Source organism: Mugil cephalus, chromosome 5 (assembly GCF_022458985.1).
Source record: "Mugil cephalus isolate CIBA_MC_2020 chromosome 5, CIBA_Mcephalus_1.1, whole genome shotgun sequence".
NCBI classification, from domain to species: Eukaryota; Metazoa; Chordata; class Actinopteri; order Mugiliformes; family Mugilidae; genus Mugil; species Mugil cephalus.
The window spans coordinates 25,321,454-25,609,811 of NC_061774.1; the positions used below are offsets into that span (position 1 = coordinate 25,321,454).

Below are 288,358 nucleotides of genomic sequence, written 5' to 3' on the forward strand. Positions count from 1 at the left end.
GGCTCAAATAAATCTTTCATGTCCGTAGTGACGGCAAATTAATGGCTTACAGAAGACGACTTGTCCTATGTTACCAGCCAACAGGAGAGCGCACAGTACTCCGAGACACGCGGCCGCATGTCTGGAGGCTTTACTGGCGCGTAAATCCACTGAAACAAAAGTAAACAGGTAAATTATTCCCCCACAGTCTGTGTAATTACATTTATTAAAATATATATATATATTTTACATGTTCGTCCACCATCTTGTGTTTTTTTTTCCAAGTTCTGCCTTTAATCTCAGAATTCTGCCCTTTTTGAAAAAAAAAAAAAATATATATTTTACATGTTCTTCCACGATCTTGTCTGCATTAAATAGGTCTTAAATTTTGTTCTGAACTCAAATGATGAACTTAAATGATTAGAATCGGTTAAAAAGCACAACACTCGTAAACGGGTGGTTCACTACATGATAGTCAGTCCATACAGGCAAACGAAATCGAACGCAAGTCTACCTAAGAGGATTAGGACCACTGGAAAAATAAAATTGTAGTTAGTTCTGACTTTGATCTCAGAATTCTGACAAAAAAAGTCATAATTCTGAGGGAAAAAGTGAGAATTCTGAGATTAAAGTCAGAAAGTCAGAAGAAGCTTCACATTCAGGATGATACTGTACCGTGAGTAACGAGGTTCTTGCTAATATACAAGCTGTCATCTATTTCCATTGTGTCCATGGTTGTTGTTTTTTTTTTTTCCTGTTCAGCTGAGACCTTTGATTTTTAACAGGAAACAAACACAGATTTTAGGTTTTAGAAATAAAACAAAATTAGTACTTAATTGAAAAATCTAAATTCATTTCTATATTTATTCTTGAATAATTTCTGTTTTTATTTTGACTAATCCAATACAAAACAGGATTTACTTGCCAAATTAATACAAGTATTAAAAAAATAAAGATTACATATTTGACTTAGATTTTATTCATCTGCAAGGGAAATTGCTTGGTCACAGCTCAGTTGCTCATTAAAAAGACACAGAACCACTAGCAAAAAGATAATAAAACACAGTAATAATATGAATAATAAATAATATAAAATTTAATAATAATACAAAATAACATAAGATATAAGTAAAAATCTACCGAAATAAAATAAAATAGAATTGAATAATTTAATAAATAATTCATCAAAGACATATAACAATGTGTGAGCTTATTTTAATATATAACTAATCTGGTATAATTCTAGTGAAAGTGAAGCTTATTGAGGTGAAGTAAGTGGAAAACTGTTCTTACCTCAGTTCCACCGCTTCCCACCAACTCACAGCAACAAAACACAGCAAAGAAATGAACGTGTGATAACGCAGCATTATTTATTGTGCAGGAAAAATAGGATGTTCCTCCTACTCAGAGTCATCATATTTTAGTCTTAAACTGACACGTGCAGAAAAAAAATAAACTTCAGTTCACCTCTGAGGTACAACATGTCCACAATCATTCCAGAAGAAAACTCACCAGCTAAGATGAATTGTAACTATGGAGAGATTTAGTTCTCTTTTTTTTTTCTCACAATGTGTTCTCTCTCAGGATGCTGAATTTCAGCTTCTGTGATTTCTGTTCCCTTTTCTCACAGAGAAGCTTCCGACAGAGGTTAAATGAGCGACACCGTTACATGAACAAGATACATGGTAGGTCAAATTGCTAATCTTAAAAAAAAAGGCAAAAAATGCACAGAGGAATCCACCGAGCAGGCGTCTAGTTCCTCACACAGATATGTGTTCCCAAAAAGGAACATGGTCCTCTTGAAGATCCCGGAAAGCTCTGGGGAGGACGGTGGCAGTTTTCTAAGAAACGAACTTGTCTTCTGTTCTATTTGTCTCTCTGAACTGTCTTTTTAAGCACAATGAGCTCCATTTGTAAAAGAAGGGGAATTCTGCACGTCACAGTAGAAGGGGTCAGAAAAGATCTGGAAGTGGTGCCGTGTGTTTTGAAGTCTGCAAATCGCTGGTCAAATTCCTGCCGTGGCAGCAACGCATCTTTCAGCATTGAATACAGTGCCCTCTTCCACTAGAGAAATGAATGCTGGGAGATGGAAGAGTTTTGTCAAAAAAAGCTCTGACATTTTAGAAAACTGCAGTGAAACTCTGGTCTGGACCCTACAACTCCAGGTGTTCGGCTCCTGTGTGATGTCAACAAGAAAAGCTTGGTCCATCAGCCACATGGGATCATCAAGCTCAGGAACTCTTCAGGACATGTCCCCTGCTGAGCCACCGTACCTCTGTGAAGCACCGCACATGTCCATATGATGCGTCAATTTCCTCCCAAAAAAAAGCACAGAAGTCTCTTCTACTTAGACATTACCAGAAGTAAGTGGAAAAACTGTGGAGGCCCTAAAACACGCCCCTGAAACATGCTGCGTTACCTCGCGATTAGCATTAGCTCGCGGTTAGCACTAGCCCGCGGTTAGCATTAGCATTAATATGGAACAAGAATACTCCGAATAATGAATAAGTTAATATAATATCAGTCATAATTTAGTCTAACACATAACATAACATAACATAACATAACATAACATAACATAGCGCATTGTTGATTGTGTCACTCCAATCCTTTCTTTTAAATGCCAGAGTCAAACCAAAGTTGTCTACAACCGGCAGTGGCCTGTATGTGATAAAAGTTAGTGTTTTTGATTTTTTGTTTTTGGCACCAAAAATACAGCAAGACGACATTTTCACAGTAAAAACTGAAAGTGTTCGCCTCCAGCTTCCCTCAGTTTTGCCTCCAGCTAACGTTGTGACGTCACAGTGGCGTTTCTTTATGATCTTCTATTTCTTTGCCTTATTCCATAATAGATGAAATAACATTTTGAAATTCTTTCACATACTTTTATGAGGTAAAATGTCCAAAGCTCTTTGCTTCAGTTCCGTCATTGTTACGCATGTGTCTGTAAGAGCCTCCAAACATTTCTTTTTAGTTCTTGTCTGATGATGACCTGAACCTGCTGAAGACTTCCCTATTGAAAACAAGGCATTTGTGAGCTGCCTCCATTTGTCAGCGTGAAGATTTCTTTTCATGCAGCTGCAGCTCCAAGGCAGCTGAAACAAAATGCTTTGGGTAGATTAAAAAAAAAGAAAAAAAAAAAAAGAGCGTCATTTGTCAAAATGCTTAGAATGACAGAAACGGCTGTGAGGCTGACATGAGTCCTAGCAGCTGATGTTTTGATTTTTCATCACTGCTGCATTAGGCATTTCGCGGAGAGGAGACGGGCTGTCAAGACAGCTGCTGCGCTTTACTCAAGTATCGATCCCTCCCTCCACGCCGAGCACTTAGTGCCATCTCTTTACTGTTGTAGGAAGCGGCAGAGAGCGCTGAGTGTTCCTCCACCGCTGGACTGTTTGAACTGCTTCGCAGAGATTAGATAGTGCTGAGTGCTGAAATAAAAGTTCTGCAGGGCCTGATGTCAAGTCCGTGGACACGTACGGTACGACCGACCTGTCAGCAAGGTCGGCCTCGCAGAGCTGTCGCGAGACGGTGCATGACGAGGAAAAGAAGAGCTGGACGGTGCATAAATGGTAAATTAAAAAAATTGAAGGAAATCTTGTTCATACATCTCGCTTAGTTTTTGAGTTTGTGTGCTATTTCTTAAAAAAAAAAAAAAAAAAAATTGCTTTATTTATGCAGCAAGAAACAAATCTGTCAGTGCACATTAATCTGTTGCTCCCCTGTTTAATCTTGCACTGAACGCCATTGGCTGGACATTCATTTTATTTTGAATACTGAATCAAATATTTATAGTACGGTAAGCATGCTTAATGGAAGCGTTTTAAATTCAAAGTTGGCCAGTAGTCCTCGGCTTTATTTAACATCAGTCTGGCCTCGCTGCCCAGAGTACGTAGTAAGGCATTCGATCCATACGCCTAAATATACCAGTGAATTACATCATAGCATGTGACGCATTATTGTTTAAATATCTACATGTTTCTGTAATAATGTGTTTTTACAATAGACCTAAGCCAGAATGTGAAATGCAGTTATTCTTTTACCATTACTGATAATAATAAAATAACAAAACAAATGGAAACAGTCACACAGTGTCAGTCGTACCCTAAAAATCTAAAAATGTAGATATTAACAACAAAAGAGTTCCCATTTTACAGTAGAAAAAAGAAAAAAAAAGATTAACTGCCTAAGTGTTTAATCTTTTCTTTATCAAACTACACTGATAATTAAACTGCTTTTAGGAGTTTTGGCCATGGCGGCAGAATTGTTGACTCATATAGAGATTGCGAACAAATAAAAACACCACCATGTGCCAAAGCGCTCGTAAAATAAAGCCACATAAAAAGCCCATACGCTGTCAGCGGCCAACGCCGTATAGATCTTGGCAACATGACAAATTAACTTATCGAGTGCGCTTTCAAATCCGTCATAATCACAATTCATAATCATACCTCATGCTGAAAGGAAATATTTGAACAGCTTGAGTGAAATACAGACGGTGGAAAAAAAAAAAGACCGCAGGGTAAATCAAAATTGAATTTTTTTTTTTTCGGCTGCAAACACAGATAGAAAGTAGTTGATTCACTGTACATGTGCATGCAGACAAAAGATGAAACTCTGCAGGTGCGATTCTCCCTTTGAGCCGTGGGAATCAAACTGTGGAGAGGTGGGAAAGTCTTTTATCTGAATTTCACCCAAGCTGTGTCTGCTTTTATCAGGTGAGCAAACACCTGTATGGGAATATTCAGTTCACTGTTCACTACTGAGAGAATAAGTTTAGCGTATTTGAAGAAAAAACTGAGGTGCTTCATTGATTAGCCGAGTAGTTGAGCATTTCCTCTTGTTTATTCTCCAACATAAGTTGGAGAAATGGAATTAAAATGAAAATCTGCTTTAACATAGACCAGGTTACCACCCCCATGACTGAAAAACACCCAGATTCTAAATTGCAATTCCTTGAATCGCCACTTGAGGCTTTCTCATATACTGTATGAATATGGACGGCACCAAAGCAAGTAGAGCTCCCCCTGGTGTCTGGCTGCAGTATAGATCATAAGCTCCACCTCCTCCATGTGAGTGGGCGGGACTTGGGTCAAACTAAAACATGCAAGCAATTTAAAACACACAAACATGTTCCAAGTGTACATTTTTTTTGAATAAGTTTCGGTTTTATGTGATGCTATAGATGCAGGATGTGACATAATGGTGACTACCAGTTGCTATGCTAACCGCTCCGTAATGATATCACGGACTGTACTACGCAAACTCTCACTCTCAGGTCGCAAGATGCTCCGGGAAAATAGCGTTTATGGTCATGTTAAAACTTTACAGCAGAAATAAACATGTTTACAGTCTGGTACAAGAACATTTTTTTCTCTACAGCACATTTCTCCATTCATGACGACTGTACAAGGGGAATTTCTATATGACTCTATAGACCTATATGATACTACATATAATGTTATGGGTTAGACTAAATTGTGACTGAAATTACATTAAATTAATATAGGGTGACCAGATTTGAGTTTGTGAAAAAGAGGACCCTTCAAATTCAATGCAAACATGAGGCTCTAGTAGAAGAAAGTCTTGAAATTGAAAAGTCTGTTATCATTTCAAACAGGACAAGTCTGGGGAAAAGGGGACTTCTGGTCACCCTATGTAATCTTTATTTGGAGGATTCTTGTTACAAGTTACTGCTAATGCTAACTGCTAGCTTACTCAGAGTTAGTTGTATGTTTCAGGGGTGTTCAAGCAGAAGTTACATTTGCTACGTTACCCTCCCACAGTGGTTCCACTTACTTCTTGTAATATATTTGTTGGAGAGGCTTCATGTGATAAAGACAGACCAGACTTCAAGCTATAGTGTTCAAGAAATTTTGCCTCCAGCTAAGCCCCACCCCTCAAAAAACGTCACGCTATTTACAAACTGAGAATGGGTCTAGATAACTCTTATGTGCTTTAAATAACTGTATATAATTTATTTTTCTGTGTCTGTAAACTATGCCCTAATCAAGAGAATAAACAGATACCAATCTGAACGCCTCTCTGTGAATATATTGAAAAACTGCATATTAAAATAAAACATTTACGACAGGTATCATACTAACAACCTGCCGAAACCACCATGCAGGTGAAAAAATGAATAAAGAGACTTGTATTTGGCACAGGTCTGTGTTAGCTCTGTGTTTTTTACGCCTGTAGAAATATGTGGTTTGTAGAAAAAAAAAACAAAAAAAAAAACCTCTCACTCGACAAATGAAAGTGCTCGAGTGGAACCTGAGAAGGAAGAACGCTGCACTGGTAGATGACTGAACAATAACCTCTGCTCACATCGCCTCCGGGCAGCAGGACCTGGCGTACGATTACAACTCCTAGAAGTAACACAAAGAAGAGGCAGAGATAGGGGTGTATTTTAAGCCTTCCTCACATCCAGGTGTTGCTGAGAGTCTGATTCAGCCGTCACGTAGCTGCTCTGTTGGATGCTCCTCGCTCCGGGTCTCCAGGACCACACTGGATTGTTTACCACATTCCTCTGGCAGCCAGGTCGAGTTTGATTGACACCTGTGGCCAGTGAGTCACAGGTACAGGCCCAGTCTCAACCTCACCCCCCCCCCCCCCCCCCCCCCCCCACCAGCAACCGCCAGCTGCCCTCACAAAGGCACTCTGAAGGCAGTAAGCTAATCTGACAGCTAACTATCCAGCCTGTCTGCCTCAGAGCCGCCCGCCCGCCCGCCCGCCCTCCTCACCAACCTCTCTTCCTCTTTTTCATAATGCTCTCAGTCTTTCCGTCGTCCTTTCTTACTCTTCTCCTCACACTACGCTCCTCTGCCCACTTTGCATGCCATCTTTCCCATGCTAACTTCACACAAGAAATGACAGCGTTTCCGAAACGGTGGCCAAAAAAAAGTGCAGCCGGCTACGTCCCGGACTTGAAGTGTTGACCAAACACTTCAGCGTAATGTTGTCGTTACGTTCAGTAAATGAAATCATCAAACAAAAACATAATGAGTGGTTGACAAGTCTTTCAAGCCCTGAAATAAGCTGAAGTTGAATTTTAGGGCATCACGTCCGTGTTGGGCGTCACTTTGTAGCTTCCATTAAAAATGACTTGCATCCTGTTCTGTTTCAACACCAGCACTGAACCCTATTACTTTCTTTCCTTTTGCCTTTTCTTCTTACCATTTCCTCTCTACTATTCTCTATTATTTCACACATTAACACACCTTTCTTTTTACCTCATAACACTGTAAACCCACAGCATGTTTCCATTGTCTGTATTTATTTTCCACCGGACTCACTGACATTTTGGACCAAAGGGAAAGAAGAAATAATATCATCCAACAAAGTAGTGAAAATAGTTTTCACATTTTCCATCCTTACAAAAACATTAAAGTTCCAAAAACATTAAAAAATCTACTGGTGTTGGACTCGTCGTTGATGGAAAGCCAAAGGTGTTTTATTGCTAAAAAGAGCTCCTTTCTTCTCAGGCGTCTAAATATATGGAATACAACCATCATTCAATTCCTCATTTACACCTTTGTGCTTTTACTCTTTTACATTTTGCTGCTTAATGGTTTCAAATGGAGGTCATAAACTTGTGGTTACAACATGGGAAGTCGTGCTTGGTGTTCAAGTGGTAACGTCAACTGTAAGTCGCTAGGCAACAGTTAAAGTCAAAACTCATATTGTTCATTGTGTTTACTCATGAACACGTCAACATGACACCATCTGAAGCCAACAGATTGTCAAAAAGTGGAAAAAGCCAGGTAGCAACCTCAACTAGACTGTTGGGTTAGCATGCTAACGTAGCAGGAGTGGTAGCTAGCTAACTAGCACAGTAGCCTGCACAAAAAGGTTGGAGAAATATGTCATTTTTATTGGACTTTTCATTAAAAAATACAAATAAATAGATAACTATGAGAGTAAAAATATAAGGAATTAGCTAAACTGTATCTCATTAAGAAAACACATCGCTTAACTTGCTAGCTGCAGCAGGAACCTTGTTCTGATTGGGCTATTATTACGATTATTAGGAAAATACCAACTTAATAGTGGTGGTATTCAAACATTTGACGTCTTCTGTTCAATAATAGAAGTATTTCTACCATTTGACTTAAGTAAATGTACAACTATGACAACGTAAAAATGCTCCAATGTAAGTTAAAATCATGTTTGTTGTATTCAACTACACAAACCTGCAGCTTCTTTAGTCACAGACAAACAGTGGCAGGCGAAGAACGGCGAGTCAGCATCACTTAGTCAACACTCATCTGTCCACCACCCTCATCCTCGCGAGGGAAGGGTGGAGGTGGAGAGGGGAGCTCGGGCGGATGATGCAGGTGACCTGTTTTCCCACACGGTCCATCAAGTCTCTGATATGCTGCGAAGCCTCGGGGGGATCAAACACAAAGCTCCCACTCATCAACAGGGCCACTGTTCCCAAGAATCTTATCATGTTTTGGTATAAACACCCAGAAAGCCTCTCCTTTAATTAAATGAAGAAAGAATAAAAAAGGGCCAGAGATTAGTGCGCTGACAGTTACCTCAATGGAGCTAATTGTGAGTCATTTCACAGAGCAGCAGAGTTGAAAATGACTGTGTTGGCCCGCAGCCCAAAAGTGTCCATTAAAGAGAGCTCTGAACTGGTCTTGGTAATGGAGGAATAATCTGGCAATGATGTCGGACTCAAACAATGATCCACACGCAGTAACATTAAGGCCAAGAAAAAGAAAACCACACCTTCTGAGTGATTCGAACACCAGCTGAGGTCGCGGTTAAACCTATGAAATTCAAATAGCTTAGTACATGCGGGAACAGCAGAGCTTGATTAGATTAGAAATACGTTAATGATTACAGCATTTTTCAAGATTTCCCTGAAGCCTTGTGAATTTGAAACACGACTACCGCACAGACTGATTATCAGTCACACGTAGTTAAGCAACCGAACAAAATCATTTTTAATATTTTTTTTAATCAGCTGGATTTGGCTGCACAGTGCATACAGTGTAATAAATAGTTTACATCAGACAGAAAGGACGAAACTTTTAATTACACGCACGAAAACAGTGATTCCGATTTGGTCTCTGATGTTGCCTTGAAAGAACTCGCAATTTTATAAATGCATTTTATTTAACTAGTAGTATTTTGCCAGTTCTTCTCAAATAGCAATTTCTTTTGATTTCCTCCCTTTTAAAATTTGGCAAAATAATCATTTCTGTTAGACAACGATTTTTTTCCCCTTTTTTAAAGGATATTAGTCTATCATCTGTCCTCACTATATGTAACCCCGGTTTCTCATAATAACTTTTTTTTTAACCTTTTTACTGTCTGGTCTGGGAGTGTAATGGGGGTCACAGTTTGAATCTTTTGTCAACTGACACCAGGACAGTACACACACGACTTTATTTCTCTTATTGCATCACAATTCTAATTGTCCCACTGAAAAGAAATGCATTTTGGAGCTAAAGTTACTCAATAAGGGCGTCAGATAACAGCAGAAAGGATAAACATATAAGTAAAGTGCTTCTTTTCTGCAGGAGCAGAAAAAAGGTATAAAATAAACTTAACTCTGCAAAGTCCTAAAATAATACTGCACAACTATGTCTCCTTAAAACAATCCAAAACTAATGTGTGCAATAACTAGAGGTAGAGTTGTTAGCCTTCCAATTCACATCGACAAGAGCGAGGCTATGAAAATCAGAGTGCTGGTTCAAGAAATTCTGGCAACCAGCAGCTACTGTTCAGACTATGCGACCTTGACTGGCTCCATGCGTCGCCAGCCAAAAGAGTGGGGGCATTTGCTTTGGTAGTGCTAACCACCTAATGCTAATGCATTAAAGTTTTTCGACCTGTCATCTTATTAAAATGTTGAACACTGGGAATAGTCCCACAAGTAAAAACGTTTCCACAAGTAAAAAGATGCTGTGCATTATTAAAAGCTCCGTCCTCCGGATCGGTCATGGATGAAGAGATTTTTTCTGGTTGTGGTATAAGAGGATGACGCTCTAATACTTAATCTCACATCTAGCTCCAATAAGTCTGCCAAATCCTGGCCGTAATAGTTGTGAGTATCTTTTATATGTGTGTGTGTGTGTGTGTGTGTGTGTGTTTGTCCTGTAAGCTAACAGGAACTGAATCAACCATTTTTACTGATGCACAGGTCTGCTGCAAAGCATCGTTGAAATTTGGAGGTGTGTGCATGTTGCACTTTCCTCTGCATGGCATGTTCTTTTTGTGAAATATGATAATACAAGTGATTCCTTTTTAAACAGTGTGCACAAATTAGTCAAAAATGAATTTTTGTGCATATTTATTTCAGTTAGCAAGAACTGCTGAATGGCAGGTTTGTGTTATTGAAGTCTGTCATTGACTTGACTGCTGTCGTACCAATGGAATTTCTGCTGAACAAATGTTGTTAATGAGTCTTACTTTACAGTGAGACCAGCTGCTCTGGTGGGCTGCAAGTAACCATACCCCCATGGAAGTCATGCTATATGTGCATAGCATATACGACATTCAAGCTGGATCGTCATACAGCTGCACATCCAGAAGAAGTGAGGATGGCTCACATGAACTTTGTCAGAAAGAAATCTAGCGACGGAGTCCACCAATGGGACCAACACAGAGACTGAACAACTAAGGCTGAAAGTAACCGCATCATGACATCATGGTCTTACTGGCCAACGAAGGAAGATGTACAGTGGCTGTAAATACAATAAATTACCAGTGAACCATCTTCTCAGTGACACAACCACAAGAAGAACACAATTAACCACCTACAACTACTAGAAAAGTAGAAGGTCACTGACAAATGGCTTTGCTATCCGTCGTACCCTGAAGAGGCCGTCCCATGAATTTGCAGACTTAATGGACGGAGAAAAACTGTTATATCTTATGATTTTTCGTCACTCAGTGCATTTACATGCACAGCTTAATTGAGCTATGCTCAAAATTCAACATTCTGAATGTGGTCCTTGATGTTTCTACGGGCAAAATTAAAGCCTGGAAATCAGTCAGTATTGTTTGAGACTTATTTGAACACCCGCTCTTTTGAGAACACGGGGTTAACCAAATTACTGACCCCTCTTAAAACACAAGAGACAATGTAATGATGGTCACTTGAGTAAAAACCGTGTACTTGTACCTGTACCTCCTGTTTTCTCTTGGTTCTCAGTGGACTCCACTGTCTGAATTCTGAAACTCCTAAGGTTCAAGAACTCTGAGATCATCCAGCTCATCATTGTTAGAGAAAGACAGGATTGTTCTGCTGTTTGAGCACCCTGAGTCACTGTCAAGCTAAAACAAAAGCTACTATAAGCATGTCTGAAAGAGGAGTGCAGCTCATCTTGGAAATGGGAACAAATCCTAATTTTATCTATTTTCCTGCATGTTTCAGAAAATTAAATACTCATCCATCAGTGGCGCAAAGGTTTGTATAAACCCTTGATTCAGGGAAAACACGAGGCAGAGATAATAAACATGATTTCACTGCAGCGCGTTCGTGTTTCGGTGCTCCAGAGTGCGCCTCAGTCACACATCATTTGCTGGGTTGACAACACAAACCCGAGTCCATCACAACAAGTTTGATAAACGGCCTGAGCTTGTGTACGGAGAAACACGGGATCCGCGTCCTGACACAGCAGGCATCGGGGCAGATACGATAAACACTGCATTTTCCTCATGCTGTAGTTTATTTATTTATTTTTTATTTTTTTTTTTGTTTGGTTGGAACTGCAGTCTCAACGGCAGCGGAGTGGAACCGCTGTGCGTTATCCAGCCTGATGAAAGTTGAGATAGGGTATGAGCACGGGCAGGAATGTATTCCACTTCCCTGCACAGACCGTACAGTCACTTATGCAGACGGGATGAACATTTAAGGCCTGAAACAAGATCTCGTGAAACGGCTGCGAAAATGGCAACATCGGAGAGAGTCCTCATTTTCTCTGATGTAGCTCTATACGTCCTGGTGTGTCCAACATGTAAATCCCAGACAGGATGTTGTGCTTAAGAAATGCAACAGCCTGACGTGGTTATTATTACTATACCTACTGTATGAAACTGCTGACAAGACAATCACAAAGAGCCCGAGTCAGTGAAGCATGGGAATGAATCAGAAACCAGCTGCTTCTTGTGTTGTTAGAAAAAAAAACAAAACAAAAAGATGAAATATGAGATACAAACGGCCGGCACAGAGCAACCCCTCGGCCCTGATCACAAAGATACTGTAAGAGCGATGCATGCCGTGGAGGAGATGTTATCGGGGTTGTGTTCTGTACACGGTGACACCTCGTACTGCTTCGTAGAGAGGACATTTATTCTCAGGTATGCAGCAGCGATAAAACTGGATTCATGGCCAGTAATTCTTTATATGCCGGGGCCTGGGGGGGGGGAGGGGAGGGGGGAGGCTGTGAGGCACACGTTGTTGCACCTTAATTTACTTTCATTGTTAGGGCATGTGTCACAGGTCCAGTAATACACATAAATCCACATTTGTAGACAAATAGTCAAAGCGTTAATCATTAAGCAGCCGTGAAGGTCACTAAATGAGGTGGCAAAACGCAGCAGAGGGCTCATATATATTAAACTACAGCAATGGCAACGTGCTAGGTTTTTAATGACAGTACGAGACTTCCACCCCGAGACAACTTTCCTTTTACGTGTCGTGCACATGATTCTTGACAGTAGAAAGAAGTGGAGAAAAGAAAACCAAGACTTAATGACCAATAATAATAATGATACTAAATAGTGAACTGAATGTGTCTAGTCTTCACTATGGTGGTGATGTCACATTATTCTGTTTGTTCCTGCCCATCCCTAGTCACTGCTGAGTCAGTCGGGTTCATTTTTGCTTCCACTTCCTGCTTCACTTTCAACACTGGCGAGTGAAACGTTAAAATTTCGCCAAAGACAACTTGTGTTTATGTCTCTGAACCTCCTCAGTTTAACCTTTTCTCTGTGCGTTCCGTCTTTATTGATGATTACTGATCCAAAACAATCAACTAGAGAATTGTGAAGATGGAGAAGCTGCCAGAAAAACACGTTACTACAAAGCGGACCAATCACAGGTCTTATTGGTCTGCGTATGGCTTCTACATCAAATTGATCCAGACGCCTAAACTAACTATTAGCTTCAGGATAAATTAACACTCCAGAATCAGTCAACTCAGGTTCTGTTACAGAAGACAAATGGTGTCTGCATTTTCTTTTCCTTTCTAGTGTTCTATAGGTAAAAGTCTGGAAAGTAATTTGCACAACACTTCTTTCCATTATGTGAATTCATTTTAATTTAATTGTTTCCTAAGTTCACAACGGACTCGTCTTTGTGCTGCAGTTATTATTATAGTAGGCGCTGCTAATGTTGCCCCTGAGGAATCTGGACATACATGCAGTTCCTACTTATTTTCATAGGTGTCGCCACAAAGGACAAAGTAGAGCTCATCAAGGTTGATCCTTCGAAATATGGGATTGTGAAAGGATGTTTTTCTAATCTGATGAGCATGGCTGCCGAGTTGAATGTCCATAGAGTAATAGAGGTTGAGATGAGATGCAGACACGGAACAAACCAAACAGCTGGATTTGAAACTTCCATCTTAAATCGATTTAAACTTAGTCCAAAATGTGGTACGTTTGCTCCGATATGTGGAATCTTCTCCAGATCTCAGCTCCCTGACTAAAATGGTATTGCCACTTTTTTTTTATCAGGCTTCATGCCAACTTCTTCTCTACAGCATATGATTTGATACACTGAACCAACAAATTACTTTGAAGAAAACTAAAAAAAAAAACACCCTTTGCATAAGGAATGTCTGCTTTTCCGCGATCTGAAAGCAGGTTTGTGGGTGTTTATTTAAGCTTTGCTTGCACAAAGTCCCAACCTCTGCGCCTCCAGTCTGAATGTTCAGCCATGACTCAGATTTTTATTTTATTTTTTCCCCGCAGGGTTTTACAGTAGCCTACACTGATTGCCTTCTTGAGTTGTTTGTTCCTGCCTCTCGCCGCTGGAGCTCTCGACTGTGCCGCATGCACCAAAACCACTACAATAATTAACAACTTTCTGTTGTTTTTCCACCCACTTCCCATCTTTTGTCGCGTGTTCGTCCCTCTCACCTTAAAACGTCCAGTCGTTCTTCGTTGAAACAAACCACCCAACGCAACGTCTAAGCTGGAACGTGGGCAGCGAGCCAACGACATCAGCAATGCTTCCAGTAAAATCACAGCGGAGGGTTTTATGTTAATGACCCCCTCAAAAAAGCCTGTGTCATTAGAGGTTGTTCTGGAGCTTAAAACCTAATTACTTTAAGAGCAACTAAACAAATGTGACTTAAAAAGAAAAAAAGAAGATTTCTTGTGTATATACAGTAAAAAAACATTTATTGTTTGTACTTAATCTGTTTGAAAGGAAGCATCTGTTAGAGTAGTTAAGATTAGACAAGATGAAGATGGCTTGAGCTGATATACTTAATGGCAGATGTGGAGGTTTACTTTGCACGCATTAAAAATGCATGTAAACCATGTCTAGGGGTTTGTCACTATGCCGACAAACACAAAACGCAAACAGCACAGAGAGAGAGGGAAGCTCACAAAGCAGGCTTTTTATTACTCCGAACCCCACCGTCTCCCAGGGAGCGCATATTTAATTACAGACCTGACGAGGAAGACATGAGGGAGTTCAAATGCAACAAATCCGTCATCCGCTCCACCACCACCACCACCACCATCACCACCACCATCCCCCGACCCCCCTCCCTCCCTCCCTCCCTCCCTCCCTCCACCCCTGCCCCGAGTAGAGGTCGCGCTCTCACCGCACAGCATGCTGTACAGATTAGCTCGGATCGGAAATTACAGAACATCTCTCAACCTCAGTGGAACTCTTGGCGGGAGCTCGCCAGCTTTTCAGGACCAGCTTCCTGCAGGCTAATGATTCCGCTCCCGCTTCCCTCTCAGGCAGACGTTTCAGCCGTCCGTGTGCTGTTATCATTACAGGAGACGGGCTTTTATTTAGCTTCATGCCGAGCTGAGGTTCTTTTTTTTTTTTCAGCCATAGCTCAAGGTCTAAGAGTTAATTGAACTTTTTATTCATACGTGAAAAACGTAACCCCGAGGCGCTTCGCGGGCAGCCGCGCGTTTGAAACCGGAGCAACTGACGAAATGTTAACCATGTTAAACTTTGCTTAATGGGGCGCCTCGGGGATCCAGCTACACCTCTGCCCCTTTATTCCGCCCCAACCGCGACACCCTCTATGATATGTGATCGCTGAGTTCAGGGACACAAATCAAGGGATCCCCTCTCCCTCGGTGGACGAACAGTATTCGTCTGCCCCACAGTCGGCACGTTTCACCAGAGCTTTTCTTTTTTTTTTTTTTTCATGGATGAACGTAACGCTCTCTAAGCTATTATTTTCTGCCTTGATAAACATGAAGTCTGTGCCCCGGTAATAATAGAACTGGGGGGGAGAGGCGTTTTAAAGAGGGGGCTCGACGTACAGTAAAAAAGATTTACACGCTTCTCCTCAGACGGCTTCGGGCTTTTATCTGCGTGTGATACAGAGCTCTCGCAAGGCCTCAAAGGATAACAAACCTGACTCCACAGAGCAGCATGTGTTACATCTGAGTAAATAGATAAGGGCTGCGTCGTCTCTGCTGTCTGAACCATCTCTCTCACGGCGCGCGGCGCGCGACGGTGAAAGAGCGCTCGCGTTCTTTTCCCCGAAGCTGTAAGAAATCAATGTTTTAAATAAACAAAGGATCAAATTACTACGTGCAACGTGAGAATTATCCAACCGTCCCCACGAGGACGTCCAGCGTCTCTCATTTAATTCTTGAGGTTTTCACTGATCTGCAAAACTCTTTCCAGCCGCAGCTTTTTGAAGCAAAAATTACGCGACCGTACGCTGCCTGGCGGTGAACATGCTGGAGCGTTTAGCTGCTAAATAACCACATGTTTTCCTCGTGAGCTGGTGGTGACCAAACCGGAGCTAGAAGGTAATTGGACTTACAAAACAAACTACTTTGTGCTTTGACCGAAGTATAAACGATGGGATAGAATGGACGTCGTGTTTACGTCTTGCGTATGCTGCCCCCAAGTGGTTAAAAAAAATAAATAAAGAAAGCTTTAAGTTAAAGTAACAGTTTTTCTTCTGTCCTCATGTGTCTGTCTGTGTTGTGCTTGACTGGAGTCATGAAGTGGGAGTGGACCTGCCAGCTGGCGACTATTTGCAATGTCCTGTTGCTCATCCGCAGAGCGAGTTTGCGGAGATGGGATCAAGTCGCTCATGTGCAAGTTTCAAGTCAAGTTACAGGTTATGTGTCAAGGTTGTGTAGGAGGTAGTGGGGGTGAGGACCCAAATAACAAACAAAAGGCGCTGCAAGCATGGCAGAATCCAAAAAAACTAGAGAAATCAACAACAAGACATGAGAACATGGAGACATTAAACGACGCAACAAAGGCAGCGCTATATATATACACACATGAGGGCTCAGGACACAGGTGAGATGCATGAGGATAATCAACACAGGTGAGACCAACAAGCAATCACACACGAAGAAACACAACAGACAGGAAATCAACTGCTTAGCAAAATAAAACAGGAAACACAAAACAAGACACAAACGGGCATCAAGACAGAAACACAAGGAGGCACGAGAAACAGGAAGTTACAAAACTAAACAAAATAAAACAGGAAACTCAAAACCATGATCACAAAATAAAACACAGAACCATGAGATTATGTCAAGTCAAGTCCTGTAATATATCAGGTCACATTACTGCAGAATCCGGTCTTAATAAAGAGAAAATATAAGATATTAGTAACTGTCAATTAATATTATTGGCCAATTTATAGCAACCTGTTTAAAAAGTATGACATTTTAATTACTGATATATTCAATAAAATACATGGAATCAAACGACACAAAAATATGCTTCCAGAGGACGAGCCTGGAGGAACTGAATCTACTTAATTTATTCTGTTTTATAACCATTAAAATGATATTTACCTATCTCTGTGTTTCTCAGCCTTTTCAGTCATTGCACATATAAAATTTACTGCCTTTTAAAACCATGTTTAAGGTCTGAAAATGCTGTATCCATGCTCATGTCAAGCTTCTATTTTTGAGTCATTCCAGCATTTATATTTTGTGAATATTTGTATTTTAGATAAATTATGTGAAATGAAATGTGGTTTTATATATGCACCGATGGTGTGTTTGTTCAACAACAATAAAGGAAGTCTAAGCTAATGTTAGCTAACTACATTAGCCACTACTTTAGCTAATAGGCTAATTTACAAGCACCTACTCAGCAGAATGGTTCTTCAGATGCCGGATAAATTTTGAGGTTGTAGACGGGCTGTCTGAAATAGTTGTTTTGCATCCTGCAATTCGCCGTTTCCCTTCACAGATTTATTTTTTTAAGCCAAAAAGCGAAGACACTTAGCACCTTTCCCACTACCGCACTGCAAAAAAAGCATTACTAGAAAGAAGCAAACTATTCTTCTATTCAATCAAATCATCTTGTATTAAGAAATTAAAATAAGCACTTGTCTCTGAACAAAATATGAGATCTATTTCTTTGATACAAGGATTTTTTTTGCTTTCTTGAAATTCCTTTTTTGCAGTGGCGCCGACATGATGACGACCGTCTGATATGAGAGGGGCAGTGTTTCTCCAAAACATAAGGTAGGTAGATAGAGTAAGATAGAGGTGTTTACTTTATATTTCATATTCAAACTGAAAACATTAAATATACAACAATCAAGACATTCAAGTCCCGAGTCTTAACCTTCTAAGTCCAAATCGAGTCATCAAAACAGGTCAAATCACAAACGTGGCCGTATTTCGAGTCCCCAACTCTGCCAGATTGCAGACACAAGCTTCCCAAATTCTCCTAAAGCTCAGCAAACTTTTTCGTACTTTGAGCCGACTGTGTTTGCCCCTGATCTGCCAGCAGATCTCTTGTGGAAAACTCCTGCCTCGACTGTTTTCTTTGCCCGTCGACCCATGGAACTCCCTCTGATCAAACTGTGGCCTCCACTCTGTGCTGCCTGAACAAAATACAGGATGAGTTCTATATTACCTGTCCTGTCTACCAGCACGGCTCACGGCGCCAATGATAAACTAGTTGGTTACAAGTAAATGCTTTGAGTTTTTAAATCGTACTTAATACACCATTTGCTTTAGTGTTAAATATATTTTTTACATATTTGATGGTCGTCCCTAGCTTGAGGCGCCTTGGAGAAAACACCACCAAGGCTGTTAACAGTTTAGTGTGTTTGTGCCTGGGTATCTCAATGTAGGAAATGCAAAGACCTTGGTTATTTCTATATATATATATATATATATGTTTGTGCATGTGTGTCAGCAGAATGTTTGTGACATTTCCGGCTACAAGTTTGTTGCCTTTTAAACACACAGAAAGACACTTTTGAACACAGTACACATCAGTTTGGGATCTTAATTTTGGAGACCAGGTCAACACCTTGTGCTGTTTTTTTTACGTTTTTTTGTTGTTTTTTGTGTATGTGTATCCTGCTTGGAGGTCAGTGCTGGCGTAGGGGGGGGGTCTGGTCTGGTCTAGTTGGGTGCTACATGTCTAAGTAACATCCACATGAATGAATGTCGGATCCAAAAGTTTCCCAGCAGAACACTGAATTGTCACAAGATGGTTAATGTTATTTACTTCTCTGTTGGTTTTAATGTTGTGGCTGATCGGTGTGCAATGTAGTTCATTGTGCATTTAATACTTTGTCTCTATGTGATTATATTTAGGTATCATAAAATGTAGTGGACCTTATGGACATTCACTGTTAACAATCAAACTTCTTCAAGTTTCTTCAAGTGAAAGTATGAAAATGTTACTTTTACAAACATAATCCCCATAATACACTGCAGTCATCAAGTCTAGTGTTAAAGTCTAATTGCATGAATTGCTTTTGTGCCTTTTAATAAGGATTATTTGGAGACTGTAAGCCCTTTTGCTACAGGAAACACTGTTATCTGAAATCAAGCCGACGTGCACTGACTCTTGCAGTGCAATAGTCCTCAGGACAATTCAAACGTGAACTCATGCGATGGGGCAATCGGGCCAGACTCAAGTGAATTACTTGAACATTTGAAAGGATTCTAAGTAGTGCTTAACCCGAGATGCCATCAGACTGACAAGAAACCCAGCACGCCATTCAGATCTCCCATTAACCTGTGTCATTAAACCCACATCATAAACCCTCCGAAAAGCAGTTTCCTGCAACCGGGATATTTTCACGGCTTCAGAAAATGGTGCCCCTGCTGCTATGGCGCATAATACCTTCATTTCAGTTTTTGCCATGTCATTACATTTATTTGTGACCAGGGAGGTAGTTTGTAATACGAGCGATTTCTTCAACACTTCAGAACATTAGCCGAGAAGACCACCTCACAGCTGTAATTGGAAAAATGGTTGCTTTTTACCTGGCAGTGAATTTATGGCTGCACTTTCTGTGTCGCACAGAATAAGTACTCTAAGAAGTGATGTGGTATACAAAACTAACCGTGATGTAACATTTATAGTATAATTATCACAGAATTGAGAAAAATCTTTATTTGTTTCAACCTCCTGAGACCCTCATATGGGGACGTTTAGTTTTAAGTTTTATTGCAGCTTGTTCAGCTTCATTTTAACCCGTTGTCCTCATTAGTGGACGCTTTGGTCTGACATCTAGTGGTGGCAAAACTTAAAATGTATTTATTTATGCTTATTAATGTTTCTAATTTCATATGACTCACAAATATTATCATGTCCTACTTAGAAATTACTCGTTTGAAGATGTTGGGACTTTGTTATAATATAAGTAATGAAATAATCCCATTGTCCACATATGTTTTAAACTACTACCCCCTACTGAAAGATGATGATTTTTTAGTTTTTATACGTCTCAGGTCGTATTAATGCCAAATACCATGGAGAAATTTAAAATGCAGACCAAATAAAAGCTTGGGTCTCAGGAGGTTAGCTACCTGCCACGGTGTCACTCGTGCTTAATCTCTTGGATCAGTTTTGGATTGGGGGGATTTAGGCAGAATTAGGCACTACCAAGATGGAGACAATCCGAGACTCAACACTGAGCTTCAAAAGTGTTCTTTTGTGAACCAATGGGAATTGTGGATTGTCTGTATATATGATCAATGCTTGCCATCAAATATGTCAAAATATCTGGTAAAGAGAGTTGAAAACTATTTGGAACTATTTTGGACATGCCAGCTTTGGACATGTCATGAATTTGTATTGTCTGTGTTATAGTCAAATGTCAACTGCACATTGATAGCATGGTTGTGGCTAGCATTTACAGCTTTGTTGTAACTGAACAAAACTGTTTGGAAAAAGTTGGATGAACCTATCCTGCAATCCTTAAAATCATTATCCTTTTATTATTATTATTATTCTATGTTGCTTCTCCCTCGTCTTCTGTTAGCAGAAAGGTCTGTCTTTGTGGAAGGGCACCCCCAAAAAACAACGTCTAGTGCGAATGTGAAATGGGATAAAAGGTCTAATAAGCAGCACCGCTCTGTAGTCGCTGCGATCTGTCACTGTCCTCCTCAGTCCTCTGCAGCCTCGGTGTACAGTTTCAAAGGAATCGGAGGACGCCGCCGTCTTAATTTTCTTATCTCGAACGGGGATCAACAGCAAGAGCAGAGCAATTTGCAGAGTGTGGGTATGAAAGCTGACTGGCTATGTGATCTCTATCTGCAGCAATCAAAGGTCAGGTTGTTATTGAAATGACTCAAGATTGCTTGCTTTGTGTAACCTGCATCGGGTTATTTTATGTCTGCCTGGAAGTAATTCATAAAAGTTGCACGGGTGAAAAGTAAGAGTGTTTTCAGCTGATATCAAAAAGTAATTTAGATACCCAATTTTCATTAAATCACTGCTGATATTAGTCACTAACGAGCACAGAAGTCGCCAAGAAACTCAAATTTAGATGCTTTTTTCTCTGGTTTGTGTTGTTTGTATTTGTTTGCTTTGGGAATTAATGAACTCCAACTTAAACGACTTTTTAATTCTGCAACAAATAACTTATTTTTTCTGATCACATCATCAGTAAGCAAAGGCAAGAGTTGCTAATTAACTGGCTAAATATTTTCTGCAAAATTCTGTTGTTGCATCACTTAGTGTCTAATTACTGAATGAATTCTTTTTATAGTTCCTGTGCCTGCTGTGTAACATTTGGCTCCAGTTTGTGAGATGAACAGTGGATTCCCCCCTGGACTCTTCCTGAAATATTTTTTTTTCTTCTTCACAGATTAACATCAGTCTATGTATAAACATGCCAGAGGAATACAGTGTTTATGGGAGGGAAAATGCATTAAAAAGATAATAATTTGCTCCTGCAGCGTCCTCACTGGGAGCGCCAAGAGGAGTTCTCGATGATACAGCAGTGACACCTGTAGGCCAGTGGCGGTAAGACACTTTCCTCTTTGTCCACTGAAGCAGTTAAAATGTATTAATTGATTTATTTCTTCAAAGGCATTGATTTGTGCTCCATGTTGATTGGGGGAGATTGCTCTGTTTACTGCTTTTAAAAAACAGAATATTCTTTTCTACTTTTTATTGTGTCCATTTATGTGGATGTGTATGATTTCCTTGCCCTTCGCCTCAAAGTTGGGTAAATAATGCATTAAATCATAACAATGATACGGATAATAAGCATATCATTCAATAGTCTACTTTTATCAATTAATGAGGAATTTATCTAAATATAAATTATAGATAAATGCATTTCGACGCCTGCCCAAAATAACTAACTACCAGTTTAAAAAGTTCAAAAGTGTTTTAAATTAAAGCAATGTGGACCAAAACTAAAATTAAATTCTGCTGACAACGCAAGGCCTGTGTAAAACTCAACAAATATACAAATTCTTCCATTTCAAAAACCTCGCTCCACTAAAAGACCAAAAAATGCCTGCTTTCAAGTACAAAAGCCAACCCCACAATGAATTTTAAAAAACAACAATAAAACATCTACATGTGCTTCTGGTTCATTCCCACCTCTCTCATTGTGTTGATGTTAGCCGCAACAAGCTGTTGATTTTACTAAAGAAAAAGTTAAGAAAAAAAAAAAAAAAAACTCGCTCAGAACCAAACAGCAGCAGACATGATGGAGCATTTAGTGGCTACAGAGTCGGATTTCCCTCAGAAACCAAAAGAGAGTTAACAGACCTGAAGTCCAGAAACCCAGCTCGGAATAAGAGTCACATTTGCTCAGCTGGGTGAGTAAATAAGCAACTGGTGACAGTATTCTACGCCTTGGCAATAAAAATCCTTTCTTAGTCTCAAAGACGTTTATTAATATTTAAAAATTATATTCTGTTGCTCCATTCATTTCCCTCTGCAATCAGCCCCATGTTCCTGTTTCTAAATTCATTGCACTCTGCCTTTCAGACCATCTGTTGTGCAGCCCTCCTCCTCCCCATCTCCACCTTGTCTTGGTTGCCCAGGGAGGTCTCCATCTCCTCCACCGCCACCAGCATCTCGACTCTAGGGGGGTCCTGTGCACATCTGCAACCCTCATCTGGGACTCCACTCTGTCGCTTGGCATCGGATTGCATCCTCACCAGCTCTTGTTGCTTCAATAAATGTTGCTCTCTATTTCCAGATGACCTCTCCTTATTGAAATGAGTGTCTGTTAAGTCACTAACTGTCGTCAGATGAGTTTGAGAAATTGCGTTCGGGCCTATTGATGCATATGTAGAGGGCGTCTGTGGAAACATTTTTATGGAAATCTTCACACACTGGTTATATTTCTGCTGGGCAACACTGAGTCTGAGGTTCAAAACCACACATGCAATTACCATGTGTGGCCATAGGTGATGCCAAAGAGAACGGAGCAGAGATCTTCAAGAGAGACTCTTCAAAACTCTCAAGAGTCTGAAAGTCTGACCCACTCAGATCATGGGCGCCACGTTAGATACATCAGAGGGAAGATTCTACAGTATAACCTCATAGGGTGGATGTGCTGTGTTGAAATAAATGTCTTATTTTCACCAATAACTGACCTTAAATGAGCCTGTAAAATGCTTTGTAGCCAATCACCTCATCAGTCATGGAGCTGTGTTTACCTTCTCCTCAGTCTCCGCGTTCATCCATCACTGTTAAAAGTATAACAACACTCAGAGATAGTGAAACTGAAACTAGTCTTACTGTTATTTAGTATTATCATTATAATATCAGCACGCTAGCCATAATATCTTAGTAGTACCCAAGGCAAAGTTACGTGTCGATTAAATTTGTCTGTCTACATGGCCATAAATTACATGCACACGTGGGTTTCACAGTATATATGATGCTAGCTGCTATTTTTCTAAGCCTTTAGTCTAGATCAGGGGTCGGCAACCTTCAACACTCAAAGAGCCATTTGGATCCGTTTCCCACAGAAAAGAAAACACTGGGAGCCACAAAACCCCTTTGACATCTAAAATGAAGATAACACTGCATATATCGTTTTCACCTCTATGCTAGGCCTATAGTGTGTTGCATTTATGTAATATAACAGGGATTTATCCGTGGTTGTCTTACCTGGGGACGAAACGTTCAATTAGCGGGCTGGACGTGCAGGCGGGTGTCGCACGTCGGCAGTTGTGACGTATATTTTGAGCGACAACAAATAGTGCATTGCAGCACATTTACTAGTTGCTATCGAGTATTTAATTCAAATGTATTTTTATTTTAGTGCGTTAGTTTTTTTAAATATAATTTTTTTTTGTCGCTCAAAATATACGTCACAACTGCCGACGTGCGACACCCGCCGGCAGGTGCAGCCCGCTAATTGAACTTTTCGTCCCCAGGTAAGACACCCACGGATAAATCCCTGTTATATTACATAAATGCAATTTCGTTTTCTCTGTAGCAGTTATTTAATTTCATAAATGCAACACACTATAGGCCTAGCACAGAGGTAAAAACGATATATGCAGTGTTATCTTCATTTTAGATGTCAAAGGGGTTTTGTGGCTCCTAGTGTTTTCTTTTCTGTGGGAAACGGATCCAAATGGCTCTTTGAGTGTTGAAGGTTGCCGACCCCTGATCTAGACTAAGCTTGGTTAACTTCATTCATTTGTAAAGTGTCGTTGGGCGTTTTTGAGATCAAGGTTCACATTAATTGTCTTAACAAACACCAAAGACAGACATTGACATTTACCTCATCACATAATAGGGAGAAATCAGTTGACAATGAGTTCTTCCTTTTAATCTTCTGCTCCCATAACTTTCTCAGTTTTATTCTCTGTTATTGCCACTTCTCTATGGGTGAATATTTGTTAGATATGAAACATGTGACCAGCTCAGAACCAATCAGCATAGAGGTACATCTCAGGTGCTTCATTCCCTAGTTGGACAGACTCTTTTCATACGACTCTCTACTTGGATTCACTTTTGAGGAGGTGTCATAGCGTCCACTTTTCTACAGTTTATGGACTGTAGCACAACCATCTATAGCTAGTTATGTTGCTGAGACGCACAAACAGTCCTGCAAACAACCAGAGAGTATAAAGGCTCATTTGAAGTACTGCAGGAGGTAGAGGGCATAACATGCGCACGTCGCCGACGCCAGCGTCAGTCTGGCTCACACTGTTTCCACTTCCTGCCTCACTTTAAACAGTGGCGACTGAAACTTTCACCGAAGATGAGTCATACCAATGTTTGTATCTCCGAGCCTCCTCAGTTGAACCTTTCCTCGATGTGTTCCATGTTTATTGATCCAAACAATCAATTTGGAAATTGCGGAGATGGAGAAGCAGCTGGAAACATGCTTCCACCGAGGGGAACAATCACAGCTCCTGTGGTCTGTTAATGTCTGTATAGGGTCTGGGCTGAGGCCATAGTTACAATATCAAATTGACTTGGAGGTATAAACCGTGCATTGGTGAATAATTTGGACTAGAACAGCTTATAATTGAGGGAAAACCAGACATGCAGTAAACAGGATAGGAGATTTTTTATTTTTTTTTTCTCAGTGAGGTTTAGAAGCATATGGTTTTTATTCAGCCAATCAAATCCTTGTCCGATATGATCTGAAATGTCCACCTTTGCATGGACTCTGAGCATAACTGCTTTATCAGGTACCATGAAGAAGAAGAAGTGTCTCATGTTGCCTAATGTGATAATGGTGACAAGTGCCTGAATCGTATGTTCTCTAATGGTCTAAATACATGTTTACATGTATTTTAAGGGCAAGTAAGTGAAACCTAATTAATTTTCTCCATGAAAATTTGAAATTTTGAAAAATTTCACAAAAGTAAAAAAGCTAATATGCTAATATTAAAGATATACTCTGTCTTTTCTGATTTGCCACTATTGATATATTGAATCTGAATCTGAAATTACTAGGCACTTTTTACTTCACACATTACACTGGGAGCACATTTTAGATTGTATTTTGTGTATAGTGTTTGTGTGTTTTTGTGCAGTGTTTGTAGCGTGGTGTCGTAGGCATCTCTGACCGTCCCGTGGGTCTGTGTCGGATGTTGTTTTGTATTTTTATTTTCGGACTACAGGTGTAATTAGCTTTCTGCTAAATCTGATGCCCACTTGGACACTGTTTGATAAACTTAATAAAAATAAATGTGAATATGAGCAAAACAAAACCACATTATTGCAGGAATTGAGAAAAATCCTAATCTATTTTTAAATTAGCTTAACTGTTAGCAAGTAGCGACTATAGCTGCAACCACATGTTGCCAATTCTGGAATAACGATAAGAATAAACATCAAGAATGCAGAAAAAATGAGAATATATTCAAACAAAAAAATATCATGTGGGAATTGTCGCGAAGGCATTTATAGCATTAGCATTCTTGTGCTAGTTCCTTAAATGGCCACTTGAGGCTGACTGACAAAGTGAGTCAATCCCAGTAGATCTTCATGTTAAAATGTCCAACTCTACACTAGAAATAAACACGTTTACAGTTAAAGGTTCGGTGATAAAGCAGTCAAACTCTGCATTAGTTCATACACCACCGGCGGATTATTAGTGAGTTAGCCGTGGCTCACAGTGCCTCTCTGTTCTCTTTTTGATTCGTTGAAGAGAAACAAACCAAATCACCTCCTGCGCGTTTCATCAATCTATTTTGTACACTGCAATTCCACATTTCAACGTGGCTGCAGAATGCGGCCCTCCGCCCCCTAAATGAGCGACTGTTTGGTTTGTTTGGCAAACGCCGCTGCAAGCGATATCTCGTGCGACGCCCATGTGACGTGCCCGGCCGAGCAGTTTACTGATTGATATTTATATTTTCTCAGCGTGAGCAGACGGGACGGGGGCAAAGATGGATAGAGGGAGACGGTGAGCACGCTAGGAAACAGCAGGCCCTCACATTAGGCTCATCAACAAGGGGTCGCTGGGAGAAAACCGGGACGACGATTTGAAACTCGTGTTAAACAAATACAGACGTGCAATAGATCCACTGTCGACGTTAATGCTCGGCCGTTCATGCGCACACGTTATTAGAAAAGAGGGGCAGTGTTGTTTCGCTGGCTCGCTCTTCCCCTGAGGTACACAATAATCTTTTTGTAGCTTGCTTTTTAAAAGCCTGTTCAACCCAGGCTCCTGTTGCCCGAGACCGAAACCAACGATCGGCTGGTTTACCCTCCAGTGTTGCTCCACAGTGACCCTTCAAGGATGAGGCAGGGTTATAAATACGATGATTAGCTTCTCATTATCTGTCGTCATTTTTAATATTTGCAGGAGACAGGACTCGGTTCATGAATGGCTGCATTTGATCTTCATGGCTGAGCTTTGACTTTAGAATATGTTGCAGAAAAGGACTTTTGAAGACTTTTTTGAAGATGGTTTGGTCAAATTTTGGGGTCTCCTGCGGTTCGTAAAGCTAAAACCCTACGGACAGGTCAACACCTTGTGCTGTTCTTTCATAAAGCTTTTTTGTGTCTGTCAGGCTGCATTGCTATGGGGTGGGGGTGCTTGCTCTGGTCTAGGTGGGTGCTACATGTCTAAGTAACATCCATGCGAATTAATGTCAGGTCTGAACGTTTTCCAGCAAAACACTGAATTGTGTCAAGGTGGTCGAAGTCATTTACTTCTCCTGTCAGTGGTTTTAATGTTGTGGCTGATCTGTGTATGTGTCTACTCTAGACCCTCACTAGATCTACTGCTTTCTGATTACCTACTTCCAAGTTGCGTGGAGGAGATAAATAAGTATAATGTGGTCAGAACTCAACCAACACTTGTTAAATATGGAAAAACTTTACAGTCGTTTTATACTGGAGTTTCTGGCTTCCTGCGTTGGTCCTCGGCCTTTCTTAACTTGATTGTATATTTTTTAAGAGCTCTGTATTTCAGATTTGAAAACACGATTCGTGCCCCAAAAAAGAGGGGCCTGACGACGGTCCAAACGTTGCTCAACAATCGCTAATAAAATACTGTGGGAGCGCAGCAGATTTGGACGTTCGCTTGCCATGAAGATTTTTCTCCTTTCTCTTTTTCTTGGATGTGCGCACCGACTTGAGTTCCACGGAGTCATTAAAACTGAAGGAGTTTATCCCACTGGGAGCCCGCAAAGGCTGAGAATATGTTATCTGCACCTATTATGTGAAACGGTGTCTCCAGAGCTGATATTTTAGCCATAGGTTTGAGGTTTCTGTCGACATCTTTTTCCGGATGGCGACGCCGGTGCCAGTCCACAGCAGACCTCGCTCTCGGTACCACGCAAATGTCAGAGTCATGTATCCAACAAAACCATTTGATTAGTTTTGTCTGCAACTGATATGAAGTTTAAACTAAACTGAAACAGGGAAGATTTGTACATATATTCTGTCTCTCTCCTCTAAGGGGTATTTCTGCTGATCTGTTCTGGGTTTCGTTGTCACTGCGTTTGTCCAGTGATCTTTTCATCCGCCTCCTTCAAGCTAAATTCATTTTGTGAGTTTGCCTTTCAGATTGTAGATGCGCCTCATTCTGGTTTTCCAGAGGTGTCGACCGTAGGCAGAGAAAATAGACAACGCGTGGATACTTCCTCACATTGGTAAAAATGATGCTGGTATCCCGGGGATATAGGTGCCACCATCTTGCAAAGAGTCTGAGCAGTACGGTCTGAGAGTGGAGCCACATTGTCAATGACCCACCAACACTATAGGTCCTCAACAGGGGGTCCGGGACCCCTAGGAGGTCTGCGGAGGTACTGCACAGGGGTCGCAAAATCTTTGGTTGATTAGACATTTATATATATTTTCTTTTTCCTCCTCAAATTTAAATTTCTTTAAATACGCACTGACATTCAGAATCCAACATATTTTAGTAAAAGGATAAGGGATAGTTCACCATTGAATGAAAAATTATAATAATAATGTATATTTATATATAAATAGCACTTGGCCAACTTTAATATCGAACATATAGAATAGGGAGCGGGTGCTTTGCTCTACAATTGTCTCTTAAGCATACATCAGAATCATATTAACCACTGGCGCCCATTTTATTCTTAAGTCCAACTAAATGATTTAGTGTTGTTTTATTTATTTTTTATTGTGCGCAGACAAATTCAATATAAATTGGCCAGAATATGAACTTAAATAAATATTATATATGATCACTTAAATATGTTCATAAACTCTTCACTTCACAGAGTCAGGTAGAGCGAGCCCCTTCAGTGCGTCCTTATCCAGTCCGTTCCACTTCTTCATACAGAGAGCGCCCACATCACGGAAAATCTAGTTTCCCTGCAGCATGTGTGTCCCTTTGAAGTACACAGAGCCGATAAGGACGGATATAAAGAAGCTTTCATCGCTCCTGTAAGTCTTCATCACCGATGGCAGCAACAACTAGTTAGCTCCAGCCCCCAGCTAACAGCAGAAAGCACCATGTAATTAATGAACCACATGATCCCTGCTTGACCAAAAAGATCTAAAAGAATGCTGCTACTTTGTGCTAGCTAGTCTGAAATGCATGGTCCTGGTTCTTTGTAGAGTTAAGTGTGCACTGTTTTTTGTTTAACTTCCTTCTGGAGCATCAGCTGTGTTTCTTGGTTTAGTCATGGATGCACACCGTGAAGCTGAGCTCATTCACATGACATACGAATAAATACATTTTCAGTCTTTTACATCATGTGCATCTCTTTGGGGCTAAGCCTCCGCTGTCCTTAAAACCTAGCGACGCCCCTGATATTAGCTGCCTAAAATTATTTCAGGTGTATTTTTAGTTTGGCCCAAGTCCCATCCTCCAGTCAGCCACCAGGGGGAGCTCCAGAAACTCTGGCTTCACTTTAGAGGAGCTGTCATGGCGTCAACTTTTTATACAGTCTATAGACTGAACCAAAGCCTCCATCAGCCTCCACGACAGTCAAACCTCTAAAATAAGTCTTCTCACTTGCTCTTGGTACTTCTTTGTTTTAAAAAAGTTGACTAAAACATCAGACTATTTCATACGCGCTTTTACAACTGATACATCCAAAGTAGCTTCAATCCTCCCAAGTGAACAGCAGAGATTCTATTTATAGACTGTGACACTAGTGTAAAAAAAACCCCGAACATCTGGACACTGATTAGGGGGAAATGTTGGATCTGGATGGGATGAAAATAGGACCCTGATGATGTTGACCTGGATTTGGATGGAACGACTGGAGAGGAGAATGTGTGATTGGCTTGACGAGATTAGGCCAAAATATTAATGGTCAGGCTGGAAACTCTTGTAGTCAGGTTATTAGAGAAGCTGTCAGGGGAGGGAGGGGCTCTGCAGGGATGGCAGGGTGAGCCAAAGACACAAATCCAAAAGAAACCGCAGGACAAACAGAGTAACACCACAGAGGACTTGACAGACAATAAAGGCAAAGGCAGCGTTAGATGTACACCTGGTAGGAAGGGGCGGAGCACACAAGGAGAAACCAATCCAACAACACAAAAGTAAAACAAGACGAGAAACACCAAAGAGGAAACACAAAGAAATCCAAACAGGGTCATAGAAGATACTTAAAAAAGAAATCTCCTCCTTGAATTTAAACTGTGCTTCCATTTTCAACTTTCTTTATATGGCATCTGTACCAATACAAACTGTTTGAAGATGCCATACACAACCCAGACCTACAAAGCTCCAGAGCAAGCGTTAAGATACAAACTCCCACTTTTGAAAAGCGAGAAACGTCCCTCTCTCCTCCAGTTCTGCTTGAGACCGACTGGTTAGATGGAAACAGAAAAACAGGGAGATGAGACAGAAGAGACGGGGTTGAAGCAAGAAGATAAAGTTCATGCATTCATCAGATAAGATAAAGCAAACTCACTTTTATGCAGAAACGTTTTTAATTTGCATCTTTGAGTGGGAGCTGATTCTGATTCTGATTCATTTTACTCCTTTTCTTTTTCTTTTCTTAGCATCAAATGCTCCTTTTCAACAAACCTGTGATGTTCCCTTCAGCCGTTCTGTCCAGCGTGTGATGCTGCAGACGGAGGTTCAGGTGGAGGTCAACACAAATTTAGCAATTAGCCGCCAGTCGTCTACGTGTGCTTCCCCCCGCGGGCTGAGGTGGCTGACGTGTTCAGGAACACGACAAATAAAATGTCAAAGAAAAGTTCCAGTTTCGAGCCGCTGCTCTTCATCAGGTCATACAGAACAATGAGAGATGACATCTTTAAATAGGTAAGTGGTCACATGATCTCACAACCGATTCTACTTCCGCATTAGTAATACAAAAGCACTATAATACTATAAAATGCATCTTGGATCTTAATTGTGACCCTGTGCCTTATATGTTGTGTTGTGGTTTAACCTGAGGTGTTTCACAAGGTTTGTTGTGTTGCCACAACTCAATAGTTTAGTTACTGTCCAGTGTGTTTCTATGTTACCTAGAATGACTTTAGTATCAAAAGTATTTTCATTTGAGAATTTTAAAGCGTAAAAACTTGGTATCAGAAGTATCGATATATCAGTATCGATCTGCACATCACTAATAATAATAAAGCAGATAACAGGAAATAAAGAGGATGAAGTAAAGAGTTCAGTGTCGGTTTTAACAGGAATAGTTTTTCTGATCCTCGTGCAAACAGCTTTACAAACTACTTCTCTCTGCCACTGTGGTTCCATGTGTTTCTCTTCTCACGCACGAAAAACAGCTCCTGCACAACAACAACAACAACAACAACAACAACTTGATATTTCTATCAAAAGCATCCTGAGAGCTCCTGCTTAGCCGCTGTAATCTGGTTAGCCAAACGTCTCCTGTAAGGAAGTAATCTGCTTTGATGCCCCGTCTGCTACCAGCAGCATCGGATCTGTGTCAGGCTGAGCAGCAGCGACCGCCGTCCGCCCGTCCGTCCGTCCATCCGTCCATCCGTCCGCCCGTCCATCCGTCCAGCCCACTCTGTAATTCAATTACATCAGTTGACTCACGTCCTACTTAGCGTCCAGGCGGCCGACGGCCCTGATTACGGAAGCCACAAATTGTCAAATACCAAACCTGGATAAACATTCGTGCCTCCCGAAAAAAACCCAGGAGGGCTGTAATTATCCTACATAATGTCGTTTCGCGGGACAGATGAAGAGTTCAGCAGCCGGATTCGTTCCTCAGATCATCGGCGGAGAGGGATTCAGACGGCTTCTCCCGCTGCAGTCAGACTTTTCTGTGAACTCGTTTGACCTGAAGTCATTGTTTTCTCAGAGGCTGTAAACACGCGAGGGAAGACGGGCTGTTAAACTACCGTATACTGTGTAAACATGTGCACTGATGCACAAAAAGCTGTAAACTAACATCACAACAGAACTAGCACGACAATTACATTTAGGATTCTGACTCTGAAGTCAACTTTGTGTCTGCACGTGACTGGGCAAAGTTCAACAAGACGTCAGGAACATACACCGACCAGGCATAACATTATGACCACCCTCCTAGTGTTGTGTATTCTGCCTCCAGAACAGTTGTGACTCATCAGGGGATGGACATGGGCCTTCTGAAGGTGTCCTAGTGATGCGTGGATTGATACTGAAATATCGATACTTCTGGTACTAGGTCTTTATGCTCTTAAATCGATTCTCAAATAAAAATATCAGTACTTTCAATACTTCATTCAGTCATTGGAGGTGATGTAGGAACACAGTGGAAAATAATTAAACTCTTGAGATGTGGCAACACAACCTCAGGTTAAACCACAACACAGAATACGAGACATTTATGATGAGGAGGACAGAAATAAGATGCAAGTTTTCAATTTATGGTGATTCTTAATAGTTAAACAATCATTTATTTTATTATTTTACGTATTTCTTTCTTTTTTTAGTGTTTGAAACAGTATTTTCACATATTTTGTATGATTGTGTCTCTGGTTTTTCTCTTGTTGTATCAGCTCGGCTTTACAGTAAATGAGGCCACTACCTCAATATGCTTCAGAGTTTAAAATAAATAAATAAATTATAATGATGTCTTGTATTCTTTATGAAGCTATGATTTGAAATACACTATCAGACACATTAGGGTGTATTTACACAAAGTATTGGATCAGTATCGCTGATACCAGCCTCAATTTTATCCAGTATCATATCGAAAAGAAAATCGGTGGATTCGAACATCACTAGTCTGGCAACAGGATGTTGTTAATTGGGGTCTTTGGGTCCTATGGGTTGAGGGGAGGAGCCTCTGTGGATCATCCCACACACACCTGATCAGTTTAGGATCCAGTGAATTTGGAGGCCCGGTCAACACCTCGTAACATCCACACAAGTGCCAAAACATCCAAACATTTCCCAGCAGAACATTCAGTTGTCACAAGTTGGTTTTAATGTTGTGGCTGATCGATCGGATGTTACTTTTAAAATGTTTTCTGCAGTAATTTATAACAGTCTGCTCAGACAGATTGCTCTGTCTCTAAGTAAGAGGTACACGAGTATATTTTATTCTACACTCTCGTCTCTCCTCTAATTGTGTCATCATATATATTTATATGCTTCACATTCAATTTTAATTCAAGTGAATATAAAATATTACAATTTAGAGACACACCATCAAAGTCTGTTTGTGTTGAAATCCATTTCCAAATCCTCTTTTCTTGATTCTTACTGTCAAGCCCTGACTTTTTATTTGGTTTGGGGAAGTACCGGAATACGGCCGCTAGATGGTGCCACATACACACGTTTGTGAAGCTCCCTGCACCTTCACATTTTATGCAAATTACTTACCGAAATTAATGACATCTGGAAGAAAAGACAAATACAGATGAAGGTTTAATAAACACGTAAATAAATGGATGTCTTAACACAATCCCCTAAAATAACAGAAGAGATCATAAGGATAAAAACAAGACAAGATAAAATTAGACTAATTTGACGGAGCAGTTTAAGGTTCCATCACTTGACTTGTTAAGTAAATAACCCCTAATTTGATTAATATATTTATATATATTAACTGTTTATGTACACAGAGTCATACGTATACGGTAGAATATTTGATTTAATACCAAAAATACTTTTTTAAAAAAAAAGCTTTTTTATTCTACAGCAAGTTGTGACAACGTTTCATCTACTGTGTTTATTGAGATTTTCTCTTGTTTAGTATTGGATTGTCACGTTTTAAAGCTTCCATTTCATTCCCACAAGACATTGTTCTATCTGTAATAATACTCTGTAGTGCTCGAAATTATTTTAGAGCAACATTTTTCTATTTTTGTTTAAATTCATAACATATTCCTTTATTGTGGCAGTGATTTGAAGAATTTCTGGCTCTGTTTCATTATTATTTAGCTAAAATGGGGACTTTCATCTCCCCAGCTGATTTGAATGGTTATTAATCTGGCGTTAAAGTAATTAAGACCTCTCTGGGAGTACTCACCTGTCTAATTTGATTGACAGACGCGGGGCCAGGGCGCTGCGCAGCACAATGGAGAGGGGGGCAGGCTGAGGGAGGGCGGGCAGGAGCGCCGCCATCCAATGGGATCAGCGATGGGAGGGAGTTTGCCGAACTCCTGCTTTGTCCTAACTTACTGGGACTCCTGAGCACAATATGACTGAAGCGTCTGCACCGTTATTCCACGGGACGGTGCGCAGTCAGCCGCCTGCACGCACTCAATCTCTGCGCCGCGGACCTGCGCGCTGACTTCGGATAAACTTTTCTTCTTTTTTACGCATCTCCAAGGAGCGAAGGAGTTTTATTGTTTAGTTTTGTGTTGCAAGAGGATTGTCTGATCCGCTCCTGAAAATGCTGTTTGAGGAATTGGAATGAAAGTTCACTGATCTGCAGGAATCATTCTCTCCATTCTGAGGATTTGGGCTGAAATTAGTCGGAGCGCAGCGCGGGATAAAATAACTCTCCTGGAGTATTTCGGGGACACAGAGACATTGTGTGTGTGGAAATAAGCAAGAGTCTCTCATTGATTTTCACTGGAACTTATTTTCTGGAGTACAATGCTTTAATGAGCGCTCGGTAAAGTTGATGCATCATAGGCATGGACTCTGTCTGAGAAAGGTGGACTGGCTCACTGACCATGGCGCTCACAGGTAGGGGCTCAGGCCGCTTTCATTTGATTCTGCTCCTGCTGTGGACTCTGTCGCACAACTCCGCGTCCAGCCAAGTCCGTCAAGAGTTCCAGGTCCTGGAGGAGCAGCCCGTCGGAACCTACGTGGGCACGATAGAGACCAAGCCCAGCTTCACGTACCGCTTCAGCGAGAACCATAAACTTTTCGCCATCAACGGCTCCACGGGGGTCATTTACACCTCCTCCGTGATTGACAGAGAGCTTTTGCAAAGTGATGTCATCAACGTCGTGGTGCTGTCCAGCCAGCCCACGTACCCCACCGAGGTCCGGATAGTAGTTCTGGATATTAACGACAACTCCCCGGTGTTTCCCGACGCGTCGATCGTGGTCTCCTTCAAGGAGGACGCCAGCAGCGGCAGGCAGGTCATCCTGGACACCGCCACCGACTCGGACATAGGAAGCAACGGGGTGGACCACACCACGTACAGAATAGTGAAAGGCAACGAGCAGAGGAAATTCCGCTTGGATATAACAGTCAATCCTAGTGGAGAGGGGGCATTCTTGCACCTCGTTTCGACCGGAGGCTTGGACAGGGAAGTTACTCCCTTCTACCAGCTCCTGATCGAGGTGGAGGACAAAGGGGACCCGAAAAAGTTCGGCTACCTGCAAGTTAACGTCACCATCCAAGACATAAATGACAACCCCCCTCTCTTTGACCAAGACCAGTATCAGACCAGTGTGTTTGAGGATGCAGCAGTGGGCTCCAGCATTCTGCAGATCACAGCCTCAGATCAGGATGAGGGAGCCAATGCAGAGATCAGGTACTTCTTAGATGAGGGGACGCCTTTTCAAATTGACCCAAAAGCTGGTACAGTTATTATAAAAGAGGGTTTGGATTATGAGAGCAAGAGAGAGTACTCCCTGACTATTCACGCTGTAGACAACGGAGTGCCCTCCCTGTCAGGCAGGACGGAGGCCACTGTTAAACTTTTAGATGTGAATGATAACGACCCCGTTGTGAAGTTCAGATATTTCCCCACAACTTCCAAATTTGCCTCTGTGGATGAAAACGCACAGATCGGCACGGTGGTGGCTCTGCTCACCGTCTCGGATTCGGACTCCCCCACAGCTAATGGTAACATATCTGTCTCGATCTTAGGGGGCAACGAGCAGAGGCACTTTGAAGTGCACACGTCCCCTGTGCCCAATTTAAGTCTGATCAAAGTGGCCAGCGTGTTGGACAGAGAGAGAATTTCCTCATACAACCTGACGGTGTCTGTGTCAGACAACGGCAGGCCAATGGCCAGGTCCTCCTTTGCCAGTCTGGTTATTTTTGTGAATGATATCAACGATCACCCGCCCATATTTCAGGAAACGCTGTACAGAGTAGATATCAGTGAAGACATACCAAAAGGCAGCTACATTAAAGGGGTTTCTGCAACAGATGGTGACTCTGGGCAGAACGCCAACCTGCGCTACTCCCTGGTGTCTGGAAACGCTTTGGGCTGGTTCTCCATCAGTGAAAACAGTGGTCTGGTTACCAGCGCTGCTTTGTTGGATAGGGAAATAGCATCTGAAATTGTGCTCAACATTAGTGCCAAAGACCAGGGACTGCAGCCCAAGATTTCTTACACTAAACTGATAGTCAACATCACTGATGTGAACGACCAAGTGCCTACATTCACACAAAGCACATATCACGTTTCCCTGGTGGAGCACGCTCCTGCTGGCACTGAGCTGCTGGTCCTGTCTGCCTCGGATGACGACCTCGGCAACAACGGATCTATCCGGTTCTCATTTGAAGCAGAGACTCCAGCCAGTGTCCAGGAGCTGTTTCGCCTGGATGCCGTGTCAGGGCGATTAAGCACAGCCGTGGAGCTTGACAGGGAGGATCAGGCCTCCTACTTACTCCACATCCAAGCAGCAGACGCAGGCAGCCCCCCTTTACACTCTGTAGGAAAAGTCAACATCACGCTGTGGGATATCAATGACAATAGGCCGGTCTTCTACCCCGTGCAGTATTTTGCCAACGTGAAAGAGAATGAGCCCTCGGGCTCTTATGTAACCACCGTTCTAGCCACAGACCCCGATTTGGGGCGAAATGGCACAGTCAAATATATAATTACAGCTGGAGACGCTTCCAAATTCCGCATTAATAGCAACACGGGGAAAATCACCACTCTGGTGCCCCTGGATAGGGAGGAGAAAACTGCTTACCAGCTGCAGGTTACGGCGGCAGATGGCAGCGGCCTGCGCTCAAACACTCAGGCCATTGTGACTGTGACCGTCATAGATACGCAGGATAACCCGCCGGTCTTCAGCCAGAAAGTGTACAGCTTTGTCATGTTTGAAAATGTGGCCCTTGGCACGGTTGTGGGGACAGTGTCAGCCACCACGGTTGATCTGAACACAAACATTTCGTATCTCATAACCTCCGGGGACCAGAGGGGGCTCTTTGCTGTTAACAGTGCAGGTCAGATCACAGCGTCCAGTCAGATAGACAGAGAGGAGCAGGGGTTTTATCAGCTGAAGGTTGTAGCCAGAGCCGGGGAGATCACAGGAGAGGCCTTTGTTAACATCACCGTGAAGGACCTAAATGATAACGCTCCCCATTTTATTCACACCGTGGAGCACGTGAGCGCGGTGGAAAACTGGAGCACAGGCCACGTGATTTTCCAGGCGAAAGCTTCGGATCCCGACGAAGGTACGAACGGCATGGTGGTCTACAGCCTCAAGGAGAACCCCAGAGGCCTGTTTCACATCCACGAGAAGCGCGGCCTCATCACGCTGACGGGGCCGCTGGAGGTCACGACGAGTTCGTACGAGGTCGAAGTCACCGCGTCGGACATGGGCGTCCCCCGGCACACCTCCAGCCTGGTCCTCATCGTCAGCGTTTACGACGTCAACGACAACTCGCCCGTGTTTGACCAGCTCTCGTACGAGGTCATCATCCTGGAATCGGAGCCCGTCAACAGCCGCTTCTTCAAAGTGGAGGCCACCGACAAAGACTCTGGACTCAATGGGGAGATTATGTATGACATCGCCGGTGGTAACACGGGTGATGTGTTTGGCATTTTCCCAGACGGGCAGTTGTACATTAAAGCAGAGCTGGACAGAGAAATCCAGGACAGATACAATTTGGTGGTCGTGGCCAAAGACAGGGCTGTGGAGCCTCTGAGCGCCACCGTCAATGTCACTGTGATCCTAGACGATGTAAACGATAACCGCCCCCTCTTTAACAGCACTAATTATGTGTTTCATTTTGAGGAAGAGCAGAAGAGGGGGTCCCGGGTTGGGCAGGTTTTTGCCGAGGATAAGGACTTTGGCCCCAACAGCGAGGTCAGATACACGTTTGAGACTCCGCAGCCCAACTTCGAGCTGAACGCCATCACAGGGGAGTTGACCAGCACGCTGCAGCTGGACCGCGAGTCCCTCATGAGACAAAGAGGCGCCGCCGTCTTCAGCTTTGTGGTCGTCTCGTCAGACCAGGGTCTCCCCAAGCCCCTCAGAGACCAGGCTAAAGTGCAGGTTTACGTTCAAGACATCAACGACAACCCGCCTAAGTTCACCAAAGACATTTACCAGGCCTCCATCTCAGAGTCGGCCCCGGACATGACACAGCTGCTGAGGGTCTCTGCCTCAGACGTGGACGAGAACAAAAACGGACTGGTTCGCTATCACGTCGCCGACGGCAACGAGGAGGGCCAGTTTATGCTCGACAGCAGCACCGGACAGGTGACTTTAGTTGGAAGGCTTGACTATGAATCTACATCCTCATACTCACTGAAAATCATAGCTGTTGATGCTGGAGCCGTGCCCTTGTCCTCCTCTTGTATGCTGAGTATTAGCATCCTCGATGAAAACGACAACTCCCCCTCCTTCCCCAAATCCTCGCTGTCTGTAGACGTCCTGGAGAACATGAGGATAGGAGAGCTGGTGGCCTCAGTGACCGCCACTGATGTTGATTCGGGTCAGAACGCAGACATCACTTACAGCATCACAGCCACAAACAACCACGGCACGTTCAGCATCAGCCCCAACACTGGCAGCATATTCTTAGTCAAGAAGCTGGATTACGAAACTCAGTCGTTTTACAAGCTCAACATCACCGCGAAGGACAACGGCAGACCGTCCCGCTCCTCGTCCATCCCTGTCGTTATCCACGTTAGGGATTTTAACGACAACCCTCCCATATTTAGACCTGGGGACATTTTCAAATCCATCCCTGAAAACCTTCCCATCTCCACCTCTGTTATGACCATCACAGCTCATGACACAGATGCAGACATAAACGGACAGCTGGAGTACTCCATTGTTCAGCAGATTCCCCGGGGAAGCCACTTCAGGATTGACCCGAGCACTGGCCTCATATACACTAACAAGGAAATCGACAGGGAGTTCTCCAATCTGTTTGAGCTGACGGTCAAAGCCTCCGACCAGGCAGTTCCGGTTGAATTCCGCCGATTCGCCCTGAAAAATGTCACAATCTGGGTCACAGACCTGAATGACAACATCCCCACTTTCGTGTCTCAGAATGCCCTGGTGGCTGAGCCCAACATAGTGATCGGCTCCATCCTGACCACGGTGGTGGCCTTCGACCCCGACGACGGCGCGAACGGGGAAGTGGAGTACGAGCTGGTGGAGGGGGACTCGGACACTTTCATCATGGACCGGTACAGCGGGGACATCCGCCTGGCTTCGCAGCTGGTCCCGTCCCGACTCATCTACACCCTCACGGTGTCGGCCACCGACCACGGCACCGACCGCAAGACCTCCAGAACTGAGCTGACCATCATCCTGCAGGGGATGGACGGGCCTGTTTTCTCCCAGCCCAAGTACATCACCATCCTCAAAGAGGGCCAGCCACCAGGCACCAACGTCATCTCCCTGGACGCCTCGAGCCCCAGAGGCTCTGCGAGCAAAGTGGAGTATTTCATTGTGGCAGTGCGGAGTGGTGGGAAAGCCGTGGGGCGCCTTTTCACCATCGGCCGCCACACGGGAGTCATACAGACGGCCGCGGAGCTGGATCGAGAACAAGGCTCCGACCTCTACCTGGTGGATGTGTACGCCATCGAGACAGACGCCAGCCAGCCCAGAACACAGCGTGCTGAGGTTAGTACACTGCTGACTTTTCTATTCTCTACAGGTGCTGGAAAGCCACCGTATATATTTTGCGCTGTTGGTTTGTTTGATCTGCTGGCAGGAAAAGGGCATGAACTCACTCACTGGCACTTGCTCGAGACATTTGGATGAAATAAGTGTAATAAGATTAAGGTTTGAATTGGAAAAAAAATGCATAGAGAGTCCGTCCAAGTCACACATGAAACACAGCCACCTGCTGCATTTGACTCATTAATTAAATTCCTCTTTTACGCACGGCTCTGTATTATATTAAATCATAATTTTCTTGGACGGGAGTAAGAAGGCCTTGTTCTTTGGCATGATAACTTTATTGTTCCTGTTTCCAGAGACATGCTAGCCATAACAATTCATCTCCAGTGTGCCTCTTCTAATATCTGAGCAGTTCGGGATGAGGGAAATGAGTGTGTCTTCTTGCTTTTATGGACCGAAATATTCTTATCAGCGGTTATGAAAGGCACAAATCAAAAAAGAACAGTTTTTAATTTCCCCGCCGTAGTCATGAATCATTCAGGGCTGCTGTTTCGGCTTCAGGACTCTCGCTGGTCTCCTCTGTGCAGAAATGAAACAGAGGGTAATTCATACGGTCTTCCAGTGCAGGTATGCATCATCTGTACCAGTATTACTCTGAGCCTTTGAGCCCGGGGCTGTTTTGGCACAGGGGTGGTCTCTGGGTGCCTTTATACCACCAGGAACTGCTCCACAGGCAATAAGTGACCATTAAAATCGTGTGACCTCTTAAGACTTTGTGAAAAGATGCAAAGGGCACAGAGAGTGAAACTTAAGCTGTCCATTGAGTTTGGATTATGCGATGCTTCTTTTGTTTTTTTTTTTTAGTTTTTTAGGGGAAATTCTCTGTAGTGTAATGTGCGAACTCTGTGCCCAGTTTGGGTGGCTAAGGCCTAGCCGCTGGTCAAATGAAAAACAAATGTGAGCCTATATTTATATGTTGTGGCAACTTTAACCGGCTTCTCAAAACGCCATGTTATTGCAGACTTGATGACACACTTCATAAAAAAGGTGTCTCCCTCTAAGAAGGGTTTAAGAAATGTGTTTCGTGTTAAAAAAAAAAAACAAACAACACCTGAAATGACTGTTCGGGATTAGCAGGATGCCTCTGACTCTTGTTAGCGATTCTCTGCAAATACTGAAACCGAATACGCCAATCGGCTATTTGGAGAGGCGCTCACGTGTTATTGAAATCAGGGATTACTTGGCAAAATCACGTTAGCAAAGTTAAACTTAAAGGTTTGCCCGGGCCAAATGGGAATATCAAATGTTCTCTCACTTTTTTTGCCTGCAGCTAAGATGGCAATCTGCTTTCCTGCAGACCCCACTAATGAGAGAATATAGTGCTCCGCTGCTCCGTTCCCAAACTTTAAACTCTAGATTGGTTTCATGCTAAGCCTGAACTTTCTCACCCCCTCCGAGAGGGAGATGACTTTACCACACCACCTGGCCGAGTAGCCGATCTCTCCACTTTGAGGAGCGTGAGATCTAATAACTCGGAGGAATTCAAATGTCCGCGTTTTGGAAAATGCGGGGCCGCTTTTAAAAAGGCTTCATCTCCACCAAACGCTCAGGTCGCAGTCACAACTGCTCCTCTGTCAAAGCGCGGTGTCGTACAATAGTGTAAACCTTCAGACTTAGACTAATGTTTTTCCACAGCAGTGTTTACATACCCGATACCCGGTAGCAACTGGGGGATTATTTCCATCCCTGGGGTCGCGACCCTTTCACATTCTCCGTTTCCCATATTCCCCCATTGATTGGCTGCGCGGGGGGGGGGACGCTGGCATTTCCCCCTCACGCGTGACGTTTTCCAACTCCTCAGACAAAGAGAAAATTTTGGCTTCGTTATCGCAGATTGTGATCTCAAAACAACTCAGGAAGTTTGACTGTCAGTGATTGTCGGTTACGTCTGCCTGTGCGGGACCGTCTGTGCCTTCTGGCTCACATCTGGGTCATGTGTAATATCCAGTGATTTATCCAAGCAGCGGTCCTGTAATGACTTACGCAGAGTTAGACAATCATATTTGGTTGTAATTCAGCCCGGTGGCAGTTTGGAATGTTTTTCAGATGACTTCATTACCCAGAAATCTTTGTGTTACTTCCTCCTATTTCTTAGTTTGAGTAAATACGCTAGGGGAAAAAAATGTCTTGGCTGCAGCCGCGTCTATTGTTGGTGAATGCGGATTCCATTCATGGTGTTAAAGAGGATGTTTCTTCTCATTTCTCTGGAGGGTTTTGATTCATCGCATCCTGCGTTGTCCCTGCTTTACGCGTCCGGGTGGAGGGCTCTGCACGAGCCCGAGTGCTGGTTCCACTTTTGACCCGGCAGCGAGAGTGTTTTCAATCAGCTGTTGGAGACGAAACACCTGCGTTTTACCGACTGGTGTCATTGATTTAACGCCGTTGCCAGATAAATGAGAAGGGCAGCATATTTGTGCACGTCATTAATTATACTGTAGTTTGTTGTTTTGTGCATATGATATTAAAATTATCCGTCATCCATCACTTCCCAGAACTTAACCTAAGCCTTCAAATGTCCGCCTGAACTTCTTTTTCTTTCTGTTTTTCTTTCTTTTTTTGCTTATTTTAACTATAAAAAGAGCAGAAAATATCCCATGAATATGTTCTGTTGCCCATTTCTTTTCAGAATACCTGAAACTTTCAGTATCTGACAGTTGTTCACAGTTATTCACTGCATGTTAAAGGAGGTGAAAGAGTGAAATTACCGTAATGGCATGGCACTGGCTGTAAAGCTCAACGGAACGAAACCGTGACATAATTACAGTAATCCAAAGCATGTTTCTGGTTTTAAAGGGTGAACGACCAACAGTGCAGAACCCTAAAGCGGCTCATATTGTTGGATAGATTTTTTTTTGTTAACTAGTAGTTCTGCAGACTTTCTGAAGTGTTCATGTATCTGTTTCTCATCCTCTTTATTCCCTCCTCGTCACGTACACGCCCTGCAGGCCCTATAGACTGTGCACTGCCACGGCTGTTTTCTTAAACTCACTGTGAATCCAAATGAAGTGCTGTTTTTCTTTTCTTTTTTCTTTTTTTTTGTTTTGTATCGGCGGGCCCGTCAAGTGCCACATCAGTCCTTGCCCCCTCCTCTTAAAGCCATTGTTCCCGCCGTAGAAAGTAAACACGGTCGGAGCGTTCAACAGGCCTTCCTTTGTTTTTCCTCCGCAGATAAAGTGCTGCGCTAACCCCGGCCGCGGTCCGGCCCGGCTTTTCTGTTATTTTTTTGTCTGTGCCAGCGCCTCGCTTTGGCAGATTTAGGAGCGCGTATGGAAGCCCCTGTCAGCCGGCTTTCCTCCCCTCTCCTCAGCGGTGAGGGACGTACAGTAAGGGGGCTGCCTGGGCTCCGTTTCGGGGAGGGTTCTGGACGTGTCGGGCGCCGTTATTGGGAGCTGTGGGAACGAAGGAAGGAAGGCGGGGGAAGCGTTTTTTTTTTCGAGGAGGCTTCTGGAGGTGCCAGACGCTGGCAGCGCCGCGAGGGCTCAGGGGAAGGAAGGGGCAGCGGTTCGCGTACGCGTCCTCAGCAGGTGGGAGCGAGAGCCGCTCGCTTGGACATCAGGGAGCGCAGATGGCTCGAATCAGTGTTGGTGTCGGTGGCTATGGATAGTTTAAGCCCCATTATATTCACCTCCCTCTTTCGTGGAGCTGTATATCTTCGCGCCTTCGAGCCTCTTTTGTATCTGCCTGCCTGTTTAGTGTCTCCGGGAAGCTGTTTGTGTCTCTCCCCGTCTGATTCATAAATCTCACTGGCAACTTCAAAGTCCTTCTCTCTATGTGTGTGTGTGTGTGTGTGTGAGAGGCTGAAGCTCCTTTAATGTGAAGTCTGAGGGAAATGTGATTATAGCGTCAGAGGCCGCGTCGAGGTTGTGGAGGAGACAAAAAAAAACTAAAAAAAATAAAAGCCTCGCTGAAATACAAAACCTGTAAAGCCATCCAGGTCGGCGAGGGAGGACGAGAAGGTCAGCCGGATGATACGATACGGATGCTGCCTTTTCGTCCGCGCGCTCGTGTCTGCGTGAGGGTTGAAATATTGATGACTGCAGCGGGACGGAGGTCGAACGGTGTCACGGATAGCCTCCCTCGCATCCAGCGCCCTCCGCCGCATCCAAGAAAAAGTCTTCGATTACATTTCGATTTCATTTTCCTCAGAAGGCACATTTTTTTACAAGGGCTGGAGCGGGAACGATGCAGAACAAACGGCATCCGTGTGCGTCGTAATTCATGGTCTAATCGTGACATTATGAGCGCGTCTCTGCGGGCGCTTGAGAGACGGTGGTGCGGCAGTGATCCCGGACGTGCATCGGGGCCGTAACTCACGCAGTAATGCAGCCGGACGGGAGTTTAAAAAAAAAAAAAACAACAACAACAAAAGAAAAAACGGTTGTTAAAGATGTTGCTCATCTGCTCGGTTCTCCTGGTGGGTGGTCCCTGCGGGGCCGGACCCGCGGATGAACCGGCCTGTCCGTTTTTTTACGAGACGCCAGCGCCGTAAAAGCTGGATAAACGTTTCAGTCGTGTGTAGATGCGTGCCAGACACGCTGACCACAAGTCTCCCTCATTTGCAGGAATACATTAAATGGTAGCAACGGTCCAAATAATTTGGCATTATTTATTTTATTATGATTATGCTCCTGTCAAATACGATCATCTGGATGCTCTGAGACGGCCGCGCAGTCAAAATGAGCCTTAATGAAACCTGTGGTTTGTGCCCGCCTTTTATCCCGCCGGACTGTTTGTTAGTGTTTGTCTTGTTCCATTTATTTTGTGGCTCCCCCGTTAACTTTGTTTGGAAAAAAGCGTTAAGCAGTTCCGGCTGCTCTCCAACTCCTTCGACCATCGGAGATGAATATTAAAGTTGCAGCAGAGCTCTCGTTTTTTTTTTTTTTTTTTTTTTTTTCTTACCCGGAGCCTCGAAAGGTCAGGAGCGGGATCATGTTGTTCTGCCGTGCCACGTTCTATAAAGCTAAGTCAGCCGTCACACGGAGTAATGAAAGAGCTAAACCCACCGCTTTTTTGGCTACGAGCCACGGACGCTGTTAAATCCCACGATGCACTTAGCGTACACCGTTTTACAAACCAGACGTGACTGAGCAATTAGCTGCAGAGACTGAGGTTCGTTATTCACGTCGTAATTAGACACAAACGAGGTGATATTGTAACGTTGCTCGCGTGTTCCACTATATTTCTGTAACCTGATTGAAATCACTCTGATCAGAGACTCCAGCTTAATCACGTGTTTACATGCCCCAAAACATCAGAACTTTATTGGCGAAGTTTTGTCAATGTTTTGTGCGTAGGAAACAGCCAAATAAGTAGTTGTTTTAGCCCCGATTCTATTGACAAAGTCTGATCTATCTCTGGTTTTTGTGCTCCCTCCACGTCTCTGTCCCTTCTGGAAACTCGTCCCCTGATGTTTGGGAAACATGCTCGGGGAGAGAAGGACCAGGTGGTCACACGACGCCTTTTTATTCCAAATAATGCAGCGAATACGCACTTGTTTTCACCGTTTCACAAAAGGCCACGCCTTAATCGATGCAAGGAAGTTTACTGGTAGACAGGACATGAGGGGAACTGATGGAGAAGATGGAAAGATGGAGGTGGAAGAAGAAAAAAGAGCGAACTGAGACGAACAGAGAAGGAGGAGGTTTAGAGGGTTAACTTCATTCATTTAGGTCACTGGTTCCCTGTCTGGTTTAGGTCCCTTATGTTGCAAAAAGAGAAGGAAATATTAAAGTATTTGCATCATCATCTGCTCGTTTCACAAAATCATGTTTACACCGATCAGCCACAACATTAAAACCAGTAACAGGAGAATTAAAACAGTGTTCTGCTGAGAAACTTTTGGACCTGGCATTCATTCTTGTGGATGTTACTTAGACACGTAGCACCCACCTAGACCAGACCAGGTAACCCCCACCCCATAGCAATGACGATTCCTTGATGGCAGCAGCCAACCCCAGCAGGATGCAAAAAAAAAAGAAGGTACAGCACAAGGTGTTGATCTGGCCTCCAAATTCACTAGATCCCAAACTGATCTGTGGGATGATCCAGAGAGGCCCCTCCCCTCAACCAACAGGACCCAAAGACCCCCCCACCCACTAAAAACATTGTGTTGCAGGACACCACAGGACACCCTCAGAATCCCCATGTCCATTCTCTGATGAGTCACAACTGTTTTAAATGCCTACACAATATTAGGAAGCTGGTCATAATGTTATGGCTGATCGGTGTGTAATCCCTTTGCTCTCTTTGCTTTAAATGAAAAGTTGCAGAGATTATGTATCCAAGCAGTACTTTCATTATTGGACGATAATGAAAGTACCCAGACTTTAGATCCGGTGAAACTAAACGACTTTTCCAAATGAACCAAAAAAAAAAAAAAAAAAAAAAAACTTTTTTTGAGATTTCATTTCATCTTTCGCATTGTTCTCACTTCGTAACACTCGCTGCATTGTCGTCTGTGGCGAGGCCGGATCGGCCTGGTGCGGTGACCCCGCCCTGCTCCACTCTAAACAGGTTAAAACACAAATTATTTACACTCTCTATTTTTAAGCACGGTCTGCCGCTAAATGATGCTCACGAAGGGAATGTACATGCGTATTAAAAGAAAAGTCTTTCAGCTCCGTGGTTGACTGCCCGCAACAGATTCTCCTTTTTTTCTTCTTCTTCTTCTTTTTCTTCTTCTCCCTTTTCTGCTTCATGCAAAGTCAATGCAGGACCTGGGGTTAGAATAATAAATGAATGAAGCCAGGGCCGTGCACGCTCCGCGGAGTTTTTGCATCATCGGGGGTTTATTTTCACATCACAGATACATTTCTCATGTCGTGTGACTTTGATTGTCATGCCTCATTTGGGAGGGGTCATTCCCGAGTCTGAGCGCGCGCACGCTCGGACCAAATGTGCGACTGAAAATAGCATTAATCTCCGCTGGGTGCGCCTTTTTTCCCCTTTGGGCTGCGGCGTCAGGCGTGATCAAAAGAGTTTACCGTTTTTTTTTTTTTTTTTTACGCTCTTCCTCCGAGCGCAATCAGAAAGCTGCGTCACAAGCTAACGTTTCTGAGCTTTATAGACGATATCAGGTGGTGCTGTGATTTCTTTTTTTTGGGGGGGGGGGATTTCACATTTAACCCCCGAGCCGAGTAACACACCGAGAAATAAATCTCACAGAGCGTGACCGCATCCCAGAGATTTCTTCACCGCGTCTTCTTCTCTCTCCCCTGCTCTGCTCTGACTGTGAAGGGACGGTAAAATATGCCCAAGTCTCTCCAGCTTTAAGAAAAAAAAAAAAAAAATGTTCCACTGCTTTCACTTGTAAAACGAGGGGAGTCGGAGAGAGTGAAGGAGAGCGGAGGGTTGACTTTGGCACGTATCCGCGGTGGTAATAATGGATCCCAGCTACACAGCGATTCGCTCCTACACGTGACTAACCCAGCTCCCCACCATCAACAATGGCGATGTCTCAATCAAGGTTTTTTCGCTCCCTATCAGATACGCGTCTTTTAATATTAAGTAACGGCCGATCCGAGTCCCCATCCCGCCTTAAATAAACAAAATCTCCTCCCCTGTAGATTCATGAAGTCTTTTCTTATCTTGTGACTGGATTCGGTCCAGTAAATAGGTTTGTAGGCGTGTGTGTGTGTGTGTGTGTGGTGTGTGGACAAGGTAGCTCGTACCTTGTACCGAAACTTCCAGAGACTCCCTGACCCCCTCTGGACGCCGTCTCCAGGAAAACATTGTCTTCTTTTTGTTCAGTGTTTGTTGTTTCGGTGCAGCTGTTGCCTGAGAGTATCCAGCGTGTTCAGTTTGCTTTTTTTTTTTTTTTTTTTTTTCCCAGTACACAGTATCCAATGATGATCACATACTATCACCTCACGTAATTTACATATTGCTCTCTGACTGACTTCATTCTAAAGTGTTTCCAGACAGCAGACATTAAGTCACATGATTTTGGTTCTTCTTCTTCTTCAATTTGACGCTAGATGCACTGATGCATATATCAGCGCTGATGCTTCCCAGGGAGAAGGTCTGGGTTCGAGTCCACCTCGGGCCTTTCTGGGTGGAGTTTGCATGTCCTCCCTGTGTCTGCGTGGGTTTTCTCCAAAGACGTGCTCGTTAGGCTGATTGGTGACTCTAAATTGACCCCAGGTGTGAGTGCGAATGGTTGTTTGTCTCTGTGTTAGCCCTGCGATAGGCTGGCGACCTGTCCAGGGTGGACCCCGATAAGCTTCAGCAACCCCCCTCGAGGATAAGAGGTAGAAGAAGATGAGGTAAGATACAGACATGAAATTAAAAGATAAAGAAAATATAACAAAGCGATCCACTTTGGCCTCAGTAGTTGGCTGATGGGAGCGAGCTGCACTGTTAGCTTCTCTGCTGCTAATATTGCTGCTGGATTTCACCTGGGGACTAAACCTGACAGGGTCAGCGTGATTGGCTCAGCAGCAGCAATGGGGGTGGAGCCTACTCTGCACAGGAGGCTGAGATTGACAGGTCTTGGCTAATGTGTGAAATGGTGCGCTGTTCAGGCAGCTGAATGAGTGAAGTGCTGACTGAAAGATGACGTCTTCTGCCTCCATTTATCCCTTTTACTAAAATATGTTGGATTTGTGTTTATGTGTATTTAAAGAAACGTATATTTGTGGGGAGAAATTAAAAAAAAAAATATACATAAAAATGTCTAATCAACCAAAGATTTTGCAACCCCCTGTTGAAGACCTATGGTTTGTGGTAGACCTAAAATAGATACCAACAAAACATCAGGCCTGGCTGAAGCCTCATACTGATTTGATCATTTAAAAAATGCTTAAAAATGGATTGGCCACAGTACCGATACCTGTGCCGATTGTCGCATCCCCAGTCATCAAACACTCTTTTTCTACTTTTTTTGGCAAACAACAGTGTTGACTGAAGATCACGTACTACCACCTCAGATGATGTACTTTTGTTTTGGCAACTATGATGTTTGCCAACTTCCACTAAAACAAATTAAGAAGTCGTTGTCTTCTTTGTTGTGATGGTGGTTGGCTTCAAAACCCGCAGACCTGAAATAAATACCTAGAAAAGCCCAACGGCCTTCGCTGGAGCTCGACACCAATGCAGTCATTTTGCAAACTGCAGAAATATGTATGAATGTGGATTGTTTTTGGAGCTCCAGCCTGGTTCCTGGTTGACCCGTCTCCCTGAAAACTGCTCTTTTGCACATCTCACTTCCCGCTGGCCGTCCATCAGCGGCACCTCCAGAGTGACATTTAGTGCGGTCGGCTCCCTCACAGATCCTCCCACCTCCAGGGACATCAAACGAGAAGGGGGGGGGGGGGGGGGGGGGGGGGCGGAGAGAGGATGTGCAGAGTTCGGACGTGCACACACACACACACACACACACACGCAGAAACCGCACACCTCATCTCCACAAGCTTGCGGTTACAAAAGCGACCCGCGGGGCAGGAAGGGGTATCTCCCGCGGCCCGGACAGATAATTTAGGAGAGAAGAAGGGAGGGAAAAAAAAGAGCAAAGAGGAGGAGGAGGAGGAGGGCAGCTCAGAGAAAGGGAGGCTGGAGTGGGGCTTTAGTGTCAGGGGCAGGAGACAAGCAAAGATAGACTGGCACCAGAGACCGAGAGCCCGTGTTATTGTTATCTCCCCTCTTATTTTATGAGTTTTCCATCAGGAGATCCTCTGCGGCTCCACACGCCGCCTCCGCTCACTTTATCCAGACCTTACCAGCGTCGTGATGTTGCATGTCTGCAGACCTTATTTCGCGTGTTTTTTTTTTTTTATTTAAAAGCCTTTTTCCCGCCCTCCTGCTCTGCGCAGGTCTCGAAAAAAAAAAAAAAAAAAAAATCAACCGAGCCGCGGTCTGATTTGCAGCTGTTTTCGATTTTGGAATTGAAATGTTTCTGCTCTCAAAATGTCCCTGCATGACTTTTCCGGCACTCGCTTTCTGTGCAAGTTGTTTTAAAATCCTGCAGTGGAGTGTTGGTCGTAATTCTGTTCGTGCTCTTCGCTCTGACAGCCTCCTGGCGTCGCCTCGGACGCCTGACGATCCGCTGACCTATCCAGTGTGATCTAATGGGATTTTCCCCATATTATAGCTGCTTTTTAATGCTTTCGTTGCTTTATGTTTTCAAATCCCTTCCTTCTTCCATTCTTTCAGAAATATGAACTGCGAGCGCTGCGCGGTGTTATTGAGGGCAACGCGAACCCACGCTCCGCAGCCAACCTTTGTTCAAACTGAGCAAAACACTGTTAAATTACAGTGGAGATCCCAAAGCTTCGTCCCGAATTGAGACGTGTGTTTAAAAATTTGACGTTTTTACAACTTAAAACGAGGAACAACTGTAAAAGGGGTCAAATCACCTAAATCACAAAGGTCATCTTCGACTTTTCAGCCTCCAGGTTTCAGGTTATTCGTCTGCGAGGTCAAGATTTAGAGTGTTCGGTTTCATTTGTGCCAGATATTTTAAGAGCTGACCAAATTAAATGGAATCCGCATATTAGACCAAGACAAATGTGTTTCTGATTTTAGCTTTTACTGAACTGACAGGTGCTCTCCCGTGCGGCGTGATCGTCCCCGATGCACCTTACGAACGGAACGCACACAACCCCTCCGGGCTCGACAAATCGCCCGCACGCATCAGTCCCTCCCGTGGGTTTTCTATTTATTTATTTATTTATTTATTTTCTCGCATGAAGGCTGCGGTCGCCGGAGCACGTAAGCCGAGCAGAACGTCTCGGGGAAAAAAACAGCTCGTGGTCGCCGAGACAATAACTGCAAAGCATGAGCTTCACTTTGGAGGATTATTATCTCATTCGAGGAGATTCTTGGATCAGCGCTGGCTCTCCGCCGCTCCGCATTTCCGAAGCAATAATGATCCCGAAGCATCTTTTTTCACGGCGAATCGTCTCCGACGCGAAGCTGGATGCGGGTTTCGCCCCCTTTCCGTCTCGCAGGGGAACGCCGCGGCGGGGCCCTGCGCGGTGGCGAGCGAAAGCTGGCCCTCTCCGCAGAAAACAAAACGCTCTGTTTACACAAATTGCGAACAACTGATCTGCTGTCAGGAGCAGAGAGCGGCGCGAGCTCTTGGCTCTAAATAGCAAACCATTCTGGTGAGTGCGGCCTTCCTCTCCTCTCTCGAGCTGGGTCAGTTTAATTGAAAGCAGCTGGTGAGGGTTCTGGACAGCGATGTGCGGGTCGAGGCAACGTGACTCAGGCTCTCGCTTGAGAACGGGGTACCTGAGCCGCCTCCCCCCTCCTCTTTCCTCCTCCTCCCTATGCTTCCCCCCTCTCCTCTTTGTTGTAAGACATAAGTTATTAAAGTTGGTGATATCGAGCTGCAAACTAAAAGGAAAGACTGACTGTTTTGAGCTCTTGAATGACGAAAGAGAAAGCTTGTGGCTCTGGTTTCGATTACACTCGTTGACATTGTGCTATTTTGGCTCTTTTTTATTTCTTTTTTCTTTTTCTTTTTTTTTTTTTTTTTGCCCACTCTGTGATTTTCCTATGCAAATGGTTGAAGTGGCCTAATTTCCCCAGGCCCCATTGTGCAGGGATGTCGAGGTGGGTGCAGTTTATGCAACAAAGCGCCGTTCTTACAGTCGACTTCATGGGCCGTTTTCACTTTGTGTGGATTACCTCGCGCGGCGCGTGTTGCCCCCTCGCTCGTATGCACGTCTCTTTAAACTGCGCCGTGCCTTCATACTTTTTGCACAATCTACCGGATCTTGGCATCCCGGGGCTCATTCTTCTGCACTTATCCTCCTTGGCGTCTCTGGCATTGACACGTAGCCTCAGCACGATTAAAAAAAACACACACACACACAGAAAAAAAAAAAAAAGAAAGAAAAGAAACACAGCCCACTGAAACATGAATCATCCAAAACGTTGTCTAAACTTGGCCGGCCCGCTGTTGACAGACAGATCATAATGAAGTCTCCCTCCCAGGACTCTGAGTTCTTACGGTATTACACGGAGGGTGATCAGATATTACATTATGTCTCTATCTCTTCCAGGGGGGTGCAGTGGCTGCTGTGGCGGCGGCGGCTGCTGCTGCTGCTGCTGCTGCTGCTGCTGCTGTGGGGCTTCGCTCGCTCTGTGGTGTGCAGACTGAGTGCGGAAGCCTGTGGGTCCAAATCTGCCTCCTCGCGTGCTTCCAAATATATCCATTTCACTTTATGAAGACTTTTCTGCGACCGAGGAAGTGGTCGAGTTAAAAAGCAAACTGCGACTGATGCACCGGCAGCAGAATGAATGATTTAAAACTCTGGCCTTCAAAGAAAACGTATCTGGTGCCGATTAGCTTCATTAGCATTATGTGAACTTCTCCGGTGAAGCTTCCTAGCCTCCCAGCTACTACTAACTCTTCCTGTTTTCCCCCTTTTTTTTTTGTATAAAGAACACAGACTAATGCCACCTGCTGGTATGAAGTGTTATTTCCTCTCACGCAGGCACAGAATGTATGTGCCAGCTGGCTGTTGGCTGCAGCCTTTGCGGTGCATTCATGTGCAGCTTTTTGGCCCAGACACATTCGATCTGAGGAGACGTAACAGCCGGCTTCCGTTGCCGGTAGCTTTTTGATGTCGGCTTGGTGTGTCCGAACGTTAACAGACGTTGTTGCATTCAGATTAGAGTCGGTGTGATGTCATGCTGATGCTGTGCTTCTGCAGAAGGGTGGGCCTGGATGCTACGGTACAGAACAGGTTTCTGCAAAGGTTGATATAAGATTTGCGGGATCCGCCATCTCGCTGCACCTTCATGGTCGATATTCTTGATCCTTTTCTGGCGAATGTCTCAAAGTTTGTAAAGTAAAAGCTTCACTTTGTACCCAGAGCTGAAGTGTGGATGTGTTGTTGGAAGTCCCTCCTGACGTCCTACACATTGTTTCAAAGTAAGGAACATAAGAGGTGCAGATAAAGGACTCTGTACCTCTTTAAGTGACTCTGAAGATGTGGAAGAACGCTCATGAATCTTTTGGACGTGGCATTCATTGGTGTGGTTGAATGCCAGGTCCGGTTAGGGCCCAGACCGGGCGAGAGACCTACACAATATCATGAATGTGGTCATAATGTTATGCCCGATCGGTGTATATATGACGTTAATGCAAGACGGTGAATGTGAAGTGTAGTGCAAAGATTCTTTTAAGCTTAACCCGACTAAAACCTCCATTATTTGCGACCGTTGTATTAAATGTGTCTCTTGTCTGTCATCAAACTTCATGCAAACACAACTGACATGTGTCCACGCATGCTGTGTGTGTCCCTGTGTGTGTGCGAGTGTTTGCATCTAACCCTTGACGTCTGCCGTCTTCAGGCACGCCAGCTGCCTCGGCGCTAATCCCTCCGGTTGCAGATTCACACATGATCCTGCAGACGTTTTCATGCCTCCGCCATCGGATGCAGTCATTTGATGATGACTGAGTGATCCAGCGAGAAGCGACGCTCTCAGGACCCTTCCCAGTCAATCGGTGCCCTTTGACCCGACTTGGCACCGCTCGAGCGGAAGCAGCGCCTCTTGTCTTGGCAGCTCAACAGCTCAGCTATGTGTGTCTGCGAGTGTCTGAGAGGATGTACTCTTTTTAGAACGTGCGATTGTGTTTCATCGAGCCTTTAAGCGTTTGTGTATGCGAGCATGTTAACATGTGACGGGGTCCTGCCGGGCGCTAGACTGGCAGCCGGAGCGTCAACTCTGCATGCTCCCTTTATTCCTCTGACGTCCGACAAGGCTGAGGCACTGTTGGTAATGATGTGGTTATTACTTCCCATCATGCCTCACTGCAGGCCCGGCCATAAAACAGTGCGACATGTTCTCTCCGCGTCCCTCATGGTCTCACCATGGAGGCTCTGCTGCTCGTTGATGGAGCGTTTTTCACTGTTCATCCTCAAAACATTTGCATTATTCTGTCAAAGATGAAATTATGAGATATCAAGTTTCTTAGCATCCAATGGCGCGTCCATACCCAATGTCATTATTTCCAAAATTTGGATTCATGGTTCATATTGATGAGCATAAACCTGCAATTTTTTAATGCTGATGTTATTCCAGTTTTATTCCAAAAGGCTACACTTGGACTTAAATTCATTATCTCAGATAAATGCTAATGTTACCTGTTGCCTTTCTTATATGCTGAAGTCGTAGCTAAGATATTATATGTTCACAATATGTAGAAATGTAACGGCAGTTGTAAAATCTTTAAAGGCACTCATTCTGGGAATTTCTCAAATTTGGCGCCCCCTATTGGTCTCATCAGAGAAGACACTATGTTAGATAGAATGAAAAGAAAACTAATTTTCTTGGTTTTCTAATATATTTACAGGCGTCTTCTGGCACCCCTCAGTTTTGTTGATGGATCCAGATTGTGCATTAAGTGAATTCTACATGAATAAGCTACATAGTAAAAGCAGCACCAACCTGGCATTGGAGACCAATATCTGGCAACTTATTACCAAAGAGTAACTAATTTTTCCTCTGGAAAACATTCATACCATGAATATTTTACACACAGTGGTTTGAAACTATTGTTGTAGTTTGTTTCTTCTTTTCTCCATCTTCTTCTGGAACAAAACCGTCTATGTGGAAATCAATCAGTAACAGGGCACGGGCGTCCGATTTCAAATTGTCTTTGAAACTGGAGATTTATTCGCAGTCCTTGCGCGGGACCCCCGCGGCAGAGTTTGCACGAGCGCTCTACTCAGACTGCGAGGAAGCCCTGGTTGCCCCCGGGCCTGGAGTAATGCCATCTGTGGTCATATGGAACCAGTTTGTTTCGCCGACCGTCAAAATGCCCCTTCTGCCCCCAGCATAGCATGACTCCGTACGAAGGCCGCGTTGGACATAGCTTGGTATTAACACAACAACGATGTTAGGGTAGTTTACCGGCCCCCTTTCCTACTCCGCTTTGGGGTTAGAAGGCATAATGTGAACTCTTTTTTTATGTGGAGACAGAATGGAATTTTTCTTGAGAACAATCACGTAGCACACAGGAACCTTTTTACCGGTTCCATGAGTCACACAGGTTTGGTTGATGACAGCTAACAGCTAATGAGCAAACGACTGCAACCTAAGATAATCAGAGTTCAGCTCTGCACCAACAGCAAAAAACGTCTCAGGGCCAAGTTTGACGTTGCTAATTGTTGCTAATTTGTGCTCGCGCAACGAATTAACAATGAATCCATTCTGAGGTCCGCTGAAAAACACTAACAAGCAAATAAACACAATTAAATCTCATCGACTCAGTTAAATATACACAAGCAGCTGGGACGCTTTGGATCCAAACCCATGCAGCGTGACCGCAGAGTCATTGGGCACAAACTAATTCAAATCGAGTTCCCAAACTTTATGAAGTTAATCTGAGTTTGAGTGCAGCACTAAATCAAAAGCACACTGTACGCTGCCCTGTGACAACTTTTAAACTGATCCGGTGCGGTAAGACGTTCTTCCCTGTAGCATAAGTACGAATACAACATAATCTCTTGTTTGTTAATGTTACACGGCTGGTTGGACATGGAGTAATATACATAAAAGCATAGAAATGACCAAAATAAATAAAAAAAATAAGATATTAAACAAAGTAAGGTCGTCTGGGGAAAATATATTTCTTCCACCTCCTCCAAAATTAGTTTCCTGCAACTTCATGTAGAAAGTGATTCTTTTCATTATGAAAATTTCATGGATTGTTTTGCACCAGTCGTCCAGAAACGGCCGGTCCGGTTTAAGACGCTTCTTCACTTTTTCTATCAGCAGCTACACTCTAAACCAAACAGGATCCCATTATATTAATCCAGTGTAAAGTTCTGTCCAATTAAAAAGTATTTTTGTGCCTAATGTGATTTCATATTCGGAACGCTGAAAGGAATGATTAATAAGCTCGGTTCTCTTCTGTTTCTAATAATAAATCAGGCCAGTTACTTTGAGGTTCATGACGCGACCATCACCAACTTTTTATCTGGATGAAAAGCTGAGGCTGAATTCATGTCCACTTTTAGGGGATATATGAATTCTGTGCATAATATTTCACCACATAACTTTGAAAACAGTCATAATTCTGACTCTGATGAGTTGTACTTGGATTTAAAGAATCAGGCAGTTGTGCGTTTCTAATATAACTTGTTACCTGTCGCTCACTTCATCATGAAAGATATTTACCAGCGCTTTTTATTTGAAAATGAACGGAAATCAAGAGCTGACAGGAACAGAAAAAAAATTTTAAAGGCAAAAATTGACATTTCCACAGCCGTGTTTTGCCGTTCGGACGCTAGATTCTACAGTTTTTCCTGCGTCCTCTTCTTCGCTCTGCTTCTCATTTCGCCCTTTTCAGCACAATTCCAACCTCCTTCCACGCCATTTCACAAGAAAACATTTTTTGTTTCCCCTCATTAATCTCGCACAATCAAATTCAACATCATTATGACACAAATTAGCCCCTTACAATGATCCACCACCCCCCAGACCCCCCCACCACCACCCTGATTGTCGGTGTTGTTTGCATTGTTGTTTTTCTCTGCATGCACCAGTTCACTTTTTCGCTTTAATTAATTCTTGCACTGAGATTAACACGGGTCCCGGGATGATTCATTTAGGGTGTATATGATTAGGGCTGGAAGATCAGAGGCTCTTTTTATTCTGCAGCTCTGATGTTAATTCGTTGACCAGCCCCCCCCCTCGTTTCTCCCTCGCCTCCCGTCCTTTGCTCGATATTTTCCTGCCGCGCCGAGGTGCCATTCTTCGCGTGGTTTGTGACGAATGGAAATGAGGTCTATCCACTTCTTCTTTGGGGATGGGTGGATCAATGGAGGGAGGGAGGGAGGGGGGCAGAGAACCGAGCGTGGAGGCCGTCTCTCCAGGTCTCCATTGAGCCGAGATTACACCGCCGGTTGGTGGCTGTAAAATGCAGCGCTCCGCTGGCAGACACCAACCAGGACTCGCAGGAGTCTTTTCAAACGTCGCCATTGTTAGCGAGGGATTATTCTTTAGGTTGTTATCCCATTACGCTGTAATGGTAGCAATTTTCTGCTTAGGAATGTGGCTTTTTCTGGGAGGAAACACATGCCAGAATGTTTTTGAATCAAGCATTTATCATAGGCAATTTGTAAAAATTTCCACAGCTGGTGACTTTTCAGATGGCTCTCGCTCGTCTGCCGGGCGTAGTGGGAAAAATATTTGTTTTATTTCAGCTTCGGCGACGACCGTCCGACGCTTCGGTTAAAATTCTTCGAATATTTTTAGGTATTAATTTTTTCCCCCCTCGACGTGAGCGACGGCCTCTCTCTTTATTCTCGGACGGAGCTTTTCAGAGTAATGCTCTTAACAGGTCATTAAGCTTCTTTTTAGTTTTTTTTTTGTTTTGTTTTGTTTTTTTTTTTTGTTTTTCTGTAACTTTGCCCAAACACTAAAACCTTGTGTCTTTCACGTCTGATTAGTGACACTTTAATAAAGTCGTTTAAAGTTCAGCGGACTGAATTTTCCACCTTTTCTAGTGTTTCTATGGTCACGGGGGGGAAACGACCCGCATTCAAGCCCTGGACGCAATCTTTTAAATGCAAATCCTTTAAAAGTAACTGTGTAATTCTGTCTGTGGGGACTCTCCCGACTTGGCCGCCAGAGAAAGTGTTCTCTCTCTCTCTCTTTTTTTTTTTTATATAAGGCAACCACGGCTGTTTTTCTTTCTGTCTTCTTGATCTGACAGCAATTGACTAAGCCAGTCCTTAAGGCGTGACAAAAGCTTGGCAAAAATCTTTACATTTCCTCCCTCCTCTCTTCTTTCTAACTTCTTCTCGGATGGGCCAAGGTGGACAAAGCCTGTCTTCTCTTCCACTTGATTGGGTCAGAAGGCTGAAGTTAAATGTCCGAAATTGTCTTAGCATTCCCAGCGTCGTGTCTTTTTTTTATTTATTTTTTTTATTTTTTCCTACGGGGATGCTCGGAAACAAACAAAAAAAACTGTGTCGAATCGGACACAATCAAATCATTTACGGTGAGCTCACAGCGAAGGAATTAATGCATTTTATATGAGGAGAAGTCCCCCCTCAGCAACATGTGAGAACCCCCCCCCCCTCCCTTCTCCTTACTCTCTCCTTGCTTTCCCCTCTTCTGTTTTACTTATTGAAATTATAGCTGTCACCCACTTCACAAGGAGGAGAGCCAGGGGAAGCAGGTCATTGACTTGATTTTCATGGGAAGCCTGATTCGGGGCCATTCAGGGTCTGATAGGTCCAGTATTGACAGCCCCCTTTTGCGCGAGGGGAGGGGAGCACGCCGCCTTCATTGTGCCCACGGTTTGCTGAGGAAAAACAAGAGAGCGCCTGGGAGACAAAGACCTCAATGGGAACAGTAGCCCCTGTGTCCCCCCCACCCCCCCCCCACCCCCTTATCCCCCCTTTTGCTTCTGACTGCTGCTGCTGGGAGGCTTGTGTCTTCCATTCTGGCCCTCAAGTGCTACTCCCACCCTCTCTCAAACACCCTCTTCTCCCGCTCTTTCTTCATCCTGTCAAGTGGCTGCAGAGGTGTTTGCCGTTTCAATCCCCCCCCCCCCCCCCCCCTTCCCGTTCCCGACCCCTGACACCCTCCCCGCCGAGTCCCAGCGCCTCCCGGGTGCAGAGGTTGTTTGTCATCTTCATTCGCGGCCCTCGGAGGCTCCGCTTCTCGCCGGAGCCACTTTGGAAAAACCTGGCGCGTCGGCGGCGGCGGCGGCGGCGGCGGCTTCAGAGACATTAAAGTTCAAGTCCTTGTTTTCAACAAGCAGCCAAAGAGCCGGCGCTGGCCGGCAGTCAGAGCGTAGTACGCCGCTCTGAGGTTTAAGGTTATCGGGTCGCCCTTATCGAGTCGCTTTGAAGTAAGCCCTGGCTCCGTTTCCCTCCCGCCTCCATCCCTCCATCCCTCCACCCCCCCCCTGGCTGATAACTTCTCTATGTGGGCTTAGTCCGGGCAGACGTCCAGGACGTGTGAAGGGTGGAATCGCTTTTGGTAGCTTCGCTGCTTTCCAAAACTATTATAATAAGAAGGTTTGCCAGAATTCATCTTAAAGAATCTTTTTTTTTTTTTTTATGGACTGTGAGATGCCAGTCAGACTTATTTTACCTCTCACTCTTTCAAATCTTAAGCGCAGATTAAAAAGACACGGAGGAGTCGGAGCCGATCCCGCTAGTTTCTGCAGAACAGGGAAGAGTGGCGGTGGTGGTAAAGGTGGCGGTGGTGGTAGTAAAGGTGGCGGTGGTGGTGGTGGTGGTGGGGGGGCTACAAGAAGGAAAAAGAAATACAACGACACAGGCTGAACTCTAACCCCCCCTCCTGACTTGACTTCCAACCTTTTTTTCGGCACTTTACGACCTCCGACCTCAGGGCTGACCCAGGAAATTGCTGCTGCAGCTCCCTTTCCACGGCGAGCCGCCCTCTTTTTTTTTTTTTAACCCTGACGTTTGCAGAGTCTGCCGCTCTGAAGTCGTGCAGCGTTGACAGTAGGAGATCACAGTCCATGAATTTTAGGTTTAAGGCATCAGAATGATAAAAAAAAAAAAAAAAAAAAAATCCGAATGGTAACCATTAGTGTGATTTGAAACGAGCCCCGTAGCCTTCAAAGAATTCTCGAGAACACACATCTCGAGATTTATTTTTTTTTCCACTTTATCTCGGTGACCACAGCGGATCGGCACGGCAGACTCTGCTGAGGGACTCTGTCCTCGGCACATCCCACACACACACACACTCCTCCTCCTCCTCCTCCTCCTCCTCCTCCTCCCCGTCCTCGTCGTCGCCGTCCTCCTCCTCCTCCTCCTCCTCCTTCTCCCCCGTCTCAATCTAATACTGGCTTCTTTTGAAGTGTGGATTTTCTGGAGAAGTGCTTCGCCGCCCCTCACCCACCGCCACCACCGCCACCCAAATCTGCCTATTGATGTATCAGGGCCCCGGCTTTCATACGGGGATATGGTCCCTCGATTTCGGGGTGGTGAGCTCTTTATCGTAATTTACTGTATCAGGGAGTGCTTCTCTCGCGGTATGCGGGGATTGAAAGGAACGGTCATGTGCTGAACTGATTAAGAAGTTGGCGGTGACCCGGGGTTAAACCCTTGGAGTGGAAAAAGGAGGGAGGAGGAGGGAGGGGGCAAAAAAATACAAAAGGAGCCGGCGCGGGTGCAGTGGATGGATGGAGGTGGTAAAATGGGTCACGCCAAAGGTGGAAAAATATATATATGTCCAAGTCCCACTCAGGGGGGAAAGTTTGCAGGAGTGTCGCTCCTCACGGAGCCTCCGCACAGAGGAGAGTTTAAGATGCTGCCGTTAAAAGGTGACCTGTCTGTTACTTCTGGCTTATCGTGTCCCATTAACCTGACACCCTCCCCTCGCTGTGCCCCCCCCACTCACGATTCAAGGCACCACCAGACTGTTTTTGTAGCTGGCTTGTCTCTATCGGAGGGCTGGAGTAAACTGAATGGTGACAGCGCTGGCTGCCAGGCGAGCTGTGTGGCGCTGCGTCTGTATTGAGTCTAGGCTCGAGTTTTTTCCTCCCCTCCTCTCCCTTCCCCTCCCCTCCCTTACCCCCACCCCCACCCCACCCTCGGCGTCTGATGAGAATCAGACTGATTTAGCCGAGGTTTGAGTGAGCGCAGAGGCCAAAGCCCGGGGGCTCTCTCTGCGCACCTCTGCTGCCACGCTTGTCGCGGCACAGCCTGGGACCGCGGAGATTACGTGTTACCAGGCTGAGATGTCACACGTCCTAAGGGAGGGGGGACGCCGGGAGGGAGGGGGGGCGCTGGGAGGGAGGGGGGGAGCTTTTGTTGCCTTCAAAGAGACGCCTGGTCAATTTCTTTTCCACCATCGGTTTACGACGCTGATGAGACAATAAAGGGCGAAAAACAGGGGAAAGGAGTCGTGAACTGTGACGCGTCCGATCGGGCCAAAATTTATTTTTCCATTTCATTTCATTTTCGCAGCGCGTTGACCGCTTCAGGAACCCCTCGCTGCAGGATTTCCGCTTTCCCCCTTTTTTCACAATTAATCGAGCGCCGCTGTCCTTCCTGGCGACGAATCTACATTAAAAAGCACTGACCCCATTTTTAATGGTTAACTTAACCCAGCTGAGAAAAGCTCGCCCCGGCAATCAGATGTAACTGCATATTGCGTTTAATTTGGAAAAAGTGCGTTAAGGCCTCCTTTTCTTTGAGCCCGGGCCGTCGTAACGGGAGGCGGGACGGAAACTCTTTCCGCTGCCAAGCCGGTGGTCAGAGAAACGGAGTCTCTCCCCGTGACAGTGGCCTTATCAAACTTTTAACATTCCGGCCACAGAAGCGGAGGGAAGATGTCTCAATGCTGTCTTTGTGCGAAGCCCCTGTCACTCAGTGCTCAGTGAAAACCGTGCAAAATCGAGCTAAGTGGAATTAATGAGCGAATTTTGCCCCGGAGACCTGAGCTGCCTCTGTCTTTGTTTGTTAAAGTGAGTGTTTTCACCGAGGCCCTTTTCGCCCTGGCATGGGGCTTGCCAAGATCTCTTGGGTCCAACAGGTAATTCCCAGGCATTTCCTCTTGTTTGGCTAAGGGAGAGAAGTAGAGTCTACCCATTTTACCCATCCGTGCATGTTAAAGTAATTTAAGGGGGGAGCTGGAGAAGAAGAAAAAAATAAAAGAAAATGTGCGCGAGAGCATCCTTAACGTTCATTGCTTCATCCAGAAAAGACGTGTCTTCTAACCCTGGGAAACCGGGGGAAGAAGAATCATCCACCTTCTTTTTCTACGTCCGTCGCAAAGCAGCTCCTCCGATTCTTCTCGGTTCCTCTTAAATGAAACGATGCCATCGATTTCAGCTCGTCCCCTCCGAAGCCGCCTTGTTTGTGTAAATCTTTGATGCAAGAATCCTTCTGAACATTTCCAACCCCTTTGAAGATTTGGACGAAGGACAGATGTTCTCTCTAAAATTCCATCCTGCAAACTTCATCGACTACACAATCGTTTTATTCCATTTTTATTTTTTTTTTAAATTAATTGTACATTTTTGCTTATAATCCAAACTTGATAAAGAAAATGAGCAGATTTCCCAAAGATTTCTAACATTCCTCCACCTTCTTTTTTTTTTTTTTCCTGCTCTAAACGACTGTTTGAATTGTGGGATACACGTACAAAGACCTTGGACAAAGCTCTATCTGAATTATTTTGACACTTCCAGTTATTTTCTCAATAAATCAATGAATTTGTGAGTCCATAAAACGCAAACGGCTTCAGACTAATTGTTCCAAATGACTCAGGCCCTCTCAGTTTCAGAGCTGCCACGTCTTAGAAATGATTGATTTCTTTTATTTTCTGCAAGAAGATCAGATATTTTTCTGTGAATCTACCCGTGCATGTGTGTGTGTGTGTGTTTGTGTGCGTGCATTGTGCTGGTTGGTGTGTTTCTTTGTGTGTCTTAGTGGGGATCCTCCCGGGCCCCAGTGGGAAAACGATAAAAGCCTTGTGTGTGACACTGAATCACAGGCCCCGTAGAGGATTTCCACGGCCCTGAAAGGCCACTGTGATAATTCAGGGACAATCCTACCCCGGTGGTCTTCGGCTCCGGCGTCCCCCTTAATAACTATATTAGCAATTACGAGCCGCGGCCACCTCTGCGAATCGTCCCCTCCTCCGTCATCTCGAACCGACCGCGGCACCGAGCTTAATGGGCTGCGAGAAGACATCATCCGTGTCCTCTTTAACCCCCCCCGTTCATTATGGCCTCGCCATAATAGATAACAGGCCTCGAGATAATGTCGCTTCGCGATATAACACCGCGCGCTGTGTTTATTTTCAGTCGCCGTCCCTCGACGGTTCGCGGCGCGATAACAAACGAGCAGATTGTCGAACAGCTGAGAGAGAGAGCGGCTGTAATTTAGAGGTCGGGGTTGCAGATACGGGGGAATTTCGGCCCCGGTTTCAGCACCTCCAGGCGCGCTGAGTGATGCGGGGCCCGAGGCAGGATCTCACGAGGGATCCTGGCTAACATTCCTCCGGGCAGGCACTGACACAATGCAACGCTGACTAATTCGCCGAGAGGATAACCCTGCTTTTGCCCGGTGATATAGTGGACCTCGTGTGTGCAGGTTTCTTCAGATTACAGCCCTCTCCTCACTTATCTGTCAGCCCGTGCCTCCTCGCGAGCCTCCCCCGAGGGTTTGCGGCGTGTTTGCATTGAGCTGTTGTTCCGTGAAAACCACAAGTGCAATATTTTACGAGGACTGTCATCGTACGGCGTGGATTCTGCACGTATGCACGGGAGAAGATGATGTTTCCTTGCAGACCTTAAACCCCCCCCCACTCTTACTAAATTTCACATGTCAGTACCGCTTGTTTTTGAGGAAGACGTACGCAGTTAATAGTTTGCGGACCAGTCTTCGGCTCGTGTTGCTCGCCTCCTTCCGTAGTAAATGAAACTTTTACTGTCGCGCATATTTCTGTTTAGATTCACTCGAACAACAGTTTATGTGTTTGGCTTTTATTCAGCTGCAGACGCAGGTCAAAGGCCCAAACTATAAATTTAACCCCGCAAAGTTGGAATCATTTCATTTTCAGACGTATTCCTTTTTTTATTCCGACCCATACGCATCAGTCATGTGTTTGTTTAAAGGTTTGAGGAGGTAAACGCTTCATCCAAATCACAATAATCTCATGAGAAGACGTAAAAAAAAAGATTTTATTCCAACTTTATGGACAACAGCGTGTATACTGTGAAAGTATTTTTCATGCCAGTGTACGGGTTTTAATTTCTATTCTCTTCCACGTCTCATCAGAGCATTCAGGGCCGTCGGTTCTAGACATTTCATTCACCCCCACGACGATCGACAAGTGCGTTGCGGAGCGGATGAACGCCCCAGCTGTATCTGCGTGGACGCTGTAACATTTTTCACAGACTGTAAATCTTGTCCGCACAGAGCTGCTTGTACAGTTGCTCGTCCCGGAGGAGAAAATTCCCAGTGAATCATTTGCCCACACACAAAAAAAAAAAAAAAAAAGCCGCAGAACTTTAGATAAGTTGTTTCTGTCGCGGTTTCTGTCTCTGCAAACCCCGCGGTCAGCGAGCGTTGAGAAGTTATGGATGAGCATACTGATTCCGCTGATGAGCAACCTCCCCCTCGACCCCCCTCCCCCTGAAAAACCCTTCCTCTATTCTGTCCTAATAAGAAACCGGAGATATTCATCCTCCGATCCGCCGTCCACCCCTGGAGGCCCATGATTGGGGATGTGTATGGTGGTTGAGAAACCAGGGATGACAAATAAAGGCTGAACTCTTGAATGGCAAGGTTCTGCTTCCCGTGGCTCTGTTTGCAGCACGGACCCCGGAGGCCATAGCCCCTCCGCCCGGGGGGTTGTCAGTTACTGATGGCACTGTTGTTGGTTCCAGTGTGAAGGGGGCCGAAGAAGCCCCACCACAATCCCGCTTGTTAAATAGCATGAATTAATGAAGTGGCAGAGCTGGGAACTTCCTACCCCTGAGCGAGTTGGGGCTGGGTGGCGGCGGGGGGAGAAAAAAAAAAAAAAAAAAAAGGGCCACTTCCTTAGCATTTCTATGGGCCCCCAACTTCTTTTCATCCCGTCGGCTTTCCCCCCTTCTTTTTTTCCCCACCCTCCTTACACCCTTAAAAAAACGTTCTTCTTTTTTTACGTGTTTTAATCCTCTGGATTTATGCCGGGTTGGGAACAGAAACTGATAAGCGGTCCCCAATAAGCAAAAAAAAACAAAAAAAGAAAGGAAGAAAGAAAGAAAAGAAACGTAAGATGGCTTTTGCAGAGTCGCGTATGTAAATGGCTAACGGCACGGAAAGTTGAGATGAAAGAAAGTTGCAGATGTTTGTGTTTCTTTCTCCTTTTTTTTTTGCAGCGAAACACATCCTGCAAACTATTTTATCTCGTCTTTGCTCCTTTCAACTTCGTCTCAAACTCTTTTGTTCCAAATTATTATTTTTTTTTTTAAAAGAGTCTGCAAGGACAGCATTCCCACGGCGCGGCAGTCTCCGTTTTTATCGCCGCCCTCTAAATATACGTTATTTATGAAAGTCTTTCAGATGCATTTGCTGGTTTGCTCGTCTTATGTTACCTGGGACGTCGGCGTTCCGCGCGCCAGATTTACAGACGAGCAAAGGCGATGTAACACTTTTATGGACGCGTAAACTGTCCTGGCGATGCTGACGGACGCGCTTCTAGTGTTGCACACAATCGCAGGAGGGGGTCGATGTTTTTTTTTTAAAAAAAAAAAACAACAAAAAGCGCTGCGAAACGCGGGACGATATTAATCAACTCTTAAGTGGAAAGATCCCACCTGAGGGAAATGTCTTTATAGGTCTGGCTGTCGTCTTGAGAATGCCGTCGCTGACGGTCCACGGGGCTCGTACGTGTTGATTTAATGCGCAGAGTTCACGCGTAGCCGGAGTGGGGTGCACACGCACGCATCCAAACGCCCCTCGCGCCCCCCCCCGTTCGTCCATTTTGGGGGCGAACCAGTCTGCTTTATGGAGACAGATTGGCCTTTAGACCGCGACTTCACCCGGACCTGGCTCATCTCAAAGCCCTCCACGGCGGTCCCTGCAGTGAATCACCCCGACTCGGGGCCGAGGCCGCCGTGCAGATAACACAGACCACTTAGAGGTAAAGACGGTCCGGCCGCCAGTTCCTTAATGGGAGCGTGTTTACACTGCGAGTTTTTATCTGCTGCTGAGGGCCCTTTCGCCGCGCGACGGCTGGAGTTCCTCTCGCAGGGGCTCGATCACCGCCGCGCGAATCGCACGGATAAATAAATGAAAAGGAACAATCAGTCAAGGTGTATGGAAAGGCAGCAGGACGCCCGTCGATGGTATCTCCCCTCCGGAGCAGACGGTCACGCGGGGACCACTTTGCCCGCGGACGGGGGAGTGTAAACACCAGCTCAGATCCGCGCTTCATTCGCTCGTTTTAGTGGCAAAACACTTCACAGGCTCCGATCCCGAGCTCCGATAGGAGGTTTTTTCCATAATGCCCCCGGCACGGCAGAGTAACTGATGTAGACGTTTCAGCGTCTGGCTGCACCAATTTCCAAGGCGGCCATTTAATGCAGTTATTAATGAGTGTTTAGACTCGGGGCCGCGTCGGTTAATGCACGATCGCGGCGCTTCCACCGAGCCGCGTCTCGAGCGTGTCGGATCTATTTTCAGCCTCATGTGCGAGAAACAACTTCCAAACGGTTCGGCGAGTAAACATCGACGCTCGCCGCGCGGAGCCGAGCGACTCCTCCGCCCAGCGGAGCCTCGGCCAACATCTAGATCTGAGCCACTTCACTGACCGAGCGAAACAGACGGAGGAGAAATTTGTTTTGGCGACAGGCGGCACAGGAACACATAATCACACAGTCATGCAGCGGAGACTTGTGAGTCCTTCCGTAGTTTAAGAGTCAGCTCTAGTTGTTCTGTAAGAAGTTACAAGACGCTTCATCCAGTGACGACTGAACGTGGAAATGAAGCCAGTGCAGAAAAAAGAAAAGGGCAAATGGCTCAAACAAGTCAACAGTGTTTTGGTCTCTATTACTAATTTCTCCATTCTTGACAACTTTATGGTGGAGAATCTTTTTTTAACTGACTCACTTAAATTATATTCATGCTTCATGTGTCAGTAGTAGTTAAGGTTATGAAGCTGCAGTGAGGGACTCCACCTTTACTTCAGTTTGTTAACTTCACAATGAATTAGGAGCTAAATACGAGACCATTCACAGTAATAGAGAAAAAAAAAGTCAAGTTCAGCTGCCTCCATCCATAAGAGCGTTAATCTCTAATCTTAGAAGATTAAAACATTCAGCTTCATTATGAAACGGAGCCCTGAAAACAAACACTGACAAAATAAAATAGGGTTTAATTAGCTGTTCAGTTCATCGTTACTGACCGTAGAGTGTTTGTTTGCATTTACTTTTAAATGGGTTTAATTTAATGCACATACTCATGTCCTCATTTAGTTTATTTCACAGTTTTACACCACAAACAGAGATGCACATACGTTTACCCCCCTTCTTTTTTTCCCCACCCTCCTTACACCCTTAAAAAACGTTCTTCTTTTTTTTACGTGTTTTAATCCTCTGGATTTATGCCGGGTTGGGAACAGAAACTGATAAGCGGTCCCCAATAAGCAAAAAAAAAAAAAGAAAGAAGAGAAAACGTAAGATGGCTTTTGCAGAGTTGCGTATGTAAATGGCTTACGGCAGTTTTACACCACAAACAGAGATGCACGTACGTTTCACAGTGTAATGAAATGCTGCTTGGTACCAACTTATTCCAGGCTTTAAACTAAATCTGACCCAGTTTGAATTAAACTAGGTCCCAGAACTTTAAAATACTGGATTTTAAAGTTCTCTACCTCTGACAAGGTGTCTGTCACTGCTTTATTTATTGGAATATCCAATCAAATAATCACTTAGACGACCTATATTAGCATTCATTCATTCATTTTCCATAACCACACGTCCTCTGTAGTTGTTCTAGGTGTAGTAGTATTTATTGATTTTAGCTGTTCAACTATTAACTACCTAACCTGTATGATATGTCCTGCAGCTCAGTTTTTTCTGTTAATATCATCCTTTCAGACCAAACTGAATAAGCGCATGCTGCCATTCAAACAGTCTTTTTAAGACGCGGCGCCATCAGATCTGCTCAGCTCTCCAGCCGCCTTGTTAGCTATGATATCACAGCGGCGCCTCGGAACGAAATAACGAGCAGGTCACGGACTCTTCCCCCGAGACAAAACGCTGCCAAGTGATCAGCTTCAAAACCGGACCCCTGGTGACCCCCCCCACCACCACCACCACCACCACCACCACCACTACACCTACCTACCTAATGCCACCGCGTGACTCTCACCCCCAACCGGCACAAAGACGGGAAGAGCTGCAGGTAGCGATGCCGTTTTTTCTTTTTTTTTTTTTTGCAATAAAAAGCCGGGGAGGGCCCCAAGCAGCGAGCAGCCCCCCCCACCCCCCCCACCCCCCTCCACCTTTGAGAAGTTTATAAAATTAACCAATTAGGACCCGCGGGGTAGTGAGATAGAGACGAGGAAGGAGAAGAAAGACCCTTCTCTTTCTCTCTCTCTCTCTCACACACATCGCCCACTCTCCCAAAGCCCAGCATGGATTAATCACTCTGTCTGGGCGAATGAATGGACGTTCACATCGGTGAGGCCTGTTATTTACAATTAAGTAGTCGGACAATAAAACTCACGCCGTGGAGTCTGCTCGGCGCTCACTGGCTTTCTCTGCGCTACGTTTCACTTTTTTTCCTCCAATTTTCCTGCACTAATTCCATCCTTTCTTTTCAGTCCTTTTTTTTTTTTTTTTTTTACTTTATTGTAACTTTACTTTATTTCAAATGAAGGCGAGGGCAGTATCAGCAGAAAGGAAACAAAATGAAAAGGTACAGGTGCATTATTTATAAGTCTATATAAGAATAAAAGACATCAGAGTAATTTATTTATTTATCTTAAACTCTGAAGTATCTTGAGGTAGTGGTCACATTTACTATATAGCTGAGCTAATACAACAACAGAAAAACTGAAGTATAGTATAGTATAGTATAGTATAGCACAATAGTTTAATTACTTTCCACTGTGTTCCTACATTACCTCAAATTACTCAAAAGTATCGGTATTTTTATTTGAGAATCGATTTCCGAGTATAAAGACGTGGTATCGTTAAGTATCGATATTTCAGTATCGATCCACACATCACTCACCAACATGTAGTTATTGTTTTTTTTTTACTTTCTACCATGAAAATCTCCAATAGGTCCATGTCCCTTTCGCTGAGGCCCTTTGGAATTTTTCCAAGATACAGGAAAGCGAATGTGAAATCAAAAGTCACGTTCAGTGTCTCAGCCACTGGTTACCCTGCGTCTTTCCAGAAAGATAAGACACATGAGCGAGACCAAATAATCTCTGGTAACAAAAAACAGAAATCACGGGGAAATCGTAGAAGTGGAAAGTTTTTTTTTCCAAATTTGGAGCCACGTTTCTTCCGAAATGACTAAATTAGCTTCTTTTTCCCAAAATATAATCTGTTGTGTTTCTGTTCAGTAAAATAAAGTTTGGCAACGACACCTTTAGTGTCTTTTGAACTGTAAGCATCAATAAAAATCTGCATTATATTTGAGGATTCCTGTAAATGAAAGATAAAAGAGGCAGATAAAAGTCATCTGTGCCCAACTCGTAAGATCGACACGAATCCTCAAAGTTAATCAGATTTATTTATTTTTTCCATTGTGAACGCTCTCGGTCTTCCAGGTCATGGTATATCCAAAATAAAAACAGAAATAACGACAAGTTCACGTGATAAAACCTTTTTTTTCTCCACCCTATGTTTCTATTTTTAATCCTCCCATTTTGTCCCGTTTTGCTGAGAACCATAAACCAGATAATGAGCCGAGGAAAAGGTCCCGGCCCATTAGCTTCCGATGGAGGGCAGCGGCGGATTTGCGTACCTCTCGTGTTATGATGGCGTCGAGTCGGTCGGGTCGAACCACTCCCGGGAGGGCACGGGGGGGGGGGACGGGACATATCGATACGCTGACTCACGGCAGCCACACAAACACCAGACGCTCCCTGTGAACACATTACCAGCCGTTGTGCAACAAATGTTTATATTTTGCCAGAGAAAGGCATGAAACCACGTGGATTTGACATTTTCGTTATTTGTCTTGGGATGAATGACAGCAAACGGCTTCTATTTAAGGAAAGGAGACATGCTCTAATAATAAGACAGAAAAATGAAAAGGGGAGGGGGCTTCAGATGACTACCATTAAAGAAAAAACATGGCATTAACCATAAATGCTAAGAATCTGTTCAATACCGCAACATGTTTAACAGATTTTAATGTCAGCTCTGTCGTTTTGTTTTCCAGCTTTTGGTCAAATAATAATTTGATGAAATGGGAACCAGGCTGACGATGTTGGAGATGCGCAGAGTTCACAGAGTTTAGCCGCTCGTGTTTTGGTCCAGAGGGAAACAAAACGACTTTTAAATGAATTTAAAAAACGTACTGAAAAATGCAAATGGGATTGCAGATGTCGGCTGTTTTTACCACGATCGGCTCTTCTGTGAACATTTTAGTTAAAACGGTGTAACAGCGACTGATTGGGAACACATTTAGAGGCAGAATTAGATCAGCTTCAGTCAGAATTTTATTAGTTTTTTTGTTTAAAAAAAAAAGCCACGAGGACGTAAAAGTTGAGCTGAGTCGATTGGAAATCCCACACATATTCCTGCAGACGACCGAGGCTGAGGTCGGAGGACAGACGGCGACTTGTGTCCAGCGCTACGGTCACTCACGTCCCCCCAGAGATTCAGCATTTACTACAAAACAAATAACAGGAAGCGGTGCTGGCTGCTGCTGCTGCTGCTGCTGTGAGAACTCCCAACAATCCCCACCCTTGTGTTTGGTTCCTTCCCCTTCTTCGGCTGACTTAACTTTACGACCTCTCCTTCAGTGTCGCGTCGCCTCGGTCCGACCAGGCCCGAGGTGGTTTGACGCTGAGCAGTGGTGGCGCTGGGAGGGAGGGAGGGAGGATGGAGGGGGAGGAAGGGGGGGTATTGTTTGCTTGCTTGTTTGTTTGTCATTTAGAAACCAAAGAAAGACGAACAGTAGTGGAGGGGAACGATCTCGGAGCGAGAAGAGAGAACATATCGGCGCTCTGACTTGTTGCACGCTCTGTGGTTTACTCAGTTGTGTTTTAGCCTCAGCTGCACTTTGTCAGCTTTATTTTTTAATTTTTTTTTCCCCGTGCTACGATCTATTTATTCTTATTGCAAGAACTTGGCTTCGACTCGGAGCCTCTCCTTCCCATCTCAGATCTTCCTCACTTGAATCCTCCTTCTTCTTCTTCTTCTGTTTTTTTTTTTTGGTCCTTTTTTCTACATAGCATTCTTCCAGGTCATTTGTAAAAGTGGTCCGCTAAAAGCTTTTCGCCCTTTGAAGCTCTTGTTCTGAAACGGACAAAGACGCCATTTGAAATCTGTCACGTTCTCTCCCCCCATCCCAGATTAAATCGCTCTCGCAGTAAACGGATGAGTTAGTGGATTTTTTTTGTCCCCGCTACATAGCTGATGTCTCGAATCAATTTTTTCTTTTTTTTTTTGTTGGAGTTGCGCCGCAGCCTTACACCCCCCCCCTCGCTGTTAATCTTTGCATACTCTTATGCCAGCGTATAGCTTCCAGTGGTGAGTAACACGGGTTTAGGTTGTAAATACTGGTTGTAAAGATGATTTACAGACGCGACGGCCACAGTTGGTTGGAGTTTGAGCTAAATCTGGCTCGGCTCTGTTTATCTTCTAAATCTGGATGCCGGAGAACCTTTAATTAGTGTCAATAGTGGTTTAATTATTCCATTCGTTTTCATGTCAGGTTATGGGCAGCGGGCTGTGCAGCATAAATACACTTGTGGAATTTATGGAAACTGACCAAGATATAGTGCCTCTAAATTTGTCATCGCATGCGCCGCAAATAGATCTTAATCACTCCGCGCAAACTTAATCATCCTTCACGCTGCGCTAATGTTGCTTTGTGTTTCAGTTTCTAACAAAAAGCAGCCCTCGCCCGACAGCGTTTTTAATCATAACACGAGAGCGCGGGGAGAGTCCCGATGTTTCATACTTCACGAAAAACCCGAATTTGGACAATGTCATCAAGATAGAAATAAACAGGCCGGCCCGAGCGAAGGCGGAGAGGTTTGGAAAACTGATTACAGGCCTTCGATTTCCAAGCCCACACTTGCCCAGAGAATCAACATATTTACTGTATAACATTTCAGGAATAGATGAGAAGAGGGAGACCAAACACACACACACACACACACACACACACACACACACACACACACACACAAAAAAACTAGAGAAAGAAAAAGAAAGAAAGAGTGTGTTTAACAGAAAATAGCATCACTCTTTTGGGTTGCCAGCTCCACGCCGTGTGCCAGGATCAACATCGAGGGGAGTCTGCTGCAGAAAAGTGCAGAGTGCACTCCTCTTCGGATGGATTACATTTACAACCTTTGTTGAACTCGGTCCAAGACGAGAAAAAAAAAAAAGTCACTTTTTTTTTGGAAGGCACGGCCGCACGGCGCGAGCTCTCCGCCCACTTATCTCATCTCCTCCGGTATCTCCTAAAAGTCCTGTGCTTTTTACACCGTACCCTTCCCTTTAGTTTGGCTTATAGAGGATAAACGACATCTTTAATTTGTGTTTGTTTTCACATGTGTGTGTGTGTGTGAGTGTAGGTGAGATAATGCGGAATACGTCAGCAGCCGCTCCGATCAGGCAGAGGCCGCGCTGAATGATTCTCTCCTGGGTTATCTTAAGTCTTTGAGATAAGGCGGACGGCTATGGGACTCCCACGCTCTCGCCGCTCCGCCGCCGCCGTCGTCACGGCGGTGCTGGGTTCTACCTGCGCGGACGTAAATTTTTTTCTTTGCCGTTTGGATAATTGGGCTCAGAAGGAGCAGCGAGCAGAAAAAAAAAAAATTTTCGGATTCGTAACCTGACTCGCTCGAACAATTAAACTTCACGGGGCTGAGCCAGAGAGTACACAGCGTTCATTAAGCCGGCATTACGTGAACATTCGGGTTTCATTGGCGCGCGTGTGCTGCAGCGCGACGGCCTCGAATGGCTTCATAGTCAGGGCTTCGGCCAATGATCTATTCTCCAAAGACAAACGGCAAAACTGTAATACCACTTATTTTCTTAACCCCGGCCAAAGCGTAATGAACATCTGCAAAAATTACACATCTTAATAAGATTTTCCAAACAGCTCCACGGTTTGTTTGACGTCACTCCCAGTCTACACCTCCCCCCTTCCTCCCCCTCCCTCCCGCCCGATTAATCCGTTCTTTTGCCCCCGAATTCACATCGTTCCCTTAAAAAACTCTCTCCCCACCTCCCGACCCAGGCGATCCCGCTCCCACTGACAGACTCCATTCATTAGCGTCCCATATTTGTCCGTAGTGTTCAGCCTTCTCCAAACAAAAGGGATGAAGCAAACACCCGGGAGTGTCTAATGGTCTCCCCAGCTGTTGATGCACTAATTGCGGAGGCCTCGGAGAGCCGCGTTTCTGTCTTTCGGGGGCCCGTGATGGATCTCTGGGAACAGTTGCGGACGAGGCCGGTCGCAGATGAGACGACGCGCGCGAGGTTCGGGTCAGCATACATCACTCCCCGTTTTTTGATAAATAGTTTCCTTTCACAAACACAGCTGCCTCGTCAAATTTGGGTCCTTTCCCACCACCACAACCGCCTCCTCCTCCCCCCCGTCTCCATCTTCGCTGCAGCCCCGAGGATAAATGTTAGTGTCCAGTCCCGCCTGAAATCACTCAGAGGTGCAGTATGGGACGCATTATCCATGTCCGCCTCTGAAACACCGTCTGAACGTCCTCAACTGTAAATTATGGAGCATCTGTTGACGCCGCGTTAAAGCCGAGAGAGACGTGAAAACACGCAGGGATGTGGCGGCTAAATCACCGTTCGAGGTTTTTTCGATTTTAAACTTAAATCTTGTAACTTATTCTCACGATACCTAATATGGAATGGTATTGCGTAAAGGACGGAGAACAATGCCACGTCCGCGCAGTCGAGGAAGCTACGATTGCACGCTTAAAGGCCTATATTTGGTAAATGTTGGCTGCGATACGGATTTACCTCGACATACTCCTGCCAGTCGGTCCCCTCTGGTATGCAGTAATACCCGCAGAATGTAAAGTGCACCACTTGATGCCATTTGTCATTGTCTGAGAGGCTAATCCTCACTGTGCCACGAGACCTTTGTAAACCTGGCAGCGTGCGCGATACACTATAATCCCAGCGGACCGCGGTTACAGAGTGACACAATGAGGCAGTAACGCACGCTTATTATTAGGAATTCCTCTTTCAAACTTCATAGCAGCCGGTAATTTACCATGACGGGAACCTTTTGTTAACTGAAAGACAGAATAAACCAGCAACTACATCTATATGGCAAAACTCTTTCCTGATGACGATGTTTGGCGTGAAGAAAATTACTTTTCAAGAATGAGCCTGTTGAATTATTATTTTTGTTTTTTAAAAAAGCTTCTTAGTGGGATTTGCAGATTTGCGACATCAACAAGTTCTTTAAGAAAACCGAACAATACTGGTTTGAGTTGATGGTGTTGCCCCGTTACAAGGTAAAAACTCACTAAGGTGTTTAATTACACATTTTCAGTGCAGCGCTTCTAAACACGCGTGGTGTGACTGCGTCACTGAGGCGTGGTGAAGATGGAAAGGTCTGAAAAATGAAGCGGTAGAACGAGAAGACGATTTTAAGGTGACCAGACGTCCCCCCGTTTTGAGGACAGCCCCCGGTTTTGGATGCCCAGGCTAAAAATGTCCCCAAAAGTGTCCCCAATTTTAGCTTTTTATGAATGAGAAAAAAAAAAATGTTGCACGCAGACTACAGTTATTACGGTAGCTGGTCACCCTGCTATTGACATTACAGTTATAGCAGTTTAAATAGGTTTAAATATGATTAAATATATAAAAATAAGTGAATCCATAATTGTCCTTGTTTCTTCATTTCATCTTGATGGCATTTATTTATTTATTTATTTTTTTTTTTATCTCAAAGCTGTAAATGTCCCCAGATTTCCACATCATGCAAACCTGTTTTACTACTAGTGTGGGATCATTCTACAATATTTACTCCTCATCACAGTAAAATAGTCCATCCTTAGTCAATCTACTGCATTAATTCCTCTCTCAGCCTGGAGAAAATCTTCTGAAGACATGATTATGCATGAAAAAAATTTAAAAAATACCGTGATTATACAGAATTGTGAAGAATACCGTGATATATACGACTGACTGGTCTGTCAGATCTCTACGTTATCTATCAAGTGTTGCAGAATTTATTTAAAACTGATTTTTCCTGCATGAACAAAAAAAAAAAAAAAAAAAAAAAAAGATCCGGCTGCATTAACGCTTTTTTCGCTTTTGTATACTTTCACACACTTTAAGCATTCAGCGATCACAGTATGAGCCCGAGCAAACGTCCCGCTGTTTCATTGATGCGACGAACACAAAATGACATAATCTAGCAATTTTCTCTGCGAATGGCTCCGTTACCAGAGCAACTGTTTAGGAATTTGGCCTGTCAACCTGTTGGCCCGATCCCTTAGCTAGGAGGGGAAGATAGGAGGCACGGCGAGGCGATGGGAGGGGGTGAAACGGCGATGAAATCGGGAGATGTGTCAAAGGAAGTGTGTGAATGAGAAAGCTGGTGTGTCCATAGGCGTAAGATAAGGAGAAGGGGGACGAATTAGATACAGTGTTGTAGCCACGAAACCGACAGGCGTGCCAACCGCATCTGCTAACGCTATCAAATAACCCTCCGTCTGCTCTCGCCTCTCACACCTAACAACTCTCTTGTTAAAATTCCATTCACGGATCAGTCCGGTCGCACGTTTCTCACACTGATCTTTTCCCGGTTTCAAACCGTAGTTGAGCAGAAAACAAACAAACCAGCAGCAAAAACTTCTCACGGTGCCACGAAAAAAAAAAAAAAAAAAAAAAAGAAAAAGACGCCTCCGGTTCCGTTTCGGTGTTTGTTTCACGTGATCGTGTTTGGCTTTAAAAAGGTACCCAAACAGGCCGGGAGCGCTTTTGACAATTCCGTTCCCCCGTCTGTCTGACCTTAATCTGGATTAGTTGATTTTCTTTCCTTGGATTAACAGCTTGTGGTTCAATTAAACATCACGCAGCCCAATGAGTTTGAATCGGCGCATTACTGAAGGGAGCTCGCGGCTGAAAAAGCTCCAGCTTCAGTGTTTCCTCCGTGGGAACGGAAGGCCTCCGCTGCTCGGCCCGACCGTCCGGCCCGAAACATGGAGCGAAGACGCACAAAAAAAAACGTTACATGTTGACAGAATAACTTCAAATTTGTTGCCTCAGCGACGTTATTAGTGCTACGAGAACAGCTCTTAAACCACAAGTACACAGCCCGACGATCTGGGAAAACATGAATAGAGGGACTTGAACGAGAAACGCCTCCGCAATGTTTAGGTGCCCTTGAGGAAGGCACTTAGCCACTCATTGAAGCCACAACTACTTGAATGAAGCATCCTGGTTGCCAACAGCAGACCGCTGTGCGTGCACGGAGCAGCTCCCAGGTGTGAATGAGTGCAACTTGAATAATAATAATAATAAAAAAAAAACCTCCCGGAGTTAAAAAAGCCGAGAATTCAACGGTCCATCGATGAACCGAGCGTCGCGTCAGATGGAAATTATATCACACTAATGGAAAAAGCAACCTCTCGCTGTGCGGACGTCGCGCCACACGGCAGCACTTACTTTGAAACACTCTTTTTTTATTTTTGCCCAACTCTTGAGCTATCTCTTTAAACAGGTAGGAATATACAGTCGCCGTCCCCTGAGCTGGATTTACTCGAAACCTGAGCTACGTGTCGGTTGGAATCTCGAATGAAAGAGGAGCTCTGGTGTGCGAGTGGAAAAATAGAAACAGGAATTAAGGCTCAGAGAGGCAAGCTGTCCGTGCTGACATTTTCCGCTTAAGAACTTAATTTTTAAACCTAAGGCCTGTGTATGCGAGTCTTGCACATGACGGATTTGGCAGTTTTTTCAAGTTTCAGAAGTTCCTCTCCTTACGCCGTCCTGTCCTGAACCAAACAAACAATAAGTCCTGCAATGAATGGGATTATAATGTTATAATGTCTAGTTTGCTCATAGAACTTCATTACTGATGCAGCATTCTGCACAATCGTAGTTGCACAAGAACGTTGTGTTACTTGGTTCACCTTTATTAGGTGGACAAAATAATCAGGAGCCATTTCAAACCGTCATGAGAAAATATATTATTTCCTTAATGTGGTGCATTTCCCGTTGAAGCCGGACGCACATGCGGGACAAAAGACAATAAGGGATCAATGGTAAAAATAACTGTGTCAGCGTCTCTAAAGGCAGGAAAGCGATTGTTGGGCCCTTTTTGAATTACGCCTCCTGAGTGTGGCATGAGGTCACCTCTTTAAGATTTTTAGTGCGCCAGGAGGTCACGGGTTCTTTCGACTGTAACGGTGGTGGTGGTGGTGGTGGTGGTGGGCGGGGGTCGGTGGGGGGGGGACTCGGAGTATTTTTAAAGAGTGGAATTAGTTCCACAAAGATATCCGTAACTGTTTGAGGAAGAACATCTGCACCAGATATTTAGTGTATCGGCTCAGCTTTACGGGACACTGCAGGATAAAACCAGCAGGACAGCTGAGAGACTGGGAGCACGGAGGAGGAGGGGGAGGAGGAGGAGGAGGAGGAGGAGGAGGAGGAGGAGGAGGGGGGGGATGTTCGCGAGACGAGAAGGCGAAGCTAAGAGGAGGGAGAGAAAAGAGGCTCGATTGACTTTAGGGCCTCACTTGTCTTTTTCTGGTCTCAATTGTTCCCTTTTTCCACTCTCTAACCCCCTCTTTTCTTTCATCCCCCATCGTGCCAAGTGGTTTATTTTGTCCGTGCACGCCGGGCCTCAGCTATGTGGTGGTGGATGGGGGGGTGGGGGGGTGGGGGTGAGGGTCGGGGTGTTGCATTGGTGGAGGTGGAGGTAGAGGTGGTGACTGTTTCTGTCTGTGACCAGATCATATGTGACGCTGTAAACCCTTTCGCCCCGGCGCAGCCTTCTTATATCGTCTCCTCTGCACTGACTGACAGCGGCCAGGCGTCCCCCTCCTCCCACCCCCACCCTCACCCCCACCCACCCCCCGGCTCAGACGTTATGCAGATCTGTTTCCCGTCCTTCCCCCACGAATGACGCGCATCCACGAAACCAATATTTTCATTTTTTAACATCACGCCCACGGCTTGTTGCATTGCACGGTCTGTGGGCACGCCGGTGCTTTTCGCCAAGCACCACAAGAAGTCATGCGAATGCTGCAGACGGTTTCGGGGGCTAAACGTTGTCTTTGTTACAAGGACTCGCCGTTGATCCCTTCAGTGCGTTAGCAGACACAAACAGTGCTGTTTATTTAGTGGTAAAACAACATTGTGAGCTATACTATATGGTCTGTGGTCATGTTTTATTACCGAGCACATAGGTCTTCATGCAGGGCTCCACTACCTGTTACACACTATTAGTTCTACAATAAACTCGGCCTAGTGCTATTTATAAATATACATTATTATTATCGTTTATCATTCAATATTTTAACTAAAGTATGTTGGATTCATGTTAATGTATATTAAAAGAAATTTACATTTGTGCATGAGGGAAACTCACAAAAATGCATAAAAAATGTATAATAAACTAAAGATTTGGTGACCCTCCCCTGCAGTACCTCCGCCCACCCACTAGGGCATAGATCTTCTATAGGGGTCTGCAGAGGGGTCACAAAATCTTTAGTTGATTAGACATTTTTTATGCATTTTTGTTTTTAATTTTCTGCTGAGAGTTTCTGGCACAGACACCCGAATGATGCACGTTTGAAATAAAAATGAATATCTGGTCCTGTGTGTTATAATGTTGTGGCTGAGGCTATTATAATGGGGCTGTGGACCCCCTGTTGAAGACCAGTGACGTAGCAGATGGTGCCGAGCAACGTCAAGTCGTGTACGTACGATAATTTTCCACAAAATACGATAATTTTAAGCTTCGGTTGGATAATTTCTGGAAGCGCTGCCGTTGACTCGCTGTTAAAACCGTCTCGAGCGGCAACGAGGGAATAAAAGCAGATCCGGATTTGTTGTACAGGCTCAAGATACAATCTCGCCCTTGTGTGCGTGTTTGTGTAATCCAAAGCCGCTCAGTCTAAACATATCTCGTAAAGGACTTGGTTCCCCGAACACAATCCGCCTTGTGCCCCAGACGCATTGTTTAAAATGTTTTGTAACTGTTGAATTAATATGTCACTTCTCGATTCGCCCCGTGTGCTCTTACGCTTCATCTGCACGGATACTGACTTTTCATTTTCCTCACTACACTAAACAACTTCTTTGCTAGTGAACCCTTTCACTCTTTTGAGGAGAACATTGTTGGAGCGACTGCTGGTTTAACTTCCCAACTCGAAAGAGGAGGGAAAAGGATGGGATCGCTCCTCTTTTGTTGTCTGAGCATTTCTTTTTGTCAAATTCCCAAATAGCCACAGGTCTTGTCTGGGCGATGGGCCTCTCCCGTCTTTTTCCTTTTGTTTTCCCTCTCTCTTTTGGCCAAATTGATTTATTTAAAGCAACAAGTGATAGAAATTAAGAACAGAAGTCATCTGCTCTCTTTCTGCTCTCTTATTGCTGATCTGCAAAGTACGTGTCAGAGCTGCAGGAGAGGTCAACTAACAAATGACACCCTTGTACTAAACTGGGGGATTTGACCCCGGAGTAACCAAGGGGCTCCCACAATGCAACTGCTCGGAGGAATTAATCGCCACCTTCTGACCTCGCTCGCCGACCTCCTAAACCCCTGGAGAAAACCTGAAGGTGTTATGGATGATAGCAGCGACAGAAAGAAAGACTGAGAAAAAAGGAGTCTGATAGAGTGTGAGCTGCTTCCTCTCTCATGTGGTGTCCGCGGGGCCTTTTATGAGTTGACAATTAATAGTCTCTGTAGGTTTCCTGAAAGCAGAATTGAGACGAATTGTCTCTCGGGCTATTCGGCTTCGTTCAAGCGTGCCAGCAGACAAAAAAATTAGAAGAAGAAAAGGAAAGGGGGGGAAAAAAAAAAAAAATCAATGGTTCGTGGAGGCGAATTACCCGTGGGGCTGTTTTGAGACGTTTCCTTTTTGTTTAGCAGACACAGGCCCGATGGGAAGACCCCCATGCGCTCACACCACTTATACACCACCAATAGAAGTGACCATTTAAAAAAAAACAGGAAAAAAGCCAGACATCTGCCAAAACGGAGCCACTTTTTTAAAAATAGTGATCTTTCAAGGCTCTTCTTATTACGAGCCATTTAGCTGCGGGGCCCGGTGAGAGAAAACAGATCGTATTCTGGGGGCTGACGTTTGTTAGTTTCAAGCTCTGACATCTGAAGTCAGGACATTACGTCGGGGCAAACAGCGACATGCTACACGTCGCCGCACGGACAGATGACGGCGAGGCGGCGATGTTACACCAAGAAGAGAGTCCCTCAAATTACAAACTTTAAAGAAAGGAGAACCGAGGCTTTTGCTGCTGCGCCGCACGGAGAAAACTTTTTAGAAAAACCCCAAAGGATGAATCTTGGAATTGGCTTGAACAGGGGGGGGAGATAATGAAATGTGCAAGGCAACATGGGAAAGACGTTTTTTTTTTTTTTTTGTTTTTTAATCCGCTAATGATGTCTTAGAGCCCTAGAATTCGTCTTTGGACACGGGATTTCTTCCCATGCTGTTTTGTCTCGGGGGCTGAAGTGCATACAAATGGCTTGTTAATTAAGATGGATGGTACTTCTAAAGGGCCCATCTTCATGATAATAAGAGAGAGTTAAACATGTGAAGCCCTGTAAGACCTCCTTGTAGCGTGGAAGCGCTCCGTCGCCACGCTAGCGTGTGAATGAGCGCGTCGCAGCTCCACCGCGTGATTGGGTGCGCGGCTTTTCCTTCCATTCGTACCTCCGTGTGCGAGGAGGAGAAAAGAGAGGCCGAGCTATCCGAAGGCCCTTCCAGGCTGTTTCCATGAATGGCCTCAGCGGGGGGAAACTGTCCCTCATTGTCAAGTTATTTGGCAGAAGTCTTTTTTTTAACACCACCTCATGTTAAATTCATCAACATTTCTCTGTCATTTTTTTTTTCTTTTTTCTCTTTGCCCCTCAGATTGTCTTTAGATCAGGTTTTCTAGCCAAGCTGTTTCCTGCTGAGGCCTAAATTGCGTCGGCAGATGCACAGAAAAAGTTCATAAGATATTGCGACAATGAATGGTGGAGAATGGTTTGTTTTCTGAGTCCAGGAGTAACGGTGTTATTGTAGTTGTTCAGTGGAATATATTGGGATAAGTGCACATACTAGCTAGCATGTTAGCTTAGTTATACATATCAGCAGGTGTTTCTGTCTATTTATCGATGCATAGAAGTGTAAAAGATGTTTATTTGCAGTTTAGTTTACTGTGCAAACCTTGTGGTAAATGTGCCAAAATAATGTGCTTTCACGGGTTAAAATATTTAGCAGAGATGCGACTGTGAGAAAAAATCTGTTAGAAAGTGACAAAAACTGGAAGCAATTAGCATAGCTTAGCATAAAGTCAGGTGTAAACAGCTAGCTCTGCTGCCTGCTAATTGCATCAGAAGCAGTTAGCAAGTGGCAAAAACTGCAGTTCCTCAAATGTCCACTTGAGGCTGGCAGCATCTCCCTCGACCTTCATGTTAAAATGTCCATCTTTGCGTGCTTACAGCCTCGTACAAAAACAGTTTTGGGATGTTGTTGCTTTGAGTGTTGGGTCGGGGCCCGTGGAGTTTGCTAGCTGCCCTTCTAGGTGTCGCCTGCGACCATTTTCAAACAAGCTAGACGTCAGGTGGAGTCGCCAAGATGGCGAACGCCGGTGACACTTACACTGAGCTTCAAAACCGCTCTTCAGAAAATGTGATGTATGGGTGGTGTCACAAAGGTTGTGCAAATCTTTATACATAGTCAGTGGTTGAAATGCATGAACACATTGACGTATGTAAATAAGCATGTAGTGCAACTGGAAGAAGAAGTTTGAAATAAAGGGAAAATGTGCTGATTTTGCTTTGTTGTTAAAGGTCAGTACCGCTCCCACGTCTGTGCCAAGCCTGAACCGGGAAGCAATTAGCGTAGCTTAGCATAAAGAGCAGAGTCAGGTGGAAACAGCTAGCTGAGCTGCTTTAAAAGTAAATAAACATACCAATAAACTTTTCTAAACCTCACTAATCAATACATTGTCGCTCAGCTATTCCATCTGGTCTGAATCTGAAATAACAAACAACAATTTGTGGTTTTAAGGGGAGTTTTTTTTTTTTTTTTTTTTTTTTTTTTTTTTTTTTGTGTTGCAGTGAGTCAGACAGCTAGCAGAAGAAGTGCTAGGTTCATGGATAAACTGTTGCTCGTAATAGTCACAACACATAACTCCCAGAGTGAAACCACAAATTGCCGTTTCTGCGTTTCAGTTTATATTTTATGGTCAGCTCAGCTAAATGCTTCCCAGCTCTAAAGCCCACGGTCGACACACACTGATATGATAGATGCTGCTCTTATGGGGCAATAAATACAGAGAGCCGACCATTTTGATCTGCGTGAAATTGAATAAAACGCAGTTCCACTGATTCAAGTGATTCTTTAAGCTGCCGTGTTATTTTTTAATTTGATCATCAGGAGCCTTGGGTGTGTTGGGGTGGGAGTTGGGTTTCCTCTTGGAGCATAGGTCAGCCACAACTTTGACTACTGCATCTCCCCCTCACATATATATATATATATATATTCACGTTACCCACCCCCACTCCCAGAGTGCTCCTCTAATGTTTTCAGGGTTTTTTCACACAAACAGGGGCTACAGGGGGTGCCCGGAGCCTTTCACACAACAATTCAAGTCCTGTTTTGGATTAAAGTTCTGCACCACCCCTTATATAGACACACACAGATGCACCATATGTTTGCGCTGGTACATTCCTGACTCACTATCCTCCTCTCTTGTAAACAGCTCGGCTTTTTTAATTAAATTCACTTCGACTTCGCTGCGCAGTTGAGCTGCACTTTATGGTGGAAACATGGCCTTTTTTTTTTTTTTCTAACTTAATAATCCAGTGTTGGGAAAACAAATCTTCAGCCTTGTCGCAAACAAACAGGTGGATGCCAAGTCGGGGTAACGCTTCCTTTCATGTGCTCCCCGATGATTGAGATCAGGCCTAATGAACCTATAATCAAATCAGCTCCGAACATTATTACAGTAGTCTAATTGTTTAACCTAGATTTCTAGATTACAGAATTAGCTTCTGCTTGGAAGGAAAGGGCGGTGGGGGTGTCGTCGCAGATGTGACTTATTAATAATTAGGTCAAATCCAAACAGAGATCCGTCGCTAATGCGTGTTTTTCCTTCCAGCCCCGCTCCTGTAAATCTCAAGCATTCATCACCGGTTGACAGCGTCTATGAAATGGATGCCATAATAGACTTTAAAGCCTCTCGCAGCCCTTCCAAGAGGTCTTGGAAACCGAGCGTTGGCTGCGGAAAAAGATGTCTGATATCTGCTGTATATCATTTAGATCGAGCTTTTATCTGTTAAAATCCCGCCGATGTAAAATGTGACGTTACATCGAGGGCCATGCGGAGTAATCTCCCTCTCTTAGATATATGTATTGACGACGGCTCCAGGCACATCACGTCAAATTTGCATCGTGAGAAGACAGTAATGTTACCTTTTGGACCTCACTGATCTTTTCTTCAAGCGCATAACTGTACCGTGCTGTAATAACACTCCATTAAGTACGATCTAGCAGTGAAACAAACTCGTACATCAACGGCACATGCGCTCACGGTGAAGAATGCTCCCTATCAGTTTGTTAAATTGTTGATGTATTAACCTGCACGGCCTATTTTTAATGTTTTAAGTAGTCCAGGTGGCAGCAACTCTGATTACATTGCACCGCTAAAGGGTTTGAACTGCAGTTTTGCATTGTCGGGTTGAAAGCTGCGGGTTTTCCGGCCTTTTTACGTCGGTCGAAGGTTTGCATGTTCACGTACAGGCTGGAAAATGTCCTCGAACCTCTTATCGTTTGCAAAAATGTGCTGTCATCGCATTCGCTGTTATCTAGAAGCTGCAAATGAGCTTATCTTCCATGTAAAATGTTTTTCAGCAAAATAAGCGATAGCCGCAGTCACGCAAGACGTATACGCGATAATAAGTGTTTTGCTCTTGAATGTTGTGAAAAGTCTCCAGAAATGACATATGTCGAATATTTTATCAAAAAAAGTGTTTGAAGTTACTTGTTTTCGTCGCAGTTTTGAACTTTTTGCTCCCGAAAGGAGTCAAAAATCTTAAAAAATCCTTTTTGCTTTTTTTCCGTCCGTCCTGAGGGTTTTAAGATCAATTCCAACGCGCTGTGTTTCTCAGCCGCTCTCCTCTCCATGGTCTGCGTGGCTTGAATGCCGTAATTGGAGGTAATTGTGGGGAGAGCGCCGTGATAAGGCCGTAGACTCACGCAGAGTCAGTGGCACCGACGCCGAGATAGGCGGCCCGACTGCTGCAGTTATGGTCTCCTTCCATTATTCAGAAGTCTTTAAAAAAGACAGACAACTGATAAAAAGGGAAATACATTTCTTTCCCGACATCTTCAAAGCATACTTTTCACAAATAGGCTAATTATTTTGTTTTTCGAGCTTTCATCTCACGAGAAGTAGAAAATGCTTGTTTTGATGTTCTTCTAACCTTTTTTTTTTTTTTTTTTTAAAGCAGGGATACAGAACGTGCTGCGTTTAATAGGCTATGGTAATTTCCAGTGATGGCTTTGAATCGCGCTCCGGCTTCAAGGAGAGCTAAATCTTGTCTCGCCTCCATTAGCTCCACTCTGATCTTGCGCGAGGTCTAATTATACTTTCCGTCTAACTCTCCCAGGTAGGAATAATGGGGGGAAGAGTTACGGCTGTTTACAGTGAAGAAGAACCCCAGTTTGCGGCCGCTTCGCCGCCGGATACGGCACCATTAGAAATGGTAATCCATCAAGATTTGTTTCCACTCCGCCGTGTGCGGAGAGATGTCAGCGAGCCCAGAGCCGCGGCCCAGATGACCCGGTGGGTTATTCATTTCGCTGGATTATGTATCCCACCAGAAACACTCAGAGGGAACCTCGTTTGGCAGGGGTTCGCAGGGGGCTTGAAGGGGCCTGCTGTAGACAAACAATCTTTTAACAGTTGGTGAAGTGGTCCACCGAGAGCACAGTGATCCCCTTTATTAAAACCACTTGTCCAACATTGTCTCTCCCCTCTCTCCCCTTGTTGGTTACATAAGGCCGAGGTGCTTTGTGATCGTTTGCAGACTCTCCTGCTTTGTTTTGTCTGAGCCTTTCTCTAACCGCCACCCTCCCCTCTCTCTTCCCCTTTGCACGGGGCTGCAGAAGATTTTGAGGGGTGGGGAATAGAGTGTGTGTGTGTGTGTGTGTGTGAGGGGGGGATATGATCGTATCCTGACTTCTCTCTCGCGCAGTGCGTTGAGGTTTGGCCGGCGTCCAGCTTTGTTCCCGGGCACATTCCCGTCCCCGGCGCGCTCGGATTCCTCTCCGAGGAGCGCGCGCGCACACTTTCGCCGAGAACGAGGACTGCGGTCGGGGAAGACGAATTGCTCTGCAGGCGTTTGTTTGACAGATCGAGCCAGTTGCGATTGCGCACGTGTTAAAAAAAGCCGTGGGGAAGAGATCATTTTGACCCTGTCTTAATTACTTAGTCGCGTTTCCCCTTTTGTTGCTAAAAGACAGAGCCAAGATGGCACTTTTTACCGATCCCCTTGACCCACGCAGCTCTCGCCTTCTCCGGCTCCATAAATCTGGAGCCAAGAGTCTGTGACGAACTGTCTAAACAGTTGAAACAACCACAAGGAGAGGTAGAGGAGGAAGTGAAGATGAAGTGAAATAATGACGGCCTTTGCCTGCGCTCCTCCAGAGTCGCAGGAAATAAATTACATTCAATGCGGCCTCCTATCACCTCCGCGGTTCCTCTTACGTAGCGGGGGAAATTCATCAGATGTGCCTGGATCGCGCCGTACGGATTTCAGATTAGCAAACACAGACACGGGCCTGGGCTTTTTCTAGACGCTCAGTAATCCATTCCCAAACTTGAGAGGATGACAGATTCCATCATACAATACAGTGCCACTTAAAAAGCACAGGACGTTTGGGGAATTCATGCTCGTCCAGCGTGTGTGTGTGTGGAGTGGAGTTAGTTAGCGGCTTCTGGAAGTTCGATCCTGTTGTGGGGATTATTTAGGACGTCCTCGCTGACCTGCATGGGTGTGGTTTCTCAAAGGTTTCGCTGCGGTTTTCGCTATTCGTTCTTTATGAATGTGCAAAGTCTCGGTGATGACTCTCCTGCTCCTCTCAGGAAGCAAAGCATTTAGAGACTTCGCATTTCGCCGGTTCTGTCGGAACACTCTGCCAACCTTCGCCAGCCCTCATCCTCACATTACACGAGGCTCAGCTGAAGCCTTAAACCGACGTAACCTTAAATAACCATCATGTCATAGCTGAGGAACAGCGCCTATAACTTAGATTGGATTAGTCGGGGTTATTTGCTCATTACACAGCGTCGTAATCAGCCCGAATCAAATACTTTCAGTTTTGACTCTTTTATAGCGTTGCAAAAATTCCTTTTTTTTACCGTTTAACTGTTTGCACTCTGCCAAAAGCCTGAGTAATCTCTTTTAAGAGTGTAGATTCTGGCCGTTGTGCGATGATGAAGTGTTGTATTTGGGATTGCTTCGTGGGCCCATTTTTTTTTTTTTTAGCACATCGGTGAAATAAATAAATAAATAAAGCCGGGATGATGCAAAGTGGAATCGCCGAATCTCGGAGGCCAAGTATAAAAGAGAACTGGAAGCCGTCCCGACCTGCGACCCCGACTCTTCAGCAGCATCTACTGAGACATTTAATCATCCTGCGATGATTATTTCCTGCAGGAGGCGCACCCCGCTCCAGCTTTTTTTTTTTTACGATGAGATGATCTCAACGTTTACAGGCCAATTGTTGCATCGGTTGCACTCAAGGGTCACTACTTTTTTTTTCATTTTTTCCCCCAGCAAGGTCTGCTTTGGAACAAACGTCTCTGCTAATGATGTGAATTCTACCCTTTCCACTCGTGGTGTTCAACGAAGCAGCCATGCACTGTATTACTCATCTGTAATGCAAACCATCGCTCACTTAATTAATCAGGCTCTCTACCGGTTATTAAAAACAACTGAGTCGGTAACTGACAAAATATGCGGCCTACACGGGATTGCGCTCGTATAATAGATCTCCTGCTCCTGCGGTGACTTCCCCTCCTGTCTGTCCGTCTGTCTCTCTGTCTGTCGGCCTGCACTGGACTTGGCAGAGCCTCCAAGCATGAGACGTTTTAAGTGGGAAACATATGAAAACCTGGGCTGCTTCCACCGTTTTTGGATGTGGTGAAAATGGGTTGCTTTCGCTCGGGGATGCAGGTGATGCTTTTACCTTCAGCTGTAACCGGAACCCTGGTTTCTTCTCGCTGTGGAAATAACAGCGTGGCGGGATGGGAGGCATATTTTTCGGGTATATTTTGCAACTCTTACACTCGGTGCCTGCGCTTTGATGTCTGGTGTCTGCTTTTGCTTCTACAACAAAAGCCTTTTTAAAGATGGATGGACGTGGAGGGTGAGTAGCGAGATGCCTTGAAAGCATCCAAAGTACTGAAATGATTTGGTCGCGGCGAATAATCCGAAAGTGCTGTGGGTTATTTAAAATATTTTTTTCTCCCCCCCGATGCTCCGAGCTCAACGAAAAAGAAAGTTCACCCTTCCGCATTTATGTTGGGGTCACGGTGGAGATTTTCTCGAAACCTCAGCGCATAAAAACATCTGCACGCCTCGACGCTACCAGAGGTAAGCGGAAAGGCTTGTCTCTTTGTAATTCGAGCGAAACGACCCATTAAATTTAAATTTTATGAGCGAGCGAGGAGGCCAGGGTTGCATAACGCAAACTCAGACGTCTTAATTCTCCCACCTGTCATTTCTGCATATATCACACGGGCTCTGGGAATTTCTCGAGATCCCTTTTATCGCCGCTGAGTGTGAGAGTCTCTCTCTGGGACAAATGCCTCCCATCGCTTAAAGGTCTCATGATCGACAGTGCTCGGGAGCCACTTGGCGCGTGAATCATTCATACCTGTCCATGAATAATAAAACCCTGGCAGGCAGTTAGCTGCACCTGCAACTTGAAACAGTAGTTCGTGAAACACAATCTTTTACCTTGTAAACTAATGTGTTTCACCTGCCTGGGCCGTGGCATCTGCTTCAGACAGGTAAAGCCTCCGAACAAAACCCTCTCTTCCTGCCTCCCTCAGCCTCCCCCCACCTGACCTCGCTTCCTCTTCGTCAGATGAATTTTTCACCAAAGCTCTTTGATATATTCGCGTCCCGCGGGAGACCCCGGCTAATGCAAACTGGAAGCGTGAGGCGTAATTATTTCTCAAAACTGCACTTCTACCCTAATTAGTTCACTCCTCAGAACTGGGCCTTGCATTATTTACACATCAAGGGGACACGCACGGGCCGGGAGATAAATATTCATTGTTTGTTGACTTTGCCCCGCGTCCCTCGGCTCGGGCGCGAGTTGAGTCGGGAGCCGCCGTCACTTGCCGTGGCTTGTTTTTTTGTTTTTTTTTGTTTTTTTTTTTTGTGTGTGACTTCTGCATCGCTGGTGCCCGGGACATAATCCGGCTTGTTCGGCCGTAATTATCTCCGCTCATGCAGACGGGCCGACACCAGCTCAGAGCGGGGGTTTTAATAAGCGGCCTGCATCCTCGTCCGGGGCCCGAGCAGATCACACGAATGAGTGTTTCGGCGGCAAGATTCGTCGCAATTGTGACCTCCTCGGAGCGGTAGACAGCATGTTTTGTTCAGTCAGATCGTGACACGGTTTCGGCCGTCTCCCCCCTCAAACCTTTCGGTTCTGGGTCATCTCTAATGAACTGGAGTCGGTGGCAGCTGTAATGAATGGTTTCCTGCTACTGTCGGTTGCAAAGAGAGACTTGCGAAACATGCTTTTCCTGTCAATAACTGCCTATAAATAGACCGCTGCATCTGACCCCCCCTCCACTTCGGTTGGTTGTTCGGCCTTGAGGCTCCATTGTCCGCTTTAAAAAAAAAAAAAAAAAGCCTGCTGGGAAACTCTTGTTGTCACAAAAAAGCTGCACCTATTGTCGACTTTTGACAACTGCTACATCTGAGTGACGCAAACCTTCATCTGTGTGCCTTACAGGAGGTTGTGAAAGAGATATGGGATAGAGTTGGAAGGGAGGGCGTGTTATGATGCCTGGCACAAGAATTACCATAATCACTGTCAACATTAATGGAGATCCTATCACTGGAGAATTTAAACACGGCTTTTCCATATTTATAGAAGCAATAAACAGAGAATGCGCAGCAAAATGTCTGTTATGATTCAAAAGCGAGCCGTGTTTACTGGCTTTGAAATGCATATTTGGGTTAGTGGATGAGGTGGAAGGAGGAGGGGGTTCGCAGTTTAAAGTTGCGGGATATGAGTGGAGATGTAATATCACCACACTTGACGCAGAACATCTGAAACCGTGTCCCACTCTCGCTGTCTGTGGGGTTTCTACTTTCCCTCAGACCTTCGGATTGTGTAACGTCTTATTGTCCCGTGGAACCTCTGCCCTCATATTTCATTTCACCGTGACTTTTTTTTTTTCCGAGGTGTCACGGCAAACATTCGTGAGACTTTGCCTGTAATTTTGGTAGATGACGCCGTTCTAGTTTGTCCCAAAGGTGTTGAGGCTTAAACAAAACGACTCTCTCATCTCCTATCGCTTTGTTGCTGACAGTCGGCCTCGAGTCGGTAGGTGTGTGGTTCCCTTTTCTACATTTCAAACAATGTGTCAAACAAAACACATAGATACGGCGTTAGTAGATATCAGGATGGAGCTGGAGAAGATGTTGTCTACGCTGCAGGCCAACTTAGGACAACATCTCAGTCTTTCCTACATGTGGTCGTCAGACTTCCTCCTTCAATGTGAAATAATGCAGTGAAATATCTTATATCACAATATCACAGATCAAGCATAACATTATGACCACTTTCCTCATACTGTATAGGTCTAACCTTGTGCCTCCAAAATGGCTTTTTGACCAGGCCGTCTTCACAAGAGGAAGAGGAAGAAGGTTCTTTCTTCCTTCACTTTCAAGGATTTCTTTTTTTTAGATATACCATGATCTGGATGACTAAGCACCTTCACAGAGATACTGGTTGCTAAACCAGTTTTTGTGTGTGTGTGTCTGTGTCAGGCTGCTGCCATCAAGGAGCTTCGTTGCTATGGGGTGGACGTGGTCTAGGTGTCACAGGATGGTCACAAACCCAGTTTCCACCCAGGATTAACACTCCGCTGGGTCATATATGTCACAGCAGTAGCTTTTTGAACCAATCAGAGCTCTGCACACAAGCTTTGTTTGAGTAAATGCTGCATCTCGTATGTTATTTTACACAAAACCACTTAGAGTGACCCTGACTTTTGTGATAGAAACTTGAGAGTTCAGGCTTACAAAAGAGACCAAGACCATGAATAAGCTCCAAAATGTTTAAAAAACAGTATTAAATACACTTTGGGTCTGTCCTATGGAATGATAACAGGTTAATAAATAAAGTATTTCTGATTCTTTATACTCATGGGGAGTGTGGAGGATTTCAGAAATGCGCATTCTGGCGTCATGTTTTTGAAGTTTTTCTTGTTTGACTTTGTACAGTGCTGTTGTACAGTTTGGGTTAGTAGTAAACCGCAGGGATGAGCTGTTTTTTCCACTTCGACGTTGTTATAGTTGTAGGAACCAAAGTTTTAGAGGTTGTCTCCAGGCCATTTGTAGGCCAGGAATATTGCTAATTTGCTTCAGATTGGTCACCAGAAAAATGGAGAGATTAGTTCACCTTGGAATGTTTGGTGTTGCCAAATGTTCCTTGCCTGTCATTGCAGCAAATTGTTGTATTTTATCAACATTACTTGACCTCTTGTTGCTATCTCTAGCTAGTCTATTCCTGTGTGTACAACCCTTTAGACAGGGTCAGGCTCTTCCACACCAAACTAAAAATAATTTCTTTGCAGACTTGGCCTTGGAGGCATTGTCCTGTCACAGGCTGCTATTGTCTCAAACATCATTGTATTCTTTCACATAAAAAAAAAATTCCTTAATTGAAACAAAAGCACAGAGGATGTTGACATGGATGTTTTCATATAGTGTATTTGCCACAAGATAAGATGGTGATGGATAGCTCTCCCAGTGCGGTCAGAGAATCAGAGGGGTTCACTGCATGGGCCCCATGTGGTCTTGTGTGAAAAAAGAGGAACAGTTAAATGTCACTTTGATTTGCTTGAAATCACATAATTTATATAAACAATTCCTCACCGCTGCATCTGTATTAAATTGAACTTATCAGGACAGAGTTAGTCCGCATGGGGGGTCTGCGGTCGACTGTAATGGGTGTTTGTTTTGCTTTCCGAGACTTGAAAGTGAAAGTCCCTGAGCTGCAGTGAGTTTGCTCTACTGTTACGCTCTACGCGGGCCTCTACGGACAAGAGCCTCGAGTCAGTTTCTAAATTGTACAGTTTCCATGAGCTGCAGTGACAGCGGGGTCGACAGAAGACCCACAGTTCAGTCCTCAGTTTAGGGCAGCTGAATGTGGATAGTACTACAATACCGCTACTAAAATCACAACTATAATTATCTACTTTGAAAAGTTTAAATATGTGATATAAAGATAAGTGAACCACAAGGACTTATCCAATAATGCCATCAAATCGGTTTGTGTTGCTCTTGTGGCTGTTCACAACCTCCAGCTTCCATCCTACTTTCATTGTGCCTGTTAGCGTTGCTAGCTACTGTCTGGCATTGATGTTGGTTCAAATGTACCGCTTGAATGCAAAGTATTTCTTGTACACAATGATCATGAGCACGAATGAGAAGGCCCCAGGATGCAATGGTAGCAGCAAGTGCTATCCTGCCAAGCCAAGATAGACGAAGCTAAGCTATGCTAATGGAACGTTTAGAGGTCCGTGTTGGTGGAGTGAGTCAGTTTAGCAGGAACACTCACAGCCTCACTGAACCAGGGTTTCCACAATGCTCGTCATTTATTGTTTGCCACATCAGCCTTACCATGCCTGAATGTACGGCTTCTTAACAAAATAGAGGCCACACGAAACTCAAACGTCGCAGTATGTTGAGAAAGAAAAATTAAAGTGTAAACAAGGCTCTGTCTCTTGTAAGAGTGTCACTCAACTGAAATAAGAAAACATGGCGTCGCCTGCAGGCGCTGCTACTCCCGTATCTAGGCATCACGTCATAAATGTGCATTTCATTATATCAACTGTTACACCAAGCTAAGCTAAGCTAAGTCAAGCCAGTTATTTTTTTAGCTTTTCTAGTGTTATAATTTTTCCTTCTTCCTGTGACATGACCAAATGTCTTGTTTCTATGTAAAAACCATCAAAGCCCATTATTTAGACCTTTGCCTAGCTTGATTACAATCACACCGTTTATTTTTTTCCAAATTGAACACATTTTACCACAACGTTATACAGTTCAATGAGACAACACTTTAATAGAATAATTAAAATCACAGTAATTTTACTAAAGTTTAGCTAAAGTGATTTAATTTCATGTGGTACTGTCCTGCGAAGCTAAGCTAATGCTCTCTTAGTCCAGCTGATTTATGTGGCTTTTCTACCCTTTTTCTCTATTATATATTTTGTTAACGTATCTTTCTAGGGTTTAACAAACTCAGTTGCTAAAATGTTGGAGCAATGGTTTTTTCTGTTAACGGAAAGAGTGAAATGGTGGTAGATCAGCTCCAGCCAAGTCTATCTCAGCAGCTTGCTCTAACCAATCACTCCGTCTTTATTTCTATCGTCTTGGAAACTGTGCATGCTATTTTTTTCTGAGAAAGTTGCACATTTGAAAAGCATACGGTGCAGTAAAACAAGGTCAAAGGAGCCCAAATATGTAGTTGCTGCTTGCTGGCTTTTGTCTCAGTCTGCTGTTAGATCTAAAAAAAGACCTTCGGATTCAACAATAATTCAGTCTCTTTTGTTTTTGGACCTCTCCTGCCAGTATACCACACTCCCATCATTTCACAGGTTTTCCTCTCCAGCCTCTCTGGAGTCAGACAAGTATAAAGTGCAGCTCCGTCGTCTTCTGAAACCCAAGAAGATGGACGGGTTTAGCTTTTTTCTTCTATGTAGCGATCTTAATGGCTGTAGCAGTCAGGGCTGCAGCAGCTTGGCAGCGCTTTAATGGAAACTCTGCTGTTTATTCTTCCTTTGCAGGTGGAGATCACGCTGCAGGACGTCAATGACAACCCGCCCGTTTTCCCCAATGACATTCTGGACGTGACCATTGAGGAGAACATCGGAGATGGCTTCAAGATAATGCAGCTAACAGCCACGGACGCAGACGAGGTAAAGGCTCCCACTGGGTTTTTTTTGTGTGTTTTTGTAACTGTGCCGCTTTAAGAATAGACGTCCTGGGAGTGATTTGAATTAGAAATATGGTTTAAATTTTTGTTAAAACCATAAATTCTGTTGTTGAAGCATTTAGCGCCTTTATATTGGACTCAAATGTAAAAGATTCAGGGCACAAACCCCCCTTGAAACAATATTTTAACAATGGTAGGAACCTCTTCTTATCCCAGATTGATTATGGAGGAAAGGAATATGTTTTTCAGCAGCTTCCAAATTACAACATTTAGTACGTCAGTAAAACACAAAATTGGCGACTAGGTCTGTTCCTGGGCCAGTAAACGTCTGAAACACATCAGCAAACTGATGATATAAGCAATAAATATTAGAGATATGTTAGTGACTCACCCCATTCGTGAGAATTGAGAAGCCGTTACAGGGGTCACAGAGCTCATGGTTGAAATAAACAAGACTAACAGATCATTCTGTTGGAGAAAAATGTGACAGGAAGGTGGCTTCTTTGGTTATTGGTTGGGTTTGAGGAGCATATACAAGTTTGTTTTTTTTTTCGCCGTCAATTAACCATCTATTTATTAATCAAGACGTAGCATTAGTAAATCGTCTTCTTTAACCTCCTGAGACCTGAGCTTTAGTTTGGTCTGCATTTGGTCTTTAATGTCTCCACGGTATTTGGGATTAGTAGGAGCTAAGAAGTATGAAAACGAAGCATCGTCTTTGAACAAGAAGTAGTTTTCGAGAAAAAAAAAAATGTCCTGATATGTGGACACGGGGCTTATTTCACTATAGAAAACAATAAAGTCGCCAGTGTGTAGCACATTGCTGAGCAAAAACTATTAAAACTCCATGTCCTCAAACGAGTACTTTCTAATTAATGGCCTTGTAACTCATTACAATTTGCTTAATTTGAGAGTCATATCAAAGAAGAAAAATTAATAACGGTCAGGGTTGTTCTTACCCCGACTAGTGCGCTGACCCTTTGCTACCACTAGGTGGTAAACAAAAGTGTCCACACATGAGGACAACAGGTCTAAATGAAGCAGAATAAGCTGCCACAAACCTAAAACTTAATGTCCCCATATCAGGACGTAAGGTCGAGGTTAGAGTGAGACACAACTGGGTCAAGACACGACATCTACTCTAATATAGCAGCACATAGCATTGTGTTATAATAGTCTGTCTTCGTCCTGATCTTTTTCTCACTAATGCGCCGATGTCATCTGAGAAGTTCGAAGCCCACCGGTGACACACACACAGCCTGGAAGAGCGCGTCCATCGATCGATATTTCGTCCCGCGACCTCCAAAGTTCACATTACAACAGCAGCATCACTCCCAATTAGCTAAAGGCTCCGTCTTCAGCCGCTTTATGCAGGATATGGACATTAAATCCCACAGTGAGCGAAACACAGGCCCCCGTCGGCATCTCAAAAGGTCTGCGGTCCCTCGGCCTGAGCCAAAGGACACAGTTTAAGCGAATGGAAAAAAAAAAAGTCTGGCCGTCGAGGGGAGAGAGATTAGAAAGAAGTAGAAAGAAGGGATATGGACTCAGATTTAATGTTAACTTATGAGGCCACACGTTTTTTATTGCGCAGCTGTTGCCTCGCCGCCTTCCCTTCACTCCCAATGTGAGAAAAGGAGGACGACGTCCCACTTCTGGACGTTTTTCTCTTTTATCGGAATACTATATTGACTGTAAATCTCAGACCTGGAGGCAGGTCAGTCTTTTCAGCAGGGGGATTTGAGGACATTATTTGATTATTTTCTGATTGCAGAGCCAAAGCATTCGCAGTTTTGATCTTGAAAAAAAAAAAAAAAAAAAGAAAAGGTTCAGCACATGGTATTGAAATCAAAGTGTTGTTCACTTTTTCCTCGAGCCTTTCCGAAGTTTAAAGAAAAAGCCCGAGCTTTTTTTTTTTGGTCCGTGAGCTGAGACATCCGTAGAAAGAGGAAGCAAATACGTTTTGACTGAACGATTAAAACTAAAGAAGTTTCATTCAAGAGAAGTCACATTTCGCTTCCAAGCGGAGATTCAAAAAAAAGGAGAAAGAAACAAAAAAAAAAAAAAAAAAAGTGCAGACACTTAAAGAGAATGCAGACGAGCCTTTTTAGAATTACAGATTCTAGTGATGTTTACTCCAAAACTCTGGCGCGGCCATGAATAGGTTCGCTAAATAGAAGCCTGTGTTTCATTCCAGCTCTCACTCGGAGCCAGATAACGAGGGCAGCCAAGTCTTTGCCCACATCCTTACGCAGGAAACTTAAGTTGCGCTGACACTAAGCGTACGGAACGCATTGGAGCCCGTGTTGAGAAAAGCCACATGTGTGAGCCAGTGTGGAGTAGCCAAGAGTGCAAGCTGTTGGCCAGCTGACGGGCTGAATTCAGACATCATAATGATCCCGTCCAATTTAACAGCGCTACATGTGGGATTCATGTGCGGGGGTATTAAAATGCTGTTTCTACGCATCCGTTTGAAAAAAAAAAATAACAAAAAAAAAAAAAAGAAAGAAGAAGTAGGCGCGGCTGCGTTAGGGATGAAATGAGATCAATACAAAGCTTTGCTCCTTTGTCTAATGCACATTAGGCCTCTGTAAAAAAAACTTTCTCACCTCATTTGTGCTTGGAGGGTTTTTATTAGAATTCTGACCTTATGTGGAAAATATGTCACAGGTAACAACGAAGAAAAAGAGTTTAAGGAGAGCCCCTCGAAAGAAAGCGAGCAAGCCTCAAAATGAACAATAATGTGTTCCAGAGGCTTTGCAAAAACCCACCGCAAGGATATTTCTAGGAGTCGCGGAGCAGATTTAAACAGAGGCGGCCGAGCCAGTTGGATCATCTCTAACCTTCTTTATCTCGAAAGCCGTCAGTGACAACACGTTGCTTGTTTTCCAGGAGTCTGTGTTATGATTGGCTTAGCTCTTAGCGGTACAGGAAGCTCCGCTATCCCCGCCGGCGCTGTCTGCTTCGCACCTCTCGCCTCTCGCGGGGAACTGCATGCTCCCAAAAACCACTCATCTGCTAAATGAGTTTCCTTCTGCCCCTGCGTCTGGTGCGCTCTGCGCCCTGGAACGCCGCTGTTTAATTGGTTAACCCTCCCTTTTTTTTTTTTGTTTTTGGTTCTTTCCCCTCCTTCCATGCCTTCGGAGAGCTGTAAAGAAGTCAGCCTCTTGAGTGGAGGTCAGGAGGTCGAGCGGTGTGTGTGAGAGTGCGCTTGTGTGCGTGTAAGATCTTAATTACTCGCGTTAGTCGGGTAAAGAGGAGGAGATGGGACCGTCCAGAGAAACAAAGTGCGTTAAAAATGAGAGTGAAGCCTTTTTTTTTTTTATTGGTGCGTAAACGCTGCTCGCCCATGCTCATAACTTGCAAAGGTATGTGCGTGTTGGACCGAGGCCCGAGATGGACCCCCCCCTGCCCAGCCTCTCCCACCTTCAGTGCTCTGCCTTTGAACCCTATCAGAAAATTAATTGGCAAACCGTGGGTGTTGGGTTCCGGACCCAGGTGGCTAATGGGATTGCCAGATCTGGAGCCACCGGCTGATGACAGCAGGGTCCTTAGATGAGCAGAACCCCACTCCTTGTCCTCCTTGACTCTCTCGTTTGTTTCCTTTTTCCTCTTTTTTTTTTTTTTTTTTTTTTACTGGGTCTGGATCTCAGTCCGAGTCTCTGGAATTGCAATGAAAGACTAGGTCAAGAAGACGGAGGTTTTATCCGTCGTAAAAACGCAGGCTTCAGGAAAGAGATAAGAACGAGTCATGAACTTATCCTGGTGATATTGACTCCGTCTGAAATGTTTGACGAATGGCTGCACGAGCAGACTGTTGCGTTTTTTTTTTTTTTGGCCAAACTCTTCTAAGATAATAAAACGCTGAAGTTTGTAACCTTTCACCAATCAGTCCACCACTAGCAGGATTCCAGCACTGTCATTAACCTTCATAGACAGCTATAGACAATATAAACATATTAATACTGTATATATTAAAATATATATTCAGACCAAACTTTTAAGTCTCAGAGAGGCCCCGTCTTAAAAATAATCCTTAAATTTACAACTGCAAATACCAGAATACACCATTTAATCATATATTACTAGGTTTTCAACCTCAGCGAATACATATCTGACATGTTATAACCATATAAAGTTGATGCAACTATTATTTTAGCAAAAAACAACTTGTCTAATGTTTGGCAAAAGCAGAGGAACGTTAACATTAACGTTCCAATTTAAATATTTATTCTGTATGACTCAAAGAAATGTTCTTTTTATTTCCAAATACTGCTTGATTCTGCATCTTCCTCAAAGACGGTGAAATCACGAAAATATACCGACTCCTTATAAAACATTTTTTAAACGGCTGCATGTTCAAACCATAGACTGTATATAAATATGGATTACGTGGATTACGGCGCAATATTGCTATTTTCAAGTTGAGTGCACAGTATGGTCCGAGAGTTCATTCCTACTCTCCCAGTCCCACTGGCTTTCTTTATGGGGTGGTTGTCATGCCAACATGTAGCTGCCATGATGTCACCTCCCGTTTTTATAGCGTCAAATGACTAAAAAAAAAAAAAAAAACTATTTAAAAAAACTTTGAGTTTGAGTTTCACAAAAAAATGCCCTTGAAAAAAATGATTTGATGTGCATTTGAGTGTTTTAGTTTGACCCAAGTCTCGCCCACTAACCTGGAGGAGGCGGAGCTTATGACCTATACTGCAGCCAGCCACCAGGGGGAGCTCTACTTGCTTTCACTTTTGAGAAACGGTGCAGCTGTCATGCACAGCAAACACATGCCTGAAAGCTGCAGTCTTAATATGGATCAAAGCTGATGCATCACTGTATATATACAGTTGATCTAAAATACACCAAGCCATTAAATGTGTCAATACGCAGATAAAAAACAAAACAAAATCTGCTTAATGCGTTGACGCCTCTCCTTATAAGCTTTCCTATTGTTCTGGCAGGATCAAAAAGCACCAACGCGAACATCAGACGCAGCTGAAAAAGGGTCTCTTTTTAGCTTCGCTCTTAACCAGCTGTAACCGGAGCCCCCCGCCGCTTCATCTCGCTGAATAGCAGTAGCTTTTTGATGTTGCTTTAGCTTTTTTGGCAGAAGACACAGGCTGAGACAGTTGTCTGATCTCTTTTTGTCCCGGGCACAAATAAAAACGTCAAGCCCTGTCGTCAGGCCTCATTCACTTGTCATATCGCATTCAGCGCTCCTCTCCGGTTCCAAAGCTTCTCACCGTAGCGATCGCATGTGTCATGGCGCTTGTACTTGTCCAAGGTAACAGGGGATCTATTAGTTGCATTTATAGAGGAACACTATAGCCCGCGGAAGTTCAAAGACGGACGAGGATTGTCAGTCAGCCTCTTTGTCTAGCGTGACCAGTCCTCTTCTGGATGAGCCTCTAAATCTGTATAAAGCTCCTTTGTGTTTACTTGCAAGGTCAGAAAGAAGCGTTTTATAATTACGTCCAAACACGTCAGGAAATCCACCAGCCTGAATACTTTCAAATAGTTTCCTGTGAAATCACATTAGTATCCTCGTTTTTTTTGTCTTCACATTGAGGAGGAGTTGATTTTAGTTGGAAAGTTCAAAGGAACAACTTCTTTGAGGGTTTAATTGAAAGCACCAGTAGCTTGGATTCAACGGCCTCTTGTTAGCGGTTAGCGTGCTCAAAGCTTCCATGTTTGTAAAGGTCAGTTAGAGATTATCCAGTTAAATCTACCTCTTGTCCGTCCACACGCCTTCTCTTTCCGGAACATCTCTGTGAAGAAGCCTCAGTGAAGGCTTTCATTCGTGCCAGACGAGCGGTTCGACGTGGACACGTGACTCGCTAACATGCATTAAACTGATTTCCTATCAGACTGACTCGCTTTGATGCCTCCCGTCCTAGGACCTCACATAAGAACCCAAGTTCAGCAAGTTGCATCCAAACCCCATGGCCCCTTTTTTTTCCCCACTCTTCACCCTGAGAGCTTTGCGGATGGTAAATACTGACTTGAAAATGTATTTTTGGTTTCCTGCCTGAGATGACCTCAGTCAGTTTGGCGCAACAAACTTGTAAACAGGACAAATGTTGACTGCACATTCGCGTTTCATCTTCACTTTGTGGATTTTTTGCTGTAAACATGTAGATTTAATAATGCCTGGACCTTAGCTCATTGTTTTCTTATTCCTCCTGTCTCTCCAGGGCCCTAATGCTCTCGTGACCTACACCATCATCAGCGGGGCGGACGACAGCTTCCGCATCGACCCCGAGTCCGGCGATCTGATCGCCACCAAGAAACTGGACCGGGAGCGCCGCTCGAAGTACTCGCTTCTGGTGCGGGCGGACGATGGGAAGCAGTCGTCCGACATGAGGCTGAACATCACGGTCAAGGACGTCAACGACCACACGCCCAAGTTCTCCCGCGTCACGTACTCGTTCGATATCCCCGAAGACATGGCGTCAGGTATGGTCATCTACAGTTATCAACCAAAACCCAGTAAAGTGCACAGAAGACTGGAGACTGTTTTGTCTCCTGCAAAATCCCTTAAAAGACAGCTCTGTTAAAACCATCAGCCGCTTTAAATTAACCGGATTCTTTGTGGATGTAGTAGTAGTATTTCTTTTTCTTTTTACATTTATATAAGAGCACTGCAGCTCTCGCAAATCCCTCGCATCTTCCTTCAGGGGAAAATCAAGAGTTTAATCTGGTCAGAGGGACAGTAACCAACATCTGATTTACGTGGAAATGTATCAGCAACCAGCTGGATTTACAACGATTCTGACAAACGTCTGGCACAGCTCTATCATCCCCGTCAGTGGCGCAATCAGAAAAAAAAGAAAAAAGAGAGACAAATAACTCTGGTTAATCAGAGAAGAAGAACGTCCAGCGAGGACGTCGTTAAGAGACGATCATGTGAAGTACTAATAAATGTAGCTAGTTTGCTCAACATCAAAACGTCATCTGTGAGTCACGAGATTAAAATCCAATGATTGTTTTCATTCCAAACCAGAACAGGCCAAGAAAGTAAAAAAAAAAAAGGTGTTATTTTAGCAACTGGCAGTAAGGATCATTGAGTCACTGGTGTTAATAAACTGGCCTAATAACCCCCTCTAGTCATTTCATTCTATACAGCAGTAAAGTCTAACTTCTCGCCTCTGCGTTACGACCCGTCCGACTCTTTCAGGCTCCATCGTGGCGGCGATCCTCGCCAGCGACTCTGACTCAGGGGTGAACGGCGAGGTCACGTACTCGCTGGAGGACGACGACGAGGACGAGACGTTCCTCCTGAACCCCGTGACGGGGGTTTTCAACGTGACGCGTCCGCTCGACTACGAGAGCCAGCAGTACTACATCCTGACGGCGAGGGCCCGGGACGGCGGCGGGCAGGCCAGCACGGTCAGAGTGTACTTCAACGTGCTGGACGTGAACGACAACCCGCCCGTCTTCAACACCACGGTGTACAGCGCGTCCGTCTCCGAGAGTCTGCCGCCCGGATCCAGCATCGTCACGGTCGGGGCCAGTGATGCAGACGATGGTACGTGTATGAGAAATTACATGGTAGTTAATACGAAGGAGGATATGTACAGTATATTAGCACCGGACTGTTGCAAATTCCATTATAATCATTTACAACAGGGGTCTTCAACGTTTTTTCAGGCCAAGGAGCCTGAAACTGATGGAGAATTAAAGTAGGGACCCCCTACCTACTATATGTGTTCTATATTAAACTCGGCCTAGTGCTTTTTATAAATATACATTATTATTATCATTTTGCATTTGATTTTAAGTTATTGCAATAATACACAGGTAGTAAGGTGGTGACTGAAAGATAATGTCTTCTCCCTCCATTTATCCCTTTATTAAAATCTGGTCATTCATGTTAGTGTGTATTTAAAGAAATATATAATTTGTGAGGTAACTTTCTAATAGTATTTTTTTGGTAGTGGTTCCTCACATTTTCTTATGTGCCAAGACATTTTACATCTGAATAACTATTTTTTTTTTATGATATTTGAACTACAGATTTGGAATATTTCAAATTTTCTATATAAACACGCACACAACGATCAGGCATAACATTATGACCACCTTCCTAAAATTGTCCAGGTCTTTCTTGTGCCTCCAAAACAGTTGTGTCTCTTCAGAGAAAGGACATGGACTTTCTGAGGGTGTCCTATGGTGTCTGGTCCTCTGTGGATCATCCCACAGATACTTGATCTGCTTGGGATCTTGTGAATTTGGAGGCCGGGTCAACACCTTGTGCTGTTCTTTATGTTTTTTTGAGTTGTTGCTGTTGAATTTTTTGTGCCGCTGCCATCAAGGAGTGTCATTGCTATGGGGTGGGGGTACCTGGTCTGGTCTAGGTTGGTGCTACATGTCTAAGCAACATTCACATGAATGAATACCAGGTCTAAAAGTTTACCAGCAGAACACTGAATTGTCTCAAGATGGTCAATGTTATTTACTTCCCCAGTGAGTGGTCATAATGTTGAGGCTGATCGGTGTATGTGACGTCTAAATAACTTGTTTAGACACCAAATATGGCATGAAATGTGTAAAATGTTTTCATTAAGTTTCCCGTGCGTATTTCTGCACATTAATGGACATACCGATAGATATTAATGGAGCTTCAGTAATAATAATAATAAATACAGGTGATACTGAGGCGGTTTTATGAAGATTTCTAAATATTTGCTCATGGGATTTATGTTCATAAACACTTTTGGCACCGATATTAGTCTTTACAAACAACTAATAACGGCTTTCAACGCAGGTATATTCAGAAATATGCCAATACATCATGAGAGCAGTGTTTTAAATATTTTTGTGAAACCGCTCTTAAATCACGTTAAATCCAGATAGAATCCTTGAACGCATTAAGAAAACAGCACGTTTAAAGCCGCGGTGTACTTTCGTATAAATCAAGCTTGTGCGTTCGCCAAAAGGAGATTAATTTAATGTAGGCCTGTCACTTTGTTATGACAGTTGGATACACAGAAGCTCTCGGAAACCCACGTATCAGTTTTCATTTATTATTTTTGAGTCACGCCGTGACTGACGCGATGAAATACAGCATCTTCGCCGTGCGATTAAGCGGCCCGGAGTTATTTCCGCGCCTCAGGTGGTGGGGTTTATCGTCTGCGAAGTTGCCGTGCGGTATTTCAACGGTCACCGCCGCTCTCCTCCGCTGTAATTACCGCTTCAACCCGGGCCTAATGTGGTTATTGTGACCTACATTCCTGGGAAATACGCTGCCTAGTTTCTCAACCAGAGTCTGGCTTCTTCTTCTTCTTCTTCTTCTTCTTCTTCCTCCCTCTCCCTCCGCGAGGTCCACACGATCTGACCGCGTCGTCCTCTCAGATATACATCCACCACCGTCAAAATAAAAACACCGCCATTGTTGCAGCACTTCCTAAGTTCCGACCCCCTGACCCTCATACTTCGTCTCTAGCCTAAACTCGGATGGAAGTGGCTCTCGAGCTTTTGATAAAGGATTACTTGTATACTGTAAATACACATGGGAGTGTGGGAAGGTGCCGGGCGCTTTCCACATGAATACCCCGTTGAGTTCAATTACAGACGCTCAATTTAAGCCCATTTTAAACCCCAGTTCCAGTTCTCCGCTAAATAGTTTACTGCATCCATCCACTCGGTCACAGCCTAGTTGTGTCATTTAAATAAATATTTCAATTGTAAGGGATTTTCCCCACCTCAAATCTGCACAACCTGCGCTATCAGTCGAGGAAGCAGAGTTTGTCTTTTGATAGCAATCTGTCATGCTTGCATGAATGGATTGTCCCGTTGGAGGACGGGGGGGTAGCAGGCCGCTGCTGCACACGCACAATTTGTGGAAATGGATGTTGATAATGCACATAATTCAGACACATACAGAATATTTAACAGTTACATCCAGAACAATAGATGCCAGTCAGAAATATCAGCGCTTGACCTCCACTGTTATCTTTGTTTTTCTTATTCAAGGTTGTATTAAAAGGGCTTTTATCAAAGATGCCAGCAAGTAGCAAATCTTTTGTTCGTGTCGTTGCTATTGAGTATCTTTGGACTAAGTTTTCTGAGGTGACCTCTCCATATTATGTTTCATCTCAGTGACCAACCATAATTTAGTTAGGTCTAAAAGATCACCATTAACTAAATATGTGACATGTTTGCATGTTTTTCAGGTCCAAACGCACAGCTCCTCTACAAAATAGCCTCTGGTGATCCCCAGGGCCACTTTGTCCTCACCAAGGAAGGCGTCCTCCAGTCCAAGAAGACCCTGGACAGGGAAACCCAGTCTTTCTACAACCTGGTGATCACGGTCAACGACCTGGCCCCGCCTCCCATGTCCCGCTTCACCAGCACCGCCCAGGTGTCGATCATCCTCCTGGACGTCAACGACTGCTCGCCGACGTTCACCTCCCAGAAGATGACCTACATCCAGGAGAACACGCCAGTTGACACGGTGGTGTTCACCGCCAAAGCCACGGATGCCGACAGCGGCCCCAACAGCTACGTGGAGTACTCCCTCAAAGGACCTTTCGGCAACAAGTTCAGCATCAGCACGATAGACGGGGACGTCCGGTTGGTCGGGGAACTGGACAGAGAGGAGCTTTCAAACTACACGCTCACAGTCGTAGCTACGGACAAAGGCGAGCCCCCCCTCTCCTCGACCATGGACGTGACCATGCTGGTCCTGGACGTCAACGATAACACGCCGAGCTTCTCGCAGAACATCTACGACATCGAGATCGAGGAGAACACCTTGACGGGGACCGACGTCATCCAGGTGTTCGCCAGCGATGCCGACGATGGCACCAACGGGCAGATCCGCTTCTCCATCTCCGGGGGGAACACCAACTCTGATTTCAGGATCGACTCGGTCACGGGGGTGATTTCAGTGGCCAAGCAGCTGGACCGCGAGGCGCGTTCGTCCTACTCGCTGGTGGTCCAGGCCGCGGATCGCGGCAGCAGCACCAGAGTGGACCGAGCAACCGTCAACATCGTGTTGCTGGACGTCAACGATTGCTCGCCCGTGTTCGAGCTCTCCCCGTACACGGTCAACGTCCAGGAGAACCTCGAGAACCTGCCGAAAAACATTCTGCAGGTCAGTGTTTGAGATTGAGATTTAGGGAAACATTTTAGGACACCATTAACATTTACAGACGGGACGTCCTAAGTGAAAAGAATGTCAGTCCTGAGAGCTTAAACGGGCTAATATCTTAACCAAGTTTGCAGTAACACTAACTCAATAAGTACAGGTATGTGTGCACACTAAACCACTTAGCAGGGTGGTCTTATTTTGTGCTTAAAAGCCACGACAAGTACCCTACTGAAATGATAAAGAAATGATATATGACGGCAATTTGCTCTGCTCAATTAGCGCTTTATAGGATTTCACCGAAATATGAAACCCGCCTAAATTGCGCCGTTGAGGCAATTAACTTTCTAAGCACCCTGATGACTAAATGAGCCATACATAAAAAATGGAGGGAGAAAGAATGATTTCCGATGACGGAGCAATTCCATTATTGTGTGCACCTTAGTGAGGAAATGAGGGTACGGTTATGTGCTAGGGTAAAAAAAAAAAAAGAAAAGGGCCAGACGAGTTTGCATGTGAACGCTAACCTACCCGACTGTGGCATGCAGGGTAAAAAATAGGCTGGCAAATAGTTTAATAGTTAGAAACTATTAAATAAATGTCTTTGCTTAGACCCGACAGCAGCCGAGAGAAGAAGAAGAAGCAGAAGAAGACACTTTTCTTTTTTTTTTTGTTGGACTCCCTGGGAAAGTGTGATTAGACAAAGTGAATAAGTAATGATCCTCATTCCCTCAGCAGTTACCTTCATGGTGCCACTGGTAATTAACCCCTCAGCTGTTCCTGTTACTCCCAGATAGGTTCAAATCTACAGTAATGGTCTTCATGGGAATTCATCAAAGCACCAGAATGCTCACCCTTAAACCACGGGATTAAAAATAAAAACTGTGCCAGTTGTAGATCTTAGGAAGATGATGCTTTGGTCATGATATTTATTCATTTATACGGCCTCAAAGGACAAAATGGTCTCCAGGGAAAGACAGACATTAACCCAGGACCTGCACTTAAACATAATGTCAGGTCGATTTACTTAAAATGCAATTAAAGTATGAGTCGGCCACATGTCACCAGCCTGACTCATTAATGTTGGCAGTTCATCAGGATGTAGCTTAAGTTTGCCAACATCACTCACGACCAGAGAACTACTGCTCCCACCAAACCAGGCACGTCTGTGTAGACTAAACACCCTTGGACAAAGAGTGTTTGCTTGCTTCTAGTTTGGTTTCCCTTGTCACTAGAAGACGTCTCTGTTCAGTATTTTCGTTATATTGTATTTTCTGTTTCAAGCATTGGTGAAAATAAGACCCGGCTTGAGTGCTGCAATATGAAGCGGAGACATTAAGACAGATTTTTACATCGGTATTAAAACAAGATTTTAAAGAAATAAGACAAATGAGCCTCAGGTAACACGGTGAGCTTCTCTTCTCCACTCAGGTGTGACCAGTTAAGGTAATTAAGCCCATGCACCAGCCAGAGAAACTTGCACTGCCACTGCAAGGCCAGAAATAAAGAACGTCAGGAACAGGAGCAACGCTTTGTGATGAATTTGACTTCTAAAGTTGGTCTGCTGCCACAAGCTGTAACCTTTAAATGCATCAGTGATAACAATAATACTACAAAGATTGAATAATGCTTAAATGTTTTCTTACTTAAGCAGTTTAAAATTAAGTGAAAATTCCACATTTAAGTAGTTAAATAGAGTAAAACTGTGCATTAAAATGCATTTAAACTATGCATCATACAGGCAGAATGGGCTTATTATTATTTATTATACCACTGGGTTAATATGTGTTCATTAGTTGGTGCCATGTGTATGTATGATATGTTAATGTTGGCGACATTATTACATTAATTAATTTACTAATAACCCATCTTATTCTCACTACATCTTCTACTTATTGGGAGCTAATATTAAGCTCTGCTCTCTGTCGTTGTTTCCCAGGTCGTAGCCAGAGACGACGACCAGGGCGCCAACGGTCAGCTGAGCTACATGCTGAGCGGCGGGAACGACGAGGGCGCCTTCACGCTGTCGTCCAGCGGCCAGCTGAGCCTGACCCAGACGCTGGACCGCGAGGCTCAGGGGAAATACACCCTGCTGATCACAGCCACCGACTCAGGTACGGTCGAGTTTCGCCTTCAAATGTTTGACAGTTTTTTAACTAAAATATGATTTTATGTCGTCCTGGCGTCCCGCATCACGTTTCAGTTTATAGTGTCCCAGGATCGATTGTTTATGTCTGAACTCGTTCACATTTAACTTCGACTTATCATCGGGGATCTGGTGTATCTGGTGAGGACTGCGGCCTTTGTAATGAGCCCTTACATGGACGTTTGTTGAGTTTTAGCGACGCTCGACACATATTTTATAATCAGCCCACAAAACTGAGCTGAAAGGGAATACGCTCGCGAGCTAACAGCAACGTCAACAAACAAGCATTTTGATTTCACAGCGTGCTCACAGCTCCTTTAGTGTGGCACGAAAACCTAAACATTCTGGAGTTTTTAGCTTGCAAACCAGCGGGTGTTTTTCTTTGTCCCGTTCCACAGAAGTCCTTTCAGCGGGTTCGATTGAATAGCATCCTCTGTTTATTTGGATACGGCGGTAGAGCTTGTTATAGCCAGATAAAAGGTTAACTTGTTATTGCATGGAGGCCAGTTAATGTGCAGTTAAAGGAGTACATGCGTATCCCCGTTGCAGCCAAATCACATGCTATCCCAGTTAAGTATATGTTTCCCCCGAGCTGCTCTGGCACGGCCGTCATGGTCTGAGGGTGGTTTCTGTTTCATTCCTGGACTGACCATGTGACTCTTCATAACGCTGTGTATTTTTGACCATGCGCAGACATCGGTGAGACGACGTCTTGTTTTGAGAAACCGGGCTTTAGCGTTTCCATCATCAGATCATCTGAATATTCATGAGGGAGGTGGATTTTCTGATTTCATAAACAAATCCACTAATCAAAAGTTTTGCAAGGGCAAAAGTAGTTCTGATAATGAACTCCTAACTAAACCAGCTGAAGAATTTCCTTTTTAGGTTTTTTCTTGCTTTTCAGAGGCCCGCGCCACATGGACAGAGTTGCCCAACAAGCGAACGTACTAATTAGGATTTGATTTTTTTTGTGCGCTTCGCGACGACTCCGCATTTAGGGCCCTGACAACAATTCCAAAATATTTTGACAGGACGTTTCAGTACAATGCCGTGGCCGAAAAAGAGGGATTTCGGAGTAGAATATCAAAATATCAAAAACCCCATAATCATAGTACACGCCAAATTACCCAGCAGCATTTTCTCACATTTTTGAGGCCTCGGCTGAGACGCTATGGGGAAACGGTTCTCCCAGGCGCTATCTGGCAGGAAAGTCTGAAGGTGGATGGGGCAGACATGTCTCCGAGCCTCGGCTGTCTACTACGGACCGTTTTTTTTGTCTTTTGACCGCAGACATCCATCTGAGCATGTTAAAATCTGCCCTTTTCTTCCCATACTGCCGTGTTTGGCTAGTTCTATCCCAAAAACATAACGCAAGCAAAAGAAAAAAAAAAAGAAGACGTATCATCCAGAGGCTTCGGTCTATCGAAGTATTGTCCTGTGTTTTCTAGATTGAACCGCATGACACGGCTCGTTCTGTGCATGAATCACAGGCTCACTTTCTCCTTTATGCGCCGGGGCTGCGTCCCTTCTCTTGGGGCGTTTTCTGTGTTTTCTGCGAAGGTAAACTCATTAATCGTGGCCTGAGCAGAGCTCCAACCCTCCCTCCCTCGGTTGTGCAAACTGTTAAATCTGTCATGAAAAACGTGGAAACTAAAGAGCTCACCGGGCGCTGGTACTCATAATGGGTCCTGGCTTTGGAGAACGGCACAATTTGGTAAACTTCTGCAATTACTTGAAATATGTGGCATCCACACAAGCGGCATAAAGGTGTTTTACAAGGCGTCTTGTTGTGAGGAAATCTGACCTGCGATGCCTTCTTTGTGTTGTTTTTTTTTTGTTTTTTTTTCGCTCCCCCATCCCTCGTCCTTGTTTACGGAAAGTTGTTTGCCAGAGTTCGGAGTTAACTAGTTGTGCAGATAGACGGAGATATTTGGGAGGTTGCATGCGCCGGGGCTGCTGCTGCTGCTGCTGCTGCTGCTGAGCCAACATCTGGGATCGGCTGCAGGCAAATCAGATTTTGTAAGCCCCTGCTTTGCAGTGTACAAGTTTTGCCTGCACGGAAGAATGTGAAACAATGAGATCTCCAACAGAGTCGCGCAGTGAAAAATGCTTTTGTCAGGCTTTGCTGCTGTAATGACTTAAAGTAGGCATCTGGGGTCAGAGAAAACGGACTTGTATGCACATGGCGGCTTCTATAAGTTTACTATGAACATGCTTTTCTTTACCATTCTCCAAACGTGACGGTAGCCGGTGTAACTTTTATATTAAATCAGATAGTGTTGTCAAAATAAAGGGGTGAGTTAAAAATGAAAGGCCCGGTTCAGATCTGGTATTAACATGAATCCGGCAGCCAGCTCTAAGTACTGGCTCGAACACGTCCAAGGCTCATTAAGGGTACATTTGAGACCTGATCGCTCAGACCACATTAGACAATATTATTTCAGCAGTGTGAACGCTCATGCATCTTAGCCACATTAACAGACCTCCTACTAATTCGATGTCCACTCTCTTAAGCAGAGTTTAATGTGTGCGCTTTCAGCTTGTTGCACAGTTTGCACCATGTCCCTATGGAGGTGATAACACATGCCCGAAAGCAACGGCGTTCATGGTTCTGAAACAGCAGCAGATATAAGCAGCTGTCGGCACGATATTTTTCTGCATTCTTGGATCTCAAGTGGCCGTCCAGACTCATTTTAATGCAGCCAGTTTCAATCCGATCACTCAGAGCACAACAAAATAAATTCCTTGATTCATCCATTAGATGGTTATTACTGTAGTGGCTGAGCCTTTCTTGCATCTACTTATCTCTTCCATCTGTACTTAGGTAAGTTTTAAATAGCATGTCACAAGTGACTGCCGTGGTTTCTGATTCAAAATTTTAAACCCTTAACCTCCCGAGACCCTGAGTCCTCATATGGGGACATTAAGTTTGAGGTTTTATCGCATCTTATTCTGCTTCATTTTAACCCGTTGTCCTCATTAGTGGACGCTTTAGTCTGTCATCTAGTGCTAGCAAAGGTTAAAACGTGTTTATTTATGCTTATTAACGTTTCTAGTTTGATACAGCAAATTCAACAAATTTTATTAATAGTAACGAGCTACAACGTCGCCAATTAGCAAGTACTCGTTTGAGGACGTTGGGACTTCATTGTTCTGTCTTAGCTCAGCCACGTTCGGGTATTAAAATAGACAGTTTTATACTTTGTCACACGTTGGGTGACTTTATTATAATATAAATAATGACATAATCCCAGTGTCCACATATGTGGACATTATTTTTTTTCAAAAACTACTACTTCCTGTTCAAAGATGATTCTTAGTTCTTAGTTTACTGATCCCAAATAACTTGGAAAAATTAAAAACGCACACAAAATAAAAGCTCGGGTCCCAGGAGGTTAAATGAAACGAATCTGTACGAAAGTAATAAACCCAAGTTTGAGATGAGTGGTACGAGTTACGCTGAAGGATTTCCGTCAGCTGTGACAAATACTGAAGAAAAAATTTTGAGCAGATTAACTGGTTTCTTGTGTTTATTCCTATTTGATATTCGTATTGGTGCGTGACAGTGCATATTTCGTGTCGTGCGTGTCGCCTCCGAGTTCGCGCTGGTCTGCGTGCCGTGGTGAGAGCTTCTTCCTCGGAGGAGGAGGAGGAGGAGGAGGAGGAGGAGGGCGGGGGTGCATTGACATGCATAGCGTTTGACCACATTTATTAAAGAGGAGGCACAGTAAATCCCTTGGCCCATGCCTATTATGGCGGATACGGTTGCATAGAAATCCCATGTCTTTCACATCCCTCCAGCACATCGCTCCATAGGGCCACACTGTTTGTATATGGCCTTTTGGCCGACGGGTGAGGGAAAGTTTTTTTTTTTTTTTTTTTTTTTTCGGGGGGGGGGGGGCTAAACGACCGCTTAGCAGATAAAGAATTTTAATGACCATCCCTATTTAAAAGCAGGATCTTTTATTCTCTTAAATGGCTCCCATGAATCTGGTGTTGTAAACCCTCCAGTCTTCTTGGGTCTCCCCGACTTGATTAGTGGAATAATGATCTGTCAATCTCCAGGCTTTCTCAAGAACAATAAAGATTATTTAATCCCAGCGCATATATCTTCCAGTAACACAAACAGAGCAAATGAAGTCCCCGTGTGGACGTCTGATAGCGCGGTGTTAAAAAAAACGTGGCCGAGGGGCTCGCTGGACCGCCGTCCCATCGACGCTTGCCACAATAAATCTTTAACGCGGTCCATTTCTCGAAGGCCTCGAACCGTCTGCAGTCTAGCGGCAACGGCGAGACGCAGCCAACTAAAATATCAGGTTCCTCAAATGAACTTTAACAGAGCAGTAACGTTCTGGATCAGCTCTTAAAAAACTTGAGCAGTAACAATGTGGTCTGTGCATGTGGAGTTTTTTTCCTATCGCCTGTTTTCTCTTTTCCACTCCCTGCTACACCCTTCGACAATCGCTGGATCTGAATGTTTTTGTAAATAGCCTGGGTGAGTTAAAAAAAAAAAAAAAAAAAAAAAAGAGAGAGAAGGGGGGGTTTTATAAAGACGGTGTGGGTTGGATGATTAGCGTTCCAGCCTGGCAAAATCCACTTTTTAATGATGTTTACGCACCGTGTTTCTTTCTTAGGAGCCCATTTTGCTTCCTCACAAAACTAATTGTGTCCCAACTTGCTGCTTTTTCTAACTTTTCTGCGCACACACACACACACACATAAAAAAAAAAAAAACTGCAGCATGTGACACGTGTGTGCGAACGACAGCGCATGCCTCCGCTCTTAAACACTTTTCCAAAGACATATTTCAGCTTTATGTGGTTCATGTATGAACATTATAGAGTATGTATTATGAGCCAGTGTTAAGTTTTCCACCCCCTCGCGCCGGTTATGATCCGAGCAGAGCTCACATCCCGCTTCTTAGATTCGAAGGGATTTCCAAAAATTCCGCAACAAAGCAACAAATAAAAGCGCCATTAGTTGTAAAAACACACACACACACAAAAAAGGCAAATCACTTTATTAAATTTCACCGCGGGCCCCTGCAAATGTAAGAAAAAGTCTGCGCTTGATGTCTGTCGATGCGCTTTCCAAACCCTATCGGCAACATATGGGGAAGGAATTATTCAAAGACGCGGCAGCACTTCATAAATATTTTTTCGGTTTAATTTGACGAACGTTGCGTTATTAGAAATATTCCGCCCCTTTATTTTAACGTTGGGTAGCAGCTCCGAGCAGCTCTGCTGAGATATCCCTTTCACTGTGTTGCTTGTTAAGTGTGAGAAAACCACTGTTTACTCTGTTATGTTTGGCAAACTGTGCAGTGGGACAGCTCGCACCCTGCACTCAGCCCCACGAGGCCTTTCATGGCTGCTGGACGGGACTGCATTAAAAGAAGCTTTGTCGCAAAGCAACAGGTTCTCAGAGGCAGAAAAATGTCAATTTTGCCTCGTCGCCGGCCAATTCTGTCCCCCTCCACCGCCGCCGTCCCCCCCACCACCACCACCCTGAGTAATGATGTGTTTTATTTGCGCTGTCCCTTAAGAGCACAATCTAGCCGCAGTCCATAAACCGTAATTAACCGTTTAGCCTTAAGCTTCAGGCTACAGATGGGCTGTCTCATAAATTTACGCATTCATCCGTCTTCCCTAAGTCAACCTGTCCCCGGACCCCCCCTCCCAGGTTCAGCGAGTCCCCGGTTGTTTGGACACCCCGGCTTCATCCTTCCTGTGTGCAGATTCTATTTTCGATAAAACATCAGTCCGTCATTTATTGAGGGGAGAGATTATCTCTTGTGCCAGCAGAGACACTCAAACCTGCGTCTTAGCTCGGCTTAGGCTGAGCAACTGGGGGCGAGGGTAGGGGGGTGACTCGCAGCCTTTCCCAGGGGGTGGTCACTGCTGTTTTTCTTCGAATCAAACCCCCCCCCGACTACCCCGACCCACCCACCCACCGACCTGCGTGGCTCTCACAGCGGCACGCACCCTGGTAGCAGATGCAGCGGTCAGAAAACAGATAGCTTAATCGTCATTAACACGTGTGTTTGTACCCCCTCCGGTTCAGAAAGTATGGCCACGGCACCTTCCTGGAGGTTAATGTGATTTGTCCAGTGGTAATGGACACTAATAAGGTGCTTAGACCCTGCCATATGTTGGCGCTAGACAATGCTTTCTGAGGTTGAGAGGCTTACGGGGGAAACTGTCTGTGGATCTTTTCGGTGGAAGAGGCAGATGGTCGACTTTAGACTCAGGGTTCTCGGAAAGCTGTTATTTTGGACGCTGTTTCTGTGGGGTTATTCTGGGCTCTCGCCGTTTTTTTTTTTTTCATTCTCCAAAACGTGATCCGCACTGAAACCAAACACCAATCAGCCACAACATTATGACCACTGACAAGAAGGAGAAATGAAAATAACGTCTGACAACCCAACGTTCTGCTCTGAAACTTTTGGACCTGACATTCATTCGTGTGGACGTTAATTAGACATGTAGCACCCACCCTAGACCAGACCAGGCACCCCCTGCCCCTTAGCGATGACACTCCTTGATGGCAGCAGTCGTGCCCAGCGGGATGCAGCCTGACTCAGACACTCAGACACGCAAAAATGGTTTAGGAACAACTAAAATAAAACATGAAGAACAGCTGAAGGTGTTGACCTGGCCTCCAAATTCACTAGATCCCAAACTGGCAAAGTATCTGCAATACCATAGAGGTATAGCGATAATCCATAGAGGCCCCGCTCCTCAACCCATAGGACCCAAAGACCCCCACACAACTGTTTTGGAGGCACAACAGACCTACATAAAATTAGGAAGGTGGTCATAATGTTCTGCCTGATCGCCTGTATTAGCAGACAGAACTGAACATCTGTCCCACTGCCAGTTTAACAACTACTTTTAAGTTCCTTGGCTGTGCTTTGGTTGTCACTGCCCCAACTGTGTCATTCCCAGGTCTCTGGGGAATGTGCTGCATTTAATTAAATGGTAATGGCGTTCCTGAGATTCAATTAAAAGCAGGGAGGACTCATCATGCGACTCCAGCGCTTTGAGCTCCACGGCGGATTGAGCTGCTTCGAGTGAAAGGAGGCGCCCTGACGCCAGTGTCTTTCGACTTTGTCCAGGGTGTAACGGCTGCTCGCGGGATAAAGACGTCTATCTGAATACCATCAGTCTGATGTCTTCCCACGGAGAAAACCCTTCAGTTGTGGAGACGGGGGTTATCACAGGGGCTTAGCTTCCACGCCACCTTGGAGCTTTAGCGACTTCAGCAGGAAAACCGCCTCACGGAAAAACGCCAGCGCCACAAAGTCCACTATTTTCTTTTCTGATTGAGCGAGCATGCTGCTCTGGACCCAGCCCCAATCTCCTCCCAGCGTGCAGTAATAGCCGAGATGAATTTGGATCAGATAGACGAGCGGCGGATGGCAGCTGCTCTTAAAAACTATTTTCTGTAAAAGTAGACGGAGAATCGGAGGCCGTTGAGAAACCAAGCGGTGGTGTCGATAAGTTCTTGGCAGGAGGTGAACATCAATGATGTGAGGGTGTAATCACAAGGAGGGACGTGTCAGGTCCTTGCGGTTTGCCCCCAGATTAACCCCTGAAATAAGATTAGGCTCATGGCACAAACTTCAGACGGAGAGGTCCGGTAGTGCCTTGATGGTCTTATCTGTTTTAGCGGAGCAGCCTACAAATTACAGCTTCTTTGAGCATAATAAGAATGCAAACATTTTCTCACACTCTCCTTATGGAAAGACTTAGGGTTAGGGTTAGGGAAACAAATCCGTCCAACGCAACGTTCATCAATTAACGACGTTAGGTCTGCTCCTTTAAATGTCTTTTATTAGAAAAAAGCAGTCAGTGGTTAATGCAACCTTATAAAAACTGTAAAATACTGCAAAAAGAAAAAAAAAAAGAATAAAGGGTCTGGGGATGGGATTTGCCAATGGAAAACATACTTGTCTAACCGCAGCGCATGGCAGCCGCCGGTAGGCAGCTGACTTCCCGTTGAAAAATTTCCACCGGCTCTCTTTCCATGGTTAAATGATGTCATTTGTCGTCCAGCGCTGGGGCCAGATTTAGGCACGTTTCCTTTGCCATATCCCCGCCGTGCGCGAGGTGACACGGCTGCAGCCGTCTAAATCATCGACCCTGACACTCTTCTCTGGGCTTTGCCAGATTCCAGCAAAGTACTGTTTGGAGGAGATGCTGGCATTTCTCAACACTCTTGGAGCGCATTCCTCTCCTGTTGAGTCACTCCTTCCATAAAAAAAGAGAAGAAGAAGAAGAAGAAGAAGAAGGAGGGGGTTCATTTTGTACGTCGTTACAGGTATTCGGAGGAAATTTAAGAATCGGAAAGAGATGGGATCGCTCGGCTGGGAAGTTGAAGCCGTTATTTCGCGGCCGCCATCTTACGAATCTTAAGAATGTCTCGCCATGACCAGAAGTATTCGAAACAACTGTCATTTACATACATTTGCATACCTACCAAGATATAGTGTTCCTTGACTAAATCTGTCATCCCACGCGCTGTAACGAGATAGACCTGAACTATTTACACATTGAAGAGAAGGTTTGGAGAGGCGTGGGGGGGGGGGGGGGGTTAACAGCTGCCAGGGGTTATGTGATATCAGGGATCCCCGGGAGGCTAAGAAGGCACGTCCTGTGGTCGCACGGAGGCGCATGGAGGCGCACGATGCCGCGTGAACCGATACGCCAAGAAAGAAAAAACGCTCCGTTTTATTCCGACGACAGAGGGGTCAGCGCAGGTTCAGGAGCGTCAGGGGGCTTTGGAAGTACTTAGGTTAGGTCTTCACCAAAAGGGGTGGGGTGTCTTTGCTTTGTGCTTACTAAGGATTAGCCGTGTGTAACAGTGTCCTGAGCCTCAGAGTCCCCCGACGTGTTCAGTGACAGAGGTGCTGGACGTCAAAGGTCCCTGCGGAGGAGGAGGAGGCCGTTCATTCTCCCGAGGCAGTAAACAGGTTGTGGCGTCACGTCCTGAGCGACAGTAAAATGCCTGGAAAGAGGGCAGCGCGGCGCTCCGCATGCACACAAATACCGCTTCCTCTCTTAGCGGGGAGGGAAACAATGCTATTGAAATGCTCAGTGTGCGACAGAAGGCGGTTTCTGGTTCAGAAAAAAAAAAAAAAACACAGAGGCTGGCTCCATGTTCAGAAACAAATAGTTTCTCCTTTAACTCAGTCTCTTGTTAGGCGCTAATGGCTTTTGCAGGCAAAGCCACTTAGGTCCCAGAGCCACTTATCAGCCCAGCGGCTCCAGCCTGCAGAGAACATCTTTGATCAACAACGGTCTTAGCGAGTTGCTGACTGTCAAACACACTCTGCCCAGCAGCAGTGGCTCCGTGCGAGGTTAATTTAAAGTGATACCGACACCTTGCTGACTTGGACGACTCCCCGGCGAAAGAGGATCGGCTCGCTGGCCGCTCTAATCTGTTGCCATGCCAACCACCGACACGATGACTCAGGTTAATTAAACGGGCGCGGCACACGTGAACGGACGGCACCGCGGGTTCGAGGGCGAGTCAGATAAGCAGCGCCGCAATCAGGCGTGATGGCGATGAAGTAATCCTGCTGACAGCAGTAGTTTCGGGGCACTCTCAACCGCATGTTGTGGCAGTTTATTACATAATAACTAAGCACAGACTGGATAGAAATACATTTCATGCTCGGATTATGTTTCTGGTGACCTCTTTCCAAATTTGCGGTCAGGCGTCCCTGTGTAAATGCGAGCGGTTTGCTTACAAGCAGGACTCCCATATTCACAAATATTTGCAAAGGTGGAAAAACATAATCATCTTAATTTATCATCGCGTATGTGGTTGTAAACACGGGCTCTCGGAAAGTCAGCAGAGTGAGCCCTAGCAGCAGGGGACATGACTCAGTTTGGTAATGAGCAGCTAAAGATTAGTGTTGTATGGTTTCTGGGTCTCTTTTGGTCCAAGCGTTGTTTACCGTTACCTCTGTTTGTGTCATTTATTTTGCTTCTGGAATTCAGCTCTGTTTATTCTGAATGCGCACGTTGGCCCCTTCTGTCCTGACCAAAAACCCTGGATACATTACCAGATCAAGGTCAAATGTCTGTTTATTATCATAAAGCCAGGGCGTTGATGTGATGTTACAGTAAACCATCTCGAATCTTGATTTTTTATTTTTTATTTTTTTTAAAGCCAGGAATTCCCTAGCACCCCCTGAGGGAAGCAGCGGTGGCCTCAAAAACTCCAAAGTTAGTTCATGTTCGTAGGGAAATTCTGTCTTCTCTTTCTCTGCTAACGGGGAGGACAGAGTTTAGCTCCGGCGACTTAGAGTCGGATTGAGATTCAAAAAACTTTATTTGTCCCCCACAGTGCAATTTAAAGCACAAGTGAGCAGCATGACAAGACATCTTTAAGGAACAAAAGACAAAAAAATGCATAAACTGTCTTTTAACCAGGGCTGTTTCAACAAACCCTGGGGCCCCGGGCAAGAGGCACCTTGTAGCCCCCCCTCTCTCACACACACACATCCCTCCCCCCTCAATGCTCTGAAACTAGATATTTTATTTTAAGAGAATAGCAAAATTGGCTTACATTAACAACAATAACAATAAAATAATGAATAATTAACTAACTAACTGAAAACTGGAATTACAGGGATTATATATTTACGCGTTATTGCAGAGGTAGTATGGGTAATAAATATAATAAAAAATAGAGAAAGTTGTAAGAAAATTAAATTTAATAAAGGGAGCTTGGAAAAAAAACTGAAAAAAACTGTGCAGTGGAGGAATCTCCGTTGGCTGCTTGAACATCCCGTGCATCAAATAAACGTCTTAAAAGATCGGTTTGTGTCCACATAGCTTGTGTCATACATTGTGTCATTTATTTGTAGCCTTGTTCACTTGCACTTCAGTCAGGTACGTTTATAAAGTTTATAATTTGCATATATAAGTCATATTTACAAGTCATAGTAGTTGTGACATTTAGCATGGATTCATTATTAGACAAAGATCTCTTACAATCCCTTGTGCCAAGATCCCAGTCAAAACACATTTAGAAGTACAGTCCAACAGAAAACCGACCAGCTAGCAGCTATTAGCTAGCAGATAGCAGCTAGCAACCAACAAGAAGACACCAGCTAACTAGCCTAGGCAACGGTAGTAGACAGTATATTTGACATTTACCACGTATGTGCCATGCTCACCGTCTTGTACCGTCTTGTGCATTTTTACAGAAGTCTTAGTTTAGCACCATGCTAACACTTGCAGATACAGCCACTTAGAATTGCTCACTGGTCCGTGACATGTCTCCACTGGGACCATGACCAGAATAATATCCCCTGGTGTAGTGTAGTGTAGTGGATACAAACCCCGGCATGTTTTTATAATACTTCATCTGTCAATGAGGAGCAGCAGTGACTGTTCTCGGCAATCAAGCTGCTGTAGTTTGATTTCTGTTCCATTAAAGCACCAAAAGATGCATAATTTAACAAAACTGCATGAGAAATTAAATAATATCCAATAATGCAGCGGTGTGCATGTGTCAATTTTATTTATCTAGTCTTAGAGACGCAGGGCTATGTGTGCTCTGAGAATATAAATTTTATGTACAATATGCCTTTGAAAGAAGTTAAATTAGTAGCATTAATTCATTCTGATTCATACTAAAATTACAGCAGATTGTGTATTTTGAATGAGTTTTACACAAAGAAATGTATTGCATACTCCAAATATACATGTTAGATTACGTAATTAATCCGTACAAGTGCTAATTAGTCTTTCTTAAAGCCATCCTAATGTCCCCATATGAGGATGCAGGGACTCAGTAGGATAAATAGTAGAACAGACTGGGTTAGTTTTGATAAAGTTGCATGGTGGATGGTAAGACGGTGTCAAGGTTAACTTAAGACTAGGAATGTCCTTAGCTCCCCTGATTACTGGACATGAAAACTCATGAGCGTATTTTGACCTAATGATGTCATTCATTAAGAAAATGAAAACCTTTTCCTCTATTTATTCTTTGGAGAACTGCAGAAACTGTCGAGAAACTCACTGCAAACCGTGTGAGCGAGTTCTCTAACTGCAGATAGGAACATGAATGTAATTTAAGTGCAGCAGAAAGGAGACATTTTATCAGCTGCAGTACACGCACGGAGGCTACCGAGGCCTAATAATAAATCATCAGACTTCCAAATGAGGAGAACTGGTGCAAAATGTAATACCGACCAGGACGCTTTGGTTTTGTCATATTTATAAGGTAATCCACACTGGCTGAATAATAAAGCCACGGAGTCCCTGAAGCTTTCTTTCTTACTAACCCCCCCCCGCCCCAACCTCCCTCTTCTCTCAGATTCTTTATGTTTTGATTTTGCACAGCATTAGGAGAGGCTCTTTGTGGCCGCTGCCAAATGTTTTTTTGTATTATCTCTTATTAATCCAGGGCCCCGCGGTACGCGGGTTCAAGCATCTGATGTTTTCCGCAGCTGAGTACACAGTGAAAGATTGTGTATTATAGTTTACATATTCACATGGATTCCTGAAGAGAGCTGCTGGAGGGAACCGGGACGTGTCGGAGGTGGAGAAAGAGCCTGTTGTAGCGTTCGGATCTCAGCTTTTTCTCAATCCTCAGGTGCTCTCTTCTGTCCTTATAGTGTTTACTCTGCGAAACATATGCAAATAATTAAGAGCTGGAAATAGCTCCGAGAGCTTTAGAGATGTCCCTGAATCCCGTGGTGTGGCGTTCAGTAATGAGGCTGAACTCGTGTTTATGTTTGGAGTATAGATCAGGCAGGTTCGGCGTTCGCCTTTTAAGGAAGGATTACGAAGGGCAACTCGAGCGCGGCAGATATCTATTTTCATTTTTTTTCTTTCTTCAGGTTTTTCTGCATTGCAGCTCATTCTCATCTGCTATTGATTTAAATCCATCCCCCCGGGCCCCCGGCGAGCGTCGTTTCGTCACCAGCTCTGGGAGGAAAACGGTTGGATTTTTTTTCTGCTGAAAATAGCACTCCTCCTCGCTCAGATTCCACCGACCGATCCGCTCAGCGCCGCGCGCCTTAAAATAGATTTAATCTCCACGGCGCGGTGTCTATGAGTATAAGACCCCAGGAAGGACGGCTGAGAGATTCGGTTTCAGAGACACTGAGCCCTCTTTGATGTGTTTTTCGCTGATGTGCGTTGATGTGACAGTGCAACCGATGGAAATGCAAACCGGTGGCCAGACACATTTGCTTGAATTAGATGCAGCAGGGAAATTGTGGCGGAAGGAGAATGAATTGGTTCAGTGTGGATTCAGTTGCAAATGAAACGTCATGTACAATAAATCAAGATCCAGTCTAAAGTCAAAACGAGAGTCTTAATGGTGGTCGCATGTGTCCCCTTTACCAACTCGCTGTGGCATGAAAAAGAGTTTGTTATTCTGTCACTCTGAAGGGATCTCCAGCCTGTCATGTGAGCGGGACGTGTAATGAGTAGCTTCTGTTCGAGCTCAGTTCACATGAGGAGAAGTTAAACCACTGTTGTCACTCACAGTTATTTCCTCTTTCCCCTTTAGGCTCTCCGTCGCTGAGCGGGACGGGCACGGTGACGGTCCTGGTGGACGACGTCAACGACAACATCCCCGTTTTCACCTCCACCAACTTCCACACCACCATCACGGAGGACGCCCCCACCGGCACCGACGTGCTCCTGGTCAACAGCTCGGACGCAGACGTGGGCGTCAACGGCGTCATAAGGTATTGGAACGAAGATGGAAAAGAATAAGACGCTTAAATGACTTAAAGCTAATGCTGCCAAACTGAGTACGTCGTGGTTCTTCCCTGTCTGTGACCTGGTTTGCAGCTTTTCCTGCAAATTTATCAGTTTAACTCTGATCCAGGTATCATGGTTCATGCTACATTTGCATGGAGAAGGTGGACTACAACTCAACTAATTACACCAATGCTAAATAAAAGACCTAATAGAACTTTACTGACATCTACAATGTAGCTGTGCCCGTTAAACTGTTGTAAATGTGTGCACTGAGCAGGCAAAACATTATGACCACCTTCCTTATATTGTGTCGAGCCCCCTTGTGCTTTTAATACAGTTGGGACTCATCAGAGAATGGACATGGGCCTTCTGAGAGTGTCCTGTGGTGTCTGGAAACAGGATGTTATTAATGGGGGACTAATAACATCAGATACTTGATCAGTTTGGGATTTTTTTTAGTGGTTCCTAAAGTGTTTTTTGTGTGTGTGCTTGCGTCAGGCTGTGTCAAGGAGTGTCACTGCGATGGGGTAGGGCTGCATGGTCTGGTCTGGTCTCGGTGGGTGGTAAACGTCGAATGGCCAGGTCCAAACGTTTCCCGGCAGAACGCTGAAATGTCACAAGATGGTCAATGTTATTTACGTCTCCAGACAGTGGTTTTAATGCTGTGGCTGATGGGTGTAAACAGAGGAAGAATAGGCTTTCGCCCCAACTTCATCCGCGACGCTGGAGATTCATGTAGTTGAAGAAGACGACTGAGGCGGAGCCTCATTTCCAGCGTTGCTTCACCACGTTGAGTCTGGTTTTGTTGTTTGCACATCAGGTAACGTGTTTCCAGGAAGGAAGGAAACGTGGAGGTAGAAGAACAACATGCTCAGCAAGGATGGATTTATTCCACACTGAGAGGAAGCGTCAGTTCAAAGTGTTTGCACGGATATTCAGAGCTAATATTTGCTTATTGAACAGATGATAAAAGGTTGACACCACCGCTCTCAATCTAAATGAGACTTTCTTCTACATTACACACTTTTATTCAGAGTACAAGTGGAATAATAATGAAAAAAGTATTTCCTTAATGAATAAATGGCCTGGAAAATGGACCCGGTTCTAAATATAAAGAAAAACTGTCTTAAAATGACTGAACGTATTTACTGTAAATGAGAAGATCATTAGCACTGAAAGTTTTTACTCACGCACCAACTTAATTAAATCATTTCAAACCAATTTTATTTTTACAATCCGGAGGAGACCTGCGCCAGTCTGTGCACATCCAGTAACTACTGTGAGTAATCAGGTCAGTTTAAGTTTGCTTTTGCTTCCCTGGTGTTAAAATAGCCTTTCAGGGGCTACCCGGTCCCGCCGCCGCTTGGCTCCCCTCGCGCCTCCAGCGAAACACTTTGCAACATCGGCCTGGAATTTCACAAAGCTGGTGATGAGGTAATCGATGACAAGCGTTGAGTCGCAGAGTGCTGAGTTTTAGTCAGCGCCCGAGGTCCTTGTTTTTGGGCTGTGATGTTTAAACTGGATGACAGCTTTTTTTTTTTTTACAGCCCCCTCGGTTTGGGAGCTTTTAGGAGCTTCTGGTCAGTCTCTCTCAAGTCGGACTCAAGTCCAACCCCTTCACTCCTTAGTCGCCCCACTGAGTACACACTGGGGGGTAGCGCGGAGTGCTCCACTTTCCCAAAACATGGTAATGAGGATGTTAATTGTCTATGACAGTACAAGATGTGCCCATCAGGGGTTCCGGGGGGGGGTTCGAGGTCCTTAATGGAGACCAGGACTGGTTACCTTCAGTTATTAATTTGGATTCTCACAGCCCAATAAACATAAGTCCCAAACTTGGATCTGTCTCTGGACTATGTTCTGACCACAAGCATCTGTGCGCGGTTTATATTGTTGACGATGTCCAAATAAGCCCTGCATCCACTCGTTGGCGTTCACACGTTGTTCTGTAATTTGTCGTCCCTCCTCTGTAGGGGGATGCTTTTTCAAGAAGCCCCCTTTCAAAATATGCACTGGTGTGTACATGTATGTGTCAGTTTACATTTACGTCCGGGGTCCTGCCGGAGACCCGTGAGATAGAGGGTGAAACGTGATATTTGTTTGAAAGCGGGCGAGAGTGGCCCCTCAGACCTGATGAGTTTCAGGTCAAGTGATGATGTGCATGTATGCACTCTGGGTTTAGTTTGCGTACTGTGAGAAGCTTATAGCCATTAGGGCTATACGATATTTTTTTATTTTTTTTTATAAATGTGAATTAAATTGAAGGAGATGAATCAAATAAAGGATTCAGCTTCAGCAGAGGGGAGAAAAGGGGAGGCCTCAACCACAGAGAATCCATGTGAGCACTGGAGCAAAACTCTGTCTGGTTTTGATAGAACATGAAGCTGGAGGCCTCAGTGGTTTAATAAGACAATTATTGATCACATTCTTCTTTTAAATGTACTTTAGTGAACCTTGAAACAGTGCCCTCTATAGACCACAGGCTGTCAATTGAATTGAGTCTGTGCATGAGAATATAAGGCAGCTGGAATAACGACCTGAAGCTCAGCATTTAGATTAGAAGCATCTATAGAGATGTTTTTTTCTTATGGATTTAGTTATTTAAATCACAAAAGCAGCATAAAACCATGCAGAAATATCACTTCAGGTGGCCTGTTAGTCTTATCTGCTTGTTGTTTTCCTCCCTTACAGCTACAGCCTGAGCGGAGGACACGGCCAGTTCTCTATCAACCCGGCCACAGGACAGATTATCACCAGCTCCCTGCTGGACCGAGAGGACAGGGCCAATTACCAGCTGCTGGTTGTGGCAACAGATGGAGGGCAGCCCGAGGGTTTGTCCAGCTCGGCTACTGTGTCAGTGACGGTGGCCGACATCAACGACAACCCACCGCGCTTCCACCACCACCCTTACGTCACCCACATCCCCGCCTCCACCGCGGCAGGTTGGTACATGACCGCCACGTTGAGGCTCTGTTTTGATTAAATATGTGTTTAAATGGGTTTTATTCCATGTTTTAATGCAAAAAAGGTAAATTTTTGGGTAATTTTTCTTCAAAAATTACAGATTTGGGATTTTATTCAACTAATTTATTCCTGATTTTTATGATATCATAATAATTAGAAAACAATGCTGTTGCCAAAAACACCGTAGGGAAAGAAATAGCAGAAACAAACAACAGTTAAATAAGATAAAGTTAGTGTATGGGAAGCCATTGATAATATTGATACCATTATATTAGTGCATAATTCATTGCTAAAAAAGGAGCATAATTGTTCTGTGCATTCAGTGAGTTTACACTTCAGTATTTCGTGCTTCTAAAGCTGATGATCTGTAGCCCGAGGGACTCTTCTACCCGTGACTCTTTGAAACCACTGTGGGAATGTGATTTGGAAATTGAAATTTGAAAACTGGTTTGCGACAGCGTCTTTCCAAAGTGTACTACACTATCAAGTCATGAACTAAAATTCCATCTGTCCACCTTAAGAGGATGTTTCCCAACCTCTCTCCAACCTCTGTTTCAGGTGTAAAGCTCATAAAAAGGAGGCACCTTTTTTCCATTTGTGTTAGTCATGTGCAGATATTCTGAGTGTTTTTCTCACTCTCACCTTCATGTTCTCACCAGACCACATATGTTTTAATTCTTTTTTTAATTAAAAAAATCTTACTAAAGTGGTGTATTTCTCACGTCCCCACAGTCACCATGTGGATAAAACAGTTGGAAACATGTTGAAAAAACTCATGTACAATGAGAAATTTGAAAATCTCAATTTGAAAAGTCTTGCCTTTGTGTAATAATTTCTTTCTACGTCTGTCTTCAGGGTCCTTGGTTTTTGCTGTTACCGTCACCGATGAGGACTCGGGTTCCAACGCTCAGCTCCACTACTCCCTGACGGGGTACAACTCTGAGAAGTTCAAGATCGACCCAGTCAGAGGGGCCATCACTGCCAACGAGAAGCTGACCGGAAACTCAGAAGTCACCCTGATGGTGCGGGTGAAAGACGGCGGTGCTAATCCCAAAACGGACACGACCACCGTGACCGTGCGCTTAGTCACCGGAGGAAACTTCCCCGTTATCAAGCTGAAGGAGCGCGCGTTCACGTTCCCCGAGAGCAAGCCCAACAACCACGTCGTTACCACGGTGACTGGATCCTCCATGAGGGGTGGGCCGCTGTCGTATTACATCGCCAGCGGCAACCTGGATAACGCCTTTCATATAGACCAGCTGTCAGGCGAGCTTTCAATCCGACATCCGCTGGATTATGAACACATTCAGAAGTATGTTCTCTGGATCGAGGCCAGAGATCAAGGCTTCCCACCTTATTCCTCTTATGACAAGGTGGAAATAACGGTGCTGGACGTGAACGACAACCACCCGGTGTTCAATAAGGATCCTTTTCACGCTGAGATACTGGAGAACCTTTCGCCCCAGCGAGTGCTCATGGTCTCCGCTGTTGATCTGGATAGTGGGCCAAACGGGCAGCTGGAATACGCCATCATCGAGGGCAACAAGGAGAACAGCTTCAGCATTAATCGAGCCACAGGTGAAATACGAACCACCAGGCCGCTGGACCGGGAAAAGGTGGCTCTGTATACTTTGAAAGTGAAAGCCACTGACCGGGGTTTGCCTCCCAAAAACGCAGCGGTCAAAGTGCTAATCAATGTACTGGATGTCAACGACAATGCCCCGAGGTTTTCCAAGATCTTTAGTAGCACGGTGGCTGAAAACGCTCCGGTGGGTTACACTGTCACCAGAGTCACCACCACGGACGAGGACGCTGGCTCAAATGCCATTAGCAGATATTCGATTACAGACACCAGCCTCCCATTCAGCATTAATCCAAACACGGGAGACATAACAATTAGCAGGCCGCTCAATAGAGAAGATACTAGTCACTACATCGTCAAAGTGACTGCCCATGACTCTGGCTGGACAGTAAGCACAGACGTCACCATATTCATCACAGATATAAATGATAACGCCCCCAGATTTAGTCGACCGTCTTACTACCTGGACTACCCCGAGCTGACGGAGGTGGGCTCCCTGGTCACACAGGTGTCTGCCACCGATCCCGATGAAGGTTTCAACGGCAAAATCTTCTATTTCATCCGATCCCAGTCAGAGTACTTCAGGATTAACGCCAGCTCCGGGGAGATATTTGTGAAGCAGCAGTTAAAATATCAGAACTCGACAGGCGCTAGTAGTTTAAATATAAACCGCCACAGCTTCATTGTCACGGCCTCAGACCGAGCGGTCAAGCCTCTGATGAGTGAGACGACGGTGATTGTAAACATTGTCGACAGTAATGATAATCCTCCCGAGTTTGATTCGCCCGGCTACTTCACACCTGTCACTAAAAGTGTCAAGGTTGGTACCAGACTGATCCGAGTTGTAGCTCATGATAAAAAAGACTTTGGCCTTAATTCTGAGGTGGAGTACTTAATAGTGGGTGGCAACAGCTCCAATAAGTTCAAACTTGACAAGACAAGTGGATGGATTACTGTTGCCTCGTCCCTTACGTCTGATATGAATAAAATGTTCCTCATTGAGATCACGGCAAGTGACAGAGGAAACCCTCCTTTGTCGTCGCGAACGTCGGTGAAGATCGCAGTCACAGAGGAAAACCACCACACACCCGAGTTTTCACAAAGCCAAATCTCAGCTACTGTACCTGAAAGCCTTGCTGTGGGAACAGCAATACGAACTCTGTCCGCCAGAGACAAAGATAAAGAAATGAATGGCCTTATCACCTACAGTATAACTTCAGGCAACGACAAAGGTCTCTTTGAACTTAATAGTAAAACTGGAGTGTTATCCCTGGCTCTTCCTCTGGACTTTGAAGAAAAGCAGCAACACGAGCTTAGAGTTTCAGCCACCGATGGAGGTTGGATTGCAAAAACAAGCTATGTCTCTGTTACAGTACACGTGACGGATGTGAACGACAACCCTCCCGTGTTTGACCCGGACGAGTACTTCCCCGTTGTGCAGGAGAACGTCCCCAGTGGCACCACCGTGGTCAAGATGAACGCCATCGACCGCGATTCAGGAGCTAATGCAGTCATGGCGTATGTAATTCAGTCATCAGACAGTGACCTCTTTGTCATTGACCCGAACACAGGCACCATCACCACCCAGGGCTTCTTGGATTATGAAGCTAAACAGGTCTACCATTTAACAGTTAAGGCCTTCAATGTCCCAGACGAGGAGCGCTGCAGCTTCGCCAATGTCAACATTCAGCTAAAAGGAGCCAATGAATACGTACCTCGCTTTGTCTCCAAACAGTACTACTTTGAAATCTCTGAAGCTGCTCCAAAAGGCACAGTGGTTGGGGAAGTTTTTGCCAGCGATCGGGACCAAGGAGATGATGGAGTGGTTTACTACCTCATTTTTGGTAAGAGCAGAAAGAAAGGCTTTGGCATCAACAAGAAAACTGGCCAGATTTATGTCACAGGTACTTTAGACCGTGAGAAAGAGGAAAAGATTTCACTGAAAGTGTTGGCCAAGAACGCAGGGAGCATTCGGGGCGCAGACATCGATGAGGTGTTTGTGAATATCACCATCCTCGATGCCAACGATCCACCTGTTTTTACCCAGGAATTGTATGATGTGCAGGTTAGTGAAGGTCTGTCACCTGGTGGTCTCGTTACCTTTGTGCGGGCCGAAGACTCAGACTCAGTCCCAAGCTGGAGCAGATTTTCTTACTCCATCGCTCCTGAATTTGACAAAAATGTTTTTACTATCGACCCGAAAACTGGCCAAGTGTCTGTGGCTGCAGAGCTAGACAGAGAAACAACTCCTGTGTATAATCTGACGGTTCTTGCTGTGGATACTGGCACGCCTCCGGCAACCGGAAGCACCACTGTGATCGTGAATCTGGAAGATATCAATGATAACGGCCCTACGTTGACGACCGCCTATGCTGAGGTAATGGAGAACCAGAGAGCTGGCACGGCCGTCACAACATTAACTGCCTCTGACCCAGATCTACCACCCAACCAAGGCCCTTTCTTGTACAGCCTCCTCAGTTCTGGCTCTGCCAACAGCTACTTCAGCCTTAGTCATGCTGGCGTGTTAACCACCAGTCGGGAAATCGACAGAGAACAGATTAGTGATTTCTACCTCTCTGTTGTGATCAAGGACTCTGGTTTGCCTCAGATGTCCTCCACGGGAACCATTCACGTCAAGATTAACGATCAGAATGATAATCCTTCAGAGCCGAGGTCTGTGGAAATCTATGTCCACTACTTTGGAAACATGTTTCCTGGAGGTTCTTTGGGAGACGTCAAACCCCAAGACCCCGACATTCAGGACAGATTCCACTGCTCCCTTATCCCTCCATCCTCCGGTCTGTTTAGTATTCCAGCTGGAACGTGCAACCTCAACTCTAAAGCTCGCTCAGCAGATGGATCTTTTGAGCTAACTGTCCGCAGCAGTGACGGTGTCCATGGTTCAGTCAGCAACACAGCCAGAGTCCTCTTCATGGGCTTCACCAATGCCACAGTGGACAACAGTATACTCATTCGGCTCCACTCTGAAGGAGTCAAAAGCTTTCTCACCAACCACTACCTCAGCTTCTTACGCATTGCCAACTCTCAGCTAGCCGGACTAGGCACCGGGGTGCTGCTTTATGGAGCGTTTGAGCTCAACAATCAGACTTTCCTAATGGCAGCTGTAAAACGAGGCCATGGACAATATGTTAACCCCAGCGGTGTGGCCACATTCTTCCAGAGTATCAAAGACATTTTATATAGACAGAGCGGGGTGCAAATAGACGCGGTGGACCATGATCCTTGCACACGTAACCCGTGCCAGAATGGAGGCAGCTGCAAGAGGCGTCTCAGTGTCGGGCCTGATATGAAGACAGAAGAAAGCGTCCCCGTGATCCTTGTTTCCAACCACCCCCTGCAGCCCTACGCCTGCAGCTGCAGGCCAGGCTACACCGGGGCTCTGTGTGAGACTGACATCGATGAGTGCCAGCCATCGCCCTGCCACAATGGCGGCACCTGCCATAATCTGGTGGGGGGTTTCTCCTGCACCTGTCCTGAGGGTTTCACCGGGATGGCCTGTGAGAGGGATATCAACGAATGCCTTTCCAATCCCTGCAAGAATGGGGCGCTGTGCCAGAACTTCCCCGGCGGCTTCAACTGCCTCTGTAAATCCGGCTTTGCAGGTATTAAACACGCAGGAGTCACATTTTAACGTCTGAGCACACAGTCCGTCATTTGAGGCTTGGAGAAAGCCATTGTCGGGGCACTTAAATACACACATTTAAACTCACACTGTGCCGTAATCACACATACACGACTTTAGGTCCAATGAAAATATTTGCTTCTCAATGTTTCCATGAGGTGTTGCAGCCATAGCATACGAGCACGGCTGCCAAAAACAGTTTGGTTTTTGGATTACAAGTTGGGGGGTATCAGCTGCGATGCATATCAGCCTGCTATGTTTGCTTTAATAAAAAGGATGATGCAAAGCTGACCCCGCTCAGGACTGGAGTCTGGACTCCACACACAGTTCGTCAGTATCCCATTTCATTGTGTGCCTTCACGCACATGCAACCGTGACCACACACAGATGAATTTCTAATCCCAGTGTATACACAGGGATTTCTTAATCAACGAATTCTCATTTGGCTGTGTTTCGAGTTGTATGACAAATGAGCAGCTTTATAAAAGATCCAATCAGGCCTTTAAATTTGGAAATGTAATGAATACACCGTGTTATTACCCCTGATAAAAGGGGAGTGGAATTTAATTGGAATTACTTAGAGCAGTCATTTGCATCCTGTATGCTGTCCAGCCTCTGACTGCAGCATCTGAAAGATATTTTCAAAGAGGGCCGGAGCGGGCGATTTGCCTCAAGTCAAGTCATTACTGTCCTTTTATATTATGACCATAAAAAATGACCACAAATCTGTGGGTTTCATCAAGATAAATGACCGTCCTGCAAAAATGCACCTATTGACTTACAGTAGTTTGCATGCCCTCACTTTGAACTCTCAACTTCCTGTTTTCCCCAACTGCTTTTTGGCAGCAGAATCCATCTCCATTAAGCAACTTGTCTCAGGATTTACAACATGGAATATATTTTCAGCAGTTCATTGTCAATTTTTTTTTTTTTTTTTTCCTATCGTATCATGCATGAATCATTTCTCCTCCCGCCCCGGTCCATTATGTTTATTATCAATGTCACATTCCTTATCACAATGTTAAAACTCATGTGTTTGCTTGAATGCGTAGCAGCGATTCGTGTACATTGTTTGTCTTTCTGCACTGCAAAAAAAAAAAAAAAGAAAAGAAAATTACTCGTAGTGAGACAAACCTGCCAAAATGAACGACATCATTTGTTATTTTTTCCTGAAGGTTTCAAGATGTTGTTTGCGGGATATTTATTTCAAAATCTGACGACAATAAGTGAAACTCTACTAAAGTTGCCTATTATGTATTTTATATTTACTGAGACTGTTAAACAGTTCCATTTTGAAGTTTTTTTTTTTGCAGTGTGTTTTCTTCAGCTGTGGCGTGATGAAAGACATGCATGACTTGGCCTCCGGGGAAAGTGACCTGCGTTCCCCTCTGGCTTTTCCTGTGTTGTCCGTCACCCCATCCATTTTAATTTGTGTCGTTCTGTGAACCCCAGGCAAAACGTGTGATTCCATCATCAATCACTGTGAGTGTAACCCGTGTTTTAATGGCGGGTCCTGTCAGAACCGGGTGGACGGATATTACTGTCATTGTCCGTTTGGTAAGTAATAGTAGGAAACTTTCGGCCCATTAGAGAGCCGCGTTGAATTGAAAAGCAAGACGGACAATTTTCAGACGTGTAAACTCCCCACAGAGAAGACAGTTATTCCGTTCTTGATCCATGATTACTTAAACAAATGTGGACACTGTCATTTCATTTTGCGTCTCCATTTGTCATCCTTTCTATTGCTTTGCTTATAAATGGCGTCCAATTTAACAAAAAAAAAGAGGGAGTTTGTAACTTTTTCAAGGATATTTTGGAAGATACGATCTGACGGTGGTTAATGTCTCCTCTGATACTATTATTTATAACGCATACAATGATAAAGATTCTGTTTTATCCATAGATATTTTTATCACAGCACAACCGTGAATCATTCATTGGCTTCCGCTCTGAATCTTCTCTCTCTCTCGGCCCTGTCTTTGTCCTCAGGGGTTTTCGGGAAACACTGCGAACTGAACAGCTATGGCTTTGAGGAGCTCTCCTACATGGAGTTTCCATCTCTGGATCCCAACAATAACTACATATATATCAAGTTTGCTACCCTGCAGAGCAACGCGCTGCTTATGTACAACCACGATAACCAGACCGGAGACAAGGCGGAATTCCTGGCGTTGGAGATCTTCGAGGGACGGATGCGCTTCTCTTTCAACTTGGGGAGTGGAACTTATAAACTGATGACTATGATAAAAGTTTCAGACGGGCAGTTCCACACCGTCATCGCCAGGAGAGCGGGGATGGTGAGAATGACTTTTTTTTTTTTTTTTTTTTTTTAGCTCAAATACATTCTTGGAAAAAAAATATCAGTTTTTATGCATCAGGGAAAATCTGAGAAACGCCACATAGATGCTATTGACTGTGCAGTATGCGTCCATACTATGTTTCTGACTTTTGTAGCTGCATCCAAATGTGGCCTCATATTCTCTTTTGCACCATCAGATGATAATTAAACTCCCCTCAAACCACGGGTAACTCAGCTTATGGCTTTCATGGTTTGTAATTATATTTTATAGCTCGTTGTGATTTACAATAGCAGGATCCAAAGTGGCCCTGAAAGTTGAAATTCTGTCTCCTGTGCTCTGAATGAGAGGCTTTCTCCCTGCCAGCAATGCAGTGGCAAGGAAAGAGGGAAAGGGGCCAACTAGGCCCAGGCAGACCTTCTATACTGTAGCTCTCCTGCTGGACTTCAAATCTGTCATTTCCCACCGTGCGCTGGGAGTTGCATGGGAAGCTGGTAAAATCGTTAAATTGTCGGTTTTGAGATGGTGCAGACTGACGGGATGGAAAGCAATACGGCTCACGTTCAGGGCTACGGTTCCGTCTCGATGTAGCGAATATCACGCGGTTGGCGGCTCTTGGAGAATGAGCGAGAAATGTGCGTGTCGTGCCTGAAGTGCCAGCTCCCACAGGTGGTCACTGTGTTTGCAGAGAAGGTGCCGTGGGTCATTTCGCTGGTCACGGTTGAGGCCTGTCTCGGGTTCCTGTGAATTTATCTCAAAAGCGTGTAGAAACCACATACGCCGTCACACACTGCAGCGTCGTGAAGGAGCCAAGTAATCAGAGGGAGCAGAGAGTTCACGATACTGTTACAGTCAAAGCCGTCATCATCACCGTGAGAATTTCAGTTTATACGGAGAAACTGTCCCGATTAGTCTCAAAGTACAGCAGGACTTCATGTTTGTTTTTAGTATTAGACTTTTATTTAACCAGGTGAGCTCAACGAGATAGAGAAACAATTAATTAGGCTAGAAATGCTTTAAAAGCAGTGGCAAACCCCAATGCTTTCTCAAAGAGAAGGACTCTTTGCGAATTGCCACCAAGCTGTCTAATGGGATCAGATAAGGCAATTTTAAGACAGCCTGCAAGGAATTCCATGCATAGGGAGCAGCTTAGCGAAATACCCTTTTCCCCATTTACGTGAACACTCGAGTGTTAGGACATCAGACGATCGTAGGGTATGGTTTCCAGGGCAGGACGGGACCACACCAAGGAGAGCTTTATAAATAAAAGTTTGAGTCACACTAGCTTCTGTTTGCCGACATATAACAACATTAAAAGTGCATTCAAATTATGGATTGGTTGTTATGGTGTTGAGCTGATGCATAAGTTCTGTTCTGCACAGTTGTGGACGAGATTGATTTACAAAAGTGTCACGTAAATGTAGCAACATAGTCTATGATCAGAAAACATAACACATCATATAGACCATAGGACTTCTCAAAATCTTTGGTTGATTAGACATTTTTATATATTTTGTCAAATTCTGCCCCACAATTTTCCCCCACAAATGTAAATGTTCCTGTTATCTTTCAGTCAGACTTCACTCATTCAGGGATACAGGAGCTGTCTCAACAGGCCCCGCCCTTATCGCTGCTGAACCAATCACGATGCCGCATGCTACACGCTGACTCTGTCAGGTTTCTCACAATTGGCCGAGAGCTTATTCAATCCCCAGGTGAAATCCCAGATGAACCTGGCAGTATTAGCAGAAGAGAAGCTAACAGTGCTGCTCGCTACTGAGGCCAAAATGCATCACTTTGTTTTATTTTCTTTAAGTGTCAATTATACACCACTTAGGTATGTTTCTGTTGACGGCAGTTGCCCGGCCAGCCTACTGTTGCTCATGTTTTAAGTAAAAAATACATTTTGAACCTGTGTATAATAGATTAATATTGAATGCAAAACACTGATGATGATGTATATTTCCTAGGTCAAGTTTAATATAGAACACGTATAGTAGGTAGGGGGTCCCTACTTAATCTCTCCCTCTGTTTGTGGGTCTCTGGCCTGAAAAACATTGAAGACCCCTGATGTGGACTTAAGATGTGTTCTGTGGATGAAATTGGAAGCAAAATGTTGCAGCAGGTTCTGCTAGGTTACTTGTACACGCCACTTGGGAAATAATCACTCATACAAACGGTTTGTTTCTAAGGCCTAATGTTCCTAGAAACACTGGTCCATGTATCACTAGTTGCCCCTAGGGGCGAGTAGGAGGACGATACGCAGGATCTGGCTTGAATAGCACATTAATAAAAATGAGTGCCATCATGTGACAGCGACTCTCAGCCAAGCCAGTGAGTTTGTTTCACATCAGAGCAAAAAAAAAAATAAAAAAAATAAAAAAAACTCCATGAATGAAAATTCATTTTGACAGCATACGTCTCTCTGTTGCTGATTAGCACTGGCGGCTAATCATCGAGGCCTTTGATTAGCCGAAGCTATTCGTCCTAGAAAACAAATGCGCAACAGCAGTTACTCTGGTCCGCACGGCCACAACAGAGAGCGACGCCGGGGTCCCTCCATTATATCAGTCACGGAGAAAAGACAATGATCTCCAGCGGTGCTTTCTTCACGTTTCCTTCTGCTTCGGCCGAGAGTCTTCTCGTGTTACATTTGGCACTAATCTCCAAGAGAGGGGGGTTTTCTTGTGAGAAATATTTTCTCCTTCCCCTCCACAAATGTGAGACGCTTGACAGTCGGTGCAGCCTACGTAAGGCGTGACTGCGTAGGCTCCTTTGATCACAGGAGAAGACGTTAATAAAAGTGTTCATGCGGCTCAGACGTTCTTTACGGCAAAGTCACAAATGCGTCAGAGACAAATGGGTCCCGTTGTTCTTGCTGCTCGGAGTCTGACTCCACTGCGCTAAAGAGAAAGTGGGAGTGTGTGCGTTCGGTGGGGTCGCGCTCTCCCTGGATGATTTGTGTCAGAGATCCGGGCCGGTGTGGTCCGTGTTTACTTAAGCACCAGGAGAGGTGGAGCGTGATTGCCCCGGTTTTTCAACACTTTCACACACTTTTCCGGACAGTTTCCTCAGCAGCCCATTCCGTTTTCTTCCCGGCCAGGGTCGTTCCCTCTCAGGCTCGCGGAGAGAGAGAGAGAGAGAGGGAAAGAGAGAGAGAGAGAGAGAGAGAGAGAGGAGAATGACCCACATCTGGGCAAAAGATTTGGTGCCATTAACGGGAAATAGGAAATGTTTGCTGTAATGGATGGTATTTCTGTGCCACTCTGCCGTCAAAACGCTGTCGTGGGATGATGAAGGATAACTCGTCTGCGTGCCTCGTGGTAGGCAAAGCTCACACTAACCACTGAACAAGACTTAGTTGCACAAATATTCAGAGAGACATACTGTAATTTAAATGAGTGAAGAAACCCTCAGTTGTGGGAACCAGAAGGCTGGAGCCTGACACACACTCGAAAGGGACTTTTTACTTCTAAAACCGTAAAAGAGTAAAGTTATTTTTGTGCAGTGGAGCGAGAGTCATGTTTTGCTGCCCCCTCCCCAAAATATCCTTTCTGACAACGTGTCTTAAATGTAGTTGTTGTCTTTGGTAGAGCTTAATGGAAGAGTTTGACATTTAAGGAAACAGTTAAGGCCGTGTGCTAACCGGACATCAGGCTACAAGAACACGATGCCTTCCATTAATTAGCATGAATCTTGCATATTGTTTAACCTTTAAAATTGAGTTTTATATATATAAAAGCCATAAAAAGGTCCACATTACTACTGTTCACCTATCAGGCATAACATTATGACCACCTTCCTAATATTTTGTAGGTCTCCAAAACAGTTGTGGAGAATGGACATGGGTCTTCTGAAGGTGTCCTGTGGTGTCTGCTTTTTTGTGTGTGTGTGTTTGTGTGTCAGGGTGGCTGCTGCCCTCAAGGAGTGTCATGGCTATGGGGTGGGGGACCCTGGTCTGCCCTAGATGGATGTTACACGTCTAAATAACAAACACACTAGTGCCAGGTCCAAAAGTTTTCCAGAAGTTATTGACTTCGCCTGTGGTCATAATGTTGTGGCTGATACATAAGTAGCTCACTTAAATGGATATATAATTTTCTTAATTGAACAGCCTCAGTGCAGCTTAACCTTTTTTTTTTATGAAGACCATTCATACATCTGATTGTGCGTATTAGACATCCGCTAGCTCATCCAGACCTCCACCACTGGCAGCGGCGCAGCTTTTTTGGCGTTTACGGTTTTAAAAATGCTCCTTCCTCCAAGAACAATTATCATCTGAGTCAGTGCAACCTCACAGCTATTGCTCTTGTCATCACCTAGGCCGCATCCCTGACCGTTGACCTGTGTGGCGACGACCAGGAACCGGGCTACTGCGCCGTGAGCAACGTGGCCGTCCACACCGACTGGTAAGAAAACCGCCCGAAACGCTCAGCGGCCCACAGCTCGACCGAAGCAGCTGTCTCCGTGATCCGTCCAAACTGTAAACATGACAACACTGTTGAGAGCTTCACTTCCAACTCCTGGAAAACTCCAAGAATAATGTTTCAAGACTGGGAAATGTAATGGAAAGCGGGTTTATGTGTCTGGTATGAGCATATTTGCCTAATTTCCCACAGCTGTTGAAGCTGCACTCTGAACCGACAACAACCCTTTAATGCAGTGAATCAGCAGAACACAATCAGGTTAATTAAACACACAATGACGAGGTTCTTCCAACGCTTCTGGCTCCAGATGAATTAAACATAGCGACGTCTACATATCACCTCTGACCACAGCTTGCACGTCTGCCAGTTTTTACTCAGACTCTCTTGTTTCTTAATGAATAATTTAACCTCTTAACACCTTAATGTCCAAATTAAATGATTTAATAGAGCAAAAGATTAGAAGAAAGTCTGATAAGAGCCATCAGATAAGTCCTGGAAACTCTTCTCAGAGACTTTGGACCGTGTGTTGACATGATAGCGTCACTGCAGACTTTGTTGGCTGCGCGTCCACGTTGCTGATCTCCCGTCCCACCACACGCCAAAGGTGATCCGTTTTGGATGGAGATCACCGCGCACCGGCCCATTCGACTGCGCTCGATTTTTTATTTAGAACATCTGTGGGCGATGCACATCTGAAACGCACATGACTCAGGTCTCTTGATGACCGGATCCTCTGTAACTGGAGGATGTTGTCTACATTAACCTGGGCAGTGTCCTCTGCTTGAACCGAAGACGCCGCTTGGATGAGTCTTCGCAGCTCGTCCGAGGCCAGATGCCTTCGGTTGTTGCTTTGTCTCGGATAAACCGTGACCTGGATGAGCGACAGAACATACACATACACAGTGTTCATTTAGCAAAACCTTGAAAATTTAAATTCCCTCTGGATTTTAACAAAATCATCTTCACTGAATCAGGCTTTTTATTTGCAATCAGATATTTTAGGAGCATAAAAAAGACAATTAAAAGTAAAATCTTATTATTTTTATGATCTCGAGCTTGTTGTGAATGTGTATTAATTGTTCTTTCGCTTGCATATTTTTGCAGTGATATTACATATTGTGCATTTGTAACCGATGACTTCAATTTTGACTCGTGTGTGTGACGCAAACCTTCATTAAATTACCGTCCGATCATCGCCTCCGCACACGGACACCTCTGAGCCAGGCCTTGTGGGGTGAAAACCCGAGACCGTGCGCGTTTTTTGCCTTGTGTTTGTGTGCATGTGCGAGAGAGATTTGGCAGATGACGGCGGGGCCGCGGAGGTCTCAAAAGGTTTATTTTGTGAGGGTCTCGGGGGCCGCGTTGTGAAACCCGCTGACCCACGGCGTCCCTCGAAAAACCTCTCGCAACGCGTTTGTGAAATCTCCTCGCATACGTGCTTTTGTGTCCGCACGCGGTTCGGCCTTTGTTCATGTGTCCTCATGTGTGTGTGTGTGTGTGTGTGTGTGTGTGTGTGTGTGCAGGATCCTGGACGTGCAGCCCAACAGGCTCTCGGTGGGAGGCGTCAGGTCAATAGAACCTGTCCTTCATCGGCGCGGTCAGGTCGCCACCCACGACTTCATCGGCTGCATCATGGAGTTCGCCGTCAACGGCCGCCCGCTGGAGCCCAGTCAGGCGCTGGCATCGCGTGGCATCCTTGACAGGTCCGTGCCACCCTCCCCGCCTCCCTCCCCCTTTTCTTTTACTCCCTCTTTTAGCCTCTCTCTCCGTCTCTTGGTCCCATCTGTCTGTCTTCCCTAACCTCCTCGACTCTCGCTGTGGGACATCTGTTCACACTTTCAAACTCTCCCGGGAGTTTTTAAAAAGATGTTTTTTTTTTGTTTTTTTAAAAACACCAATGGGAGATTTTTTTTTTTTTGACGGGGGAAACCAATTGCAGAATTCCAGAGACATTTTTTTTTTTCCTTTTCTGTCCTGCTGGTGAATAGTGAGGCGAGGACAGATCTTTTAATATGCTAATTCTCTGGGGTTCTTTATGGGATTTTTTTTTGTATCAGTGCACAGGGAGAGAAATCACATCTCATCTGCTCCTGTTTTTGGAGTTTCTTTTTCTGGCGGACCCCCCCGGCTGCCGACTGTGCGGTACTGACTTGTCAAGCTGACTGTCTGATTGTCAGTTTGTGTATCGTTGTGTCTGTAGATGTCCGAGACTGGAAGGAGCCTGCACCGCCAGCCCCTGCAGACACGGGGGAACCTGTTTGGACCACTGGTCCTGGCAGCAGTGCCAGTGCATGGAGGGCTTCACTGGCAAGTTCTGTGAGAAGTGTAAGTATATTCCTTTGAAGTGTCTCTTTTCTGCTGAGGCTGCACTTACTAAGGAATATTCTATCATGATTATTTATGATTCACGGCCCATGAGTCATCAGACTGCACCACGGAGCTCGATATAGGCCACAGCGCCTCCTCAGTGCATTATCTTGTGTGTTTATTTCAACATCAGAGAGCTAAAAATAAAGGGACAGAGGAGCCTGTGGGGCTCACGGAAGCCGCAACAAACTTCAAGCTACTGTGTAAGGTGCGACCCGATGTTTAGCATTGACTCCGGTAATTACCACCACACTTATTTCAAAACTTTCCGATTACTTCTGGCAGCAAACAAGGTCGTTAATGAGGAAAGCGGGAACTTTTCTGTTTGCCATCAGGTTCGATTTTGCAGGAAATCAGCTGGTTTGCTTTATGGCGAAGAGGGGAAAAAAAAAAAAAAAAGTAATTTTCTTGTAATACAAATGGAGCGTGCATGGTGTTCTGGAAAAAGAAACACAGGAGCACAATACATAGAGGTGCAGTGACTGACATGAAATAAGTTGGAAAGATTACAGCAGTAATAATTCCAGTGGTGCCACGTGGTGTAAATGTACATTTTAAACCATGTCTGTTTGGAGAGTCACAATTTAGTGGCAACGAAAAGCCACCGACAGGATTTCAGACTTGTTGAGACACAATAACAACCAGACAGGTGTAGCTCCAGCAGCAGCAACAGTGTAGAAACAAAAATACTAAGCATAAAGTCAGGAAACACACGGGGAAATCCAGAAAGGTCCCCAAGTTTTATCAAGTTTATCATACTGAGCATCGACCATCTTGTGACAATTCAGTGTTCTGCTGGGAAACTTTTGGACCTGGCAATTATTTGCATGGATGTTACTTAGATATGTACCCCCCTTCCACACAAAAACATTTAGGAACAACTAAAAAGAATTAAAAACATGAAAAACAGCACAAGGTGTTGACCTGGCCTCCAAATTCACTAGATCCACAGAGGCCCCTCCCCTCAAGACCCCCACTAACAACAGAAGGCCCATCAGGAGGATGAGGACAGTATCAAGAGGGTGGTCATAATGTTATGCCTGGTCGGTGTATCTCAGCTGGAAAGTTCATTTCTAACATCATCTCCAGCTGGGAAGGTGCTCACAGGCCTTTACCGTCTCACTATTGTCCAAGTATCTAATCCAAGTGAACGGCGCAGACTGTGTTGCTCCTATCGACCGCTTTTAGGTCAGAAAATGTGCACACGTCTTTACTCCTGATTGAATTAAACTCTAACGAATTTGACGGTTCTGGCTCAGTTCTCTTTTAATGCAAAGGGACGACAAATTTCATTACAGCCAATCTGATCTGAGCGCAGCGCTGCTCTGTTCGGTAACTTTAATGGCATTTTAAATGAGCGGCAAAACAAACAACAGGAGGAGGGGGAGAAACACGCCCTTAATAGAAATGACTGCAGTCATTTCTATTACTCTTTCAGGGAGACTACATTAAAGATTTATGGACTTCAGCTGAGTTCTCCGCTTATCTAAACTTGTTTCAGACTTTTATTAACTTTCTACTGATATTCTCACCATATATCAGCAAGCGTTGCTTTTCATTAGGTTTATATAGATTAATCTTTAAGGGAAAATGAGACTTTATTAAAGACACTTACCCGTTATCGACTGATACGCTGTCCATTTATTAGTAGCTTGTAAGTATTACGTGCAGCTTTAAAACATTTTGTCCTGTCATATAATTAGTTTAATGTTTACATAGATAGATAGGAACTTCTCTGACCTACATCCCTCAGATAGGGGAAGATATTTGTAACCTTTTGGTGAGGACCTGCTCGCGCTCATGGCAGTCGGATTAGGAAAATCATTTTGAACCCGACTCTTGGCCAGGAAAGCAGTGGAAATGCAAGTTTTAAAATGGCCTATAAAAGCTGAACTCTGGATATTCTCCGCTGTTCTTCGCTTCCCCCCCCTCCCAGACATGACGGCGGACACTGCCCTGTCTCTGGACGGCACCGGCCGCCTGGACTACTCCCTGAAGCAGGGCCCCAAGCGCGACGTCCTGCTGAGGCGCTCCCTCCCGGGCACGACCCCCGACCCCGCCGCTCCCAGCAGCTTGGAGGTGAAGTTCAGGACGCGCAGCAAGAGCGGCACTCTGCTGCACGTGCAGGAGAGCAGCAACTACACCACGGTCAAGGTGAGAGGCGGACGCACAAAAATGTATTCGTTTAACCAGAAATTTTCATGATCAACTGTTTTTCTGCTTGATGTTTCACAATAAAAGCCTTCCAGCTCGAGCTTTTGATCCATCAGAGATGTTCGGTGTAGGAAATATTAAGTTGCATTTGTGAACACTAAATAAGGAGCAAATGGGATCAGAAAAGCTGGAGGCTGCTCGGTAATAAACAAAGAAATAAAAATCAGCGGAGGGGAGGGAGGAAGAAAGGCCTGTCTCTAACAAATAATGGCCTGGATCTGTTTAGCTGCGGTGAATAAAAGATCAGGGCTTCCACTTGAGAATTAATGGAACACTGATTTCTATACAAGCATTGCATTTGCATCACAAATCTCGTGCAAACCGCATCCATCGGCGAGGTCCAGAGGAGGATCGCGATGTGATCGGAATCATCGGTTGATTTAAATCGGAATTTGAGACATTGTGACAATGGGAACACGTGCGCACAAAGTGGCTTCAACCCGAGGGACTGATTTATTTAAATTCTGTTTTGATGAAGAACCGCGCACTCCGGCTTCGTCTCATTTGAGTTCATCTGAGGAGACATGAACGGCCTATATGTCTGACAGATGTTGTGTCGAAATTTGCGGGTTAAGCACAATTTGTGACTACAGAGACGTTGGCAGCGTTATTACCCCATTAGTAATCAGAGTAAATATAAGCCAGACTGTCCCAATCAGAAACAAAAAAAATAAAAAAATCAACCAGGAAGTTTGAATAGATGAACGAAGCTGGAATCCATGAGGACAGCAACGCTGAAAATGTGGTTGGTCACCTTCTGTTGTCAGTGAAAAAAATAATGTTGTACTTGTTTTGTATTTGCAGCAGAAAGCTCAACAGTGATTGTCGTATGTTTTCACATGCCTCAAAACATCAGTTTCTAGATTTCTGCATAGACTCAAAACAGTTCTGGAAATAGACAGATGTTCATTTATTCTTTAGGAAGTTTCACCATTTGTACTAATCTGTGTGGTGAAAAAGTAAAAAGTGTAAAAGGACCCTTGTTTTCAGTAGCTGGGTTTACGTGGAGTCAAATATTCTGATTACAATCGGTTTAAAAGTGAATGAAAGGGGATGAAAATGAAAAAGCTCCATATGAACACTTCAATAGGAATCAACCCAAACCGGGGTAGAATGTTCCTTTTCCCAAACTGACCTAAAGTCATGTAATGAATCTGAATAAAGTCAGGCTCCGTTCTGTCTGAGCATGCTCTGTAAATGCTCTGTAAATGCTCAGTGATGTTCGAGTGACGTTTCCTTAACTGGAAAATTTGTTCTCTGAAAGAACTAGATGTTATCGCACAATATGGCAAAAAAAAAGACAACATAGAAACATGGAACTTTAAAAAGGTCCATTAAAAGTTCATTGGAACACATTCGGAATTTCTGGAAAACCTTGAAGACTGGCTGCTATAGAAGAGAGTAGCAAATTAGGCCACGCCCCAATTTGGACAATCCACTTGCGGTAAATACAAGTCAGTGTTTATTTCGTGTTGCTAGCATTTGTCGGCCGGAAAGCAAATGAACTGGCTAACGTTAGCCAGGCAGACAGGTGACATCTGTTCATAATCATTCATAATCTTAAATGAATTAGTCATGACATAAATACAGCATAAAGCTTAGCCAACGTTAAGTTTTATTAAAAAAAAAAAAAAAAAAAACGCTTCACAGTAACGTCACTTTGCTGTTGTTACCTACTGTCACTTCAGCATCAACATTCACTGCTTTGACTTTTTAACATGAATTTTGGATTTTTAACATTATAACAAAAAACTTTGACAACTTACATTAGCTAACGTTAGCATCGTAATTTAAAGTGTGCCACACACGTACATATCGACTGTCAGGGTCCGGCAGCTTTCCATCTTTGTCCACCCGTTTTATGGCCGTTTTATGGTAGATAAGGCTAAACAGCACACTAGCAAAAGTGGATAAACTTTCCAAATCAAGATGTTGCTTAAATAATAAAACCGTAAAAACAACAGCAACTACAGCTCATTAGACGAGAGACCTCCATCTTTGATCAGTCACATGATGTTTTCATCGATGTGTCACACGTCTGTAAAGCAGCCGTTCAGATTAAAAGTAGAGGTTCATGTAAACATCAGACCAGAATAGATCACCTCACGTGGAAACAGTTGACGTGAAACCTTCAATCGGAATGAGAAAAAAGCCTCCATGTCCTGTAACTGCTGATCAGCCGGAATTTTAGCCCGTTCCTCAGTCCAGAATCGCTCCACTTTTGAGATGTCGGTTGGTTTTCCTCACATGAACTTCTTGCTTCAGGTCCAGGACGTTGACTTGACATTCGTCTTCTTAACATTTTCCCAGTTAAGACGTGAATTACTCAATCAAAGTGAACAAGTTTTGCTCATAGAGCCACCGTTAACCAAAACCAAACACATCTGCATGTGCATCTGTACATTTTTTACTCTCTCCTAGTATAAACTATAGAAAAACTACATGGGCCTTTCTGAGACGCCTCCCTTTAGTCCCATTCCTCTTTTCTCCTCTCTCAGCCCCCCTCCCCTCCCCTCCTCTCTCCTCTCCTCTGACTGATCTTGGGCAGCTGCCCAAAGAGGCCCAAACACTCATTCATCCTCTTCAATTTTCCTTTCAGACACCCTGCACTCTCAGCACCGTCAGCCCCGTCCCGCTTTAGCATCGGGCCCCTCTCCCTCTTATGACTTTGCCTTCCGGCTCCGAGCAGCTCCTGGTGCTCATCAAATCACCATCACGGCTTTCTAAGGAGTCCAGAAAACGTATTATAAGTTTTATGAAACCTTAAAAAAAAAAAAAAAAAAAAAAGGAAGAAAGGGGGAAAAAAGAAAGAGCGATGAGGGAATACATACAGTGTCTTTACATATGTTGAGAGAAAGAACTACATAAACTGAGATATTAAAAAAAAAAAAAAAGAGAGAGACAGAGAGAGAAATATGTTTAATAGATAAAGACCATGATTGGTTTTCCAGCTTCGGGCCACTCAGTATTCTTTGGCAGGGACGAGTTTCCGCTTCTCCCATTTTAAATCAGCCCTTCCGGAAGCTACTTATCATTGCTGATTTTTTGGAGTCTTTGGAAAGGGAGGAGATCGGGATTACTTTTCCATCGAAGCTGCGAGAACACATGAGATTACCATACGCCGCGTCAGTAAGCCACAAAATTTGTCGTCCGCGCCAACGTGAGCGTGATTGATTTGTTTTAAAGATGCACTCTGTCCCTTCCTCCCCTCTGAAGGCCTGTCTCCAGCGGGCACGAGCGTATTTCACCCCACCCGAGAAATTTGTTGTTGATCATCGTGCAGCTCGGTGGCATTAGCTGCACACAAACACACACGAGAATGTGATTAAGTGCGATGTTTCCCAGCGGGAGCTACGATTTACAAGCGCCGAGCTGCCTTTTTTTTTTTTTTTTGTTGTTTTTCAGTCACTGACCTCAACAGACTGAAGTCACTGTGGTGGTGGTAGTTTTGTGGCGGAGGCCTCCTCTCATTGGTCATGGTCGACGCTGACATGATTGCTTAATGTGAAAAGCTGCAGTTTTAACACTCGTTTGCGTAGACTCACCACAGAGAACATCATTCGCCACAAGTTAAGAGTTACGAGCGTCTCTGAATCCATGACGCGACGCGTGCTGATCCCGCCGCTCCTTCTCCTTCTCCCCAGCTGAGGAACGGCAACATCCAGTACATCTCGGACGCCGGCGTCGGCGGGAAGGTGGAGCGCACCGTGGCGGACGCCGTGCTCTCGGACGGCCAGTGGCACACCCTCCACCTGGTCAAGAACGGCTCCACCACCGTGCTCCACGTGGACCACGACTACCACAGGGTCATCCAGCACCCCACCCAGGACTTCGGAGGGCTCGACGTTTTGACCTTCGCCCTCGGAGGGATCCCGCCCGGACCCGCGCAGCAGAAAACCGGAGCAGGTGAGACTCGGTTCTTCCCTCCTACTGGTTCTGTTCCATACCAACGGTACTAATACTTTTTGTAAATACACCCAAATGTGTCAGGTAAACCTAAAATAAGTAGTGTGTTACAAATCGTACCTTCATTTACTATATAGCCGAGCTAATACAACAGACACAATCATACAAAATATGTGAAAATGATGTTTCAAACAATAAAATTGTTGGGACATTGGGACATTAACTATTAAGAACTACTATAAAATGAAAACTTGCATCTTAATTGTGACCCTGTTCTCTCCTCTTCTGTCCTCCTCATCATAAATGCCTCATATTCTGTGTTGTGGTTTAACCTGAGGTGTTTCACAAGGTTTGTTTTGTTCACCTTCAATGACTGAAGTATCGATATTTTGGTTTTAGATTTGATTTTAGAGCTTACGTATTGACATTTCAGCATCACTAACACCTACTAATCGTCTGGAGGCTCAGTGGTTTAATCTCTGAGGGGTGAAAGTGAAATATTGGAGTAGCTCCATCTTCATATGCTATCTGTAAGCCCTAAGAGGTTCCTGAGCCAATTTTAGTTTCGTCGTGATCTAAATATTATCTCAGGCGTCCTTTTTTTTTTTTTTTTTTTACCCTTTTAAGAAATAATTTCTAAAGAAAACACTCGGTTTTTATATTGTTATGACATAAAACACATTTACAGCTAGAAGATCTCAAACTCTCAGCGAAACCCTTGTTGAAAGCGTTCTATATTTATACTCGTGTGTGTGTGTGTGAATGTACATGTGAAAAAAAAAAAAAAAACTGCGGTTTGACCAAGAAAGGAACCTCCTCTTTGCCCTCTGTAAAAACACAGCCATTACATTAGTAATTTACAGATTACGGAAACCTCTTCTGATTGCAGAAGCCTGCGCTACATGTGAGCGGAGCACATGTATGAGACCTGTGATCCCTCATACTGTAAATCCTGCACACTTTTTTTTTTTTTTTTCATTCTTGTTTAAATATGTTTTCCCCAAATGAGTTAATAGTCTGCTGCTTACACGGCTGACCATATTTGGTGGCCGTCCAACAAGACTCAGAGGAACCCGGCCTGAAATCTGTTTCTATTTGACACCGCTGAGATTTACCTGCCATTAATTTACAGTAGTAGAATAAATGTTTCTTTATCAGGGTATCATTTATGGACAAAATAACTAATATTTATTTAATTTGACTTCGTCTTGGAACGCCTGTCCCCCTTTTTTTTTCTTCTTTTTTTTAAGGGCGTCTCTCTTTTCTCTTTCACCCATCGGCTCTTTTAGTTTTCATGCTTTCATTCTCGGATCAGATATCTCCGAGCCTGAGCTGAGAACAGTTTGTAAAAGGTGAAGGCGAGGGTTTCCAGAAGGAGGTAATGCAACACAGTAAATTTCTGAATATCAGGGGAGGGAAAAACTAACCTAATGCTATGGACTAATATGGTAAAAATGAGCAATTTGAATGATTTGTTGACCTCTTTTACACAGAGACTGGGGCATATTTCAAAACAAACATATTCTCAGCACGCAGGTCCGTGGCAGGCTGCCTGTTAACCAGCCCTTACCTCTTTCTCTCATTCTCCCTCTGTAGTGTGTGTGTGTGTCTGTGTGCGATTGTGTTCTGTTGTGTACTCACTTTTCAAGAGCTAATGAAAAGACACAAATGGATTTAATCTGCACTGGGATAAATTCAATAAAAACCTATTTACATCGGTGAGGCAGTTCTGTTCTGCAATACACAAAGCAAAAGATTGAATTAGATACAGAGACGTTCATCCAACACAGATGCGTGTCTTGAAGCTATAATGCCTCTGAGGATGGATTCTCTATTAGAAAATATTTCATATTTCTTCTCTCAAACTGGCTGGTGATTGATTCTATTCTTTTTGAGGAGGAGGAGGAGCTTTCAAAGAGGATTTTTATACTTTTTTTTTTTTTTTTGCTCCGTAAGCTTGAACCAATTACCCATTTAAACAAAATTCCTTTAGCTCTGATTATAGCTCCCAGTTCCTGCTATTTACGAGGAAGCGATCCGGTGTCGAGAGACGTTTTGAAAAACCATCAGTCTGGTGGCAATCGGAAATGATTCCCCCTCCAGGCCGCTGTTATGTCCTTGTTAGCTGCTGTTGGCTGTTTCTCGTTATCTGAACCGGTTTTCTTTCCCCGTCTCCTCCGCAGGTTTTGACGGCTGCCTGGCGTACGTGAAGTACAACGGGGAAAACCTGCCGTTCACCGGAGACCACAGCCTCGTCACCTTAGCCAAGACCAGTTCGTCCGTCAAGATCGGCTGCAGGGGCCCCAACGTGTGCGAGAGCAGCCCGTGCCCGGACGGCCTGATGTGCGTCAACCAGTGGTACGAACACCAGTGTGTCTCTCCCGGAGACTGTGCTTCCAATCCCTGCCAGAACCAAGGCAGCTGCGTGCCGGACCTCCGCTCGGGTTTCACCTGCGTCTGCTCCGAGTTCTACACAGGCAAGACTTGTGAGACCTTGGTGGCCTGCCTGGGTGTCCAGTGCCCTCAGGGCACCGTCTGCAACACGGCCAATAACGGTGGATTTGTGTGCAGCCCCAGCCCCACAGCGGAGACCATGGTCCTCCCCATCTGGGCGGTGCCGGCTATCGTCGGCAGCTGCGCCACCGTCCTCGCCCTGGTGGTGCTCAGCCTGATTCTGTGCAACCACTGCAAGGATCGCAACAAGACCAAAGTGCCAAAGGAGCCCAAGGAGAAGAAACCCAAGGAGAAGAAGAAGAAGAAGAAGAAGAAGGGTAGCGAAAATGTGGCGTTCGATGACCCGGATAACATCCCGCCGTACGGGGATGACATGACGGTACGGAAGCAGCCAGAGGGGAACCCCAAACCGGACATCATCGAGAGGGAGAACCCTTATCTGATCTACGACGAAACAGACATTCCCCACAACAATGAGACGGTCCCGAGTGCGCCCTGTGCCCCCTGCAACGGCCCGGAAGCAGATATCGAACACTACGATATAGACAACGCCAGCAGCATCGCCCCTTCAGATGCAGACATCATCCAGCACTACAAGCAGTTCCGTAGTCACACGCCGAAGTTTTCCATCCAGAGACACAGCCCGCTGGGCTTCGCCAGACAGTCGCCGCTACCCCTGGGAGCCACGAGCTACACCTACCAGCCTCAGTACACGCAAGCGCTGAGGTCCACTCCGCTCAGCCACTCCCACTCAGCCTGCCCCACCCCGAACCCCCTCTCCAGACACTCCCCAGCCCCGTTCACCAAGCCCTCCTCTTTTTACCGAAACACCCCAACCAGAGAACTCAACCTCGCTCGTCGTGAGGGCAGCCCCCTCGACCTGCACAACGACATGTGCCAACCGCCACCCATGTTCAACTACGCCACCCGGCTGGGGAGGCGCAGCAAGAGTCCGCAGACCATGGCCGGCCACGGCCACACCTCCAGGCCCGGCAGCCGGCTGAAGCAGCCGATCGAGCAGATCCCCCTGGAGACGGGGCCTCCCGTGGGACTGTCCATCGAGGAGGTGGAGCGGCTCAACACGCCGCGCCCGCGCAACCCCAGCATCTGCAGCGCCGACCACGGGCGCTCCAGCTCGGAGGAGGACTGCCGCAGGCCGCTGTCAAGGGTTCGCAATCCCGCCGACGGCATCCCTGCCCCGGAGTCCTCTTCGGAAAGTGACTCACACGACTCCTTCACCTGCTCGGAGATGGAGTACGACCGGGAGAAACCCGTGTCTTACAGCTCCCGGGTTCCCAAGCTCTCGCAAGTCAACGAGTCCGACGCCGACGACGAGGACTACGGCGGGAGGCTCAAGCAGAGGCGGTACTCGAGCCGGAGAGCGGAAGGAGGGCCTGGCGTCGCCCAGATGCCTCCTACCGAGCAGCACTACACCCTGCCCCACAAACTGGGCCAGCAAGCCGGGGGCTTCAACTGGGACAATCTGTTGAACTGGGGCCCCGGCTTTGGACATTATGTAGATGTGTTCAAGGACTTAGCCTTGCTCCCTGAGAACGCGGCAGCAAAAGACATTGAAATGAACAGTGGGGATGGCTCGGTGACTATCCTAAACGAAGGAGAAGCTGAGCAATATGTATGAGACTATTTATTACTGTGTTGTAGAATATGGTGATGTTCTCCATTTTAAAAAAAAAAAAGAAAAGAAAAAAGACTGTATATTTTGAGAGAACATTGGACTTCGTGTTTTTTTTTTGTTTTTTTTTTTTACATTACTCAAAATAAAAAAGACGACTTTCAATGCAGTAAGGCAGAAACACCTGAAAACAGTGACAGCTTTTGTCATTTGCCACCTTGGAATAGTTTACCAGCCTCTTCTGGGTTCGACCTGTACAAATTGTGCACTCCATCTCTCCGAGGCCTCGTTACGGCGTATCCGATGACACCGAGAGGCTCAAAAGCAGAAATCCCTGTCTGAATTCAATTTAGCGGGTCCGAGGCTCCGTTTTCACGTTATCTTGATCAAACATTTCTGCTCCATATTACCAGTATTGCCTCTCTCTCTCGTGTCCAAAAAAAAAAAAAAAAAACTTCTGTCACATTCGCAGCTGAGAGATAAGAGTAGATAACGCACGCAGGAAGAGAATTTCAGCAAGAGAGAAACTTTATCTAGGGGTCGAATTTTATTTTACTTGAAAGGAAGCATGTGTGTTTGATCCGACTGCACCTGTAGGTGACAGGACGCGGCCCCCGGTGTGAAAGTGAGTGCACCGCTTCGCTCGCACGGTATTGCAGTGTTATGACCCCCCTCCCACCCCCCCACCCCTCTGTCTTGTGCGACTGCCTTCGTCCCGCCGTGTTTTCTCACAGAAGACTGGCTAAACTCTCCAAGAGTGAAGATTTAATCGAGTCCCCTGCCTTACAGACATTTGAGGATTTCAGTTTGGGAGAGACCTTCTCCTCCTCTTCTGTTTTTCTGGCCTAAGTTCAGGAGGAGGAGGAGGAAGGGTTTGTTTCGCATTCTCTGACCAGCCAAGTGTTTTCTCGGGCAACGCTGATGATGATGTTGATGATCCTGTAAACACGACCCCCCCACCCCCAACCCACCCCAACTAAAACACTATGAACTTGTGTACATTTTGTTAATCCATGGGTAATCGTGGAGCCATTTTCATCATGTTGTTGGTGTCCTTGTTCATTATTTTGACATGTATGGTTTCTACATTTTTGTACTGTTTATTAACTTAAATTACTTAAGCTGTGTTTTTATGGATATTTTCATATGCTGAAATGTATGTCCTTACTTTCGGGGAAAGTAAGATTGAAGACTTATTTTTTACATTTGTTACATATGTAACATCAGTATTTTCCACTTTTGATAAAACTATAACATGCTGTATGCTTTGTACCTGTAAAAAGCCAATAACAGAATAAAAAAAAGTATTTATTTAAAAAGTCTTTTTTTTTTTCTGCATCTCGTTTAAACGTACTCTTAAAGCTCAGATTACGTCCTTCACAAAATCATTTGGTGGGTGGTAACTTATTATTCAGTACTTAGGCCTCGCTCTGTGTTGTCTTTGAATAATACTGGAGCCTGAACCAAACATTTAAAAAGGCATTTCAGGACCCGAATGAAACCGAGCCACCTTTGCTCGCGGCCAAACCAAACACAAAGCGGACTCTGCGACGCAGGGCCCTATATTGCTTTCAACAATTATTTACATCTGGCTTATTGAGTAGAACTCCCCTCTTTTTCTTTTTTTTTTTGTCAAAGCTCAGTAATTCGGCATGCAACATGCTTATCTTCTCCATCATCGAGGGGAGAAAAGAAAAAGCCACGAGAGAAAACGCAGGGAGCCGTGAACCCGGTGAAGAGTGACGGTCTGAATCTGGCCGGATTACCGCGACGAGGGCTCGGCCCTGCGGAGGGAGCTCTGTTGACCGGAGCCTCTCAGAGACGCCTGTCCTGCTCCGATGCTGACACAATAATAATAATAACACGATAGGGGATGAATTCAAATAAACTTAAGGAATGAAAGATGTCAGGCAGAGACAGCGTCGCCTCCTCTCTGTAGGTGAGCGCGTGCACTGAAAGGCCGCATTGTTCTGCGGCGTGCTCAGATCTGAAACACTCACGAGGACTGACATGAATCTGTCTTCCTGATTTTCTCGGGGGCAGGGTGGTAGCAGCGGCGGGTGGCGGCGTGGGGGGCGTGTTCCCCTTTTCACTGTTTTTGGATATTATCCAGATGGCTGCTGGACTTCACCAAGCAGCTTATGATGTGTTTAAGGATTAATTGCAGCATATATCCTAAGTGCGAACATTGCGTGTTACATTATAGGACATGGCCTATAAGAAAACACAGCATATGTTATTCCTGTCAACTGGGATGCCTGTTATTTCACTAAGCAATAAGCTCTTTGTGTCGGTAATGACGTTATAATACAACAAGGAGCACGCTGCCACGGTTGCAATCCCCGTGTTGGAAAGCCGCGACGCGAAGTAATCATGTGCAAGCTTCGTTACATCAGTCAGCCGTAATGTGTTTTGCAGGTCTCCACATTTCTTCTCGAATGAAGGTGTGAACGAGGCGGCGGTGGATTTCCCATGGAGGAGTGCTGACTCGCCGTTTTTTCCTTTTAATACGCTGAATTCATCAGAACACAATTCCCATTAAGATGGTTTCCATGTTGACTCAAGGGTTTCTCCGACATCTGAGCTGAGAAAGACTTTCCTCCTCCAGAAAGAGCTTGTACGTAGTAATTGGATTAAAAAAAATTATAATAATTCACATTTCTCTCACTGCCTGATTCTGATGGAGGCTTGATTTTACTTGAAATGTTATTATAAGTATTAGTTTATTGAATTGAGACAATGCACATTAATCAACATTGATGTGTTAGCATTTGTGCTAAGTCTGGCACATTTACACTGATAATAATAATAACAATAATAACACCTTTTACTCATAAGCGTCTTTCGGAACCTCAAGGTCACATTACAATGAACTAAAAAATTGGGATGAAATACAAACTGCAACAAAATAAACATGAAAACAATAATATATAGAGAGAGGTCATCAAATATCAATAAATAAATATATATAGACATCATTAAATTACAATAGACAGTTTGTGTGTCGGGGGAGGGGTGGGTAGATCTGGGGTCTTTAAAGCGGTTTTGTGTGAAGGAAGGGAGTTCCAGAGGTGGGGTCATGTAGATAAGGAAAAGAAGGGGTCCCAGGACAGAGCCTTGGGGAACGCCGGATATGACGGTGGACTTGACCTGAATTGGATGACACATTTTCAGCCGTCGTCCCAAGGCAGGTACACAACACAGAACCAGACACAGATAGACAATGTCAAAACAAACCAAAAAGGACACAAACAGTATCAAAAGAGACATGGACCGAGAACCAAAGAGTATGTGAGATTTCATTTAAAAAGTAAGTGGTTGTCGCAGTTTCAGATGTGCGGTGGTAACTTGTTCCAGGAATGTGTTCCTCTTAAAGATAAGACCATTTGGGAGAATTTAGTTTTACAACTCGGTACATTGTAGTCACGTGTAGTTAGAGCTTCAGTGGTGGTGGTTTAAAGATTTGGTGGCTGTCTAGAGCAAGAATATTACACTTTTTTAGGACATTTTACAATATTGAAAGTGAAAAGGTTTCCTGTCGAAAATTTTGCACAGACATTGACAAGAACATCAGCCCAGCATCAAGATACAGTCTTTGTGCTACAAAACTTGTGTCCTTCAAAGGTACTAAGTCCTGATTGAATCATGGCAAATACTCTTGTGTTTCTATAGCTCTTTTCTATTTCTAGGCGCTGGGACCATTTGCTGAGATCTTGCTCAAAAGACACTTCTCACCCTCTAGTTTGTGGACAACATGCTATTTCTACCGAACCACAGCCAACCCCAGTTATCACAGCTCATCCTGGTCAGAGTCCAACACTCTGTCCACGTAATCACAGCAATCAGGACACTTTGACCAGGCAAAAAGACAAAAGATAGACAAAAAGACAGCAGTCAGCCTTTTAAAAACACCTCAGTGTCAGAAAATATTTATCAATGAAAAGACCTCAATCAGCCCCAACATTATGACGAGAAGTAAATAACCCTAACTAGTAACTTCACTTCACTTGGGGCTTGAAAATCCTTCCTATTCAAAATCTGGGAATGACAGAAAAAGTTTGAGAACTACTGGGAAACTTTCGGAGCTGGCATCCATTCGTGTGGATGTTGCTTTTACATGTAGCACCCACCTAGACCAGACCAGGTGGCCCCACCCCATAGCAATGACACTGCATGATGGCAGCACCCATCCCCAGCAGGACACAAAAACAGTTCAGGAATTCAAAAAACAAAAAGGAGCAGCAGAAGGTGTTGACCTGGCCTCCAAATCCAGTATGATCCAACATTGTGTTTCCAGACACCCCAGGACACCCTCAGGAGGCTTCTCACCAATGATGGTGGGTTTGGAGCTGCACTTGGGTGTACAATACAATTCAGTGTTCTGCTGGGATTCACTGCATCCCAAACTGATCAAGTATCCCTCAGAAGGCCCATGTCTGTTCTCTGATGACACAACTGTTTTGGAGGCACAAGAGAGACCTACACAATATTAGGAAGGTGGTCATAATGTTATGCCTGGTCGGGGTAGACAGTCGCACACCTACTTCCAGGCACTGGGAGCAATTTCTGGCTTCTTGCTAAAGGACACTTCTCTAACCCTCTAGTTTGTGGACAACCCGTTCTATCTACCGAGCCACAGCCAACCCCAGTTATCACAGCTCATCCTGGTTACCGTCCAACACTCTGGCCACGTAATCACAGCAATCAGGACACTTGCAAAGACTTGCTGTCTTCTTTCTTCCTTTCTTTCTTTCTTTCTTTCTTTCTTTCTTTCTTTCTTTCTTTCTTGCCTCATTTCATCATGTCAACCAAACCAGAACACAAACAACCCCGGGCAATCCTTTAAAAACGCAAGTGTCAAACATTTTTATTAATGAAATATGTGCGTCTGTTAAATGTCAAATGAAAACAAAATGTTTTCACTTTAATATGCACAGGGACACAGAGCAAGAGAAGGAGCTAATATCCCTGGAATAATCTGAACATGAATGCGTCATGTTACCACCTCAGTCAGAACAACTGACCACATCAGAAGGAGTTTCCAGACTGAAAGCGGTGGTGTAAACCTTTGATAATGTGATCTCCTGAGAACCATGTACACTCCTGATCTGTTGGTTTGTTAGTTGGAATAAATCCACTCTCTCTTAGCATGTTTAACCCACACTGGTGTAAACATCAGGTGAGGAGTTTCCATGAGGGACAGAAACATAGAGTTGAATCGAGTCAATTTGGACGACGCTGGTGAAGACGTGGTTCTGTCTTGGTTGTTGGTTCCGCTAATAGAGTTCAGTGTTGTCAATAAAGCATTAAGCATTAAACAAAAAAGAACTTCTTTTTCATGCGTCTCCATCTTTCCACAGTGAGTTGCTGCGCTTCCATTCCCCCTAGAAATACACAAAATCCAAATATCGCAATAAAAACTGGTGATGGAAACACCTGCATTTTGAAAAACCTTTCAAATATATAAAGCTAAAACACTTTTGAGGCTCTCATGAGGTGGTTTATCAGACGTATTGATATAAAAGTTTATCGCAACGGAGACGCTTTTGAAGTCCATCCTCCTCAAAGTGACTACGTTCTAAAAGAATAACAGCTCATTTGCAAAACACCTTTTAATGGAAACACGTACAAAGAGAGATTTCCAAAAAACTGTAATGTAAGGGCAGCTACTTAGGCCACCTCAAGTCTTAACCTGCCTCAACCACTGAACTATCAGTTCAACCACCATCAATTGGTTCCTGTCAGAATCTTCTACCTTAACCTTGGTCTCTGCACGTTGATCATTGTCATTGCCAGGATATAATATATAATAATTACTTATTATGATGGCCCCAATGAAGGCTACGAGCCAAAATGTCACAGTCTAACAAAGTTGTTCCTTATCGCTTGAAGTCTTGATTGTTGTACAGAATATTTATTCTCACATGGTCTTGTTACTTCAATAATTGTTGCTGTTTACTTCCAAAGAATATTGGAAGTTATTGAAATGTATAAAATGTCTCATTTCACTCGTGAATGAAAGCATGGAATCAATATATAACCCAAAATATATTCTAAACTTTGGACTCATCACAGTAACCATCTTTGTGTGATTTAACATGATTTAACACTTGTGAGATTCTGTCTTTTTAAAATGGGAATCTGATTTTTTTCAGATTTCCCTTCCTAATTGTAGGGCACTTTGCTTTCACTCTTCTGTCCAGTTCTTCACAATCCAGCTCCATGGGTTTAAAATCCACTCCATGTTTTCAAGCCTTCCATCTTGTTTTTATCCTGAGGTAGTTCTGAGGTAGAGCTTGGACTAAAGTTTTGAGTCATTATCTTGCTGTAGGATAAAGCCCTGACTAACTATACCAGAGGATACTGATGCTGCTCTAAAAAATTTTACTGGTAGTGTATGTAACACATGAACCTGATCAGACAATTTTATTTAGCATCCATGGAAACAGATAAAGTGGAATGATTCCAGAAATATTTTGCCCTTTGTTGCACTGAACTTCTGCCTTTCGATGTAAAGTATTTGGCTGCGATTGCCAATGAAAGGAAACATTCTCCACATCAGCTGAGACCCGAAACAATCTACCATTCGTCACAAACCACCAACACGGGACCGTCCTCGGAAGGTTCACATGTGAAACTACACTACACCACAAATTATCGCCCGATCTTTGGGGCTCTCTCCGCTTCACATCTGCATCAAAGCTGCGAGTCTCGTCTCCGATAAGTGTTCTTTAATGCCGTGTGTACTGCAGCCAGCCGCTGCCTTTCAACACACATGAAAGCTTCTGCGAGGAGCCGGAGATGTTGGGAAATGAAAGGGAAAGATAGATGTGTGTGTGTGTTAGTGTGGTTGTGTGAGGAAAATGATGACTGTCCCGTCTTTGGAAAAGCTCCTCTCTCTTGCTCTGTGAAACTCTGCGGTTTCCAGCACTGAGGGGCCCGGATTAAACGAGACTCTGGTTGCCACCAGCTTGATAACATTTTATAAAAGTGTATGACGGATACTAAACAGACGACGTCGTCTTCGCAGACCTCGGGCCCGGGTGTCACCGCGCTGTCAGGCTCTGCAGAGGAACACACATGGTTCTGATCCGGAGTGTGACATTGTGCTGCTTCAGGGATTTCGGAGTTTCGTTTTGTTCTTCTAATTTGGGGAGATGCTGCTGACTTAAGTGCTGGTTAACTCGCTGAGAGTTTGGCATCGGTCGGAGTTTGTCAGCCTGATAACGCCGGCTTCTCCACGCAGAGGTCACGCTCGGTTTTACAAGGAGAAAACACAAAGAGAAGAAAAACTGGAGGAGGGCTCGGTCAACGTTAACTTTGGATTATATCATTTCAGCTTTGAGAACTGATCCCTCAGCGGAACTAAGAATGTTTTTGGATGAAAAATAGAAGAAGAAATAATAATTTGACCTCTGCTCCTCTTGACTTAATGTCCACCCTCTGACATCTTGATGACTGAATCACAGCTTTTGAGTTTACTTCTTTAAAGTTGGGTCATCTCAATTGGAACATTTAATAAAAAATGAAGACATCTGGTGACCCTGAACCATCCCTTAACTCTGCTGCTATAGGTCTAGGCTGCTGGGGGGACCTCCCACGATGCACTTATCGTCACTCCGAAGCCTTTTCCATGTACTACAGGTCTAAAGGTCTAAAAACTTTAGACAATTAAATTGACTTCTCTCTGTTACCACAGGACGTTTGGTGAAGTTCTTAAGTGACTGATGTCCAGAGGATTTGGGCCATTCGTTAGCGGATTCCTCTTCAGTTGAGCGCGCATTGCTGTAGTACTTTTGTTGTATTTCAGGAATGATGTGTAACAGTAGTATCTCCACACACTTGATGAACCGCTGCTACTTTGCTGCAACGACCCACTGGGCTACTCAGCAGTGAAGTCGATTAGTCTGTACAACCAAAAGCAGCAACCTCCACCCATGCACAAGTGCAAAAAAAATGCAGTTCATCTAGTGGCCACTTGAGGCTCCAAAAGGGAAGAAATCCCCATAGACCCCCATGTTAAAAGGCCCAACTTTACAGCATTATTAAAGAAACAAAAAACTATTTTGGTCTCAATAGTTTTTTTCGCTATTCATGAGAACTTCTAACACTTTCGTTTATTTTTATTGAGGTTTAAAATTCTGCATAATTAAGGAAGTTAACTGTTTTGAGTGACAGATGGTAGCCTGAGCTATGACCATATTTGGAGTTTCCGAGACCACAGGCTCCGCCCACTTCAGGCTTCATTTTCGAGGTTCAGAATCCAATGGGTGACGTAACGATGAGTTTGTCTATGTATATACACACAATAGTATAACCCTTATAATCCCTAAAATAATATAGTAAAACATTTCACTTAGACTGTAGGACAAGTTTTTAATTTGACAGCCTCAAAGAAAAAAAGAAAAAGCTGCACTGCTGTTAGCTGCTCTCTTTTAAAGACATTTTTGGAGTTAACTGTAGAGTTAGTTAGTAAAAGACACGCTGCTGTCCAGACCAGACCTGTGGCTATGGAGACGCTCGCTGAGAACTGAACACAATGCGGCCTCGGCTGCCAAGGCATTAATTCAGCAAAACAAACATCCATGATGAACTGAGGGAGGCTGCTGTTGCTCGGTCCAAACCACAATCACAAAACCAGCAGAGGAGCAAAAAAACTGTTTATTTCTTGTAGCAGTGCAGAACAGAGATACCTCACCTTTACACTATACGAAACCCACTCAGCTGTCACGCACACGGTCCATAAACTTAAATGTGCAGTTTGTCAGGTTTATTTTCAGCCTCATGTGCTTAATTTGTCCATTACGAGGTATTCAGAAGGACACTGTTGATACTGTACGTTTACATGTGGATGCTGATTTACGGATGATGAACACGGGGTCATTTCTGACTCCAGAGCTTTGTGTTACGCCTTGTGTGTTCGTGCTGTGTGCTTTTATGCATCTGGCTACAAGGAGAACTTCCCCACAGAGACGATAAAGATGAATTGAAATCAAGAAGATCAGAGCTCAGAAACAAGCAGCAGCAGCAGAGAGCTGGGAGTCAGCCTCGTATTAGAAGGTGCCCAGTGGAGTTTCTTTGCTGTAAACAAACAGTGTTCAGGGTTTCTCACCAGAGCACACTGTGTGCATCCTTGAGGGTGAGCGAACATGCTGAACACATTCCCAACCAGATGAAAACATTATTTATGACGTCAAATCCTGAAACTGTTTACTCCGGCGTCCTCCTCGGATTCTCATCTTTGTTTTTTTTTTTAAGATCGATTTGTGAAGCCTCATTGCACATTTGCACCCTCTATATATCAATGTGTACATGTGGCCCTGTAGTGTGACAAGGATCAGGCATAACATTATGACCACCTTCCTAATATTGCCTAAGTCTCCCTTGTGTCTCCAAAACAGTTGTGACTCATCAGAGAATGGGCATGGGCCCAGGACATGGGTGTCCTGTGGTGTCTGGTAACAGGATGTTTTTATTGGTGGTGGTGTGTGTGGGGGGAGGGGCTTTGGGTTGGGTTTGGGTTGAGGGGAGAGGCCTCTGTGGATCATCCCACAGATACTTGGCCAGTTTGGGATCTGGTGAATTTGGAGCCCTACACCTTGCACTGTTTTGTGCCTCTGTCAGGCTGCATCCTGCTGCCATCAAGGAGTATCATTACTATGGGGTGGGGGGGGGTGTCTGGTACGGTCTAGGTGGGTGCTATATGTCTAAATAACATCCACACGAATGTAAAGTGTGTTTTCACGAAGATCTTACTCAGGAAAAAAAAACTTTTCACCCTCCTCCTACTCTCCTCTGTAAGTTCCCTCCATCTTTCTTTGGTGATGATTGTGGATTCGATCATCCAGCCAGTTGTTCATTCTCCTGCGAACGCCCCTTTCCTTTGCTTTTTTCCCCAACTCCTTCTCCAGTTTCTTCAGGGAGGACAGCCGCATCTGCCGAATCCTCCAGAGTGTTATTCTGGATCATCTTTGGAGACGTTTGAAGGATCTCCAGTCCTTCCAGATGATCTTGCTGCTCTTGTTTTTCTGGCAGCTCTTTGTGTCGAACTATTGTCAACCGAAAGACACAGTCGTTAAGAAGACCATCGTTGGTGGTGGACTTGGGAAGAACTCTCTCAATGGTTCTTCTGGCAAAGAGGACTTTGTCTTCCTGCTGCAAAAAGCAAACAGGACGGTGCTTGTTTTGTTACACAACTGAGAAATACTAAATTGATTCTCAGCAGCCCTGAGACATACTGGAGACCTGTCCAGGGTGTACCCCGCCTCTCGGCCAATGACATCTGGGACAGGCTCCAACCCTCTCCACGACCCTGCAGAGGACAAGTGATTACAGAAAATGAATGAATGAATGAATTAAATTAACCCTTTGACAATTTGCCCAACACATTATATATACAAAGATCTAAGCTGTGGCTTTTATACTTTCTGAGATAAAGCGCTTTTGAACAGATGACCATAGCCTGAAAATATACATCATACAGCTTCAGTATTTATATTGTATGAATCTGTACAATCGTGTCAACATTTTAATAATGACATGTCAAAATACTCATTGATTAATCGTATTTCTTAGTGTGGAAGTTAAAGGGTTAAACTAAAGGCCTTTGTTTTCCAGGAGATATTATTGCATGAAATGAGTTGCGTCTCCTCCTATTTTACACCTCTACAAACACTGGGGATGTTTCTTCCTGTCCGCGTTGCTGAGGGACTTTGGAGGGAGGTGTCAGGAAGCATCTTCGAGGAGTTGCCAAGACTGTGCGTCTCTCGTGAGTGCTGCAGTTACATTGTCACTCAACTGATCTGTGCTAGCTGGGCTCTTGCTCCGTTGTTGCTCGGTTCTCAGAGCTACAGTGACAGCAAACGTCTATCTGTGTTCTCCTGACATTTGCTGCGTGCTGCTGGAAAAACAGCGATTTGAAACAAAACATGCAAAAACTGGAATGGAATCTGTGCGCCACATCTCTCTGATGAACCTAATCTGAGTTCACACACTAAGCTGTTACAGATCCAGTTCAACCTTTTCTCTGCTCTTTGCTTTTTCCTCGTGAGATGAACATAAAGTTCTAGGTAAGAGGAGAAATTACCAGCTAGTGGATGTGCAGTCTATGGTGAGGACACAGCAGCAGGCGTTTCTACATATAAAGTAAAATCCCTCAGCAACAGGGTGATAACGGACCACAGAGTGAGCTCTGGAACTCTATTTCACATCAACATGCTGTCCCTTCATTACCCATATCGTTAGCCTAATAGCATAATTGCCTGATTTTTGGAAAAACAAGAAAAAAAAAACAATGTTTAGCAAGCAGTATTTTAAGGGTTTGTAACAGTAAGTCCAAAAATGACTTAGTCAATTGTGCTATTAGGCTAACGATATTAAACTCATAGATCATAAAGAAACCAGACGGAGCTACACGTTCCCATATTGCTGCTGCTCCAGTCATTTCACAGCAACTCACACTAACATAACGCCGAGGTCTTCTTTCAGTGACAGCGTGTTATGAACCACAGAAACAGCTGCTCGGCCCTCTGTGCAATTACCACATTTTCTCAGCGCCTCTCTGTTGTGATGTTTATGAAGCGAGAGTGTTTCTGCCGGCGTGCTGAGTTTCAGATGCTTGTGAAGTGCATACAAAAACTCCGACACACACGTACTGAATGCGCGTACAGAAAACTGCTCCCACGCCGCACGCATAAAGCATGCAACGCCTCATTTTGACCTTCCTGTTGCTTCTCCCGTGCCGGTTTCCAGCCTCAAACACTGGACGGTTATTGGTTCTGAAGCCTGTAGGAAACGGCGAAGGCTAAATGTCACAATCCACAACACCGGCGTGGATAATCTGTTTCCTAAATTTAAAAACTGGCTGTGCTTTGGGGGTGGCTTGGGAGTTGGCAGCATTTGGACGGGGGCCGCGTGCATTATTGTACAACTGAACTACGCAAACCGGAGCCCCAGAAAGCAAAATGCAGCAACACGTGAAAAGGAATTAAAAGCCGTTAGCACAACTTAGGCTCCTCATTGGCGCATGACAGCCATTTAGCCGCGATCCAATAGCAGATCCCCGGTTTCGCTAACACCTGGTGGAATTCTGCAGCTGAATAGTTTGCATTAGGCTCCACTTCGCCCGTCTTTCACGCTCCTGACAGGCTCGCATGTATGCGCCGAGGCAAACAAAAGTCACGTGCAAACAAACGGCGCTGTTTGGGTATGGAGGAATGTGCGCACACTTGGCAGCTGATGGGAGCACATAAATTTTCCGGCAAAAGAAAGAAAAAAAAAAAACATGCTCATTGCCTCATTGTCCCCTCTTTGCTCATTGGATACTTCAGTCGCCCGATTCCCTTTGGATTTTCCCATGCCCTGCTATCTTTTCTCAAGTCTTAATCTTTTCATTCTGTCATGCCCGCTCTCCAAAGGTCTGGGCTTCATGCTAATTGTCTCTCAATGGCATGGTTACCTCCCACCTACATAATGCACCTTGTTTCCTCCGCTCAGTCTGGGCCGCACCATTTTTTTTTTTTTTTTTTTTTTTGCTCATTCAAATTCAGGAGGGAGACGGGACTGTAAAAGCAACGCCTCGGGGCTACGGCGAGTCAATGCACAAAAAAAGGGAAAAAAATAATTATTTGCTTCCCTGTTTTTGGAGGAAAGTTTGTGTGGGTGGGTGGGCTGGCCGGTGGGGGCATTCTGAAGGATGAGTTGCATGTGATTGCTGTTGCGTTGGACAAAGCCCTCCGCGCCAACATTTATCCCGCAGCTCGTCAAGTCCCGATGCTAAATCACGCACGTTATTTCGGAGTTAGGATTCGCTTTCAGTTGAAGTGCTTTCCTTAACGCCGGCCTGCACTTTTTTTTGTATTTGTGGCTCTCGCATGCAAGTGTAAAGGCAAACGGAGGCAAAAAAAAAAAAGAAATCATGCTAGGGCGAGCTCCTCTCGCGGGTTAAGCGGGAGCGCCGTTGTGAAAGGCGCACATAAATTGCGCTAATTGCGTCCACGTACACCCAAAATTGGCTGTTTTTCTTTCACTGGAGAGATCTCGGCCACTCAGGACTAAGACGACAGCCACGCTCCATTAACGTCTATTCAAGTGCGCGGGCTTTGATCTTCTCTCAGAAGGGGAGCACTGGGGGGAACGCGGGGCAGAGGGGGAGAGGGGTGAGGCGAGGGGGGGAGGAAAAAATAAGGAGAAAAAAAAAACATCATCAACAATTCCAATGTGCCCAATTATCGGACCATAAATAAAAGTCCAATTAGCATAAATTGCTTCCACATTGTTTCTATTTTTACATCATTTCTTTCTTCCATTTTTCAGCCTCTTTTTTTTTCTTTTTTTTCTCCCCCCCTCCCTGCATTGGGAGCGCTTGAGTTATGATGGAGATGCTTAATTTCATAGTGAAATTGCTGCTGCTAATTAAAACTGGTGCACAAACAGCGGCGCGGCACGCACACGTGTTTTTATTTAGAAACGCGAAAAAAAAGGAGCGAGTTGATCCTGATTATCGTCGAGGCATCGTTTTCGATGCGTGTCACTGGAATTGTCAATGGAGCGCCTGAGACTTTTCAAACTTTAGTTTACCCCTACGTCAGCAGTTGCCGATCAAAAAAAAAATTAATAATAATAACAAAAGGTTTTCTTCTGACATGTAGCTGCCAGTTAAATAACGCCTGGGTTGATTTAGGTTTTGCTAAATTTAGGAGCAGAGCGAGAGAAAGTGTTCTAACTCTGCAGCCTGTGTTAGGATCACACATCACTCCTAAAAAGGTTTCTGTTTCTCAGCCGTCTTGTCTTGTGTGATTTTTTTTTTTTTTTTTTTTTTCGCCTGTCTGCTCTGTCTGGTTTAGGTTATGAAGTCACTTTTCAATCCAGAATAAAAAAAAAATAATAATAAAATAATAGGATCAGGTTGGATCACGGTTCTTTCCCAGCGTCTTCTGAAACATTGTTGTTGATCAAACAATCCAGGATCCCCAGAAAATGGAAACAGTATCTCAGCCTTCCTTTCCCACTTCAACCCTCGAGGGACTTTTAGACAGAACCCGACACCGTGTATGAATTTAGTGCGCGGCCTGCTGGGACTCGGACCAGCACAGACCGATCACGGTTACGTCTCTGTGACCGGTAGGTAATGATAGTAATGAGGTTTAAAGATGGCATTCCCACGGAACATAAAAAGTTGCGTTCCTTCGTCGCCGCCTCGGGGTCAGAAACCTCAACGCCCGCTGATACTCCGCTGTCTTCTCCCACACACTTTCAACACGTCTGGCCGGCGGCGGCTCGGCCCGCCATGTGACTTCGAGACATCTTTTGTTCTCTTGCGGTTTTTCAGTTTTTTTTTTTTTTTTTTTTTTTTTATTTATTACACCCTCGAATTCATCCAATTCCAATTTATAATTTCCAGTCTCAGGCGTGGAGGGTTACAATAATAAGCCGCAGCTTCTCTCGAGTTTGAATGTTTTCCTTGGTCACCGTTGATGTCATCGGGCCATTAAAATGCCAAAAAAAATGACTTAATTGTAATTTCCATCCAAGCTGAGGAGGGAGAGCGCCCTGATTTCCAATAACTGTCCCTGTAGATTAGTGCATGGCGTTGTTTTCAGGGTGGTGGAGGTTTTGTGGTTTGCGGAATAAAAGAAAGGGTACAGAGTGGTCTCCTAAAACAGATTTGATTTTCTTTGGAAATGATGTCTTAAGTATATTCTACGGCATAAAAGAAAAAAAAACACATAAAAGAGGAAATTTATAGTTTGCCAGACTTCAGCTCATCTCAAACTCTGATATGTAAATATTAAAAAATAAAAACTGGCAGAAAACCAAAAACTACGTACATCTTCAGATAGAAAAAAAAAGCAAAGCGAAGTCAGCAACATTACAATTTGCTTTGGGGACTGTAAATTTAAAATGACGGCACAAATAATGAGTTTAAAACAATAAAACAAAACATGTTATTTAAGATAGTCATTTTTAAATGACTTTTAAATTAGATTATTTATGCGTGAAGTGAACATTGTCTCACATAATGATAAAAAAAATAAATAAAAATGAGCCAATATCCCAATGATTACACACGGATCCGGCATAACATTATGACCACCTTCCTAATATTGTGTATTGTGCCTCCAAAACAGCTGTGACTCATCACAGAATGGGCCTTCAGAGGGTGTCATCCCGCAGATGCTTGATCAGTTTGGGATGCGGTGAATCCCAGCAGGACATTGAATTGTATTGCACGCCCAAGCTCGGCTCCAACGCCACCATCAAATTTGCAGATGACGCCACCATCACAGGCTGCGGTGATGTGTCACCCGGCATAGAAGAGGTTAGAGTTCTGTCATGTCAACCTCCCGCTCAGCGTCATGGTGGTGGTGGACCACAGGAAGCTTCAGGGAGTAGCAGTGGAGGGAGAGTCGGCTGCTTCAGGTTCCCAGATATCTACATCAGCAAAGATCTCAGGGACTGTTTTTATCCGCAGGCCATCAGGCTGCTGAACAGCTGAACTGCCACACATACACTCACATGTTGCCAAGTCCACTTATTATAGGCCACTTTGGGTTTGTTTCTAAAGTGTAGTTGCTTATTTGGACTTGTTCCCAGCTCCATTAATAAGTTGTCAGGCAGATATTTTCGATATGTTATTTAAACGCAGGATAGTCGGTCCTGCCTGTTCCCTCCGTCCTGCACACACACACACACACACACACACACACACACACACACACACACACACACACACACAGTTTTTCCCACCCGCATCCTGCTTCTAATTGACTCTGACCCCGATGGCAACGAGTTCTAGCCAATCAGAGGCAGAGCAGGGTAATGTTTTTTTTTTTTTTTTTTATTCTGCTTAGGAAACGGTCAAAGACGTTTAAATGGAAATAAGCGAGACTGATGGAACAATTTCTGTGAAAAACTGAGCGAAATATAGGAATAAAGAGAAAAGAGAAAAGAGTGAAAGAATGGATTCAACCCCGTCGTTGGGGACAACTCAAAAGCACCGTGCAGAACTGTGCACAGTTTACCAACCTGTCTGGATATAAAATGACAATCTGTACCCACAATTCACTTATCTTTGTCAAGATTCAAGAATCATATTCTCACTATGTCTGTACATAATGGATTTTTGAGTATTTAATAATGAAGAATCTTGAATTGTCACAAGATGGTCAATGTTCTGTCAGTGGTTTGAGGATGAAGAAGCTCAGTGACCTGAAACGACTTATAAAAGGCCAAGATTTTGAATGTGCAATATTCTGTCCTTAATGAAGCGTATTTTTTCTTTTGCCACTTTTCTTTGTCTTTGCACTGACGTTTACCACATTCAGTTCCCATCTACAAGGCTTATGAAGTAACAAACTATTTCCTGAGTTTACCATCTTAAGTCTTAACCATCTCCCTCTCTGTTCATCTCAGGTTTCAACCCCTCCCCTCCTCATCCCTCATCCTTTTCTTCTCTTCCCACTTCCCTCTTTCACTGCAGGAATCAGGAGGACAAGGAGTCGAAGCTCTTCCCATTCTTCCCATTCGACCCCTCTCATCCCTCCATCCTGTCTTCCAGTAAATGTCCCTGCATCAGTCAGTTCAGGCGTGTCATTTGTTACTGAACTTCTTTTTCCTCTGGTATCTATCCTTGGTTGCCAACTGCTGCAAACTGATGTGATGCTACGTGTCATGGTGCAAGTTTTTGGGGACTGTCACGCTGGAAATGTTTCTAAGAAAAAGAAGAAAACAAAACAAAAGAACAATTTATGGTCTACTGTTTTTAATCAGAAGCATTACAGCTGTAATTAAGACCAAACTGCCTACTATTTATTTTTATTTCAAACATGTACAACTGTAGGGTGCAAACGTATATATACAAATAGAGAGAGATTCATATAGATATATATAACTGACATATTCAAGTTTTAACTTAACTAAACGTAACTAAACAGGGACAGTGAAACACTGAACCATTTTGGCCTCAGTTAGCTGATTAGCTTCTCTTCTGCTTCTGTATTTCACCTCGGGACTGAATAGGCTCTCGGCCGATTGCGGGGAACCTGACAGCGTCATGTGGCCTTGTGATTGGTTCAGCAGTGATGGGGGCGGGGCCTATTGTGTTGACTGAAAGACAACGTCCTCTGCCTCCATTTATCCCTTTACTGAAATATGTTGGATTCATGTTAATGTGTATTTAAAGAGATTTAAATTTGTGGGGGAAATAAAAAAAAATATATATACAAAAAATGTCTAATCAACCAAAGACTTAGCGACCCCCCCCTGCAGTACCTCTACAGACCCCCTAGGGGTTGCGGACCCCCTGTTGAAGACCTATGGCCTACGACATTTTTAAAAACAATAGTTTTGAATGCTTTCTTCTTCCCTTAGTGTGTGATTTGTAATGTTCGTCTCCCTCCGTGGTGCGAGTGAGTCCACGTCTCAAACTCTCAAACTCTTCATGTTGATTAATCAAAGAAAACAAAGCACTGCTTTCCCTCCACGTCAGACGCCATGAAATCATGCATGAAGAGGAAAAGATACTCCACTCCTGACTGATGCCGAGGTTCAGCCTGCTTTCCAAAAGGCTCCTATTGTGTCTGACCCGCCACTGAACCTCTCAGCTCTGTCTCGCAGCCCCGGCCAATGTAAGCAGATGCCTCTTCAGGGTTTGCTTTCAGTCTCTTATTTATGCATGGGATGATAACGCTCTCCTGTACGCGTTTCTCGAACAGAGGGAAGAGTCAATAATTGATGGAATTCGCGCTAAACCGTCTCTCCTCCTGCCCTCTCTCCATGTACCACCCAGAGTGTTTCCCCGCCGGTGCGCCCACCTCTGCTGAGCATCGCCTCCAAGCCCACACAGTGTGCCGCGACGGCTTTAGCTCAATTACCGCCGGTCCTGCTGGCCTGAGCTCTTTATATCTCCAGCTGGGAAAGCTCACTCCTCTGAGAGCGGGGAAGCTTTGGGAAAGATCTATAAAATGACATCCAGAGTGAAAACCTCCCTGCCTTTCTGCCTCTCCCTGCGCTTTGAAAGCCGGTACCGGCCTCTGGTAAACCCTGTAACTGGACACCTTTCATCAGCTATAGCTTAAATCAGCGGTGGTGCTTCAAATTAAAGGATACACCTAGAGTCTCTCAGATGATTGCACTGTTAATAGGTAATAAAATCATCCTGCCATCCAAGCTTGACCTGAGAGTGCTCGGTTCAGAATGTGTCTCGGTTGGTTTTTGTTTTATTTGCGTACAAAAACTCTCCATCGTATTGACTTTAATGTCAATAAATCAAATCAAGGAGGAATTTAGCCGGTGATTAAACCTGAAAACTGCCCAGTGGCCCAAATACCTAACGCACTGTGCATGCGTGCAAAGCCAAACAGGATTTCCAGAGCTCCGGTTCCACTGATAGGAAGTTACTACATCTTAAAGCAAGAAAAGAGCACTTTGTTTCTTTTTACAACATATGTTCTCGGTAATTGCCTTTAAAATTTGCGAGTGTGCAGCCCCAGCAACGACGCAATTACATCCTACTGTACAAAATATACGTCAAAATGGGCTCTGAGGGGCTGAGAGTAAAGAGGCAGCATCTGAGGGTTCAGCGGGTCACCTAAGACGAGGCTTTGCCTGGATACTTTTCAGACGATTAAATTCGGTGGTGAGCGTCTTGTGAAGACCCTCCAAACTCTGCACCTGGTTCGTATTCCGTCCTCAAAAACTGCTTTCTTTGGACACCGCATCTTCCTCTTATTTGATTTCAGCTCTTTGAGATATAAAATACACGGCGATACTTTAAAAAACGTCTTCAGGGATGAGGAGGTGAGGCCGAGAGATTTATTGGAGGTTTGGCAGCGGGGGTGTGGACCCAGACAGAGGGCCATGCCGTCTATACAGCAACAATAATGGGGCATATTAATGCTTTTTTTTTTTTTCATACCCACCACTCCAGCAAGTCAATGTTGGATCTCTGCTCAGATATTTTTATGAGCAAGAGTTCAAAGGACTTATAGCGGAAAATGTTCTTCACGTGGTTCCTGTCTGCTGAACAGTATCAGCAAACATATCATCTGATCATATAGACGCCTTCAGATACAGAAACCCACGCAGGCCCCTGAATTTCCATCTGTCCAGCAGTCAGGATGGTCTACATTTAGGTTTTTACTACTAAGCGAACGGAGGTGGCTCCAAGGTTAACAGATAGCAGTAAATTCCTGTGCGTCGTGCCATTATCTTGAGTAAGGACACGTATAACGGATCGTGATAGGTTTACTGGTCCTCCAAAGTCCTCTCTGGCTACAAGTATGGAAATCTACTTCTGCTGGCAAAAACAAAATAATTCATCAGGGACACGAAGACGTCGGAGTAATCAAAGCTGGAGACAGTAGATGCATTAATGCTTTGAGTTTTTATTAAATAAAAAGAAGCTCGATGAACTGTGGCCACAACCTCCTCTGATCCAACAAAAAGGGGTTTTTGCTTAACATGGACGACCTCTGCACTTTTATTGTTTTCTGCGGAATCAAAAAAAAAAGTTTCTTTAAATTAAAATAATAACTCAAGAAAACAGGTGCATTCATTGGAAAATAGAAGAAAGGAAACATATCCACACTCCATCATTTTTGCCATTAAATTCAAGACTGAAAGATTTACAGGGCGTGTAGAAGAAACCAATAAAACAAACATATAAAGTGACCACTGCAGAAAAATAAAATGTATAAAAATCAGCCTCTGTACAACAGTGGTGGGCAACGGTACAAGAAGACAGATTTCAGACTGTTTGAAGCAGAGAGGGTCGTAGGTGGACAGTGTTCAGCGTCCTGACAGCCTGGTGGGTGAAGCTGTTTGTTCATAATAAATTAAATTATTTGTTTTATGTTTTTGTTTTTTTTAAAGTGCTTATCAAGCTATAGCATTCCAAAAATAAGGCTGTAAACCAAGATGGATTCTTCTTCTACTAAATCTGACTCTGATAAAGACAAGTTGTCTGAATTGTTGCTATAGTTTACTATTGCTAATATGTTTCCGTTCAATATTTGACTTTAACTCACCAATATCCATTACCTCTCATCCCATAGAGCGGGGGTGTCAAACATAAGACCCTCCAGAGGGTCGGACCTGGCCTGCAGCATATATTTAATAAAGTGCAAAACTTACATACGTACATGACTGCAATTTTTCAATAGCTCAGTAGCTGCTATTCTTAATTTGTCCACTAGGATGCACTGTCTTAGTTGCAGACATAACGCAACATAATGCAAAAAAAAGGTTTTTCATAAAGCTTAGCTAATTAAAGGTAAACATTAGCACGATGTACTTGTTTTTCTTTGCACTAAAACAAAGAGAAAAATGATTTATGGGTTATTTATAAGCTGTGGTCCGGCCTCCTTGAGATCAAGTTGGGCTGAATGTGGCCCCTCAGATAAAATGAGTTTGACACCGCTGCTCTAGAGGGTTGTTGTTGGGGAGGCCTGGATCACATCTCAGCCGTCAGTGGACGAGAGGCTGAGGAAAACCTGGATTTATCTATCACAAGATTAACACAGAAAGACAAATGGCCGTTCACACCTTTAGAATTAAGAATTAGCCATTAACCTGCATGGTTTTAGACTGTGGGAGGAAGCTGGAGGATACCTGGACAAACCCAACGCAAGAGCAGGGAGAACATGCAAACTCCAAGCATAACGGTGTAAAGATGGAGGCAGAACAACTATTCAAAGGTGAAGCGAAAGCTAATAGTAACTGGTGACTGGAGGCTGGAGTCTAGGTCATAGGCTCCACCTCCTCCATGTTAGTGGGCGCCCCCCGCCCCCAAGGCTCTGGCTCCAAAGTCACAAGATGGCTCCACCTGTATCCCCGGTAAAATATCAGTTTGGCGAATGAAAGGAAGTGAGGACACGTAGTCCATATTTATATACAGTCTATGGTTCACATGTAAAACATTATACAGTTTTTAGTTTATGTGTATTGGTGCCTGCATTTACATTTGTTCACTAAAGGTTCTCTAACTTGTTATTTGCTCATTCTTAAGAGTGTGTTTGTCACACTGTGGTTAGCGTTGTGGTTAGGTCTGGGTTCAAGTCCAGCTCGGGCCTTTCTGGGTGGAGTTTGCATGTTGCGTGGGTTTTCTCTGGTTTGCTCCCACCTCCAAAGACATGCTCGTTAGGCTGATTGGTGACTCTAAATTGACCCCAGGTGTGAGTATGAGTGTGACCGGTTATTTGTCTCTGTGTTAGCCCTGCGATAGACTGGAGACCTGTGCAGGGTGCATGTCTCCTCTCGGATAGGCTCCAGCAACCCCTGCAACCCTAGTGAGGATTAAGTTGTAGAAGATGAGATGAGGTGAGCTGTGTTTAGTAAAAGGGGAATTATTTCATTTTTATACTGTTAAATAGTTTTATATTGTGATTACTTAATTGAAACAGGTTTATTTGACCAAAATATTTCTTCTGTGTTTGTCTTTAGTTAGTTGATGACTATGACAAAGTTACAAAGTTATTCAAAGATCATGATATTTCAAGTAAAAAGTATCAGTATTGGCAAAACTAGCCCTGTGTATACTTGGTATCATATCGATACCCAAATTCCCAGTATTGTCAACCCCTCTTAAAGACTGCAGCTAAATACAAAGGACAAGGCCAGACACAGGGCTGTATATATATATATGGCCACACATGGGCTGATGGGTAAGTGAGGCACAGGTGAAACCAATGAGGGCGGAGCCAACAATCGCACAGGTGGGGAAAACACAAAGGAATGGGCACAAGCCTTTCAAAGTAAAACAAGAGGAAAATACATGAAAACCCAAACAGAATAAAAGTCCAAGCTTAATAAAAAACAAAGGAAGAACAAAGTTCAATATGATATGTCAACCCTAATTTTCACCTTAAAATGTATAAAAATAGAATTTTGCATTTTAAAGTCTCACTCTCAAAAACTCAAACTAAACAATCTATCCTTTATAATTATTAAACTATTTGGAAATTAATCAATTTAATGTCTAACAATTAATCAACTATCAGTTCCTGCTGGTCTTTCCCCACCTTATACGTTAATCGCGAAGCCAGCAACGAGCTCTCCTCGCTGTCATCTCAGCCGCTGTTGCTCCTCACTCTGCAGTCACTATCAGCTGTCTGCGAAAGTAATTAGATCATCCCCGAAAACATGCTTTCAAGCCGAGAGGCTCAACCTTCCACTTAGAGACGAGAGAGAGATGTTAAAAGACGTGTGCAGCGAGAGGTCGACCACAACTGTGATCCGCAGAGATGTGGTCCAGTAATTGAGGATACTTTGGCTGACACTCAGCCCCCCGAGATGATTTACTGCGTCCTGATGGTTTTCCCAACTCCGGGACTTTGGCGTCAGAGACAAAAGGAGCCTGTGCTACCAGTCGCTCAGATGGATGAGACGCGAATGAAGCAGAAAAAGGAGTGAAGTCTGAATCTGTAATCCACGCTCTGTGAGGCTCGTTGATGAGGTGCAGCAATGAAATGCTTCCTGGGTAGTGTGTCTGACGGGGCGGCCTGTTTGTGATATCCACTGGTAGCTGTTTTCCTGGATGCAAAACTTTCCCAATCCCAATTACAGTCTCATGTGACTCCCGGAGAACCCCCCCACACTGGTTTGATTTTTTTGAGTAGTTCAACATCAGTTTTTATCGACTCGAGGAGGCACTTTGTTAGCTCTGTTCACTAAGTAGTTGGTGGTGAGAGGCGCCGCACCAGGACCCACTCACAGAGCAAGTGTGGTTGGTCTGTGTGATTTTTTTTTTTTTTTTTTTAAGGCTGGATAAGAGAGGCAGGACATTAGAGAGCAGCCAGGAGGGCCTGGGTTTTTCCTGGCACACAATAGCAGGAAGTGCTGCCACACTATAAATGGAAAATAGTGAGCGAGGACTTTCTGACACAGCCAGTAGGATTTATGTGATCGCTCTGCTTTGTTTCCAACTACCAAACTGTGATAATGGAACTACATTGCAAATAGAACCAGGAAAGTTGTGCGCTCAAGCCAGGCGCAGATTTGAATTGATACTGAACGTTTTAAAATTGAACCAAACCGTTCTGAACCAAGTGCTCATAATTTTATGCCAAAAGCTGTCTCATGAACTCTCAAAAAGTAGTTTTTTCCTCACGATGTTTCTTTCTTTTTGTAAACCGAACTGAGAAATGTTTTCAGCGAACATTTTTGATCATTTTGAATAAATCCCATGAAGTATGATTCTAATACTGAGAAATTTGTTACAATCCAGCTTCCAGCTTCTTCAACCCTGGTTTGACACAATCAGGCCATACACCAGCCAGTCATAACATCCTAATATTGTCTAGTTCTCCCTTGGGACTCCAAAATAGTTGTGACTCAGAATGGACATGGACCTTCTGACTATGTCCTGTGGTGTCTGGTAACACAATGTTGTTAGTGTTGCTGCTGCTGCCATCAAGGAGTGTCATCACTATGGGGTGGGGGTGCCTGGTCTGGTCCAGGTGGGTGCTACATGTCTAAATAACATCCACACGAATGAAGGCCAGGAGCAAAAGTCTCCCCGCAGAACACTGAACTGTCACAAGATGGTTTAAATGTCATTTACTTCTCCTGGTCATAATGTTGTGGTTGATCAGCGTAATTGCTGGAATTGAAGTAAGAAGGATAAGGAGTGCCATTAACCTGCACTAACATGTTTGTGTTGGGAATTACGTTATGTTTCGGACTATTTTTTTAGTTGGGTGCAGTGTCTTTTTGGTGTCTTGTTGGGTCGAAGTTGTGTTTTGTTTCTCCCCGTTTTTAGTTTTTCTGCTAATCTCCTTAGCTGTAGGCATAATACCATACACGACTTTAGCAGAATAAGACACTAGAGTCAAGATCTGATCTTCAGAAGTTGGAGGAACGACTTGCATATCTCACACAGAGAGTAAGATGAGCCTATTGCAGGACTATCATCATCCATCCTTAAGCTTATTACATGTGTTCTCTCTCCCAGGGCTGCGGGAACAAAATGACACAGGCCCTCGTTTGGAAGTTCTCACAGATTTTCTCAGATGTGTGGTGCACAACAACTATTCTGTGACTGGTCAGAAATAGGAAGTGGGCGTGGTTAATGTGGAGCACTGTAAATGTTGTCGTTCCCACCTTTTTCCAGTTGTGCAATGGATTGTATTGAGGATCAGCTTGTAAGGAAGACAAGGACACACAAATGGGTAATAATTCATGGGGTTAAGGTTAGGGTTAGGAGTTAGGAGTTTGCCAGAACGAACTATTGCACACCATGAGAAAACAAACTAATTTCTCTGTTCTTGAGGTGTATGTAGCAAGGTTTAGTCTGTGGATCGAAGGATCAATGGAAACTGGATACAAATCACAACAAATGGTTTCATCTTTAAACTGGTAAACAGATTATTTTTTTTATTGACAGACCTGCAGATTAGATCACCCAAAAGAAAATTTAAATGTCCTGTTTTTAAATGGCTGTATAGAATACACCATATGCAGGAAAACTGTCCGTAAAAGCTGCAAAACGTTGCAACTAGATCAGTTTATAGGTATTCTGTTTACTTCTTAGGCATCTCAACATCCCTGCCTCCCAGCCTAAAGTTCACCTCTGAGAAACCCATTACATCCCTGCACGCCCTGCGCCGTGTGGCTCCATCCCAGGAGTCCAGGAAAAGCTTCGAAACCCTCCCCCAAATGTCAAGGGTGAGCTTAGTGAGAGGAGCAGGCAGGAGGCAAAGAGGACAGGGAGGGAAGAAATCTAAGAAAACATCTCCTACCGCTGAGATCCGCGCAGAAAAATGTGCAGTCATCAGTTTGAAAAAGCCGATAAAGACTCGCCTTCGCTGATGCGCTATAAAATGCGCTTTATATTTCGCCCAGATTTGCGGGGAGGTGAAAAAGTGTGTGGGCCGGGATACCTGGAGATAAAAATCAAATCAGTTTAGGGTCTAATGTTTGGACAGCACTCTTTAAAACTAAATCATGTGGATTAACCTCCTGCCCTCCGCGAACCAGACAGCGGAGATAGGAGGTCGTTCACGGCGCGATCTCAGCCTTCAGACTTGGACATGTTTTTGACGAGGGAAGCGGTATTTCTTCCACATTCCTCCGTGATAGCTTCACTTCAGTCTGCGTGTCGCCATAAATCATCAATGCTTCCTCAGTTAAATGCATTTTACTGTTTATTCTTCCCCTGTGAAGTTAAATAGTCCACTTGTGATACCCAATTATGCTAGCTCCTGGAAATATTTCTCAGCTGCATCGTGAAAAAGCTGCTTCTTGAATTCTTTAACTGCAGACTTGTGCATAAAAACTGCACCTTTAAGTCTATTTTTTCTCGCTTCAGATAAAAAAAGTGATGCTAGACCAGATCTGGAGGGAATCTATAAACCATCATACAGTGGAAACAGTTTCACCAGCTGTCGGAGTGAATTAAGATGGTGGCATGACAGATAAGGTCAAAAGTAAATACCTGGACAAATGGCTGCTTTCTTCTGCTCCTGGTGTCCTTTACATTCAGATGGATATTCAAGCATCCATTATATATGGAATGTGAATCTTTCACCAGCGTTTAAGTTTTTTTTGCGGTTTCATTTTCTGAATTTAAAGTTTGCTCTTTGACTATGGAATGGATCCAGGGGGCATTCGAACCCTTCTTAAAACATCAACATGTACGATTTCAAGAAAGACAAAAAAAAAAAATGTTTTTATATGTTTATCTTTTGGCATTCGCTCTCAGCCTTGTAAATGCTGACCTGCATGTTGTGATCTGCTCTTTAAGCCGGGAGCTCTGGCCGGTTTCAGGCTGCAGTAAATCTCACTCGGGAGCTGAGAGCAGAGCCAAGGGCGGGTCCGGGTTTGTGGGTCAGTCTGCCAAGCGCAGGCTTAGCCTGTTCTGAGATAGTGTCAGTACAGAGAAGAGAATGCTACAGTAACTAAGAGCAGAAACTCGGATAACATCATGTAAATGTCAGTATCTTCTTTGTAGAAACTACTCTGTTGTGACATTTACAGTCAGTCCGTAGAGCAGGAATCAATGAAAACCCATGAAAGAAAAATGCTCTTTAGATTCTTATTTACTTATTTATTTTAACTTCGGCAACACATCACTAACATTACTTCATGAATCTGTGTATCAGGCCACAGATCAGATTAGATCAGATCAGAAAGTGTTTTTGTGTGTGTCTGTATCAGGATGCATCCTGCAGGATATGGCTGCTACGGGATGGGGGTACCTGGTCTGCTCTAGGTGGGTGATACATGTCTGAGTAACATCAAAACAAATAAAGTCCAAAAGTTTCCCAGGAGAACACTGAACTGTACCAAAACGGTCGATGTTATGCACTTCTCCTGTCAGTGATCATAATGTTATGCTTGATCGGTGCTAAGATCAACCATTGACTTCTTTGTGTAAGTCTCAAACTTTTTCTGTCATTCCCAGCTTTTGAATGGGAGAGATTTTCAAGCTTCACGTGTCCCCCAACACCCTGAACTACGTGGAAGTGAAGTTGATCATTTGCAGTTTGTTTTTCCTCACTGTGTTATTCTTAACCACAAAGACAGCGTTTCTGTTGAGGTGGTTACGATCCTCTTCTGTTGCTTTACTGGACACAAGCGCTTTAGAGGTTTAGTTAGGGAAGCACAGTTATGGTCATTTATGCCAAGTGGTCACGTGTGTTCTTAACTTTGGGAAGGCAGCCAATCGCATGACAAACTCTGTCTTTGTGAACACTATAAGAGACAAATGTTACTGTGTTGGTCTCTTGAGGTCCTTGTCACTTGTTGAGGATCATTGGTCTCCTATTGTAATTACCATATACTCTAACACATAGGTCTAACAGGAAGAAACCTTGAGAGGAACCTTGAAGTCATACAGAGGAACCTATTTGTCTAAAGTCGGCCGAGTAGAGAGAGAAAAGAGAACGAAGACAATAGCGAAAGGAACAAAACAAACATCTGTCATAGATACAAACGTCTGACAGCATGTAGAATCTGATAGTGATCAATTTGGTAATGAATATAAATGAAGCTGTTAGTGATGCTGCCATAATAATGATTGAATACAAGCAGCATCACAGGCAGCTATGGTGCCGACATCAAAATGTTTTGTCACATTACAGTTCCCTGGTTTCTTTCTGCTCCTGTAACTGATACTGTTTTAATTTTCATGTCTTCACGAACCCCTCGGATGTTTGCGTTGAGACGATGATCCTTGATTTCAATACTAAAGCATTTAAAAGTCCATCATATGGTCAAGGATGCAGGAAAACAGAGAATAGCCCAAAGAATGCCACATGTGAAATATGTGAAAATTAAATTTTCCCTTTCAGCACAGAAAAATAAAAACATATGGAAAAGCAAAGCAGGACAAATATGAGTTTGTTTCAACTGAAGGTCTGGTGTTAAATTTCCGCCAACAAGCACAAGGTTTTGATTAGAAAACGGCAAACTTTCATCAGCTAAGAAAATCAACACATCAAATTGTGTTTAATGTGAATCGTAGTTTCGACTTTTAGAAGTGGGCCTCACCCTCTTCTCACTCTTCAGAGTCAGCACAGATGAACAACACATCTTCACTCTGCTCAAACAGTATGATTGGAGGTCAACGCGAAGCATGACGCTGCGATCGCTGATGTTGTTAATAGGAATCCGGCCAGGGTGTGGAATGCTAATGATTATGCCTGCTGTGAATCACTCAGAGTAAACATTAGCTTAGCCCGGTGGATATTTCTGGCCCGTGTGCACCTGTTTGCATGTCACAGACTAATTCATAACTCTTTGAGCGCCTATGTAAGGAACGCATTTCAGCCTTAAGCAGGTCCACATGGACAAATATACTCGTAGAAGGGATTTGGTTGCGCTTCGTCCTCCGCCATGCTAAATTAGCTCCATACAGCTCAAAGCTGTAATAAGCTGTGGATCTAATTTGAGCCATAAATTTGCCTCGCAACAGCTTGTACCATGGATGGACATTTAACTCAGGACTTAATAACTTAATTACTGCAACACCACATGCCGCTCAGTTTGTGGAAACCCATCTCCAGCGATTTGCCGTCCCTCTAAACCTTGTGTTTAATCAGCTTTCAAGGTGTTCAAGACATCAAAAGCTACCGCGTTTAATCCGCCATGTGTCAGCCCCGTTTTTGATGCACCGGGCATTACTTAACCTGGGTTTGTGCCCGTGTAAAACTTTGATTAATCCCACAGCGTTTCATTATGCTCAAGCTCTTTGTGTCATTTCTCTTACTGTTTCATTTCGTGCCAAACATTTGCATCATAAAACTCCCCTGAATCCAAATCTGTTCCGAATTTTCTTTTCGCAAAGAACTCAAATGAGTTAAACGAGTGGAAAAAATTAGGCGTCGGGCGTTAATCCGAATATCCCGTCACGTAATATCCAATAAGATGGCACATTAGCACCTCAAATGAGCAGCTGACAAACGAGACCTCGTGTTCATTTCTGTAAAAAAGGTTACAACGGAAAAAACAAATATGAGGACTTGGCAATTTTGGCATGATAAATGTCACGAACGTTGGTTTGTTATCAGCGCAAAACATTTAAGAATTTTAGTTTGGACACCTGCATTTACATCATGATTGCTAAATAAATTAAATGCATATTTAATACTTCAAAGAAAAACTTTTGTCTTACCCTTTGTCGTTGGTCTAACCCTAACCCTAAACCTAACCCTAATCCTAACCCTATAAGTAACACCATCCTACCTTATGAAAACGCCTCACTGCGTCATCACACGCGGCCACTTGTTAATTATAGTGAAAATACACCAGCACTTATTTTTCACACATGACTGGGCTCGTCATGGCGACGCTTTTCACTCCTTTCAGCCTCCTCGGAGTGATTAAAGGCGACACAAAGCGCCCGTCTTCCCTCAGTAACTTTGAACTCGCCTCAAAAACAAGCTGGAACTGCTGGTTCTCACGAAAGGACAGCCCCAGAGGTGAAATTTATGAATCGAGCTATAGATTGAGAACGCCAACCTCCCCCCCACCCCACAACACCCCGGAAGAAAGCCCTAATTAGCTCGGATGTCCAAGCAAATACGCACCAGGATGCATCCTGGGAGATGAGGAAATAGAGTTCTTGCTGTTAAAAGATGTTAAGTTTTACATCCAGAAAAGCTTACCTCAATTAGATGCATATGCCAAACCCAGAAAAAATCGCATTATCTCACAGATGCTGCAACAACAGCTGAGCAGTTTTGTAATCATGAGCTTATAATGCGTTTTGTGACAAATAAGGGAATCCCTTGGCCTCCTCGGCAGATGAAGCCATGCGGAAGCCTCTGTTCCTGGACTGGGATCCGACACAGCGGGGACCACTCCGACGTTGATTTTGATTGCGCTGATCAAAAGAAGCACCATGTCTCGATATTTCAGAACATGGGACTTCAAAGACCTCCCCGCTAATCCCATTTGGATTATTTCATTAAGGAATATCAGGGACAAAAACGAGTCGTGGGTCGTATCACCGCTCGGTGACCTGGGGATGGGCCGAGGTACGGCGCAGCTCTTGTAACGCTGCGGGATGTAAACACACTCTCACTATTGTGTCGGACAAAAACCGTATTTTTGTTTTTTTTTTCACGCTGCATAAAACGCTGCTCCATTGTTACAGATTTTGGCAACGGCTCGCTCTTCCCATTTGTTTGGGTTCATTGCACAGGTTGTTCTTTGTTCGTTTAATTGTCATTCCAGGGAACATTCCCCAGCTTGCCTTAGATTAGTTCACGATGGCAAAGGCAATGGAAAACGAGTCAGATATGATCGTAACCGAGCCGCAGCCACATTTCATGTTAGATGTGGAAGTGATCTCAAGCTGAGCTAATATTAGATCAAACCCCGTGGTGACGTTCGGACCCAGTAGTGGTATCACTTGGCAGGGTGTACCGTCTCTCTGGTTGTTTGTGTGTGAAAATGCAGGGCTATGTGTTCACTGATCACGGTTAAGGCACAGGTGACTCTTTGACCCGACTGTAGAAATCAGACGTCTTGGGAAAAACACTGCTTTATTGTTATGCATTTAAATTTTTTACTGCCTTTCTAAGTGCTTTAATGTTCCCAATAAAAATGTGGGTTTTTCTCAGAGGCTCGCATATTTGCACCTTATACTGCAGCATTACTACAAGAAGAAAATAGTCCAATCTGTCTTAATGTGAGCTTTAACCTTCTGGCCAACAAAGTGATACGCATACCGATCAGCCACAACATTATGACCAATGACAGGACAGGTAAATAACGTTGACCATCTTGTGACAGTTCAGTGTTCTCCTGGGAAAACTTTGGACCTGACATTCATTTGTGTGGATGTTACTTAGACATGTAGCACCCACCCAGACCAGATCAGACACCCCCCACCCCATAGCAATGACACTCCTTAAGGGCAGCAGCCATCACCAACACGATGCAAGCTGACACACACCCAAAAAAACAAAAAAAACTTGAAGAACGGCACAAGGTGTTGACCTGGCTTCCAAATTCACTAGATCCCAAACTGTTCAAGTATCTGTGGGATGATCCACAGAGGACCCTCCCCTCAAAGACTCCAACTTACAAAAGTTGTGTTGCCAGACACCACAGGACGCCCTCAGAAGGCCCATTTCCATTCTCTGATGTGTGTATATTTGGATAAAGTATTGATATGGACCAGAATGATGATGGCTCCATCTCAACATTTGACTATATATTTACACCTTCCAAACTCCAAACTCCTTCCAAACTTTTGACTGGTAGTGTATGTTTTTAATTCTGAAAAGTTCCAGGCAGCTCAGGACACCTCCTGGCAGAGATTCAGTTTTAGGGTTTTATTCACCAGGCAGAAAATCCTCTGAGCATCCCCTCGTTTTTATGCCCAGTCTTTCTCTCTATTCTTTCCCCTCTGCACATGCACTTGGTGGTCTGTGCCATACATATCAAACATATGGCCCACAGGCCAAAAAGCCGCCCGCCAGAGGGTCTAATCAGGCCCACAGCATCAACTGAAGCATGAAAGTGTGAAAACGACATAGAAGACTGCATTTTTTTTCACTGCTATTCCCATTTTTAGAGAAAGAAGAGAACACAACACTGAGACCCAGGACTAAACAGCAGACTGCAATGTGTACATATTTTTTTTTTTAAAGGATAGTTTATTAAATGTAAACATTCTCCTAATTTACTTGTTCTTCTCTGCACTAAAACAAATGGAAAGAGTCTGGAGTTGTCGTTACTTTAGTCTGTTATTCTGTTATGTTACAGGTCCGGCCTGTTTAAGATCAAATTGGGTTGCAAGTGGCCTCCAAACGAAAATGAGTTTGACACCCACGGTCTATGGCCTGACCATTTCTAATGGTTTCAACCCCGTCTCCTGGAAATATCCAGTCTGTCTAATTAGTGCAGGCTGAATTCTGGATTCAGGAGGTTTCAGAATATACATCGTTAACCTAATAGCATAATTGGTGAAAGTAATTTTTGATTTACTGTTACAATATCAATATTATATTTGAAATTTGGACTCCATTAGAAAATTATTCAAGGTCATTGTGATGTACATATTGTACATTTTTTTCTTCTTCTTCTTGACATTACTTTAGATGATACTTATGAAACTTGTCTTCTGAGATTTAATGAGACGTGATGCTGAGACTAGCGGGGTGGGGTTCCTTGATCCTTGTTTTTTCCTTTTTCATTATCTTGAATATATGTTTGTTTGTGTTCGTAAGTGTGTGTATATATGTATGTTTTTTCTTGTTTTCTGAAAATGTTCAAACATTTCCTTCTTCTTCTTCTTTCGGCTGCTCCTTTCAGGGGTCGCCTCAGTGGATCATCTGCCTCCTCTACCGACGGACCAGTCATCGCCATGTCCTCCTTCACTACATCCACAAATCTTCTCTGAAGTCTTCTTCTTTTTCTGCTGCCTGGCAGCTCCATCTCCAGCATCCTTCGTCCAACATATCCTCCATCTCTCCTCAGCACATGTCCGGACCATCTCAACCAGGCTCCGGTTTCCTCCCACCTCCAAAGACATGCTTGTTAGGCTGATTGGTGACTCTAAATTGACCCTAGGTGTGAGTTGGTTGTTTGTCTCTATGTTAATCCTGCGATAGACTGGCGACCTGTCCAGGGTGGACCCCGATAGGCTCCAGCAACCCCCACAACCCTAGTGAGGATTGAGGGGTAGTAGAAGATGAGATGAGAAACTCTTTTCACTTGTTTACACACAATGTTCCAAACAGTATTTCCCACAAATGGCCTTTGCAATTTTCCAATACACTCGATCCAAAAGGCGTTGAATAAACAAGACTTGTAGAAATTTTTTTGAAGACATTTTGACACTCATCCGAGTAGCTTCTTCTACAATTCTGAAGAGAACTGAGAACCTCCACAGACCATGCAGTAGATTTTTTTTATTTTGCTAATTCATTCTACAGCCATGGACTGCTTTTCATCACTGACCGTATGCACTGTAACCATGGACCTCTAATGCATTAATTGTCAGAAGGATGCTCTGCTATAACTCTGCACCCAAGATACATTCCCCCAAGGGACAATGAGAAATGTCTTGATCTAGACGCCCTCTTGCACAAAAAAAAAAAAAATGATAGAAATGACCACAGGAACAGCAACAAGGCTGGATAATATTGACACAGCTGTACGGGGCACTGCACGTATTCTTAGTCTCAGAAATAACACATCTTAGGTCTGTGTATTTTTTTGATCATTATGGAAAACATTAATGGCTCTTAGCAACCGCGACTTTCGGCTTCTGTGCTAAATCACTCCGCTCTGACAGTTTAATGCGAAATGAAAAACAAAATGAGAAGTAACACGGACGTGAAGCGGAGGAAGTGTTCACCTCAAAAGGAAATTTTGCTGCTGCTCAAGTTTAGCCTTTTTTCAAAGAACAGCGAGGCCGTCTACTTTGACCAGGTGGCTCATACTGGAATAAACCAAGTAAACGGATACTGTCTAAGTGTCATTTTAAATGCAGCTTACGGATGACTGTGAGGGATCCGTTTCATATGCGCCCATGAGTCTTTACAGGTTTGAGAAATACAGGATGAACAAAAGAATCAGAAATGAACCACAGCAGACTTCAGTCTCGTCACCTGACATAGCGGCCAACAAACCTTTGGCCAATATTGGTCTTTTGAAGATGAGATGGAGAGTAGGGAACTGAAAATACACAAACCTGTTTGAGGATATGTTGATGGTGTTATACTTCCATTCCAGCTGTCACTGGGCGAAAGGAGGGGTACACAGCCCCCCCCCAAACAAACACAATATGCAATAAGACAAGTGGTATCACTGCACTCATTCTAGTGCTTTGGAAGATTAAATATCAGCACTTTTTGTGCAAATGATTTCAGCTGCACTTTTCCACATTTTGTCAAATGTTTATTCTACAGAGAAAGTCTAAGAGGAAGACTATTCTCGCAGATGAGTTAAATGGAATTGGTTTATAGTTTCATAATGCCGTATCGTTAACCTAACAGCATAATTGCTATATAAAAGTCATTTTCTGACTTACTGTTCCAATGTCAATAAAAATACCAATGTGCTTTCTAAAAATATTTTTTTTTTCTTGTTGTCCAAAAACGTTCAAATATGACTTGGGCAATTATGCTATTAGACTAACGATATGGAAGTTTCATTACTCTCTTTTTGTTTTCGTGCTTTTTTTTGTCACATGTTTTGTGGAACAAATGTAGGACGAGGTGGCCGAGTGGTTAAGGCGATGGACTGCTAATCCATTGTGCTCTGCACGCGTGGGTTCGAATCCCATCCTCGTCGAGGTTTTGGTTAGCTGTGGCAAAGAGGGCAGGGTTAGAGGGATGCATCTTGGCACTGAAGGCTCCCTGGTTCCCTTCACCCTTTTCCGTGACTTGAGCAAGCACCTAAACCCCAGATTGCTCACCGTTCCTACTGTACCCACTACTGTGTCTGTGAAGGTTCTCAGTCATCCAGGTCATGCTAATCCAAAAGATGTTTAGGCAACTAAACAGGCAACTGGACTTGTCTCTCAGAACTGAAGAACATACTCGGATGATGAGCGATACGTCTTCTCAAAACTCTACAAGTCCAGCCAGTCGTCCAGTTGCAGTACACATTACTGTATGAACGACTGGACTGGTCAAAAAGCAGGACTCAATCTCCCATGTGGGATCAACACGGTATACATTATTATTATTATTATTATCTCCAGAAAGACCAGAATCATATTTTACTAGTATGCGCTTGAACTGAGTACAGGAACATGTTATTTAAAATACAAACGTGCCTTCAGAAAGGCATTTGCTGGAGTTAACAAACCCTGACATTATCTCTTTATCAGATTTGGACTCTATTCAGCCTAAAGCACTGAATGTTCTTTACCAGGAATAATGATAGGTGGTGCAGTAAATTTCTGTCTCTTGGACCGAGTGAAACTTGTGTTATTTTGTTGTTAAAATAAATGTCAGGGTTATGTTATGCTCTTTTTTGGATCTCTGCACATTCAGATATCAATCGCTCTAATACTTGAGATAAGACTCGTCTCCAGAAATTGTATCTGAATTGCTATCTGATTGTCTCGTGTCTGTTCATATTCACCGCAGATACTGTTTATGCGATAAATGCAAAGACGGAGAAGACGCGGACTCGTTGACGGTTCTTTGGAGGGTCAGATGTAAGTTTTTTTACACATGCCTGGTCGCTCTGAAGATTTCAAAAGTACTTATCTCGACTTCAACTCTCACTTGTCTGACTGTTAGGCCACCTTTAAATATTCCTGAAGAATGTCAGTTTTATCAGAGGCCCTTGTTTGACTCTTTATGTTGGATTAGAAGCACATTCCAACATGAATGCAGATGCTTGTGGGCACCGTGTGGACACAAGAGAAACGCTTAATGGATGTGTTGTTAGTTGCTGTGGGCTCGGCCTGTGTGCGAGACTCAACAGTAAATGTAACGGTCCAAAGGTTCAGGAGGTTTGTCTCCATCCCCAAAGGGCAGCAGTGAACACAAAGAGCTCAGGTCAGATATAACTGGTCAGAGAGAAGCCAAGACGCTGAAGCAGCTCAGTCTCCTAAATCACAAAGAAACGGTTTGGATTTACGTCTGAGCTATGGTTTCTTCTGACGTCTTCACAGCAGTGATGGATGAGGTTCTCAAAAGACTCAAGCATTAGTGATATGCATATCGATACTGAACTATCGATACTACCGATACCAGGTCTTTATGCTCTAAAATCGATTCTCAAATCAAAATATCAATACTTTCGATACTTGAGTAATTGGAGGTAATGAAAGAACAAGGTGGAAAGTAACTAAACAAGATATTTATGATGAGGAGGACAGAAGAGGAGAGAACAGAGTCACAATTAAAATGCAAGTTTTCATTTTATAGTAGTTCTTAATAGTTAAACAATAATTTATTTTAATGGTCTTATTATTTTACTTTGGTTTTGTTTGTTTTTTTGTTTTTTCTGTTGTCACATTAGCCCGGCTTGAGGCCTCTACCTCAATATACTCCAGAGTTTAAAATAAATAAATAAATAAATAACTCTGATACGCAACTATTTTTTAGGTTTACCAGACACATTAGGTTAGTATTTAAACTACGTAAATTGGTGGTATTGAACATCACTATCATTCAAGCACGAATGATAGCATCTTAACGCAGACATCTAGCTGCAAAGACTTTTTTGGTCGTTCGTTTGAACAGACTTCTTTCATATTGTATTAACTCTTTTGGAATTGACTGAGTACAGTTGCGTTAAATAAATCAGAAAATAAGTTCTGTACTGGAAGGATATCGATGTTTCTCAGTGTAAAGTTAATGCGTGGTTTAAACCTCTGCGTGAAGTGACGCCATAGCTACAGCATCAGACCTTATACCCTAACGCCGTAGCCTGACGTGCATCTCCCCAGAAATGGAACTACGCGTCATGCCGACGCAGACCACAAGAGGTGTGTTTTATGCTTTAGTATTTCCAACTGCTTCTCTATCTCAGATAAAAATTCAAAACAAAACTGGTGTCTGGTAGCCGGCAGCCTGAAGTTCCCCCCCTCCAACAAAACCTTATTAATTCAGTCTGTTTTCCCTCGAGGATCTGACAGAAACTTCTAATCCTTCGGGGTCGATCGAAGAGCGTCAAAGTTGAATTAATCTTCAACAAAGTAGCTGCTGTCTGAGAAGTGAGATGCTCAGATTCCAGTATCAAGTCTGTTGTGAAAGACATCGACAGCAAAACAAGTTTAAAGGACAAACAGCGATGAACGGGAGCAGGACAATCCAGTTGCTAGCAGTGTTACTTTATACTCTCAGTCAGTTGGAACCATTGACTGGATATAAATATGGACAATGTGTCTCCACTTCGTTGCATTGCCCAAACTCACACTATTTTCCCGGGGATGCGAGCGCAACATGTTACGAGTTTGGAGCCAGAGTCTGATCAGTGCGGCGTCACTGATGACCCAACCTCACCTGCATTTTCATTTAATTAATATTACACTCTGCTCTACTCTGCGAGTTACAAGGACAAGATGGATTATACACTTTACTTATTTTTAAATTTCTCACATGGTCCCACAGGACCACTTTATGGAGCAGTTGCCATGGCAACTGATGGTCACCACTATGTCACATCCTGTTTTTAGTGCTGCCAAATAACTAAAGAAAACAAAATTTATCCAAACAACTTGAACATTCGTCAACATTATATTAACTACCTAAAATGACATAATGTATTTTAGTTTTTTAGTGTGACCCAAGTCCCATCCAATTACTTGGAGGGGGCGGAGCTTAACACTTGTAGTGCAGCCTCTAGCCACCAGGGGGAGCTCTGCTTGCTTTGGCTTCACTTTTGCTACTCATGACAGGTGACCTTTTTGTGGTATGTAGTGTACATTATTAATCAAATTTATACAGGAATACAGTAAATATAGAGATTAGAGAGTTTGGGTCGGTTGTCCAGTAAAAACGTCCTTATTATTATTTTTTTAATGTAGTTTATATACTGTATAGACACATCATATGTGACAAACCGTTGTGCACATAAATACATTAAGAAGCCACTAGCGGAATATCTTTCTTAAAACATTTACATACTGTATATGCTGACTTCCATATTACACTCCATTAAAATGCAACAGAATATACACACGTAGATAGATGTAGATACACAGAAATACACTTCAATGAAATACATTCTCCACAGCTTACACCTCACACGCCAGGTTCTACTTCCCCTAACCCTCTTTAAAGCGGGTATGTGTTGCTGTAGCTGCGCTGAAGGATATAAACTAACTTTAACAATAAATCTAAAGAGGCTTTGATGTCTCCGAGGAGCTTCAGAGACGAGAAGTTTTCCTTCTTAATCATTAATCATGCCCTTGGAGCCGGAAAGTTTCTCAACTGGAATCCACAAAGAGATTATTTATAATAAGGATGATAATGTGGATTCATCTAGGCCAGGCTCCCACCGCCCCCCCACCGCCACCCCGAGGGATCTCCCAAAAAATAAAGCCCGTACAAGTGGCCACTGATTGGAGTCCAGCATCAGCAGACGGGTTGCTTTGTTAAAAAATCAGCCAGCTAATCAAAACCCAATCCCTATAAACAAACCGGCTGGTTATTAAAAGACCGTCTAAACACTGTAACTGTGACAAACAAGCTTTATCTCATGTTATCATGCGATATCTCCTCAGAATCGCCACCTATCTAAATAAAAGCACTTAGTCATGATATACACTTCATGCATCCAAGACTAACTGTGACATCCAATCGCTATCGCTGCACCAGCGCTTTTGTTTAGCTTTGAATCTCTGTTAACTAAATAGTTTGAATGGATGTCAGATGTTTGCCGTGGCAGACATTTAAAACTATGTAAACCAAGTAATAAAGTGGGAATCCAGTAAGTGCTGTGAGCCCATCCTCGCTATAACATTTACTCCAGTCTTACAGTTTCCAAAAGTTTGCTTACTCTTGAATAAATGTAAAACAAACCCCGAAGACATGAAAGCGCATCTAACCCAGAACAGCACTCTGTGAGGTGGTGAACGTGTTGCATCTGTCCCTTTTTTTTTTTTATGGGATTTATTAGCGCACGGTCATTATATTCCTCCGGCGTTGTCAGGAGGAGAATCTGCAGATCTAACTTTCCTTAATTTGGCCGATACGTTTGGAACCGTCCACGGCCGTAATCTGATCAGGGCTCTCGTTTTGCTTCTGGAGCCTGCGAAAAAAACGAGGAATCAATTACGGCGCGCACACCCATTTATTCCTGGAGAAGCGCAGCCTCTTTTCGGGTCTTAAACTGTGTCAGTTCTCCGTGATTAATTAGACACGGCGCAGACGCACACATCCCAGAGAGAACTCCAAACGCCCTCCAGCTTGTTAGCGCAACCTGCCAGCTGCACTTAATGTTTCCACCTGTTCATCTGAGGACGAAAACAGCTCCCTCCTCTTTCATCTGTGCGAGTTTTTCGCCATGCCAGGCCTGGCCGGGGCCCTTTGGGATCGCCTGATAATAAGGCTTTTCTGGCTACTTGGTCCCAGAAACAATGGCTGTTATTAGAGTATCGATACGGGGCCTGTGGAGCGGAGGGATTTCTCTTTGCTCCTAATGTGTTCCAGAGACTTATCAAAATGAATATGAGCTTGTGTTCCGCCTCGCTGCGCACAATGGCGACTATGTTCCCTTGTTTGGCAGAACTTTCTCACCTCATTGGGACCAGACTTTGCTTTATGTCACCATTTGATCCCTGTGGCTGCTGCTGCTGTCCTGACGTGGTTTTCCACAAGTTATTTTTTTTTTTTTTTTTTGCAAATAAGACTTAAAACCAACACAGCTACCTGAACGCCTCATTGCCATTGTCAAGTTTGCATCCAAATGTACACTTCCGGTCCAGTATTTCTTTCATCTTTTGATTTAAGTGTATGCAGTTTAATATCTCATTTTACTCTGAAATGAAAGTATAGACCAAATAAACAACTGAAGCTTAAAATCAGTACATAAACCAAAACATGTTCTGAACTTTGGACTCATCACAGTAGCCATCAATGGCTGATTTAACATGCGAACACACTTGTGACGTTCTTTCTTTCTAAAATGTAAATCAATCATTTTTCTTCCCATTTTTGTTGCAGAAGTTCCATGTTTTCAAGCTTTCCACCAAAATACCAAGCAAATACAGGGCTAGTATCGCCGATACTGATACCTTTTCTTGAAATGTCATGATCATTGAATAACTTTATGATCATGATAAAATACAGGTCGAATATTTTAGTCAAATAAATCTATTTCCATTAACTAATTACAATATAAAACAACTTAACAGTATAAAATTTAAATAATAATAAAAGTCAGTGCAAAATATGAAAATGGAATAATGTAACAAAAACATAAATAGAACAACGTAAACAACACAACAACAACATCAGTAACAAAGTGAGTTGATCAAAATAAGTAAACAAAGGAAATAACGTAATAATAAGTATAAAAATCACTCAGAGAGAGAAAAATGGTGGCTCATTCATTTTCCACTACAGAAGTGACTCTGCATCCTGTGTTGTTGTCTTCTGTCTCTTCCGAGTACTGAGTAATAACAGCATCAGTTCCAGCTGTGTGACGCTGCTGTGATTCTAGGAGTAAGAGTCAAACTCTGTCTATATCCACCTTTTACTACGGGTGGAGATGATGAAGCTCCTGTCGTGCACGGACTTAGAGAGAAGCTGCTTGGCATCAATACTATCGATATTTAGATACGATACAGCCAGCCCTATCTGGTAGAGCTTGGACTAAAGTCTTGGGTCATTATTTTGCTGTAGGATAAAGCTCTGACCAACTCTACCAAAGGAAACTGATGCTGATCTAAAACATTTGACCATTATTGAGTTTATTTTATATAATGTTCAGTCACTGCTCTATTAACCTGCCATTTTAACAGAGATCTCCTTCTTCATGTTTCTCAGTGTTTACCTCCCATCTCAGTGACAGCTTCCTGGCTTCCCCTGCTTCCTTTTAACCTTGTTTAGAAAGCGCTGTGCACGTCCTCCCTCTGATGACATGTAAGGTTGATGACTGCGCCTTCCCTCGTTGTCCATCATCATAAATAACCTCCAGGGTTTGGTCTAATATTAGTAAAACACAGTCAGACGAGGCCTTCATTCTACCTGAACACAAACTCTGCAACAAAACACAGAAATTTAAAAGCGTGATCGCTCTGGACGTCCACTGGAGGGAAATAAAGAATTTCCTTCTGGTCCGTTCTGGTCCCCGTGGACTATTTTTGGTCTCGCTGCTCTTTCCTGTTTTCAGACTATTGTTGGTAAAAAAAAAAAAAACTACTCGGCAGCAACAGGTGCCGTTGGAGAATCGGAGACACTGACCTGTAATTGACTGCGAGACTCTTATTGTTTCGGTTCAGCCTCTAACCGCCGACACACACACACACACACACACACACACACACACTCATATCCACATAAACAATAACGGCCACGATGAAAGGACTTTAATCCTGCAAATTGACAATAGGATTACAGTGTTAAAGAGCATTGCCGTCACTATTGTACTTCCTGGCCGCTCTGTGTCATCTGAACTGTTTCAAATCCGTTCAAAGGCAGGACTCTGTTGTGGCGGGAGCCCCCCCGCTGGGCCCCTCCTCTGAACTGCACCCTGACGTCTAACTCGGGCGGACGGGTTAACTTGGGCAAAAATTAAAACTTGGCACTACTGGAACTTATAAGCGACGCGTTTCGGGGGTGGGGTTGGGGGGGGGCTCTTTCTTCCTTCTAATTGGTAATTGTGAGATGGGAAGAAAAAGGAGAGGGTGACTCATATCTGAATTATTCTCGTGCTGCACCGGCTTCGCTGCGACACTAAACAGCCCCGCGCCGCGAGAAGAGGAAGAAGCTCAGACCTGTGGGTTACCGCACCACCTGTCTGCTGCCATTAGGGTTTTATCACTGGCTTCAAAACATTTTTGAGCCGGCCATTTTATTATTTCCAACAAATCCCGTGAGAGCGGTAAAGAGCTCCTAATTGTTGTGTTGTGTGTTTAAAGCCTGACATGACGTGACTGCTCTGTAAACAGGGAGCATTAATAAGCTGCACGGTCGCACTCGGTTGATCCATAAGTACCAGAGACATCGGAATCTAAGGTTATGTTTATCCATGTGAAATAAATAATTGTCCTGATTAGCTCATTGCTTCCCGTATGCCTCTCCAACCCACACATATAATCATCAGATTTACCGGAAACACAACAGTGGTGGGGCTCACCTTAAAAGCAACGAGGAGGCCTATAGAGAAGAGGTACACAGTCTTAACCTCTCTCTAAACATTAAAACAAAAATAAAGAAATCATCAGAATTCAGGTTTACACGGCGACTTTTGTCTCATTCTGATTGAAGGTTTCGGGTCGACTGTTTCCATGTGATCCATCTATTCTGATCTGATGTTTACATGCTACATTTTATAGACGACGAAAACATCACGTGACTGATCAAAGATGGAGGTCTCTCCTCTGATCAGCTGTTTTTACACTTTTATTATAAAAGCAGCAGCTTGATTTTTCATATCCACTTTTGCTGTTGTGTTTAGTCGTATAGTTGAGTTTATTTAAGTGGTCATATATAATTATTTACTTAACCTCACTTTGTGGCCATTTCATATTAAATTTGTCTTTTTATGCAATAAATAAATGAAACAAAACAACACCAGATTATTGGTCCCTTTAAAGATCTGCAGAGTGAAACAAATAAATGAGTGTCATGCAGATTTCAAATAAATACACAAAGGTCCAAAATTACTCAGTCACTTTTGGATTTCTGGTATAAAATAAATATATTACTAAGATATTTGCATATATGAAAGTGAAATGACTTGAAATCAGCCTCTACTCACTGTTGAATAGAACACTTCAGTTTCTATTACTTGATAAACTCAGCTGATTTTTATTTGACTTTGAGTAAAGCATAGCAAGTATTCATTTAAACTTCAGTATTTACTTAAAGTTAAAAAAAAAATAACCAGCTTGAAATATTATAAGAATCAACTCAAACTTTCTGAGCGTGAGTGACCGGACGGCAAAACCAGGAACAGAAGCACCAACAAATACTTGGTTTCTGTCTGTTAATAATAATAGTAATAAACAGACAAATACTAAAACATTACATGAGTCGAATGGTTTGCAATTTTAACTATTTTCATCATCATACGTGTTTCAAAACATTAAAACTAACCTAATTCAGGGTAGATTCCCCATTTTTAAAACCTGGATACTTTAGAAATTAGCTGCAAATTAGCTGGAGTTTTACTTTAGCTTTAGTTGGACTTCATACAAAAAAAAGCCCAAGTAACAAGACGCACATAGAGGACAGCCTGGGTTTTACTCCAGCCTACATCACATACATGCTGAGTGCGTAATAAACACAGTCTACTATAAATTTGATTTCAAATCATAGCAGGCCATGATTTGCTCCGGTCTTAGCTCTGCATCTGAAACAGATGTGCTCTCTCTCTCTGTCTCCGTACGCTGGAACAGTAGATTCTGCAGAACCAGAACGCCCCAAGATAATGCCTTTCTGTGTCTTTTCAAATTGGAAACATAGAATTAAGACGTTGCACAGGGAATATACTCTCAGGGCTGCTCTCATGCTGTGTCATTTTTCATTTATGGTTTGCGCTCTCGCAGGAATCCGATGACATCACCGCGGACTCGATTTATGCCGTGTTGTTTGCTACTGCTGCAGATGCACACACACGCACTCACACACATGCACGCACACACAGAAACAGACACACACACACACCACCTCGCGTTTCTGCTTTTACTGTATATCAGCCTTGGAATGAGTCTGTTTGCACTGCACGCATGTGTCATCCCTAACTATTCACTAAAGTCCTTACACTGTGATGCAGCTGGTTGAGGGTTTCACTTTCCTCTCTTTTTCGTACCCCATGTCATTAAAGAAGGCCATTCTTACCATTTTAACATCACTGTTTTTGCCAAATTAATAAAACGGAGCTGTGTAACCGAGAGGCTTCACGAATAATGTACAGTGAGTGAGACGAATGTGCTGAACTTTAAAGCAATTTTCACGCTCGACGTGTTCCTGTAGGGAGCCCTCTGACACTTGCGGAAAAACCTTGAGAAAGTCGGCACTGTGAAATCTCTGCGATAACTCGGTGACAGGTTTGGACATTATGTTTTGGCAGCGCACGCATTTAGGAGCGTTGGCAGAGATGTGCTGCATACCCACAGCCTGGTGAATACCAGCTGATTCACAGCTGCGCTGCAACACTCCATTGCGTAACTAGTGACATCCATATGGTGCAACGTAGCTTTAAAGTTCTGCTTGGCATTAATTTTAACACGACACAAACTCAGCGGCTGAAGAACTGAGACAATGTGGAGCTCTCAAAAAAATTGCAGTTCCTCAAATGTCCACTAGAGGCTGCCTCCAAAATACAATCAATCCCTATAGAACTTTGCAGGAGAAATAAACATGTTTGCAATGCAGTACACAAAAAAGAAATATTTGGTTTCTTCTCTAAATTCATGGCTCCACCTAAATTTAATTTTAAGTTTCCCATCTAATTAATTCAGCGACCACATATCGAGCAATTTGATTTCATAAAGGCCGGACCAGTGACATAAGTTGTGCCACGACCCGTCGGCCATGAGCTGGCTACTTTGGGCTGCTGGTGGGCGTGGTTTGGGCAAATCCAGACGACACACCTGCTACTCATCTCACCTGCACTCCGGTTCCTCGTTACCTAATCAACTCCCCTATAAAAGACCAGTCCGACCTTCCAGTCCCCACCGGATCGTCGCATCAGCTCGTATGAGACACGCCAGAAAACCGGAATTTAACTTTGACAAGTAAACCTGCCTCTAACTCGCTTTTTTCCTGTCTTTACACCAGACCTTCACACCCTCTGCTTAAAACTAGATCTGCCTGCCAGAAAGCCCAGACCGAGACCCCTGGAGCTCCGATCCATGCGCTCGCCCAGACTCTTCAGCAACTCACGCCCCGACTCATTTCTGTGTTTTCAAATAAAACTCACTGAAAATCACTTTAACTCCTGGTCTGCGTTTGAGTCCTGTCACCAGTCCTGACAAGTTGACAGTAGCAAATTAGGCCACGCCCCTATTTGGGTGACAATGAACCACTGGTGGTAAATACAAATCCCCCCATTGTAGTCAGTGTTTATTTTGTGTCGCTAGTATTCGTTGGCGAAATGGGCGAAATGGCCACTTTTAGTCAGGCAGTTTTATCTTACGATACACAACACAGCAACTCGTCCTTTGTTTTCGCCCATAAGGGGGTGTGGCCTTTTACGTGACATCGAGTTACTGTCTTCTATAAGTAACTTCAAATTTGTTTTAGTGCAAATAAGTAAAAGTACATGTCATTATCATTTTACAAAACATTTCTTGAACAACCTGAAACATCTTAGAAGAACTACAGTGGGGGAAATAAGTATTTGATCCCCTGCTGAATTTGTAAGTTTGCCCACTTCCATAGAAATGATCAGACTCTGGTTTTTATGGTTGTTTACTGGTTATGGGTATAGACCGAATATCAATCGAAAATGCATAAAAAACACACAATCTAAAAGTTATAAATTGTTATGTATTTTATTAAGGGAAATAAGTATTTGATCCCCAACAATTCACTTAGAATTCCGGCTCCTACAGATTGGCTGGTGCGCATGTGGCACACAGCTGTGCTCAGTCAACTAATTACCAATACTCCTGATCTTAACTCGTCATGTATATAAAGCACACCTGCTCTAAGAATCAGTTTCTTACATTCCAACTTCTACAGCACCATGGGCAAGACCAAAGAGCTGTCAAAAGATGTCAGGGACAAGATTGTAGACCTGCACAAGGCTGGTATAGGTTACAAAACCATCAGCAAAAGGCTTGGTGAGAAGGTGACAACTATTGGTGCCATTATTCGCAAGTGGAAGACCCATAAAAGGACCATCAACTGTCCTTGGTCTGGAGCTCCCCGCAAAATCTCGCCTCATGGAGTGAGGATGATGATGAGAAAGGTGAGGGAGCAGCCTAAAACAACACGGCAGGAGCTTGTTAATGATCTGGAAGCAGTTGGGACCTCCGTCACCAAGAAAACAGTTGGCAACACACTGCGCCGTTATGGATTGAACTCTTGCAGTGCCCGCAAGGTCCCCCTGCTCAAGAAGGCACATGTACAGGCCCGCCTTAAGTTTGCCAGTGAACATCTAAATGACTCAGAGAAGGCTTGGGAGAAAGTGCTGTGGTTTGACGAAACCAAAGTTGAGCTATTTGGCATTAACTCGACCCGCCGTGTTTGGAGGATGAAAAAACGTGAGTATGACCCAAAGAACACCATACCAACGGTTAAGCATGGAGGTGGAAACATCATGTTTTGGGGCTGTTTTTCAGCAAAGGGTACAGGGCAACTTCACCGCATTATGGGGCCAATGAATGCAGCCATTTACTGTAACATCTTGGACAAAAACCTTCTTTCCTCAGCAAGAACACTGAAGATGCCTCGTGGGTGGGTTTTCCAACATGACAATGACCCAAAACATACTGCCAGGACAACAAAGGAGTGGCTCAAGAAGAAGCATATTAAGGTCATGGAGTGGCCTAGTCAGTCTCCAGACCTTAACCCGATCGAAAACCTGTGGAGGGAGCTGAAGCTCCGAGTTTCCAAGAGGCAGCCAAGAAACTTGAAGGATTTAGAGACTGTCTGTAAAGATGAATGGGCCAAAATCCCTCCTGCGCTGTGTGCAAACCTGGTGACCAACTACAAGAAACGTCTCATCGCTGTGCTTGCCAACAAAGGTTTCTCTACAAAGTACTGACTTGTGTTGTGCTTGGGGATCAAATACTTATTTCCCTTAATAAAATACATAACAATTTATAACTTTTAGATTGTGTGTTTTTTATGCATTTTCGACTGATATTCTGTCTATACCCATAACCAGTAAACAACCATAAAAACCAGAGTCTGATCATTTCTATGGAAGTGGGCAAACTTACAAATTCAGCAGGGGATCAAATACTTATTTCCCCCACTGTATGTGCAGTTTCACTGCTGCCACCTACTGGAGTGTCATGTTACATCCACTACTCCTACAAAAACAGTGCAGCCCCCTAGTGGGCAAATTAGGAATAGCATCTACTATTAACTTCTATCTAATTTTCACACTTGGCGAACCCTTAGTTTGGTATGTTTGATGCCCCTGATCTAAATATACAACTTTTATTGTGCACAGCTGCACCAAAGCCTTGTGCTTCTCCGCAGACTTCCAGTATTTACCAGGGTTTGGAACAAAGTCAGGTGATCCATCATCTTTTTCAACTTTCCTTAGTGTTGCTACTCCCGTCATGCTTTTTAATCTCGCGTGGCATGTGCATAATGATGATGGATGTGGCAGATTTACCACTTCTTTCATTTAAAGCCACAAAATAATTCAATCACCTAATGTTATATGCTCACACTCAGCCTTAGAAGTGATGCTGTTAATAGTCAGTGCAGTTTATTTAACAGTTTTTTTTACTTTCTCACACTGTAAGCTTTGAGATGTGTGTGTCTACTTTTGATTTAAGATCTGTCTTTAAAGCATAGTTCAGTTGAACTTTTTTTTTTTTTTTGCTCCAGACTGTTATCTTGTCTCTTCTGTAAGATAAGGTCTTATTTACATTGGCTGGTCTTCTAATAGATTATATGTATAACATTTTTTGTGAGGATTAGGTTTAGGAAATTCACACAGTTGCCGCCAATACAAAAATGTGTTGAGAAGACATACCGGCTTGGGTTAAATGATTATCCATCATTGTAACAGGCAGCAGGACATTTCATGAAATTTTGGGAGACAGGGGCGGTTTAAGTTGTCTTTTAATCAGACTGAAGTCAGACTGAAGTTTTTTCTTTTATTATTTTTTTTAGAACGGAGTAAAAACAGTCGAGAACTCAGCTCAGGATTGTGTTTCTACTTCATTTTATGCCCAGCTCTTCCTGTTTTGGATCATGCAAAGATGCCACCCCCGTGGTTTATTATTTATTATTGGGGCCGCGGCACAAACTCATCAAAGACAAACATTGTTCCATTTCCACCAAGGAAACCATCAAAAAGTGGCATCCCGGTGGGCCGGCGGTTTAAAACGCACGCCATGCAGCCATAACGGTCTGGCTTGAATTCGGATCCTGGGTTTTCTGTTGCATGTCGACTCTCTTTTACTTATTTCCTGGTGGTTTCCATTGACATGCATCTAATTAAGAAGGCGAGCAGGTCAAAAGGTAGCGAAGTAATTGCTGAGCAGCTAACAGTGGAAACCGACCATTTGTTCTGACAGATGTGACAAAGTCCTCGCAGCAAATACAAGCCAAGTACATTTGATTTAAATGGCCGATGACTCTACAATCTGTAAAACACGTCCTGAGCTGAAATCAGGACAGACTCTGCTAATAAAGAATTCAGCTTTTACAAGTGAAAAAGACAGATTAGGCTCTTTATTCTTTAGAAAGTTGTGTACTTCTGCCAGGAACAAATTTCAGGGGGGCGATTGGGATTTGTTAGCACAAATGAAACCCCTCATACTGGATATGTGATGCTTGGGAGAGTATTTTTCCGTGTCCTCATCACCAAAACACTTTTTTATTCCACCTAATCTAACACATCAGGCAAGTTGTTTTAAATACTCTCTTCAAACACTTTTTTAATGAATCGTTTTTTTTTTTATTTTCATTACTTCAACAGTAACAACAATAGGAAAAATTCCCTCTCTCCATCACCATATATGCTGGTCCTGATCATGCTCATTGCTTTGCTCTTTCATTCACAGCTACTACAGCTACACTGGCTGCATTAATGAGGATAAAAGAACAAAATAACAAAAAATAAACAAAATAAAAAAATTGATAGTTTTGAAAGTTGATACACTCAGTGCATTTACATAAATTTGACTTTCTGAATGTGGTCCTTGTCCCAGTTTACATGTAACGGAGAAAAGCAAATAACAAACGGGAACGTGTCCTCCTCCTCCACACTAGGTGGCGATATGCGCCTTTTCAGCAGGTTAATTCAGCCTCCTCTCTGGTTGACCTATTACGTCATATAATAAACAACCAGAGTCTAATGTGGCAGCCTGGCATTTCAAACAACAACCAGATGGATAATAGTTCAGCTTTTTTAATCTTGTACGTAATGTGCGCACTACTTATGGAGCAGATAAGATGCCACTATCCCTCAGGTGGTTCTTCTACCAGCTCTGTTTACCTTCTTCTTCTGCGGTTTTGGAGCATGCACACATGCATGGTCCACTTGAAAGTCAGATTAAATGTATACATGCTGGGGAAAATCAATTTCCAATCACATTATCTGTGTGTCTTAATCGGATAAGGAGAGCTCTGATTTGAGTCACAGTGTTTGCATGCACTTAAGTTGTCCGGTTAAAGTCGGATTAAGGCAATAATTCTTTTTTTTTTCACGTGCATGTAAACATACTGAATGAATCAATAAAACAAGTAGAAATAAAGAAGAAATAGAGTAGAAATAAAACGAAATGAACACAAAAACATAAAGTATCACAGGCATGTAAAAAAAAAAAAAAAAATCAAGTATTTGTAAGTCCAATCTACCCAAATGTTTGTTAACATTTTTTCAAATGCCCAAATATCCTTTTTTTGGCTTTGGCTTTCAATTCAGTTTGAGATGTTGGTTCTTAATATTGTTTTTATGATTTTAATTTTGAGCCGTGTGATAGACTGGTGACCTGTTCGTAGTGGATCCCGCCTCTCGCCCAATGAATCAATGAATGTTTTTTAAAAAAGGATGTGGCCTTGAAAAAGTAAAAAATATAAACCCTCACATGTTAGAAGCTACAAAAAAAAGAACCACTGGCCCCTTTCATGAGAAACTATGTAAAAGATCCATACTCTGTTAAACTACTCTGTGATCTCAAAATTAGCTGTGAATGGATGCCAACACGAAGCCACTGACGTTGTCTGGTTTTTAAAAAGAGGTACAAGACCTCATGATCCACATTTAACCCACGCAGGTTTGTCCCAGCAGACGTGGAACATGACCTAACCGGTTCTATTTAGAATCCAGGTCTATCCAGGCCACTTCCACAGTGAAATCAGAGCTGCATGTCTGTGAGATGTGTGTCAGTAAGTTATGTGTCGAGAGAGCTGGCCGTCATTTATCAGTCTAGGCTAGCAGCCACTGGGAGAACGAAACTCAACCGGATACCAGAGCTTAATCCGCACAGGTGTCTTTCTCTGAACCGTCAGCTGCTCCTGACATGCAACTCCGACTCTGTTCGGGTTCTGCATGTGTCATCTAGGGGAATACAAGACAATTCACTGAGTTATTACGACTCGGTGGTGTTGTTTGGAGATCGGAAAAGTCTTCGGCGTGTCAAGATTAGCAGTGTGAAACTCATTAGGCAGAGCCGGACGGTTTCACGACCGTGGAAAAATACTTAAATACAGGTTATAAGATGCTTTTAAAGCAGGGAAGCAGCAGCTTTGGGGAAACGAGTTGAGTGAATGACCTCAACAAGACAGACAATAATGACAGCAACATACAGACTAACAAACTAAAGCTGCGCCCAGCTCCCAGCCAGTAACTATAACAATATCAATCACTGTTTGTAAAAAATGTAAAAACTGTGAAGAAAATAACTTAGATTTATTTTAGATTGACGTGCTCTGTTCTTATTAAACCAGTACAAGGATTAATATGTCCGATCAGTGGTCCTCAACGTTCAGGCCACGACCTAAAACTGATGGAGAGATTAAGTAGTGACCCCCTACCAACTATATGTGTTCTATATTAAACTCAGCCTAATGCTATTTATAAATATACACTATTATTATCACTTTGAATTTAATATTAAACTAATATTAAAATAATACACAGGTTCAAATATCCTTTTTCTTATTTCAAATATATGCAAAAGTAGGGAGCATGGTAACGTGTTCTGCCTCCATTTATCCTTTTACTAAAACATGCAGGATTCATGTTAATGTGCATTTAAAGAAATTTTATATTTTTATATATATGTCAATCAACAAAAGATTTTGTGACCCCCCTGCAGAAGACCTATGTCCTAGATATTAAACTAAAGTAAATGACAAAATCAGAAGTTTATTAATAATATGTAAAAATATGATAAAAAATATCATTCAGGAATCAATGTTACTGCATATATAGTGCTATCATAGAGAGGGTCAACCCTGAAATGTGAAAACGCTGAAATCTACAACAGAAATAAACGTGTTTACGGCCAACCACAAAAACGATTTTAGAGTCTAAAGCTAATTTCTACATTCATGAAACTGTACGGGTGTGAATTTTACAACTAACTCATTTACATAAATGATATCAAGGCTTGGACACATCAAACCGACATCAAAGAACAACAGAGGGCGACTGTGACGTCGCCTCCGTCTTTAACAAAAAGTTGTACTTGAACACTGAACGCACTACGGTCCAGACCCTGATGCAGTAGCCATGGCAACCACAAGAGCTGTGATTGGTCGGTTGGTAGGAGCATGATTCCTCTTCTCCACCACTGTAATTTTTAATTTGTTTTGGATCAATTAAAACGCATCGAAGAAATATTGACTGATGAGGTGTGAAGGTACAAGCATTTTATATGACCTGTCACCGTTGTTGAAAAGGAAGCAGGAAGGAGAAACTAGGAGTGGACGATATTGGGAATTTTGGCATGGATACGATACCATCTGATTACAATACTTTTTTTTTTTTACTTGAAATGACATGATCATTGAATAACTTTGTAATTTTAACTTGTAATTATGATAAAACACAGGACAACCTGATTCTATTAGCTAATTACAATATAAAATAATTCAAGAATTAAACAATTCCCCTTTTACGAAACACGATTGTTTTAGGGAAAAAAAAGCCATTCGTGCAAAACAAGAAATAAGAAAGAAAAAGAAACAATTTAATAATAAATATAAAAGTTGCTCAGAGAGGGAAAAGTTGGCTCATTCATTTTCCACCAGAGAAGTGAGTCTGCATCCCGTTTAATTGTCTTCTCCTCCGAGCACCAACACATTTCATAACAGCATCAGTTCCAGTTGTGTGATGCTGCTGTGATGCTAGAATTTGAGTGTCAAACTCTGTCTTTATCCACCAAAACAATATCATCAAGCTAGTATCGATACGATACCAACCATGTTATCAATACTATCGATATTTAGATGGATATGCCCGGCCCTAATAGAAACAGAAGTTAAGCAGACTGGCAAAAAAAGAGATACCAGTAGCAGAAGAAATGACTCACACTGACATAGGCTACATGCATAGGTCACGGTGTCTATGTATAAAGCATAAATCAAGTCTAGGCTACTTTTTAACTCAATGATTTCAATGGAAATACAGATTACAGTACCTATTTAAACTTTAAGGAGCATGTGCATGTATCAGTCAGTCAATCAGGTACTTCATCTAAACTGTTCTTCAGGGCCATAAATGGCGCCGCTTCAGCTCCGCCAGCTCTATGGCGGCCGTAAAATGCCCAATGTACGGTCCGCGTTGACACGTCTGACATGTGGCATACCAAAGTAAACACGTGCCTTTCGACCCAGATGCCATTTTTCATTTCAATGGAGAGATTAGTAACAGCAGCAACAACACGGCCTCCTCCCGAGTGAAGCGCCACCGGCTCACGGTTCGACCAACCCCGGCGCAGAGGAAACGAAGCTCGGACGGTCTGAAAAACTCCCAGAAGTGCAGCTGTCCCACCGGGTCCCACCGGGTCCCGCCGCCCTGCAGCACAGTAGTCTACTGTGGCTGCTCAAAAGTCCTGCGCCGTTAACATTTCAACAGGTTTGTTTTATATCGCTGTTGGGATGGAGCGTGGGAGGAGGAGGAGGAGGAGGAGGGTGGTGGGGGGGGGGATTCCATATGCATGCAGTATGTCTTCTGACCTCCTCCCCGCTTCCCTCATTAAATCACACGTCGTGGTTTCACTTAATGTTTGTCATAGACAGTGGTCGCATGCGAAGATGGTGTTGCGGTTGCGTCGCGTGGAGTCTACGGTTCAGGACGTCAACGTTTAGGGTTTAGATCAAGAGGCCTCTCCATTCAAAACGATTAACGGGGTTTATCCTTTTAAAATATTCTGTCCTGAAAAATTTATCTAGTGTACAATCAACTCATGAAATGTCCCATCACTCTTTGTCCAAAGAAAACTTTTAGATATCAAATAAAATAATAAATAAAAACTGGCCTGATCAGTCAGTTCCATCAGTTTGAGAGGGACGGTGTAAACCTTTTATGATCTGTTCATTTGGAAAAAAGTGAAAAATAAAAAAATCACTCCTAATAACCGAAATAAATAGACAATAAAATGTTGTTGAACATGTGTGGTTATCACACCAGGTTATGAGACGAGTTTCCAGCAAGTAACGAGTTTGTCTGTGGGATTTTTACCATTCCACACCTATAAATACCAGTTTAAAAGTTCTTCAAATTTAGAAAAAAAATGCTTTTGTCTTTTAAACATTGTGATTTTTTCAGTTAAAATCTTAATTTTATAGTGTCTTTCTTTCCAAAAAAAACAAACTTTGTTCACATCAAATAATATACGAGGCTCTAATAAGGGACAAGTAGGTCTATTATTCACCAAAGCAGCTGTTTCCCTCAGTTTTTCCTGACTCTGGCTTCAAATTTAACAGACGTCCATAAAATAATATGATGGAATAAGATGGAATTATAGAAGGAAACTGACATACAGAACACAAAGTTTATATGTATTTAAAGCATAGCCCACAAACTCCTTTGTGGTTTTATAGAAATGTTCCCTTTGCCATCTAAACAAAAGTTTAGTCTAATGGGCGATTTAAGCTTCTGCGATTGGTCCATTTAGTGTTTCCGCTGCTTCTCAAGCTCTGCAATTGATTGTCTTGGATCAATAAAGTTTAACTGAGGAGGTTCGGGGAAGTTTCAGTCGCCATCGTTTAAAGTGAAGCAGGAAGTGGAAACAAAAATGAACCAGACTGGCAAAAAAAAGAGACAGCGCCGACCAGTGTTTGGGTGGAGTTACAGAGTGAACCAGACTGAGGGGTGGTGGGTGGGGGGTGTTGTGGGACTATTTTAATGTGATGATCAGTAAATATTATAGAATAATCCTACACTAGGGGTAAAACAGGTTTACATGGCCCCCGGTTACTGTAATAACTGTAGTGTGCGCGAAACTTTTTTTTTCTCATGCATAAAAAGCTAAAATTGGGGACATTTTCAGGGACAGCTTTAGCCAGGGGACAGGTCATCCAAAACGGGGACTGTCCCCTGAAATCGGGGACGTATGGTCACCCAAAGAAAACCCCAAACAACCAACCCCGCACCTCTCGCCTTCTGCAACTTCATTTTTTCCATCTTCACCACGCATCGCAGTGATGCTGTCACACCATGTGTGTTCAGAAGTGCTACAGTGAAAATAGTCCAGTCGGAAACAGTCAAAGTCACAACCAAAAACAAAAAAAACATTACTATGTACGCAGGTTCCAACGTCTACGTCCTATAGTACCTTAAATGAGCCATAAATCATGATCGTAAACTAGTAAATAAGGTACAGGAAGTGGTAAATTAGATGACATTTTGCCGTCTTGGTGGTTGTTATTTTATTTAATCTCTGACATGAGTGTGAAGGAGGTTTTTAGGGGAATATGCCGCTAATATGCTTCCTAAAGCACCACAACTACAATAAATCTAAGCCACATCTTTTCTCCATTCACTGGAACACGGACTAATTCCACCTCTTTGAAACCAAAGAAGAAGAAGAAGTTAAATTTCGCAGGGAGAACACAGAAAGCGCCATTAGCCAAATCTCCGTGAGGCCCCTCCCCGCTCAGGTCGGCCCCTGTGGAAGGGGTTAACCGCTCGGGCGGAATGAGAACCAGAAGTGGCTGCTTCCAGATGAGAGCTGCTTTCTGGGAGGAGGATACGGCGCTCGTGTCTCATTAACACGCGCGGCTCGATGACTGTTTCTGGAGCGCGTTCACATCCACCTGTTGACCCTGGCTCCTCGCCGCGCCATGCCGCGCCTTATCCAGCCGCCTCGTGAGGGAGGGGTGTTTTTGGGGGGGGGCGCACGCACCAGGTGTTTTCCATCTCACATGATGCATCTCCACTGTATGACTTGTGTAACGCTCTGTCTTTATTGCCCTCTCCGCCGGAGCCAAACAATATGTTTTTGACACAGTTTCCCCCGAGACTAAGCCGGCGTGCCAAGGATCTCACATGTTTCATTGTGAGGGCCTCCTGATCAGGGTTTATCCCAGCCCGCAATATCGGGAGACCAGACCACAGGAAATCCCCAGTGAGCATGAGCACACAACTCCAATTCAGCAGAGCGACTGGAAGCTTTATTTTTCTACGAGGGGGTGCCACACACACACACACACACACACACACAGAGCAGTGGATGGCGCGTGTGTCCTTGTGGCATCTCGTGCGTTTTGTGAATAATGAGTTCACGGGATCACGGCTGCTTTGGCTTCAGATAAAGCCATTTGCTCTCTCTGAAAGTATATTTGGTTTTTAATTTAGCTAAGCCCACATAACTACCTGATCAAGCCCCCCGATTCACAGCGGGCTTTGGCGACCTACAGCACGGGGCTCACGCATGGCGGCAGATATAACTCCCCCCCGAATGTTGTTCTAACATCCCAGAGAGCGTGAGGTGCAGGAGCGCGCTGGAAAAGTATTGAAGCTCTGGAGAGAGGTACAAAAATAAAAAAAAAAAGGCGGGTTTTCTTTCCCAAACACAAAAGAAAACCAACAGACAAAGACCGTCTAAAACAATAGTCTGGCTCGCGACTTAAAAACGCGGTTTTAGACACACCATGCGTATTTTCCATTCATTTTCTTGACAGCTTCATTTCCTTCGAGTCCGAGTGACCTTCTCACACCCTCGGCCTCTCTTTGCGTTATTAGCAGCAGGACGGCCCACCCGCTGCCGGTAACGGAAACCCATTTAAAAAAAAACAACAAAAAAAAAACAACAGGCCGGGCAGGAAGCCAGCGTCTCCGTCACAATGCCAGCTGCTGCAGATGCAACTAAATTTGTCAAGACTTTGTTCCTCTCCCAGCAGATTTAATTGGAGGGAGATACGTGAAAATAATCTGGCAACTGCAGACGGGTCGTGCAGTCGCGGGTTGAACTTCTCAGAGCGACGGGGAAGTGAAGAGGCTTCCAAGAAAAGTGGAAGGTATGTGGGGAAATGGAAGGTCTCCACGTACGTTTGTGTAAACAGGAAGTGGAACGGCTCCGTCTTTAACTTTTTTAGTGTCTTTCTCAAAATGCGGCTGTTGCGCATAGGGTGAAATTGACCTGAACTTCTGGCAGAACAGAGCTGGAAATGATAATGTAAACAGGAATTATGTTGCCTGTGTTGGTGCGGCTCAGTCCAACGAGAGAGTCAGGAGCCTCGAAAACAAGTCCGGGGCGAGTCTCGCGTTTCCACTCCACTCGTGAAACCTGAAGCACCTGGGAAAAGTCTCCGCGCACCTTCCAGTCTGTCTGTAATCACGGTGGCTTCGTACAGTTGTTTAAACTGCACTGTGACAGACTGCGTTACTGGGAACCCACTGATTTACAGGTTCTGGTTCCACAGCTGGTCACAACTTTAATTTTCTTCTTCTTTTTTTTTTACTTTTACAGGTTCAAAGCGAAAGATGGAATATTGTGAAGGAAGAGGATTTGATCAGTTTTCCAAAGCTGGAAAGTCACATACAGTGTCTGTCTTTGTAGCGGCTCTGTCAGAGGTTGACACAGCATACACCGATCAGGCATAACATTATGACCACCTTTTTTAATATTGTGTAGGTCTCTCTTGTGACTCATCAGAGAATGGACATGAGTCTTCTGAGGGTGTCCTGTGGTGTCTGGAAAACAGGATGCTGTTAGTGGGGACCTTATCAATATTAATGCATCTTTTCAGATTACATTTAAAGTTCACATGCAGATTTGGTTGATTTAAGGTCTGTGGAGGAGGCTCTTGTGGCCAGATCCAGCTTTTTCAATCCTGGTCTGACACAATTACATCATCCACCAATCAGGCATAACATTATGACCACCTTCCTAATATTATCTAGGTCTAGGCTCAGGGGAGGGGTCTCTGTGGATCATCCCACAGATACTTGATCCGTCAACACCTTGTGCTCTTCTTCACATTTTTTTGAGGTTGTGTGTCTGTGTCAGGCTGCATGTCATTGCTATGGGGTGGGGGTGTCTGGTCTGGTCTAGGTGGGTGTTACATATCTAAGTAACAGCCACACAAATCAATGCCAGGACCAAAAGTTTCCCAGCACAACACTGAACTGTCACAAGATGGTTTAAATGTTATTTACTCCTCCTGTCGGTGGTCATAATGTTATGGCTGGTCGGCGTATATACTAATTTATTCACTATGATAAACAAAGCCACAAGCGAAAGAAACACGTGAGGATAAAGAAGAAATGACTAAAGCACAAGCCTGATTACCTCATCTTTCCCTCATATGCGACTCAGATCTGATGTTTTTAATCAGTATTAACAGCTGGTCAGTTCCCATCTGGGCAACATCAATATGTGGTTTAACAATAAAAATAAAAAAGCATGTAAGCGAACAGTCCGTTCGGAATTTGTCAACAGTGTCGTGCTAGTGTAACGCTGGAGGAGAAAAAGCCAGACGTCTGACTCGAGTGGTGACTGGTGTGATGTCGGGAGTCGTTTTCAAACTGCACTACCATGCACATACCATGACTCAAATGTGTTTCATTTATTTATTTGTTTTGTTTTTTTAATGAAGCCACAGAATCTCGGTTTGTCATCATTTCTCAACTCTTAGGCGGTGTTGCGTGTTTTGTAGCATGCTGCGGTCAAATATTTTCTGATCTAAATTGGGTCCCAGACTGAACAGGCAGTGTCAAAAAAAATAAAAAATAAAAAATATGGAATTTTAATAAGTGTAGCATGTTGGTTGAGATGTGTAAAAGAAGTGAATCCATATACCAGCTCCCTAAAGCCCACAATGAAAACCATAATGCAGTGTCTGTTAGCTGGCAACAAGATGCTGGGAAACTTTTCAACAAACTTTTTTCTGCAAAGTCGCACTGTTTTTGTTTCTGCATGACTCCTGTGTGGAGTCATAACAGGCTCAATGCTACATTACTTTAAGCTCATGTTGGCAAAAAGGCAGGACACAAAGGAAGAGACAAGCAACAGGATGAACGAGAGGGTGAACTGACACCGTTCAAGTGTAGGGTTTATACACCGATCAGCCGTAACATTATGACCACCTTTCTAATATTGTGTAGTGCCTCCAAAACAGCGACTCATCAGAGAATATACATGGATCATCCCACAGATACTTGATCAGTTATTCAGGCTGCATCCTGACATGATGGTTGCTGCCATCATGGAGCATCATAGCAGGGTCCCCCATACAATGTTAATACTACGGTGGCCCTGCAGGGTCTAATTTACTGAACCTGATGGGGAAAACGACGTGCTAGCAAACTATTTGTGTTGTTCTCTAATAAAAATAGACGGTACCGCCACTTTTTAAAAACCCAGTGTTTGTGCCCTTGATTCTTTTGAGTCATGGAGATTTGCAATTATTTAAAGAGAGTTGGTCAAAACCAGGAGGAAAGCACTCTAGACCCAACGTGATGCACAGGTTGCTGCTATTTGTCGCTAAATCCAACATCCGTGTTATAACAGTAATGGTCTGCAGATGGTCTGCACATAAAATAAGACTATACATGGTGGATCTTGTGGGAAACACTGCATTGCTCATGTGGGCAGCAGTAGCTCAGGATGTAGCGCTATCATCCATTGACCAAAAGGTTGGTGGTGTGATTCCGTCCTATCCCTGGGTCGTCCACTGAGTCCTTGAGCAAGACACTTAACCCACCTCGCTCCCAGTGTGTACCCCACTGGTGTACGGTTGTGAGGGAGGATATTTGGTGGTGGTTCATTGGCCGCCACGTTTCCATCAGCTGTGACTACTGAGGTAGTTAACCAGCACCAGGGTGCGACTGTGTGAGCGAATCAATAATGCATTCAATTCTAAAATGGAAAAGTGCCATTTAAAACCAATGCATTATTATATTATTATGTCTAAATAGCATCCGCATGAATGAATGTCAGGTCTAAACTAATTCCCAGCAGAACACTGTATTGTCTCAAGATGGTCAACGTTATTTACTTCCCCCATATGATCATGATCATAGTCGTCACTATCAGTAACTAAGAGACGACAAGTGAATGGCTTTATATGGGAACAGGGTTCAAACGTCTAAAAACCCAATGAAAGCTCAACGTTTACTAATGCCAGAAGCAGAACATCCATAAAATATCGTTGAAGAAAAAGAAAACATGCAGAGAGGCTTATAACCCCTCTACTGTTCTGGGTTCTTTTTGTTACTCGGTCGATGCTTATTTCCAAAAAAGTATCACTGCTGTAACAGACTGTGGCAGGAGGCTTCAGGTCTTCAGCTCCATCGTTCAGTAGATTGATGCGAATTTTACTCCTCAAGGATTCACAATCTTACAAGCAAAGCAGTTTCTACACCAGCAAAGCCTGAGTGAACTCATTGCACTTCATGTTTTTTTTTTTATGTAGAAATTCTGCTATACTATAACTCTACCTCAGCAAATCCCTCTACCTGGTCTGGAAAATGTCTTTATAATTTACTTTAGGATCTGGTGTTCATTCCCATTGTCATATTCTCTGTAGGCTAATTCCGTTATTTCCCTCTCAGTCTCACAACCTAAAGTCTGTCCACAGTCCTCTCGCCCTTCAGGGCCAAACGGATGCAACCCTTCTCCTAAACCACTTCAAATGTCCACGGTTCAGGCCTCTTTGCAGAGCCAGTCAGCGAAGCATGTGTTTTAAATCTCATGTATGATTTCTGCCGCTCTTTCCTTCCTCTGGAGAACGTCTACTGCTTCAGCCGCGAGTAAATAAGCGCCCCTGTAGTTGCCGCTTTCGTTACACTAAATACAGTCGTGTGCGTCGACTCCCTGACAAAGACCGAAGCGGACAGCGTGTATGAGTTTCTGAGATTGCCGTTGTCTCAAGTAACCGTACCTCGTGGCAATTATGCAAAAGCCGTAAACACAACCGGTAGGATAATGATAATAGGAAAAACATGCACCCGGCTCTTTTTGGAGTAATAACAAACATCCTTCAGCTCGGGAACTTCAAACTGTGTGAAAATACAGGACAAGCGTCCTAAAAGTCCGACCTGTCGTCATATACATGGAAGACAGACGGAAGACGAACGAAAATCAAGTTGAGCGTCTTTTAGGAGCTTTATGGTAAGTGCCATAAAGGGCCCCCCTCACATCCTGTCCTAATCTATTTGTCACAATAATTAATTGTTAGAGCAAAAGCTGAATAACGACCATTTATTACACAGGCTTCAGTCATCACCGCGAGAAGCACAACTTTCACACGAGGACAAAATTATACCCCACTTTCCGTGTGAGCTTCATTCAAACAAGGCACTAAATCATCAATCTTTCTCTGATGTTCCTCCAAGAAACTAAGGAAACGTAAGTGATAAAAAAAAAAAAAAAAATGGTAGTTCAAGAGCTATTAGGATACAGGACGAGAAAAGAAGAAGAAAAAAAAAGATGACAAACATGTGCTTTTAATGACCAACATCTGCCGTGTCAAGAAGATGTTGCTATTCAAGCCTCGCGTATGAATCAAAGACACGTGCGTGGCAGAGGGTTGGCGGCAATGCAAGTTCAGCCAAACGTTGCCTGGCACTTTATGCCGGGCATGAAAAAAAACAAGCACGGTCTGCTGAGGGGTAGACACTCAACACGGGAACAGCTGCTCGCTGCTTCAATTCTAAACAGACAAGAGGGTTTGGTAAACTACTGTTGTGCCAGAATCAGGTTTCTCAATCCTAACCCCCACCCCCCCTACACACACACACACACACACAAACACACACCCGCCTCTTCTTCTAGCCGTCACTGTTTGGAATGAACCGCATTAAGTGTGTCCCCGATCGCGGTATGAAGTCACTGAGGATGAAAAACCACATTGGGCTCCTCTTCGTCACGATGGCAGCTCGTTTTTTTATCTTCCGCTCTAAAGATTAATTATTGGAAAACATCTAATGTTTCTGTGTGCTTATGTTAAACCCTCGGTTCAGTCCAAAGCAGCAGAGAGAAGGAGGAAAAGAAGAAGGAAACGGACAAACTCATAAAGTCAAGCAGCCGGCTACTTTTAGATTCACAATACACTGATCAGCCACAATATTATGACCACTGACAGGAGAAGTGAATAACCATCTTCTTTTGGAACTTTTGGACCTGGTGTTCATTTATTTGGATGTTACTACTACTACATGTAGCACCCACCTAGACCAGAGCAGACACCCCCACCCCATAGCAATGCCACTCCTTGATGGTGGCAGCATGCAGCCTGACAGAGAATCATATAAAAATGCAAAAAAAAATTGAATTTAACAATGATTTAATTAATATCTTCATCAGCTCCCTCCATTGCATACATTATTGCACAGGATGAGATGTTACAATCCCTTGTGCCAAGATCTTATTTAGAAGCCCAGTCCAACTGAAAAACCAACCAGCAGGCTAACAGTCAGCTACCAGCTAGCATCCAACAAGAAGACACCAGCTAACTAGCCTAGCCACTAGCCGGCACTAGGCAGTATATCTAGCGAGTGGAAACCTCCCTTCCACCGATGTTTCGTTAAGTTTTTCTAATTGGTGGTTTGCTCCATTGACAAAATTCAAAGAAGTGTGACTGAACGCTGGGAAGTTTTGTCTGGAAGACCTTCGTGACATCTCAAGAGTACAACTAACTTTGTTTTTACCAACAAATTCCAACTCTTCCTCCCCCCTCCCCTGCCACCCCGGTCTTGCATCACTATGACAACAGCCAATTTTGTGCACTGGTGAGTTACGGTGACTCAAATACCACAAGCTTTTTTTTCCTTTTTTTTTTTAAGCACATTCAGATGTTCAGGTCTTAACCGTGACTTCCAGCGTCCTGGAATTACCCCCCTCCATGCTGCCACCGCACAACCATGTGACCTTCAACCACCGCAATAACCGTAACTGAACTTGTCGGTTTTTTGTTTTTTTATTTAATCTAATGTCAGACGACGTTGACGTTTTTCTTGGTTTCTGGACTCCTTTATTTATGACCAGTGCCGTTATCTTATCATTCCATCACTGGGTTGAGACAGTTTAAACATGTCTGGCTTTACTCTAAAGCAGCTCGAACACTTTCTGTAAGAGCTGAAACAGTCATTTAGGAACAGTACAGATGTGTTTTGCCCTGTTTCACTGTAAGTAGAAAATGAAAAGGTGATCTTGTAGCCTTGAAAGTGAGACTGGTTCCTAAAAACAATCTGTATAGACCTCCAGGTAAAAATATCCAAACTTTACACCGATCAGCCACAACATTATGGCAAGAGAAGTGACGACTCTTGTGACAATTCAGTATTCACCCACCTAGACCGGACCAGGCACCCCTAACACATAGTAAAGACACTCCTTGATGGCAGCAGGATGCAGCTTGACTCAGGCACAAAAACGTTTTAGGAACAACTCAAAAACATGAAGAAGAACAGTACAAGGTGTTGACGTGGCCTCCAAATGCACTAGAACCTAAACTGATCAAGTATCTGTGGGATGATCCACAACTTTAGGAAGGTGGTCATAATGTTATGGCTGATCGGTGTACATCTTCACCATTAATGAAGTGACTCAGATTCCAACCTGATTTTGCAACCTAATAAAACGATCTGATCAGATGCTGTGTCTTTACACGGCTCCAGAAAAACCTTTACCTTCCCTCACATCTGGAAAGTTGTTCTGTGTCGAATCTGCTAGAAATATAAGAGAAGAACACGTCTGTGGAGGCTCCAGGATAATATCCAAGAAACGAGCTGAAACAAAAGGTAACTGGGCTCAAAGAGTTTCTTGGAGATATTTCATCCAAGTTGCTTCCTCAGTTTTGAATGACTGGTGGTGGTGGTGGTGGGGAGGGGGGTCAGGTTTTAAGTAAGAAGATCTGTGGGATTTTCCTCCTCTGAAACTCGCATGACATCAGGTCTGGTCGCCCTTGTTTTTTTTAATGATAAATTCCAGTTCATCCAGTACAGACACTTACCTACCTCCATGTTTATGTCTCCTCCAGGAAACAGGTCATGTCCCCTGATGTTTACCCCATGTGGTGCAAACATGCTCAGAGGGACTGGGTTTATTCCTATCTGAGAGAAATCATCAGGTCAAGTGTTTACACGGTTACTAAACTCTGATATTTTCCTACTGATGGACTCATCAAGGATCACACTGGAGGCTCCTTCTCATCAGATCAGTTTGTTCTGATGGTGGTTACACGAGGCCATTTTATTCTGATTATTAGTGGAATATTAACACTGTCAACATCTTTTCAACCTCAGTGTAACTCATTAAGAATCAGGCTCTTCTTGTTGCATCTAAGCTACGTCAGCTATCTAACGCATGCCAAAGCCATGCAAGCAAAAACCTCCTGTGAATCGATTCTAAAGTTTGCTTAATTTTCTGTAACCACTTCTCCTATGGAGGGTAGTGGTGGGGCAGGTCACCGGGCGAGCATGTCTTTGTATGATGAGAGGAAGCCTGAGGAAAATGGAGGGAGAGCAGTGCCATCTAATGTCTGTGAAACCTAATTTTTCCTTCACAGACTTAAACTCAGGCTTAAAAAAGGCTTAAACCCAATGTGCAGGTAGCAGTGTCGGTTTCATGCAGCTAGCTTTTAGCAGCGTTAGCTCGGACGTTCCACACAAGACCACTTCCCTTAAAGGGGACATGAAACAAACCAAACATACACAGACATAGTAAAAGTTTACATATTTTAAACATAATGTCGAAATAAAACAAAGTAAAAAATCAGCTAAAAATGCATTTCTCTACCGTTTTTGATCATTCTCTTTTACGCCACTGCCTACGTCATCGAATGGGTTAGTTACTTTGGCTGCTATTGAAGAAGATGCGGTTTAGGGGGAAAATCTGTCAGAGGACGAGGCAGAAAGGGAGATGTTTCCCTCAGCTAACCCAGCGGCCTACGCGTTGGAGTTGCTGACAAGAAGGAGGGTTGCGAGACCCATTTTTTGCGGAGGATGAGGGAGATTCAGCGGCTCCGGACGTAGACGTCAGCGAGGAGAGGACTGGCATCACTACATGGTGGCTGGTCAGATGATCAAAAGGTTTAAGACCATAGCTCAAAATAAATAAATAAATAAAAATTAAATGTAACACGGCGTAAAAACTCTCCTAAGCAGAACCATGTGGCAGACATGGTCCGGTTCGGGTTTTTGTTTAGGGCAGCTGTAAAACAAATACATAAGCGTGGGTTTGATCAGATTTGGATCAGATAATTTTGACAAAAAATGCCAGAATGTGGTGCAATCCCATTCAAACGGGTCAGACTGGGGCATCCAAAATTCTTTTTTGCAAAGGCTAAAACAGTGGAGATGTTAAGTAAAGACTAATTTGGCCTGAAAAATGAATAATCCAACCTGTGTTTGCGGAAATGTCTACAGCAGACTAAACGTAATGAGCAGATCTACAGTTTAAATTAACCAGCGTGTGCCTGCAGACTTTGACTCCCGTTCATTTTAAGACAATCACGCATTCATTGCACTGTATATAACATTCAGTAAACATCTGCACAAAATGGCTGGTTTGCACCGACGAAACATTTCGTAGTCGTATCAGTGTTTGTATTAATGTCTTTTGCACATGTGAACGTTCCCTCCGGGCGCCTCTGAGAAACACTACAAAATCAGTCTTATGAAATTCTCCTCCAGAAACACAGTTGACATTATCTAGATTTATTATTAACATCTGGTACTTTTATCCCTATCATAATACCTTCATGTCGGAGATATGAGCATTTTGTCTCTTTGTGATGTTTTGCAATGAATTCTTTAAGCAGCAGAAGCCAGAGGCGCGTACGGTCGTCCTCCGAGCTCAACGACGCCCGTAAAACTCCTGCAGCACCTGTTTTCGAGAACGATGGCCTCGACGCTCACGCTCAAAACGCTTTTTTTTTTTTTTTAGTTTCACTTTTTTCATGCGTTGGAGAAGATGGCACACGGCTGTAAACCCGGTCTCAGACTGACAGGAAAGATAAATTTCTGGGAAAAAAACATGCCAGCTGCGATAATCTGACTCTGGATCGCGATCCACGCGCTAAAGCCAAAGTTTGAACCGTAAAATGGCACCCGGATCAAGATGGTGAACTCCTCCGATCTGTTTCCTATCAGCGTCTGATTGAACTCGATGGCTTCTCTTGGCATGAAGGTGGAAGCAGAATCCTCAAGTGACATTAAAGCTCTAAGAGGGTCGTGTTTTTTTTGCCGCAGCAGTGACAACTCAGGGGAAAGCATGCGAGATGGAAACAAGAAAACTCTCCTCAAAACACGCTGGATGAGAAACTCCGTGAAAGAAACGGGTGCAGAAAGAGTGGCATTCATGCGCGGCGGCTCGAGTAGCGTGACGCTTTTAGCTGTTTGTTTTTCATGTTTTGTTTTCTGGCAGTTTGACCACAATAACTACCCGAAATGGGGTAACAGTGCATATTTCACTTTTAGTATTTTTAAATTCCCAAACGGCTTATTCCACAATTACACAAAACACTTTTCGAAAAACAATTAAAAAAAACTTTTATGATGTTTCCACAGGACGAAATAAAAGCAGAAAAGAGCTGATTAAGTAAAACAAAAAAGTTGGAAAGAAAATGATATGATAAACACCACTATACAACACCAAGGGCTTCAGGCTGCCAGAATATGCAGCTGCGCTGAATTCATACGAAGCCAGTTGTGAAGACCTGAGTGGAGGATTACTCCAATTGCTGTGGCGAAAGCTGTTTAGTGGCCAGCGGTAGAAGGGCTGTGGTCGCTCTCGCCGACTCCTGCCTGCGAACGTCTTTCAGCGTAATGAAGCAGAATTAAAAAAAAAGGGGGCATGCGTGCCCGGCTAATCCATGTTTTTGGATGAATGAAACACGGCCAGAGGTAGACCGTCATAAATCAAAAACCTTCACCCCCGACTCAAGGTATGCACTTAACGTGTCGTGCTAGAGAGTCTCTCGAACGGCGTGGAGGGCTACCAAACCGAAATGAATGAACATTTGAGAGCGGAGGGGATGTTCCAATCAAAACTAAGAGCGGGGTATTTAGCGAAAAGCACGCCCTCTAATCCTCTCTGCAACTCGTCAAAGCCGAAACGCTGCGTGGCTCCTTGTAAGAGATTTAAAAACTTTCATTCATGCTGTTTTCAGTATGATTGTTGGACCTGGTTTAGAATGCGACAGATAAAGGAATATATGGCAACAGGGGACTTATAAGTTTGCAATCCTCTGAAATACCCCCCTCCGAGTGCTTTATACTGACATGCAGTCTCCTGTTCTCAGCGTGGTACTGTCAGTTCACCTCATCTGTGCGAAGAAACAGAGCGTTGGCCATCGCGCAAGCCTCCCCCCCTCCACCACCATCACCACCACCACCACTCCGTCCACGTCCAAACATCCAAATGAACCTGTCCCAGGTGCTTCGTTTGCCTCCTTCCTCTGAGTGGCCCCGCTTCCTCTCACCCCAGCGATCTTTCTTTCAGCTCCGAAAAGAAACGTCTCTACCAGACGCGAGGTATTCTCCTGCCGTTTGCGCAGATCTCATCCTTGACAAGGGCAAGGAGCGGGGAAACTTATCACATGTGCAAAAATGAGTCTGAATTCTTGCCCCTCATATTCGGCAGCCAGCTTTATTAAAGTGTGATCCAGCGCGAAAAAAATCTTGCAGCTACCACATGCGGTGGCTTCGCTCCAAGGCAAACACTCCCACCGGTGAGTACACCAAGACAGATGACTATAGGACTCAAGGCCTGGCCAGCGCAGCGTAGCCCTACTCAGTATTTATTTTCACAGTTCAAAGCACTGGCAGCAGCCCACTTAGTGTCTACAGTCCAGTCCAACGCACCCCTGATTGCCACAGTGAGGATTCGCAGCCCACAAAGTCGTATACCGGGAGCTTGTGCCAGCTGCAAACTCCACATCTGCAGTACCCCGAAAAATGGCGAGGCAGCATCCAAGTGAAGGAGAGGCTTTGAGGCTGGGATTAAGGGTAGGGGGTAAAGGGATTCCTCTGAAACCACGCTTTGCTGTGGGTTTGAACGGCTGCTTTGTGCAGCTTGGCGCGATCACACAAGCCACATTAAAGGACGAGGTTTGTTATTCGCCAGAGCATTGATAAGTAATGTCTCGCAGGCCACCAATGCGAGCGGCGAACTTTGTGCCCTTGGCTGTGAAGTTTATCACCACACCGACTGGATACCGTCTCACCCACCCACACAGGGCTCCACTCTATAAAACCTGTGTGATATACAAGCTACCGTATGGAATCAAGGGGGGGGTGAGAGGTGTGGGGGGGTACTGGGTTATACGGGGATGCAGATGTGAGTCTGAGTGTCTCATGTTTCCCCGAGATACTTTTACTGTCTGGGAATTCCTGGTCTCCTGTGGACGGAGAGAGGGATAAAGGTGGAAAAATCTGTTAAATGATGAGGAAAATGTTGTGGAAAAACAGTCAGAGCGTGATCACTGGAGAGGATGCAGAACAAGTCGCGCTCACAGCGGCGTGAAGAGAAATCTAGGTCATTTAATTTCATTCTGATCACACTTTTATTTCCCCCTTTTTGTCGGGACTTCAAACACGGGTAGATTAAGATTCTGAGTCATTCTGCGCGTCTATAACTCTATTATGTTTCGAGCGGCATGTTTCCATACTGCGAGTAAAGCCCCGGTGATCAATGTCAACCTCAATGATGCTCAGTTACACTGTAAATTTAGCTGTCTCTTTATGTGTCACACTGAGTAAATGACGAATATTTTATTTTGTAAAGACACTTCAGAAAAGCCTTAGAAAAAACACAGACTCAGATTACAGTTGTTGGCTCGAGTACATTGAGAACGACCAACATTTAAAGTTCAAGTCGGATTTATTCTCTAATGGGAGATTCGCATGAACACGATAAACAAAATATATTTTTTTTAAAAAAAAGCACCTTAAACACTCCTGTTTGCGCCAATAATATCTTATGCTTGGATGAAAGTGACTTGAGTTGCATCCAACATGTTAATTCACTGCAGTTTTTCAGCAAAATTAACCTAAATGATTGTTTCAGCTTCCAGCTGATTTTATGCATTTTCGTATTTTTTGACCAAACACAGCGTTCTGTGCTTTTCAGACTCGACCCCAGAGAGCCGTTCGGCTGTATGCACCGGGTAAAAGACCAAACCGGGGATGGCCAACACATACAGTACCTACACTCGCGTTTTACTGCCTGGCTACTCGTGAAGTCCCTTCACTCCAAGTTTCTCGTCTTGGCCTGGACTCTGTCAGACGCGGTTGTTAGCACCAACGCTGTGTTTGAACTGGGGGCTGTTATTCACAACAAGCTCTTCAACCCCTCAACCGTGTTGGATCACCGCTCTGTGCTCGGTGGTGGACAGAAGGGACCAGTAAAGCTTTCTCACTCTGGAAAAACTACAGCAGCAAGTTTTCAAATTAGTTGTTATTTGAGCATTAAATGCCACCTTTTCCAAATCTATTTTTACAATATGACTAAAGTGATTCATTTTTAGAGTGATGAATGTGGGCATCTGGATCTGGCATCATCACTAGGTTTGTTGTTAGTACTTTTTTTGGTCTATACGTCAGATTTCTAGGGTATGTCCCTCTCTGCTTAATAATATGACCTGATGTCTCGTGAAATTACATACACCAATCAGGGATAACATCATGATTCATCACCTTCTTCTTCTTCTTCTTCTTCTTGTTTCATGAGTTGTTCCTAAAGTGTTTTTGTGTGTGTGTCTGTGTCAGGCTGCATCCTGCTGGGATGCTGCTATTCAGAAGTGATATTGCAATGGGGTGGGGGTCTGGTCTAGGTGGGTGCACACACGAATCCATACCAGATCCAAATGTTTCCCAGCAGAACACTGAATTGTCACACGATGGTTTAAATGTTATTTACTTCTCCTGTCAGTGGTTTTAATGATGTCGTCACATCCAGAAGAGCCAAACTAATTCAGTACGCTGAGATTGAGGGCTGCAACATAAAGTGGAGACAGGCGAAAGGTTTAGAGAAAAAATAAATACATTTTGTAGTGTTAGATCCAAACATGTCCGGTAGGAACCATGCACAGGATGTACAGGTTGCAAGGGAGACTAATAAAAGGGCTGCTGGTGTAACAAGAAGCCTCCGAGTGTTAGCTGCAGGGTTTGAGTTGTACCGATAACCAACTGAACAAATTTCAAGGTGATCCACTAAAGACCACGCCCGCCTTGTCCTTTTGTCCATACCTGCTCAGGTGTAACTAATAGGACAATTTTAAGCCTGTGAGCAAACTAAAGACATGTGCACCACCACTGCGAGGCCAGTTGGGGTGCAGAAGGATGTAACAAGTTACTGTGCTTCAGGCTGGTGCTAATTGCTAAATGATCGATGGCGATGTACAGGCGAAGATTATCCCTTTACTTGTTTATTGGTCCATATTATAACTCATAAACAGCAGTAATCTGCACGTAACAAGTAACATTTAGAAGTAACTCACATCAGTGATGACGTTTGACAATCGACCAAAGTTCTTCTGCTGAAGGTCTTAATCATCAGATGGAGTTCAGCTCAGTAGCTGCAGTAATGATTTCTCCCACTTTGAATTTTTTGGCCAATTACCATTTTCTAGGCCAAGAATACTTTGATGCCATTTATAATTGGGTGTCCTGTGTGCTCAGGGGTTAAAAGCTCTTGGCATGAACCATGACGTTCGGTGGTTTCTGGTTGGGGACCTCTGCTGAATGTCTGTCCCTGTGTCTCCCGAAAATCTATCTCAACTAATGTCGTTATCTGACTCAAATGGATTTAAAAAAGGATCCTGTTTCAAGGTGAACATGTCCACCAAAGACAAATAAGTTCTAAAGCGTCTACAAATCCAGGACAGGAAAGGGAAACTTCTCTGTGAAGAGGTGATTGTTTTTGAACTACAGTCGTCAAGGTCTCTGAGATTTAACTTTCATGATTAACAGATATCTTGATTTAATGTTTGCTGCTTTTCTACTTCAGCTCAACTAAATCCCTTTGTTATTTATCACAGCAAGACAACGGACAATATCCTGTCTATATTTTATACTTTCCTTTGCTATCAGATGTGTGGCCTTTTTAACCACATGCGGTTCCTCTTGCTGTCAGCAATGACTGTGGCCATGAGGAGCCGCCAGTGACGGCATCCACTGGCTATGCTGTTCAAAACCTCAAAGACCGTCCCCTAATTACAGACTTGTTACTCAAGTATTGTCCTTCGAGCAAATAAAAAAAAAAAAAAAAAAAACTAGACAGTGATGAAAAATGTAGGAAGAGCCCCACTTTCACCAGATGAGGAGCATATGATTAAGGGCTCTTACCCCATATCCGCCCTTCTCTGTCTGTTTGTTTGAAGGAAGCAAAGGGCCAAGACAGAAATCTCCAGGATTAGATGGTAATAAATTGTTGATGAAATAATCCTGTTGGGCAATCCCGTTACAAGAAACGGGAAGTTAGGTTTCCCAGCACTGTGTCAAACAAAAACACAATAGTTTATAGGCAAGATGAGGTTCTCTATAACAAAATGCAGACGTAGTGTACTTAGTTTGGTACGCGAGTTTATCCGAATGTGCTGATGAGAATGAATCATGTTCGATTGATCATCAAAGGTTTATCGAGTCATGTGCATTTAGGGCTGTGAACATGGGAAAAACAACACAAATAGTCTAAAATCTTCTGCGTGAGGCTCCACATAGACAAAGCTGGTTAATACATCAACACTTTAACACTGACCATAGTGTTTTTGTTTTTATTTTAGCACGTATGATATCATCTGATAAAGAACAGAAGGAGATGGTGTTAGTTGAGCCGGTCGATAGTCAAAGTATTTGAAATTGCTCAATGAATATTTATGCCAAATTCCATGACGATCCACTGAGCCGTTGTTTAGGTAGTTTATTAAAGAGCAAACATATCAAATCTTGCTTGAGTAACACTATGAAATAATCCATATGATTTATCCTCAAGAATGTGTTTTTAAGATATTTACTAAAAGGCAAACATATCCAACTTTGCACTGGAAGACAAATTATAAACTCTTATAAAGTCTGCAGGGTTCATCCCCTGGGCACCAAAATGCATCAGTCTGCACCAAAACCAAGCACTTTGATTATGTGCTAACCGTGTCGGTTGCTTGTGGTGGAATAAAACTGCCATCCTTAGTGCCACACTGTCAGCAATCATGCATATCTAGAAACCTCTATAATCAAGGTAACAACTGTCCACAAACCTTTATGGGGCAGCACGTCTTACAGAACTTCCACCAAAATATTTACTCCTTCAGGAATCCTTGGACTCAAATGTTATGCTTCCTGCAGACTCTCTAAAACACAGTAACTCGCTCCGGCACATTTCCTGTTTCGCATGTGTGAGCCGTAGTACCCAATATTTTACACATAATGACAGTGAAACCATATAATCCCACTGTAGATCACAATCCGTCTGCCTGAGGCCAACAACAGGAAGTGGTTTGATCCAGACGGAAGATTTAACAAACTGCTATGTCAGACTGACCTATAAAAGCTATGTTATAGGTTTATGGTGAGTGACAGCTGTGCAAAATGCATGCAATTTAGCATGAACCCACCAGCCCACCCACAGCAAAATATATGGCATCCAGATCATTGAGCTCGTCCCGTTTTTTTTTCCTCAACAAAGCTGATCTTTGTCGGGTTGTTTCGCACTTAAAGCCTAACAGAGATCAGATAGTGTGTGTTATTGCACACTTAGTGGTCTGATTCCTACACGTTCGTAAAGTCCATTGTTGGTTTAGCTATGAGTTACACCACTGTGCACGCTGGAGCTGGAGGATGCACTCGCTTTTAAGAGCATTTAAGTGCAAAACAAAAAAAATAAATAAATAAATAAATGATGCTGTTCTCACCAGCCCAGAGGAAACAATTATTCAAAGCGAAACTCGTGAGTGTTGAGAAATATATTTGGATGTTTAACAGCTTAAAGTTCAACCTTCTGTTCAACAGCTGCTTGCTAACTTTATAGACATTGTATAAATGCAACAGATGGTTCATTGGTAAATTATGAACTAAAACCTTAAAGTTTGTGGACTGGAAAAGCAAAACAACAAGCTAAAGTAAAAGAAACATCCAGTGTCACTATGCAGGACTGCAGAGAGATCTGTGGCTTTCTCCCATTGGCTGATTTGCAAATACTCACAAATATGATCTTGTGCTTTTGGTTATGGGGCACTGTTTGCAAAGTTGTGCATGTTAAAATGAACAATTATTCCTACATTTAGGTCCAAAATACAAAAAAAACAAATGTGAATTTTTTAAAGTCCCTTTTTTTAAAATCATGCTAAATGTTAAATCTAAATGTAACATTTAACATTTAGATTTAACATTAAATATGTAGATTCAACAATTATTTTTTGAAAAAAAATAGTATTTTGGAGCTAAATGTAGGAAAAATTACGTGTTCATTTTAACATGCGTAACTTCTTAAACGATGCCCCATATTTGGTCCCTTTGTTGTATTCCTGTTTGGGTTTCCTTGTGTATCTTGATTGTATTTGCAAGTTTCTTCCTTGGTTTATCGTGTCCTGCTCTACATTGTGTGTTTAACCGCCTTTGATTGCTGGATTGGTTTCTCCTTGTGTGCTCCACCCTCATTAGTTTCACCTGTGTCCCATCAACCGCTCCATGTGTGCTTATATAATCCTGCCTTTCCCTGTGTTGCCTGTCAAGTCGTCTGGAAAGTCATTCTTGCTCTTGTTCTTGTTCAGTTCCTTGTGTTCTTGTCTTGCTTTTGGGTCTGGGTTTTAACTTACCCTGCTCTGCTTCACAGCCTCATTGCTTTTTTTTTGCTCCATGCCACTTTCCTGCATTTAGGTCCTATCTCCCGACTCACAACATAACACTACGCCTAATGTGAAAATACGAAGCTAAAGTTTGCCACTAAAATCCTTTGCAGCTGACGTAACCAACACCGTTATCAAAGCTTTTAAATTTTCTGTAACTTTACACTGAATGTGCTCCCATAAGCTGCAGCGTGGCACAAGCCTTCATAATCATAACAGAAGTGCATGACATCATAAATCATAAAACCCAGCTCACGCTGCGCTTACATTACTGTCATAAAGTACATTACTCCCAAATGTGGCTTGTTCCCCAGACTTTTTCGCGGAGCTTCTCGCAACGTTGACCTCTTCCTGATCTTGTCAAAGCATGATGTTGAAAAATTGGCAGCAGACGCAGCGAAATCTTCTGTCATAGAGGCCGCAGCAGAGGCAGCCTTCACGGATAAACCATGACGTGTAATTCGTTGAATTTATCTACATGTGTCCTCATGTGTTTGCTGCCATAAATACTTTGGAGAGCCGGAGCTGAACCTTCCACCATCAGCTCTGTGTTTATGACACCACGCAAGAGAGATGGTACACCTCCAGAGGATGATCTAACGAACGCCAGGTCCACAGGGAGTTGTTCGGTTAACTGGGTGATGACAAAACTGTCTTTTCTCTGTGCAGCGTTCTCATTATTATGGATGGACATGTCATGCAATTCAAGTCACAGCAAAGAAGGGCCACATTTCTTTACAAATTCCACTTTTCTACTCTTCCTGGACGCGTCGGACATTGTCGATTAGACCTCAGCATCTGTGGAGCTTTTTAGCCTCAGTCTTGGTTCTACTGTGCATTTTCTATGTGATTCACTGACGGTTTTCTCATCAACCTAATTTCCAGATGTATCAGACAGCTGTTTAAAGAAAAGAACATTGTGATAACATGTGAAGTTATTAGACATGTAATGTACTTTCTTTGCAGTTCTTATGTTTTACTAAAGCAGCAGTTTAACACTTTCTCAGGCCGTAAGCTAATAAAACTGGACGTTGTTGATTGTGTCACCAAAGGCTTGTATTGCTGTGATTCAAATGGATGAAGCTTTTGTTGTGGTTTGTTCCGGTTGCGTCACATTTGACAGAGACAGAGATTGAGGTTAAGTGACATCAGCGTCTACTCATTTCTTATAGGACTGTAAAACAAACTTGGAAACAAAGGCAACCGGGATTTGTTTGAGGTTTCTTGAGCATGTTCCATCACTCATCCAAGGGGCTTCAGATCTAAACCGTAGGTCTTCGGCAGGAGGTCCGCGACCCCTAGGGGGTCTGCAGAGGTACTGCAGTGGGCTCGCAAAATCTTTGGTTGATGAGACATTTTTTATATATATACTTTTTTTTTTATTTATTTATTTTTTTTTGTTTATTTCCCCCACAAATTTAAATCCCTTTAAATACTACACATTGACATGATTCCAACATATTTTCGTCAAAGGATAAATGGAGGCTGAAGATGTTATCACTGATACAGGAGCTGTCTCAACAGCGCACCATTTCACTCATTCAGCCGCACTAGCCGAGACCTGTCAATCTAAGCTTCCTGTACACAGTAGGCCCCGCCCCCATCCCTGCTGAGCCAATCACAATGCTGCATATTACACATTGACTCTGTCAGCAATTGGCCGTGAGCCTATTCTGTCCCCAGGGGGGTGGGGAACTCCCAGGGGTGCGCTGCAATATTAGCATAAGAGAAGCTAACAAAGTGAAGCTAACAGTGCTGCTGGCTCCTATTGACATCCATTCATCCAACGTTAGATAAGTTGTGTGGTTCTCTTTCAGGGTCAGATATCTCACCAATGTGGGAGTATGTGTGCTATCAGATGGCTGGTGATTCACTGTCCTACTTCATTATTAGTTATGTTTAAAGTTGAATCTATCAATTATTTTCTTTATTTGTCAATTAAATGCAAAAATGATGATGATGATGATGATGATGTAAATTTTAGTAGGTAGGGGGTCCCTACTTAATCTCTCCATCAGTTTGGTCCTTGGCCTGAAAAATGCTCAAGACTTCTGATCTAAACAACTTGTGGAACAGTTGAAAAATAAAACACCACCTGGTTATTTTGACCAAGGAATCGTAGTCATGTGAATTTTCAGGTCAATATCACCTTCCAAATAAACTTCCCAGCAGTCACTCAGAACTGAAGAAGCCCCTCATGAGAGTTCGAATGTCTTCAAGAAACCTCAAATAAGTCCAGTTTCCTGTGTTTTCATATAACATGATCTGCACTGACACTCTTCCCAAATATCATTTTGACCTTGTTATGGACCGAGACACTGAATGCATTTTAATTTTTTCCAGAGTTTCTCATCTGGAAAATGCCCTTCATTTTATCCCTACAGTGGAGGAGCTGAAAGCATCTACAAATCCACAATTGAGTTTTCAGTTGTCTTGAATGATTAATGTTGTAGCTGGAACAATCTGCAAATCCTTGATTTTATTAAAGAATGCCATCATTTGGAAAAATCTGGATTTACTCTCCAACAATCACAATAAAATGCTGTGCAGTAGCAGTAAAGCAGCTGTCAACTTTCAACCACCAGAGCCCCCAGTACATAACTTATTAACATGTGCTAGAGTAATTAGCTTTGCCGGAATCTGGTGCATGATTTTGGAATAAAAAACCCTTCAGGATGAAACATTTAAAATCTTTTTGCCTCTCAGACTCATGCTGCACAAAAACCAAGTGAGCTTTACACATGAGGTCCTTTTCCCACATCTAATGAGCGTGATTTCAAGTGTGTGCCTGTTCGCCTGGGAGGAAATGAAGCCGGCGTCTCCACCACGAACAAGCCTTCAACGTTATAAAATGTTCCCGTAACGGTATATGAGCTGCTGCGGCAGAATGCTGTCACGCCCACGCATGCTTCCTCGACATCAGCGTGCGGCTGTTACACTTCCTCTCCCGGTGCCTTGTGGGTACATCTGTGTAACCCGTACGTTACGAGCTGCACATGCAGAGAGAGACGTGGGGAAAATGTCGAGCTTTCCAGAAGATTGTGGAGATGTGAAGCCGATGAAGTTCAGGTCCAGATGAATTATTATCAGGGCTGGTAAACTTTGATCGCACTCTTCTCAGTGGGGAAAAACCTACACCGATCAGCCAGCCACAACATTATGACCGGAGACAGGAGAAGTAAATAGCACTGACTATCTTGTTGACCACCAATGTTCTACTGGGAAGCTTTTGGATCTGGTATTCATTCATGTGGATGTTACTTAGACATGTAGCACCCACCTAGACCAGACCAGACACCTCCATCCCATAGCAACTACACTCGTTGATGGCAGTAGCCGTCCCCAGCAGGATGCAGCCTGACACAGACACACAAAAAACGCTTTAGGAGCAATTGAAAAAACAAGAAGAACACCACAAGGTATTGACCTGTAGTACCTGAAGTATCCTTAGGATGATCCACAGAGGACCCTCCCCTCAACCCATAAGACCCAAAGACCTCTGCTAACAACATCCTGTTTCCAGAGACTACAAGATACAATCAGAAGGCCCATGTCCATTCTCTGATAGGTTCTGAAGACCTACACATATATTAGGAAGGTGGTCATAATGTTATGCCTGATCGGTGTATCTGTCCAGGCATAAATGAAGATATTCAGACAGAATTTTTTTATCAGACACACAGTCTATACATGTGCATTCAAAAATCCAGCACAAAAACATTTGTCCTGTCTGTAAACTAAAATACTCGTTATGATTTTCATTTTTTTTTTTCTTTTTTCCTGTCATCACAGCCGTATCGTTTCCAGTTTAGTTTAGGTAGCACACCGTGGCAGATTGTAAATTCATGTGGTCAGTCCTGTGCATTTAAAATTTTAACCTCTTAAAAAAAGGAAACTTTTGCTCCTTTACCGCAAAATCCATGCTTCACGTATAATTACACACTTTCAAGCATGCAAAGCCACAGCTACAGTTCTCTATTGTTGGCTTACGTGCAGCTTTGCTGGAGCAATAAGAGATTCGTGAAGGCCTTGCCCAAAATTCTGTCAAGGCGGCTCAGCGAACGTATAAAGTTCCTGATTCAAAGACCATGTATTCACGTTTGTGAGTTGCATTTGTACTGGACATCCTGAGTCAGAGGAAGCAGCAGTACTAGTTGTTTGCCAGCGGAGTTGATAAAGCTGTCAAGCAGTCGAAGAGGCTGATTGACGGCTCGGTTTGCTGATTGTAAGTCCATAGCATGGCATATCGTGTAATCGCTTATGATCTAATAAAGTCTTAATTTAAATCTGGATCAGACTCTACTGTATTAAAATGAAGCATGCCATGGGATGGCTTTATTTTAAATGTTGCGGTGGCCAGTGTATTCATTTCATATTATAATCTGATTAATTGGGGTGCAGATTTAAATCAAAGCAGTGACAACCAGGCTCTAAATTTCTGTCATTGGCTGAATTTTGCCAAACGCTGTCTCTACGCTTCCAAAACCCCAAATCAGCCATTGGTGGAAATTTCTAGGTCCTGTTCTCTTCTGGTTCATGAATGTAAACCATTAAAAGCATTTTACATCATGTTCTTTTTCCATGTTTTTGTCTTCATGTGCACAAACTCCATAAAGGGCTCACAATTCTTCTAAGTTGTCTTAGAACTGCTTTCTATATGTTCATTTACATCTTGAATTTACATGTTGCTTAGACAGCTTAGACAGTATGAAGATGCTCAGCAGAACTACTCTTCAAAAGTGAAGTCAAAGCAAGTAGAGCTCCCCCTAATGTCTGGCTGCAGTATAGTTCGTAATATCCGCCCTCTCCATGTTAGTGGATGGGAATTAGGTCAAACTAGAACGCTAGGAATACACATCAAATTTTACTTTTCAATGATGATTTATGTTATTTTAGGTAGTTAATATAATGTTGATGAATGTTCAAGTAACAATTTTTTCGATACATTTCATTTCATTTAGTTCTATAGAAACTGGATGCGACACAACAACAAGTTGCCATGTCAACCACCCCGTGAAGTGGTCCCATGGGACCTTGAGAGTTTTCAATAAATAAGTACAGTGCATAATCCAACATTTCACACATTTCTTTGTGAGTATTAATAAAACGTTTGCAAAACTGTGAAGATAGCAGTTCCTCCTAATCTCCCAGCAAATAGTATTTCTTCTTTGCCTCCCAGCTAACAGTAGCACCTCCTAGTCTCCTAGCTAACAGTAAATCTTTCTAGCATCCTGAATTATTCTTTGTGTAGCTTGTTACTTTATCTTTATAGATTAGATGAGAATAGATAGATAGATGAAAGTCGTGTGTCCCCAGCTTTAGCCGTGTAGGCATCAGCAATCAAGTCTGTAAAAATAGCTGCATCCATACACGTTAAGTTCTTCAACTTGAAAAGAAAGATGATAAATACATTAAAAAATGGAATTGAAATATATGATCATATTGCAGTCTGCAATAACAGTTAAAAAGTTTAAAAAAAGATACCTCCATCTCAGTTTAAAAGGTCAGATTTAGACACATCACAGTAGTGTTCACACATGCCCCCCGTGTGACCCGGTATGCATAAGACAAAGTTCATATAAATGGGAATAAATGATCAAGTACTGCCTAAAAATACCAAAGAATTAAAACAAATAAATAAAATAAACTGTCTCAATAAAAGTCTGTCTGTTCTGAATTTCTGGATTATTTCATATGAGCTCAGCAGTTTTTCTGTAAAGACTTTCTCAGGAGGCTTTGAGTTCCAGATCCTCCAGATCTGAGCACCTTCTGCCACAACGCGCATGTAATTAACGTGATGAAACGGTGATAGTGAAGGAAAGCATTTGTCAAATCTTTATTGAGTCAGAGCGCATTATAAAAAGGACTGAATCCAGCACAGTTCAGCCTCCAGGCAAGTACACATCTAATAATGAGCATGAGGAGGAGAATGAGGAGGGGGGGGCGGGGGTTCTTCTCTTTAATAAATAACATCTGAGACTATCTGAAGGTTGTCTCTTATTTTCTTGTTTCTTCTTTTTTTTTTCTTCCTCCTCTATTTCTTTTCCATCGAGGATGACTGGTACTCGTAATGTCTTCCAGCTGCAGACCCCTTTCCCTCTCCCCCCTCCCCCTCTTCTGCTCTGCCCTCTCCCCAGTTCTTATCTTTGGATGAGGTGAAGTTTCCACTTGCTGCATAGGCTACCCCACTGCTCCTGCTGCCAGACATAAATAGACAGAGAAAGAAAGAGAGACAATGATGCAAGTCAGAATTCCTTCTTTTGGTTTTGGTCTGCGGGAGCTATCCGCCACATTAAAGACCCATTCATCAGGATTCTCCTATCGCGCACCGACACAGCTTGTGAAATGCCCCCACATTTTGCTCACCAGTCGGGATATTTTAAAGATAAATCCGTGCCTGAAGTAATATATGTCACTGTACTCCTTTGTAAATAATTGCTTTCAGTCTGAAAAGTTCCTGGCCGGTGATTTTGAGCGATGGCCCCGTGTTGGAATGCCTACGACGGGCCATGCTGCGTTAAGAAGCGTACCACCTGGTTTTGACATAGCAAAGTCCTCCAGAATTTAACCACAATGCATTTCACAGGCTGGCTTCACCGGGAGCAGAAAGATGATGGAGGTGTTGATTCGGATCTAGAGAGAGCGAGCAAGTGGTAGCAAGAACAAAGGCGAATGGAGGGAGTTTGTTCCAAATATTTCTCTATGGTTCCAAAAGCTGTCAGAGTCTGATTGCAAAGAGAAGTCGATCAGCCTCGTCTTCAGCTTTCAAACAAACCAGTATTTATTTTTTATTTTTTATTCTCTTGCACATCCATCACAATCTCCTCCTCTCTGATTTGTATGGTTTAAGATGTCATAAATCCAATTTGCGCCCATTTTAAACGGCCGTTGTTATGGCAGTCCTCTTCACATTATCTCACCTGGCAGCTCCTTAGCAGCTGAGGATGGAGGATCTGCGTCGGAGGCTGGATTTGAAGCGGCAGGCATATTTACATACAAGCCCCTCGATTTCGGTTCAGAGGGGGAACAGCTTGTGATGGAACGATGCGAATGAGGCCAAACTTCACCTCTTTTTCGCTGCTCTCACGAACACAACGCAAGAGATACGAAGCCAGTGGAGAAAAACATGCTGTACTGCTGACATAGACTGTCCTCCTCCACTCGTAGATTCTCATCCAAACCACAGAGTTTAGCAAAGTTTTGAACATCTATTTTGAATTCGTCTTTGCTTTTCATAGTGTTTGCCATTTTTACTTTTCCATATGAGGTTCTCTCTCTGCTGTCGACAGGCTGGAAAATGTTTAAAATTTATCAACAAGGGTGATTTTTTTTCCAGACATGTAACTGAAATTACTGTAGCCAACAATTATTATTTTCAGGAACTATTTATTCCTTTTAGACACGCTTTGATCGGTAAGTTGAAGTAAATCGTGCCTATCCCGTTTTTTTTTAAGATAATGTCTTAAATGACAGAAAACCTAAGATATTCTGTTTTAAAACCTATTCAGTGTTCCATTTTTCCATCCAGGGAAAACTGATCTGCTAATAACCACGTAAACACATCTGATCCGATCTGATTTCTGTCTGGATGGAATAAATCCATTGTTTCTGAGCGTGTTTGCACCATGTTGGGTAAAAATCAGGTGAAAAGTTTCCAGGAAGGACAGAAACATGGAAGTAGTAGAACAATGATGTTGGTCAAACTGGGTTTTAAAAGAAGTTTAAAGCGAGAATCTGTGTGGGATGCAATGTCGAAAACATGGCTCCATCTTCTTCCACTGAATGAATGCGTTGTTGTCAATCTTGACGGATCTCTTGTGTCATATAAACACAACCTCAACCCCTTTCATCCCTCCATCCATTTCTCTCACTACACCTCTACCAATTAACCTTATTTGCATTAATTAAGGTGTGGTCTTTGTTAGTTAGCGGTGCTCATGCAATGGCCAGACTTATGTTCCTGAGCTCCTGTTTACAGTCAATTTCTGCTTCTTATCTCATTGTGACAGTTGGGTTTCGTGTGGCCTCTATTTTTTTCATGTATGATAAAGTAGCAGCCGTACATCCGGGTATCGTATGGTTGACGTGTAGCTTATGTTAACAAACGCCGAGCATTGCGGCGTCGAGTTCAGTGATCAGAGGATCTCGTTTCTGCTTTTTGTGCATGATGTGGTCCTTTTAGCTTCACCGGACTGCGACCTCTAGCTCTTACTGCGGTGGTTAACAGCTGATTGTGAAACATCTGGGATGAAGATCAGCACCTCCAAGTCTGAGACCATGGTTCTCAGTCAGAAAAGTGTGGATTGCTCACTCTGGGTCGGGGAGGAGGTCCTGTCTCAGGTGGGGGAGTTCAAGTATCTCAGGATCTTGTTCACGAGTGAGGGTAGGATGGAGCAGGAGATCAACAGATGGTGAAGAGAGAGCTAAATCGAAAGGTGAAGCTCTTAATTTACCTGCTGATCTACGTTCTAACCCTCATCTGTGGTCATGAATGTTGGGTAATAAACGAAAGAACAAGACTGTGGATACATGGAATGAGTTGCCAAAGCAGGGTGGCCGGGCTCAACCTTAGAGATAGGGTTAGGAGCTCGGTCACATGGGAGAAGCTGCTCCTCCTCGTGGAGAGGAGTTAGTCGAGGTGGTTTGGGCATCTAATAAGGATGCGAACAGGAGTTTTGGCCATGTCCCACTGGAAGTAGGCCCCTGGGGGTGGCGCAGGACACGATGGAGGGATTATATCTCCCGTCTTTCCCCTTTGAATTCCTCCAGAGGAGGTGATGTAAGTGGCCAGGGAGAGGGTTGTCCTCCTTCGACCTCCCTGCTCTGAAACTGCTGCCCCCACAACCCGGACAAGCAGATGGCAGTGACATCAAGCATTGTGGAAACCCCAGTTCAGTGTGGCTGTGAGTGTTTAGGACCTTGCATCTTGCAACACAAACCTTGAAACATTACATCTTTGTTAGGGTAACGTCCATGTAAACAGTTAAGTCCGAATCTCTGATCTGGTTTATCTCAGTCAGGCTGAAGAAATATTGCCCATGGCATGAAGCCAACTGACCAGACCACAACAGTTGCTGAATTGTTTCTCTAAGTCGCTTTTAACCGACAAACATCTCTCATAGACAGCTCCCCGAGTTGGTTGGAATACTAGGTTGGAAAACACAACACAAACAGTTTTCATTCTGTTCTTCCATATTCATACAGCTGTTTTTGAAAACACACATAGTTCTTCTATGTAGGAATTGAGTTTTGTATTAATTCATTTTATAGTTTTAGACTTAATCCATATGTATTTTATTTTAGGAGAAAAGAACTCGGTCTGTTATCTCAAAGTTTTCTTCAGTGTAATAAAACTAAGGCTTCTAAATCAGAATGAACATATTTGCTCATCTACACATTAAATTGAACGTCCTGTCCAATATTACGCTTTTTATCACCTCACCCTTTAGCTGCTACGTTCTCAAACATGTTCACCAGCTTCTTGCAGCTGCTGACAGGAATGTCCTCTAAGAAGTAAAACCCGAACACCCAAAACAGTGTGCTGAATGATGCTAAAACTCTCAGTAGACAGCTTAAATCAGTAATGCCATCTGTCAAGTTAGAACTACTGCGCTACTAAAACTGCTAACTACTTCTGGAAAATATTTTCAGGAGATAAATACTTGGGAGTAGTCAGACTCTTCATTTTGCAGGAGCATCAATCTTGTGGTAAATAAGTGACATTGCTTACATGCTTTCATTTGGTAAACTTAATTATCTGACATCTAGAGAATGAAACCCCTTGCAAATCATTCAGAGGGAACGGCCTTATCTTTCCACTGCTCGCAGAAAGAAAAGGTAGCATGAAAAAAAAATGAAACCGATATGAATTTTCAGTGTTACAGTAGTCCGGCCAAAAACCGTGTGCAAAATAACCATGAATCACAACTGTTCTTGTACCAAGACGTGACCACAGGAGCAAAATCTTTCCATGCTGCAGTGCATCATCGTCCTCCAGCACGAGTGCACTCTCATTCCTCAACATGCACACAGACTTTCTCTGCATAAGAATGTGAAAAGGAGCCGCGTCGCGCCCCGCCGAGTTGCGGACAGATGTTGACGAACGTCGCAGCGCTGCTCTGATGCAGCCTGCCAGTGCAGTCCGTCTTTGTCATGCGGAGGGTCCTCTCTGAGACGTGTTGCAGCGTGCAGCGACACGGACCTCCACCAGAGATTGGAGCCGACCCACAGCGCCAGATGTTCTATGAAATGATGGGGAGAAGCCAATGGGGGAGTTGTGCTCCATTTCATATACTACTGTGATGTGGGCGACGTGAGGAGCGCAGCACATGGATGCAGCGAGTCCCGTGACTGCTTTGGCAACAGATACTGTAATGGCTTTAAGGCATGACAGCATAAAATTAAAACCAAAGACAGAAACAGAGAGAGAGAGATAGATGGCTGTCAGGGTTTGATCTTTTGACCTTTCTGATTTTTTTTTTTTTTTCTTGCAGTGAGTTTGTTAAGGCGAAGGATTGGTACAAGCTGCTTCTTCTGCTGCTGGTATCCTAAAAATCAGTCACTTCATTGCAATGTGCATGACATATTTCTGCCAGATACATTTGTGCAGCTGCTTTTGTTGGCAGTTTCTTTATTCCACTGTGTAAAGTACACAATATCAGTGCTGGCAAAAATACGAATACACAAAGCAAGTCCAAGCTTTTTCTTGCTCTGCAGTCAGTGGAAGCTTTGCGGAGACCCCAAAAATAAATCAAAGGCAAATCCAAGTTGGCAGCTGGAAGGCTAGTCAGGTTAATCTCACTACATAGTACTTGGAGTCAGATGTTTGTATCTGCTGCTACTGCGCAAATCATTAACAAAAACTAAGAAGCCTCTCAGGCAAATATTTTTTGCAATGAATAATTATTTTTTTTTTTTTTTAGGTGAAAAAGAATCGATATTTCGCTCCCGCGCTTCCGAAATGATCCAAAGTTTCCAGTCATGGTTTATTTGTTTGTTAAATGTACTGCGCCCACAGGAACACGGTGCCATTTTGACGGATTTCCAGAGATACTTGATACAAGGCAGGTTTTGTGGTGGGAATTTGTGTCAGCGAACCAAAAGAGCCAACTCAGTGCATGTTTCCACTGACAAGCCCAGAACTCGTCGTGTTCTGCTTCCTTTCAAAGCATATTACTCAAAATTTAATGGGTGAAAGAATCGCCCCGCGTGACCCCAAGCGCGAGTCCTCACGCTCCTTCAGACTCGCTATCTATCAGACAACGAGTATTTTCAATAAACAGTTTAGAAAATGATTAGCGGATATGCGATACGTCTTAGCGGTGCCGGGCCGAGATCAGCGAGGATTAGGCTTGGAGGAGACTTCAGTGCGCCGGGTTTTTATCTCCTCTATCATCTCTCGGGGTCACTCGCATGACGGCAAGCATCTTGAATTGGCCACAGATGTGTCTCCCTGAATGATAATCCTGTCACTGATGACCAGGGCGGGGTAAAGACCAGTTGATTGAACTGGGATTATGACGGGGGGTTGAGGGCCCTGACAGGATTAAATGACTGTCAAAACTAATGAGAACCAATGAGTTAGTTTACGACGGCATGCTGAGCAAATCTGATTGGTAATGTTACTCAGATCTAAATGCTGCAGGCAAAGGGGGTCAAGGGTATTGCATTTGAACCCTGAGCCTCACAATCAGGTCCTGAAAACATTTAGATACTTAGAAAATATATTTAGAAAATTTGCCCATCATTGGACTCAACTGTGCCTCCAATATAAAATTGTATTCTTTCTGTTTCTTGCCACACAAAACTTTGCCTCTCAAACTTTTCAGTATACATATTGATGCACATGCAACCCAAGGCATCATCAGTGTCCTTGCACAAACAGTAAAGAGCAACACAAGGAAGGCGATTCAACAAAAGCTTGCTACCTCATCTAGCATTAACTCACAAAGACATGTAGTCATGGTTCAGCATGTGAACACCATGCGGCAGCCTCTGGGGCTGCAGCTCCTCAAATGGCAACGTGAGGCTGCCTCCAAAAATGAATAATTTCCATTGCGACTGTATGAAGGTTGAATTTTTCTATAACACACCTGCTTAAAACATATTAAGTTACGAATTTAAGGCTCGTTTCAGGTACTTCATGACTTTTTTTGGCAGTTGGGTGAAGTTTTGATGCTACTTCCTGCTTCACTTTCAGCTATGGCGACTGAACCTGGATGTGTTCCATCTTTATTGATCCAAAACAATAAATTTGAAAACTACGGAGATGGAGAAGCAGACGGAAACACTGAAGCGGAAACACGCTGCTACCAAACGGACCAATCGCAGCTACTCGTGGTCTGGAGCTTCACTGTGTCCTAAACCGCCCATTTACACGAGGGTGTCCTCTCAGCTTGCAGCAGCTGTTAGCACAGGCGTTTTTGAATTTGCCAGGAATCAGGCGGAGTCAGAGGATGGTGAGGGTCGAACAAACTTCTTGTCACAGCTGTTAGTGAACCTGAAAGCAACCTGAGTATCACTGAGGGCATGGCAAATCAGAACAAGAATACTTCAAAGGAACTGCTTTGATGCAGTTGCTCCCGTGAAGTGACAGTAGCAATGAGATTAAATATAAAAGATATGCACAAGATCAACATATTGCACAAAGTATTTACAATCTGCAGAGGGTTGAATGAAATTCACAGGCAGCAGTGATCTCCTGCCATTGTTCAAATGTGTATTCCTGCACATTGTCAGTAATGTTTAACACAAAAATAAATAAATAAATTCCAGAGCTTTCAGTCACATCCTGCAGTCTCCTTCTGAACAAATGGAAATATCAGTCAGTATAAAAAGTCTATACAGGCCTTGTTAAACAGCAGGTTTTTGTGGTGTGTAAGATAATAAAAAAAAAACAGCACATTTCCATTGAAAGTTAAAACCAAAGACAGTGAAACCAATGTGAGATATGGCATGTTCAGCCACGGTGACACTGATATTCTTTTAATTCAAGATTTAAAAGGTTTTGTTGTTCCAAATCACATTTAATGAACGCAGCAGATCCAAACCAAAAAATTTTACATTAAGGAATTCTGTTTCACGGGAAAGGTCGCAGACCTGTTTTCTTAGGAATTTTTATGAAGCACGTTGCTTGCGCTTCGTGTATATCCATTTCAGACTCATGCGAAGAGCTGTTCATTTTGGACGTGTTTCCTGGACTGTCGCGGTGTTGTTCAGCGAGCTGGATTGACCCACATTTCCCCAGCGCTCGTCCGCGCCATCAAAGCCGTTCCTGCTCGGTTTTTAAGCTAACAAAGTACGATGAAAGGTCATTTCAACCGAACGGGGAAAGCTCCAGTCACCAGAGTCTGTTTGTAGCCGCTGCTCTTTTTTTTTACGGGTCTGAATGGCACTGGACTTGGTGCACTTCCAAGTCTTTAAATTCCTCACAGTGTGTCGGGCTCTTTCACTTCTAAACAATGTTTTCTTGTGTTTACGTCTGTAACCAAACTCTGCACAGAGAACGTTCTCTTAAATACGAATATTAGCGCAGAACGCGCGGCGCGAACCGCGAAGCTGCATTATTTAAGCTCGCAAACGTTTGGTGTTTGCGTCAATTTATTTATTTTTGCGGATGAATGATTGTTAAAGTGAAAGAAAACTTTGGAACATTTTGGATACTTACAACGCAGTTATTTATCAAGAAGTGGGGATGTTAAGGTTGTCATGAGTGCAATGCTTCACAGATGTTCTATGGGCGCACATCTTTCAACAAAGGCTGTTTATTTTGCCCTAAGTCTATACCTCATGACGAATGGTTGATTAATTGATCGCGGAGACGTGTCCAAGTGGAATCTTGTCAGAGACAGAAGTATCTCATAAACATTTGGTTCTTGTTATTTCGCTGGGAAGCCTGCGGCGGCCCCGGATTGGTCGAACATCCTCCGGGCTGTTGTCTTTGAGCGCACAGAGACTGCTGGCAGGCGATTCTGAGAACCACCCAAAACAAAACAACCAGGAGCTCCGCTGTTTCGGCTGTGAAATAACTAGCCTGTGCGGTCAAATTTATTTTCGGACAGAAGATGGGGGTGAGGGGGGAATGCACAGACCGCTTTGATGATGTCACCCATATGCCAGATCCCCTGCATGCGCCTCGCAAGGTACTGGCCATCAATGAAAAGGTTCCATTCTGGTAGCGCACTGATTGGAGATCAAGCCAACGCGGTCACGCCCGTCCTGGGAACAAAAAGCTCCTTTTCCAGCTTGATGGCTGTTTGATATTGTTACCAGACTCCCGCTCCGCTTTCAGGCCCAGCCTTCGAGTTCTCAGTTGAACTCCAGGAGATCATGCAGAGAGCTGCAGCTGTAAAACCCGGGGATAATGAAAACGTTGAGTGGAAGGAGAGGAACTCCTGTTATCTAACGACCTCGGCCGGCTTTACAATCAGTGTTTGGTTTTCTGTTGAGTGAGAAGAGGGGGGGCGATAAAAGAAGTCAAACAAGTATGGAAAAGGGGGATAAAGCCGGAAAACACCCCCTCCTCCCCACCCCCAACCAACCCCCCCCACCCCCCCAATCCCCCCCACGCCCATTTGGAAGTAATTCCAGCAACCTCCATCTGAAAGTGCTTGGCTGTGATACGATCACACGTTACCAAGAGAAGTGGATCTTAGGAGACAAAAATGCACCAAGCTGCAAAAAACAAAAAAAAGAAAAGAAAAATGATTTAATATCCTCATCAATTGGCTCCATAGCATGAATGAATCGGTTGCTTTGTTGCTTTTTAATCTAGTGTCAGACATTTTTCCCGGTTCTTGGATCACTTACTCACGACCAGCGCCGATATCATTCCATCACAGGGTCGAGACAGTTCAAACATGTCTGGCTTTGCTCTGAAACAGCTCGATTCTTCTGTGTAAACACTTTTCAACAACTTTTTCAACAAGGGTTGAAATACTCATTTGAAAAGCAGTGTAGTTGTGTTTTGTGCTGTTTCGCTGTGAATAGTTTCAAGACCAGAAGATCTGCTTTCCTTTTTCTGAAGTTGGCTCCAAAAAAAAAAATGAGTCAGAGTCAAATGTCCAACTCTACACCAGTCAGCCACAACATTATGACCACTGACAGGAGAAATAAATCACATCGACCGTCTTGTGTCCATACAGTGTTCTGCTGGGAAACTTTTGGACCTGGCATTAAAAACTGACCAAGTATCTGTGGGATGATCCACAGACGCCCCTCCCCTCAACCCACAGGACCCAGAGACCCCCCGCTAACAACTCTCCAGGAGAGCATGAAGGCTCCCTCATCGTCCTCAGGCCCACTTCCTGAACTCAGTCACCTTTGTGATCCAGCGCTGGTGTCTGTCGTCCTCTGTGTGGACGCCTCTGGCCTGGTCCCAGTCCATGATATGATTTTCTCCATTTGCAGCGGTCGGCTATGGCTGATTTGCACTTTTCCTTCTTGTGCCTTTTCTTTTAATGCTCTTGTTTGTCTCCTGCTCACATTCCTTTTTCATGTCCTTGTTTTCGTGCACTAAAACCTCTCCCTGATGTTTGTCCTATTGCATGACTGACATGGTATATAGGGCATTGCATTTGTTGTTTTGTTCTATTCTGTGCTTCGGGTGTACGAGTATTTGCTGCAGTTTTGCGTGAGGTTCGATGTTTATATATATTTATATATATGTTTCCTCATGGCTCTCTGGATGCGTCCAGTGACCTCTCTGACATACGGTAGCCTTTCCATTCCTCTGCTGTCTGTTTTGTTCATGTATTTCTTTTTCCCCCCTTGGATGTTTTGTTTCCTTTTCACTTGTGCTGCCCCTTTGGCTATTGCCCATAATGGATACTGACATTTTCTCAGTGTGTCCTGTGTGCGTTGTTCCTCCTGTGCTCTGTCATCCAGGTCTGTTGTTATTGTTCGTATAATGTTCTGACTGACACAGGTCTGTGTGGGTGAGTTTTATTTTTATTTTGATGTCTCCATTGTTTATATGGGGGATTTTTAAGTCGAATAAAGCCATGTTTCTTTCCTTTTCTTCTTCATGTGTGAATTTATTAGCGGTGGCGTCCATGGTGTTTAAGTGATCTGTGACTCTTTGTGACTCATTAACCATGTCTTTTCCACAGTATGGGTCTGTACTCCTCCTTTCTTCTAACAAACTTCTGTTGCCAGACACCACAGGACTAATATTGTTAGGAGGTGACTTGTTGCCCTCTTTTGGTTTACTTTCATGTCTGCTTTTCTTACCTCAGGTGTGTGGAGTGAGCTGCCGATTGCTACGCTGGGGCTGTGCTGCCTTCCCACCTGTTTCACATCTCTCGTTATGTTGAACCGTACTTAAGGACTCTCCACTCTACCATTCTCTGCCAGTTCTTCCAGTTGCCAGTCCTCTAGCTAGCCTCCGCAATTGTGTTATTTGTGTATTAGACTTTTTGCTCAAGATCTTTTTGTTATTAAAACTTCTGTTGAGCCTGAACAGTCCGGCGCTTGGGTTCATTCTCTCCCATTTTGCCACGACACACAACAAATATTAGGAAGGTGGTCATAATATTGTGCCTGATCGGTACACATGAGCTCAATTAAATTGGCCTAAGGTGGGGAAAAGTTGGATGAACTAAAACAATGAAAGAGCCTTTAACTCGAGACGTGGTTGTTGCTAGCAGCCCTGTTGGGAGCCAGCGTTGGTTTTATCAGTATGTAAAGTATAAATCAACCTCAATCTCAAGATATTAAACACAAAAATACCAAAATATGTAATTTAGAGACACTCCATTAACTGTATGATGATAAAAAAATATGTAATAATCCCATTTTAATCTTATAAAACAAAACTATTTTTGTATGGATGTAGTCTTTTTCTTTATTTTTGAGTCAAACATCAAAGAGGTGTCGACAGAGGTGGAGGATTATAATGTGTGACTGAGAATTAACCAAAACAAAATCTTCCCTTCATTTAAACCATCTCAAGAGAGCAGCTTTTATATAAAAAAAAGTAAAAAAAAAAGTTCCACCGTGGTGCTCATTGAATCCAGGTGGACGTTAAAACCTAAGCCAGAAGTAAAACTTTTGACTTTAATGTGTGTAGTACTCAACTCCTGAGCTTTATTTCTCCTGAGTTTTGGGAGGAAAAACGAGTCCAGGAACCCGGCGCAGTCCCATCTATCAAAGCGGACCTCATCCATCTGCAGCTGGGAGATATAACTGACACTCTTCATATCAAAAGTCACTTCAGGACTCCCTCTCAATAGAGCTCACTTTGAGCTGTGCAGACCTGCCCCCCCACTCCACCTCCTCCACTGTATCCTGTCAGGCCCAGAGCCAATACGGATTTACACCTGGCAATTTGGAGATGAAGAAAAAAGAAGAATTAGCTCTTCCAAGTTCCAAGAGTCCAGTGCTGAAATGGAAATTTTTCTTTTTTTTTTATCCTATTTCCTTTTCCTCATATCACATCCGGCTGTCAAATGCCATATTATGCAAAGCCGTCTCAGGACCCAGGATGTGCACATGGTAGATAAATCAGCAAATGAGAAAAAAAAAAATACAGAAATATATATGTATATTAGAAAAAAAAAACTGCTGGGATTGTAAGTCGTTATATGCAGGTCTGACTTTCAGCAAGGTGTGGGTGATTACATTTCTGTCCCAGCGGTCTTGTTTTCTGCACCACAGAATCGCAGGAAATAAGAGGAAGAGAAAAAACAGACAAAGCCGTTCTCGTGCACGCACTTTAAAAACTACAATTAATGGAAGCGGGTTTATTGTTTGAGGTTTCACTTATTTAAACAAAGAGAGGTAATTGTACAGAAACATGTGTTTTTGTAGCTTTTGGCTCTTCCGTCCGATAGCGACTCTCGTTTCTTTGGGAAAATGGTTCCGATAAACACATTTGTAATAAGATACCGCCGTATGAAGACATGTAGTCAGTGCGTAAAAGCCCAGGCACTTGTTATCAATTGCTCCCAGCTGAATAATAAAGAAAGGAAACAAAAAAAAAAAAAATTTAAAGTTCTCACCGTCATTACAAAGCCACTGTGTTTGTAATCAGGGAAGCGGCAGCACATGCTGCATCAATCCGTCACATGTTGCTGTGTAAGTGAACCAGAAAGATGGAAGTGCTTTCGGAAGATCCTGCAACACCTTCAGAAAAAACAGCCGCCCACTCTCCGCTGTGCGAGCACGCCTGTTTTCTAAGTCAAGTTTCAATAGAGACGCATTTCCTGTGCTTGGACCTCGTAACACGGCGCAATAGTTTTTTTTTTTGTTTTGTTTTTTTTTTCATCTGAGCCAACGTCAACTGCGATAGCAAGGCTGCAAAAATATTTCTCCTCGTCGGGCGATTGGGTTACGAAGAGTCGGTGTCTGTTGTCTCTATAAGCCGAGTTCCTCAAGGTTGATGGGAGGGCTGAGAATGTTTTACAAGTTCTTCTCCTGAGGATGACTCACAGCCTCCAGAAACCCTAAAACCTTATCTGAGCCCCCTGTCACTTTGGCAGCAGTTCTTCTGCAGCTATATCTTAATGTCCATAAACGTAGCTCACGGTTACAGTACGGGGCGGAGGGGGGTCAGGAGCTTTTCCCAAAACACGAGGATCTGTGGACGGACTTGCACGTCTGAAAGTCCTTTAGTTCAAAAAGAAAAGAAAACAAAAAAGATTGGCTTGCTCGTGTCTTCGTGATCACATTTATCTTTTTTGAATTCCTGCATGCTGTGAATGTGACTGGACGGGATTCAAAAAGGAACCACACCCTTTAAGTCCTGCAGTGGCCTTCCCTTCCAGCGTGTCTAAAAAATGCATGAGATGATGTACATGCCTGTGGTGATGGCAGCCGGAGCTAACCTCTCATTAGCAGCAACTGTCTGGATAAGAGCCTGGTGGCACTTTCAGAGTCACCAAAACCGCGTTAATCCTCCCGTGGAAGCTGCTGCATGGATTTTTTTTCTTGTATCTCGGGTAGAATCTTGACATAGACGCTGTTTTGTTTTGTGTGTGGAATGAACCAGTACGTAGTTATAGTCTTGTTGTTTTGCTTCAAACATGTGTTCGTGTTTGCAGGGTGTTCTTCAAGGTTGTCATGTATGTTTGTCAATAAGAATCACAATAAAGTCTTTCACAGTTTTTCAAACAAGTCAGACAAGTTGACAGCCATGGTTCTTATTTGTGGTTTTTAGGGAGCCATGAGTTGAAATCTTAAATTTTTCAGGCTGCTGACGTGCACCTGTAGTAGCACGTTTCCACTTTATTAACTCCGGCTGCTTCTGCATCTCAGCAATTTTCAAACTGTTTGTTTTGGAACACAAAGTGGAACACTTTGAGGAAAAGGATAAATGAGGAGGACAGGATTTGTCTTTGGTGAAAGCTTCAGTCGCCATTGTTTAAAATGGTGTCAGAAGTAGAAAAAAAAATTGACCCGAGTGGCAAAAAGGACACAGCGTCAACTAGTGTTTGGGTGGCGTTACTACAGAGTGAGCCAGATTGATGAGCGCACAAGTATAAATGACTCACATCAACGTAGACTATGTGTGTACATTTGTGGCTCATTTAAACACTTTATAAAGACTAAAACTACCGACAGCCAGTTGGCACATACATGTTGACAGAGCTGCTGTGGTTAACTCATTCCTGATGGTCATGCTGTTGTTAAAATGTTATAAATGTTCAGACGAGATAAAGATGTAAAACAAGGTTAGTTAAAGTTGCATATTCTGATAAAAGTCAACTGACTGACTGTAAATCTGACTTGGCTGAAAATCTGGCAACAAGGGAAATAGGTCCACAGACAAGACAACCGACCTATAAAGGACTACATATAGTTTACATATAGATACATATAAGCCAGTAAATGAAAATTGTGGACACCTTTTGCTTTGATGAGGTTCATGAGGTGGTCTCCTGGAGAAAGGCTTTGAACACTTGTTGGATGCTAAGTCATTCCATTTTATTCGGGTTTAAAGCTACTTACATAGTCCACGGTTCTTGTTCTCAAGGAAGAACAAAAATAGTTCATTATGGTCGATTCTTCTCACCAGAAACTCAAGCCACAACCAGATGGAGTGGCATGTGCAGCACAAGGAGCTTGGTGCTGGTATTATGTTTGCCTTCAGATGTTCATAGCAAACTATCAATCAGAACATAAGGTCTTTAGCTATAGATGGTGCTAACAGGACGTTGCAGGACTGTGTCTATGAAAGATTATTCCCGTTCCTCTTGAAGTTCATGACTTTCCATCACCACATGCATCAAATTCTATTAATAGAAGAAGAAGACATGCAGACTTGCACGTATGTTGGGGATTCAAGGCTGATTGTCCTTCAGTCACTTCCCCATCTGGTTTCTGACCTCTGTGATACTAGTTAAGTTCTCAAACGCATCCCAGACAGCGGGGATAAAGGAGTCGCCGCCGTTAGCACTACAAAGGTTCTCCAAGGTAAAACAACAAGTTGGTGTTGACAGGAGAAAGTCCCGCAGCTTCATAACACTTTATGGCTGCAGGGATGAAGAAACAGACTGGCTGCTTCAGATCCCACAGAGGTGGCCTGGCCTTGGAGTCCTGAAATCCATTCAACACATAATCAACCACGGATGTTTTATATTCAGGGGAGAAGGAGGAAAACACCAAAACTGGAGATAGAACTTGACGTATGTGATGAATAATGTTTCAAGTAAGGCTGGCGGGGGGAAAGAAGCAGCAGGTGTTTTCTTTTGGATGTGGTAATACATTAAAATATGTTTTATGGGAGACCAAAACAACAGCTTGTACAGCTAATCAATCAAAAACACAAGATGAGCTATTGCCGTTGAGCTGTTTTTTTTTCTTCTTCTTCTTTCTTCTTCTTTGATACTTACAACTCTCTCAGGAAATAACAGAAAAGCGTAGCGAGATGCATTTATACACTGACCTTCTTCTGCTGGTCATAAAGTTGCAGGTGCATCAGTCGAGGCTGCGAGCCAGACGGACTAACCTTTGCTGAGAGGTTCACAGCAGCAGACTGTTTCTGAATCAGGCCTTATGTGTAAAACGGCGCCCAGTCATGTTTATCCCATTACAACAAATCATCTAACATGGGCACCACAGCCAGCATGTGGACGTATTAATAATGGAATTCCAGCTCTGTTTTGCTGCAGGGATTTATTGCTTTTATGGAAACATCAGCCCTACTTTGACTTTTTTTTATTTATTTTTATTTTATTTTTTTTGCCTGGGCTACGGTTTTGTGGTTATCTTCTAAATCGAAACATTGCCTTTGGAAAGCATTCAGGACAGGAGAGCAGTCATCTTCGCTGTGACCCATGAAGAAGACTCCCCCGCCGGGACCCAGACGGGCTTCACCCGTACCAACCTGCAGCTGCACCCCCACGAACAACCAAACAATGCCACACAGGTTGAAACGGTCCCTTTCTGCAAAACAACTTGAAAATATTATGATTGCATCCGTAAAGCTTTCAGTCATTTCTGACAGGCACGGGTGGCTCAACAAGGAATCATTGTCTGCCCCCCGTACAAAGCGACGGTAACCCCGTGGAGAAACATGCGCCTACCAATGAGCTGATAAGTGATATGAGCTGTGGAGTTTATGTTAGGGTTGCGCTGCAGTGCACACAGCCCCCCCCCCCACTGCTCTGGATAGACCTTAAAGAGTAAAACAGTCTGCGCTTCAGTCTATCTATATATGTGCACACGTAAAGATTTAAATTATTGCTCTCATGTTTTTAAAGTGCAACAAAGTATTCGGTGTGTAGTGAGTATTCAGACTGCCATGGGCTTCTAGGGTGTGAACAAGTTCAACTCCATGCATCATCTGTGCATTATCTACCATCACCCATCATCTAGAGCAGCCCCCGTGATCTCTGGCGCCCCCCTTCTCTTGGGACAAAAAAGCATCCAGCATTGAAAATAACTGCTATTCCTAATTTGTCCGCTGACCCAGGACTAATCAGCAGATAGCAATGAGCCCAAAATCCACGTATTTGTCTCAAGAAATTTATTTTTTTTCAAGGATAGTTCATTAATTCTAATTAATTCCCAGTTTACTTGTTCTACTTTGCACCAAAACGAATGGAAAAAGTCTGGAGTTGTCGTTACCTACAGGCTATCACTCGCTTATGTTACTGGTCCGGCCCACTTGAGATGGGCTGTATGTGCCCCCCCCTCCAAAAAAACCTAAAATGAGTTTGAAGTCCCTGATCTACACGGTCACAGAGGCCTGGAGCCTAAAACAAGTGGCATCAGTCAAGAGGCAGGATACACCTCAGGCAGGTTCTACAGTCGACTGTGTAGCCAGCTCAGGTATGGAGATGATATTATTGTCAGAAAAGCTGGTTTTGATGTCGTGATTTAAATAACATTCGTCTGGTTATCGCAGCACATCAGGCACGATCGTAAACTACGCAGGTTGAACAGCGTACGGTCTGTCAGCGTAGCAGAGAGCGCTCCACTTCCTCCCTGCTGTTTATGGTATCGTCTTCATTCATTCAGGAGTCCCGTTCATGCAAGTGGTAAAGGATGAAATACTGTAGCATTGAATCAACTGGAAGAAAACACGGATTTCCAGCATCTCATGCATCCCTGCTTGAGATGTCTGTCAGATTAGTTGGGACGACATCCCAACACGTGACCAGTCTAACGGTTTGTTTGATTTTAGTGAATCATTCCACTATCAGATGAAGAGTTAAGGACTGTGCAGAACTTCAGAGAGATCACTCATTAAATTTATCATAAGGCTTAACTCTAGAGCTCATATCTAAATCCTCTGCATCCATTTATCCAGTGAATCTGAAACTACATTTTGGTGCCACTTCTCATCCAACTGGCATCTTCACTTCTAACTGTTGTGGCAGGTGGGTTTAGCCACCTGCCAAAGTCAACTGTGCCAAAGCCGAAACGTGCAAGCTGGAGTGGTGCTTGGGCGTCTTAACCGTGTATTGTTTGACTGGGATTAATTCATTTTTTGGAGCCACTCTCGAGTGCCTTTTTGAAGAACAGCACTTCCATGGTACCTCTGTATTTCTTTTCACTGCTTGGCCTCTTCTACTGAATCTCACGCTGTGTTTGATTGTATGAGGGACATAAAAACATGGTTGGACTTACATTTTTAAGACGAAATAAAAATAAAAGCTGATTTTGTCCTGTTCGGCCAGCGCCCTTGGCCCACTAGCACCTTACAGAAGAACGCCCTTTCCTCCCCATTTCCTGTATATCTCCACTGCACTTTCAAATAAAGGCTCATCAACTAAAAACCATCCAGGGAGCACATAACTGAAATATTTCACACTAAAACCTCTCTAACTTTCCCCAAGTGCCAAGTTTTTCCTAGGGTTCACCCGAAGTTCTGGCTTCTATTGGAGGATGAAATCATTTTGCTGTTAGCTTTCAGCAGACACTGCCTTCCTTTTACATCATGTGTTTGGACGTAGCTGCGCCGTCAATCAAAGCAACACACGAAGCAAACAGAAGAGAGCGCGGCGCGGCCGCCCCCTCTCAACAAATGGTGCTGTTGATGATGCTGATGATGTTGGACACGCTGAATTCCCTGGACAATTACCTGCTCTGTTACCCTTTGTACTCGGGAGTTGGCAGAGTAAAGTCTGTTTAACGTCTGGGCCGACTGATTTGAACGTTCGCATTAGGTCATCCGAGTGATATATTAGCGCAACTTGTCTTCTAATTGAGCAGATAAGCCAAACATGCCAACGCATCTGATCATTCGTGTTAACCACTTATCATTCGGCTATCCAGCAAAGCCGGCTAACGTATTATAAACAGTTTATTGAACTGTTTATGATTTGTATTTCACTCTGAGATGGTTTCCACGGTGATGGCAGCTTTTTTCCAGCTTTGCTCACCCCTGGAGTCGAGGACTAGAGAGCGCTATGCCCGCCCGCTGCAACTCCGTAAATGTGCTCTTACTTATTTATTTTTTTTAAAGCCTCCAGGTCTTTTCGTAGAGGTCACACAGGTTGGTTGCTGCCAATCTGCCATTTTGGGGTGTAACTGTATCTTCGCTGCAGGATGATGTCATTGATGTGTTACCACCCCTGCTCTTACAGCACCCCACAATCCCTCATACCAAGTTACACCAAAAACATCTCTTAAAAAAAAAAAAAAATGGCAAGGGTCGGCCAAAATTGAACTCACAACATGCAGTGTACATTTATCTTGTAGAAAGTTTGTAGCCCTCTCGATGCCCGCCAAGAAATTTAGAGGTTTCCGAGCCAAACGCCTGAAGGTGCTCTTGTGTTTCTGACTGTTCTGGCTCCTTGTACTTTGTCTGAGATGCCAGAGGTAATACGCTGGGCATGAGATTTTGGTTTCAGCACAGGCTGCAGGCGCTGTGCTGTGCTCGACTCGTGGGGACGGCGCGTATGATATAAATTGTGGAAGTATTTGAAACGTGTTCGGTACCAAAATCTGATAACGCTTCTTTTCTCGGGTTGGCCACGAGAAAGTGAGGACATGTAAACATTTTTCTACATTTAGCGAAATATTTATCTGCACACTCCAACTCCAAATGATCCCAGCGCTGCAAAATTGACAAAATCTAATTTACCAGCCTCCTGCGAGAGCGGGAGGAGGAGGAGAGGGGGGAGGCGACTCACACGAAGCTGGACATTAAGCAGAATGATCGGCCAATCATTGTTTTAAGGAGCGCCAGAGCCGTGCGGTGACCTCCAGCGTCTGATGAAGAATTCCCGGCGAATTGCGCTCATGGCAGGCAGAGTCGGGTTTCTGTCATTTCTTTTTTTCCCCCTGCGTACTCCGTATCGTGTTTGCTGACTGTATAAATGTAGTAATTGAAATGTAAAGCAGGCTTCCCGTGGTACAATATTTACACAAAACTCCTCACATATGGTACGGATTTCTGGACAGCTGCTATCAATCGCGGGAGCCGCGGAAGAAACACATCGAAAATGAATTTAAAATTAAGAGGGAGGGATGTAGCGTCTCAAAGACCCTCACAGATTTCAGAGTTTAATTCCTGAATGTACAGTTACTGTATATTTTGTCTGAGTGGGATGGCATGTCAGAGCCGTGCCTCCCCTCACAGAGACTGCTGCTGTGTGATGGAGCTGCAGAATTTAACTGAATAAAGGGAAACAGGTTAACAAACGAACATGTTTATTTCATTCATTTATTGCCATGTATATGTATATACAGTGTGCATGTTTAGTGCAAGTCTCCTCTGAATGCTTCATTTTCAGTTTTATGTTGCTTCTCCACTGATGTCATATCGTTCGTGCACACACTCGTTCAGTGGGTCGATGGAGCGTGTTTCAAATCAAATTCGGGCTCAGGAAATTTTCATTTTGAGTAAAGAAGGGAGAAAAAGAATTAAAGTTGGATAGTAGGACATACACTACCAGTCAAAAGTTTTAGACCAGCATCAGTGTTCTCTGGTATAGTTTGTCAGGGCTTCATCCTACAGCAACATAATGACCCAAAACTTTAGTCCAAGCTCTACCAGAACTACCTCAGGATAAAAACTAGATGGAAAGCTTGAAAACATGGATTGGACCGTGACTCAGTCTCTAGACTTTAACCCCATGGAGCTGGTTTAAAATGAACTGGAAAGAAAAGTGAAAGCAAAGCTCCGTACAAGTGACACACATTTCTGGGAACTTCTGCAACAAAACTGGGAAGAACTCTCTGGAAAATATTTAATTTCCATTTTGGAGAGAAAGAATGTCACAAGTGTTTTCACATGTCAAATCAGACATAGATGGTTACTGTGACGAGTCCAAACTTTAGAATAGATTTTGAGTTCTATGTGATTTTATTTAGGTGTATGCTTTCATTTCAGATTAAAATGAGACATTAAACAGCATATACTTCAATTATTAAAAAAAGGAAATAAATAAGGGAGTGTTCTAATACGTATACATGTGTGTATTTAGATGAACCCTTCGTAACGTCACCCATAGGTTTGTTGGACTTTTCCCAAATCCTGGGGAAAAAAATATGCAAAGAGGTCGAACGTCAAAGGAGCTAATGTTAGTGACAACTAGAAACGTCCCACAGCAACGTCCTTAATTAGTGCCTGGCTTAGTCTATAATGATATAGATTACCAACCAGCTATCATGAATAGAAATATTAGCTGCAAAGCTGTAAAAATGTGATATTTCTGCTGTAATGTAGGGTCTAACTAACTTTTAGAGTCTGCCTCGAGTGGTCATTTGATGAACTGCACCTCCATGTTTTAAGCCATTAAACTTGCAGCTTCCTCTGGGAGTAGCTGAAGTTTGTCAATGAGCAAGATAAACGATCTACAAATAAGTTCATTAAATATGTATTTAAAGTCAATGCTCCATCCATATTATTCCCCCTTATTAATCTTATGCATATAGTGAATATTTACGTCTGTCTGTATTTCTATGTGCAGATCACATCACTCTTTATGTACAACTGAGCTACTGTGACCGAGCAGTTTCCCTTGTCGATCACTGAAGCCTTTAAGTCTAAGAAATATCTTCTTAATGCAATCTGTAACTCTGTAAGTGTACCTGGATTTAATATAAGACTTCAACAGTCAGATCTCGTCAAGTTAAGTCACTGTTTGTTCTGAACCATAAACATTTTTGTTGGGCTCACTCCTGTAGTTTAGTTTTCAGGAAATTAAGACTGCATTCATTGACATCAGAAGAAGTGATTGTTTTTTTAATTTTGGGGGACGGAACAGTGACTTTTTTTCCCATGTTTAAACTTGTCACAGATGCAGTAAACCTGTAGCCAGACTTTGGTACTAACAGCTTAAAAATGCATTGATCTGACAGTGTCTGACAGTGATTGATGACATCCTACTTATTGCTTGGTTCTAGCTTTTCCTAAAGCCAGAGTCAAATGTTCCAGCCAGTTAGAAACACATAGAGATGCATGAGGAGGAACTCATGGCCGGCAAACAATGCAGCTCAGCCACCAGGCTGAAGGTTTAATCACGACCAGCTGTGTCCGTCAGCTCTGCTGCAGTGATGTTTGTTGAAGATGTGATCGGAGGTTGATTTGCATTCAGTGAGACAGCCTTTTAGTCATAACTGTGAGTGTTTGTGCAAGAGCGTGGATGACAAATAACCATTCAAATGTCAAAACTATGACTTTCGAAAGAACATTTTTGGTAGTAGATGTTGAGATTTGATTAAGATTACGTCCGTGTTGGAGGCAATAGATGCTTAGCTTAGCCTAGCTTAGCTTAGCTTAAATGAGCATAAAGAGTGGATACAGAAGGAAATAATGTGCCTTTGGATCTCACACTGACTCCCTGGATTCTGGGCATCACATTGAGGTAGCCAGGCAAAGAGCCAACGCTTCCTGCAGAGTGATGTTGCTCTTCTCAACTAACTCTCAGTGTGAAAGCAGGAATGTGTACGACTAAAATGCTCCTTTAAATGCGAGTTGACTCCAGGATTAAACTGCTCCTTTGTTGGTTCTGAACATAGACAGTATAAACATGTTCAGCGCGTCACCGCTTCCTTGCATTAGCTAAACTGGGGCTATTTTCACGACTCCCATGGTCCCACAGAGTTGGCATGGAAACTGGTGGTCGCCATTTTGTCACTTTTTGTCATTTTATCCAAAATGGAAAAGGACACTTGAACATGCATCTACATTAGATAAACTACCTCCGTCCTCATTTTAGTCCTGCCCACTAACATGGAGGAGGTGGAGCTTATGACCTATACTACAGTCAGTCACCAGGGGGAGCTCTACTTGCTTTAGCTTCAGAGCCGTATATTAGAGAGAGTCTGGCCAACTCAAATCATGGGCACCATATTTGCTACACTGGAGAGAAGAGTTGACATCCAGTTCTTCTTTTTAATCTTCTGCTCCATAACTTTCTCCGTTTTTGTTCACTGGGGAAATGGTGGAGTTTCCTCCGTGTTTTCTTGATACTGTTCTGGAGCCGTAGGCTGAGCACTGTGGTATATTTTCACTTTTAATCCAACTTTATTCTCTGTTATTGCCACTTCTCTATGGATGAATATTGATTAGATGTATCCAACATGGCGCCCATGAAACATTTGACCAGCTCAGAACCAATCAGCTTAGAGGGACAGCTCAGACAGTCCATTCCCTAGCTGGCCAGACTCTCTCCCTAATATACGGCCCTGTTTGGCTTCACTTTAGAGGAGCGTCCATCTTTACACTGTCTACGGCTCTGAACGCGTTCCAGGAAAGCCTGTTAAACTTCAGACATGGAAACGGACGCCAACCGACCGCTGCTACTGCATCTGAACTTGCCCCTATTCTGACTCATCATTTTCTTGGGGGTCACCACTAAATCAGTCGTAATCATTTGGCCACTAACAATGCTCCCGTGACATTTAGCTTTTCCATTAGAAGGGGGTCTGACTGTACTACTTTGCGGCTGCGGCGTCTCTGCTGGGTATCCCATAAGTCACTGAAGCTCTGTACATGTTTGCCATTTTTCCAACTTCTTCTCCTTGATGTGTTTGGTCTCGCAGCTGCATGCGCCTCTTAGTCACAAACGATTCTTCTTTACAGCGCTGTGGAAATATCCAGATGATCAGGAACACATGACTGGGAATTAATCATTTCAAACCTGTGGGGTAAACTTTTTGCCAGCTCATCCTAAAATTGCTGCACTCCACATCTCACGCCACGTATGTACCGCGGAAGGAGCATTATTCAAATTATGCAGATTCACTCATTAAGGGGTTTTTGTGCAAATTCATCGGAGACTGGATCATCTCCTTCAGGCTGTTGGGTTCTTATTAATTTAAGACTTTCTCCTTTTCATGAGCCAACGCTACTGGTAAAGCTACAAAGGAAGAAATACAGTTAATAATGGGGTTGTGCAACATGGATATTTGACTTGTTTACTCTTTTTATTTGTATCATTTTTACTCTGTATCCTCAGTCAAATTTTACAGCCTCACAAAATCACTTTACTTGTGCCTGGGTGGCACCAAAACAGCTCCAGGGTAATCTATGATCACCTCGGTACTTGCATGGATGCGTGACGGAACCTCTGGTGGCCCACTGTATCCTAGATAGAGATCGTTGCGGTGATCTTCGTTACGAAAACCAGATCACAGAACCACCTAAGGGGGAGTTCACTGCAGAAAAGCAGAACTGCGGATCAATTACCCCTTCGAATACCCTTCCGACCACACTCGCATCAATGGTCTGTACAGAATGTCCTAAAACTGAGACTGTTATTTTGGTTTCAGTCTGAGGCCAGGCGGTAGTTTGATACTGAAATGTTTTTTCGGGGGAACTCAAAGGCAGCATTCAACTTATTGATTAGTATCATTTAGTACTGAACAGTATCTGAATACCAATGACAAAGTATAAAAAAACTAACAAAAAATCTGAACTTTAAAGTTGTGACCTTCACTTACACTGATCAGCCACAATATTATAACCAGGGCAGGGCGCTATGACCAAAAATGTATATCACGGTATTTGACGGCAACATGTTTTTTGTTTGTTTGTTTGTTTGTTTTTATGCATAATCACATGTTCACGACATTTTCTACTGGTTGATAGAGGAATTAATAGGTAGATTGACTAAGGATGGACTATTTTACTGTGATGATGACACACTAGTAGTAAAACAGGTTTGCATGGCCCCGTGTTAGCACTGCCACACAAACAAACAAAAAAAAAATTAAATTAAATGTTATCAAGATGAAATGAAGAAACAGGGACAATTACAGTTTAATTTATTTTTATATATTTCATGTTTAAACACATTTAAACTGCTACATCTGTAATGTCAATAGCAGTGTGACCGACTACCGTAATAACTGTAGTCAGTGTGCAACTTTTTTTTTCTTTCAGTCATTCATAAAAAACTAAAATTGGGCACACTTTCAGGGACAACTCTAACCGGGGGACATGTCATCCAAATTGGGAACATCTGGTCAGTCTAAACAATCCCCAAACAACCGACATGGAACCTGCTGCTTCATTTTTTTGACCTTTCCATCTTTACCACGTCTCGCAGTGACGCAGTTGCACCATTTGTGTTTAGAAACGTTACATTAAAAATGGTTCCGTCTGAAACAGGGTCTCATGGTGCTGCATTTCAAACGCTGTGTAATCAAATACACTCGTATGTAAATAAAAGACACCGCAGGACACACTCAGAAAGCCCATGTCCATTCTCTGATGAGTCACAACTAGTTTGGAGGAAAACTACACTATATTAGGAAGGTGGTCATAATGTTATGCCTGATAGGCGTATTTTTCTAACAGTGTAATTAGAGTCTGTGATTAAAACCTGTGATATGAAGTCAGTCTAATGAGGGAAGAAATTGAAGATTTCAGAAAAGGTAAAATTATACAATTATAATTCATCGTGTGTTTTTGAAGCTGAGGGCGATGGCTTTGATCCTCATCTTCTTCGTCGTCGCGGTTACTCCCAGCAAATTGAAATGCAAAAATGGGCAGAGGTGGACAGGTGATGCAGAGACAGACAGATAGTAACCTGTCAGGGCACCCACCTGTCAATCAAAGCCATGCAGAGACGTGCATAACTTTGAAAAAAGTTCACCACCACACACTTAGAATATAGAGACTAAGACATTTTTTTATTGCTTTAAAATGTTTATTTTTCTTTGAACCTGAGCATTTTAACCTGGTTCTGTGAGGCCTGATTCACTTTTAGAGCCAGCCTGCAGGTTTCATGGTTTAATGAGCGTTGTAAATCATATAGCCACTGTCCTTTTTACCGCATGCGTTCACTTTTCCTGTGGACATGAAACGAGGCTCCCAGACTGGAATCTAATAAGAGAAAGTCACGCTTTTTCAGCAGAATATTTAACATCTCAATCACAGCAACATGAAGCAGGCAGAGCTTGCATAAGATTAGTTAGATAATTGGTTGGTGACAGTGGCGGTTAGTGGTTACCACTGCTGCCTCACAGCTAGAAGCGTTCTGGGTTTAAACCCGCTGGTTGGGGCCTTACTGTGCAGAGTTTGTGCGTATTCCCGTTGCGCCTCTGGCTTCCTCCCACGGAGCTCATTAGGTTAACTGGTGATTGTCTGTAGGTGTGCATGTGAATGGTTGTTTGTCTCTTTGTGTTAGACTGGCGACCTGCCAAGGGTGTACCCTGCCTCTCAACCAATGACAGCTGGGATAGGCTCCAGCAGACAAACGAGTGAATGAATGTGGGTGTCGAACCATTTAATTATTCAAGTTTTTGACATTGTTTGATTCTCTTGTCGTTACGTCGCCGTGTCCTCCGCCCTCGTCCATCGCTTTGCATTTTTCTTTCATATAACAGATTAAAGATCTCCTATTTTGTTGAGCCTAGATTGAGAATTTTCAATTTTCCTACCAGTTTAGCTGTGTTTGGACAAACAAGCTGACATCTCCATGGACATCTGTCTTCGTATGAATGCTGTATGTATGAGACCTCATAAATGGATCAGTCACACGCACGCTCGTCTGCTACCTGAGGACGTCCAAATGTTTCTCTTCTCTGAGAATGTGAACACAGTAACCCAGGCCAGAGCCTTGGATGCACAGCGGTGTCATATTGATACTGGCTCTGACATGATACTAAAGTATATTTTCATTGTGCTGATTGTAAATACCCAGAAATATATGGCCTTTCTTATATGATGCTTATACTCTGCAGCCCGTATTCCGGTACAACACTGGATCCTTGCATGGGAAAACCTGCTCAGAGCTTAATGATGCTTGTCAGCTATGTCAGTGTCAACCCGGGTTTAGAAGCACGGCCGTCATAATACCTCTCATCCTCTGGGTTGCAGGCCTTCCAGCTGCAGTGGCTTACATTTCTTGCTATTACAGATGTTTTGGCCAAATAAGCAGCATCAACATGCAGGCCTGATTTTGCTCTTAACCTCTCTTTACCCTGGAAAAAACATTCCTTCCTGGTGAAAGTGTCCAGTGTCCACCTACTCTTTTTGCTGCTCCATAAAAATGTTTCCAAAGTGATTTTCATGCAGACAGCTGTTGACAGAGAATAAAGGCTGTAGATCATGATGGTGGCAGTACAGTCTTTATCTGTGATTTTTACTAGCCTCCTTTTTAGGGGTGGAAAATTAGTACATTTAGATTGGAATTGCACTTAAAACTGCATTCATTCAATATTGTTGTGGTTGTTTATACTGTTCACTGTCTGAACAGACTGTATATAAATATGGACAATGCATTCCCACCTCCTTGCATTGGTCAATTTGATGCTATTTTCCCAGGTTTTTCTTTAATTAGTATTGTGCTCTGCCCTACCTAATAGATCATAAGATGCATCAAAAATAATTTGATCAAATGACAGAAATCGTCCTTTTTATTTTATTTGATGTTTTAGTCCTTTATTTTGGCCCAAGTCCCATCCACTACCATGAGGGGGTGGAGCTTATGACCTATACTGCAGCCAGACACCAGGGGGAGCTCTACTTGCTTATGCTTCACTTTTGAGAAGTATTTATGCTTTGACCATTGAAATAGATTGAGATTGCTTTTTTTAACCTCTCATATAAATTATAAATGTTCAGCAGTAATTAGTTCAGTGTTGAGGTCCAGTCAACATTATTATGGATTTATCTACCAGTTATTTTCTTGATTAGCTAGCCAGTTTTGTGGAGAACAAAAGAGTTGAAAGAGAAGGAAATTTGGATTTGGAAATAATTCCAGAAACATGACTCCAAACAATAACAACTTTATACAAAAAATAACAAGCCCTCCATGACATCAATGACATCACCAATGGCAAAAATGGGTAACGTGCTAGTGAGAGCATCATTAAATATATACAACTTTAATTTAAACTTTTATTTTTTTCTGTAAATTTGTACAGTGTAACCTGGAGGTTAATCAAGATTGACTCGCTTTTCGGAGTCAACTTCAAGTGGCCATTTCAGGAACTGCATGTATTTGCAGATCTGCACTCGCTTCATTCTTTTAGCCCCTAAGGTTGACTTGCTGAAAACGAAATAAAACAAACAAAAAAACATGTAAGCCGCCATTTGCTTACAAGTTTGCCACTTTAAAGACTAAAATATTGTGTAGCCGGCAGCTGGTAAACAAATAAATAAATAAATAAATAAAGCATATTTCGGTAAAATAATGAATGTAAGAGTTTTACTTGCTTCACTGTGTTGTTGCAGGATGTGAAAACTCCTGTCATAATTCTTATTTAACTGCCTAATTAGCTGTACAAGAATGGGTGAGTCAGTTGTGACTCATAAAGTGCTCCCCTGGGTGTAACCATAAACAGGGGAACCCATGTAGGAGAAACTGTTTTCCAACAACAGACCCTGCAAATGTAGTAAATGTGCACAGCATCAGAAAACTTCAAGTCAAAGTTGAAAAACATATTTAATAGAGAAGAAGGTCAAGGGACGTGTTATTTTCCATGAGAAGTACAAACTCCTTCGTGGTGTTCTCGACTTAATTGTTCAGCTCATCCTTACACCATGACTAAACAGTTGTTGCTTATCCGTGTTGTATTTTGTGGTCACGGAGATGAGATTTAATTGCAGATGCTGGAATGCCGTCAGTCCCACATAATAGCTCTCTAAGCCACATTAGGGACATCACAGTTTGTCCCTCAGACTGATATTTCAACAGGCCTCTCTCACTGGGAATATTGGAAGCAATTTGTCTGCAGCTAAAAGCAGAATTAATATAGTTTCAAAAACAGCAGCTGTGTAAATCATTGCTGCGTCTAATTAATGCTGTTTGTTTAATCGGGAAACAATGAAGTTTGTCCTCTAATTTCCTAACCCCAATTTATGGAGGGATTTCGACTGTCGAGTAAGCGGAGGGTGCGGGTCAGGCAGAATAGAGCACGACATGGAAGTGGAATGAGATCCTTAAATACGGCGGGACAGCGCACATAAATCACGGTGGGTCTGTTACAGCTGAACTGCACGGAGGGAATGGATGGACTTGAACATATATGTGGACTGCTGCATGGTTTTATTTGGCAGCTGGCTGACATTCTGCTCAGCTGCAATCCCACTTTAAAGGTAAAACATGAACAACGGCTGAAGGCTTGTTGGCGAGTCCAATTATCTCCAGTTAGAACCCTGGTTTTAGAAAAAGAAGTTTTACTTCCACTATAGAATTTAAAGAGTGATAAGAAGGCTAATAAGTCAAACGTTTATTACATCTATTCTGGTCGTCATTTAAGTCCTCGTTTTAGCTGTTCTAGTTATGTAGCTGCTCAAATCCCTCTTATATAAAGTGAAATGTCTTAGCTTTCGCATGCATTGTCATGGAATAAGATGTGTAATTCACAAAGGCAGTGTTTAGATTCACTTAGCACCAACACAGGGTCATCCAGCCAAGAAAATGAACCTTGATCTTTAACTTTGGGAAGATTCTGCACTATCCAATAAAATACATGAAAATCTACAGTTCTGGTAGAACATTGGGATTTCCAGAGTGAAGTGTTGACTATGATATTCAGTTGTAATTCGCTTTATTTCACTTAATTTCTCGCCAGCAGGTGGAGACCTGTTGTGTATCTTCAGGACCCCTCACACTGTTTGAAACGCTGCCATCAGGCAAACGCTACGCTAGCATCAAATGCTCAACAGTTTTCGCCCACAAGCTGTTAGACTGCTGAACTACAGATTAGACCCGGGAAGGGCATCATGCACTTTGCTTTACTTTATTAACTTTACACTTTTGGAATTTTTAATTGAATCATTTTGAACTTATTCTACCTATTTAGCTGCCTTCACGAAGTCTGCACAGATTGCACTGCAGAAGCATGTTTGTCAAAATGACATTTAGGAGGCGGGAAAAGTATTTCACATCCTTACTCTCAAACAAGATTGACACGGATGATGCATAGAAAGTGTCAAAACAGACTGGACAAACTGTGAGGGACTAACCCAGTAGGGCACTTAAACAGCAAGGCGGTGGGGCTCCGTCTTTTATTGCGTCTTGCACAAAAACATTCCTGTGTTTTTCCCAATTGAGCAACAACTGAACAGAATTTCAATCGAATTTATTTATTTCAAGCAGCAACAGAAATATGTTTAAAAGACGAAATAAAAGCGAAGTTTAGTGTTCGAAAACAAGTAAAATGAGAGATAAAACGTATCTCTACCCCATTCTCACTTATTTATGAATAAAAACAAAACTAAGTAGCTTTAAATACTAATATCTCAGTGGTCTTGTGTCCACTGTTGCCGTGTCTTAATTTGTTTTGATCTGATTCACATGCGAACAATTAAACCAAGATGTTGTGACACTTTGTTGACATGGTACACGCTGCGGTAATGGTGAACATGGACCAAAGAGTTACACTGTCCTCAGCTAATTCCATAATTAGCATGGTCATTATTGGCATCATTAAATGCTGAAATATGACAGTACAACAGTGACGTCCTCCATTTTAAACAGCAGGAATAAACATGTTTACAGCCTGGTACGAAAATCAGATTTCTTCATTCATGACTCAGTGTTAATGTTATGCGTTGTTAAGGGCGTGGCCACTTTGAGTGACAGGTGGATGCCTTCACAGGTTGCTTAGTTGTCCACTCGAGCTCCACCCATGTATTAATAGGTCTGAGAAAAATTTTTTTTTTGGTGAAATGAACATCAGAGTTCGAGAGTTGAAAGTTAAATGTTAGAATCAACTCAAAGTGTTGCTTCATGCCTTCTTTTCTTCCAGTAAAACACCCCATCAGCGCTTTTATCAGATCCAGGTACTCGAGTGGAAAACGCCACATGCTCACGAGTGACAGAAATAAACGTGTTGCACGGCTGTTAAAAGCCACAAGTGTCCGTGACCGGCTGTGACATAATGAAACCAACAGGTGCGCGCCTGTGTTCTCTTAAACGCTGCCAAATGTTACTATCCCAATTATGTGGGAACTGACAGAACAGAAATAGGAAGAGCCGTTTTGTGGATATTTTTTTTTTTTTTTTTTTTTTTTTTGGTTTCCAGATGCCGTCATTAGACATGCAGAGCAGAATAAACACATCCTCATGTTCTCCCCAAAGAATGTTAATACTCTCACCTGCCGCCGTGCTGCTCTTTGATGGTGCCAGCATGAATCGGCTCTCTTGTTGGCAGGACTTGTAAGAGGATGAGGCCCCGTACCCCGACTTTTTGATAGGCCTGGTTCTGTGTGTGTGCGTGTACGGTTGCGTAGGTCGTCTGCAGGCTATGCTGCTCAGGTTACTTGTTGGTCTGGTACACACAGGCGTTGACTGTTAAAGGCTGTCTTAAAAAGAAAAACACTCAGTCAGTTACTCACTTATTCTTTTCCCTATCAATTAAGCAATAATAATGTTTGGGCACGCCACACCAGAATTAATAGTTCTCAGTCGATTTGGTTGCAGCTGTATTTAATGCACCCCTTATTTCTTCATGTTTCTAAGTTACTTTGAATACTTATGACTCCAGGATTGTATTCTTTCTCATTTATGGTGAAAAACACTCAGACCACAGGCAGCAGTGTGGCCTGTGTTGCTTTTTGAACTTTTACACAGCACATGCCTGTTCATGCTGTAAAATCCTCTTGGGATTTTACCACTTTTTAATCCCGTTTTTAGAGTTTGTTTTTATTTATTTTTCAAGATAGATAAGACAGGAGAAAGGTTGAAGACAGATAGAGTCGATTGTAGTAAACATTGGACATTCCCTTCTGGTGCGTGTGTGATTTTTCATTTCTTCTGAATTCTTATACTGTAGCACATTTTCAACCTGAAGACACTCCAAGCACTTAACAATGTTTTCTCATTTGCCGATCGACTCATACACCACTGTTAGCAGCCTGTAACCATACAAGGTGCTGACCTACCATCAGGTTCGGTTTTTGGACACTTCCACGTGTTGAGGGATGGGGTTTGAACCAACCCCTGCAATCAGTGGCTAACCCACGGTCTCACTTAAGCCGCAGCTGCCCAAATATGGGTTATTTGGGCAGCATATGACTAAAATCATAAAGTTTGAGGACGGCTTAGTTTTATCTGATGATTGTTACCTTGGTTACCGTGATATAATTCTGGTCATTGGAGCCGTTTCACAGCTTATGAAGGGCAGTTTGTCCTGGGCCTGTAATTATTCTCATATTAAAGATTATACAGTAATAACTCCAATAAGTGTCAGAGAAGTTAAATTATTCTCCATTGCAGTAAAAATTGTGTGTTAAAATCCGGCTGTTAAAATTAAATCAGATGTATTCAAGTTATGTGATGACTATGATCTTAAACTCTCAAACTCTCCTTTTAATTGGATGATATTTACATTGAAATTGCAGGAAAGGTGCAGGAATTGCAAACATTTTAATGCCTTATTTTTAGGGACTCAAACATATGTGGACAAAATCTATTTTATGGACATGCATGGGATATTTCTTCACCAATGCAGCAGGTTGAAAGTCTTAACAGGCTGTTTCCAAGTCACAGCTCGGGTTCAAAACAAGTTCTTAATGCACGTGAAGCAGGCCATCCTTAGGCTGCAAATACAACACAAATACTATACATTTTTGACATGGACGTGAATATTCTGACGTGGCTGAACCAGAAATCTCATCATAACCCAGTTAAGCATTAATTTCACTTGCTCAAGACGAAACCTAAGGTTGTAAGCCCCACAAACAAACAACTGAAGACAACAAAAGGCAAACAATTACCAAGGCAAAAAAACCAACACTTTGGTGACATTAATGGCCTCCAGACTTAAGGCAGACATCCATGCAAAGGATTCTTGACAAACAGTTTTATTTATGATTAGTATTATTTGTCCAGTTACTTTGGAGCCCTGGAAATAAAGGACTGGTTGCATTTCCTACACCTTTCCTCCAATGTGGATGTGAACACCAACATATCAAAGTGTATTTGTCAAGAGGGTCAGGTGTCTAACCAAAGGAGATGCGGAGAAAGGCAAGTATCCCAAGTTTAACCAGAAAATTCCACAAGGAGTCAAAAAAACATGGCATGAGGACAAAAACGAGGCATGGTACGAAAACGTGGCACAGCATGAAGGAAAAAAAGATGAAGATGAGAATAAGAGGGCCGAGGGATGACGAGAGATAGATGAAGTGAATGAATGAGGGCGAAGCACATAAGGAGAGACCAACAACCGATCAAGGGAAGAGAACACAGAGAGCAATACAAAACAGGAAACCAAGGAACTTAACAAAATAAAACAGGAAACCCAAAACAACATCATGAAAAAAAGACAGAATCATAACAGAAGTCACATTGAGTCTGCCCATATTCATCATATAACAGCTAAAATAACAATAAAATGTGTATGTGTCCAAACGTTCATGGACCTAACTGTATATAACATCATTACATTAGAGATTGGAACTCTTTAACCTGCATTTGGCAGTGCCACCAGTAAATACAGGTGTCGAGCAGGACTGAAACGTCCATCCGTACATTTCTGGACATTTGAAACTCCCACAATAACCAGCTGCCAGCTTATGTTCCCAAAAGTACAATACCAGCAACCGTATTGGATGATGACTCATGAAACCCTCGGAAATATGTCATCATTTTTAACTTTTATGATTTGCATGATTTTCTTTTCAAAAAAACAGAATGAGTCTTTCACTTGTGTCCAATTTAATATTTTCTTGACCTAATAAAATGAGATTAAATCAGCCCCTACTTCCACGTACTCTATATATTCCCATACTGACACACTCAGGAATGTCTTAAAAGTAGTTTTGCGCTGGCAGCAAATCCCTCGAAGCTCCAAAGCGCTCGCAAGCTCCACGCACAGTACGAGCACACAGCACGGCTACACAATAATCATAGTAATAAATATAACTGGTGCTCCTAACATGTTAAAGTAGAGAGGAGAATCTAATCTGAGCTGGGATGATTAGAGAGAAGCTCTCTGAGGCTGGAAAACTGTCTGTCAGCGCACGAGAATATTTGCATGTAATACACATCACACATTCCTTCCCCTAAAACCACCATGACACACAGAGCCGCTGAGATCAACCAGCTCTGGGGAACCATATTTTCCCATGGCCCGGGCCCGAGGCTCCAGTCAAAGTGAGCAGACACGTGGCATTGTGAGAGCCGCAGTGATTTGCGTGGCAACTAACGCAACCAACCTCTTTTGGATTTGGCCGCGAAACAGCTGGATGATCAGTTACCGAAGAGACGCGGGCTTCGGATCCAGCCCGTCAGTGAAAACTAATCAAGTCTGAAGTCTTTTGTGTGTTGTAAGGTTTTTCTTTTCTTTTGGTAACGTGCTGACCTCAACTCGGAGGAAGGACTTAAGAAGCATCCGTTTCTCATCAGAGTTCCTGCTGGATTACACCGAGAGAAGAAAGAGACCAGAGCAGGAATGAAATAGTTATTAAAAGACTTGTGTTGGCCAAGCAGCTGCTTTTGATGATATAATAAACAGCTAATGCAAAATTGGATCAGATAACCCAGAGGGGAAAGCTAATTACTTTATTTTTGAAATAACAGCAATCTTCAGTAGTACAGCTGGTCCTTGGCTATGAGGTCCAGACGCTGCATATGTCCGTATTTATTTCAGGGAATTTGAAATGTTCCTCCTTAATTTTGAGCTTCTTATCCTGAGATTTAATCTTAATGGTCTATTCATACTGTTTACCAACATTAGCCAGCAATGACGGACACAGTCAAACTTAAAATAATAAGTGTGTATGACTGTCTTGTCAAAAGTGTGCACAGTATCAGCTGGTTAGCAACACTAGCTAACAAGTGTTGCTAGCAGTAGCAGCTGGTTATTAACACTAGCTAACAAGTGATGCTAGCAGTAGCAGCATTTACCGACTGGTAAGTACAGTATCAGCTGGTTAGCAACACTATCTAACAAGTGTTACTAGCAGTAGCAGATGGTTAGCAACACTAGCTTCCAAGTGATGCTTGCAGCATTTATAGACTGGTAAGTATATTATCAGCTGGTTAGCAACACCAACTAACAAGTGTTGCTTGTAGTATCAGCTGGTTAGCAACACTAGCTTTCAGGTGATGCTAGCAGTAGCAGCATTTAGAGACTGGTAAACACAGCATTGGCTGGTTAGCAACACTAGCTAATAAGTGATAAACTACAATCTTCCTGTTCCAACTCATGTCATAATTTCTTCATTGAGAGACTAAAAACTAAATCAAAAAGAAGTAGATGTAGTGTATGCAACGTGGCCCTGAACCAACCCATGAACACAGTTGCCGATTTGATATGAACAAGGAGTTGTGAAGAGCAGCCTTTTCTGTGCAGTGCTTGCGTGTTCTTTGTTTCTCCCAAATGCAAAGATGACTCTAAATTGCCATAGTTGTGCATGAGAGTATGATTGACTGGTGACCTGTGCACAGTGTACAACGCCTCCTGTCAAGAGGCAGCCTGGCCAAGCTCCTCATCCCTCTACAGGAAAAGTGATTAGATATAATAGGTGGGTGGAAGGAACTGTGAAAGCAAATACAGCAGCTTCCAAATAAGCTAATGTAACTAGATATTTAGCAAATGTTCGCCAAACCGCCCTGTGTTTGATAGACAGTAGCCAACAGGTGGCCAGACACACTCTATGAAAACTATGGACAGAGGATGCAATGGGAGGAGGAAGTTTAATGTCTCCCGGTGGAAATTTGCTTTTGTAGTCGATTACTGACTCAAGGTTTGGACTTCATCACAGGACGTATTTCAGCTGATACAGAGATCCATGCAATTGGAAAATCCCACAACAAATCTCAACACGTCACTGTTCCTCTCCCGTTTATCACGGCATAAATCCATCCAAACCATTTGATTGGCCCAGCGTTGCATAATCAGTTCCCAGCAAAGCACTTCTAGACCAAAAATCCACCACACACTCAAAAAAAAAAAAAAAAAATGCGGGCAGGATAGTAAGTCTGCCTTCCAGAAAAGATTATAGCATGTTTTATTTCTCACTGGCTGTGCGTCAGGAGGTAAAAGTGGCCTGTCCACTAAACCATCAGGGTCACTGGTTCAATCCTCGCCACCCACACAAATGCTCAAGTGAAGAGTGTAAACACCAAGTTCACTGCTGATGGCACCTTGCCTTACACCTCCGTCACCATCGGCAACACATGCTAAAATAAGTGGATACAAGTACAAGCAATCGATTTCATCAAAATGAAATCTTACCCTAGTCAAGTCAAGAAGACAATGCCTGACCACATGATGGTGTTTTTGGTCTCAATTGTCACTTACAGAAAAATACACCAAATTGACTCTCAGTTTCCTGCCATTATCTGCACTTTCTGGCTCTCGGCTTGTTGATTGAGTGTGGTTGCTCCCACCCAGATACTGGGAGAGGACTAAAGCAAAACACTTAGGATTTTATTTGCTCATATGACGTGAACCACATCTGATTAACATTACGGCATCCTTTCGAAGGAACAAATGCTTCCTCTCTGCCTGTGATGTGCCAGAGTCTGGCCTCTCGGCGCAAGACACTTTCAGAGAAAGTCAGTGTCGACATTCTCAGGGTTTTTATTTGAAGGGTGGGCAGCTCGATGGCTTTGACTATCTCCCTCTAATGACTCTGATTGTTTTCGCATACACTCACTGTCAACCCGTCCAAACCACATTATCAAGATTCTGTCTGCATTCCAAACTTGGACCTACTTAGGCGTCATGTACAAAGCCAGCAGCAGTGATGAGACTTGACTAAAACCCATTTTACCTCAAACTCTTCAGTCTGCAGATAAAACTCGTATGATGGATCGCCTCACGGCTGCAGAAGCTTCCAAAAGACATAAATAAAAGCTGCGGAGCTCAGGCCGTCTCTCGTGGAACCCCATGACTCTTGGCATTCGAAGAGATAACGGGAATAAATTCATTCTGGTGCTGCTGTAAGCAAGCCAGCAAATCAGCCAGGCCGCACTGAAGCAGCCACAACTCCCTGATGATGCTTTCATTATCAATGAGGCTTCAGCTGGGGTTTCCATTACTGGCAGAAAAAAAAGTTGCAATTAGGACTCACAATGAGCAAATAGAATATGATCCGCACAACAAGCACATTACAGAATGACTTGAGGCTGTATTAGCCGTGAGCCTGCAGGAACTGATTCACTACTATAAAGTCAGGGATCCGTATCAAAATAAAACTCTACGTGAAGACATTATTATTACTTGGCTAACTCGCGCAAATAGTTTCGGATGAACCATGAAACCACAAAAGACAGGTCTAGCAGTATCATAAAAGTCTATACGTCAGCAAAATCTTCTGAATACATTTTTTTCTTTCATTTACAGAGAATCCATGGTTAATTTTTGCTGAGAAAATTTAAACCTAATTAGTACTTAGATAAAGATGAACAAGGGAACAGCTGTTTAAAAATGAAGCCAATGCAAGTAGAGCTCCCCCTGGTGTCTGGCTGCTATAGTCATAAGTCCACTCTATGTTGGGGGATTTAGCCACAAAACACTTAAATCACAAACAATGTTTTTTTTAGTAGTTAATAAAGGTAAGCATGTTCAAGTGTTCAAGTGCATGTTTAAAAATGAAGCCAATGCAAGTAGAGCTCCCCCTGGTGTCTGGCTGCAGTATAGGTCATAAGCTCCACCTCCTCCATGTTAGTGGGTGGGATTTGGGCCAAACAAAAACACTTAAATGCACATAATTATGTTTTTTTTTCAAGGATGGTTTCTGTCATTTTATGTAGTTAATATAATGGTAATGCATGTTCAAGTGTCCATTTTTTGGAGGAGCTTCATTTTAGTTAGATATTTGATGTTAACTGCCAACTGCTCTGTGAAGCCGGCCCCGTAGGACTGTGAATGTTGGAGCAAATACATAAATGAGCACAGTGAATGATCCAACATTTCTTTGTAACAGGTGGACCATACTGTGCAGACCCTGCTTCAAAGTCACAAGATGGCGTCACCCATATCTCCGGGAAAATAGTGTCAGTTTGGCCAATGCTAGGGAGCGGAGACGCATTGTCCATATTTATATACAGTATGTAGTACTACTATTTTCGTATCCTACAAAAAGTGTAAAATGAGAATGAAAAATGTCAAATATCCCATATTAGGACATGTATATCTATTTAAAAGTCTATGTGAGGACATTATTAGTATTGCTTGACTACATCGCACTGTAAATCCATGAAAAACGTGTTTGTAAGTGACATAAAAGTTACGGAGATTCCCTGCAATAAAGTCCATTCAAACCCAAGCGATACTGACATAAAGTCAGTTCTACCACATTCATATTGTGCTAAAAATGTGAAATAAGAAGGAGAGAAGAAAAAAATATGAATCCACAGATGTTTGAAAGATGGTCGGCATGTTCTGTGAGGAAGTTTTAGATCAAAGCGCTGTTTTTGTCTCGCTGCGTAAAATACGGCTTCAGTCGTACTGGAAATAGGCTCACTACAATTTACAACAAGTCTTTTGGCAGTAGCCATGTAGGGGAGCTGAACTGTGAAATCAAGCTGCCGACAAAACCCTTTGCACCAAAATTTGTGACCTCCCAGAAGCCCCGCCAGGTCCAAACGCCGATCGTTGAATGTTCGAGCCAACATTCAGGAGCTGCATCTCAAACAATCTGGCAACCTGGTTCTTAAGTTAGTCATTCATGTACAGCTTGGTGTTGCAAAATCATTTCACTCAACCTGGCCCCCCTTCAAAAAAAATTTCCCATGAACAATCATTGAAAAAGCTTCGGTTGCGTAAAAAAATGTGCGTGACAAACTCCTCAGAATAACTATTTGACTCAGAACTTGACGCATTTGACCAATAAAAGTCACGACTAAATAACTTTGTTTTTGGTGTGTGAGGAGCCAACAAGAAGTCAGCCCGCTCGGCCAGATGAAGTCTCTACATACTTCTTGAAAATCCTCCAAGCCCAGAAACCCAGAGGTTTGTATAAGCCTGAAAAAATGTCTGCAGCATATGCTCCCAATTAATTAATTAATTTGGAATGAATGGGGCGCCAACTACTTAGACTGAATACCGCAAGTCAAATACCAGTGGTGGAAGAAGTGCTCAGATCTTTTACTGACGTACATTCAAACATCCTTGAATTCAAGTCCTGCAAACCTTACACAAGCAAAACTATGTATTATCAGCGAAATATTTTACTTGTTTGTTTTGCACCAAAATGTCCTCATTCAGTTTTTTTATTTTATATGCAATTACTCTAACATGAAATAATATTCCAGCAATGGACTGAGTCAGAGTTGGTTTCATTTTACATACTGTCAGGTGGCTCAAATGATCGTACTGTAATGTACAAAACCTTCATATTGTCTTCAGCTGCCACACTCTAGTCAAAGATAGAGTGTCGCTTTTTCCAGTTAATCTGCAGTTGGTGGAAAACAAAGGTAGCTGGATTTATTTTCTTTAATATGTTTCAAGAGGATGTTTCATCCAAGTGGTTTCTTTCTTCAGTTCTTAAGAACTGGCATCAGATCCTAGATACAGGATCCAGGCCTAGGCCCTAGCCATGAGAGTTTCAGCTGGACACCCCCCACAGATGTTCCTAATAGTAACCTAAACTCTCCAGCAGTCAGTTCGAACTGAAAAAGTGTCTTGGTTGAGCAGTGAAACTTATTCAAAAACAACACACGAGTCCAGATATCTGCAGATAAACTGGTTTATTTTATTTCCTCTCCTCCTTAATCCAAAGATATTTAACTTATTGTAAAGTAAGACCAAAGATCTCAACTTGAAAACTGATCGGCCTCAACATTATGACCCCTAACAGGAGAAGTTAATGACATTTAAACCATCTTGTGATAATTCAGCGTTCTACTGGGAAACTTTTGGACCTGGGATTCATTCACTCAAAAAAGAAATGAAGAAGAGCACAAGGTGTTGACCCGTCCTCTAAATTCACCCAAACTCAAACCCAAACTGATTAAGTATCTGTGGCATGATCCATAGAAGCCCCCACTAACAGCATCCTGTTGCCAGACTCCACAGGACACCCTCAAAAGGCCCATGTCCATTCTCTGATGAGTCCCAACTGTATGGGAGGCACAAGGAAGGTGGTCATAATGTTATGCCTGATCCGATATGATGCACTGGAGGAAAACAAGAAGCTGTATCTTGTGGACTTGATTTGAACCCAACCAGAGTTGTTCATGTAACCTTTAATCTTTTTTTTTTGACTCTGCAGGGGGTGAGCATCTTATGCTTTGGAGTGAGCGTTCCCTAACTTTAAATAGTCACCGCTTGCAAAGTACAGCGCGGAAACATTATAATTTGTTGGCTTTACAAACCCCATGAATAACAAGTGGAGAAGCTGACTGAGCGCGTTAGCTGTTTGACTGTGGAGCTGCCTACACTGCAGAGAGATTACGCTGGATCTGTGTGTGACTGTCAGATGATTAAACAGGTGTCAAGTCTACATGGCAGCGGATAAAATCCTGTCAAGTGTTCTCTTTGAAAAGCTGACCTCCCTGCTGCTCCCGTCCACACTGCATTATTCACTCGGTATTTTGACAATGGACCATACTTAGGAGAAATCCTTGAAGCTGAGGCTCAGTGCAGCTGGAAGACTTAGAATAGTAACAGTGTGTGTGTGTGTTTGCATGTGTGCCTTACATGTGTCCAGAATCTTACACTCGAGCACCTGAAGCCCAGCTTTCATGTGTTGCATCGGCAGTAATTGATATGAAATAGCAGGTGCTGCCGTGCTGACATTGATTTGGAGGAGCCAGATTTACTTTGGAGGTCTGAAAAGTGCTTTAAGTGACGGCTGAGCAGACGCTGGCTGACTAGAAAGCTCAGCATTGTTCGGTCTAAAACTAAACATAGCACTCAGCAAGTATTTGGGGGAGAGCCAAAATAACTACGGTGTATGGACTCGACTGTAAAGAGAGGTGTGTAATTATGAAGAGATGCCTACGAAATAAACTAATTAGACATTAAATGCTAATGAATATATATTCTTCTATCTCCATTTCTTGTACATTTGTTTACATGCAATTTTATTTTACATCTTTTGCCTATTCTATTTTTTTTTCTAGATTTTTACATATATATTTTTTAATCATTTTATTCTATTTTTTTAAATTATTTTTTTAAGCTTATTATCTTCACCTTTTTTTTCTTTTTTTTTTTTAACTTATGGTTCTCCAGAGTGTTTTTTATGTGCAACTGAGCATCTCTGACCGAGCAATTCGCCTTGTGTATGAGTTTAAAGGCTCATTTAAACTACTGCAGGACATATACGTATATAACCTACGTGGCTGCAAGTCATTTCTACTTTTGTTCATCAGTCTGGCTCACTCTGTACCAACGCTGTGTCTTTTTTTGCCAGTCGGGTCAATTTTCCCTTCAGTAAATACAAAAATCCGAAAACCTGTTATTGTCATTGTAGTAATTAAATAAATGAATTAACCTGATGGTGGCGCTAGCTGAAATCTCAACGAGTCGCCGGAGTTATTACGATTAATCCTAAACAGGACATCTCTGTGTGCCCCAAACTCCGTGGCAATCCATCCGTTCCTTGTCGATGTTTGACTCAAAACCGCAAAAGTCCCGCTATAGGATTCATCATCCGGACGTCACACATTACATTTTGTGGAAATTCATTCAGTGGTTCTCCAAAAAAAGTGCAGGACTGGGACGTTGAAAGGTGGACTCGATTCCGGCGAACCGTCCCAGTTTCTGTCTGCAGTTCATCTGTGTGATTGCTCAAAAAAAAAAAAGAAAAAGAATCATCAACTATATTTTATAATCTATTTGTCATGTACAGTATGACCTCTGTTTTCCGTAAAGTAGATTTCTCTGTTAGTTTGGGCAAAGCTACACGATCTCTGCTTTGGGAAAGTTTTTTCATGATTTCTGTCACTTCACAGACTAAATAGTCACTTTTTTTAAAAAAGGACTTGACAGATAATTTATAGTGTGTATATAAGGATTGACCATACGTCATTACTTCCTTCCTCCAATTGCACAAAAGCGACACTTAAAGGTCTTAGAAATGGGCACTGGTGACGATTCATCACATCCAGACGTGGTCCATACCGTAGATTGTATAAATTTGGACCATGGGTTCCACTTCATTGCATTGGCCAAACCGGTGCTGTTTTCCTGGGGATACCAGCAGCTCCATCTTTGAGTCATCGTTGACCCGTCCACACTTCCTCCAGACTGAATTAATCCTAAACTCTGCTCTACCTCCACCTGCCACGAGGAAATGTTGGATTTTACACTGTACTTACTTTTTATTTACAGCTCTCATGCTGCTACAGAGACAGTTGGCATGGCAACCTGTGGTGATCATGATGTCACATCCTGTTTCTATAGCGTCATATAACGAACTAAAACAAAAGCTATGCATTATATTAAATATCTAAAATGAAAGAAACCATCCTTGACATGTATTTTAGTGTTTTGGTTTGACCCAAGTCCCGCCCACTAACAGGGAGGGGGTGGAGCTTATGACCTATATAGGTTAATATAGAACACATATCTTAGGTAGGCAGGGAGTCCCTACTTAATCTCAACAACAGTCTGGGGGTCCTTGACCTAAAAGATTTTGACAGTGGACCAGCTCCTCTAAACCAGAGGTCTTCGATCTTTCTACTGACTATGATCCACACTGGTGCTTAGTTGCATATTAAGTCACCAGCACAACATGGCAGCAACATTTCTGAGATGCCGCGGCTTCACTGCCATGCTGCCGTCCTTCTTCAATGCAGTTTATGATCCGCAATTAAAATAACTGTAAACCTAATGTTAGGAGAGTAAAGCTGGAACGGTACCTTCTCAGCTGTTTCCTGTCAAACTTTTTTCTTTTTTTTTCTTAATCTTATTTCAAACCCCGACGACTGATCCTGATTTTATCCGAGGCTGATATAAACGAATGTTTCATTTGTGCAAACATGACACGTTTATGTCCTAATTTAGTTCTGGTAGTCACCCGAACCATTTGTCTTTAGGTGACGATTGCCAGCTTTGATTCGGTGGGCTGGAAATCTGACTCCAGAGGTCAGCTCTGTCAAAGCTGAAGCTGTGATTAATAGACAAACTTTCAGCGGTCTCCTCTCACAGCCCATGTGGCACTCGCCTCAAATATTCAGCTTGATCTACGGGGCCTGACCCGCTCTCACGGTTCAGAGGTCAACTATAGAATGAAATATGGGTGGACCCCGTGGGAAGCGAAGCTCCCTGGTTCTCAGTTTACTTCGGTTTAAAAAAAAAAAAAAAACAACAACACACAAATGCAGGACGTGCAGCCATAAATTAGTTCACGTCTGATGCCTCAATCAAGCTGCGGCAGTGAAAGATACTACATGAGCTCAGCTGGCAGAGCGACTGATGTGTTATTTGTGTTTGACTATGGGCTCACGAAAAAATGCCGGGCCTTCAAATTAAGTGGTTATTTAAGAAAACAAGTTCAACACTGCACAGGGAAGTGGAGGGAGGTTCACCAGAGGAGGATGTGATCACATGTGAAAGGCGAAGCCAGGCCAAGGCCTTCGGTCTGACGAGCTCTGGTGATCAAATCAGAGCTGTAAGACAAAGAGAAGGAACATCTTTTAGAGCGTGTTTTATTGAAAGCCGTAAAAAGCGGTCGGGACGAATTGTGCCTCGGGGGAATCGGCTCGAGGATTCGGTTATAAATCTCAGCCCTCCCCTCGGGGTAAACAAGCATGTGTGACTCTCCGCCTGTTGAGAAAATATTAGACGCGCTCTCCGTGCTCACAAAAAATAGTTTTTACTTTGGAGGATTGTTGTAAGTTCATATTTAGAGTTGTTTATTCTTTCATGCATTGGTCAGACACCGCATAGATTTACTGCGGCTTCTCCTTCTAAAGTGCTGCATCTTCTGCTGTTTTTTGTGTGTGTGTTTTTTTTTTTTTAAGGAGAGGAGACCTCAGATTCCTGCAGTGCTGTGAAAATGGGGAGTTTTGGCTGAACTGGAGCGACTCCCGGGCTCTCGGCTGCAGCGGGCAGGAGGCAGTGGCATGATGAAAGCCAGACGTGACGTCCCCGCTTATCTCTCCTGGGTGTTTCCACTCAAAACGTCACTCCAGTGTGTAAAAGATAGAAACAAAACCGGGTTCCTGCAACTTTTTCCTCCCTCCTCCCTCCACTCTCCTCCTCCCTCCTCCTCCTCCTTTTTCCTTCCTTTGCCTGGATTCCTGGAGCTTTTGTTTTTGATCAGGATGTGAGAAGCAGGAACGGCCTCGGCGATGACAGGCAGGTATGACTAACAGGTGACAATGCGGCGGAGTGGACTTTCACGCCCAAACGGCCACGCTGCCCCCTTTCTTTGTTCTCACACAGAACTTTTTTGACTTCTTTCTCTCTGTGCAGCGTTTTCATGCAGCTCAAGGCAGAGATGCAGTATTAGCATGTGCTGCTGCCATCTAGTGTCAACCTTTATTCTACCCTGGCAGAGGCTCCGAGCTGCACAGCAGCACCACAGCTCCACCGTGTTTCTGATTTAAAGAGGTTTAGTCAAAAGGTGACACTGCTTTTTCATCTTTTTTTTCTTTTTAATTCCCACAGCATCAACACATAACCAGCCAGACCAAATCCAAATCTGTAGCTTTACTTTCACATGAAGGCTGGCACATTTGAATTCATGCAAACATTTCCACTATGGTGTTTGACCACAGCAATGAAGATTACCGAGGCCTCGCTCCGTCCGTACGGTGCAGAAAATAGCACCGGCTCTTAGTCCCAATAAACACCACATATTGGATTTTTTTTTATGCACTTGACCTGTATATTGATGTTTAAATTAACTCTGCTACATGTTGATTTATTTTTGCTTTCACGCCACAGTGGGATCACGCCCTGCGGTGACTGGCTTTCTGCACGTCGTGTAACTTTGCAATCCCAGCATCGCAGCCCTCGGTATCAGGTTAAAAATAGCCAGTAAAACGGTCACAAATAGCCGTTTGAGTTTTATGCTTTATCGCCGGGAGCTCGCGTTAAGTCACCGGCGACAGCTCCGCGCGTCACGGCCTCCCGGGAGTGATGTATCATTTCACAGCGTCTAAAAAAGAACAACACGGGCACAGGCGCAGATGTGTGGAAATGGGAACTGCAGCCGCCGCCTAAAAATAACTCAAAACCAACACGGTGCGAGCTCCAAAACCGGCGTGTTTACGTGTGTGCGGTAGCATGCTAGAGTGGGCAGGACTTTCCATGCACGCAGTTATGACTTCTAGAAAGGCTTCATCAACGTCAGCTTAGCAAATCCGGAGCCTTCCTCCCCTGCCACTTTTCATTTCTGCAGCCAGGAGCCAAGGAAATGTCTCGAAACGACCTCAAAAAAAAAAAAAAAAGAAAAGAAAAAGGTGCAATTCCCATATCTGAGCTTTCTAAATTACCTTATCCTCAATCATTCAATTCCTGAAGTGTGAACAAATGATGCATTCCCGTCTCCATGTAAATCTGTCCAATAGGTGAAGCGGACCGGTAAAATATTTTCAAAAACTTCCAAATCTCTTAAGCGTGGCATAAATCATCATGCTTGCCCTCACAGCCTGTGGCACATTGGCAGCGATTAGGATAATGCGAACTGAAAAAAAAAGAGAAGAACCCGTGGCCCCTTCCAAAATGGAACCAAAGCTCTGCTGAATGTGGAAAAAGACAGCCCTGGGCTGCAGCAGGAACAGTGGAAACCTGAAAATACACTCATCCAGAGCTGAGAATGGGAACACTCCCTGCATCTGAAGGGAAAAATGGGAATAAGTGGAGGTGGGTGGGTGTGTGTGTGGGGGGAGGGGGAGGGGAGGGGCGCTTTCTTTTTTTTATAAGAGCTGAAAAATCAAGAGTTGTCGCCATTTCACTGCTCTTGTTTTCCACTTGTAGCTCTGGTTTTTACAGGACAGCCTGGCTGCAGAGGTCGGCTCCAGGGGTTTGGCGACAGAGACGCAAGAACAGGAGCGGCTCTGCCATGTCGACCCAAGTGGCCCGGAGCTGCTGCCCTGATTGGACAACACCCCCCCCGGCAACTTCCAGGAGAAGAGCGTGCGGTCTGGGGCTTGGACCGGGACCATCAAGGACACTGAAATCCTGACTCTGCATTTAGTTGTTTGCAGACTGAAATGAGCTGCTAATCACAAGCAGCGTCTGCCTAAAGTAGCTCTGGCACTGGCGCGTAGAACGACACAGTGTTTTTCGTTTTAATGATCAGTTTAAAACCATGTTAAAATCTGGCCACTTCCATTGAGCTACTGCCTGCGCCGATGTCTGTAACGAAGTTGGAGTTGTTGCCCTTAGTGAATGGCACTATAATTCACCCTTTAATTTAACCGCAGCGAAAGCAAAAGATAGCGATCCATCAAAAAAAACATGTCCCGTTTGTGATTTCTCTGTGAAGCGGTGGTTTTATGGCGCAGTTAGTCCCAGGATCTATATTCTGACTGCCCTAGTTCACAGACCCCACCACTCCTATTCTTCATGACTGTATTCTTGTCCAAGACATACAAGGAGGCCACAGAGACTCCCATGTAATTATTGGCACTGGCCTTCCTCCTCCTCCTCCTCCTCCTCCTCCTCCTCCTCCTGCTCCTGCGACGTAAGGCCCACAGATTTATACAACGCACCAATTGCAACGCCGCTAACATTGGTACAGAGACGAGTGTGGGCAATTAAAGCCGTTGCTGGGGTCCCACGGGAGCGTGGCGCCGAGGTACCAGAGCGAGCGGGGAATTTACTGCCCGGGGTCAAAGGTCAGGGTCGCGCAGGGGTGATATCTGAAATCAAAAGTTAGAGAAGCAGCCGCCGTGGGAGTAACGAGGTGTCTCCTGGGAGGTCAGCGGTCTCAGGCGGAGATTAGGGCTCGTAATTTCCAAAAGAAACCATGGAAATAATGGAGTAAATATCAGAGGTATTTTACAGAGTGTGAACCAGTGCCAGTGCATATTGTTGTTAAACTCAGGTAATTACTACCTCCCTGCCTCCTGCTGCTTCCACTGATGGTACCTGCACTTTTATCGCTAAACAGCTGCAGATGGCCTCAGTCTGAGGGGGCTCAGACGTGTGACTCATAGACAAACTGATGCAAACAAGGAGACAAGTAATAATTAGTTCTCACTTAGTTTGGCTGACGGGAATATTTGAGCGGTAGAGTTACTGTACGATTCTCAATCCAGCTGTACAACAACCGATAACTCCATGTTATTAATGTTCTGACATTTGTTTGCTCATACTAAATGATTTTATTTTACTAGATTTGCACTTTCAGTTTTATTTTTATTTTACCAGAGTTGTACTTATATTTTAAGTTTATTCTAGATTTTTAATTCTATTCAATTTCTTCATTGTATTTTACTAGATTTTTACTCATTTAAGTTTTATTTTATCAGATTTTTACTTATATTTTATTTTGACTTTATTTTACTAGCTTTTTACTTTTATTTTATTTTATCAGATATTTAATATTATATTTTCTGTTTTGTATCTTATTTGACTACATTTCTATTTATAATTTATTTATTTATTTTACTAGATTTTTAATCATTTAAGTTTTATTTAACCAGATATTTTATGTGATTTTTACTTATATTTTATTTCGATTTGATTTTACTCGATTTTTACTTATATTTTATTTCATTTCATCAGATATTTAATCAGGCTTATTTTGTATTTTATTTTACTAGATTCCCACTTATAATTTATTTATTTATTTTACTAGATTTTTACTCACTATTTTAATTTAACTTTTTTTTATTAAACATATGCAAACTTTTCAGCTTTCATTTTTCAACTTCAAATATAATCTACTGTAAACATACAGCACTTAATTTGTTTATCCTACAATGTCTGGTCCTGGCAACTAAATCATAATTAATGCTTTTGGTGGTTTTGTTATGGCAGCTCTGGGTCTCTGGGAGAAAACGGTGGTGACCACGATGCTTGAGACAAGACATCTTTCAGTATTTAACCGAGACCACACTCTCTCCCTAATGTGAGCGTTTTAATGACCCAAACAAAAGTTCTCTACCCCGGCCACCTCCTTCTGACTACTTCCTCACAGCAATCAAATAATGTTTATTCACAATCAAAATGCTTCTCTAATCACCAGTCCACAGCTCTCCTTAATCTCATATGTCTACTGAATGTTTTCCAGACCGCAATTATGTTTCCTGCCGAATTTATCTGATGAAGCAAAATAATAATGTGTTGTATATGTTGTGCCCTGTGTCCTGCTACACAAGCGAGAGAGGCTGAAGTAGCATGTTAGCTGTATATTCTAGTTTAATAGACAACTTACAGGGTTTACAGGCGGAGTTTTAATGGTAATATACATCAATCAGCCACAACATTATGAACACTGACAGGAAAACTGAAGAACACTGACCATCTGATGACAATTCAACGTTTTGCTGGAACACTTTTGGACCTGGCATTCATTCGTGTGGATGTTACTTAGACATGTAACCCCCACCTAGACCAGACGAGACAGATCTCAGCAGGATGCAGCCTGGCACAGACACACACACAAAAATGGCCGCCAAATTCACTCAATCCCAAAGCAATCAAGTCTGTGGGATGATCCACAGAGACTCCCATCCTGTTTCCAGACACCACAGGACACTCTCAGAAAGTCCATGTCCATTCTCTGGAGGCACAAGAGAGACCTAGACAATATAAGGAAGGTGGTCATAATGTTATGCCTGATCAGTGAACATGCACGCATGAAGCCAGACTGCCAGTATCTTTAGAAACTGACATAAAATACAATTTATAACCCAGTGTAGTTTAAATTTGCCTTCACATGAGTCAGACAGTTACTGCCTGCATGTGGTGTTGCATCAAGGTTAAGATAATAAGACTTCAGGAACAAGGCACATGTTACATGCATATGAGAATGTGTATGTCTTGAGTGTTTGTTCACCTCATTTCTCCGTCTTTTTCCCACCGTTTTATGTTCCCTCACATCACTGATAATCAAAAAAAAAAAGTCACATTATATTATGCTTGTGGTCTTTGACCGTAAACTTTAACATCCCAATCACGGAAGCCCGCTCATGTGACCTCATAGCGCTGTAATGCAATAACAAAAACATTATACGTAGGCCTGCCTCCGCGCATGCATCACTGCGGCACCTGCTAGGCACCAAGTTGCGTGCAAAAGCGTGGCCCGCATTCAAGAGCAGCCCTAATCAAATGCGCAGATGCGATGGTTTATTATCTGAAATGATACTTGGCGATGAAGCCATTCGTCACATTTGTTGAAAATTAATTTCGCCAAAGTCAAACCTTTTATTAAATCATGCCGTGATGCAGTGCAGATTCCACATATGGCTCCCAGAACGCCTCACACGACTTTACATAGGTGTTACCACATTACGTGGCAGCGCTGCAGACCTCGGTCCAAGACAAACAGAGCCGTGGTCTGATTTGTGCCGAGGTGATATATATCCTTAAAGCCGACGCTGCCTGCTCGCCGTGCCAGAGTGTTGCTCCTCTGGATCACACATACACACACACACGATGAAAGCTGCACATGGTTATCAAAGGAAAGTGGCAAAATAATATTTATTAAGAAACAGAAACATGTTAGCAGCGAGAGTCTGCCTTGGCGAGCAGCTAGGACCCTCCTGCTCATGTTTAGACTGAATGCCAAGATTCGGATGGAAAGGTTTTTTGCGTCCTTGAGTTTACAGTTTACGTTACGCTGCTCCGTGTTTGTTCTGCACATACGGTGTCATGGCAATAGATTTTCTGATTGTTGTCCTTTGCAAAACGGATTCAATGAGCTCAAATGGAACAAATCAGTCCTGTTGTAGGTGGATGAATGAATGTTTACGTTAACGCGCAAATTCTCTGGACGGACTTTGTCTCGCGGTGTCCAGGGGTGCACTCGTGTTTACGAAAGTGTTTAAAATCCCAAATTGCTGTGATGACTGCATCAGAAGTGACTCATGCGTGAGCAGATTCCGCCGGGATGTAATTGATTTCCTGTCATCGAGTCCAAGTGTAGGATTTCCTACCGTCCTGCTGCAGTCAGAGAGGCAACTTGAGGATATTTAGCAAACATATCTCCTTACAGTGTGATATAAAAGTGACTTAATCATGGTCCTCCAGTGTTTCTAGGGCAATGCTGTGATCAGATTAGCAGAACTGACCATGTTTCCTTGACTCGACTCCTTCCACTGACACAGCATGTGGGTTTGATCAACTCGTCAGAGGCTCGTTCAACTGAATCCACCTGTGGCCATCGATCACCTGTTATAAATATCGCGGCGCCTCGAGCTTCCAGCAGAACATCGCTGACTAAGCAGCGCTGAGATAGTGGGGGTGAAACATGGCGTAAGAGCTGAGCGTCATTCCAAGTGAAGAGGAGCCTTTCTCAGCATCAAATCACGGAGACTGAAGGTTTCTGAGGGGGCAGCTCTGAAAACGCTACGTGGAAACTGGATCAGTCGTATCCGAAGCACCGTCAAAGGATCAATACATCAGCGTTATTCACTGCCAGAATAGACTAAATAAAAAGCACAGGGCTCCAATCCGCGGGCGTGCTGTCAAAAGAAGGCTGTCAGTAGAGTCTCCGAGGATGATTAGCGTCTCTAAACCACTTCTCTGGAGGGAAACGAGGACAAACACTTGGATTGGACTAACGCGGAGCAGCAGTTCACAGTCGACGACGGAGAAAAAGCTATATTCGCTGTTGAATGGTGCACACATCGCTTATTGCTTTGTAGCTGACCGTTGGTTGTTCAGTTTGTCTTTGTGTAACACAGCGAAACAAGCAGAACATGAAAATGTTGCTTGTGCACAGACGGAGCTAGCTCTTCTCCCATTTGAAAAGGAACTACCGCCAACAATGCAGCCGCTCCAACTGAGTTTACTCGACTCTTAATGCTTCCTATCAGCATGGAGGATTTGGTGGACGGGACCAAAGTCATGGGTAAATGTTTGAGGAACTCTCCGTTAGTGTCATGTGTCGATCAATCGTCTCAAAGTTCAAATTAGTTCAACTTTCTGCCAATTTTTCTCAGGTCATCAGCGCTACAGCGCAAGCTTTCTTGCTTTTTAAGTTGCTGCTAGTTGCTTCCTGCATGCACACCGATCAGGCATAACATTATGACCACCTTCCTAACATTGGGCAGGTCTCCCTTGTGAATGGACATCTGAGGGTGTCCTGTGGTGTCTGGAAACACAATATTGTTAGTGGTACCTAATGTGTTCTGACTCTGGCCTTGACGATGGTCTCACTCATATCTAAGAAATGCCCACATGCATGTGTCACTTGCCAGCCCATGTTGGGTGACATCATGAAGAATTGATGAATCCTGCCTAAAATGGGTTGAGCTGTTCTTTCATTCCTTTGACTCAGCTCCTCTATTGGGACACCTTTGCCTACGTGGACTCGGTTCTCTCCAGGGATCCACGGATAAACCCTCTGGACTCTGAGTGAAGTTACAAGACAAACACAGGATCCAACACTCCCCCTGTCCATCCTTCCACATCTTCTCTGTCCTTTATTCCCCCCCTGTATTCACTGAGGTGTAGCACTGTCCTCCCTGGTTGTACTATTCTTTGTTTTTTGTTTTGTTTTGTTTTGTTTTTTTGTTATTCCTAAAGTATTTTTGTGTCTGTGTCAGGCTGCATCCTGCTGGGGGTGACTGGTGCCATCAAGGAGTGTCATTTCTATGGGTTGGGGTTACCTGGTCTGGTCTAGGTCGGTGCTACATGTCTAAGTAACATCCACACGAATGAATACCAGGTCTAAAAGTTCACTGAACATGACATAAGATGATCTATGTTATTTACTCACCCTGTCAGTGGTCATAATGTTGTGGCTGACCGGTGTAAGGTGACCAAAAGGAGAGATCTGCTGCTATAATATCACAACTCAAGAAAGAAGTAGAGTTTGATTCTTTAGAGACATGCTCCACCTTCTGGTCCGCATGTTTGTTGGAGAGGGATTCAAATACACCTCAACACTTGAAAGTGCTGACAGTCATGGATGTCCCTCCACAGTCAGCTGACCTCAACCCCACTGAATGTTTATGGGCCATTTGAAGGGTCCATGCGGCTCGACTGCTGCTGTCATTAAGGCGAAGGCAAACAAACACTGAGATATTGTGAAGTTTAGTTTAGTCGAGTGACCCAGTGTATATAATAAATAACAGGAAAGAGCTCTAACAGACATATATATGTATAATAAACTGTTTTATTTAGAAAGAAGGATGTGGACACAAGAACTACATCCATGTTTGCGTTGTAGTGTTTGTATTTATTAGCGTTCTCCTCAGATGATCGGGGAAGGGCCTGTCGTAAAGCCGGTTTCCTGGTTTTGACAGTGAATAACATCTAATGGTGCATTGACAGGGAAGCTGTTTGAGATATTATGCATGAAATTGACACTCTCACCCTGCAATAAATGGACGCATTCAGCTGAGCACACAGCTTGCTTGATTAGATTTGGTGTTCATCCGGATTTGGATTTAAACCATTATCTCTTTGTCTTCTGGCCTTAGCTTTCAGTTTTATATTTATGTGCTGATGACAAAGTCAGGCATCGACGCCTTCCAAGCCGATCACGTTCTGCTTTGTCAGAAAATCAAACCCAGAAGACACACGATAAACAAACCAACTTATATGGAAGCCGCAGCTTTTTGGAGAAGCGCTGTTGATTGACGTTCTCATGTCATCATCCAGCAAATAAAATTGATGAGCTGCAGTTAAGATTAGGGTTAGGGTTGGGTTAGGGTCGGTTTAGGGTTAGGGTCAGTTTAGGGTTAGGATTTAGAGTTCTGGTAGGATTAGGCAGCGTTGGCCTACTGACAAGGAATGGAAGAAGGTGGGATGAAGACTTTTCCCTCCTTTCCCAGGGCAGGGACAGGATGGGCGAGAAAAAACTTTGGGGACTAGATAAAACATTCATAAAAACAGATGATGGGATTAGTTCAAATGGGTTAAGAGCACACAATTACATTAACTAGTGGGAATTATTAATAGTATAAAACTCCCAGAGAGTCTGGAAAGTGGAGAATTGAGGTGAAAAGGTCTGACCTCGCAGAGAAGTTTTTCTACTATGAAAAACTATAAAACTGCTTCCATGGCGCTTCATCACAGACCTTTTGTGTTTTGCACACAGTTACGTGTCTCCAGTCAAAGCGTCTTTGTGCCAAGTTATTGTGTTTGAGCAGGTAACAACAACAGGACAGGAGTCAATAGCAGGAAACCAAGGACCCGGCTGGCCTTGCAGCACCCAAGCGATATCAGATCCACTGAGTTGTATTCCAGCACAATATTTGTCGAGTCACTTTTGGCCAGACTGACGCTCTCCTTCATCAGAAGGCCAAGAATGACACAAGACGATTAGAAGACGGTCTGCTCCACGCTCTGGTTCTTCTACCATTGCATATTTTTACCATTTTTGTTCACATCAGGCAATTTCTACAAATACCCCAGCCCAGGCAGGAGCTCAGGATACACAAGAAAACCAGCCACACAGACAAAAAATGAAATGCTTAAAGGATTGATTTCACAAACCTCACTTGAGTCTTCAGCAACTCATGTCATGATATAATGTGGTTTAAGAACTTGCCAGTGCCCCTCATTCGGCCTCCGGAGACGACAGCCAGGAGGTTTCCTGTGGTCAGAGGTCAAAGTGAAAATTTAGTGGGGTCACTGACTTTCCAGGATCGCTGAGCACTTCCTGACTTCTTCTGTGTTGTGATAAACAAACACATATTTCTTCATCTGCTTCGGAGTGAAGTGTCAGGGTTCAGCAACGTGGCTTGATTGAGTATCGCTGAATTCAATATTTCCACTTTTCACGCCAGACAAATATTGGACTGTGTTTTCGTTCTTTTAAAAGAGCTTTAAAACAGTCGTGAGTGGGACTCTCACAAGTTTCCAGTGAAAGCCGGACTTATGAAGTTGTTTTCGAGTTAGCAGAGGTGAAGATGGCTGAGGAACCGTGGAACGGATCACAGCCTTTACATTAAGAGCTGTCAGACGTTGCGGTTGGAAGACGGTTGGAGATGGAGGCAGAAGAACTTCACAGACGTCACTCATGTGAGGCCGTGTGATATGTTGGGGTCGGACAATAAAATGTTTTTATCGGCCACTTACAATGTGGTCATACAGTGATCAGCCACAACATTAAAACCACTGACAGAAGAAGTAAATGATATTTAAACCATCTTGTGACAATTCAGTGTTCTGCTGGAAGACTTTTGGACCTGGTATTCATTCATGTGGATGTTATCCAGACATGTAGCACCCACCTAGACCAGACCAGGCACCCCCACCCCATGGAACTGACACAGCGACGCACACACAAAAAAACGCTTTAGGAACAACTCAAAAAAACATGATGAATAGCAGAAGATCACAAGGTGTTGACCTGGTCCCTCCCCTCAAATCATAGGATGCAAAGCCCACGCGTCCTCCTCCTCCACACTAGGTGGCAATATGTGTCTTTTCAGCAGGTTAACATGGCCCCCTTTCCATTTGACCTTTGAAGTCATATAATAGCTGTTCATGCGACAGACCAGATGGACAAGATGGACAATAGTTCAGTTTTTTTAATCTCATACGTAATCTGTGCACTACTTCTGGTGCAGATAAGTTGGCGCTATCCCTCAGGTTCTTCTTCTACCAGCTCTGTTTACCCTCTTCTTCTTCTTCTGCAACCGGCTTTCGTGGATGTTTTTGTTCCGGGGTCATACACCAGTGCAGCGGTTGTGGAGCATGTGCACACATGTTGTCCAGTTAAAGTCCAATTAAGGTGTATACATGCTGGAGAAAATCGATTTACAATCACATTATCTGGGTGTCATAATCGGTTAAGGAGAACTCCGATTTTAGTCTAAGTAACGTGTTCACATGCACTTAAGTTGTCCAGTTAAGCCAATAATTAGTTTTTATCACATGCATGTAAATGTACTAATTGTGTTACCACCCTATCATAATGTTACGCCTGATCAGTGTATAATCTACTTGAATGTAATTCAAATTCCCACATTTCTTTTGCCCTCAGAGGGTCAGGGTTAGCCCTTCCATGTCACACAGACACATTGTTTCTCTGCAACTTTACAGTTGCACCAGCAAAGGAGGAAACTGTAAATGAGAAATAGATGAGAGGGCACAGGCGTCAGCTGCCTCATGAGCGTGATAGTCACCATCGTGTTAATTGTCCTTTCATCACGTCGGGGAGGCGATGATTATAAACACACGTCGGGAATGTGAGCGGGACTCTCAGCTTCAGGAGGCCCTGCCCTGACTGCAGGAAGACTTTACGTTTGTGTTTTGGCTACGGGGGCTCTGATTGAAAATACTGCAATCGGTCCAAATTCACATTGTTTATGTGCACGCGCTACTATGTATGCGCCCGTGTTTAGGCTGAGCTGACAGATTTCTTTATTTTCCTTCGGGCCTTGCCACGGTTGCCCCCGAATACCTTCATGGCTCTATAAATCGGACGGGCGTGAAAGGAGAGCGGGAGTCGGCGAAGTGAAGCAGTGTTCTCTCAATTTGTCGACATTCTTTATTTGGGCGTCGGTGTCCCGGACTGAGCGGATAGGAAACCACTTAAATCCAATCTAATCTAGAATTTTATATAAGAAATCCTCATCCCCATAAGACTCCAGGTGCCGTAGCGTTATAACAGGCGTGAAATGACTCCTTTGCTGCAGAGCTTTGACAGCTTTTTTTTTTTTTTTTTTTTTCATTCAATAGTCTTGACGGCAAAGGAAATATACCTCATGATTTCATTCTTGGATTTCATCCTGATCGCTACCACAACTTCTAATTAAATGGTTATCTCAGTGCCCCATTTCATTTTAATTCCATCATTTCCATTTGATTTGTAACACATGGCTCAAGTATTTGTTACTCCGCGAGAGAAGAGGGGGAGCGGAGCAGCTCGTCGTCTCTGGAGCGCAGCGTAAAAGTCATTATTGGCACCTTCTAATTGACAAAGCGTGTTTTCTTTGGGTAAGTGTATCTGTGCCGGTGTCACCAAATCCACCAGGCTGTTAACACATTAGCCGTTTACGAGACACGAATAAATAGAGTGTAATGTACCTGACAGGGGAAGTAGTTGAGCTAATGACATCTAGCCCCCACAGGTTTCCTAGAAATACAAAAAAACAAAAGAACGAAACCAAATTGACAAATTGCCTTTTTATTGGTCCCGTCTTGGTGTATCCAGAGTTGTGCAACTCTCCTGTGGTAAACTCCATATGCGAGGCGCAGGTCAAAACCAAATCTCATCCTTCTCAGTCGGCCTCACTTCATAAATCCTTCAGTTTCGTGGTGTAGGTTTTGCGAAAACGATAATATGTTGAGAGAGAACGGTGCCAAGTGGTTTACGGCTGTCTGTCGGCAGTGATTTCACAGACCAGATGGTGACAGGTGACAGTGAAATACGCAAGGCATTGTTCCCCTTTGTCATTTTTCAGGCAACAGATGTGAAGAAAAATGAGAAATTACATATAAATTATTAGCCAAAGTTGTGTGGAGGCCCTAAATGTCCACTATTAAACATCCAGTTATAAATTAATCACATTTAGAAAAAGAAAGAATACAGTTTATATGCAAAAGTTCAGCTATGACACTGAACAATAATTAGAACCATTATTGTTTTCTTCCCCCTCAAAGAGATTATAGTCTCCTTTAATAGAACTTACTAAGCTAATGTTGACCACTTTGGGCCTCTTTAATGCAGCTCTACTACAGAGCTGAAGACAAAACAAGCTTGTTTCAAGCTAGTTTAAAAAAATAAACAAACTTTTTTCTAAAAAGTGGTCAAAATGCACATTTAAGTGTTTATTTCACTAGACTTTGTCCGTGTTGTGCCTGTAATTAACTCCTAAATTGGTTAAAAGTCATCTTTCTACTCTGAGCCTCGTCTCTACCCGGTATGTGAGGTACCGTTGTGAAGCTCTTTTTCTCCTGCAGAAGATTGTCTGGTCCAAATATGGTCACATCCTTTGTATTAGCAACCAATCATGAAAGTACAAAGGCAGATCGGAAGCTAAACTCGCACTCTCACTGGTTATGTCGATTTCTGACAATGTGATTGGTTCAAAAGCGTCACGTGACCTGATCTTTTGCTGGTCTGTGTTTATCTCCGAGGGACATTTAAAAATGCAGTGAAGTCTTCTCTAAGAAGAAAATTACAGCTCAAAATAGCAAGAAAAGTCAAAGACAAGACACATGAAGGAAAGGAGAGGGGAAGTCAGACTCATCTCCACTTCGGTAGCACTTGCACAAACCAAACTTCATTTTTCATTTATCATTCAGAGAAGAAAAAGAGAAGAATCCAAAAATTCCTCTATAAATACCTGGAAATCTAATATATTAACAAAATGAAACAAGAATTTTGAACCTCACTTTAGCCATTATTCAGATTTCTGTTCTGCAAATGTATGCAAATTAGTTCATATTTAAGCAGATAACTCCTCATTTGCATATGAATTCACAGAAAACTTGTAATAGAAAAAAACATTGTATTCAAGTAATTAATCAACTGGAGAAGTTTCATGGTGATATCTAATAGTTAAAATCTTGCCTCCTGCCTCCTAATGTAGAGTCCTTCACAAATGCCACATACTGGAAATGTTCTCCTCCCATTAACTAGAGCAAAACCAGAATTGTATCCATTTTAAATTAACTAAAGGGAGCAGGGTTGTCAAACATACTCTGGTGAACCAAAATCAAATCCTAAATTTGGTGTCAGAACCTTAAAGTTTAGCATTTAAACCCGAAATAATTAACCAGCTATTTAATTAATTTACCAATAATGGTGCATTTTTACTTTGCAGAACCTGAACATTATCCAGCAGAAGAGTGTGATGTCATGTACGCTCTATAACAGTGATTCTTCTAATAAGGCAATTAAGTTAATCCAATGGAAATGAATGAAATCTAGGTTTGCATAATGTCAAGCAGACATTTGGTAGCACGGTGGAAAATAATGACACGTGAATGTTGCTCGTATCGTGGCAACGGTGGAGAAAAACCAGAGGCAACATGGCCGATTTCTTTTCTTTTTCTTTTCTTTTTTTTTTTTTCCAGTGGCTCAACTCAAGCTTCTAATTAACCAGAAATCCTATATCCCGGGAAGTTCATCAATCAAAGGTGTCGAAAACCTGAGAAAAGTCGAGGCCGTCCAAATCAAACACAGGCGGGGAATCTCCTTGAGAAAGAGCCGCAAACCCGAGGTGTCTCGACGTGCGAGCGTGTCTGTCCATATGTTTGCGTGCAAAAAAATAAAAAATAAATAAATAAGAAATCATTCGGCAGCTACTGCAGATGAGAGAGGGACTTGGAAAGCGCTGCGCTGCTTCAAGTCTTTCCAGTTTTTCATAAAGAACTGTGAAATGTCCGCTGACAAACTAGACATCTTGTTTATATTCATGTTTACTGTAGCAGGAATATTTCGGCCCATTATAGTAAGATGAGACGGTTTCCCTCTGCCAGCCCACCGCTGCTCTCATGCTACGTCTCAAAAGCGATGGTTTTCACAACCGATTGGTTTTTATACTCCTCTTCCTGACTCGCGGGGAGAACTGGTGAGCGTGGAGACCGAGAAGAGGAAGTCCACATCCCGCGAAATCGTGCCAGGTTTAAATCCGAATCACGCTGATAATTGCATTTTCATGACCTCGATGTTGTTAAAAACGACAGTGATGAATTGCCACCAATAACTAATATCACGCGAAGGCCGCATGCGCTATTTATTTAAAAAGAAAATCCACACCGGTAGCTGTGTAAAAGTGCATTTTTCATGCATTTACAACGTCCTGAATCTATTCCCGCGAGATTTAATACTGCAGACAAAACTTTGTAAAACAGATCAGCTTTCTCTAAGATTAATAGCACGGTAATAATACGCTGTCAAGACTTCAAGACAAACATCCTGACGGTGGATATTTTCACTTATGTGATATATTGTACTTTGCTCCCTGCGATACACATTAAAAATACTGTGTTGCAGCAAATCAAGTGATGTCATCTGTCAGAGATAATATCAATCCGTTAAAACCATGAGGGCGCTTAAAGTGCATGGACAGTATCCTGTATTACACTACTATCGTTTAATATTAGGACAAAAAAGACGGTCTCATTTTCGTATGAATAGCTTTAATAAAGTATGCAGAACTCTGTGGCATGATTGAACTGAATTTACCAAACACTTCTTCAACGAAAATATGTGATTTTTATTTGTGTGGCACATGCATTACAGAGCCTCTTCAATTTACAAAACATTATAATTTCCCTAATTTTTCTGACATATAGGATGAATCTGAGGTGTTGCAGGGTGTAATAGAACTGAAAGGGGTGACCACAGTGAGCTGCTAGATGAGGAGCTGCAGAAATGAGCCGCACATTTCCAACTTCCAGGTATTTTCCTGGAAATTCCTTTATTTTTGCCTGAAATTCAGATCAACGTTGCACACAGAATGATGGAAAAAGACTAACTATTGTCTGCAGTCTTGGAATCTGTTAATTATGTGACTTCTGTGAGCTGCATCTGCTGATACCACCAGTACGTATGGTCACTAAACTCAGGCCAAATCTTGAAAACACAAAGCACTTATTAAAGCTGAACTTATTAAATTTTACCTTAATGTCTGTTTATGGAGGGTTAGCATTTAAAATATGTGTTTAACCTCATTCAACACTATCAGAAACACGTCCAGTTTCTCAGCCATGTAACCAGCTTCTTTCATTTTGGCCTCCTGATCAACAGAAGCCATGTTTCACCTTAGTTTCTTCCTCTACTTATTGTTTCTTCGCGTTAATTAAAACTAAATGTGCTTGTAAGCACCAAAAAGTTTTAGCATTTTATTCTCTTTCAGTTTAAGACACACCAAACCAAAAATAAAGAAAAATACCAACAAATACACTCTACCCACTCCTCATTTTGCCCACGTCTGAACCAAAAAGCGCTTAATCCTTTAAGACCTAAAATCCGCCTGCAAAAAAAGCTTGTGATATTTGAATTCAAAGTGTGGCTGAACACTGGGAAGTTTTGATGATGATGCACCGCTGCTGTTGGCTACAGGTTGGGGAACGATGCAGGACTGACGAGCCCCAGGAAGAGAGAGCTGTTTGGAGGAATTTGTTGGTAAAAAAAATTTTTATTATACCCTTGAGATGTCACGAAGATTATCCAGACAAAAGCACAACTTCCCAGTGTTCAGCCACACTTTGAATTTTGTCAGTAGCACACACCATCGTGAGTGACGTTAATTCAAAAATCATGTGCTTTAATGGATTGCCGGATCGACCCGTTCGGTTATAAAGGGTTAATCACACCACAGAGACTAAAGCCAACAAGGTGAAACAGAAGGAGCTACAATTAGCGAGGAAGCTAGTACTGTAGACGCTCTCTTGGTGCGTGTGACGAAACCAAATCAGCATTCAAACATCATGTTAATTCACTGAATTCTGAGTGCAGCAGATGAGGATGATGAGAATATCATTAGGTTTCTGGGCGTTAATCCAAAAAACTAAGTACAAAGGCTGGATTTTGGCACTAGATGCAAAGTCAGGGGATCACTGACTGTGTTACAGTTTATTCTCAAAGGGGTTTAAATAACTATAGAATGTCCCATTGCAGTCCTTTATGTAGTTGTTGAGATATCCCGATGTTATATATATATATATAGGTTTTTGAATAACTCATCAGATATTGGGGGGTGAGGGTGTCTGAATCATATTGCGATGCTGGCATTGCGCATAAGCGATGCCATCCAGAAAATGAATCCAATATGTGCAGATTTGGATGAATGATAGTTCACAGAGATGGAAAACACGGAGGCCACACACGTCGATGTTCCTACCGTTCCTTCTGCAGCTCTTCTCTGATCCTCAGCGAACGCTTAAAACGTCGAAACCCTGGTCCTTGGCTGAGTTTAAGTGAAAATAAAGCATGCACGAGGGTGTGAAGAGCTCATATTTTTTCAACTTAGCAAAGTGGAAAAATTAAATCCCTACAGGAGTAAACCAGGTTTTTTTTTTTTTTTTTGCACTCTGTAACCTCGGCGTGCACATAATTTTCACCTTAATTTACAGCTCGTGGAAGAGAGATCCCACCTCCAGGAGACACATTACATCTGTGAAATAACTAAGTCAATAGGACAGGGATGAGTTCAGGTGTCAGGTGGAGGACAATGGGTGACAGGCGGGGTCCACCCTGGACAGGTCACCCGTCCATCTCAGGGCTAAGGTTCATTTAAAGTAGTGCTGGACCTTGACGCTGTAACCTGTGCACATACTCTACTTTTATTTTACTTCCTGCTTCACTTTCAACAATGCCAGCCTAAACTTTTGTCAGAATTTCACTGAAGGCGACTATTATATATGTTTTAAAGGGTTTGAGTAGATCTGGTTTTGTTTCATAGCGGTTTCCAATAAAAATATACATGATTTTACAGTGTAAAACTTTAAAGGCTGTTCTCTCAAAATGAGTTTTTCTGCTACTCAGAGCCAGAAATCTCCACTTCAGTAGCACTAACAGACACCGACCTTTCCAGATTTATTCATAAATACAATCTGCAGGTATTTACAGAGGGGGTTTTTCATAAATCGTTCAGAGCCTGATTTATATCATTTTACTCCTAAAACATGGAAAAAATTTGATTTTTTTTTCAACTTTTGACACTGTTTTTTTGAGTTATGGAGTGATAAAAAAGGAGATATCCAAAAACTCCCTCTGTAAATACCTGTAAATCTAATATATTAACAAAATGAAACAAGAATTTTGAACCTCACTTTAGCCATTATTTCGATTTCTGCTCAGAGACCAACAACCAATTCAGCGATTCGGCCAATTTTGAATCAGCAATGAACCAAGGACGTGAGTCTTTGGTCGGTGGGAGGAAGTTGGAGTACCTGGAGAGAACTGGCCAATGGATTTGAACCCAGAAGCGTCTTTCTGTGAGGCTTCAGTACCAACCACACCACTGTAAAGCACTGATCGGCTGTTAAATAAGAAAACATTAACCTGTAATAACAGTCTGTTTTTTCTCTGGTTGGATAAATCCATTCTTTCTGAGCATGTTTGCTCCTCGTGAGGTTAACGTCAGGTGACGAGAAACATGGAGGTAGAAAAACAACCAGTTGTTCAAACAAGAAATGTTTGAAAAGATGAACGACGCTGTAATGTATTTGGACAGCTTCGTTGGAAACATCTTCTTCTGCTGAATAAATCCAGCGTCGTCAGTAAAGTTGGGAGGATAAAAAAAAAAAAAAGTAGACATTCCACAGCAGGCAGAACCACTTTTTACTAAAGTTTTATAGTTATGGTTTCGTTTGTATGTTGCACCATTTTATTTAATGTCCATGCAAACAGTTAAGTTTTTGTCTTTGATCAGGATGATTTCAGTGGCGGTGAAGGAAAACAGTTCATGGCCTTCAATGCCCTCCAGCTCTATTTAAAACACCTCTTAATGCGATCGCTATGACGCCGCTATGGAAACCATCATTCAACTGTGCAATAAAACAGGACGTTGTATCGTAGGCAGTAAGAATCACATACAGTGAGATGAATGTCACTAGTAATTCAGTAAAACAATTCGAAACACAGGCAACAAGTCTCTTCTTTCTCACTGAAGCTTTGCACCAGCGCCACATACGTCAAATCCAGCAGAAACATCAATGTCAAGCCAATAAAATGGCAGAAAGATACATAAAAGATGTAAATATAGTTCATTTTAAGAAACAATTTAGCGTTTTCCTCTGAACCTGCGAGCCAGGGCTACTGCTCCTAGTTAGTGGACTGAAAGTGGCTGATAAATACTTTTCTCTGACAGGTTTGCTAGCTTCTGAGTTGCCCAAAATTTCTTAACGGAAACGGCTTTGACAGTAAATTCTCCATTTCTTCAACAGCTATTAAATCAACACGACTATATTTTTTGTGTGAAAAGAGTTGGAGAGCCACCGCACAGCTCAGATCCTCCCAGTCTTTCAAGGAGTTTTCACAACACATGTAAAGTAAAAATGTTCACTTTATTGCAACATGTTTCACCTCGTGGCTTCATCCGGTTGCTATACACTGTGTTTTTGCTCGTCCAGCTCACAACAGATGAGGTTTGCTAGTTATGGCTAGCCTAGCTCACTCTCTGACTGTCCAGTCACAGTGTGTGAATATAAAATCTCACTGGTTAAAGAAACAGCCTGCAGTCAGCCTCAAGAATCATTTCTGAAGGCCTCCAGGCAGATTTATTTGACCTTAGCAACAACTCATGGCTGAAATGTGATTGGTTGTAATGTGTGGATCGATACTGAAATATCGATACCTCCTATACCAGGTCTTCATGCTCAAAAATCGATTCTCTAATCAAAATATCAATGCTTTTGATACATTTTGTGTATTTTGTCATGTCTGTCTAGGTCATGTTTTGTGTTTCCTGTTTTATTTTGTTAAGTTTCGTATTTCCTGTCTGTGTTTCCTCGTGTGTCCCTTGATTGTTAATTGGTTTCTCCTGGTGTCATTGCAATGATCTGTCTCACCTGTGTCTTGTCATCCCTGAGCCCTCTTGTGTATTTATAACCCTGCTTTCCCTTTGTTCCTCGTCTCGTCGTTGATGTTACCTGATGTTCTTTCCAAGTTGTTCCCAACCTGATGATGTCCATGATTTTCCGTGCCACGTCCTTGAATCATGCTAATTATTCAATACTTTTTGTTTGAATTCCCTGCCTCACCTCCTCACATCTTGACAAATTCTTTATGAAGATATGATTTGAAATACACTACTTTTTTTAGGTTTACCAGACACATTAGAGTGTATTTACACAAAGTATCGGATCGGTATCGCTGATACCAGCCTGAATTTTACTACGTATCAATTCGGAAAGGAAATCTGTGGAATCGAACATCACTCGTGATTGGAGAAGAGCTTTTATGTGAAAAAACACTTTGGAAGCAGTGCAACCAGGTAAAAAGCTATGAAAGGATGTGAACAAACCATTGGGAATCATTCATTAAGTCTGTTATTAAAGATATTTTTTAGGTGGACCACCACTGACATAAATACAGCTACTGTGGGGTATTCAGAGGTTACGGTACAGAACATTCACGTATGTACATATAATTATATGTGATGATATAGTTCTGATAGAATAATACACTGTTTTCAGACACATAACTCTTCCTATGTATCCATTATATGTTTGAAGAGGCTGATTGATGAAGTTTTGATACCTTAAATGAGACTTAAATTAATACAAGTAAGCACCCACAGATGCATCGACACCTTTACAAAGAAAGAAAGAAAGAAGCAAAATAGTATGATATTAAACATTAAATCAAAGGAAAGGAATAAGGTTTATCCCAAGTTCTATAAGCCTTAACCTTTATTCTACAGCAGTTTGAAAGGACTGATGCTCCAAAGCTGTTTGATTCAGGCTGAAATAACTTCGTCCTCCGTGAAAAGAAAGGCACAAGGTGTAGGCTCTGCAGAATCTATCATTCACCGTGACGTCTGGATTTCCTCCAG

At 43.4% G+C, this 288,358-nt stretch overlaps 2 protein-coding genes and 1 non-coding gene across 5 annotated transcripts in view; 2 read left to right on the plus strand and 1 right to left on the minus strand.

Annotated features, from left to right (window-relative positions):
* LOC125007705 (asialoglycoprotein receptor 1-like) overlaps positions 1-1,398 on the minus strand; it is a 5,583-nt gene extending 4,185 nt beyond the window's left edge. The window contains exons 1-3 of one of the 2 annotated variants that reach the window (XM_047584450.1): positions 1,273-1,398; positions 655-748; positions 51-149 (exon numbers count right to left, since the gene is read on the minus strand). In XM_047584450.1, the coding sequence (XP_047440406.1) occupies positions 51-149; positions 655-712 (157 nt within the window). In that variant the 5' untranslated portion in view covers positions 713-748; positions 1,273-1,398. The remainder of the gene's footprint in view (positions 1-50; positions 150-654; positions 749-1,272) is intronic. The other variant, XM_047584449.1, reaches the window with a different exon arrangement.
* A 32,552-nt stretch (positions 1,399-33,950) lies between these two features.
* LOC125007781 (protocadherin Fat 4) lies at positions 33,951-148,418 on the plus strand. Of its 2 annotated transcripts, XM_047584581.1 has the most exons (17): positions 33,951-39,520; positions 92,493-92,624; positions 98,833-99,094; positions 99,816-100,166; positions 102,814-103,736; positions 105,670-105,844; positions 119,416-119,596; positions 122,304-122,554; positions 123,432-127,781; positions 129,254-129,358; positions 129,791-130,098; positions 134,422-134,507; positions 136,049-136,228; positions 136,726-136,850; positions 138,829-139,046; positions 142,751-143,012; positions 145,196-148,418. In XM_047584581.1, exons 1-17 carry the CDS (start codon positions 34,418-34,420, stop codon positions 147,103-147,105), a joined length of 14,922 nt encoding a protein of 4,973 aa, XP_047440537.1. In that variant the 5' UTR covers positions 33,951-34,417; the 3' UTR covers positions 147,106-148,418. The 2 variants fall into 2 exon arrangements, with proteins under 2 accessions (XP_047440537.1, XP_047440538.1); XM_047584582.1 differs by lacking the exon at positions 129,254-129,358.
* Positions 148,419-180,767: 32,349 nt separating this feature from the next.
* trnas-gcu lies at positions 180,768-180,849 on the plus strand. Its single transcript has one exon. It is a non-coding gene; the product is annotated as a tRNA-Ser (tRNA).
* The last annotated feature ends 107,509 nt before the right edge of the window (positions 180,850-288,358 follow it).

Coding starts and splice junctions, on each gene's coding strand:
- LOC125007781 (XM_047584581.1), top strand. CDS start 34,418: ATGGCGCTCACAGGTAGGGGCTCAGGCCGCTTTCATTTGATTCTGCTC. Junction 129,359..129,790: donor TTACTGTCATTGTCCGTTTG/GTAAGTAATAGT, acceptor CTTTGTCCTCAG/GGGTTTTCGGGAAACACTGC. Junction 139,047..142,750: donor GCAACTACACCACGGTCAAG/GTGAGAGGCGGA, acceptor CCTTCTCCCCAG/CTGAGGAACGGCAACATCCA.